The 266,378-nt window shown below is 43.4% G+C and overlaps 7 protein-coding genes and 3 pseudogenes across 26 annotated transcripts; 7 read left to right on the top strand and 3 right to left on the bottom strand.

Annotated features, from left to right (window-relative positions):
* Positions 1–6,498: 6,498 nt before the first annotated feature.
* ZNF461 (zinc finger protein 461) lies at positions 6,499–24,648 on the top strand. 3 transcript variants are annotated; one of them, XM_062176219.1, is made up of 5 exons: positions 6,499–6,621; positions 7,649–7,738; positions 11,811–11,937; positions 13,079–13,174; positions 20,799–24,648. In XM_062176219.1, exons 2-5 carry the CDS (start codon positions 7,730–7,732, stop codon positions 22,175–22,177), a joined length of 1,611 nt encoding a protein of 536 aa, XP_062032203.1. In that variant the 5' UTR covers positions 6,499–6,621; positions 7,649–7,729; the 3' UTR covers positions 22,178–24,648. The 3 variants fall into 3 exon arrangements, with proteins under 3 accessions (XP_062032203.1, XP_062032202.1, XP_062032204.1); XM_062176218.1 differs by lacking the exon at positions 7,649–7,738; XM_062176220.1 differs by lacking the exons at positions 7,649–7,738; positions 13,079–13,174.
* A 13,857-nt stretch (positions 24,649–38,505) lies between these two features.
* ZNF382 (zinc finger protein 382) lies at positions 38,506–60,971 on the bottom strand. 11 transcript variants are annotated; one of them, XM_062176204.1, is made up of 5 exons: positions 60,379–60,971; positions 58,312–58,380; positions 54,226–54,377; positions 53,515–53,604; positions 38,506–41,270 (listed from the first exon to the last, which is right to left on the bottom strand). In XM_062176204.1, the coding sequence occupies exons 3-5, from the start codon at positions 54,362–54,364 to the stop codon at positions 39,847–39,849; spliced, it is 1,653 nt and encodes a 550-aa protein (XP_062032188.1). In that variant the 5' UTR covers positions 54,365–54,377; positions 58,312–58,380; positions 60,379–60,971; the 3' UTR covers positions 38,506–39,846. The 11 variants fall into 11 exon arrangements, with proteins under 11 accessions (XP_062032188.1, XP_062032194.1, XP_062032189.1 ...); XM_062176210.1 differs by having other exon boundaries at positions 54,226–54,352; XM_062176205.1 differs by having other exon boundaries at positions 60,554–60,971.
* Positions 60,972–86,356: 25,385 nt separating this feature from the next.
* ZNF529 (zinc finger protein 529) lies at positions 86,357–105,328 on the top strand. Its single transcript, XM_062175991.1, is given in 8 exon segments — positions 86,357–86,368; positions 87,206–87,676; positions 97,049–97,145; positions 103,598–103,927; positions 103,930–104,055; positions 104,058–104,232; positions 104,234–104,539; positions 104,875–105,328. Coding segments are annotated over 8 exon segments (1,932 nt in total). The 3' UTR covers positions 105,290–105,328.
* A 9,659-nt stretch (positions 105,329–114,987) lies between these two features.
* ZNF260 (zinc finger protein 260) lies at positions 114,988–131,139 on the top strand. 3 transcript variants are annotated; one of them, XM_062176241.1, is made up of 4 exons: positions 114,988–115,077; positions 119,267–119,942; positions 122,857–123,071; positions 129,079–131,139. In XM_062176241.1, the coding sequence occupies exon 4, from the start codon at positions 129,546–129,548 to the stop codon at positions 130,776–130,778; it is 1,233 nt and encodes a 410-aa protein (XP_062032225.1). In that variant the 5' UTR covers positions 114,988–115,077; positions 119,267–119,942; positions 122,857–123,071; positions 129,079–129,545; the 3' UTR covers positions 130,779–131,139. The 3 variants fall into 3 exon arrangements, with proteins under 3 accessions (XP_062032225.1, XP_062032226.1, XP_062032228.1); XM_062176242.1 differs by having other exon boundaries at positions 114,993–115,077; positions 122,857–123,092; XM_062176244.1 differs by lacking the exon at positions 122,857–123,071 and having other exon boundaries at positions 114,993–115,077.
* Positions 114,996–202,015, top strand: ZFP82 (ZFP82 zinc finger protein). Of its 4 annotated transcripts, none has more exons than XM_062176222.1 (5): positions 114,996–115,077; positions 185,007–185,093; positions 188,236–188,362; positions 191,858–191,953; positions 199,933–202,015. In XM_062176222.1, the coding sequence occupies exons 2-5, from the start codon at positions 185,085–185,087 to the stop codon at positions 201,282–201,284; spliced, it is 1,584 nt and encodes a 527-aa protein (XP_062032206.1). In that variant the 5' UTR covers positions 114,996–115,077; positions 185,007–185,084; the 3' UTR covers positions 201,285–202,015. The 4 variants fall into 4 exon arrangements, with proteins under 4 accessions (XP_062032206.1, XP_062032209.1, XP_062032207.1 ...); XM_062176225.1 differs by having other exon boundaries at positions 191,861–191,953; positions 199,933–202,013; XM_062176223.1 differs by lacking the exon at positions 114,996–115,077 and adding an exon at positions 178,737–178,874.
* Positions 138,242–161,400, top strand: ZNF566 (zinc finger protein 566). 3 transcript variants are annotated; one of them, XM_062176239.1, is made up of 5 exons: positions 138,242–138,378; positions 149,856–150,108; positions 155,013–155,139; positions 155,425–155,520; positions 159,261–161,399. In XM_062176239.1, the coding sequence occupies exons 2-5, from the start codon at positions 150,100–150,102 to the stop codon at positions 160,277–160,279; spliced, it is 1,251 nt and encodes a 416-aa protein (XP_062032223.1). In that variant the 5' UTR covers positions 138,242–138,378; positions 149,856–150,099; the 3' UTR covers positions 160,280–161,399. The 3 variants fall into 3 exon arrangements, with proteins under 3 accessions (XP_062032223.1, XP_062032222.1, XP_062032224.1); XM_062176238.1 differs by having other exon boundaries at positions 155,422–155,520; XM_062176240.1 differs by lacking the exon at positions 155,425–155,520 and having other exon boundaries at positions 159,261–161,400.
* LOC133748926 (U2 spliceosomal RNA) lies at positions 161,249–161,461 on the top strand (annotated as a pseudogene).
* An 8,090-nt stretch (positions 202,016–210,105) lies between the features above and the next one.
* On the top strand, positions 210,106–235,879 carry ZFP14 (ZFP14 zinc finger protein). Its single transcript, XM_062176221.1, has 5 exons — positions 210,106–210,139; positions 221,087–221,178; positions 224,280–224,406; positions 226,792–226,893; positions 231,883–235,879. The coding sequence occupies exons 2-5, from the start codon at positions 221,170–221,172 to the stop codon at positions 233,247–233,249; spliced, it is 1,605 nt and encodes a 534-aa protein (XP_062032205.1). The 5' UTR covers positions 210,106–210,139; positions 221,087–221,169; the 3' UTR covers positions 233,250–235,879.
* A 3,989-nt stretch (positions 235,880–239,868) lies between these two features.
* On the bottom strand, positions 239,869–240,149 carry LOC133747841 (ribosomal biogenesis factor-like; annotated as a pseudogene).
* A 638-nt stretch (positions 240,150–240,787) lies between these two features.
* LOC133747669 (calpain small subunit 1-like) lies at positions 240,788–243,969 on the bottom strand (annotated as a pseudogene).
* Between the last annotated feature and the right edge of the window lie 22,409 nt (positions 243,970–266,378).

Genomic DNA, 266,378 nt, shown 5'->3' with positions numbered 1-266,378 from the left:
CATTTCTACAATTCCGAGTTTAATGTTGGGTCTGAGGGGTCTGTGGAAGATCTCTAAGTGTCGGTCTGCCTGTGAAGACTCCTCTAGATGACTGTGATAAACAGATGAAGCCTGGCATGAGTTGTCTGTGTCAAGGCACTTCCGGCCTGCTGTTTAATACCGAGCGGGTGTCCGTGGAGCGAGTACCCGCCTATGAAGCGGGTTGGAATCTGTACCTCTGAGTTCCCTCCTCCTCCTTCTGCTTTATTGCCATATGGACCTCAGATGCAGAGAAATGGTCATCCAAAGGGAATTCAGATATTTGAAGTGATAGAATAAAGGTTGCAAACGGAAAAACCCACAACTGGTTTGGGAATGAGGCTTTCAGAGTTGGAAGTGGTCCTTGGGCAAATCCCAGGAAGAAGTAATTAGGAGAGACTAGGAGTAGGAGTCGGGCCTGAGGACCTCCCGGGAATTCTCTGAAGTCAAGTTTCATGTCTCAAAGCCACATCAGTTCCGGAGCTGTCTCCCCAGGAAACTGCTGCAAATTTGGACAAAGTTTCTAGGCCTTTATATCCGTGACCTGCCCTTTTCCTTGGGTACTGAGAAGGCTTAGCGGTACTCTCATCTCTCTTTTACTTCTAAGTATGTGTGTGGTCGATTTTGAGAACTTGTGAGTTGAAGAATTTCTTCCAGTTTACCAAATGCCTCATGACTCCCCACTGTCTCTTTTCCCTTTCCCCGTTCCCTGAAGTTGATTGAGAGAAGAGCCCTGAGAAAACAAACACTGAATACAGCTGAAAACCAAGGTCAGAGTCCGTTGCGCCCTTTTTATGTTCTCTCCGCTTTTGTTTCTCAGAAAAGGGAAAATTTGTTCTAAAATGCTAGCCAGCGCTTGGTTGGGTAGGGCCTTGTGATGTGCTTTTGCTCTTGTCTTTTTTTCTGCTTGAGCCCACCATGTGCCTGAAGGCTAAGGCCAGCTTGCTTAAAGACAGAAGACTATGGAGCAAGAGGTCCAGCTTTAAACAACAGAATTCAAGTGATTTAGGTGACATTTGAGATTTCCAGAACAAGGCTTGAGGAGGTCTTGCAGCTTTTGCTCTTGTCTTTTTTTCTGCTTGAGCCCACCATGTGCCTGAAGGCTAAGGCCAGCTTGCTTAAAGACAGAAGACTATGGAGCAAGAGGTCCAGCCCCCAGAATAATGAATTTTTTTTAAGACACAAACTTTTGTCATGGTTACATAGTGGCAGATAATTGTGACAGTGTTTAACTTTCCATTTTTATATTTTTATATATTGATCAGACAGTGTTGTGGTGACTACTGGTACTGTTATCAAAGGAATTATATGCTAAGTTGAAAAAGCCAATCTCATAAGGTTATAAACTGAACAATTTTATCAATAGATCATTCTTAAAATGACAGAACTATAGACATAAACAGATTAGAGACTGCCAGGAATTGGGAGGCAAAGGTGAAATGATTGTGCCTATAAAAGAATAACATAGGGGTGTGCTTGTAATAGAGCTGTTTTAAATCATTATGGTGGTGATAGCCAAGTGATTCTATACATGTGATAAAAGCAACATATACAAAGGGTGCATATACATAGGGCACATTTAAAACTGGTAAAATGTGAATAAGGTCTGTGATTTGCATCAATGCTGATATCATAGTAATATACGATGCTTACATGAGATATTATCATTGGGGGTAACTAGGTGAAGGTTATGTAATATCTCACTGTATTATTTCCTCATGTACATCCATAATGATTTCAAATTAAAATGTTGAAATATAAGCACATAGCTATTACAAACAGTTTGCCACTTGGCAAGAAATAAAATTAGACCTATACCTAAAAGTAAACTCCAAATACATCGGGGATGTAAATGTAAAATTGAAACCATACAAGTCCTAGAAGAAAGCATTAGTGATTCTTCTTTAATCTCAGTGTAGGAAAAAGCTTTTTGTGACTCATAAAATAGATGTAGTAAAAGAAAATATTGAGGCCGGTGTTGTGGCATAGTGGGTAAAGCCACAGGCTCTAGTGCCAGCATCCCACGTGGGTGCTGGTTTGAGTTCTGACTGCCCCACTTCTGATCCAGCTCCTTGATAATGCACTAAGGAAGGCAGTGGAAGATGGCCCAAGTCCTTGGGCTCCTGCACCCCATGTGGGAGACCTGGAAGAAGCTCCTGGATCCTGGCTTTGGGTCAGCCCAGCTCTGGCCATTGCAGCCATCTGGGGAGTGAACCAGTGGCTGGAAGATCGCTCTGTCTCTGTTGCACTCTCTCTCTCTCTCTCTCTCTCTGTCACTGCCTTTGAAATAAATAGATCTTTAAAAGAGAGAAAGAAATATTTGAAAATTACAAATATTGAAATAATTTGATGACATTAAAAAGCCTCACCATTATTATGATACAATATTTACAAGACACATCACAGATTATAGGGGAATAGTCCTGTATTAGTTTGCTAGGGCTGCCATAACAAAATATGAACTGGTTTAGTGCAGAACCTTGTTTTGTCCCAGTTCTGGAGGCTGAAGTCCAAGATCAAGGTATCACTAGTTTTGGTTTCTCCTCAGGTCCCCTGTTTGGCTTGTGGATGACCATCTTCTTGGGTCCTCATGTGATCTTTTCTCTGCATGTATCTGATATTCTTCTCTCTGTGTCCTAATCTGTATATATGAGGATACCCGTCACTTGGGTTGGGGCCCACCATTTTAACTTGATTACCTCTTTAAAGGCCCTGTCTCCAAGTAACCACATTGTAAGGTTACTTAGGACTTCAGTATATGCATTGGAAGGGAGGGTGTGTGGAGCAAATAAGTGTACAACAATTGCTATTTTTTTTTTTAAATCTTTAAAGGTGAGGGAAAGACCAAAAAACTGCCAAAAGTTGAGTAAAAGACAGGAACAGATAGTTCACAAAAACTAAGTATGATGGCCCATGGCAGAGCAACTGGCACAACCGTCTGGATCGGTTGCAGAGCTTGCTTTCACTCCCAGGTCCTTATCAAAACTCACAGCTTTTGGGGTCACTCAGTAATTGGCCAAAGTGACACTCCCAAATGAGGACTATTTTGCCTCCAAAATCCAAAGAGGCACAGTAGGTGTTGTGCCACCTTTTTGGTTGTAGAAGGGGCCAGATTTAACAATGCTGCCCTTCATTTTAGAAGGCTATCTTGCCATGTACATCACTAACCCCAAGAAATTTCACTGAAGTAGAAAGCCTATGAATTTTTGTTGAATTTATATGTCTTAGTTGTTGTTACTTGTTCACTATGCCCAATCAGCATAATACAATTAATAAGTATTATATAATATTCATATCATATAATATTCATATTATATTAACATTCATATTAACATATATTAATAATATATTAATATATAATTATATATTATAATATATAATAATTTATCAATATAAATATATAAATTATATATAGTTATATATTAATATATAATTATAGATGTAATTAACATACTAATATAATTAATATTAACATTCATATTATGTGAATATTATATTACTTATATATTAATATTATTTATATTATATAATGATACCTTATGGATGAACAAAGTAATCAGGATCCCTGAGAACTAAATTATGACCTATGACTAGAGGACTGACATACCCTTGAGGTAGCGCACTGAAAGTGTATTACTATCCTTGCAGTTGCAAGTACACTGCTTCTGGTGGTCTTATTAATAGGGATGAAGAGAAAAGCATTTGCCAGATCAATAGTTGCATACCAGCTACCAGAGGATGTGTTCATGAAACCACATCTACTTCAGCATTGCAATTTGAGTCACCACCTGATTAAGCCTAAAACAATCTATTGTAATCCTTCAATATCTGTCTTTTGTACAGGTTAAACAGGCAAGTTGAATGGGGTCCTGGTATTGAGGGAATAGGGTTGTGGGGCTGAGGGAATCACCACCCTCAAGTCCTTAGTGATAGCACTTACCTCTGTAATCCCTCCAGGAGTGTGGTATTGCTTTTGGTTTACTATATTTCAAGGTAGAGTCAATTTTAGTAGTTTCCACTTAATAGCTCTCCATTTCACAGGTCACAGAATTGTGGGGACTCTGCCGGTTCGTAGTATGTCTATCTGAATAGCATTCTGGCACTGGGGAAATAACTTGCAGAATAGGTTTGGGGACCCATTGTTAAGACAGACGGAGCAGCCGGCGCCGCAGCTTAATAGGCTAATCCTCTGCCTTAGGCGGCGACACACCAGGTTCTAGTCCCGGTTGCCCATCTTCCAGGCCAGCTCTCTGCTGTGGCCCAGGAGTGCCGTGGAGGATGGCCCAAGTGCTTGGGCCCTGCACCCCATGGGAGACCAGGAGAAGTACCTGGCTCCTGGCTTTGGATCAGTGTGGTGCACTGGCCGCAGTGCGGCGGCCACTGGAGGGTGAACCAACGGCAAAGGAAGACCTTTCTCCCTGTCTCTCTCTCTGTCCTCTGCCTGTCAAAAATAAAAATAAAAAATAAGACAGACTGAGCTAAAATTCTACTGGTCACCTAACCTATACAAGCCCCTACTCTGTGTGGTAGAACACAGTGATGTTTTGGGTCTCCTGCAATTGGTGTCAGTTCAGAGCCAATGTGTAATAATGCCTGAATGGTCTGATTTTTTGCCTTTCTTCAATGTAGTCACCCTGCTAAAAGCCATAGGTTCTCTTAGGAAGGCTCAGAGAAAGATGAAGAGTATAAATTTGTGGAGGCTTTATACACAAGGGGACCTGGCTATCCTTCATCCAGAGGCTTCTGGGTATGAACCCTAGCTCAAGTCTGAGAATTCATTAAGGAAGCCTGGCTTTCTGATTTTATGATTCAAGTTAGGCTTTTATTCATCTGACCTAGAATGCTTCCACTTAGACAACTCAAGTAGGAATTTAGTAGATTTTCTATTCTCTTTAACTCTCACCAAAGGATACCAACCATATTCCTAGTCACCCTGTAAGAGATTTTCTGTTTTTAAAAGAATTTTCCTCCAAACTTTCCAATAAGATCGATGCTTCAGGAAGTGTAAACATTATCTTTTAGAGGTAAGGAAGGTGAGGCTTATTGTAGGTACCAACTCATCCTCAATGTCACACACGCATGATATTGCCATGTTTTATACGAGAGATGTTCAAAAAATTAATGGAAAATGTGTATTATGAAAAATCTATGCATGAATTTCAAATAATTTTTGCATGAAAATAAACTTTTAATTCCATTTTTCATGAATTTCTTACTCCCTGTGTTGATACATTTAAATAAAAACTTCACACACAGTTTTTCGAGCAGTTTTTAACTCACATATGTCACATATTTAAACACCAAATCTCATGATTTCTCAAACACACACACAACCTCAAAGCCACAATAGTATGATCCTCTGCCCTATTGCTGTCATTTGGGTATATTCACTAACCACTTTTATATTTTAATATGTTTCACTCTTCTGGTGACAGTTTCAAGCACAAACCCTCTCGCAACACATTGCAAGGTGTCCAGCGCGTAACAAATCTTCCCAAGCAGATGAATCAATTAATTCACAAGCTCCCCGCTCCTGGGTGAGGTTCATCGGTCTGACAGAGCAACAGAGCGGGGGCTGGGGAAGTCGAGTGAGAAGTTGGATACAGGGCACAGGGGTTAAAGGTCGAGGCAGCTCTGATCCTCACTGGTTGACCTTTAGGCACCCGTGGAGACCCTGACAAGGACTTTGCGAGTAGGGACTCTCCATTCCCGGAAGTATAGGCCTTTCTCCTTCTGGATCCCAAAGCTACCACACATGACCAAGAGTCCTGAAGAACCTACCACGCTTTGTCTCTTCTGGCAGTTCATATTCATGGGTCTCCATCCCTCCAGTCCGTTCCGGTCTCTTGCCCACAATGAGACACACACAATCATTTCACACCACTGCTGTGCGCACACCTGCTCAGTCCCTCCTGCTCCCAAGCCACTGCCTCTCTTCTCCAGAGCTGAACTCACCTTGCACACGCGTGCCCACAGCCTGCCCCAGCCGTCACAAGCGGCCTCACACAGAATGTTGCAAGGGCGTTAGGCGCCTGGAGCTCTCCTAGCAAAAATAAATAAAATAAAAATTGCATAATTACAGTTGCAGCCACATCACATTGTAACACCTCACACCACTGAAGGAGGGCGGCCGAGCTCACGGGGGCGGACAGCATAGCCGTCTCACGTTTGTGAGGACTCAGAACACACTCAGGGCTGGAGGTCGGAGCCCCCAGCCAACACCCTCTGGAGCCACGGTTCACTTTGCGGGCACAGGGGCAACAACTGTGCCAGCTCTGAAATCCGCCCGTAAAGTATTTCAACTTCTGGAACCCTGAATCGAGCCCCGAGCTTGCGGCGTCTCCTCAGCCGAGAGTGGAACCCCGTAAGTGCAGCTCGCAGCGCGGCGGAAGGTTTTCCATGGGCCACGGCCGGACTCCTTCCTCTCGGACTACATTTCCCAGAGGGCCGTGCTGCCCAAAGCCACTTCCGGTAGGCGCTTCGGTGGCGGCAGAGGCAGGTGAGGGTGCGCGGAGATAGGTGGAGAAGGCAAGGCTGAGCTTCCGATCTCGCCTGGATTCTGAACCAGAATTCGAAACAGAGCGCTTCCTGAGGATGCTGAAGGTGAGGAATCCTGTCTCCCAGGGCTTTGGGAGAAGAATGTCTGTAGTTTTAGGCCTCGGAGGGTGGGGAGCTGCCCTAGGAGTTTGAAGGTTGTGTGTGGTGAGCGCCTGAGGGAAGCCAGGGTTTCTCTTTGGGCTCCGTGTAGGTGGCTGGCTGCTGTTGTGACAGCGACTGGGTGCGCGATTGTGATTTTGCGACCGTGGGATTGTGTGCGTGACCGTTTGTGTGAATGGAGTTTGCATGCGACTGTGACCATTGCCGGTGGCTCTTTGTGTGAGTCGCGGTTGCTTAAATGAAAGAAAATCACATCACAAATGCTTAGACTCACATAATCAGGAAATTAGGGATACAGCTGTAGCTTCATTCACACACACAACAAAAGCCAAAATGAAGTCCTCCGTCCTCATTCATCGTCACACAGCCCCTGGAAAAGCCACACAGAACAGAGACTTATGTACATATGCGTTTTGATTTTTTTTCCGAAGATTAGGCCACAGTGCATTGTTTTGTAAAATTTCTTATTAAAAGATGTTTAGGTCCTTTGTGTCTGTATTTAGGGACAAAGTTAAGATTTCCCAGGATGATTCCAGGTGTTATTCTTTAGTTCTTGTAATACTTCAGTCCAAAGTCTCCAGTATTTAATTATGCTCTGGAAATTTTTTGTTCTAATTATTACCTCTCTTTATCCCTTGTTTTGGCCTCTTTTTGAAAATTCTGTTACATTGGGTCTTTGGGGTCTATTTTCCATTTTCCTGATTTTATCTTCTCCTGATATCCATTTTCTTTTTCCTCCTCATTCAGTGAGAACCTAATCAAGGTTGTAGCTGAGTTCCCTTGTGGCTTTCAGGAGATCTAGGATTTGTACAGATTCCTTCTCATCTTTAATGTATGTGTGCTGGAGCTTTGGAAGCAGGAGATTCGAAGGGAGAAAGAAAGTGTCATGCTAGCCAGCATTTGGGGAGCTCAAAGTCAATCATCTCCCTCCCTCCCCATCTCTGTCTCTCTCTTTTACCCTTTTGTCACCTAGCAACACTTTTTGTGGATTGAGTTTCATCTAAAGTGGAACCAACAGAAGGATTAATTAACACATTCAGTTCTAAAATAAACCATGGACCATGTAAGTTGATGTTTTATTCTTTCTAATTGAAAATGTTTTTTTTTAAATAGAGCATGTGAATATTTGCATTTTTAAAAATTTATTTGAAAAGCAGAGTTACACAGAGAGTGAGAGAGAGAGAGAGAGAGACAGACAGAGAGAGAGGTCTTCCATCCGCTGGTTCACTCCCCAATTGACCGCAACAGCCGGAGCTGCACCGATCCGAAATCAGGAGCTAGAAACTTGAGGGTCTCCCACACAGGTGAGGGGCCCAAGGACTTGGGCCATCTTCCATTGCTTTCCCAGGCCATAGCAGAGCTGGATCAGAAGTGGAGCAGCCATGACTGGAACCAGTGCCCGTATGGGATGCTGGCACTGCAGGCTGCAGCTTTGCCCGCAGTGCCACAGTGCTGGCCCCTATTTGCCTTGTTTATCCTGACATTGTTACCTTACTGAGCATTAAAGGTAACTTACAGTGAGTGAACAAATGATGGTACCAGAAGTGCAGGACCTTCCTTTTTGGCTCTTGTGCTATATAGCCAAAGTTTATATATCCATTGAATGAATCATTCCTCATCTCCCATTTTTTAAATCTTATACCAGGAAATGGAGAGAACAGAATATATTTTGAGATAAATTATTGAGAATGACTATAAAATTGAGTGATTTGGTGAGCATGGAATTTAAGTTGGGTAAGAGGGGTGATGCTGGTTGGGATGCCAGCATACCATATCTGAGTGGCTGGGTTGGAGTACTGGCTCTGCTCCCAGTTCCAATTTCCTGGGGATCCTGGGAGGCAGCAGGTACTAGCTCAAGTACTTGGTTCCTGTCAACTTTATAGGAGACTTGGATTGAGCTCTAGGCTCCTTGCTTCAGCCTGGCCTGGCTCCAGTAGTTGCAGGCATTTGGGAAGTGAACCAGCAGAAGGAGTTCTCTCTCTGTCTCTCTGCTTTTCAAACAAACAAACAAACAAATAAATAAAAATGAATTTTAAAAAGTGAGCAAAGAGGTCTGAAGGGGTGATTGACAATATGAAGGTAATCAGAATTTCACTTGAAATTTTGGCGATGTAGCAGTTTGTGCTGATGATAGGAGCTAATGACTAGTGAAGCCATCCTCATGGCGCAGTGGGTTAAGCTCCCAACCTCAAGCACCAGCATCCCATAAGGGTGCCAGTTTGAGTCCCGGCTGCTCCACTTCCAATCCAACTCCCTTTTAATGCATCCGGAAAAGCAGCAGAGGATGACTCAAGTGTTTGGGCCCCTGCACCCATGTGGGAGACCTGAATGGAGTTCCTGGCTCCTAGCTTTGGCCACAACCCTGACCGTTGTGGCCGTCTGGGGAGTGAACCCGCAGATTGAATCTCTCTCTCTCTCTCTCTCTGTGCCCCATCTCTCCCTCTTTCTCTCTGTAACTCTGCGTTTTAAGTAAATACATTAATTAATCTTTAAAAATAAAAACAGAACTAATGACTAGTAACAAGAATGAGTGAATTAGAGTGGAAGACAGGATCATAGAAATGGAGGAGGTTAGAGAGTTGGGAGTCCATGCCATTTGAAGGACTTGGTATATAGTACTTGCAATCACCGAAAGGTAAGATTAGTAGTACTAGAGATAGTGACATTGACCAGGAACCAAAATTTTTGAGGCACAAAAAGTTGAATGTCAACAAACCATTGCAACAGGGAGAGACAGTATATGGTATATCCTGATGAAATGATGACATTAGCTTTCAGAGAAGAAAGAGGGATGGTGAGGAACAAGGAGGACAGTGGAATAAAGGTTGTGAGGAACACAACAGTCACCCCTTGAGATGTTCTCTCGAGAAGTGATTTCCTCAGAGTGGCTGATGAGATCACACATGTGGAATCCATGAATGTTACAATTTTGGGTTTTCTAGTTAGATACAGGAATTGATGTTGGGTCATTTCACTAGGTAGATAGATTTTTTGTTTTCTGAGGATTTAAGATTATATATATATCTGTAGATTAAAAATCTTTTCAGAAAATAGATGATCACCAATTACAAACTCCAGTCTTAGATGGAATAGGATATGCTAGGCTTAGGTCACATTTAATGTGAGTCTGTCTCATTCTATATCAGTATTCTCTAACTTAGGCACATAGGAAATTTACAGAGAGAGAAAATTTACAGAGAGAGATGACAATAAAAATAGTTAAGATCTCTCAGGTATAGTTGTAAAAAATGTGGTATGAGCCTTAGAAAAAAACCTTAACAATTTTGTCTATCCTAGAGATTAAAATTTAAGAGTGATTAAATTTCTTATTTATAAGATCAAATGTTATGCTACCAAAAATGTTACAGTTACTATTGTTATATACTAGCCACTCCAAAATTTAGTAGTTTAAAGCAATAACAGTCATGTTTTGGCTTTTAAACCTGCAATCTGAGCAGGGATCAGAAGGGATAGCTTACTTCTATTCCATGTGATATCAAATTGAGATGACTTGGTTGGGAAATAGATGACCCACTTTCAAGATGGTTCTCTCACATGGCTTGCAAGATGTAGCTGGCTATTGCTTTGAGTGACTTGGTTTCTTTTTCCATGTGCTATTCCCTGGTCTACTTAGGATTCCTGGAAGCATAGTGGCTGGATTTCAAGAATAAACACCCCTAGAAAGCAAGGCACAAAGATGAGATATTTTGTGATATAGGCTTAGAAATCACATTTCTACCATGTAAGTTGAGTAAGTCACAGATGTCCTCTTAGGTTCAAGAGAAGGGTATACAGATTCCTCACACCAATTGGGAGGTGGAATTTCTAGGTTGCATTGAGGAAGAACAAACAGAGACTGCTGTGTTCAGCTTTGGAAAAACATAGTCTGCACCATTTGAGTTTTTCAGATTTAGGAATATTTGGATAGACATTATTGATTTAATACCCTTAATCCAAAAATGCTAAATCTGAAATGTTCCTATGTCTGAAACATTGAAATTTCAGACTTTGGAGCATTTCACATTTATGAGCATCTTGGATTTTAGGTTTTCAGGTTAGGAATGCTCAACCTGTATTTAATTGAGAACCTCTATTTTCTTGATTTCTACATGACTGTTGTTTTCCACTGTATGCACAACAACGTTCTGCAGAAATTGAATTGTTTAAGAAAATGTGGGTGGGCCCCACATTGTGGCATAGCAGGTTAAGCCATCACCTGCTCTTGCAGGTGGGTGCTAGTTGGTGTCCTGGCTGCTCGGCTTCCAATCCAGCTCCCTGCTAATGACCTAGGAAAGCAGTGGAAGATGGTCCAAGTGCTTGGACCCCTGCCACCCAGATGAAGCTCCTGGCTCCTGATTTCGGCCTTTCTTAGCCCTGGCTGTTGGAGCCATCTGAGGTGTGAACCAGTGGATGGAAGATCTGTCTGTCTCTTCCTTTCTCTCTGCAACTCTGACTTTCAAATAAATAAATAAACATTTTTAAAAAATGAAAATTTGGCCGGCGCCGTGGCTTAACAGGCTAATCCTCTGCCTTGCGACGCCGGCACACTGGGTTCTAGTCCCAGTTGGGGCGCCGGATTCTATCCCGGTTGCCCCTCTTCCAGGCCAGCTCTCTGCTATGGCCCGGGAGTGCAGTGGAGGATGGCCCAAGTCCTTGGGCCTTGCACCCGCATGGGAGACCAGGAGAAGCACCTGGCTCCTGGCTTCGGATCAGCACGATGCGCTGGCCGCAGCGGCCATTGGAGGGTGAACCAGCGGCACCCTCTGTCTCTCTCTCTCACTATCCACTCTGCCTGTCAAAAATAAAAAATAAAAAAAAAATGAAAATTTGGGCCTCTTGCTTTGGTCGCACTGAATTCCTTTTGACCCATGTCACAGGTTTAGCCTACACACTCATTATTAAGAGTGACTACAAAATTGTGTAACTAGCTGAGCATGGAATATAAGTTGGATAAAAAGTGGGAGAGAGGTGGGCATTTGGCCTGATAGTTAAGAAGCTGATTGGAATGCCAGCATACCATATCAGAGTGCCTGGGTTGGAATCCTACAATGCCTTCTTTTAGCAACTTTGTTTCCTTTTTGAAAAAAAAGTGTTTCTTATAATTTCAAAAACAGCACTGTGATTTGTCATTTTAGGGGTTGGTGATGTTCAGAGATGTGGCTGTCGATGTTTCTCAGGAAGAATGGGAATGCCTGAATCCTGCACAGAGGAATTTGTACAAAGATGTGATGTTGGAAAACTACAGAAACTTGGTTTCTCTTGGTAAAGTTATCTAAGAATTCAAAATGTTTCTCCCAATTCAGAATCTACTTCTTAGAATTTATACTTTCTCCCCTTTGAAGTTTAGGGCCTGCTTTCAAGAAACTAGATGAATTTTTTCTGTGTGCAGAAACAAGCACAGCTGAATGAAAGTGCACTTCGGCCGGCGCCGCGGCTCAACAGGCTAATCCTCCTCCTTGTGGCGCTGGCACACCGAGTTCTAGTCCGGTCAGGGTGCCGGATTTTGTCCCGGTTGCCCCTCTTCCAGGCCAGCTCTCTGCTATGGCCCGGGAGTGCAGTGGAGGATGGCCCAAGTGCTTGGGCCCTGTACCCCATGGTAGACCAGGATGAATACCTGGCTCCTGCCTTCGGATCAGCACGATGCGCCGGCCGCAGCGCACCGGCCGCGGCGGCCATTGGAGGGTGAACCAATGGCAAAGGAAGACCTTTCTCTGTCTCTCTCACTGTCCACTCTGCCTGTCAAAAAAAAAAAAAAAAAAGAAAGTGCACTTTAGTTTTCCCCACTTCACCTTCTCCTGATTCTTTCTTAAAATAGCTTTGTTCCTTGATGATTAAGGGACAGAATTGGAATTCTGCAATGTTAAAGCATAACATTGTCAAAGAAACCAGGCTTTGTCTTCTGTTTCACTTGCTCTGTACTAAATCTGCTGGTGTGCCGGAATAGGTGAAAGTTAAACATATGGGTTCCAGATGGGAAGTCTTGCTTTCCTGATTAATGTATGGTTAACAGGATCAAGAAAGGCCATTTACTGTTTACAGCTCAAATGGATGCTCTTCCATTTTGCATGACAAATGTACTGCTTTTCATATGATTTGCATTTGGTAGTTGCATTCTAAGAACTTTACATTTAACATTAAAAACATCTGAGAGTAAGTATCTCAGAAAACTTTTTTATCCTATCACAGAGAAAATGTATAAATTTAAGTAGTATTTTATCACCTGTTTATTCCTTGTGATGCTGAATTCATCTCAGTGTAAATATTTCATACCTTCTTCATTCCAATGTGAACTTTATCAGGTACCATTTTGACCTATGATTTATTTTTATTTTAATCAATTCTGAATCATTGTTTTTGAGTACTTTCATTTTCATCTCATCTCAATTTCTTTTCTTATAATCAGGACTTTCTATTTCTAAGCCAGCTGTGATCTCCTCATTGGAGCAAGGAAAGGAGCCCTGGATGGGTGTGAGGGATGTGACAGGAAGACAGTGCCCAGGTGAGTGAGCAATAATCAGGAAGCAAGAACCTGTTGCAAGGAGTGGGCCAGCTGGTCAGAATGTTGCATTGGTAAGGTTAATTTAGGCAAAGTAATTAAGAAAAACCTGATTTAAAAATGTAGTATAATTATACAGTAACCAAGCGGTGCTGTACTGGCAGTAAAGATAGATGGATAGGGTCTGGTGCTGTGGTATAGGAGGTTGAGCCTCCACCTGTGGCACCAGCATCCTATGTGGGCACCATTTTGAGTTCCAGCTGCACCACTTTCGATGCAGCTCCCTGCTAATGTGCCTGGGAAAGCAGTGGAAGATGGCCCAAGTCTTTGAGCCCCTGTACCCATGTGAGAGACCTGGAAGAAGCTCCTGGCTCCTGGCTTCAGATTGGCCTAGCTCCAGCTGTTGGGGCCATTTGGGGAGTAAACCAGCAAATGGAAGACCTCTCTCTCTGTTTCTTCCTCTCTATGTAACTCTGCCTCTCAAATAAATAAATAAAGCTTTTTTAAAAAACAAAGATAGACATATAGATCAATGGATTAGAATAGAATATCAGAAATCAGCCCTTGCACATATGGCCAGATAACTTTAGACAAGGATGCGATACCATTCAATGGAGGAAAGACAGTATTTTTTTTTTTAAGATTTATTTATTTATTTGAAAGTCAGAGTTACACAAAAGAGAGAAGGAGAGGCAAAGAGAGAAAGAGGTCTTCCATCCACTGGTTCACTCTCCAGTTGTCTGCAATGGCTGGAGCTACGCCTATCTAAAGTCAGGAGCCAGGAGCTTCTTCCAGGTCTCCCATATGGGTGCGGGGGCCCAAGGACTTGGACCATCTTCCACTGCTATCCTAGGCCATAGCAGAGAGCTGGATCAGAAGTGGAGCAACTTAGACTCAAACTGGTGCCCATATGGGATGCCGGCACTGCAGGCTGTGGCTTTGCCTGTTATGCCACAGCACCAGCCCCAAAAGAGACAGTATCTTTAGCAAATGGTATTGGGAAAACTGGGTCTTCACATGCAGAGGAATTAAGTTAGACTCTTATACCTCATACAAAAATTAACTCAAAATGGATCAAAGTCCTAAATATGAGATCTAAACTATAAAAAGTATTAGAAGACTATATTGGGGGAAAGCTTTATAGCATTGGACTTCACAAGTATTTATTTGATGTGACACCAAAAGTATAGGCAACAAAAGCAAGGTAGACACATGGGATCTAAAACAAACCTAAGACTTTTTGTTCATCAAAGGATACAATAAATAGGGTGTTTATTAATCTTTTAAAAAATTTGTACAAGTTGCTTTCCTATCTGGTAAGAATACATTTTCAATTTAGTAGGAGATCAAGGCTGTGAATAGATGTTTTATTAGGATACTTAGGAAATACTATGATTGGAAATTGGGAAAGTTTAAGAAAATTATGTATGACTACTGAGGAGGTAGAGGTACAGAGGGATAATTGGAAAGGCAGAAGGTCATCCACGAAGTTTGCAGTCCTGGAAGCCAAAAGCAAACCCATTCTACAGGTCACAGGCCTTTAAGATGTCTGTGACTCACAGTGTTCCAGTGAGATGATACGTTGTGTTATTTTCAGCAGCTTAGTTTGTGGTACTTTGTGGCAGCTCTAGGAAACTGGGGAATTCTGAAAAAAATGGTACATATGCTCTTTTACCAAAAAATGTTATTATTTTACTTGTTTATATATATATATATATATATAATTATTATTATTTGAGAGCCCAAAGAAACAAAGAGCTTCCATTTGCTAGTTCACTCCCCAAATGCTTGCAGTAGCCAAGGCTGCTGGCGTTGGGCACACAATCCCATGTGGGTGGCAGAAACCTGTACTTGAACCATCACCACTGCCTCCTAGCGTCTGCACTGATAGGAAGCTGGAGTCAGGAGCTAAAGCCAGGAATCAAACCCATGGGCTAAATGCTGGGCTAAAGGCCTATTCCTTTTTTACCTATTTTTTTTTTTAAAAGGTTTATTTATTTGAAAGGCATAGTTACAGGGACAAGGGGAAGATGGATCTTCCATCTACTGGTTCACTTTCAAAATGGCTGCAACAACAAGGGTTGGGCCAGGCTGAAGCCAGGTACCTAGAACTCCATCCAGGTCTTCCACATGGGTGACAGGGGCCAAGCACTTGGCCGCCTTCCGCTGATTTCCCAGGTGCATTAGCAGGGAGGTAGATTGGAAGTGGAGTAGCCAGGGCTTGAATGGACACCCATATAAGATGCTGGCATTGCATTTCAGGCAGTGGCTTAACCTGCTGTATCAGAATGCTAGCGCCTACCAATTTTTGATACCTGGCTAGTCCTTTGCTTTGGCGTGAATGCAGTGATTTATTTATTTATTTATTTTTTTTAGCTTTTATGTTGAAGTAATTAATAGATTCACAGGAAGTTGCAAAGAAATGTACAGGGAAGTCCTTTATACCCTTCTGCAGTTTCCCCCAGTGTTAATACCTTACACAACTAAATTGTACAATGTCATATCAAAAAAGTCAACATCGCTACAATGCATAGAGCTTATTCATACCTATTTCATTAGTTATGTGTGTGCATTCACTTATGTGTATGTGTGTGCCTATGCGGATAGTGCTATCTGCCAGGGTCCACATTAGAAAGAAGCTGGAGTCAGGAGTTGGAACCAGGGATTGAACCCGTGGGATGTGGGTATCCTGATTGGCATCTTAACTGACAGGCCAAATGTCTGCTCCGATTGGTTTTGTAGCATTGTTTTCAATTTCTTTGTATATTCTAGAAAAACATTCTTGAATATGTGACTTGCAAATATTTTCTCCCAGTCTGTAATTTGTCTTTTTATCCTTTAACGTGGTATTTGATAGAGCAAACGTTTTACATTTTTATGAGCTTATCAATTTTTTTCTCTTATAAATTGTGGTTTTGGTCTATATATGTATATGTGTTGATGTCAAGGCTAAAAACTGTTTGCCTAGTCCTAGGTCCTGAACATTTTCTCCAATGTTCTTTTCTTTATTATTTTTTTTTAAAGATTTATTTATTTGAAAGACAGAGTTACAGAGAGAGAGTTCTTCCATCTGCTGGTTCACTCCCCAAATGGCCACAACGGCTGGAGCTGAGCCAGTCCAAAGCCAGGAGCCAGGAGCTTCTTCCGGGTCTCCCGCGTGGGTGCAGGGGCCCAAGGACTTGGGCCATCTTCTGTTTTCCCAGGCCATAACAAAGATGGATCAGAAGAGGAGCAGCCAGGACTAGAACCGGGGCCCATATGGGATGCTGGTGCTTCATGCCAGTGCTTTAACCCGCTGTGCCACACACCAGTCCCCTCCAATGTTCTTTTTTCTTTTTTTTTAAGATTTATTTTATTTATTTGAGAGGTAGAATTACAGACAGTGAGAGGGAGGGCCAGAGAGAAAGATCTTCCTTTCATTGGTTCACTACCCAAATGGCCGCAAGGGCTGGAGCTACACTGATCTGAAGCCAGGAGCCAGGTGCTTCTTCCCAGTCTCCCATGTGGGTGCAGGGGCCCAAGGACTTGGGCCATCTTCTACTGCTTTCCCAGGCCACAGCAGAGAGCTGGATGGGAAGTGAAGCAGCCGGGACACTCTCTCCTCCACTGAAGCAGATTTTCACCTTTATCAAAAATTAGTTGCTGAGGCAGGGGCACACAGGAGGCAGGCATTGTGGTACAGCAAATTAAGCTACTGCTTGGGATGTCTATATCCTGTATCAGTGCCTGCTTAGAGTCCTGGCTCCTCTGCTTCTGATCCAGCTCACTGCTGATGCAGCTGGGAAGCAGCAGGTGATGGCTCAATACTAGATTTCCTGCCTCATATGTGGGAGACCCAGATTGAGTTCCTGGCTCCTGGCTCCCACCTGGTACATCCCCAGCTGTTGTAGCCATTTAGAGGGTAAAAGAGTGCATGAAAGATCTGTCTCTCTCTCTCTGACTCTCTCTCTCTGTATCTATTTCTGTCTCTTTCACTTTGCCATTCAAATAAATTAATCTTTCTAAAATTAGTTGAGTACACTTGTATGGCTCTGGTTCTGGTTTCTTTGTTCCAGTGATCTTTGTCCATACTTTCTTGATTATTGCAGATATATATAGTAAGCCTTGGGGCCGGCGCCGTGGCTCACTTGGCTAATCCTCCGCCTGCGGCGCCGGAATCCCATATGGGCGCCAGGTTCTAGTCCCGGTTGCTCCTCTTCCAGTCCAGCTCCCTGCTGTGGCCTGGGAGTGCAGTGGAGGATGGCCCAGGTGATTGGATGCCTGCACCCGCGTGGGAGACCAGGAGGAAGCACCTGGCTCCTGGCTTCAGATCGGCACAGCGCTGGCTGTAGCGGCCATTTGAGGGGTGAACCAACGGAATGAAGACCTTTCTCTCTGTCTCTCTCTCTCACTGTCTAACTCTACCTGTCAAATAAGTGTAAAAACAAAAACTATATATATATATACATATACATATATATGTATATATATATATATATAGTAAGCCTTAACATTATAAAGAGTGATTCCTCTCAGTATATTATTTTTCAAAATTGTTCTGACTCTCCTTGGGCTTCTTTTCTTTTGCATATAAATTTTAGAATAAGCATGTCTATGTTTGCAAAATAACTTGCTGAGATCTTAATAGGAATTCTGTTAGATGAGATAAAGGAAAACATCTTTACTCTGTCGAGTATTCCAGCTCATGAACATAACATGTCTCTCTAAACAATTTAAATTTTTTAAAATTAACATTTAGTAATTTTCACTACACAGAATCTATACCTGTTTTGCTAGTTTTATACTTAGGTATTTTATTTTCTTTGCAATATTTAAAAATGGTAATGCATTTTTATTTTGGGAATGCAGTTGATTTTGTATGTCACTATAATAAACACCATGGGAACAAAAAAGCTGACTTCCGGAAGGCATATGAACTGGCTGGTAGGACCAACATAGATTATATAGCCCAGAACTGGTACTGCTGAGATTTTGGGTCTTGTTTTAATGTTTTCCAGGTAGAATGAAATGTTTCATTTAAGCTGAGGAGTCCATCTGGAAAGTTAGTTAAGAAGCAATACATTGGCCAGCACCACGGCTCACTAGGCTAATCCTCTGCCTGCGGTGCTGGCACTCCGGGTTCTATTCCCAGTTGGGGCGCCGGTTCTGTCCCAGTTGTTCCTCTTCCAGTCTAGCTCTCTGCTGTGGCCTGGGAAGGCAGTGGAGTATGGCCCAAGTGCTTGGGCCCTGCACCCGCATGGGAGACCAGGAGGAAGCACCTGGCTCCTGGCTTTGGATCGGTGCAGCGTACCGGCCGTAGTGGCCACTTGGGGGGTTAACCAACGGAAGGAAGACCTTTCTCTCTGTCTCTCTCTCTCTCACTGTCTAACTCTGCCTGTCAAAAAATTAAATTAAATTAAATTTAAAAAATTTAAAAAAGAAGCAATACATTAGCAATGCTGTGGAAGCTACCTGTGTGGTTCTCCTTGATTTCAAATAGACAAAGACAAGCATTAATGTGCAACCTAAAGAGTTGGAGTAGTATGTTGTAACCAGATATGTGCTTTATGTATATATGAGGGAACTTCAATAAGTTTGTAGAAAATATAATTAAAAGATAAGTTTATTTTGATGTAAAATTTTTTTCAAATTCATGCAGAGAGGGTCTTCAAGAAATTCATGGAAATATATATTAAGAAAAACCTATGTGACCAGTGCCGTGGCTCACTAGGCTAATCCTCCACCTGTGACGCCAGCACTCCGGGTTCTAGTCCTGGTTAGGGCACCGGTTCTGTCCCGGTTGCTCCTTTTCCAGTCCAGCTCTCTGCTGTGGCCCAGGAAGGCAGTGGAGGATGGCCCAAGTGCTTGGGCCCTGCACCCGCATTGGATACCAGGAGGAAGCACCTGGCTCCTGGCTTCGGATCAGCACAGTGGCCACTTGGGGGGGTGAACCAACGGAAGGAAGGCCTTTCTCTCTATCTCTCTCTCTCTCACTGTCTAGCTCTACCTGCCCCCCCAAAAAAAGAAAGAAAGGAAAACCTATGTGTTTACACATGAATCACTTTAGTAGATATTAGAGCAAATAGAAGAATGACAGACTTTTTTGTATTAATATAAAGAAAGTAGATTTCGTCCATTCCATAGGTATGGCTCCAAGAAGAAAATCACACTTCCCCTCCCATGCCCCCAAACTCCTCTCCTCCTTCCTCCCTCTTCCTGTAATCAGTTTTTGCAAAGACATAATTTTCATTCAGTGTATATTCACAGGATTAAGAATGACAAACTTAAGGACTTCAAATGATCATGATCCTTAATAGTTATCTTTGAATTTCTCTTTATTTTCATCTTAATTCCATTTCTTTAATCATTTAATTCATTTTTTCAGTAATTGATTAACTTACCATATTCCTATTCATTTATTCAACAGTTGATTATAAAATACTTATATTTGTTGTATAATGATTTTCTATCCTTGTGTAGCTTTAGTGTTAAAATAAACATTAAGAGATGAATAAATACATGGATATATAATTCCAGTAGTACTTAAGGTAAGGACTCAAATAGATAAATAGATAATATCTGAAATATAGTTGTGAGGATGTGAGTTTTAGTCTGAAACTTGATGAAATGAAGCCAGATAGCTATACAAAAAAACCTAGCTGAAAGGAATCTTGGCAGATGCGCAGTTTCTGAAAAATTTCAAGAAGCGCTTTGGTATGTTTATAACATAATGAATAAAGTGGGACTGGAATCAAAATGAGGTCTTATTGATACTCGTATATTGGCGTTCTGATAAGTAAGGAGTTGGATTTTTAAAAGCTTAATGGAAGTTGCATAGTAAATGGCTATGTGTTAGGCTGCATGTAACAGATATCCAAAATAATAGTGAGTAACGTTATATAGAAGTTTAATTTCCTCTTCCATTGAAGTCCAGGCTAGAAAGGTGTCTCTGGAGAACCACCATTATGACAGAAATGACAGAAATCCACATTGTCATCAGCTTTGTTGAGGAAGAGGGGAAAAATATGATAGAGGGCATGGGCCACCGGCTCTGAAGAGAAGTCCTCAGAAGCTGCTGTAGAATACTTCTGTCTTTAGACAGAACCCACTTTACCCAGCTGCAGAGGAGCTTGGGAAATGCAGTGTTTATATTGGGCAGTTTTAGTCTCAACTGAAAACTGTGAGTTCAATCAATATTTAAAAAGTGGGAAGAAATAGATATTTGAAGACACCCTTTGTCCCGGTGGAGCATGTTACACCTGCAGATTCGTGTGGATTCTGATTCACTTGATCTCATTCTAAGACCAACTGTCTTAGACTCTGATCCATTTGATTTAGAATGTTTCCTGAATATACATATAACAAATTTCCAGGTTGATTCAGAGGCAGACAAATTTCAGCATCATTGAACGAACTTATTTCTATAACTAACTTTCTCACCTTCTCTCAAGAGCTCTCATTTCTCTGTATTCCCCTGGCTCTTTTTTTTTTTTTTTTTTTTAAATTCATCTACATGCTAGTATTTAATAGTACTGCAAACATTTTATTTTTTGTGTGAATTATTTTCCGTTGCATTTCGTTTATGTCATGTATTTTATGTGTTTATCACTTATAAAGTAGGAATTAAAATATATTTCTTATCTTTCAGACTTGACGTCCAGAGAGGAGCCCACAGAATTATTGCCAGAAAAGGACATTTGTGAAACAGAGCCACCCCAAGGAGTTTTGGAACCAATTAAAAGCCACAGCCCTGAGAGATCTAGTTTCAGAGATATTTGGGAATGCAGATGTCATTTTGAGCAACAGCAGGGACAACAGGAAGACTATTTCAGGCAATTCATGATCAAGCATGAGAACATACCCATTTTTAGACAACATACTTTACTCTCTCAAGAATTTTGCAATAAAGAAGAAATCTCTGAATGTAACAAATATAGGAAAAACTTCAGTTACCATTTATTCTTTAGCCACCACAAAAGAAACCCTAAAGAAGAACTTCCTGAATGTAAGGAACGCACAGGAATCGTTAATACATCATTCCTTATGAGTAAACAGAGGATTCAAAATGGTCAATGTAAGGAATGTTGGAAGGCCTTTATTCAATGCTCACAACATAAACAACATCTGAGAGTTCATAATGGTGAAAAACGCTATGAATGTAAAGAATGTGGAAAAGCCTTTAATTATAGTTCAGAACTTATTCTACATCAGAGAATTCACACTGGTGAGAAACCCTATGAATGTAAGGAATGTGGGAAAGCTTTTCGACAAAGATCACAACTTACTCAACATCAAAGACTTCATACTGGTGAAAAACCCTATGAGTGTAAACATTGTGGGAAAGCCTTTATTCGTGGCTTTCAGCTTACTGAACACCTGAGACTGCATTCTGGTGAGAAACCCTATGAATGTAAAGAATGTGGGAAGACTTTTAGGCATTGCTCATACCTTACCATTCATCAGAGAATTCATACTGGGGAGAAACCCTATGAATGTAAGGAGTGTGGGAAAGCCTTTAGCTATCACTCAAGCTTCTCTCACCATCAGAAAATTCATTCTGGCAAGAAACCTTATGAATGTAATGAATGTGGGAAGGCTTTTTGTGATGGTTTACAGCTTACCCTACATCAGAGAATTCACACTGGTGAGAAACCCTATGAGTGTAAGGAATGTGGGAAGACTTTTAGACAATGTTCACACCTCAAAAGACATCAGAGAACTCACACGGGTGAGAAACCTCATGAGTGTGTGATATGTGGTAAGGCCTTTAGATTTCAGTCACACCTTACTCAACATCAGAGAATTCATACTAGTGAGACACCTTATGAATGTAAAGAATGTGGGAAAGCCTTTAGCTATCATTCAAGCTTCTCACATCATCAGACAATGCATTCTGGGAAGAAGCCTTATGAATGTGAGAAGACGTTGAGTCATGGCTTAGAACTTAATCTGCAACAGACACCTCAGACTGATGAAGAGTCAGCAAAGTTTCCTTTCCTCTCCCACCATCCTAGTCTAGCATCATGAAATTATTTCTGGAAAGATACATTTCCTTCCTTTAAGTAAAAAGTTGATAAAGCACTGTTTCATTTTATCTCTCTATATTTCAATAATCCTTGAAAATCAAATGTTATTTTTGACATGGGAAAATGGAAAAGTAATTACAGGGTAAAAATTGGTCTGGTTCTAGTATTGTTTCTGAGTTGATATATTAATCACCACTGGAAGTGAATTTGGTAAAATTTTATAATAATTGTATAGAAGTCAGTGACGTACAGCAGAAATGAAATGGGAACATTTCTGTCTCCCACAAGTCCCTGAAGTACCCAACATGTGTTTGTCCTTTGTGCTCAAGCAACATGCACATATAAAGGATTTGAAGCATGTGTGCGGGGGAGGTTTTACCCCCTATTGTAACAGATTTCATAACAATTTTCCTTTCCAGTTAATAGGTTTTCCAGGTCAGCACATAAAGATCTAACTCATTCTTTTTTAAAGTTTAGAATACTTAAAAATGTGAGATATGTCAGTATTTTAAGCCATTCCCTACTGTAGACATTCAGGTTGTTTCTACGGCCCTTTCATGTGAAACTACCATGGAGTAAGCCTTCATATATGGTTACTTCTTATGTTTCTTTGGTAGATTCCCAGTAGTAGGATGAAAGAATATCTGCAGTATGTGTGTGTTCTTTGATATCACACCAATGTTTTAAAAAACGCCTTAAAATTTTTGTTTAGGGAATGCTGTCATGTAGATGTTGTTTCTCCCTGTTAAAGTTTCCAGTGTTTTAAGAGTTTGGTCCCCAGGTTGGTGGTATTGGGAGGTGATGGAACCCTTTGATAGCTAGGACCTAGTAGAGATCCTAGGTCAGTTGAGGGCAAGCCCTCCAAAGGGATTAAGGTATTTTCATGGGACCCTAGTTAGTTCTCACAACAACACTGATAGAAAAGCATGAGTATGGGCCCACTTGTTCTCGCTCTCTGATTCCCTGTATCAAGATGTAATCTTGTATTCCCACACACATTCCTGCCATTGTCATCTGCCATGAGGTAATGAAGCCAAGAAGGCCCTTAACAGAATTGAGCCAGTGTTAGCACCGTGTCCTCAAACCTCCAAGACTGTGAGTTAAATAAACCTTTTTTCTTTATAAAGTTATTCTGCCTCAGGTATTTTAAAAGTAAGCATGTATGGGCCGGCGCCGCGGCTCACTAGGCTAATCCTCCGCCTTGCGGCGCCGGCACACCGGGTTCTAGTCCCGGTCGGGGCACCGATCCTGTCCCGGTTGCCCCTCTTCCAGGCCAGCTCTCTGCTGTGGCCAGGGAGTGCAGTGGAGGATGGCCCAAGTGCTTGGGCCCTGCACCCCATGGGAGACCAGGAGAAGCACCTGGCTCCTGCCATCGGATCAGTGCGGTGCGCCAGCCGCAGCGGCCATTGGAGGGTGAACCAACGGCAAAAGGAAGACCTTTCTCTCTGTCTCTCTCTCACTGTCCACTCTGCCTGTCAAAAAAAAAAAGCATGTATGAAGATCTACTCCATGGTAGTTTCAGGTGAAAAGAGCAATAGAAACAACTTGAAAGTCAAATTCCTTGGACAAAAGTATATTAAGTACATTCCTTGATTTTTGACAAATTCACATCGTTGGTCCGTAGCTGGCCCCACCTCCACCTGCCTTTAGTGTCTTCCAGGAATTTTAAGGCCCTGCCAACTGTCAAGGTACCGTCTCTCAGCTTTGCCTCCTTCATTGATCTGCACTACTGGAACTGTGTTCTGTAAATGTCCCTCCTTGCTGGCTTGTATGATGTTAGGCTTTGTCAGTAGAGTGCTGGAGGGTCTGAAGAGGAGGGTTTTTTGTTTATGTGTTTCTCCCGGCTTTCTTTCACTCCCGTCAGCCTCCTGTAGTTCATTCTTCTTCATCAGCATCTGGCTTCTGTGGTGTGCAACATCCAGCAGCACTAACCTCCATGTAGTTGGATTGTGTCGTAGCGAACTTTGAAGTGTACTAGCAGCTCTGTGAAGATGGCTTGCCCCACCTACCTGCAGGATTAATTTTAGGCAGGTCCCACTTCTCTGCTATTCACTGAGCCAAAGCTATGCTTTTTCCAAGGAGACCTAGACCTTGGGCCTGTGGAAAGGAGGCTATTTGAGTTCTGTACTTTAGTCCATATTTTCTCTCCTCAGGGTCAGCCTCTACTAACAGTTTCTTTAGCATTCCAGGAATATGCCAGGTAAACTTTTGAAATCCTTTGGATCAAAAAGCAGCCACTTGCTTCATTAATACTGTATTGTAGGGTAGATTTATTTGTATTTATACCGCAGATATTTTTTACTTCCTGAATCCAAGAGTTCACAACTATTTTCAGTTCTAGAAAATTCTCTGCTGTTACTACTTAAGATATGCTTCTCCTTTGTTCTGTGCCCTCTTCTCCCATACCTTTCTACCATCTTGATCATATGTTGAATCTTCTTGTAGTCTTTGGATTATTTTATCCAACTATACTGCCAGGAATAAAAGTCTTTTCATGTAGATTTTATAGTTTTACATAATTTGTATCCTATACATTCTAAAATTTTAAGTCAATAGTTTGTGTGTGTGTGTGTTTTGTTTGTTTTATTTGAAAGGCAGAGTTACAGAGAGAGAGAGGTCTTCCATCTGCTGGTTCACTCCCCAGATGGCTGCAATGTCCGGAGCAGTGCCAGTCAGGAGCCAGGAGCTTCTTCTGGGTCTCCCACATGGGTGCAGGGGCCCAAAGACTTGGGTCATCTTCTACTGCTTTCCCAGACCATAGCGGAGAGTTAGATCAGAAGTGGAGCAACCGGGACTTGAACTGGCATCCATATGGGATGCCGGCAACGCAGGTGGCAGCTTTACCCACTATGCCATGGTGCTGGCCCCCAGTCAGTAGTTGCTTGAGAGTTAGGCTTTTGGATCTTGTTCCTCTTTTACACTGTTGCATGATATTCCTTTGAATCAATACACTTTAATTTATGTAATCATTCTCTTACTGTACAATATTTACTTTGCACTTTCTAACCTGTGCCACAGTTAATTATTTCAAATTTTCCTGGTGTGTATGAACAAGAGTTATTTCAATGGTTGTATTAAAAAGTTTTTGTGTGTGTTGACATACATTTTAACATGTACACTCAGTGGTATTTAGTACATGTAAAATGCTATGTAATCATCACCATTATCTCTTTCTAAAACATTTTCATCACCTCAGAAGGAAACCCATAGCCTTTAAGCAGTCATTGTTCTCTCCACCTGGGCCCTTGAAGCTACTAATACACTTACATATATATGAAATAGCCTATTCTGGATATTTTGAATAAATACGGCCTTTTGGGTTTGGCCTTCACTTGGCCTGCTATTTTCAGATCCATCAGTGCTGTAACATGAATCATTTCATTTCTTTTGGAATCACTCCCAGTTCCATTCCTTTGTTCCTGACTTTAGGAGAAGTAGCACTAACAGTGCATGCTGACTGAGAGCATATATAACACCCTGGGAAACACTTCCCCAGCCTCACAAGGTACCACCATCTCACTGGATCTGCAACCGAGGCTTCAAAAGGCCATTCCAATGTTCTGTCAAGATGGCTGATAGAATGGTCAGGCCATAGGAGGGTATTTAAAAAAAAATCCATGGAAAATGGAATTTTAAAATATTTCTTTAGTGCAAAAGTTTCTTTGGGTACAAAAAAAATTGAAATCCAGGTGTAGGTTTTTTTTTTTTTCATAATATTTCCCATGAACTTTCTGAAGACCCCTCATATGCATAGATTTCAAAAAAGATTTGCACCAAAATATGGTTGGCTTTTAAAAATATTTTTTCCATCTACTTGAAAGGCAAAGTGATGGGAGTCTGGGGCAGGGGTAGATCGTCCCTTTGCTGGTTCACGCCCCCAGTGCCCACCACAGCCAGGGCTGGGTCAGGTGAAAGCCAGTAGTCCAGATCTCCATCCAGGTCTCCTAGCTGTTCCTGTGTGCAGGGTACTTGCATATTGTTCAGAACCTTCTGTAAACTAGGCCCTTAATTTCACTTTCTTAGTCAGCTGACTTCCCTATGAAGCCATTGGTGTAAACTGGGAGAGAGCCAGTAATACAGTCGGAGTTAGTGGTAATGTGCATTATTTAGGTCACTTCCTCAAGCAACGTGTGCCTTCAGATCTGCTTGAGCTGGGTTTCTTTTAAAGATTTATTTTTTATTTATTAGGCAGGCAGAGTTAGAGGGACAGAGATAGAGAAGTCTTCTGTCTGCTGGTTCACTCCCCAAATGGCTGCAATGGCAGGGTTGGGCCAAGCTGGTGCCAGAGCTTCATCCAGGTCTCCCACATGGGTGCAGGGGCCCAGGTATTTGGGCCATCTTCTGATGCTTTTCCAGGTGCACTGGCAATAAGCTGGGTCAGAAGTGGAGCATTCAGGCCTCAAACCAGTGCCCATATGGGATGTCAGCATCACAGGCTGCAGCTTAACCTGTTATGCCACAACACTGGCACCATGCCAGATCGTTTGTATACTTCCATTTAAAACTGGAGTGCTGCTGTCCAACTTTATGGCCTTGTGGGTCAGATAATATCCAGCTCCTGATGGACAGTGGAGGTCTCGTTTCTTGTGGTCCATGATTAAGTGTTGAGCCTCTGGGAAAGCCCAGTACCAAGCCAAGTGCTGGCTTTCTAATGAAGAGGAATCTTCGATGGGTGGAAGGGCTTTACTCCCAAATGTGAACAGTATGTGCTATGAATCACTCACAGAAGCCTTCCACAGACCCCCGACAGCATTAACATCTGTCAATTTCCACACCATCAGACATGCTGGGTCATGTGGACCCACCTTTCACAGCAACCTGGATCTGTTTGAGGCCTCTTTGATTCAAGGCCTCACTCAGAATTAGCAGCTTTCAGATCACTAAATGGGCCAGAAATAGCACAACCAAATGAAGAATGTATTTTCTCCAAAAGCCAAGGGTATTGTGGTTTGATTTTGGTTGTGGAAGAGGCCAAGTACAACTTGTCCTTCACTTTAGAAAGGATACCTCAACATGCACCACACCACTGACCCACAGAAATTTCACTGAGATTAAAAGCCCCTAAATTTGTGCCAGATTGAGTTCCAAATTTCTAACATTTCTCATTAATATGTCTACAGTAGTTGTTTCTTCTTGCTCACTAAGTCCAGTCAGCATAGTATCAATGTAGTGGATCAACAGTATCTCATGGAAGGGAAAGGGGATCAGAATCTGGATTAAATGATGGTATTAGAATGAAGAGTTGACACACACCCTCAGTGTGGTTACTTTTTTTTTTTTTTTAAAGAATTAGGGAGGGGCCAGTACTATGGCGGAGCAGGTAAAGCCCGCAGCTCCACTTTCAATCCAGCTCTCTGCTATGACCTGGGAAAGCAGTAGAAGATGGCCCAAGTCCTTGGGCCCCTGCACCCATGTGGGAGATCCAGAAGACGCTCCTGGCTCCTTGCTTTGGATCAGCACAGTTCCGGCCGTTGTGGCCATTTGGGGAGTGAACCAGAGGACGGAAGACCTCCCTCTGCCTCTGCCTCTCTGTTAAGTCTGCCTTTCAAGTAAATAAATAAATCTTTAAAAAATAAATAAAGGATCAGCGCAGTGCACCAGCTGCAGCAGCCACTGGGGGGTGAACCAACAGCAAGAGGAAGACCTTTCTCTCTGTCTCTCACTGTCCGCTCTGCCTGTCCAAAAAAAAAAAAAAATCTAAAGAAAGAATTTATTTATTTAAAAAAAAAATTGGAGAGAGAGAGAGGGATCTTCCACCTGGTGGTTCACTCCCCAAATGGCCACAACAGCCAGGGCTGGGCCAGGCTGAAGCTAGGAGCCAGGAGCCAGGAGCTTCTTCCAGGTCACCCACATGAGTGCTGGAACCCAAGCATTTGGGCTGTCCTCCGCTGCTTTCCCAGGTGCAAGGAGCTGGGTCAGAAACGGAGCAGCCAGGACTCCAACAGGTACCCATATTGTATGCTGGTGCTGCAGATGGTGGCTTAACCCGCTGTACTGGCTCCATAGTGGTTACTTTTATGCGTCACTTTGCCTAGGGCACAGTACCCATTTTTTGTCAAGCATTATTCTAGATATTTCTGTGAATAATTTAAAGCAGATAACCTTCATAATATGGGTGGGTCTTCCCAAACAGCTGAAGGCCTTAATAGGAAAAGACTGATTTCCCTGAAGCAGAAGGAAATTCTGCCCTCAGACCACATTCAGCCTTGGACTGTTGCATCAACTGCTCCCTGAGTTTGAAGACTGTCGGGCTCCCCTGCAGACCTTGGACTTTGCAGCCTTGTAATCACATGAGCCAGTTTCTTAAAATAGACCTCTCGCTCTTAGAGAGCTCATGATACTTTATGGACTTTATTCACACCTACGAAATGCTTTCATAGTGATACCTAAAGTAGTGTTTGAATAACTAAGAACCACAGTTTGGCCAAGCTGACACAATGAAGCTATTACAATAACAGACTATGAGATACAGAATAAGAGCATGTAAATGGACATGTGAGAAATAAGCATGACTTAAGATGTTTCTATCACACTAATGTTTTAAAAAGTAGCAACCTGGGCTGGCGCTGTACTGTGGAACGTTAAGCCTTCACCTGCAGTGTGGGCATCCCATATGGGCACCAGTTTGAGTCCTGGCTGCTCCACTTCTGATCCAGCTCCCTGCTGATGTGCCTGAGAAAGCAGCAGAAGATGGCCCAAGTCCTTGGTCTCCTGCACCAACCTGGGAGACCCAGAAGAAGCTCTTGGCTCCTGGCTTCAGCCTGGTCCAGCCTTGGTCGTTGCTGCCATTTGGAGAGTGAACCAGTGGATGGAAGATGTCTTTCTCTGCTGGAGTCCATCTGCAGCAGGTCCAGGGGTTCCTGAAGATGTGGGAGGCGTCGGCACAGGAAGAAATGAGAGACACAGAGCAAGGCTGATGGCATGGCTCTGATGAGAGAGCACCAGACTTTAGTTTTATACCCTAAATTACATCTGCTGTTCATTTTTCACATTCTTTACTGTTCTCATAAATTTCATAAATGTCCTCTCGTTAATGATCCTTACAGAGTTAATGATTCCTCCTTACAGTAACAAAGTCTGTTTTCCATCCACCTTAAACCATTGACCTTGTACTGTGTGTAACCCCTCCCTAATCCCAATTTCCATGGCTGTGTAACAATTTCTTTGATTTTAAAGACTTACTTGATATTTAAGATACAATAGAACAGAGACTCAAAGTGATGCTAAATTATATAATAATTGATTTAAAAAAACATAGTGGATATTTTGCAAAGAATCAGAACATCTACTTCTAGTTTTATAACAACTGATTACGAAGATTGGAACATTTACCTTTTAGTTTAGCTCTACTGGTAAGCATAACACCCTGGTCAAACAAACCCATTCATTACACGTGTCCTTTCCGTAACCCTTCACTATTATTTAGTTTTAGTAACTCATTTAAGACTTGCTCACCTGTAGCAGTTGATTTCTCCACAATGTTGCAGTGGGTTCGTTTCTGAGAAGAGCAGCGTGGTGGGGGCAAGAGGCGCGGAGTCAACACACAGACCCCGGGAGTCCGGTGAGAGCAGGCTTGAGGCGAGCAGCCTGCAGACTCGTTTATTACAGTTGGTACAACAGCTTATATAGCCAAGACCAGCCAATCTGGTCAAGGGGCGGTCTATACCCCAACCAATCACAGCCTGTCGCCAGGCAGTTTCAAAGCCATTCCTGACTAACTGACGCTCGCTTGCCAGTGGCCACCTTGGCATGGCCTTCTCATTCCACTACATTTCCCCCTTTTCGTTTATTTTTGAGCAACGGGAGGCATGATTCTTGGCCATACCATTGTTGACCCCGTTTCCATGTGGTCTCCGTACGCAGCTGTGCCTGTCTTAGGTTGTCCCCCAGGGGATCTTACCCGTCATTGACTAACCAGCGCTCAAATCGAGAGACCACAGGATTGCTTGCTCAGATAGGGGTAGGAATGAGGAATAATGGTTATCAGGAATGGCATGACCACACACAGGCTGTGGGCCATTGGAGTGGCTGACCAGAGCTAGTGGGGTACACAACAGTAACAGATATGGCTTTGGGCAGTTTCTCAGGGTAGGATGATAGGGCAGGAGCGTCTGCTAACAAGGTGGAGTCTTGGTCTTGTTCAGCTGGTTCTGGTTGGCTGTCAGTTGCAGGCTTGATGTTTCTGGCTGGTACCCAAATGGGCTGTTCCACATTCTCTGGAAAGACACAAGCATATCCTCGACCCTTGGTTAATAGAAGCCTTTTTACAGGTGTTGGAATCCAGGGCCTGAATTTTGCGTACACTTCAACATTAGCAGCAAACATGCTGATGGCATGGGATCTAGCGGCTGCCCTGAGATATTGGGGTACCCAAGGACTGCCACAAATGTGGGGATCCTCACTGGGTGCGGATGGGATGACCTCACATGAGTTACTGTGTAGAGGTCCTCTTAGTTCATCCCACGGGTATGTGGGGGGTGGCTGACTAGGCATTGCTACCTTGTTTGCTACGTTGTTTTTTTCACTGTCGGAGTTCCCTCTCCCTAAGTCAGCAACCGTTGTCTGTGAGACAGGGACCTGGAGTGTCAGGCTCCTATCACTCACAGATTCACTATCTTTGATAATCTGCACAGGATTCTGAGAGGGGGGTATCTTTCCCATGTCTGAGCGCTTAAGAGCGGCACGGTATGCCAACTCTAGCCAGAGGAAAGACACGTATAGCACTGCTACTATAACAAAGCAAATTCCTAGCACCTCAACTGTGGATGGCATTTTGTAGGAGGTTTCCCTATGCTAGACAAACAGATAGTGGTGTATCAGATCGTACGTATGTCTTGTGCTTAGTGGGGGACTTCCTTGATTCGTTAGGTCAAGGCCGTATGCCCACACGGTGTCTCCGGAGCGTCACCTCTCTCGAGTGAGGGAAGATGACTTGGTTCCGAATTCTGGGATGATCAGTCCCTTATGTGAATTCGCCGGGCGAACCGAAAGTAAAAGGAGGAGCCGAGAAGCGACGTACGCTTCAGGGCGGTGTGTGCTAACCTGGGGTCACTTAGACCGAGGACAAGGACAAGGAAAGGGGCGTAGGAGGGGGTTCTGTGCTCACCCTCACAGAACCGAACAGCACACAAAACACCGAGGGGCCTACTTGCCGAAATCCAGGGGGGACCTCGCCGAGTCCGACACACTGTCTCTTTCCCAGTCACGTTGGCGTGCCAGATGTTGTCATTGATTTCTCCACAATGTAGCAGTGGGTTCGTTTCTGAGAAGAGCAGCGTGGTGGGGGCAAGAGGCGCGGAGTCAACACACAGACCCCGGGAGTCCGGTGAGAGCAGGCTTGAGGCGAGCAGCCTGCAGACTCGTTTATTACAGTTGGTACAACAGCTTATATAGCCAAGACCAGCCAATCTGGTCAAGGGGCGGTCTATACCCCAACCAATCACAGCCTGTCGCCAGGCAGTTTCAAAGCCATTCCTGACTAACTGACGCTCGCTTGCCAGTGGCCACCTTGGCATGGCCTTCTCATTCCACTACACTCACCGACTTAGGTAACTGCTTTATGTTCTTTCACCAGGCCACACACACTAAGGTGTTTACCACTGTTTGTGTTTTTCTCAGTCACTTAAACTATTAACCCTTATTTACAAGTCCTTAATCCATGTCTATACATGCTCTCAAGTGGATTATAGCAGCAGACTGAAGACCTTTCCCGAAGGCCCTCTTGTCAGATGTAACTACATACCATATATCTGATGGTTTAGAACTCCCTCTAGGCTTTTATTGCAGATAACTGAGGCATCAGAAGGGGCTGAATTACTCTAGGAGGATCTAATCCATCAAACAGCTCAGCTGTCCCTGAGGTCATTTTGAGCAGAGGTTGTTTTTCACAGATTTCCAAGAATATAGGGAGCATCATCGAGACCACCAGGAAACCCTGGCTTTCTTGTATAGAATCTAATTATCAATACATCTGAAACCACCAAGAGGCCTGCAGCTTGTCCTTCTCGTGCCCTGCAGAGACAGACCTCCTGCTGTGACCTTGGCAGACAGCCGAAGTTGCCTTGGCCTCGTCATCTCTCTTTCTCTTTCTGTATCTCTGTCTTTCAAATAAATATAAATAAATAAAAAGTAACTTTTAAAAATATCAAGCACAAGAATTATTGAATATCCAAGTATGTAAAATGATTTAGGTTGCTACTTTTTTTTTTTTTTTTTGACCGGCAGAGTGGACAGTGAGAGGGAGAGACAGAGAGAATTTCCTTTGCCATTGGTTCACCCTCCAATGGTCACTGTGGCCGGCGCACCACGCTGATCCGAAGCCAGGAGCCAGGTGCTTCTCCTGGTCTCCCACGGGGTGCAGGGCCCAAGCACTTGGGCCATCCTCCACTGCACTCCCGGGCCACAGCAGAGAGCTGGTCTGGAAGAGGGGCAACCGGGACAGAATCTGGCGCCCCGACCGGGACTAGAACCCGGTGTGCTGGCGCCGCAGGCGGAGGATTAGCCTAGTGAGCCGCGGCGCCGGAGGTTGCTACTATTAACCAGTTGTCATCATCTTCTCTTGTGCAGGCATTATGGGCACATAAATTGATTACAGCTGCAAAGATGAAGGGGCTCGATGGTGTTAATATCATAGACTTGCCAAGGCTTACTTACATGGCTACCATTGGCTCTGAACGTACAACCTTTCAGAGGAGAACCAAAGCTTCAGTGTTTTTTTTTTTTTTTTTTTTTTTTTTGAGAATGCCAATTGGCCACTTACTGTCAAGTTGAGTTGACCAAATCTGACCTCTTCCATCCTACAAGAACAAGTTTTTTTCCTCAGGAACAGATAAGTATTTTAAGTATGGGCTTGCCTTTTCTGCTCACAAGTTTTCAGCCAGCCATCTGGGTACTTATAGGATGTTAACAACAGAGGTTTGGTATCTCATACAACACAACATTTTACTTTGCAGCCAAAAAAAAAAGTGACAATGGGATGAACTGGTTATATCTCATGCTATACCATCTGGAAGTTTCCCATGGAAAGCACTGGAATAGTTTGAAAGTACAGCCAATGTGAACCCTCAAAGGACATATTTAGAAGGATAGAGTACTATCCTCCATGATATACACAACAATCATAGATCTTTATATAGCATTGTGTTGCAATAAGAATAATGCTGAGAACCAAGATTTGAAAGCAAATTGGCAGGACTAGCATTGTGGCGCAGTGAGTTATGCTACCACTTGCAAAGCTGGCATCCCATGTGAGCACTGGTTCAAATCCCAGCTCCTCCACCTCTGACTCAGATCCCTGATAAGGCACCAGGAAAGCAGCAGAAGATGGCACAACTGCTTGGGCCACTTCCACTCATGTGGGAAACCTGGATGAAGCTCCTGACTCCTAGCTCAGCCCCAGCTATTACAGATATTTGGGGAGTAAACCAGCAGATGGAAGATCTCTCCTTTTCTCTCTAACTCTACCTTTCAAATAAATAAATCTTAAAAAAAAAAAAAAAGCAAATTAACTCCACTGGTAGCATTCTCAGTGATTGTAAACTGATATATATATATATATATATATATATATATATATATATATGGATTTTAAAAAAAGATTTTACTTATTTATTTGAGAGGTAGAGTTACCGACAGTGAGAGGGAGAGACAGAGAGCAAGGTCTTCCTTCCGTCGGTTCACCCCCAAATGGCTGCAACGGCCGGAGCTATGCCAATCTGAAGCCAGGAGCCAGGTGCTTCTAACTGGTTTCCCATGCGGGTGCAGGGGCCCAAGCACTTGGGCCATCTACTGCTTTCTTAGGCCACAGCAGAGAACTGGATTGGAAGAGGGGTAGCCAGGACTAGAACCGGTGCCCATATGGGATGCTGGCGCCACAGGTGGAAGATTAACCTGCGCCATGGCGCCGGCCCCCTGATGTGTATAGAGTAGCAGCTCAGTCAGCCATTTTAATTCTGTTGGTGAATGCCCCACAGAACATATAGTCTGTGTTAGATCTTCCTTAAGTGTGCTCTACAACCCAGATATGAAGCCTGCTAGTCATTTGAAAGTTACAAAAATGGGTGAAGTGCAATGTGTTCCTTGTGTTGTGCTTAAGTTGATTTGAGGAACAAGTAATTATATCATGTGGGCATGGCAGTAGGTGTTAGTGTGTGTTGGGGGGTAGGGGAGCTACTGGACATAAAATTGAGGTGTGAATCCAAAGACTTTCTGAAAGGCACACATCAGGAGGGCCTGCTGATGATGGAGATGAGAACAGACCTAGAGTTTTTATTTATTTTTTTAAATTTGCAAATAGTTCATTTTGTGTGTGTATACTTCTATTTTTTATACATGCATAGATTCTTGCATCTATGACCATAGACAGGGCATAAAACAATTCCAGTACCTCACAGAATTTCCTCGTGGACCTTATGTATTCAAACTTCCTCCTCCCTACTTGGCAACAGCTGATCTGTTCTCTTCTTACATTTTTGCCTTTTCCAGAACAGTCATATTATGCATCATTTAATAAGTAACTTTTTGCATTGGGTTCTTTCCTTTTGCATAACTCATTTGAAGTTCATCCATGTTGTTGCATGTGTTAAGTTCATTATTTTTAATGCTGAATAATATCTCATTTTGTGAATGTACCACAACATTTGCGTTTACCCACTGAAGAACATTTAGGTCATTTATAGGTTTTGGTGATTACAAGTGATACTGTAAACTCTCATGTATAGGTTCTTGTGTGAAAATAATTTTTCATTTCCCTAGGATAAGTACTTAAAAGTGAAATTTCTGGGTCATAGGGGAAGTGTATGCTTAACAATTTGTCTTCCTGAGTGACTTGACCATTTTGCTTTCCCATAAGCAATGTGAGAGTTCTAGTTGCTCCACATCTTCACCAGCACTTGGTACTGTCACCTACCTAGGGCTTTGAAAAGCCCAAGATTATAAATTGATGACTATCTCATATGGTAGAACATCCCAAATTAATGTTGGAACCCAGTGTTCAGATCTGTGTTTTTTGCCATTGCGTATTACTTCTGAGGCAGGCCATTGCAAGCCTAGCTGTATTGCTGCACCAGAAATTAAATGGAAGAATCTAAGCATTAATTTAAAAGAAAGGTTCACACGGTGCACATTCTTGTGTATATAACTTATTAGAAAGCACATACTTGTGGAAACCATGCTTATATTATGGAGTTGATTAACAGTAGGACTGAAAAGCTCTGAACGATGTATGATGCTTAGATATCTGACTTTGAATCTTGGTTAAGATGAGGGCATTGAGATATAGGAAGTACTGTTTAACATCTGATACCTTCCACAACCAGTTTGTTTACTGATGGTCTCCAGCTTACCCAACTGGATACATAGCCTACCCTAAGGCTCGACTTTTTAACAAGTGAACAGAGAACTCTTCCACAGATCTTCTGCCTTGAGAATCCTAAAGCCAAGTTTCCTATGGATCTTAATGATTCATGCCAGAGATGGCATAGTCTGTTTTGAGTGAGGACACTGGGATCTTGCATCTGGATGATTCTCAGACTTCCCAATTCTTACCTACCCTTTCTTTGGCTCATCCTACATTCTTTGCTTTTAAATGTAAGCATTACATGGGTATGCAGTGTGGAGTCTTGTTCATCTTTTGAGCTAAAGACATCTTTGTACATGTCCTGTGTCCTTGACGTTAGGTTTATAAAATATGAATCTGCACAATGACTCCTATCCCATTGTACATATTTAGTTGTGACTAGACTTGGAGTCTAAACTCCATGTCTTCTCCTCAGAGCTGCCAAACTTAATTGAGAAAGAAGACAGAGTTCTTCCTATAGGGGGATGGTTGTACTTATCTTCACTGGATTCCATGTATTTATTTCTCTGCACCTTAGTTCATGGACTTCATGAGAAATTACTCTGCACAGAATATTTTAAAGACATGCTTGCTTTACTCTGCATTATTCATACATCTTTTGGGGTGGTTTTCTTTTTTGCAAAATTTGGAAGTGTGTGTTTGCAGAAGTAAAGCTAGCCCAGGCCGGCGCTGTGGCGCAGCGGGTAAAAGCCTTGGCCTGAAGTGCCAGCATCCCCTATGGGTGCCAGTTCTAGTCCCAGCTGTTCCTCTTCCAACCCAGCTCTCTGCTATGGCCTGGGAAAGCAGTAGAAAATGGCCCGAGTACTTAGACCCCTGCGCCCATGTCGGAGACCCGGAAGAAGCTCCTGGCTCCTGGCTTTGGATCAGCACAGCTCTGGTTGTTGCGGCCATCTGGGGAGTGAACCAGCGGAAGGAAGACCTCTCTCCCTGTCTCTACCTCTCTCTGTAACTCTGTCTTTCAAATAATAAAATAATCTTTAAAAAAATAAAAAGCGGCCGGCGCCGCGGCTCAGTAGGCTAATCCTCCACCTTGCGGCGCCGGCACACCGGGTTCTAGTCCCGGTCGGCGCGCCGGATTCTGTCCCGGTTGCCCCTCTTCCAGGCCAGCTCTCTGCTGTGGCCCAGGAGGGCAGTGGAGGATGGCCCAAGTGCTTGGGCCCTGCACCCCATGGGAGACCAGGAGAAGCACCTGGCTCCTGCCATCGGATCAGCGCGGTGCGTGCCAGCCGTGGCGGCCACTGGAGGGTGAACCAACGGAAAGGAAGACCTTTCTCTCTGTCTCTCTCTCTCACTGTCCACTCTGCCTGTCAAAAAAAAAAAAAAAAAGCCAGCCCAGTTGACACATATAATTTACAGCCCATAAAGGAGAAAGAAGATATATGGACTCCCTCAACTGAGATGTAATTAAGATACACAATGGCAAGACCAAAATACAGCCAAATCTTCAATTATATTTTGGATCTACTTTTTATTCATACCCAAATAACCTTTTCTTAATGACCCTGGAATACAAATATTTATACTTTTATCATATATATGTATATATATTTATACGCACACACATATTATGTTATATATAAAAATCACTTTTACCTTTGTTTTAATCAAACAAGCTTAATAAAAAGTGTAAAAGTGTGGGTCAGGAATTTAGGAAGGCCTCAGCTGGGCAGTTTCCGCTTGGGGTTTCTTCTGTGGTTCTAGCTATTTGTCAGCAGGGGTTCCAGTCATCTGGAGTACTTGATCTAAGTCCAGGAGGGCTCACTCACGTGGCTGGCAGCTGATGGTGGTGAACAGCTGGAAACTTAGCTGGAGGTGTTGATCAGGGTGGCTACACAAATACTCTCTAGCATTATAGTGTTTATATGGTTGGACTTCTTTTTTTTTTTTTTAATTTTTGACAGGCAGAGTGGACAGTGAGAGAGAGAGAGACAGAGAGAGAAAGGTCTTCCTTTGCTGTTGGTTCACTCTCCAATGGCTGCCGCGGCCGGCGCACCGCGCTGATCCGAAGGCAGGAGCCAGGTGCTTCTCCTGGTCTCCCATGCGGGTGCAGGGCCCAAGAACTTGGGCCATCCTCCACTGCACTCCCGGGACACAGCAGAGAGCTGGCCTGGGAGAGGAGCAACCAGGACAGAATCCGGCGCCCAGACCGGGACTAGAACCCGGTGTGCCGGTGCCGCTAGGTGGATTAGCCTGTTGAGCCATGGTTGGACTTCTTTCACAGAGGCTAGTTTTCCACAGTTAGAAGTCCCAAGCCTCATTTGTTTTCTTCATAAGCTTCCTTTCTTAAGGATTCTTTTTGATATTCCATAAGGAGTGAGATACAGTTAAAGTCATTCTTACCATCATTTCATTTGAAACATTTTTATCCAAAGTGACTTCTCTGTTGTGTAAGATTTGATTATGGCTATAAGATTTTTTAAAATTTTGTTTTAAAATGTATTTATTTATTTGAGAGCAGAGTTACAGACCGGGAGGAGCAGAGAGAGAGAGAGAGAGAGAGAGAGAGAGTCTTACATCCACTGATTCACTCCCCAAATGGCTTTAATGGCTGGAGCTGAGCCTATCTGAACCCAAGAGCCAGGAGCTTCTTCTGGGTCTCCCACGTGGGTACAGGGGTCCAAGCACCTGGGCCATCTTCTACTGCTTTCCCAGGCAGGAAGCTGGATCAGAAATGGAGCAGCCAGGACTTGAACTGGCACCCATATGGGATGCCAGCACTGCAAACAGAGGCTTAACCTACTACACTACAGTGCTGGCTCTGGCTATAAGCTTTCAACATTTCTGTATGACCAGTAAGGTACAGGTCATGGGTAAAAGCTGCCTGCCTTCCACCCAGCTCCACCTTCAATATTCTCATGGGATTTTTTCCCCGGTTGGAATTCTTTGATGTTGAGAAAGGGAATGCTGGATTCTTCTCTTTCTCTGGTATGAATTTTAATTTAATGTTTGTTTCTGTTATACAGGTCTTTAAAAAAAAGTTTCATTAAGTTACTTAAGGGGGGAGAGAAGAGAGAAATCTAGAGGTCTATTCCTCAAAGGCCTGCAATAGCTGTGACTGGCTCAGACTACAGAGATGGGAGCTCCACCCAGGATTCCCACATGAGTGGCAGGAGCCCAGCTACTTGAGCCAGCATTCTGCCCCCCAGAGTCTGCATTAGCAGGAATTTGGGAGTCAGGTGCTGAGCTGGGGACTGAATCCAAATACACCAATATGGGACATGGGTTTCTTTACCACTAGGCCAAATGTCTGTCTCTGTACAACTTTCTGATTTCAAGTAAGGCATTAACTGTGGCAAAAGACAACCTGATATTTACTATATTTGTGTGATTATATACTAAGATTTGGGCTGTAGCTAGAAGCGCTTTCTATATGCATTATCTTCATAACTCCAGTTTTCACAATAACATTGACAGAGCTTCCATACAGCATTAATTCTCTGGTTTGAACCATCACAATATTGATAATATTCATAGTTGTTCCCCTTCAAAGTAAATTATCTCATGCTGGTGAAAGCTCTGAGTTGTTTGCCAGCATAAACCAAAGCTGATGACCATAATCTGCCTTTAGACCCAGCAATTCCACTCCTTAACTATAAACACAAGAGAAGAACATACATGTACACCAAAAGACAAATATGCTCTCAGAAGCAGTATTTATCATGACCCTCAACTGTAAACAATGTAAAAGTTCATCACAAGTAGAATGTATAAATCGTGACACACTCATATAATTCTATACAGAATAAAAATAAATGAACCTTTACCACACACACTTATGATTACACATAATGATAAATGAAATAAGTCATATATGAATACATGATATATAATCAATTCATATAAAGTTTTATCATGTACAAAAACTAATTTTAATGTCAGAACTGTGGTTAACTTTGAGGAGGTAACAACTAAGTTTTTTCCATATTTGCAATAAGAAATACACTTCACATATCCTTTTAAAGCACTTCTATTCACAGTGTAGTCCACGGACAACTGCCAGCTGGCCAACTGTTTATTACAGCTTCACAGAAAGTGTGTATTAAAATGGGAAATAAGCAACTTTAAAGGTTTATAGCAATTTGACCCTGGAGATTTTAGTTTGTTGAATCTAATAAAAAGTTGGTGGCTTTTATTTTTCAATGTGCTTTGTCCTTTAATTTATCTGGTACCATCATCTGTGTGTGTTTATTGGGTAGCAAACAGTAGGTGAGTTCTGCAGTATTTAGTACCTTAAACTGTTGAATAGTATTACACTTGCAAGCAACATGTGTTAGCTATGACTTAAAACGTTTTTATAAAAAAAGTCACATCACTTACTGAATTCCCAAGGTGTCTACTTTGTGTGTTTTCTGATGGACAATGAGGTTTGACTTACAGCTGAAGAACTTCCCACATTCTTTACATTCATATGGTTTCTCTCCTGTGTGAGTTTTCTGATGGCGAATGAGGTTCGATTTCCTACTAAAGGCTTTCCCACACTGTGGACATCCATTGGATTTCTCTCCTGTATGGATTCTGTGATGAACAGTGAGAATTGCCTTCTGGCGGAAGGATTTCCCACATTCATTACAAATATAAGGTTTTTCCCCCGTGTGAATTCTCTGATGGAGAGTAAGTGTTGTCTTTTGGCAGAAGGATTTCCCACATACATTACAAATATAGGGCTTCTCTCCTGTGTGAGTTCTCTGATGGACAGTGAGAGTTGTCTTCTGGATAAATGCCTTCCCACACTCATTGCACTGATACGGTTTCTCCCCTGTGTGAGTTCTCTGATGATCAATGAGGTATGACTTCTTTCTAAAGGCACTTCCACACTGAGTACATTCATAGGCTTTCTCCCCTGTGTGTGTTTTGTGATGTCTAGTGAGGGTTGCCTTCTGTCGGAAGGACTTCCCACAATCGATACAAATGTAGGGTTTCCCCTCTATGTGTGTTTTTTCATGAAGAGTGAGGGCTGTCTTCTGACGGAAGGCCTTTCCGCACTGATTGCAAACATAAGGTTTCTCCCCTGTGTGAATTCGCTGGTGTTCAATGAGGTACGACTTCCTTCTAAAGCTATTCCCACAGTAAGGACATTGAAAGGGTTTATCTTCTGTCTGAGATCTCTGATGCATAATAAAAACGGATTTTCTGCAGAGGAGTTTCCCGTATTTGTTGTATGCGGAGGGCTTCTTTTCCGTAAGAGGATGTGGATGGATGCCAAGATTTGGCTTTTCTAGGAAGGCCATGCCATCTTTATTGCATTCAAAGGGTCTTTCGCCTTTGTGAACTCTAGTATGTGTAAATAACATTTCTTTCACAAGGAAGGATTTTTCACATTCATTATGTTTGAGCTGTGGCTCTGAGGTTTGAACCTTCTGTTGAGTAAGCGCTTGTTTACCCCTAAGATCCCTTTCTGTCTGTTTGTGGAGATTCACCGCAGGATCAGGATTAATTTTCTCATGTTTAGTATTGAGGAGTGATTTCTCCCATCCATTACTCTCACCAACTTTATCTCTTATGGGGTTTATATTTCTAATGACTAATTCTGAAGTATTTTTAAAAACCTTTCTATCAGGTTTATATTCACAAAGGGTTTTTGAAATAATATGGTTCTTGCCTACAGTAAGTGTTTTCCCACAAATATTACTTCTCTCCTTAACTAGTTTTTTATGGTTGATGAATATCACCGATCTAGAAAGTTTGTCTTGGTATTCTTTGAATTTCACTAAAACATCTTCAGCTTTCCCATCTTCATCTAGAAAAAATAAAATTCACAACACTGTAAGTCTTCACATAAATGCTATAAATCTGATGTATACACAGACAACCCACGGTGGAACAACCTATCTTGCTTTCTTTCTATAGAAAGTCCAGAATAAATTACCTCATGACAGACATATAAAACATAAATACTGCTACAATGTACATTGTTAAAATGAAGAAAAATACGCATAAGCAAAGTTCTGTATGTATAGCATCTAATCTGTCATATAATGAAAGGTGCAGTGGAGAGGAATAAAACCTATATGGAATATATATATATATATATATACACACACACACATACACACACTCACACATACACATATATATATGAAATCCAAACAAATCCATCCCATATTGAATCCTGGCTGCTCTGCTTCCAATTCAGTTCCCTGCTAATGTACCTGGGAAAGCAGCAGATGATGGCCCACATGCTTGGAACCCAGACTCATGGGGGAGACCCAGATGGAGTTCTGGGCTCCTGGCTTCAGCCTGGCCTAGTCCCAGCAGTTGCAGCCATTTGGAGAATAAACCAGCAGATGGAAGATATTCTCTCTCTCTTTCTCTCCCGTCACTTCTGCTCTTTCAAATAAGTTGTTTTTTAAAAGGAGGGGCTTAAATTTCATATAATATGTGGTGCCATTTTAGCATATTGAGAGTATGAACTGAAAGAACTGAAGATAATCTTGGCAAATTCAAGCAGTAATTATATCAGTCCACATCTGAAATAACATGGCTCTCATTTTGAAAGATGTCAGTGGCAAATGAAAACATGAGGGATGTTTCAGAATTAGATTACATGTAACACAAACTGTGACAAGATCATTAAGAAAGCACAGGAGAGATCATGGAATCAATTTGATACAACCAGGACTGATTAGGGGGAAAAATAATATGTAAGCAAATGAGGATAAATAAATAAGATTATGGAGGAAAAGAATAAAGAAACAACTAACAGTAAAGAAAATGACTATTTTAAAAGAATTTTAAAAATTTTATTTGAAAGGGTAGGGGAGAGGAAGAGACAGACAGAGAAAATGACTATCTATTGGCTTACTTCACAAATGCCTGGAACAGCCAGGGCTAGGCCAAACCAGTTAGGAGCTGGGAACTCAATCTGGGTCTCTCAGGTGGGTGGTAGAGGTGACTGATCTACCCCTAGATCAATCACCTGCTGCCTCCCAGAGCACACATTTGCAGGAAGCTGTCATTGGCAGTAAATAGTTGGGGCTCAAACCCAGGCACTCAGATTTGGGATGTGAGCATCCATGCATGCAGTGCCTTAACCGCTATGTCCAATGCCTACCCTTTTAAAAACGGTTTTCTTTATTGACTGCTAGTCCTGATTCAACAGGATAAGATGACTGATAGTCACATTTTTTTTTAGGCACATTAAAGTGAAATAAATGGGTTGAAGTGTTTATTCAAAAGCCATTCACATAAAACAGGGACATTGCACCTTGAGATTGGATCCGATTTTTACAGCTTGTAGGACTTTTATACATAAGAGCTGAGAATGAAAAAGGATCCTTCAAAGACTCATCAGAAAGGTATCCATGAGAGTCCAATGAAATAAGCTTCATTTATTCAACAAATACATTAGCAGGAAACGCAGATAAAAGGAAGAAAAGCAACCAAGATGCGAAAAGGCACTGAGGGAAGCAGGAGGCGGATCGCGGGGGGTAGATGTCAGGGATGATGCACAACACTATGGCATGCAGCACAGAGGTTCCCGGAAGGACAGCGATTCTGAAAAGTATCACTTTGTCCGGAGGCAACGGGACGGTGAAATCTGACTGTCGGCCTCATGGTGAGAATGAAACGTGAAACTGAGTACAGGAAACAGGTAGAAGGTGTTTTACCATAAAACAAAGAAAAGAAAATGAAAACTAAGATGAAAAAAAATTAGACCATGATTTCCTTTTGATTTGGGGATAAATTCAGGAATGCTTAGGAGTGTGCTTCCAAAAGCTTGTGAAAAAATAAAATTAAAATATAAATCTATGTGCTCACTTCAGCAGCACATACACTAAAATATAAATTCATTTTGGCATAAAAATTTTGAAATCCAGATAGTTTTTTCATAATACACATTTTACATGAACTTTTTTGAAGACTGTTTAAATAGAATATAATAATAGAAGGAAGATAAAGGACTGAAATTCTAAAGAAAGTGAAGAAAAACAAGAAAGATTTAAATCATCAGTTCCAAAGGTGTTAGTTATAAATACTTAAGGCCCTAATATTGGACAGGGTGGGGGGGTATGTGCAAGGTCAAAACTATTTTTATTAATAACAACACTTCATTTGTCATTTTTGTACTATTTATATTTGTGCCAGTGGGGCAAAAACAATGGTGGGTGTCTCAGTTGTAGCCATCGCACTTTAATTTATGGAGATGATTGGGTGACAACACAAAGCAGCCAGTGCTGTTAAAAGAATTTTTGTTGGGAGACCTGGAAGAAGCACCCAGCTCCTGGCTTTGGATCAGTGCAGCGCGCCGGCCGTAGCAGCCATTAGAGGAATGAACCAGAGAGAAAGAAGGCCTTTCTCTCTGTCTCCCACTATCTATAACTCTACCTGTCAAATAAAAAATTAAAAAAAAAAAGGAATTTCTATTATTTACCTTTCTCGGGAAGAGGGTGCGTGCCATGCTATACAAGGCCACGTAAGGAAGCACGGATTTTAGTCAGGAAAAAGGAAAAAGGAGAAAGGCTAAAGGACCTTTGTTGGAGTTTTTAGGGGAAATGCAAGGCAGGGCAGAGCCTGGGACTGGCCAGTCTGAATAGTGGCAGCATGCTACAGGCCACAGGAGTGGTCTCTAGTGGTCTGGTATCTCGTTCCCAGGGGTTTAGGGCAGAGAAGACATTGGTTTGGTGTGTGAGAGCTGGGGAAAGGAGGTGGTATGAACTTGGGATTGGTTGGTTTGTATAATAAAGGTGGGCTCACTGATACATTGTTCACTGTTAACAAATTGCCAGCTCTGAGGTACCTCTTCTCAGGTAGCAAGACCTTCTCCCTACCCCCACCCCTGCCAAGAAAAAGATGTCAAAACATCATAATATAGAGAAAATTTACAAAAGGATTAGTGTACTAGGTAAAATCCTGGCATATTACCATAAATCAAAGGTCTGGCACCAATCGATCATCAGTGCATTTCTAACTGCCACATAATCAGAAAAGAAGTTTCATCTAAGGACGCTCTTAATAGCAGGAAAACACTGAGTATTGTTCATACATAGTATCTGGTGGTCATTTGCTTGAAAATGAACCAAGTGAGACTATCACTTCAAAGAAAGTGCCATTGACTTGTGAAGGAACAGACTGATCGTTAGACTCTGGGGCCCCTCACTGAGAACCCCAAGTGTATACCTTTGAAGCCTTTGTCTTCCTTCCTGACTGAGCAGGGATCCATTGGTGAGGCAGAGTTCTGACCTATTTCCCTGGACAAGCATACACTGAAGCTGGTAAGGGAAGAGTTTGGTATGAACAGCCTGAGTATACTCTGCAGATTGGCCAAACAAAGAAAAGCTAGGCCAGAGCCCCAGATTTCTCTGTAAGAAGTTGGGTTAGAGTTCCAGGCAAACAGAATCTGGATGAGAGATCCAGGCTTCTCTGAAAGGTACCTGCTTTGAAGTCTGTCTTCCTGTCTCTGTCATTTAAGCAGAATTTGACTTCCTGACACCCTGGGCTAGGTGACTCTGTGAGGCCTCTGCTCCATTTGATCTTGTTTCTCCCATGGGAACTTGCAGTTGCTGATATATGCTCCCAGCAGATATAGGATCTACCAATTCTGTCACCTTTCTTTTTTGTTGGCTTGCCTTTATTAAGCATACTGTGGAATTTCAGTGACCTTATTTGGGGAACTTACGATTTCACAAACTTGCTCCTCTAAGGCCTCTCCCTTGCCATTGTTCCTGCCCCTCCCTCCTCGTCTTACCACCCTCCATCTTCCCTCAGTTCCCTGGAATCCTTTGAAACATCCTATGTCCAACTCCTCCTTCCTCCATTCCCCTCATCGACCACACCCTACCAGACCCTCCTCTTCCTACTCCAGCCCCTCCAGTCACTTGGAATTTATGTTCAAAGAACTCAAGGGACCCCAAAAATAACTGGCTGAGAAAGAAAAAAAGGGCTACTAGGAAAGGGAATATTTCACCCACTCAGATGGGTTCTGGAGACATCTAGACAGCTACTAGACATCTCCTCAATCACCTAAAATTTAATTCAAATTCCATAAAACCATATAATAAGGCAAATGAAAATCTTAAAAATCTCCTTCACAGCAGTAAAAAGCATTGGTTTCACATCAAACAGGTAACCTTCACTTGTTCCATCCATCAGAAATACAATTCAGATAAAAAATTCTATTATAAAGTGAAGCAAAGATGATAGTATATTATTAAGTTTTATTGATTATTGGCTAAAATTTTAGAGTAAAAGTCATATGGGGGCTAGTGTTGTGGCACAGCAGGTTAAGCTATGGCTTGTGACACTGGCATTCCATATTGCAGTGCCAGTTTCAGTTCTGATTGCTTCCAACCCAGCTTCCAACTAATGCGCCTGAGAAGGCAGCAGATGATGGCCTGAGTACTCGGGCCCCTATCACCCACATGGAAGACCCAGATGGAGTTCCTAGCTCTTGGCTTTGGCCTGGCCTAACCATAACTGTTGCAGCCATCTGGGATATGAACCAGCACATAGATTTCTGTTGCTCTGCCTTTCAAATAAATAAATAAACATAGTTTTTAGAAGGTATAAGACCTTGTTCCTATGTACGTATTTTATGTATATATGTTATTTTCTTACTTATACATATTACCAGATTTACAAAATAATTCTGTAATTATACTCAAATGATATTAGAACTAAATGAGTGTTCATATAAATATTCCTAAAATCCCAAGAAATACAGTAATTAACCCAAATGTCTTTAAAGTTCATATGACTTGGCTAAACTTTGGTAAATAGTTTAGTTTAATATTGCTGCCTAAATAAAAAGAGGTGTGTTTTCTGAGTTATCAACATTAAGTATAAAACAAGATTATATATATATATATTTATTATACTTGGCTTTCCTAATCAAATAGCCTAATATTATTTTTATTGGTTGTTTAAGATTATAAAAATTGGGGTCAATGTTATGGCATAGAGGGTTAAACTGCCACAGATTAAGCCACCACTGTGATGCCAACATCCCACATCAGAGGGCAGATTTGAGTCCAAGCTGCTCTGTTTCCAGTCTAAGTCTGCGCTAATGTGCCTGGGAAAGCAGCAGAAGATGGCCCAAATATCTGGGCCCCGGCACCCAAGTGGGAGACGTGGATGGAGTTCCAGGCTCCTGGCTTAGGCCTGGCCCAGCCCCTACCATGTGGGGAGTGAGCCAGCAGAATAAGCTCTCTCCCTCTCCCTCTTTCTCTGCCTTTCAAATACATACATCTTTTTAAAAAAAGATTATAAAAATTATAAAGTCAACCTAAGAACAAATGTACAAGTAAACATGTAGTGAAAATAAATTGTGCCATTAATTCATATGTCAAGAATAGCAATACAACAAACAAAAAGCTCCATGTATTCATTTTGTTATCTTTCACTTGCCTAACACACATCTGTTATAAAATTAGTTAATAACTTGTGATGATGACTAGATTTATGTAATATCTTATGAAATTTTCATGAGTAATCCAAGCACAATTAAGACTACATGTGTTAAGTTGATATAAGTGGAGAAAAAAAGTTTTATGAATGAACTTTTCAACAATAATTGTTTCATAATTATCTGCCTAAAAAATAGTTTCCAGGGAGGCTGGCACTGTGGTGAAGTGGGTCAAGCTTCTGCTTGCAGTATTGGCATCCCATATGAACGCTAGTTCTTGTCCCGGCTACTCCACTTCCGATCTAGCTCTCTGCTATGGCCTAGGAAAGCAGTAGAAGATGGTCCACGTCCTCGGGTCCCTGCACCAGCACGGGAGACCCAGAGGAAGCTCCTGGCTCCTAGTTCTGGATCTTCTCAGCTCTGGCCATTGCAGCCATTTGGGGAGTGAACCAGTGAATGGAAGACCTCTTTCTCTGTCTCTCCCCCTCTCTCTGTAATTCTACCTCTCAAATAAATTAGTTTCCAAATCTTCTTGGTAACCTGAAACCTTAGAGTCATGTTAAGTTAGGCAATATTCATTTATAATTTCTTCATAAGAGAAACTATTGAAACCTTAACCTTTGAACACAGGTTTAAGTTTATATACTTTTGGCTTCTTATAAAAATAAAAAAGGCTAAACATATAACTTTGGTTCTGCTAAATATAGAAAATGTGTACTATGAGGAAACATTAAAGGTATGAGATGATACATTCATGACATGTGCTGGTCTATAGAATGCTGCTATGTAGGAGGTTATTCACAACGACCCACTTCTCAAGCCTCCCCTGTTAAAGGAGACTAATGGTCAAAAATTAGAATCATTATATTAATTAAAACTATTAGAAATAAGGGTGAAAAGGAAAATAATCCCTGTAAAGTATGCAGGGAAATGGTATGTGTTTTTGTCATGGAAAAATACACAAAGTATAAAGGATGAATTTTTGCTAAGTAAACAGAGAGTGATTTTATTTTACAGTAGTGCCTGGATGGATACAAAACACTGTGAACGCTCTGCAGCAGAAGAGAGAAAGTGAAGGAGAGACAGAGAGAGAGAATAAAATAGCTTAGCTTAGGGGCTGGCGCTATGGTGCATTAAGTTAAAGCCCCAGCCTGCAGAGCCAGCATACCATATGGGTGCTGGTTCAAGTCCCGGCTGCTCTTCTTCTGATCTAGCTCTCAGCTGTGGCCTGAGAAAGCAGTGGAGGATGGCCCAAGTCCTTGGGCCCCTGCATCCACATGGGAGACCTGGAAGAGGCTCCTGGCTCCTGGCTTCAGATCAGCTCAGTTCTGGCTGTTGCAGTCATTTGGGGAGTGATAAGTGGAACGGAAGACCTCACTCTCTCTGGCTCTACCTCTCTCTGTATCTCTATCTTTCAAATAAAATAAAATAATTCTTTAAAAAAAAAAAAGAAAATAGCTTAGCTTATTATCCTATGTGGCCTGGCTGACTAATACTTAGTGGATTTATTATGAGGTTTGAAAGTGAGGTTGAGGCCGGCGCCGTGGCTCAGTAGGCTAATCCTTTGCCTTGCGGCGCCGGCACACTGGGTTCTAGTCCCGGTCGGGGCACCGATCCTGTCCCGGTTGCCCCTCTTCCAGGCCAGCTCTCTGCTGTGGCCAGGGAGTGCAGTGGAGGATGGCCCAAGTGCTTGGGCCCTGCACCCCATGGGAGACCAGGAGAAGCACCTGGCTCCTGCCATCGGAACAGCGCGGTGCGCCAGCTGCAGCGCGCCAGCCGCGGCGGCCATTGGAGGGTGAACCAACGGCAAAAAGGAAGACCTTTCTCTCTCTGTCTCCCTCTACTGTCCACTCTGCCTGTCAAAAATAAAAAAAATAAAAAAAAAAAAAAAAAAGAAAGTGAGGTTGAATATCAGTAATGTACCATTGTAAAACTAGGATTTGGTCAAAATGGCCATTTCTTGAATTATTAAAAAAATATTAAAAATATTTTTCAAGTAATCTGCCTAAGGAATAATGACTGTGTTAGAATATTTCCTATGCTTTATGTTAACTATTATCATGTCTGTGGTTATTTAAGAAGACACACACACACACACACAATTTCTCATCCGCTGGTTCATTCCCTAGATGCCTACAACAGTGAGGGCCAGGTGAGGCCAGTCAGGACACAGGAATTCAATCCAGTTCTCCTATGTGGTGGCAGTGACCCAACTACTTGAACCATCACTTCTGCCTCTCAGGATGCACAGTAGTAGGAAGCTGAGATTGGAAGCAGAGTGGGGGTTCAAACCCAGGCATTCTGAAATGGGATGTGAATACCCCAAGTGACATCTTTGTTTGTTTTTAAATATTTATTTATTTGAAAGGCAGAGTTACAGAGAGAGAGGGAGAGACAGAGAACTTCCGTCTGCTGGATTACTCCCCAGATGGCCACAATGGTAGAGGCTGGGCCAGGCCAAAGTCAGGAACCTGAAACTTATCTGGGTCCCAGGAGTCCAGTACTTGGCCATCTTCTGCTGCTTTCTTGGGCATATTAGCAGTGAGCTGGATCAGAAATGGAGCAGCTGGAACACAAACTGACACTCATAAAAGATGCTGGTGTCACAGGTAGCAGGTGGCAGTTTAACCCAATGAGCCATAATGCCAGCCCATAACCAGGGAATTTAAAATAAATGAAAAAGTTCTTTTTAGATGTTTCTCTCTGCATTATCACCTGGAAGTTGGCTTCAGATAAAATCTTGGAATAATGTAGGGCTCATCTCATCAGTTTCTCTTCTGTCAGGAATCCAGGCCTGTGATTCCTGTTGTTGAATATGTAAAAATAATTTTGCTCAGTCTTCTAATTGTTTCTGATGGAGGTATAATTCCAGAGTTCATTACTTCCCACTGGAAGCAGACAGCTTGATTTATTAATAAAGTACAGGCCCAGACAGCTGGAGGATGATTTTATCGAATATTTAAGGAAGCAATAATAATAATCTTATATAACTATTACAAGACAATAGATGAAGAGGAAGCACCCTCTCCCCAGTTTGTTTGATATGGCTAACGCAACTCTAACACAAAAACTTTTAAAGGACATTAACAGAAACTACAGATCAATACCCCTTGTAAAATCATGCATAAAAGCTTACTAGAAAACCTACTTCAACAATCATTAAGAAAGACAATGTGTTTTGTCCAAGTGAGGTTCATTCTAGGAGTTTAGGGATTTAAAATTCAAATATTCAATGTAATATAAGCATAATTACAGATTAAAAAAGAGGACTAACAGGATAACCTCAATAGATGCAGAAAAAAGTATTTGTTAAAATCAATATCCACTCACAATTAAAACTGTCAGAAAATTATGTAAAGAAGAGAATATCCAGAATCTGAAAAAAAGCATGGATGAAAAATCTACAGTTAGTATTAGACTTAAGAACAAAATTTAAAATTTTTTTCTTCCAAATTTAGAGAACAACTAAGAATGTTCACTCTCATCACTTCTATTCAACAATATACAGTAGGCCCTAGCTAGTATATCAGACTAAGAAAAAAGAAAAGTAATAAAGTTTTGAAATTTAAAAGTGAAATTTTTCTCCCAAAGGACATGTTTTATACATAGAAAATCTAAAGGAATATACCTAAAGAACAATAAAACCTAGTTAATCAGAAGTATGATTATCAAAGTTAGTATATACAAACAAACTGGAAAAAAATTCTAAAAATACCAGTATGTATCATAGAATCAAAAATATTAAAAGCTTAGAAGTAAACTTAGAGAACAATGTATAAAACCTCTATAATAATAATAAGAAAACACTGCTCACAAGAATAAGAGAAGTGGATTGAAATGAAAAGCTATAGCATGGTCATGGACCAAACGACTCAAAGTTGTTAAGACTGGTTTTTTGCCGATAAATATCCCAGAACATTTATTCAAAAAATTCAAGAAATTGCTTCTAAAATGTGGTTGAAAATAAAACAACCTAGAATAGCCAAATCAATTTTTAAAAAGAATAAGTTCAGAAGACTTACGTTGATTTCTGAACTTATTACCAGATTACAAAATTCAGAGACCAGGTGGTATTGGCAGTATGACTTAAAATGCATGAAAGGAAAGAATAGAGATCCAAAAATAGATTAACACAAATATGAACAAACAATTTTCTATATTATCATCAAAGCAATTCAATTTGGGCTGGCACCCTGGCTCACTTGGTTAATCCTCCGCCTGCGGCACCAGCATCCCACATGGGTGCTGGGTTCTAGTCCCGGTTGCTCCTCTTCCAGTCCAGCTCTCTGCTGTGGCCCAGGAGGGCAGTGGAGGATGGCCCAAGTGCTTGGGCCCCTGCACCCGCATGGGAGACCAGGAGGAAGCACCTGGCTCCTGGCTTCGGATCGGCGCAGTGACGGCCATAGCGGCCATTTGGGGAGTGAACCAACAGAAGGAAGACCTTTCTCTCTGTCTCTCTCTCTCTCACTGTCTAAACTCTACCTGCCAAATTAAAAAAAAAAAAAAAGGCAATTCAACAAACGTCGATGAAACAAATTGATATCCATGTGGAAGAAAATAAGCCCTCAAACCCTTCCTCACATCATAAACAAAACTTAACATGAGATAAACTACAGAACTAATAATGACAGCAAAATATATATAACACTGTTAAGAAGAAAAATAGGGATCTATCATCACAACCTAGAACAGATAGATTTGTTTGAGAAGTCAAAAACTAACTATAAAAGACAAAAATTATAAAAAATGTACTTCATCAAAGTTAAAAACTTCTGCCTCATTAAAAGACAACATTAAAATAAATAGATAAGCCACAGGCTACAGGAAATAGTTGAAATATATATTTATATGGAACAAAATATTTCCATTCAGAATATATCAATTTCCTACTACTGCAAGAAAAATATATAATACCAGTAAAAGATAGATAAAATAGTTGAATAGACAACTTTGAGATAAAAAAACATTAACATCATTAACTTTAAGAGAAATCTACATAAAATTGTAAAGATATACTACCAGAATAGCCAAAATGAAAATATTAGTAACATTAGATGGAAAAGAGAATGTGAGGCAATCAAAATTCTTATATACTGCTAGTGAAAACCTAAAATGGTAAAATAACTTTTAAAAGCTGGCAATTTCTAAACAAGTTAAATGTATACCTGCCTTATGAGTCAGCAATATCACTGCCAGGTGTTTATGGAGGAGAAAGAAATATATTATGTCCCCAAGAAGATTTTTATGAGTTTTTACAGTACTTTATTCAAAATAGCCCCAAACTAGAAACATCTCAAATGGCTATCAGCAGGAGAAGCAAAAAGAAATGGTGAATTCATGCAACTGAATACCATTCCACAATTAAAGTAACTACTTATGGATGCAAGTACATGTATAAATCAGTCAGAGAGTAAGCACAGTGAAAGAAAGCAGACATGAAAAAGGTCTAGAATAGAATAAACTAATTTATGCTGGTAAAAATCACAAATGATTATCATAGTGGGAGAGACTGACTTGGAAGAGGTATGATGGAACTTAATGGGTTAATGGAAGCACACGTGGTATGTAGGTTACATGCGTTTATACTTCTGTTCTACTCTTAAGAACTCTTACACTTAAGATCTCTGTACATGATATGTACAAAATGTGCAATGGATTCTTGGCAAGGTAATACCAGCTGACATCTTTGTAAGCGCAAGGCAGATACAGAAAAAGTTTACATGGGAAATGATATATGTCCAGGTATGAAAGACAACCAATTATAGGTATAGATCTCAGGACTTGAACAATATATCCCCAATAGGATGGCTACTAATTAAGAAACTACAGAAGATAACAAGTATTGGTGAGAATGTGCAGAAATTAGAATCCTTGTGTACTATCAGGGGAAAAATGGTACAGCTGCTATGAAAAACACTACGGTGAGTCCTCAAAAATGAAGCATATAATTACCATATGCTCCAGCAGTTCTACTTCTGGGCGTGTATCCAAAAGAATTGAAAGCAGGAGCTCAAACTGATATTTGTACATACATGCTCATAGCAGCATTATTCATAGTAACCCAAAGATGGGAGCAACTCAAGTCCATCAATGGATGAACAGATAAGCAAAGCATTATATATATATGAAATAATATGATACTTGTATGTAAATACATACATACCAATGGGCTGTGGTTGTTAATTAGCCTTAAAAAGGAAGGAAATTCTGATACATGTTTCAATATAGGTGAGGACATTATTTTAAGTGAAATAAAACAGTCCCCCAAAAGGACAAATATGTATGATTCAACTTACAAGGAATATTTATTGATAGTAGTCAAAATCACAGAGGCAGACAGTAGAATGATGATTGCCAGGGACTAAGGTGTGTGGGTAATGGGAAGTTACTGTTCCATGGGTACAAAGTTTCAGTTTTACAAATGAAAAGCTCCAGAGATGGATGATGGTGATGGTGGTTGCGGAATAACAATGTGAACTGTTTAATGACACTGAACTATATTTTAAAAAATGTTTAAGATGGAAAATTTTGTATTATGTATATTTTACAACAACTTTTAAAAATTGATCCCTAAAAACATTCAAAAAAGTCAATTACCTGAGATTTAAGATTCACTGGATTTTTATCTGTACAGACTTACCTAGGTGGCTCTGGCTTGGAAAAATTTTCTCTGTCCACAGCTCTTCTTGTCCCAACTTGCTGATCCTATCAGGCTCAGTCATGTAAAACCCTGATAACAAAAATTACACTTGGTCTGTGCTGTTTGAGCTTCAAAACTATTGAAATAAAGAAACACATTGCTCAGGCCAGCATTGGGGTGTAACAAGTTAAGCCACTGCCTGTGACGCCTACATTCCATATTGGGCGACAGTTCAAGTCCTGGCTGCTCCACTTTCCATCCATCTCCCTGCTAATACTCCTGGGAAAGCAGCAAAAGATGGCCCAAGTGCTTGGGCCCCTGCTACCCATGTGGGAGACCCAGAAGAAGCTCCTGGCTTTGGCCTAGGCCAACTCTGGCCATTGTGGCCGTTTGAGGGTTGACCCTGCAGATGGAAGATCTCTATCTCGCTCTCTGTCTCTCATTCTCTCTGTAACTCTGCCTTTAAAATAAATAAATAAAGCTTTTTAAAAAAGAAAAAGAAACACATTGCTTTAAGGTGGCGGATGAGGCAAACATTAACACCTTATCAAAGTTAATACCTTGCACTAAGCAAGTGAGAATATAATCACGTTTTCTGCTAACAAAAAGGAACTCATCAACTCTAAATCCCTGAAGTTCAAAGTTCTGTGTACTTCAGGAATCCTTGAAAGGAGAGGCATGACACAGAAAGATTCTAGGAGTATTTCTTACCCACAGAGATGAAATGACAATAGTTTTCCAACATCACATCCCTGTAGAGGGCCTTCTGAGTAGGGTCGAGTTGTTGCCACTCCTCCTGGGTGAAGTCCACAGTCACATCCTTGAATGATACCGATCCCTGTAAGGGCATACTCTAGTTCATCCTAAAGTGATCGGAAATGGGTGAGAACTAGATAATGGACACCTAGTTCTGACAATATTCAGTAGTCAGACTGGTTTTCTTAGTTTGTGTTTTGTAGAAAATCCTGAAAATGCATTCATCAGCATTTACTTATTATCTCATGTTGAAAATATATATGAAGATCACACTATTTGTCTTGAATGTGACTGGTTGCCTGGTTGACCAAAGTTAATAAAACCCTGCTTATGAGCAGTCACAGGCTAAGAGAGAGGCATACATGTAAATACATGCACTGAATATGTAGAGTATTGCAGAAATGTGTACATGAGAAGCACCACAAAGCAAAGACAAATTTTATTTTGTACTCTGAGGCTTCATTGAGGACATAAAAGCTTTGTACTCACAATTAATTTGTTTTGTAGGAATACAGGGCATCGGCTTTTAAAAATTCATGGGGAGAAAAAAACCAGTTAGTATATCAAGAAACAGTAAAAGGTACAGTATGTTAGGAAACAGTCTTTGGGCTCTAAGAAGGAAAAGTAAAGAGTGTGCATACCATGGACTAATACTGGATTTTTTTTCCCCTACAGAGCAGTGTTCTGAAAATATACTAAGCACATTCTCAATGTATTTTTATTTATTTGTAAATCATCAATAAGCATTCCTGGAAATCCACAGTTAAATAGTTATTGCTTTTGAATATAAACTGTTCTTTTCTTTTCTTCCAATGCACTGTCTTATACATTCTACTGTGATACCTGCCCTACTTTGCATCTGCTGCTTTAAGGAGTAGAAAGAACATGAAGAAATGTTAAGTCAACACACATGTGATCAAATTTGTACTTTAGATGCAGCACTCTTGAAAACTGGGAAAAGCTTAAGGTTTGTTCCATGGGAAAGACAATTATGTAACCACTGCTGGAGGTGCCTCCTAGATTAAGGTGGTATTAGCGAACTAACAAGACAACTAATTCCTATTTGATGGAATGCAACAGAATTGGGCATAAACTGGCTGTAGAGTGGGAAAAGAGGCATGGCTCTCAGGAGTTACTATTTTCTAAAATTTTTATTTATTTGAGAGGTGCAGAGAGAGAGAGATGGATAGAGCTCATATCTGTTGGTTCACTTTCTAAATGCCTGCAACAGCAGAGTTTGGGCCAGAGAACTCAATCCAGATCTTCCACTGGGTGGTTGGATACCAATATTGCACTGTATTTTAGCCATCACCTGCTGCCTCCCAGGGTCTGCATTACCATGAAACTAGCAGCAGGAGTGGAGCTGGAACTCAAATTCAGATGCTTCAATATGACAAATGAGCATCTTTTTTTTCTTTTCTTTTCTTTTTTTTTTTTTTTTTTTGACAGGCAGACAGACAGACAGAGAGAAAGGTCTTCTTTCCGTTGGTTCACCCTCCAATGGCCACTGCGGCCAGCGCATCGCGCTGATCCGAAGCCAGGAGCCAGGTGCTCCTCCTGGTCTCCCATGCGGGTGCAGGGCCCAAGGACTTGGGCCATCCTCCACTGCCTTCCCAGGCCATAGCAGAGAGCTGGCCTGGAAGAGGGGCAACCGGGACAGAATCCGGCGCCCGACCGAGACTAGAACCCAGTGTGCCGGCGCCGCAAGGCGGAGGATTAGCCTGTTAAGCCACGGTGCCGGCCCCCTTTTTTTTTTTTTTTTTTTAAGATTTATTTATTTATTTATTTGACAGGTAGAGTTACAGAAAGTGAGAGAGACAAACAGAGAGAAAGGTCTTTCATCCGTTGGCTCACTCCCCAAATGGCCGCCACGGCTGGAACTACACTGATCTGAAGCCAGGAGCCAGGTGCTTCTTCCTGGTCTCCCATGTGGGCGCAGGTGCCCAAGCACCTGGGCCATCTTCCACTGCTTTCCCAAGCCACAGCAGAGAGCTGGACCGGAAGAGGAGCAACCAGGACTAGAACCCAGCGCCCATATGGGATGCCAGCACTGCAGGTGAAGGATCAACCCAGTGCACCACAGCACTGGCCCCAACATATGAGCATCTTAACTGCTAGGCAAAACAGCTACCCTGGCCCTTGGGTTATTTGCATAGGCAAGTGCACGGGTGCTGGAACACAAAATGGAAATGGGAAACAGAAGAAAAGAATAGGTTAGGGACGGCGCCGTGGCTCACTAGGCTAATCCTCTGCCTTGCGGCGCCGGCACACCGGGTTCTAGTCCTGGTTGGGGCACCGATCCTGTCCCGGTTGCCCCTCTTCCAGGCCAGCTCTCTGCTGTGGCCAGGGAGTGCAGTGGAGGATGGCCCAAGTTCTTGGGCCCTGCACCCCATGGGAGACCAGGATAAGTACCTGGCTCCTGCCATCGGATCAGCGCGGTGTGCCGGCCGCAGCGCGCCGGCCTTGGTGGCCATTGGAGGGTGAACCAACGGCAAAAGGAAGACCTTTCTCTCTGTCTCTTTCTCACTGTCCACTCTGCCTGTCAAAAATTAAAAAAAAAAAAAAGAAAAGAATAGGTTAGACCAAAGTTGGTAATGAGGTAAACCCTGGAAATGAGGTTTAATATGAGTTGTCTATAGGACACACAGATAGAGATAGCTATCAGAGGTTTAATATATGGTTCTGACACTCTGGACAGAAGTCTAGAATGGAGAGAAATATCTCAAAGTCACTAGAATCAGATAAATGTAGCCTTCAGAGTAAACAGGACTGTGCATGGAGAAGAGGATCCTATAAGATACTGAATTAGCATTCAGAAAAAACCAATAGTTTTAAGAAAGATATGAAAACAGGACAAAGTACCACCTTTGATACAAGCTAGAATATTTCAAGATTGGTATAGCCTGCACTTGGATATAAAAAATTAAAAGAAACTAAAAAAGACAAATCTACAATAGTATCAGAATACTGGAAAAGCCTTTACTGGCAAGCTGTGATTTATAGGAATTGCTAGTAGGCATGGATAAAATAGGAAAATTAGAAGAGAAACACGGCCGGCGCCATGGCTTAACAGGCTAATCCTCCGCCTTGCGGCGCCAGCACACTGGGTTCTAGTCCCGGTGGGGGCGCCGGATTCTGTCCTGGTTGCCCCTTTTCCAGGCCAGCTCTCTGCTATGGCCCGGGAAGGCAGTGGAGGATGGCCGAAGTCTTTGGGCCCTGCACCTGCATGGGAGACCAGGAGAAGCACCTGGCTCCTGGCTTCGGATCAGCGCGATGCACCAGTCACAGTGCGCTGGCCACAGTGGCCATTGGAGGGTGAACCAACGGCAAAAAGGAAGACCTTTCTCTCTCTCTCTCTCTCTCTCTCACTATCCACTCTGCCTGTCAATAATAATAATAATAATAAATTTTAAAAAAAAAGAAGAGAAACACAAAATATCAGTTACAGGTTTACGGTTTACAATCAAATCTTTATCTTGAAAATCTCACAAAACAGGACATCTTCCCACAAACAAATAATATGATCTATTAATTCTACCTCCTGTTGTATTACTATAAAATAGAGGTTAGTAGAGATAATCAGGATTTTTCCATGACTGCTCCTTGACTAGTCAGATTGAATCCCAAATGTGTGCCTAAGCAAGGTAAATTCATTCAAATATCATATTCCCATTTAAATCAAGATGTCACAGTTTTGTTCCAGGAGCAATTTTATGGGAGACTGAGAAAGAGGATGAACGACACACTCCGTCTATATGTAAATACTGGCTACAACTAGAAGGTACACTTCAGAAAGGCTTAAGTTTATGTGACTGGAATGGAGTGAGGTACCTAGGGTACAAAATTTAGGAAGGCATAGCCCTGAGAATACTCATCAAATATTGTGCCCCACACCATTTGCTCATCTAACCCTGATCTGGGCGCTTACTGGAGATGAGTTTTATGTTAGCAAATCCCACTGTGGAGGAAACTTAAGGCCAGGAAAGCAAATGCTCATCTACCCTGAAAGAAAGGACAAAAAGAGAGGAAACACCATCTCACCTGAGACATGGCTTTGAGACTGGTAAGAGAGACTCTTCTCTTCTGAGATCTTCTTGAGCAGGAAGGGTCCTAAAAAGGCAAAGGAGGAGAAATGTAGGAAGCTATGTGACACCATACTTGACCGAGACCTCCCAGAATAACTGTCTAATCTTTCTTAATTTTCCCTGTTTCAGCACTTGCCCACTCTGCATACCTTTCAGAAACCCAGGAGCAGATTTATGGGAAAATGGACAAACCTGCTGCCTCCCCAACACCAGGAACAACATCACTTGGTGAGGTTGAATGGATTCTGGGGAACCTGCTGTGGTTTGGAGAGAGGGAACATTGTGTTTTCTCCTCTGCGGTTCTACCTTCCATCTCCCACAGAGCACAGATTTATTCTATATTTCCAAATTGTTGTCTGTGGACCTTCTGACAGTTTACACTGTCATGTGAAGGCTTTCCCATGCCCTAATGAATACAACTGACAACTTTTTAATCTTTGTCTATTAGGTCTCTATTGTAGACTTAAGATACACATCTCTTATTTTGAGTAAGAACAAACTTCTAATAACTGTAGAGATGTTTCCTGTTTCTTTTCAATAAGAGCATCTCCTTACCCATGTTTTTCTCATGGGTCTTATTTTCTAATTACTTGACATTATATTTTGTCTGTAAACTTAGGAAATTAATCATTTATCTATTTTAAGTTGCAAATAATTTATCTTGTCTCATATGACTATGAAAGTATTTTAGCCTTCTGATGATTTTCTCTTTGTATGTTTATCAATACCACATACTGTATAATCTACATTTCCTCATTTGACAGGAAATGCCATCTTTATCATATATTACATATCCTTATATACTTGAGGATATCTGGACTTCCTATTTTTGTACTTTGTATCTTTATTCACCTGTCATGCTAATTAAGCAGGGTTGCTAAAATTAAATATTATTTATTATTATAAACATACTAATGGTTTATTTAAAAGATTAAGTATTAAACAACAGTTTTCAGTAATACAGGTATGGAAATAGAAAAGAAAACTGATTTGGTACTCTTTACAGTCTGTAGGATTCCAAGCAGAGAGGATATTGCTAAATGTAGAGTTAAGTATTGACTGCTACAGTGAGTATTTTAGTTAGCAAAAGAACTATTTAATCACCAAAATGAGACTGGCCTTATGATTAAAAGTGTACCAAATACTTATTATTATCTTAGCATGCTTGAAGAAGCTACTGACTTTGCCATTGATTTTATCCGGAAGCAGGGAATCTCACCCATGGGAAAGTTAGGGGTAACGGGAGTTAGGGGTAAGAACTGTTTTTTCCTGCATGCTTCCCATGGAACCCTAGTCATTTCAACATACTGGTTTTAGTTAATGAGGTGTTTCCTGGTAAACAATCTTACCACCTGGAAATTACAAAAAATCTTGGCTTTTCCTTTCCAATATCTACACCTCTATTTTACTTGCAAAACTGCTATTTAGTTACAATTTTGGAGGCAGGTTTAAAGACTACTATTCAAAAGATCAAATCTTACATAACCAACTAGACGTGGTCATACATAGTTCCTAAATCATTCAAATATTTACATTATCATGGTGACAAAACCATCAGGAAGAACGGAGGTTGCAATCATATGCATATTAATATTAAACCACACATTCTTCAGCAAACCGCCAACCCGTAGTGTCACATATCATTCACTACGTTAGACAGCACATTGCACAATCCCAGGCGGAGTCACATCACATTCACAAATCACTTCCAACTTACAATTTCCCAAGCAGTCTCCAGCACGGCTCCCACCTAATCTAAAAATAGACAAACGCAGAAGAACCCTCACGCAGGAACGCGACTCAAAACACAATCGGCTGCAGCAGCCAGAGGCACGCACCCCAAACGCAGCAGGTTCGGCACAGGGGACACACACCCTGCAGCGCCCGCGACCCCGCTCCCCGCGACGGCGCTTCCTCGGGGTCAAAACTGGCAAAAGCCCCCTTGGCCGAGCTCGCGGCGGGTCACCCTCGCGGTCATCCTCACGGTCACGCCCACGGACCACGCCCGAGGCCCTGCGCGTACTGAGCGGTGAGCGGCTGCACGCGCGGTCCCGGTTCCCTCCACAGAATCACCAGGCCCGCCTCAGTCTCGGGATTTCTTCCCCGGCCTTCCCATCCGGTTCCGCTATCTTAATCAGCTCTCCCTGGCCGGGGCTGCCCAGTTCCTTCTCGGCCTCCTCAGAGACCCTAAAACCCACCAGGTTCACCCCCGGCCGGGCTCGGTCGTCTGCGCCTGCGCACTAGCGAGTGGGCCTGCGTTCCCAAGAGTCTCCGGGGCGGCCGGTGAGGAGCGGCGGCGCGGTCGGCGCGGTCCTCGGTCGCCGCTTCCCTGCGCTTTATCCAGGTCGGCGCTGGGCTGGCTTGGATTTCGTTTCTCTCAGGCGGCTGCCGGCCGAGGAACGTCAGCCTCTGGGTCATTTCCCGCTGGCTTTGCGATCCTCGTTTTCGCTGTGGAGCTGAGGTGACCTGGGTCCCGGTGCAAGCAGCGGCTCCCGGCCGGTGGCCCCGAATTCCTGGGCCGCGGACGGGGCGTGGGGAGGCCGGAGCTCCTGGCCTGGGAGCCAGCTACTCAGGAAGGTGACTGGTTGTGGTCGGGCGTGGGATGTGACTGTGGCTGTGGGGGCGCCGGTGACGGGGAGCCCTGGCTGGTTCTGACTGGGCTCCTGGGGACGGCGGGGGCGGGGCCGCGTTTAGGACCGCGGTGACCGGGAGATGTGCCGTGATGAGTGACAGCGCTGTCGTGACAGGCTGCAGGGTGATCAAAAATGGCCTACTGTGGTTGGCTGATGTTTTTTAACCCAGGTTTTTTTTTTTTTTTTTTTTTTTAAATGCAGTTTGGTTTCTGTAGTTCTGTCCCGAGGGGCATGTGGACAGGATCTCCGTGTGGCTCCATCTCGGACTGTGGAAGAGTCTGGGACCTCCTGTCCTGAAGCCTGGCCTCTTGTTGCTTTCAGCAGTACCCGCTGTATCTATGGCCCAGGCATTAATGCCTCATACATAGCCTACCCAGGCCAACATTGTCATGTGCCATGGTTGCTTGGAACTGGTTGCACTGGAATTTCTTTTATTGCCTCTTTTTACCTGCTAGCCGCACTGCACGAAGGGCAGTCAAATGGCTGTCCAAGAGCAAGTTGGGTATTTGGGACCTAGAATTAAGTATCCAACTGAAAAAGCGCAGCCTTGTGTTTGATATGAAGATTTTTGACCTGAAATTGTAGCTAAGGCAGGGTCCTGGGAAGACAGGTTGTTGTGGCCTCAAAATTCCTGCACCAAAAGACCCCTCTGTGGGGGCAGATTCACAGCATTTTCATAGCTCTCTCTACAGGAAACTGTGGACTGAAATGCAATTCCTGTCCCAGGTCTAAGTGACTCTCAACTTTTTCTTTATGATAACAGGAAGAGTCAACAGTATTCCATTTTTTTTTCATACTTCCATCTGGGTGTATTTGATGTGGGCGATGGGGGCTTGCTGGAGGTGAAGCATGGGTTCTTACTCAGCTGCCTGGCTTCTAGGAAGGGCCTGGTAGCGATTCCCTTTTCTTTCACCGTTTTGTCATGTTCTAAGGGAAGGGCCCTGAGAGGAGGAAGCATTGCAATTGCACATCTTAAATCCAAGCTACAGGTCACTTTGAGTGTTTTGTTTAATGCAATGCATTTTTGTTTTTCAGGATGTAGAATAACTTCATCTGAAATGCCTTGCCAAATTTGTCGTACCCATTTACCAGGTCTCTAGCCTGCTCTTCCTGCTAATGATAGTACCATGAGAACAGAGCACCTTCTCTCCTGGTACCTCATCAAATGCCTTTCTTGGAATTAATTTTCATATAACCACTTGGCTATTTTTTCAGTTCCCCTGGGTTCATTTATGCAACATAGAAGTAGGCTGCCTTTACTTTTACAGCGTGGCTTGTTAAGAAAGAGACATGCTTATATAGAATTATACATTAAGGCCGGCACCGTGGCTTAACAGGCTGATCCTCCGCCTTGCGGCGCCGGCACACCGACTTCTAGTCCCAGTTGGGGTGCCGGATTCTGTCCCGGTTGCCCCTCTTCCAGGCCAGCTCTCTGCTGTGGCCCGGGAAGGCAGTGGAGGATGGCCCAAGTGCTTGGGCCCTGCACCCACAAGGGAGACCAGGAGAAGCACATGGCTCCTGGCTTCGGATCGGCACGACGCGGCGGCCATTGGAGGGTGAACCAGCGGCAAAAAGGAGGACCTTTCTCTCTGTCTCTCTCTCTCTCACTATCCACTCTGCCTGTCAAAAAAAAAAAAAAAAAAAGAATTATACATTAAATAATTTACATCTTCAGAGGTAGTGGTGGAACAACAGCAAGGTAGGAGATGGTTTGACTCCTTTTAGCAAATAAGTAACAACTTTCTTTTTTGGAGGCCTTTAGGAATAAGGAAGGATATTATTTGGAGTAGTATAGACCGAACTGTCAAGAAGGGCAGGAATTTTTGTTTTTGTTTTTGTTTCCCCAAAGGAATCCATTAGGAGATTTATGTGATGCCAGCCAGTTCTTGTGTGAGGTTTAGCAGCACCACTTTTCTTTTCAAATCACGTGATTGTGTGGACGGTGTGAGATAGTATTTATATAGTACAGTAGTTGCCAGGCTAGGCCTGGGGTCAGCAAACAATGGCTTTTTGGAGGAAATCCAGTTTGTAGTGTATTCTTGTGTAGCCTGTGAAAACTGCTTTTGACATTTTCAATAGTTAACAACAAATTCAATGGAAAAATATTTCATTATGTAAAATTCGAATTTCAGTTTCATAGTTTTGAATTTCTCAATAAGAAATTGGAGAAATTTATCTTATTATATATACTCATATAATATCTTTGATTTTGCTTTTTGCTCCATTTCACCTAGGATTTTGGTATCTGATCCTTTATTTTCTTGGTCTTCTGTCTAAACATATGAATGTATTTTTTTCCAAAGATTTATTTGTTTATCTTAAAAGGCAGTGTTACAGAGAGAGACACAGAATGGTCTTTCATCTACTGGTTCACTCCCCAAATGGCCACAATGGCTGAGACTGGGCTAGGCCGAAGCCTGACATTTCAAACTGACCTCCCATGTGTATGGTAGGGCCCAAGTACTTGGGCCATCCTACACTGCTTTCCCAGGCACATTAACAGGGAGCTGGATCAGAAGTAGAGCAGCTGGGTCTTGAACTGATGCTCAGATGGGATATCGGCATCCCAGGCAACAGCTTAACCCTGCTATTCCACAATGCTAGCCCCATCCGATCCTTTAAAGAAAAGTTTGTCAGGCCGGCGCCGTGGCTTAACAGGCTAATCCTCCGCCTTGCGGCGCCGGCACACCGGGTTCTATTCCCGGTTGGGGCGCCAGATTCTATCCCGGCTGCCCCTCTTCCAGGCCAGCTCTCTGCTATGGCCCGGGAAGGCAGTGGAGGACGGCCCAGGTGCTTGGACCCTGCACCTGCATGGGAAACCAGGAGAAGTACCTGGCTCCTGGCTTCGGATCAGTGAAATGCGCCGGCCGCAGCGGCCATTGGAGGGTGAACCAACGGCAAAAAGGAAGACCTTTCTCTCTTTCTCTCTCTCTCTCTCTCTCACTATCCACTCTGCCTGTCAAAAAAAAAAAAAAAAAAAAGTTTGTCAACCTCTAATGTAGAATATCAAAATTAAAATCTAGGTTTTGTACCTACTATGGGTGAGTTTGGGCAATATAACACAATATCTTTTTGTTCTATAGTTTATTACTTATAAAGTATGAATGGTAGTACCAATTTCAAAGCTTTTATGAGGATTAAAAGTTAATATTAAGGGGCCAGCACTGTAGAGGGTTAAGCCCCTCCTTGCAATACCGGCATCCCATAGGGGCGCTGGTTTGAGTCCCAGTTGTTCCACTTCCAATCCTGCTCTCTGCTAATGTGCCTGAGAAAGCAACAGATGATGGCCTAAGTGCTTGGGCCTCTGCACCCACGTGGGAGACCTGGAAGAAGCACCTGGCTCTTCACTTTGGCCTGGCCAACCCCTGGCCGTTGTGGTCATTTGGAGATGTGAACCAGCAGATGGAAGACTTCTTTCTCTCTCTCTCTCTCTCTCTCTCTCTCTCTCTCTCTCTCTCTCTAACTCTGTCTTTCAAATAAACAAGCTAAATCTTTTTTTTTTTTTTTTGACAGGCAGAGTGGATAGTGAGAGAGAGAGAGAGAGAGAAAGGTCTTCCTTTTTGCCGTTGGTTCACCCTCCAATGGCCACTGCGGCCGGCGCATCTCACTGATCTGAAGCCAGGAGCCAGGTGCTTCTCCTGGTCTCCCATGCAGGTGCAGGGACCAAGAACCTGGGCCATCCTCCACTGCCTTCCCGGGCCACAGCAGAGAGCTGGCCTGGAAGAGGGGCAGCCGGGATAGAATCCGGTACCCCAACCGGGACTAGAACCCGGTGTGCTAGTGCCGCAAGGTGGAGGATTAGCCTGTTAAGCCACGGCGCTGGCCAAGGTAAATCTTTAAAAAAAAAAAAAAAAAAAAAAGAGTTAGGGGCCAGCGCCACTGCATAGTGGGTAAAGCTACCACCTGCAGTGCCGGCATCCCATATGGGCATCAGTTCAAGTCCCAACTGCTCCACTTCAGATCCAGTTCTCTGCTATGGCCTGGGAAAGCAGTAGAAGATGACCCAAGTCTTTGGGCCTCTGCACCTGCATTGAAGACCCAGAGGAGGATCCTGGCTCCTGGCCTCAGATCGGCCCAGCTCCAGCCATTGCAGCCATATGGGGAGTGGGCCAGCGGATGGAAGACAGATTTATCTATCTATCTGAAAGGCAGAGTTACACAGAGACAGAGAGAGAGAGGTCTTCTATCTGCTGGCCCACTCCCAATTGGTCGCAATGGCCAGAGCTGGGTGGATCCAAAGCCAAGAGCCAGGAGCCTCCTCTGGGTATCCCACATCGGTGTAGGGGCCCAAGGACTTGGGCCATCTTCCACTGTACTCCCAGGCCATAGCAGAGAGCTGTATCTGAAGAGAAGCAGCCAGGACTCAAAATATCGCCCACATGGGACGCTGGCACCGCAAGCAACGGCTCTACCCAGCACACTACAGTGCCGACCACAGATGGGCACTTACAAGTATGAAAATGAGCCATATACTCAGAAGATGTAGAATAGAAATCTTTTACCTGAAGGCCGGCGCCGTGGCTCAACAGGCTGATCCTCCGCCTTGCGGCGCCGGCACACCGGGTTCTAGTCCCGGTTGGGGCACCGATCCTGTCCCGGTTGCCCCTCTTCCAGGCCAGCTCTCTGCTGTGGCCCGGGAGTGCAGTGGAGGATGGCCCAAGTGTTTGGGCCCTGCACCCCAGGGGAGACCAGGATAAGCACCTGGCTCCTGCCATCGGAACAGCGCGGTGCGCCGGCCGCAGCGCGCTACCGCGGCGGCCATTGGAGGGTGAACCAACGGCAAAAGGAAGACCTTTCTCTCTGTCTCTCTCTCACTGTCCACTCTGCCTGTCAAAAAAATTAAAAAAAAAAAAAATCTTTTACCTGAAATAACTTAATTGCCTTGGAATTATGTGCCAAATTATTGTATATTTATTTTGTTAATATATATCTTTTTATCCTGAGGCAATGTCTATAATTTTATGAGTACCTAACATGTTACATGACCTGAAAATATTTTGAACCACTGACCTGATGATAACTTGCATCTAGAAATGAGTTTCAGGGTCAGTTTGTCCATAAGCAATTTCCTATATTCTGTGAATATTAAATTAATCACTTTATATCCAAGTAATACTAATGGATAATAAAAGTTAGTAAAAGTTACTAATATAATATAAAAATATAAGATGTGACATTATGCAGCATTCATATTTATGAACAAAAGTACTCCAGAATATTAAATTATAAATCAGTTTAACCATGAGAGACATTGATTAGCAGTCTAGCAGCTTTTCAGAAATTATATCCCATCTGATATATTAGTTGGTCACTCAGTGAAGAAAGGCAGTGTTAAAGCCATGTTTATTAAGCCTCTGTTGTGAAGAAAACACTGTTATTCAATCTGTACATGCCACTTATCTCAATTACATGATTAGCATTTGAAGGAAAACCCTAATGTTGAATATATTCCATTATATTGATGAAATGTGGTAAAACAATTCATATGACTTGGTAGGCTTATTATTTCAAGCGATGTGTTTTTTCCCCAGCCTGTCACTTTGTCACCCTCTTTGCTCACAGAGTTTGTCATAAAGTAGAAGATAGCTTTCTGTCCCAACTCTTTAGAAAAATGCTTTATTGGCTATATTAAGAATTCCTGATGATGGAATTAATGAGCACTATTGGAAAATAGTAACTTAAGCTGATATAGCAAATAGAAACATAATTACACTTTGAGCACCAAGAAATATTAATTAATATTTTGGTGTATGTTATTCCAAAATTTTCTGTCTGTGCTTATTTTATCTTAAATATTTATTTATTTATTTGAAAGTCAGAGTTACAGAGAGGCAAAGGCAGAGAGAGAGGTCTTCCATCCTTTGATTCACTCCCCACATAGCCTCAATGGCTGGAGCTAGGCTGATGCGAAGCCAGGAGCCTGGAGCTTCTTTCATGTCTCCCATGTGAGTGTAGGGGCCCAAGGATATGAGCCATCTTCCACTACTTTCCAAGGCCATAGCACAGTGCTGGATCAGAAGTGGAGCAGCTGGGACTTGAACTGGCACCCATATGGGATGCCAGCCCGGCAGGTGGCGGCTTTACCTGCTATGCCACAATGCCGGCCCCCAGAGTTTCTGAGTATTTATGTCTTTTGGAATTATACACATATAACTTATGCATAATTATCAAACAAAGAGGTAAGCAGCTACTCAGAATTATATTTTAGAGGTGGGCATTTAGCCTAGCAGTTAAAACTCTAAGATGCCTTCATCCTATATTGGAGTACCTAGATTCAGTAGCTGGCTGTGGGGCCTGTGCCATGACGCAGTAGATTAGTCCTCCGCCTGTGGCGCTGGCATCCCATATGGGCACCGGTTCTAGTCCCGGCTGCTCTACTTCCAGTCCAGCTCTCTGCTATGACCTGGGAAAGCAGTGGAAGATGGCCCAAGTCCTTGGGCCCCTGCACCCACGTGGGAGACTGAGGAGCGCCTGGCTTCAAGCTTTGGATTGGTGTAGCTCCAGCCATTGCGGTCATCTGGGGAGTGAACAGCAGAAGGAAGACCTTTCTCTCTGTCTCTCCCTCTCACTGTCTGTAACTCTCTCTCTCAAATTAAAAAAACAAAAACAAAAACAAAAAAACAGCTAGCTGTGGCACCTGACCTTGACATCCTACTAATGTAGACCCTGGGAGGCTGTGGTGATGGCTCAAGTAATGGGGTTCCTGCCACCCATGTGGGAGACCTGGACTGAGTTCCTAACTTATGACTTTGGGTCATCCCTGTCCCAGCTGTTGTAGGCATCTATGAACAATGAACCAATGGATTGCAACTCTCTTTCTCTGCCTCTCAAAAGAAAAAAATTTAAGAATTCTATATTAGTCTTTTCATTTTGCAGATTTTAATAACTTTTACAAGCCAGCATTAAATTCTCAAGACCAGATGTCTTGGAAGATTCTAGTCATGCTACCAAGGAAAGGGTTATAATTGCTGAAACAGAAGTAGGTGTTAATAGTTTCAAATATGTATTAAGTGTGGGTTAGAGGACCAGATTGGTGTTTTGTTAATATTTTCAGATTATTAGGTAATTGGATTGGATTTTCTGAGCTTTGTTTATGAGCAGGACAAGGTTTTCCACCTCCCCCCACCACTTGGTAGCTGTTGTCCTCTCTACAAAATTGTCCTGGGTAATGTTGTTAGTGAAGACTAATTGCATTTGCAGGCAATGCGGTATAATATATTAGTTTTATAGGAAAGAGCAGGCCGGACCAGCTCATGTTGACTCTACAAAAAAAATGGTAAGGACAGAAGAAAATTTCCTTTCATAGTTATGGATTATAGGATATGAACTAGTCTCTTCATCATCAATAAAAATAAATAATACTTGTTAGGTGCTTTTTAGATCTTATTCACCATGGAAGTGATTTGTTATTATTAGGTATTTTCCTCCACTTAATCCTGACAGTTCCTTGACGGGCACTATTAGTTTCCTCATTTTATTGATAAAGAAATCGAGGTAATGTCGATAAATTACTTGCCAAGTGACAGAGGTAGTAACTTTCAGAGCTAATAATAATATGCTGAAATTTTTACCAGGTATCATGCTGTTATTTACAATTATATATAATCTCCCAATGATTTTTTAAAAAAGTTTTCATATATTTATTTAGGAAGCAGAGTTACAGACAGAGAGAGGGAGATACAGAGAGAAGGGTCTTCCATCCACTAGTTCACTTCCCAAATGGCTGCAACAGCCTGAGCTGGGCTGATCTGAAGCCAGGAGCCAGGAGTTTCTTCAGTGTCTCCCACGTGGGTGCAGGAGCCCAAAGACTTGTGCCATCTTCTACTGCTCTTTCAGGCCATAGTAGAGAGCAGGATCAGAAGAGGAGCAGCCGAGACTTGAACTGGTGCCCATATGGGATGCCGGTGCCACAGCGGAGGCATAGCCACTATGCCCTAGTGATTTTTAAAAATTATTTATTTATTGGAGAGGTAGGGAGATAGAGGAGAGGGAAAAGGGAATGCCCCCATCTGCTGGTTCACTTTCCATATGCTTGCGACAGCCAGGAGTGGACCAGGCTGAAGCCAGGAACCAGAACACAATCCAGGCCTCCCACGTGTGTGTAAGGTACTTCTGCCATCACTGACACCATCAGCATCAGCAGGAAGCTGAAGTCAGGAGCTTGAACTGGAAGTCAAAGCCAGCAACTCCAGTGTGGGATGTGGGCGTCTTAGCAGGCATCGTAACCACTGGTCTAAATGCCCACCCCAGTCCACAACTTTTCATATGTTGCATTTGTTTTATCAGTCCAAAGTATTTTATTTTCATTTTAGTATCTTTTTTAACCCACAGATTATGTATGAATGTATTGTTTTATTTCCAAAAATTTATAAGTTTTCTAGCTATTTCATTGTTACTGATTTCTAATTTAATCTCATTTGATCAGAGAATACATTGTGCATGATTTTGAGTCTTTGAAATTCATTGACATGTATTTTTATGGCACAATATATGAATCTTCCTTAGTGAATATACCATGTACACTTAAAGAGCACATGTATTTTACAGTTGTTAGGTGAAGTATTATACAAATGTGCCAATTTGTTTGATAGTTTATACCATTTATATCTTCACTGTTTTTGTGTATGTGTCTGTGTCTTTTTTTCTTTTTGATCAATTCTTGAGACATAGATGTTAAAATCAGGGCCAGGACTACAGTGAGGCACCCAGAGTGCAAAGTTGAGGCTGTCACTCTTAGGATCATGTAAGTATAGTGTGGTTTGAAGCCATTTTTTTAAGTATATACACATATATGTCTTCCTTATATGTTAATTTTCTGTCATTATGAAATATACCTCATTATCACTGGTCTAGTTTGTGTGAAATTAATATAGCCACTAGCTATATATTTTATATCTACATACAATGTAAGTCATAAACTCAAAATCACAATTTTTGCTCTGAACAGTAATATGTAGTTTAAAGAAATTGAGAGAATTAAAAGAGTTATTGTATTTATCCAGAGAGTTAACATTTCTGTTGCTTTTCCTTTGTTTCTAAGTCTCATTTTCCCATGGGTAGCATTTTGTTTAAACCTAAAGAACCTACTTTTATTATTTCTCATTGTACAGGGTTACTGGTAATGAGTTCTATTAGTTTTCTTTGATCTAAAGGTTACTTTATTTTGGATTCATTTTTTTAAAGCTTTTATTTAGTGAATGCATTTTTCATAGGTACAACATTAAGAATATAGTGGTTCTTTCCCGCATACCCCCCTCCCACCCTGACTCCTGTCCCACTTCCTACTTCTCCCATCCCCTTCTCCATTATGGTTCATTTTAGTTTAATTTTATATACAGAGGACCAACTCTGTTAAGTACAGATTTCAACAGTTTGCATGCACACACAGACACAACATATAGAGTACAGTTTGAGAACAAGTTTTGCAGTTAATTCTCATAGTACAACTCATTAAGGATGGAGGTCCTAAATGGGGAGTAAGTGCACAGTGACTTCCGTTTTTCCTTTAACAATTAACACTATTATTTATGACGTCAGTGATCACCTGAAGCTCTTGCCATGGGCTGCCAAAGCTATGGAAGCCTTTTGTGACCACAGAATCCATCAGTATTTGGACACTGCCATTAGCAAAGTGGATGTTCTCTCCTCCCTTCAGAGAAAAGCACATCCTTCTTTGATGGCCCCTTCTTTCCACTGAGGTCTCACAGAGATCCTTCGTGTAGGATATTTTTTGCCATAGAGTCTTGGCTTTCTATGCCTGAAATGCCCTCACAGGCATTTCAGCCAGACCAGGAAGCCTTAAGGGTTGATTCTGAGGTCAGAGTGTTATTTACAGTGAATGTCATTCTAGGAGTCTGCTGTGTGCACTGCTTCCCATATTGGACATTCCCTCCTTTTTAATTCTGTTATTATTACCAGGCACGTGATGTTATTTATATGATCACTTTTTTTTTTTTTTTTTTGGACAGGCAGAGTGGACAAAGAGAGAGACAGAGAGAAAGGTCTTCCTTTTCCGTTGGTTCACCCCCCTAAATGGCCGCTGTGGCTGGTGCACGGCGCTGATCTGAAGCCAGGAGCCAGGTGTTTCCTCCTGGTCTCCCATGCGGGTACAGGGCCCAAGCACTTGGGTCATCCTCCACTGCCTTCCTGGGCCACAGCAGAGAGCTGGACTGGAAGAGGAGCAACCAGGACAGAATCCGGCACCCTGACCGGGACTAGAACCTGGGGTGCTGGCAACGCAGGCAGAGGATTAGCCTATTGAGCCGCGGCGCCGGCCTATATGATCACTTTTACACTTAAACCTATCTATATGTTGACTTTAATATTTAATATGATGACTTTTACAATTAAGATGGCATTTTTACCACTGATTTTAATGGGATTGGAGTCCCATGTTAAGTTTTTAGGCTGTAAGCTTAGAAGTATGTCTGTAGGACTGTATGCAGAACTATACAGCTTTACCGTTATAAACTACCTCCTCCCTCTCTTATTCCCCCTCTTATTTTTTACTGGGATCTTTATTTATTTATTTATTTATTTGAGAGGCAGAGTTAGTGAGAGAGAGAGAGACAGAGAGAGAAAGGTCTTCCTTCCGTTGGTTCACCCAAATGGCCACCACGGCCGGCGCTGTGCCAATCCGAAGCCAGGAGCCAGGTGCTTCCTCCTGGTGTCCCATGCGAGTGCAGGGCCCAAGCACTTGTGCCATCCTCCACTGCCTTCCCGGGGCCCCAGCAGAGAGCTGGCCTGGAAGACTAGCAACCGGGACTAGAACCCAGGGTGCGGCGCCGCAGGCGGAGGATTAGCCTAGTGAGCCGTGGCGCCGGCCTGGGATCTTTTTTCAATTTGCTTTATATGCATATGATTAATTTTATATATGTATGATTAACATATGATTTATATACTTATAATTATTTTTTTCAAATTTCATTTCTTTTGAAATAGAGTTTGTTTTTTGGTTGTTCTTCTCTACTGTTTATTTGTCCTCACTTCTGACAAACCTTTATTTCCAATTTAATCCTAATTTATTCACCTAATTTCTGAGTTTTTCTAATACTCATAGATGTTATTATTTTGCTTATTATAATTCAATATTTATTCCCATGTAGTAAAAATTAACCATATCCATCTCTCTGTCCCTCTCTCTCTCTCACTAACTCTGCCTGTCAAAAAAAATGCTAATTAATTTAAAAAAAAATTAACCATACCCAAAGAGAGATCTGACCTTTGCCGTTGGTTCCTGGGAGGTGATCTTTAAGCTTTTAGAATGTCCTGCCTGTTAAGTGCCTTTGTTTACCTTATATAAACCTTACATAGAACAGTCTAACAATATTATTTTTTTGGTGAGGACTTGGGTCTTGGGGTATTAGCTGCTGTCTGGAGGGTCTGGAAACTAAAGTCATCCATGTGAGTAATCAACCATGGTTGTATGACTGAGCGCCGGGTAGGAACTCTGGACGTCCAGGTCCCGGTGAGCTTGCCTGGTTGGAAATACTCCATGCATATTTGTCACACATTGTTACCAGGCAAAGTTTGCACTGTCCATTACTCTACTGAGAGAGGACAGCTGGAAGCTTTGCTCTTGAATCTTTCCTGGACTCTGCCTTTTGTGTCTTTTTTATTGGCTTATTTTTAATGTTATCTTTTAAATTTTTATTTCTTTATTTTTTTTATTTGAAAGGCAGAGACAGACAAAGACCTCCCATCTACTGGTTCACTTCCCAAATGCCTACAAGAACCAGGACTGCCGGCGCCGCGGCTCAATAGGCTAATCCTCCGCCTTGCGGTGCCGGCACACCGGGTTCTAGTCCCGGTCGGGGCACCGATCCTGTCCCGGTTGCCCCTCTTCCAGGCCAGCTCTCTGCTGTGGCCAGGGAGTGCAGTGGAGGATGGCCCAAGTGCTTGGGCCCTGCACCTGCATGGGAGACCAGGAGAAGCACCTGGCTCCTGCCATCGGATCAGCGCGGTGCGCCGGCAGCAGCGCGCCAGCCGCGGCGGCCATTGGAGGGTGAACCAATGGCAAAGGAAGACCTTTCTCTCTATCTCTCTCTCTCACTGTCCACTCTGCCTGTCAAAAAAAAAAAAAAAAAAAAAAAAAAAAAGAAGAAGAACCAGGACTGAGCCAGGCCGAAGTCAGGAGTTAGAAACTCAGCCAGCCTCCCGTGTGGGTGGCAGATACCCAGCTACTTGAGCCTGTATACTGCCTCCCAGATTGCACATTAGCAGGAAGCTAGAATCCAAAGCACAGCCAAGACTCAAACTCAGTCACTCAGTTATGAGATGTGGAGGTCCCAAGCAACATCTTGACTAGTATACCGAACTTCAACACCTCCTTGACTGACTTGAATCTGTATTCTTTTGCTGTAATAAACCATAGCTGTGACTATAATAGCTTTTCTTTTTTTTTTTTTTTTTAAGATTTATTTATTTGAAAGAGAGAGAGAAAGAGAGAAAGAGGTCTTTTATCTACTGGTTCACTCCCCAAATGGCCACAGTGGCTGTAGCTGAACTGATCTGAAGCCAGGAGCCAGGAGCTTCCTCTGGGTCTCCCATGTGGATGTAAGGGTCCAAGGACTAGGCCCATCCTGTGCTGCTTTTCCAGGTGCATTAGCATGGAGCAGGATCAGAAGTGGAGAAGCTGGGGTTTAAACTGGTGCCCTTATGGGGTGCCGGCGCTACAGGCCAGGGCTTTAACGCACTGCGCCACAGCATTGGCTCCTATAATAGCTTTTAGCAAGCTCTGTAAGTTCTGCTGAATTCCCCAACCTGAGAGTTACCCTGGGAAACTCCAAACTTATCATTTCTTTCTTTTTTTTTTTTTTAAGATTTATTTATTTATTTGAAAGTCAGGATTATACAGGGAGAGGAAAAGCAGACAGAGAGGTCTTCCATCTGCTGGTTCACTCCCTAGATGGCTGCAATGGCTGGAGCTGTGCCAATCAGGAGCCAGAAGCTTCTTCTGAGTCTCCTACGTGGGTGCAGGGACCCAAACACTTGAGCCATCTTCTGCTTTCCCAGGCCATAGCAGAGAGCTGGGTCAGAAGTGGAGCAGCCGGGACTCGAACCGGCACCCATATGGGATGCCGACACTGCAGGCAGCGGTTTAACCCACTACGCCACAACGCTGGCTCCCAAACTTATAATTTCTTACTTATTTTACTATTTCTCTTAACCTATTTTTAAAAACCATTTATTTATTTGAAAGGCAGAGTTACACAAAGAGAGGAGAGACAGAGAGATCTTCCATCTGCTGGTTCACTCCCCAAATGGCCACAACAGCTGGGACTTAGTCAGGGCAAAGCCAGGAGCCAAGAGCCTCTTCAGGGTCTCCCACGTGGGTGAACGGGCCCAAGGATTTGGACCATCCTTCACTGCTTTCCTAAACACATTAGCAGGGAGCTGGATTGGAAGTGGAGCAGCCAGGACCTAAACCAGTTCCCATATGGGATGCTGGCACTGCAGGCCAGGGCTTTAACCTACTGAGCCACAGTGCTGGGCCCAATTTGTTTGTTTTTAAGCAATGTAAGACATGGTTTTCCTGTGAAAACAGATCTATCTTTTCATGTATCATCTGATGAATAGTTTAATTACTTTTGGTGAAATTTTAAATTTTTTGTATATATTTCCCCTTTGAAGAACAACAGTATAGTTAAGGTGTGAAATTGAGCTTTTGTCTATGTATAAGTAAAAGCTTGATAGAGCACAAGTGATGATTTATTTTAAGACCATATCATAGGGGCTGTGGTGTAGCAGGTAAAGCCAGTGCTTGCAGTGCCAGCATCCCATATGGGTGCTGGTTCAAGTCCCAGCTGTTCCACTTCTGATCCCACTCTCTGCTGGGGCCTGGGAAAGCAGTGAAAGATGGCCCAAGTCCTTGGGCTCCTGTACCCACGTGGGAAGACCTGGAAGAAGCTCCTGGCTCCTGGCTTTGGATTGGCACAACTCTGGCCTTTGCAGCTGTTGTGCCCAGATTATTAGATCCCTGCAGAGACCCCCAAGCCACGACAGGGACCCCATCCAACCAACTGGTGTAGCGGAGGCAGGGTGAGGCCCTGGTCTTTGGGAGAATTTTTAAAGGAAAAAAGGGCTACATCAGCAGGAAAAAAAGAGTTACATTAGCGGGGGCTTACAGCACGGAAGCTCTGGGTATAGGGAGTTACAGTGGGGGCTTACAGCATGGGAGCTTTGGGTACAGGGAGTTACTTTGTTTAGCTATCCTTGGTGGTAAGCTTTGATATCTCCGGAATGCCTGAATGCCTGCTTTTACAAGGACTCGGGTCTGCTATGGGAAATGGAGGCTGCTTTTTTTGTTTTAAAATGGAGTCACTTTGGCTTTTCACAGCCAACTGGGGAGTGAACCAGCAATGGAAGACCTCTTTCTCTGTCTTCCTTTCCTTCTCTCTCTGTGTAATTCTTTCAATTAAATAAGTCTTAAAAAAAAAAAAAAGACCATATCATAGATGGTGAATTTTACTATATCAGAATACATAGAGTATTTGGTTGATCTCTCTTCAAGATGGCAAGATTTATTATTACGTTAGGATGAAAATATTCTGCTCCCTTCATAGTGCAGTTCTATGTACCTTGAAATCTGTGTGATTTTAGATCAGCTTCTGTGCGTATGTAACTTCTTATCAACAAGAACCCTTCCTGTTAATCTGATGGCTTTACAATTTCAAGTTGTTATCCAGATGAGACTGTGGTAGAATGAGAAGGCCATGCCAAGATGGCCGCTGGCAAGTGAGCATCAGTTTCTCAGGAATGGCTTCCGAACCCACCTGGCAATGGCACCTGCCTGGCAACAGGCTGTGATTGGTTAGGGCATAAACCGCCCCTTACCAGATTGGCTGCCTCAGCTATATAAGCTGCTATAGCAACTGAAATAAACCAGTCTGCGGGCTCCTCGCCTCTGGCCCACTTTCACCCGACTTTTGGGGTCTGTGTGGTGACTCCGCACCTCTTGCCCCCCACCATGCTCCTCCTTTCAGAATGAATCCACAGCAACATGGGACATTTTTTAAAAAAAAACTTTGAGTCCATGTACATGTGGGAAATACGCCCAACTGAGACCACTTACCCACCAGAGGATGGACTCCAACATGTGAAGGTAGTGAGAAGAAAGGCTTTCTTTACGGCTTTGTAAGGCAGGTGTCCGTTGGTAGGCACACAGAAAAAGAAACCAAACACCCTTTTAGTTTTGAGTGTGCAGGTCACTCCTCACTGGCTGAGTATGTTGAGAGTCACAGTCTTTTTGGACATGGCCTAAGACGGGGTAGGTGATTGGGTGACCAGACAAGTTGTTGGGCAAACAGGAGTGGGGAGGGGACTGGCTGGGAATAGGGCAGAGGCCTTGAATGGGAAGACTAGTTACAGTTCTTGAGACTTATTACATTTTCACTTTTTTTTTTTTTTTTTAAGATTTATTTATTTGAAAGTCAGAGTTACAGGCCCGGTGCCATGGCTCACTTGGCTAATCCTCCACCTGTGGCGCCGGCATCCCATATGGGCACTGGATTCTAGTCCCAGTCCCTCCTCTTCCAGTCCAGCTCTCTGCTATGGCCCCGGAGGGCAGTGGAGGATGGCCCAAGTGCTTGGGCTCTGCACCTACATGGGAGACCAGGAGGAAGCACCTGGCGCCTGGCTTCGGATCTGCCCAGCCCACCAGCCATGGCAGCCATTTGGGGAATGAACCAACGGAAGGAAGACCTCTCTCTCTTACTGTCTGTAACTCTACCTGTCAAATAAATAAATAAATAAATCTTTAAAAAAAAGAAAGAGTTACAGAGAGAGAGAGAGAAATCTTCCATCTGATGGTTCACTCCCCAATTGACTGCAACGGCTGGAGCTGTGCCGATCTGAAGCCAGGAGCCAGGAGCTTCTTCTGGGTCTCCCATGTGGGTGCAGGGGCCCAAGGACTTGGGCCATCTTCTACTGCTATCCCAGAACATAGCAGAGCTGGATCAGAAGTGGAGCAGCCAGGTATCAAACCGACACCCATATGGGATGCCAGTGCTTCAGGCTAGGGCATTAACCCACTGCGCCACAGCGTCGGCCCCTTCACTTTGTTTTAACACTACAGTTTGTGCCTCTGGAGTATTATGTTATGGTTGGTCTGAGGCTGGTGCTGTGGCGCCATGGGCTAGGCCTCTGACTGTGATGCTGGCATCCTATGTGGGCACTGGTTTGTGTCCAGCTATGTATGTCCAAGTTTTTCATTGTGGGGTTGAGCTATAGTAAATGATATTGCTTATTTTATATGTTGTTCATATATAGAAGTACTTATGTAGAAATACTTTTGAGTGTTGAACTTGTGTCCTGTGGCCTTGCCTAAATGACTTACTAGTTCCAGGTTTTTATTTATTTATTTATTTTTATTTTTTATGATTCTCTGGGGTTTTCTCAAATGCAGTTATATCAGCTGCGAATAAAAACAAGTTTCTTTCATTTTTTCTTATTGCATTGGTCAGAATTAATTTCTTTCTTTCTCTCTTTCTTTCTTTTTTAAAATATTTATTTATTTGAAAGGCAGAGTTAGGCCGGCGCCGTGGCTCAACAGGCTAATCCTCCGCCTTGCGGTGCCGGCACACCGGGTTCTAGTCCCGGTCGGGGCACCACTTCTGTCCCGGTTGCCCCTCTTCCAGGCCAGCTCTCTGCTGTGGCCAGGGAGTGCAGTGGAGGATGGCCCAAGTGTTTGGGCCCTGCACCCCATGGGAGACCAGGAGAAGCACCTGGCTCCTGCCATCAGATCAGCGCGGTGCGCCGGCTGCAGCGCGCCAGCCGCGGCGGCCATTGGAGGGTGAACCAACGGCAAAGGAAGACCTCTCTCTCTGTCTCTCCTTCTCTCTGTGTAACTCTGACTTTCAAGTAAAAATAAATAAAATATTTAAAAAAAAAAAAAAAAGGCAGAGTTACAGAGGCAGAGTCAGAGAGAGAGGGAGAGGTCTTCCATCCACTGTTCACTCTCCAGATGGCCACAATGGCCAGAGCTGTGCTGATCCAAAGCCAGGAACCAGGATCCAGGAGCTTCTTCTGGGTCTCCCACGCAGGTGCAGGGCCCCAAGGACTTGGGCCATCTTTTACTGCTTTCCCAGGCCATAGCAGAGAGCTGGATCGGAAGTGGAGCAGCCAGAACTCAAACTGGCACCCATATGGGATGCTGGCACTGCGGGGTGGCAGCTTTACCCACTAGGCCACAGTGCCATCCTTGCCAGAATTTCTAAAACCACGTATTGAATAGGAATTATGAGAGCAGATGTTTTTGTCTTTCTCTTTCACTATTACTGTAGGCTTTTTTTTTTTTTTTTTTTTTTTTTTGACAGGAAGAGTGGACAGTGAGAGAGAGACAGAGAGAAAGGTCTTCCTTTTGCTGTTGGTTTACCCTCCAATGGCCGCCGCGGTAGCGCGTTGCGGCCGGCGCACCGCGCTGTTCTGATGGCAGGAGCCAGGTGCTTCTCCTGGTCTCCCATGGGGTGCAGAGCCCAAACACTTGGGCTGTCCTCCACTGCACTCCCTGGCCACAGCAGAGAGCTGGCCTGGAAGAGGGGCAACCGGGACAGGATCGGTGCCCCGACCGGGACTAGAACCCGGTGTGCCGGCGCCGCAAGGCGGAAGATTAGCCTGTTGAGCCACGGCGCCGGCCACTGTAGGCTTTTATATAGGGTTAGAAAATTGCATTTTATTTCTATTTTAATGAATTTTCCCAAATGCATTTAAAACTTTTATTCATATAATTATTTAAAAAAAATTTTTTTTTATTTATTTCAGAGGTAGAGTTACAGATAGTGAGAGGGAGAGACAGAGAAAGGTCTTCTACCTGCTGGTTCACTCCTCAAATGGCTACAATGGCTGGAGCTGGGCCTATCTGAAGCCAGGAGCCAGGAGCTTCTTCCGGGTCTCCCATGCAGGTACAGGGGCCCAAGCACTTGCTCCATCTTCCACTGCTTTCCCAGGCCATAGCAGAGAGGTGAATCAGAAGAGGAGCAGCCAGGACTAGATTAGTTTGTGGTTTAGGATTAATCTACTGCACCACAGCACCGCCCCCATTTAATTCTTTCAATCCTTTTGTAAGACAGGAGTTTTACAGACAGTGATTGACTTGACTAAGATTTAAAAGAAATACAAATGAGGTGTCAGAACTCTAATTTTCCTACATCCCAGTCATGGTAGTAATTTATGTGAAACAGATACCATGTAAAGCATAATTGAAGGGATTGCCCAGACTTTATTGAGTTTTTATCGTGAGTTGGTATTGAATTTTTTTCAGTTTTTCTGTACCAATTTGTTTTCTTCTCTCATTTATTAATATGAATGATTATACTGAATGCTTGATATACTTACAGTCTTATATTTGGGGAATAAACCTGGTCAGGCAATGGCTTTTACCTGCTATATTATAGTGCCGGCCCCGATTTGTGGTATATTAATTCATTTTACAAATCCCTGGATTAATTTTGCTAGTTTGTTATTGAGGATTTTGTTTATATTCATGAGGGTTTTTGTTCAGTAGTGTCTTTTCTTATACTGTTTCTGCTTTTAATAGCAGGGTAATGGTGACTTCATACAATTTTGGAAAGCGTTCCTGATTTCTCTAGGTTATTTTTTTTTTTAAAAGATTTATGTATTTATTTGAAAGTCAGAGTTACACAGAAAGAGGAGAGGCAGAGAGAGAGAGTGAGTCTTCCATCCTCTGGTTCACTCCCCAATTGGCCGCAACGGCTGGAGCTGAGCCGTTCTTCTGGGTCTCCCATGTGGGTGCATGGGCCCAAGGGCTTGGGCTTCCATTGCTTTCCCAGGCCATAACAGAGAGCTGGATCGGAAGTGGAGCAGACTGGACTAGAACCAGCGTCCATATGGAATGCCATCACTGAAGGCGAGGGCTTTACCTGCTTTGCCACAGCACCGGCCCCACAGGCCTTTCTTTTATAACATTTTTAAAAACTATTTTTTAGTTCTTTGAGAGAGAACATGTTCCCATTTGCTGATTCACTCCCCAAATGCTGCTAGGGCTGGATCCAGGAGTCAGAACTGCAATCCAGGTCTCCCAGGTGAGTGGCAGGAATATAATTACTTGTGCCATCACTGCTTCCTCCCAGGCTCCCCATTGGCTGGTGGCTGGAATCAACAACCAAGCCTGGAATTGAACCCAGGTACTCCAGTGTGAGACACAGGTGTCTTAACTGCTAAATGCCTGTTCTACAAACATTCCTTTCTAAGAATAGCAGTATCAGTGTTACAGTGTTAACCCTTTTCTGCTCAGTTATTTTCCTTGGCCCTGCACAAGGCATCTTTATAGCAAAATTATTATTAATAGAACCCCTGCAGCAGAGTGAGACCAACCTGCATTACTAGACTTGGTTATGTCCTTCAAGGCTCCTTGATTTGGCCTGTTGAAACTAAAGCCACTTTCTATCTTAGAAAGCCAACTGGGGGGCCAATGCTATAACATAGCGGGTAAAGCCGTCTCCTGCAGTGCCAGCATCCCATATGGGTGCCAATTCAAGTCCTTCCTGCTCTCCTTCTGATCCAGGTAATGTGCTTGGGAGAGCAGCGGAAGATGGCTCAAGCGCTTGGGCCCCTGCAACCATGTGAGAGACCCAGAGAACGTTCTTGGCTCCTGGCTTTGACCTGGCCCAGCCTTGGCCATTGTGGCCATTTGGGGAGTGAATCACCAGGTAGAAGATCTCTCTCTCCTTCTCTCTCTGTATCTGTCTTCCAAATAAATGAGTAAATCTTATAAAAAATAAAAGCTAGTTGGCTCCCTCCTTAGATTTCTATACTGCTCTTTTACTATCTGTCTGAGGCATCAGTTTAGGCACAGCAACACTTGTCTAGAATGTAAAGCTTATCTGGATGCCTGCTGGGGCTGAGACAGTGCTGTAATAAAGTACATCCACAAGTAGTACCTTCCTAGAGGACACATGCGGCATCACCGGAAACACAGAGTTTGCAGTTGTTGGGGTTTCCTAAGCAAGAAGTGCAGTAGTCAGGAAGTACAGGTGCAGTGACTTAGGGTTGATCAGGAAGACAGGACCCAAGAGATGGTAGCACAGCAGCAGCGTGGCACTGGCTGGCATTAGGACTGCAAGTGTCCCTCCCTACAAAGGCAGCATGTGAGGCTACCACTCAGGGAATAGGACAACGTGTCTATGAGGAGAAGAGAAATCAGAAAGGGGACTTACGCGTCTGAGTGTTGTTACTAGGGAGAGTCCCTGGGTCATGGAGCTCTGAAGAGCAGCAGTGGCTGAGCTTGTTTTTGTAGTACAAGATGTCTTATATATGTTAGCAGATGCTGGGTGCAGTTTCATAGGGTTTGCAAAGAAGGTAGGCTCTAATGGCCAAAAGAAATGTTCATATGGATTATAATTTAAACAGCTGGGTGTGTGAGAATTTGGGTTTGGCACTGGCAAGCTTTGGACTGAACGCCCTTATGTTAGAAAAGAAATGTGGTGGTGAAAGAATCAGACGGGGAGAGGCGACTCAGCAGCTGGGACACATTTATTAGAAAATAAACCTGAGCAGGATTGTCAGTCTTAGAGGCTGAGAATGTGCCATTGCAGCCATCTGGGGCATGAACCAGCAGATGGGAGACTCTCTCTCTCCTTCTCTGTCTCTCTCTCTGCCTCTGCCTCTCTGTAGTTCTGCCTTTCAAATAAAGAAATAAATCTTTTCAAAAAAAAAAAAAAGAGTGAACTTTATGGTACATGAATTGTATCTTGATTTTAAAAAATAGTGTGGGGCCAGTGCTGTGGCCTGGTAGGTAAAGCTCCCACCTGTGATTCCAGCATCCCCAAATGACACAGGTTTGTGTCCTACCCACTCCACTTCTGATCCAGCTCCCTGCTGATGGCCTGAGAAAAGCAGCAGAGCATGGCTCAAGTGTTTGGGCCCCTGCCTACCACATGGGAGACCCAAATGAAGCTCCCGGCTCCTGGCTTTGGCTATTGCAGGTATCTAGGGAGTAAACCAGCAAATGGAACATATCACTCTCTTTCTCTTTCAAATAAATAATATTTTTAAAAAATAAACTTAAAAAATATGCATCAATCTGTAAAAGAGCACCATCACCCTCTAAGGGTTAGGCCATTGATTTTTTTTTTTGACAGGCAGAATGGACAGTGAGAGAGAGAGACAGAGAGAAAGGTCTTCCTTTGCCGTTGGTTCACCCTCCAAAGGCCGGCGCGGCTGGTGTGCTGCGGCCGGCGCACCGCGCTGATCCGAAGGCAGGAGCCAGGTGCTTCTCCTGGTCTCCCATGGGGTGCAGGGCCCAAGCACTTGAGGCCATTGATTATTATAAGAGTATTTATTAGCATGATGATTGCTTTTTAAAACATCAAAAGTATATATGCAGTTGGTTAGAAAAGCTATTAATGTAAGTAACTGGTCTTGTAAAGACTTTATAAAGATCATTAAAGAATTCACTGTTGCAAAATGAATGTGAGAGGTATAAGAGGGTCTTTAGAGAAGTCTTTTGCTTGTAGAAGATACTTTAAAAAATACTTATCTGAAAGGTAGAGTTAGAGGCAGAGGCAGAGGCAGAGGCAGAGACAGAGGGAGATCTTTCATCACTGGTTCACTCCCCAAATGGCTGCAATGGCTAGGACTGTGTCAGGCCAAAGCCAGGAGCTAGGAGCTTCATCTGGGTCTCATATCTGGGTGCCCAGGCCCAGGCACTTGGGCTGTCTGCTTTCCCAGGCACATCAGCAGGGAGCTGGATTGGGAGTGGAGCAGCCAGAACTTGAACTCACATGGGATGCCAGCACTGCAGATGGTGACTTTACCCATTACACCACTGCGCGCCAGCCCTGAAGATATTTTTTGAGTAAATCAGAAAAGGTTTCTCAGTAAGAAACACTGAAATATATTGGCAATCGGGTAACAGTTAGACTTTATGCATATTATCAGTTGTAATCACCGGAGGATTTGTATGTTGAGAAAACATACAAATAGTCATGAATCACATAAGAGTATTTTGGTCAGTGTTGGACTGCATATAAACTGGTGGTGCTGTAAGGTTGCATTTCCTGGTGACCTCACAGCTGCCTTAGTTTACGTGTTCTTTTTGTGGTGCGTATCCAGCAGTTTGTTCTACTTCAGCACCTGTCCCATCCCCAGTGGCTTTTCCATAAAGCTCATGAGTTTTCCCAACACAAAGCCGAGCTTCAGCATTTTTACTTTCCTGACAGAGACATCAGGGAGAGGATAATTAGATGGCCAAGCCTTTTTTATGTTTTTTGCAGTGTTGTCTGGAATAAATATATTGACCACTTTCAAGTCATTTGTACCTCTAGTATTATTTCCACTATCTTCTGGACCTGGTGGGCCTGTTGGAGCTGAGCTTAAGAAGTCTTCCATATCTGATTGTTGCATTTGTTAGTAAAACCAGCACAGCATAGACAAAGCAAATAACTATTAGTAGTCTTCACATCAGCATGAGCTTCCATGTTAGTCTGCTACGTTTTGACCATGGAACATATCTTGTCACAGGTAGGATCCATGCCATGAAAGTCAGGCCGTTTTTGTCCTGAACATAACTCAGTAACCAGCTTGAATTTTTTAAGTACAACTTCATCATTCTGCATATCAGCAAAGACTCACTTCAGACACATCACCCTTGAGACCATCACCCATTGACGAATTTCTCAGAAAGTATCCCTGTAAGTAAGCAGTCCATGACTGTGTAAGATCTATATTAAGGGTTTTTATGACACTCTTCTTTCTCAATATCAGAGAATTTTGATATATTTAATTAATGTATTAATGACTTTTGTTCCCCCTTTGTTGACTATTGATACGAGAAAAACTAAATATGAAACTTGCCTTCTTTTCATGCATACTGATAGCTGTTTGTTATTTCTTACATTATTCATTTTATTTCAGCAGTATAGAGGTTTCCAATACCAATTACTTAAGCTTAAATAATAGAAAATAATCCTCCTAATGTAATAAATGTGAAAATGGAAATTCTTCTATTTGTTTATATATTTCTACTCAATATTGATTTGTTAAATTTGTTCACTACTATAAAAGGATAAAATGCTTATCACCCTTTTTAATTTAAGAATTTCTCTACAGTGTATATGCAAAGTAGACATGAATCTGGACACAGGTAAATTTACACGGCGAACGGTTTATTGATGTTACATTACAATAAAATATATTTGATGAAATTATATATATTCAGTATATTGTGTTTGTTTATGTTTTTTAAAGATTTATTTATTTGAAAGGCAGAGTCCCAGAGAGACAGAGACAGAGAGAGAGAGAGGTCTTTCATCCACTGGTTCACTCCCCAAATGGCCGCAATGGCCAGAGCTGATCTGATCTGAACCCAGGAGCTAGGAGTTTCTTCTTGGTCTCCCACATGGGTGCAAGGGCCATCCTCCACTGCTTTCCCAGGCCATAGCAGAGAGCTGGATCAGAAGAAGAGCAGCCGGGACTCGAACCAGCACCCGCATGGGATGCTGGCACTGTAGGTGGTGGCTTTACCTGCAACACTACAGTGCTGGCCCCATGTTGTGTTTCATTACCAATATATGGTTCCAACATAAAACCATAGTATAACTGTCAATCCCTTTACACAAATCTGTGGTATATACAGTCACAAATGATTTATACACTTTTTTTTTTTTTCCATTTGAGAGAATTACAGAAAGGGAGAGACAGAAAGGTCTTCCATCCTCTGGTTAACTCCCCAAATGGCCATAAAGGCTGAAGCTGGGCAGATCTGAAGCCAGGAGCAAAGAGCTTCTTCCAGGTCTCCCATGTGGGTGCAGGGGCCCAAGCACTTGGGCCATCTTCTACTGCTTTCCTAGGCCATAAGTAGAGAGCCAGGTTGGAAGAAGAGCAGCAGGGACTGAACCGTCACCATATGAGATGCTGGCAGTGCAGGCAGAGGCTTAGCTACAGTGCCACCCCTATGGACTGACTTTCATTGAGTAAATCTCTGGCATACCAAAATGTAAAAGAAAGGTGTTTTGAATTTTTTTTAAGATTTATTCTTTTGAAAGGAAGAGAAAGAGATCTTCATTGGTTCTCTCCTCCCAAATGGCCAAAATGACCAGGAGTGAGCCACACTGAAAGCCAGGAGCCCAGAACTCCAGCTGGGTCTCCCACACAGGTGGCAGAGGTCCTAATATTTGGGCCATCATCAACTGCTTTCCCAGGAGCATTAGCAGGGAAGTAGACTGGAATTGCAGCATTAAGGACTCAAACTGTCACTCAATTATGTGATGCTGGCACCACAGGCAGAAGCTTAACTCACTGCACTACAATGCTGGCCCCTCTCCTGTTACTGAACAGCACAGTCCCACTGGACCGGGACCTACCCTATGGCTTCCTTTAGCCTTTATCACTTTCCTGTGGTCCCATCTCCAAATATAATACTTTTTTTTTTTTTTTTTTGACAGGCAGAGTGGATAGTGAGAGAGAGAGACAAAGAGGAAGGTCTTCCTTTGCCGTTGGTTCACCCTCCAATGGCCGCTGCGGCCAGCGCATCTCGCTGATCCGATGGCAGGAGCCAGGTGCTTCTGGTCTCCCATGGGGTGCAGGGCCCAAGGACTTGGGCCATCCTACACTGCACTCCCTGGCCATAGCAGAGAGCTGGCCTGGAAGAGGGGCAACCGGGATAGAATCCAGCACCCCAACCGGGACTAGAACCCGGTGTGCCGGTGCCGCAAGGCGGAGGATTAGCCTGTTAAGCTACGGCGCCGGCCTCAAATACAATACTTTCTTAATACCTCCCAACAGGGGTTAAGTTTCAGGATTACTTTTGGTAGGGAAACTCAAATCATAATACAATTCCTCAACCAATGGAATTTAATGGGCATTTCCAGAACACTACCAAACAGCAGAATACATTCTGTTCAAGCTTATATACAACATTTAATAAAGAAGACTATCCTTGATCATAAAATATGGCTTAAATTCAAAAGAATTGAAATTATATAACTTATCTTGTATCATAATGGAATTAAAGTAGAAATCAAAAAAGCAAAAAGAACATATGTAAACAGAGAATGTAGACAGAGAATGTCTTGCGGGAAATTAAAGAATACATGCGCTGAACTTCAGGAGGAAGAGTTATTGCTCAATTGGGCCCCTGCCATCCATGTTAGAGATGTGGAATGTGTTGCTGGCTTCCAGCTCTGGCTCAGCTCAGTCCAGGCCAGGCCATTGTGGGCTTCTGGAGAGTGAACCATTGGACGGAAACCCTCTTTTGGTCTCTCTGAAATTTGAAAAACAAAGCAAAACAAAGTCTCATATTTGTAGTACTGTATTTCTTAAACTAGTTTTAAGGGCACACATTTTTTTTCCTGTTCAGGATAATCTCCCTTCCGCCATGTAAGAAAACATTCACACATTTTGCGTACCATAATGGATGAACGGGTAAGGATTTCACCCTGAGTGCCTTGGTTAGTTCTCAAATGATTCCTTTGTTGCATCCACTCAACAGCTAAAACAGTGACAGTCACACATGAATTTTATTGAAAATGAGAGGCAAGGCGACCGATCGGGACCGACACTCCTTACCAGAGTGCGGCCCCCAACAGCGGGTTACACAGCTTTTTATAGGACTCTGTCCACTAGGGCTCACAGTTTCGAACTGGACCCCTCGTATGCAGTGAACATTTCAAAACAAAACAAAAAAACAGAATAGGTTGAAGATAACAACCAACCAACAGATCCAAGATATGGTCGTAAGATAGCAGTGAAACACACATTTCTGTCAACCTAGTTCCTGGGAATTTGGGCCCACATAGTTTCACAAGATACACCCTTAGCCGTCAGCGAGCAAAGCTAATATGTACAGAAGCAAGAATTCTGCAATTAGCTTTTAGCCACACTCACTCCATTTTGATTTTGACTCTACAACTTAAGTAAAAAAATCTGTCTCTTGAGAATGATTTTATGTATATAATATATATCGCTCAATAAGCTCACAAAAACAACCTAACAAAATCTCTAGGATACAACCGCCTAGACCCCTGTTTCTCAATGGGGCAGTGTCCGGAAATGATTTTGGTTGTCATACGTAGTAGGAGTTGTAGAGGTTGCAGCTTCCTTGCCTTCTTCAGCCTTCCCCGGCCGGGATTCCAGTTCGCTCCTGGGTAGGGTTGGGGGCAACCCAGGCTTCCAGCTCCATCCTCCGCCAGCTGTGGCCCGGGTTCTGGTAACCTCAAATGCCCTCGTTTCCCGTTACTTCTCGGGCCTGGGTGGTCCCAGAGGACCGTCGCCCAGCTCTTCCTCGTCAGGGAGAGCTACCAGCTTCAATCCTCCAAGAACAGGAAACGATTGTGCGCCCTGGAACTCAAGGATCGCGGGACTTCGCTCAGGCTCCGGGGCCGTGGGCTACACGTGAACGTGTGGGTACGTTCGTGGTTGGACTACATTTCCCACAAGCCTCAGGACGTTCGTGGTTGGACTACAATTCCCACAAGCCTCAGGACGTTCGTGGGTGGACTACATTTCCCACAAGTCTCAGGACGTTCGTGGTTGGACTACATTTCCCGCAAGTCTCAGGACGTTCGTGGTTGGACTACATTTCCCGCAAGCCTCAGGACGTTCGTGGTTGGACTACATTTCCCACAAGCCTCGGGATGTTCGTGGTTGGACTACATTTCCCACAAGCCTCAGGGCATCGACAGAACGACCTTCTGTTCCACTTCCGTTGTTGCGGAGGTATTGGGGCTGGCGGTGAGGAGACGCGGATGGACCTTGTGGAGCCGGGAGCCTCAGGCCCATGTACGCATGACCTGCGGGCGCCGATGGTGTTGTGACGACGTCGTGGTGGAGCGTTTGGAGAGAAGGGCTGCGTGTGTGCACCCTGACTGGTGTCTAGTCAGGCTGGTAGGGCTTGGTGTGTGACGCGGATCGCGTGAACGACCGTAACTGAAGGAGGCGAAGTGTGTTGGTTTTTTTTGTTTGTTTGTTTGTTTGTTTGTTTTCAGTGAACCCGTGGGAGTGGTTGTGTTTTGGGTCATTTCTCCTATTCTGTGGTATATAATCTCCATTACACGTATATCTTCGAGTATACGGGAAACTTCCTGTCTCCCGTGTAAGCGTACGTGAAGACTCCAATGCCGGTGTTAACCAGAACGCCCCGCACTGGTGCGTGGTCTGACCCAGTGCCCAGCCCACTGCTTCACACGGAGCGTGGCTGGAGGGCGTGCCCATCCTGAATTCAAATGTAGGTCTCCTGGTTTCGTGGAAAGTGGCTCCCTGGATTTTCTTTGATCTGTCCTCAGATGCTATAGCTGCTTGGAGAGAGCTAATCTTCCGCCTGCGGCGCTGGCACCCCGGGTTCTAGTTCCGGTTGGGGCCCCGGATTCTGTCCCGGTTGCCCCTCTTCCAGTCCAGCTCTCTGCTGTGGCACAGGAGGGCAGTGGAGGATGGCCCAAGTGCTTGGGCCCTGCATCCCATGGGAGACCAGGAGAAGCACCTGGCTCCTGGCTTCGGATCGGCACAGGGCGCCGGCCGCAGCGGCCATTTGAGGGGCGAACTAACGGAAGGAAGACCTCTCTGTCTCTCTAACTCTGCCTGTCAAAAAAAAAAAAAAAAAGGAGATCATGAATTTCAGCCCTGGAATGAGCATTCCAAGCAGAAAATCACACATGCACAACTGTAGGAGATTTTCCTGGCAGACGCCTCTTTGGAACCCATTTACACATTTCAAAAAAAAAAAAAAACCAGTTTCCTGAGCTGTGGCCCCTCGAAATTGCTATGAACTGAAAGCATTCATAATACTTTTTCCCTGATGTGGGGAAGAGTCGGCAGTGTTGTCTTTTCCCTCCCCCATCTGGTGTTTCGACTTTGAGATGGGGCTTGTGTGGTGGTGGCTGGTCGTCTTAGCTAGCCGGTTTGGGATCTTACTGGTCCCTTCTCCTTGGTCTTGTAGCTCTGCAAGAGAAGGCTACTGAAGTGGAGGGGAGAATTGCCGCTTGATGGCCAATTCAGGGTCAGTTTGTGTTTATTTTTGTTCTGTTAAATACCGTGTTGTCTTATAGAATATGGGCTATTTCCTTTCCTTCTCCTAAATGTCTCTCCTAAATTGTAACAAATCCATTTACCTGGTTCCTGGGCTTTCCCTTCCCAATAAATATTAGGACCATAAACATAGGTCCTCTTCTCCAGTGCTTTCCAAATGTCCTTTTCCTTTTCAATCAATATTTACACACCTGGTGGGTAAATCATGCAGTTCCCTCATGTGTTCCTTCCTTCCCAAAGATTCTGGTGATATAGAAATACTACTTCTGCGGGATATACTAAAAATTTTAGAATGTGAGTTGTTAGTGAAGAGACCAGTGGTTAGGTAGACTAACACATCAGATACCTTTGATCTTAGTCACAGACTTTTCAAACAAAATAAGGACTGGTTTGGTTGATTTCAACCAACAAGTGACAAAGATGGCTTTGGAGATTCTTTTTATAAATAGTTTACATTTCTTTGTTTCATCCTCCCCTCCCTCTCTCCCTTGTTTCTTTCTTAAAGATTTATATATTGAGGGGCCAGCACTGTGGTGTAGTGGGTAAAGCCGCTGCCTGCATAGCCAGCATCCCATATGGGCACTGGTTCCCAAATGGGCCGCTCCACTTCCAATCCAGCTCTCTGTTATGGCCTGGGAAGGCAGTGCAGGATGGCCCTAGTCCTTGGGCCCTGCACCTGCATGGGAAACTTGGAGGAAGCTCCTGGTTCCTGGCCTCCAATCGGCGCAGCTCTTGCCATTGCAGCCATCTGGGGGAGTGAACCAGCAGATAGAAGACTCCCCCCCCCCCCCCCCGCTGCCTCTGCCTCTCTGTAACTCAGACTTTTAAGTAAACAAATAAAATCTTTAAAAAAAAGATTTATTTATTGAAATGCAGAATGACAGAGGGAGAGACACAGAGAGTTATCTTCCATCTGCTGGTTTACTCCCCAAATGCCCACAACAGCCAGGACTAGACTAGGCTGAAGCCAGCAGCTAGGAACTCCATCTGGGTCCATCTGGCAGCTCCCAGGCACATTAGTAGGAGCTGGATCACAAGCATGGAGTAGCTGGGACTTGAGTCAGGCACTCGGATGTGGGCTGCAGAAGTCCCAAGCAGTGGCTTAATCCACTATATCACAATGCCTGCTCCAACTTTGGAGGTTTTTTTTTTTTGTTTGTTTGTTTGTTTTTAAAGATTTATTTATTTACTTTGAAAGAGTTACACAGCGAGAAAAGAAGAGGCAGAGAGAGAAAGAAAGAGGTCCTCCATCCTCCGCTGGTGCACTCCCCAGTTGGCCACAACGGCTGGAGCTGCACCAATCTGAAGCCAGGAGCTTCTTCCCGGTCTCCCATGCAGGTGCAGGGGTTCAAAGACTTGGGTCATCTTGTACTGCTTTCTCAGGCCACAGCAGAGAGCTGGATGGGAAGTGGAGCAGCCGGTCTCAAATCAACACTCATATGGGATGCTGGCGCTGCAGGCAGTGGCTTTGCCCGCTATGCCACAGCGCCTCGGAGGTTTTTTTTTTAAGTTAACATGTTGTAATTGTATATATTTATGGAGTACAGTGTGATATTTTGATATATGTATGCAGTGTGTATGATCACAGGATAGTTAACATATATAGGGCTGGCAACGTGGCTCACTTGGTTAATCCTCCACCTGTGGTGCCGGCATCCCATATGGGTGCCGGGTTCTAGTCCTGGTTGCTCCTCTTCCAGTCCAGCTCTCTGATGAGGCCTGGGAGGTCAGTGGAGGATAGCCCAAGTGCTTGGGCCCTGCACCCGCATGGGAGACCAGGAGGAAGCACCTGGCTCCTGGCTTCAGATCAGCGCAGTGCTGGCCGTGGTGGCCATTTGGGGAGTGAACCAACGGAAGGAAGATCTTTCTCTCTGTCTCTCTCACTGTCTATAACCCTACCTGTCAAATAAAAAAATTATTTTAAAAAAACCATATACACAACCTCAAACATTTATCCTTTCTTTGTGTTGGGAACATTCAGAATTCTCTCTTCTAGCTATTTTGAAATAAGCAAGAAATTATTGTTAACGATAGTGGCCTGTGTTCTAGAACACTACAACTTAATCTTCCTGGCTTACCTGTAGTTTTCACCTGTTAAGCAATCCTTCTTCATTGTTCCTCCCCTCCCCCAATCCCAGCACCTGGGAACCACTATTCTGCTCTTTTCTTCCATTACGTCAGCTTTTTAACTTGCACATGTGAGGACATGTGATATTTGTCTTCATGGGCCTGGCACATTTCACTTAACATAATGTCTTCCAATTCCATCTGTTTTGTCACAGACAGGTGTTCATTCATTTTTACAGTTTAGTAATATGCCTTTGTGTTTATTTGCCACGTGTTCTTTGTCCATTCATCTGTTGCTAGACATCCAGGCTGATTCCATACCTTGGCTATGGTGACTTGTGCTGCAGTAAACGTGGGTATGCAGATACTTTTCAGCATACTGATTACCTGTAGAGATATACTCAGTAGGGGCATTGCTAGATTACAGGGTAGTTCTATTTTTATTTTTTTTGAGACCCTCCAAACTGTTTTCCATAATGGCTGTACTATTTTATATTATCACCAACAGTGTATGAGTTCTTCTTTCTCCACATCCTCACAATTTGTTATGTTTTATCTTTCTGATGTTAACCATTCTAATGGGGAGAGGTATTATCTCACTGGTTTTGACTTGTGTTTCCCTGGCTTTGGAAAAACTAGGAGTGGGAATATGAAAGGAGCTTTGTGCAGAGGGGTGTATGTCAGAAAGGGCAAGAAGTTTTTCCAGAGTATCCATGAAGAGATTTGCATGGGACAAATTTTATTTGATGTTTGGTGGTGTGACCTTATTTCATATCAAGTGTTGGCATAGATTGTGAGAGGCAGACGGGTACAGTGGAATTTGAGTTTTAAGCAACACAGTCTATTGCAAATATAATGTGAGCAAATTATGGAATTTTAAAGTTTCTGTTAAACACATTTTAATAAGCAAAATAAATAGCCAAAATTAATTATGGGAATATACTTTATTTAAACCAATACAGCCAAAATATTGTTTCAATTTGCTTATTACAAATTTACAATTTGTAATTTTTATTTTTAAATGTTTATTTGTAATTTGTAATGTTTATTACAAATGTTTATTGTAATGTTTATTACAAATTATTACAATTTGTTTATTACAAATTGAAATATCCATAAATCCAATGTACTAAGCATTTTAAAGAAATTTTAAAAGAATATATCTAAAATGATATATTAATTATTGGATAAAGGAATGAAATCATATTATAGTAAATGTATACTCTGCCAAATACATTTCTGCCTACTTCACACACATTTTCTTAGGTATTCTGAAAATGCCACCTACCACCTACTTAATTAAGGTATGAGAATAGATAATGTGCCATATTGCATTGATGAAGTATAGCACAAGTATGTTAATGTTAGTAGGAGTGAATTATTTTAGTCACAGATTTCCTTGACATTTCCACTCATTTTGAAGACTTTTTTGCTCAATTTTTCTAAAAAGAAGAAACCATGATCAACTTTGTTTAAACAAACTTTTAAATGGGAATAGCTTTCTTATATGTTACAGGATGGAATTAATGAAGACTTTTTGCAAAACATTCAGTAGTTTATGGAACTTACAAAGTAAAAAGTTAATAATTGTCTACAGTCCCACTATCTATAAATAATCACCCTTAGTAATTTAAGATACATTCTTCTGTACTTTTTTTTCTGTGTATGTTTTTGTTTCTGCCAATACAAACCATACAATTTTTTTTTTTGACAGGCAGAGTGGACAGTGAGAGAGAGACAGAGAGAAAGGTCTTCCTTTTGCCGTTGGTTCACCCTCCAATGGCCATCGCGGTAGGCGCGCTGTGGCCGGCGCACTGCACCGATCCGATGGCAGGAGCCAGGTGCTTCTCCTGGTCTTCCATGGGGTGCAGGTCCCAAGCACTTGGGCCATCCTCCACTGCACTCCCTGGCCATAGCAGAGAGCTGGCCTGGAAGAGGGGCAACCGGGACAGGATCGGTGCCCCGACCGGGACTAGAACCCGGTGTGCTGGCGCCGCAAGGCGGAGGATTAGCCTAGGGAGCCGCGGCGCCGGCCAGAAACCATACAAATTTGTCACCTAAAATAAAATCACATTTCAAGTTGTAGGTATGAGAAGAAAATGCCATTGATCTACATCTGTTTTTAACAAATATTCAAACTTTCGGAATAGTATATACCAAATAAAACATTATCAGGGGGACATTAATTAAGACTGCTCTCCAGAGGTTGAGAGGTTGTGCTTTCTTTCACAAGACACAGGAATGATCTATGAAATCCAGGTATCATACAAAATGCCATTATACAAATTATACTTGAAAGCACAGGTTTAAAAAACAGAAGTAGAATAAAATGATAATGCTGCAAAATATGCACACAAGTCTCTATGCTGGGTAGCAAAACAAGATTGAGTCTTATTATTAAGCTGAAGTTGTCACCTGGTTCGGTCACATTCTCTGAGCTAGTTTTATGATATGCAGCTTTGTGTAGAAGGCAAGAAGACATGCCCTCCTTTCCTGTCTGAGAATCTGACAAACACTGTCAGTGGGGAAGAACTGCAGTGTCAGGACTGGCCTCTGAAATGGTTAGGTTACATTATAAGGAATTTCAAATTTCACCATAAGAAATAGAGAATTGGGGTTGGCGCTGTGGCGTAGCAGGTAAAGCTGCTACCTGTAGTGCCGGCATCCCATATGGCCGCCAGTTAGAGTCCTGGCTGCTCCACTTCCAATTCAGCTCTACTGTTACGGAAAGCAGTAGAAGATGGCCCAAGTCCTTGGGCCCCTGCACCTGCATGGGAGACCCGGAAGAAGCTCCTGGCTTCTGGCTTCGGATCAACACAGCTCTGATAGTTGCAACCAATTGGGGAGTGAACCAGCAGATGGAAGACCTCTCTCTCTGCCTCTTTTTCTCTCACTGTGTAACTCTGACTTTCAAATGAATAAAATAAATCTTTAAAAAAAATAGAAAAATTTAAAAACTAATGGAGGGGCCGGTGCCACGGCTCAATAGGCTAATCCTCCACCTTGCGGCGCCGGCACACCGGGTTCTAGTCCCAGTTGGGGCGCCAGATTCTGTCCCGGTTGCCCCTCTTCCAGGCCAGCTCTCTGCTGTGGCCAGGGAGTGCAGTGGAGGATGACCCAAGTGCTTGGGCCCTGTACCCCATGGGAGACCAGGATAACCACCTGGCTCCTGCCAACGGATCAGCGCGGTAAGCCGGCCACAGCGCACCGGCCACGGCGGCCATTGGAGGGTGAACCAACGGCAAAAGGAAGACTCTTCTCTCTCTCTCACTGTCCACTCTGCCTGTAAAAAACAAAACAAAACAAAACAAAAAAAACTAATGGAGGGGCTGATGCTGTGGTACTTCGGGTTAAAGCCCTAGTCTGCAGCATTGACATCCCATATGGGCACTGGTTTGAGTCCTGGCTGCTCCTCTTCCAATCCAGCTGTCTGCTATGGCCTGGGAAAGCAGTAGAAGATGGCCCAACTTCTTGGGCTTCTGCATCCATGTGGAAGACCTAGAAAAAGCTCCTGGCTCCTGGCTTCAGATCAGCTCAGCTCTGGCCATTGCAGTCATTTGGGGAGTGAACCAGTGGAATGGAAGACCTCTCTGGCTCTAATTCTCTGTAACTCCTCTGTCTTTCAAATAAAATAATTCTTTAAAAAAAGAAATAATGGAACAAGGGACATATATTCTGTGTAGTAGGCAAATTTTTAAAAGATTTATTTATTTATTTGCAAGGCAGAGCTACAGAGAAAGGAAGGGACAAACAGAAAAATATACCACCTGCTGATCTGCTAGTTTCACTCCCCAAATAGCTGCAACAGCCAGGTTTGGACCAGCCTGAAACCAGAAGTCGGGAGCTCCACCCTGACCTCCCATATGGTTGGCAGGGCCCAAGTACTTTGACCATCTTCCACTTCCTTCCAAGGTGAATTAGCAGGGAGCCAGATTGGAAGCAGAGTAGTCAGGACTCGAACCAACACTGCAGTATGGGATATGGGATATGAGATATAAGCAGCAGCTTAACCTCCTATGCCACAGTGCAGGCCCCTCTTTGAAAATTCTTAATTCTTCTTTCTCCCTTCTAGTAGTCTTTTTTTTTTTTAAATTTCTAGTAGTCCTTTTACATGTATGTTGGTGTGGGGCTGGTGCTGTGGCATGGTGGGTAAAGCTGCCCTCTGCAGTGCTGGCATCACATATGGGCGCCAGTTTGAATCCCAGCTGCTCCACTTCCAATCCAGCTCTCTTCCAAGCCAGCTCTCTGCTGTGGCCTGGGAAAGCAGAAGAAGATGGCCCAAGTCCTTAGGCTCCTGCACCAATATGGGAGGTCAGGATGGAGCTCCTGGCTTCTGGCTCTTGGCTTTGGATTGGCCCATTGCAGTCATTTGGGGAGTGAACCAGCAGATGGAAGACCTCTCTCTCTGCCTCTGCCTCTCTGTAACTGCTTTCCAAATAAATAAATAAATCTTAAACAAAACAAAACAAAACATGTATGTTGATGTACTTGATGGTGTTTTGCATTTTTTAGGCTCTGTTTTTTTATTTCTCTTCATTGTTTTTCCTGTTCTTTAGTTTCTCAATCTATCAAGTTTTCTAATTCTTCTGCCAGTTCATATCTATTGGGTCCCTATGGTGAAGTTCTCATTTCAATTTTGGTACTTTTCAATTTTGGTACTTTTCAACTCTAGCTGTTTATTTTCAGTTACCTTTATTGATATTATTTGATGTGCTATTATGATCTGGACTTTATTTACTTCTTTAACCATGGTTTCCTTTTGAAATCTTTGTCTACACTGGTTGTTTTCACAGGCAGTTTATATTTCTTCCTTTTCCGGTATCTTTGCTTTTCACTTAGTTTTTGTGTGTGTAAAAAATGAACACACTTTAGACAGTTATTGGAATTCTGGTACTTTCATCACCACCCTCTTTGTCTTGAAGCCAGTTATTATCTGTGTACTTGTGTAGTGACTGGCTAGATTATTGTAGTAAAGTCTACCTGTGCCACAGTATAAAACCTCTCGTTACTCCTTACAGGGTAAATAGCCTCCTTGGCTACAGTCACCCTCAAATAACAGTGCTTTTGCCTTTGTCTCTTTTCCCTGACCACACTTAGCTGTTTTGTATCCCTGATGTGACTGATGGCAGTATTGTTTTCAACAATCTTGGGGTATATACTGTTTCACCAACTAATGCAATCAAATTGGTGCTTCGCTGAAGGGACACTTCTGTGATCAGCCTTTGCTGATCTGTCTGGTGTCTCTCCATTTCTCTCTGGCAGAGCAGCCAGATGGCATAGCATGCATCTACAATTAATCTTCAGTCTCCTCTCAGTTTCTTTTCAGCAAAACTTCCACTCTTTTTGCAATTGCCCTTACACTTAAACTTCCACACTGTTGCAAGTGAAGTCAGTTCCTTTGGGGCGGGATACAGAATTCTATGTTCTGTGGCCTGTTTCTGCTGCTGCCAAAATCTTGGAGCCATATTGCTAGGGCTGGGATAATGGCATGCATCTTTCTGAGTGATTCCCCTGTTTTAGAAGCTGAATGCTTTGTAGATTGGGGTACAGAAGCTCCAGGCCTCCTTGGCTTTCCTATGATGACATACAACTCCTGCCCGCCATGAACTGTGGCAAAACAAATTGGAACCCCAGTATTCTCAATTGTGCCATATCTAAAGTAAAGCCCATATTTCTTGTAGGAGGCTAGGATAAGAGCTGGACCTTCTCCTCCCCCCCATCTCATGCTTGCACAACAGGTGGCTGGGGCAGGATGAGGAATGATGTCCCACCCCCTCCTAGGAAGAGTCTAAGGGTTCAGGAGTGGTGAGGAAGCTCTGTGTCCTTGGCTATAGAGTCCTTTTGTTACTAAGATGGAATGGACAGCGATGACACAGGTTTGCTTTACGTAATCCAGACTCACAGTTCTTAAGTTTTTTAGATTTTCTTGGATATATATACCTTCATTAGCCGTATGTTCCTAAGGTCCATTTCCAGAGCCTTTAAGTGGTTGCTTTTGTATTTTCATGATTGTAGCCAGCGTCCCTGGGGAGCATGTCTGTGGAGCTCCTCACACTGTTCCGCCAGAAGTGGAATTTCCTGGCCAGTTCCTACAGTTCTAACCATGGACCATGTCAGTTGCTATTTCTGTCTTCTTCATGAATATTTCTTTTTCCTTAGTCCTCCTAACAAACAACTCTAATAAATAGCCTGTGTGTGCCCCCATACTTCTTTTTAGTGAGAGCTGCAGCCAAAGAGTAGTGCCTCTTTTTGGCCTAGATGTTCTCCAAATTATAGTCAGTACCCCTGTGTGCTCAGTGTTTTTTTTTTTTTTAATATTTATTTATTTGAAAGGCAGAGTTACAGACACAGAGCATCTTCCATCCACCGGTTCACTCAGATGGCCATAACTGCCGCAGCTGAGCAGATCCGAAGCCAGGAGCCAGGAGCTTCCTCCGGGTCCTCCATGTAAGTGCTTTTGTTTTCCATTGCTTTCCCAGGCGATAGCAGAAAGCTGGGTCGGAAGTAGAGCAGCCAGGATTTGAACTGGCGCCCATATGGGATATTGGCCCTGCAGGCAGAGGCTTAGCCCACTGTGCCACCGCGCCAGCCCCCGTGTGCTCAGTCTTTAGTCAAGAACAAATGCAGAGTAGAAATAGAATCCCTAGATTCTCCTTTGTCATATTCTTGGATAAAGAAAAAGAGCAGACAAATTTATTTGATGCCATAAAAGCCAAACTCTGAGCTTCTCCCTGATTTGAGTTTCTGGGTAGACTGGCTTCAACTTGTAGAAAATGATGAGTATAGATGTATAGAATTAGAGAAGACCTTGCGTAACCTAAAGATCCAAGAATAAATGTGGCTGACATATGTTCAACTCTGTAGCCACTAAAAGGCATTTACCAAATAATTTGTCCTTAGAAATAATTCTTATGTATAATGTGGAATGACATATAGCAGTGATGAACTTCAGGCTTTGAGAAATTTTAAAAAGTTTGTTTGAATTCCATTTTCTTCCTTTTTCTTTTTCTTTTAAAGATTTTATTTTTTGAAAGAGAATTACAGAGAGAGGTAGAGACAGAGAGAGGTTTTCTATCCACTAGTTCACTCCCCAGTTGGCTGCAATGACCAGAGCTGTGTCAAAGGTAGGTTTTTCTATCCATTTTGGCACCAAAGACAGCATTCTTAACTGTTAGACTATGCTGGCTATATGGCCGAAGTCGCGGCATAATAGGCTAATCCTCCGCCTAGCGGCGCCGGCACAACGGGTTCTAGTCCCGGTTGGGGCACCGGATTCTGTCCCGGTTGTCCCTCTTCCAAGCCAGCTCTCTGCTGTGGCCCAGGAGTGCAGTGGAGGATGGCCCAAGTGCTTGGGACCTGCACCCCATGGGAGACCAGGAGAAGCACCTGGCTCCTGCCATCGGATCAGCACGGTGCGCCGGCCGCAGCGCGCGGGCCTTGGTGGCCATTGGAGGGTGAACCAACGGCAAAAAAGGAAGACCTTTCTCTTTGTCTCTCTCTCTGACTGTCCACTCTGCCTGTCAAAAATTAAAAAAAAAAGACTATGCTGGCTATAAAACCAAAAAATTGGCATAGGTTTAAATAACGTAACACATTTTTTTTTCTTTCTTTTTTTAAAGATGTACTTATTTATTTGAAAAACAATGTTACAGAGAGAAAGAGAGAGAGAGGTCTTCCTTCCAATAGGTCACTCCTCAGATGGCTGCAATGGCTGCAGCTGCGCCGATCCAAAGCCAGGATACAGGAGCCTCCTTCAGGTCTCCCACACAGGTGCAGGGCCCCAAGGACTTGAGCCCTCCCCCACTGCTTTCCCAGGATCGGAAGTGGAGCAGCCGGAACTTTTAACTGGTGCCCAATGGGATGCCAGCACTGCTGCAGGCGGCGGCTTTACCTACTGTGCCACAGAGCCAGCCCCAAGACATTTCCTGTCCACAATTTCTTGTGCTTTGTAATTCTGTGGTTACTCTAAAATGAACGTTCTTCTAATCCACTCGGTATTTCTCTTCTCTGAAATACTTGGCAATATCATTTTGACTTCATTTTCTAAAACTCACTTTGACTTCATTTATTAACACTTTTAACTGATTCTCAAAAGTATATTTTTAGAATTGGTTATAATTTTTAGTACATTGTTATATTTCTTTGTTCTAAGTAGAGTGTCCCATTTCTGAGCCAGTTGTCATCACCTTATTGGAGGAAGTTAAGATGCTCTAGAGCAGGGGTGGGGAACCTTTTTTTTTGCAAAGGATATTCATAATATATTTTATTTGTGGGCTATATAAAATTATCTACTTAAAAATTAGCCTGCTATAGATTTACTAAATTTCAAGTCCTGCCTATAAGTGCCTTGGCAGGGCCAGACTAAATGAATTTGCAGGCATTAGCCTGTGGGTCAGGTGGATGTGATAAAAAGTCAGCAGGTCTGGATGAGTGCAGGAAATGCCTTCCCCAGAACAAAAAGCCCAGTTGGTCTGGATGGAGGTGAGCTCCTGTGATGTTAGAAAACTCCCTCCAAAGGACTGTGGCGAAAACAAGTCTGGAACTTGTGAAAGCCAATTAAGATCTTCTTCAATGCAATCAATTATTTTCCCGTTCCTATTTAGACTTACAATTTGCCTCTATTGACACTCATAGAAAATACTGTCATTCATATACTCAGTGTTTGGTCAGTGTCCACACTGAGACAGATATTGTGCCAGCTCCATCAGTGTATTTCTGCTACTAGCTCCATCAGTATAATGGTGAATGAGAACTGTACTTATCTTGCTCTCATGGAGTTGACATACTAGTAGTTGAGAAGTAGAACAAACAAGCAAACAGAATGAATACACACACACACACACACACGAATAAAGGGATAACATATGATGGTGGAAGAACTATTTCAGATAATATGGTCAGAAAGGGACCTCTGTAATCTTAATTTGACATTCTGTGATACAGTTCCATATCAATGATTCACCTAATTTTTTGTCACATTTAGAAATCTTCACCTCGCTCAGTAAGTTTCTGAATTTGTTGTGATTTGTATACTTGTGATTTGCTCTCATGCTCTTTGGTAAACTTGAAAGGTAATTCTAATGGGAAAGGCAGGAAGACTATGTCCTTTATATTATGGCATCTAATTAGCCACAAGAAATGGGTGCACCATTTGAAATTTTACCACCTTCTCTTATTTATGTTTCATCTGGATGTATTGATTTGCATCAGTTCAGAATACTTTAGCATACCACAGTCTTTGTTTTTTTGATGTTCAATTACATAAACATGGGGATATAATCACCCCATGGTGAGTTCTGGGCCTTGGACTTGGTGAGTTAATTTTTAAATTAATTCTTGCTTTCTGATACAAGATTTTCCAAGTCTCACCCCATACTCTCCCTACCCCAGACTTGATACCTAATACCATAACACTTGAATTGGTTGCAAATGTTTCTTTCTGGGCTTCTATTTTGTTTGTTTATCTTGCTTTAGTGTACAAACATTTTTTTTCTTTTTTTGATTCTTTATTGCCTTAGCTCCTTCAAGTGATTTCTGTATCCATCTAACATGACTCACTAACAATATAAAACTTATATGCTTTCCAGCACAATGAACCAGGGCTTATCTTATACTTCCCTTTTCCTGATTATGATCCAGACATTTATTCTAGGATCTCTGGTTCATTATCTGGTTTATGATTACAACCTGAACATGGTTATTTTTTGATTCATGAGAATATTTGGAACTTAGACAGACATTGTGCTCAGTGAATTTTATGGATTATGTAATTCATGGAAATTTTGGAAATTTTATCTTTCTAGAAAATTAGTCTTTACTTTTTTATGGCTTTGGGGACTCCTATCACCTTTCTTTAGGACACTTTATTTTGATTCATTTTCTTAAGTTGGAATACATATATATGTGTGTGTATTATTGTTCACTTAGGTTTTTTTAAGATTTATTTTATTTATTTGAAAGAGTTACAGAGCGAGGTAGAGACAGAGAGAGAGGTCTTCCATCTGCTGGTTCACTCCCCAGATGGCTGCAATGGCCGGAGCTACGCCGATCTGAAGCGAAGAGCCAGGAGCTTCCTCCAGGTCTCCCACATGGGTGCAGGAGCCCAAGGACTTGGACCATCTTCCACTGCTTTCCCAGGCCATGGCAGAGAGCTGGATCGAGAGTGGAGCAGCTGGTACTCGAACCAATGCCCATATGGGATGCCGGCACTGCAGGCAGTGGCTTTACCCGCTACACCACGGCATTGGCCCTGTAGTTTAGTGTTTTCATCAAATAATAATGCTTGCATTATTTCACCCTTGTTATGCATTACATAATTCAGACACAGGTAATTGTTCTTGCCATTTATCATGCAATGTTTATCACTTTAAATTTTCTTCAGCCTATATATTACCAACCTCCAGGCAGTGTTGCAAAAAATACTTTGGAACAATCTACCTTAAACTTTTGTCTACCTACTCTACATTCTTTATTTTTTAAAAAAGATTTATTTATTTGAAAGCCTGGGTGACAAAAAGAGAGGAAAAGACAGAATGAGAAAGAGACCTTCAATCTAAAGTTTCACTTCCAAAATGGTCACAAGCCAGGAACCTGGAATTTCATCCTGGTCTCCCACAAGGGTGACAGGGGCTCAAGCACTTGGGCCATCTTCTAGAGTTATCCCAGGCACATTAGCATGGTGGGAGCTGGATTAGAAGTGGAGCAGGGGTTAGTACTGTGGCATAGCAGGTAAAGCCACCGCCTAGAGTGTCAGCATCCCTTATGGGCACCAGTCCAGTCCTGGCTGCTCCACTTCCAATCCAGCTCTCTGCTGTGTCCTAGGAAAGCAGTAGATGGCCCAAGTCCTTGGGCCACAGCAGAGAGCTGGATGAGAAGTGTTGCAGCCTATTCTTGAACTGACGCTCAAATGGGATGCTGGCACTGCATGGACGGCTTTACCAGCTATTCCACAGCTAGAATTTTTTTAAAAGGTTTATTTATGTATTTCTTTTTTTTTTTTTTTTTGACAGGCAGAGTGGACAGTGAGAGAGAGAGACAGAGAGAAAGGTCTTCCTTTGCCGTTGGTTCACCCTCCAATGGCCGCCGCGGTAGGCGCGCTGCGGCCGGCACACCGCGCTGATCCGATGGCAGGAGCCAGGTGCTTCTCCTGGTCTCCCATGGGGTGCAGGGCCCAAGCACTTGGGCCATCCTCCACTGCACTCCCTGTATTTGAAAGAGTTAGAGAGGTAGAGAGACACAGAGATCTTCCATCTGCTGATTCACTACCCAGATGGCCACAATGGCCAGAGTTGGGCCAAGACAAAGCCAAGAGCCAAGAGCTTCATATAGGTCTCCCACATGGGTGGCAGGGGCCCAAGCACTAGGGCTGTCTTCCACTGCTTTTTGCAGGCTGTTAGCAGGGAGCTAGATAGGAAGTGGATCAACCAAGATGCAAATCAGCACCTATATGGGATGCCAGCATCACAGCTGGCAGCTTTACCAGCTATGCTACAACTATTGCCCCATCCTTTTGGAACTGAACATACAACTGAAAAAATGGATATGAAAATAAGGAACCAATATTGGAATAGAGACAGAAAAACAAATGCAGATCAGTTAATATATCCTGAGGTTAGTTAACTTAGACCTGAACAGTGAAAAAGAACTGGCATACAAACAGCCTATGTTTTTTTAAATAAATTAATTAGTTAATTTGAAAGGTGGGGGTTTCAGAGAGGGAGGGAGATACAGAGAAATCTTCCATCTGCTGAATAACTCCTCAAATGGCCGCAACAGGCGAGGCCAGGCCAAGCCAGGCCAGGCCGAAGCCAGGGAGCGAGTAAGTTCTTCTGAGTTCCCGTATGGGTGGCAGGGGCCCAAGCACTTGGGCCGTCTTTGCTGCTCTCCCAAATGTGTTAGCAGGAAGTTGTATCAGAAGTGAAGCAGTGGGGACTCAAGCTGGTCGTCACGAGGGATGCCGGCATAGCAGGCTGCAGCTGAACCTGCTATACCACCATACCAGTCCCCAAACAGCCTGTTTGTGAAAGATGAAACAATCTGGTTAGCTCTAAGTCATTAGAAATGTGTTTTATCTAGAAGCTGAAAAAAGATTAGAATAAAGAAGAAAATAGATTAAATGAGGTCTTACAAACGGTTCCTTGTTGTCCATGGGAAAGTGTTTGGCTTTTACTGTAGGAAAAAAAAAAAACAACCACCACAAAGTTGATATAGACATGATCAAATTTTGATCTACATTAGCACTATCTCTACATGACACTAATGATCAGTTCTACAGCTGTAGATTTTGATTCCTGTTCTCTGAATTGGTTCTTGAACATTGTACTTACCAAAAAGCTCCCAAGGTGCTGATCAACACTGCAATTTTAAATATGCCAACTAAATCTGCTCCCTTTATCACAAAGCTCACAATTTTATAATACACTGATAGCATTCTCTGAGCTTTTATCTCTCTCCAAATTTCATAACACCATTTTAACCATTCATTGACACTGTGAATTATTTTCACTTGTTTCATCTGCTTTCTATAATCATTTTCTTTTTATGGCACATGAAAAGAGAAGTGATTTTTTTCATTTCTTTCAGATTTGGAGTGCAGTTATGAGACAAAGAGTTTATCTATAGGAAAGGATATTCTTGAAAACAATGGTTCTCAGTTAGAAATAATAGAAGGCAGCAAATTTTCTGATCTCAAAAGGTCCATTTCCAGAAATAACTCACAGAGCAAAATCAGGATTGAAATATATAGACCTGAAGTAGGATGTTTCAATCCAATGAAAATCATCTGTGGAAAAGTATCCAAGTACAAAAATCACAGATTTCTTAGATAACCTCAAAGAAGGCATGACAGTGAGAAGTCCTTTGAATATATGGAATGTGAAAAATTCTTCAATTCTGACTCAAATTTGATGAATATCAGAGAATACATACTGGTGAGAGAAAGTATGAATGTAATGAATGTTGGAAAACCTTTGGGATAGATAAGTCACATATAGTACAACTGAATATTCATACTGGTGTCAGGCCTATAAATACATGGAATACGAGAATACATTTACTTTTAATGAAGACCTTCCTGTATACCAGAAATTCCATAGTAATGAGAAGTTTTATAAATGTAAGGAATACAAAAGAACCTTTGGAAGAGTTGCAGAAGTTACTCCACTTCAAAAAATTCATGATGGTGAGAAACCTTGTGAATGCATTCTGTGGGAAATCCTTTAGATTAAATGGAAAACTTACTCAACATCAGAAAATCCATACAGATGACAAACCTTACAGGTGTATGGAATGTGACAAAGTCTTTAGATTTCATTCACAACTTACTGAACACCAGAGAACCCATACCGGTGAGAAACCATACAAATGCTGACATTGTGATAAAGTTTTTAGAATTAGTTCACAGCTCATTGAAGATCAGAGAATTCATACTGGGGAGAAACCTTACGCATGTAAAGAATGTGGAAAGGCTTTTGGAGTCTGTAGAGAACTTGCCGGACATCAGAGAAAATGGTAAAAATGGTAAAAATCCCTATGAATGGCCGGCGCTGCGGCTCAATAGGCTAATCCTCTACCTGCGGCGCCAGCACCTCAGGTTCTAGTCCTGGTCGGGGCATCGGATTCTGTCCCGATTGCCCCTCTTCCAGGCCAACTCTCTGCTGTGGCCTGGGAAGGCAGTGGAGGATGGCCCAAGTCCCTGGGCCTGTACCCACATGGGAGACCAGGAGAAGCACCTGGCTCCTGGCTTCGGATCAGCACGGTGCACCGGCCGCAGCAGCCATTGGGGGGTGAACCAACGGCAAAGGAAGACCTTTCTCTCTCTCTCTCTCTCTCTCACTGTCCACTCTGCCTGGCAAAAAAAAAAATCCCTATGAATGCAAGGTATGTGGAAAGGTCTTTAGAAACAGTTCATCCCTGACTAGACATCAGAGAATCCGTACTGGTGAGAAACCCTATAAGTGTAAAGAATGCAAGAAAGCTTTTGGAGTAACTAGTGCACTTACTCGACATCAGAGAATCCACAGTGGTCAGAAACTTTACCAATGTAAGGAATGTGGGAAATTCTTGAGACTTATTTGGGCACTTATTCAACATCAGAGAATTCATACTGCAGAGAAACCATATGAATGCAAGACATGCGGGAAGGCTTTTCAACATAGTTCATCCTTTACAAAACCTCAGAAAATTCATACTGGTGAAAAATCCTATAGATGTCAGGAATGTGGGAATGCCATTAGTGTGGATAAGCACCTCACTTAATACCACAGTGAGTATCTCACTTCCCCTGGTGAGAAGTCTTTGAATGTAATGACTATATGGAGGCCTCCCAGTTTTTACTGGGAAAACCTGTGATTCTGTAAGTCTCCTTTTTAAAAGATGTTTCTAGGGCCATCACTGTGGCACAGCAGGTTAAAGCCCTGGCCTGAGGTGCCGACATCCCATATGGGCACCAGTTCTAGTCCTGGATGCTCCTCTTCTGATCCAGCTCTCTCCTGTGGCCTGGGAAAGCAGTGGAAGATGGCCTAAGCCTTGGGACCTGCACCCACATGGAAGACTCAGAAGAAGCTCCTGGCTCCTGGCTTCAGATTGGCGCAGCTCCGGCTGTTGCGGCCATCTGGGGAGCGAACCAGCGGATGGAAGACCTACCTCTCTCTCTACCTCTCTCTGCAACTCTTTCAAATAAATCTTTAAAAAAATTTTTTAAAAAGATGTTTCAGCTGGCGCCGTGGCTCAACAGGCTAATCTTCTGCCTTGAGGCGCCGGCACACCGGGTTCTAGTCCCAGTCAGGGCGCCAGATTCTGTCCCGGTTGTCCCTCTTCCAGGCCAGCTCTCTGCTGTGGCCAGGGAGTGCAGTGGAGGATGGCCCAAGTGCTTGGGCCCTGCACCCCATGGGAGACCAGGAGAAGCACCTGGCTCCTGGCTTCAGATCAGCACGGTGCGCCAGCCGCAGTGCGCCAGCCACAGCGGCCATTGGAGGGTGAACCAACGGTAAAAGGAAGACCTTTCTCTCCGTCTCTCTCTCTCTCTCACTGTCCACTCTGCCTGTCAAAAAAAAAAATGTTTCTAGGCTCCATGGCCCCTTTGTATTTAGAAATAAAATTGTCCAAGCTGGCGCCACGGCTCACTAGGCTAATCCTCCGCCTAGCGGCGACGGCACACTGGGTTCTAGTCCCGGTTGGGGCACCGGATTCTGTCCCGGTTGCCCCTCTTCCAGGCCAGCTCTCTGCCGTGGCCAGGGAAGGCAGTGGAGGATGGCCCAAGCCCTTGGGCCCTGCACCCCATGGGAGACCAGGATAAACACCTGGCTCCTGCCATTGGATCAGCGCGGTGCACCAGTCGCAGCGCGCTAGCCGCGGCGGCCAATGGAGGGTGAACCAACAGCAAAGGAAGACCTTTCTCTCTGTCTCTCTCTCTCACTGTCCACTCTGCCTGTCAAAAAAAAAAAAAATTGTCCAATCACAGGTGATGTATATTTTAGTTTTTTTTCAGTATTACCAGATATTTCACCTTTTTATATCAATTAACATTGTTAATGTCTACTGACATATGATGGTCTCTGTTAATCCATTTCTAAATGTGTGGAATACTCATACATGTTTACCTAATGTTCTGAGTGAGTTTCCATGTGAGTTTATTATCTGGGCTTTTTTTTCTTTTTAAACATTTTGTAAAGAATTATTTTATTTATTTTGAAAGACAGAGGAGTTACAAAGAGAAGTAGAGCCAGATAGAGAGTTCTTCCATTCATACATGTTTACCTAATGTTCTGAGTGTGTTTCCATGTGAGTTTATTATCTGGGCTTTTTTTTTTTAATCTTTTTTTTATTAAACATTTTCTAAAAGAATTACTTATTTTGAAAGACAAGAGTTACTGAGAGAAGTAGAGCCAGATAGAGAGAGAGTTCTTCCATTCCACTGGTTCATTCCCCAAATGACCACAACGGCCAGAGCTGAGCTGATCCGAAGCCAGGAGCCAGGACTTTCCTCCAGGTCTCCCCTGCAGGTGCAGGGGCTCAAGGCCTTGAGCCATCTTCTACTGCTTTCCTAGGCCAGCCATAGCAGAGCTGGATTGGAAGAGAAGCAGCTGGGACTTGAACCGGTGCCCATATGGGATGCTGGTGCTGCAGGCTGGGGCCTTAACCCGCTGCACCACAGCACTGGCCTCTGGGCTTTTTTTTCCACACTGACTTTTGGTATTTGTGCTCTTTTGCCTTTTCATGGTTTTGTTTGTAATATTGAAATACTTTTCTGTGCTTTATAATTCTTAGCTTGTTAGGTGTAATGTACTTACCTTCTCCAGAACTGAAGATCCCATTTAGACAAAATGTAGCCCTGCATTTTTTAATGTAATTTTCTTGTTTTGTTATTTTTGTTATTTTTATTTTTAGATATATAATCTCCCTTTATTTCATCAGATAGTTGACTTTTATTTCTATTTTGTGTTCACACAGTATATTTCTCTAAATATATGTCACACACACACACAGAAAATTACTTTTAAGGAGGCTTTTCTTCTCCAGTCAGTATCAACCAGGATTCAAATGGAAGAAATGATTTTGACTGTTTGATGCAAATTATTAACCTAATCAATGTCTTAAAAGTTATCAATCTCTTTTTTTTTAAAGATTTATTTATTTGAAAGTCAGAGTTATACAGAAGGAGAGGCAGAGAGAAAGAGAGGTCTTCCGCCGGCGTCACGGCTCACTAGGCTAATCCTCCGCCTTGCGGCACCGGCACACCAGGTTCTAGTCCTGGTCGGGGCACCGATCCTGTCCCGGTTGCCCCTCTTCCAGGCCAGCTCTCTGCTGTGGCCAGGGAAGGCAGTGGAGGATGGCCCAAGCCCTTGGGCCCTGCACCCCATGGGAGACCAGGAGAAGCATCTGGCTCCTGCCATCGGATCAGCGCGGTGCGCCAGCCGCAGCGCGCCAGCCACAGCGGCCATTGGAGGGTGAACCAACGGCAAAAGGAAGACCTTTCTCTCTGTCTCTCTCTCACTGTCCACTCTGCCTGTCAAAAATAAAAAAAAAAAAGAAAGAGAGGTCTTGCATCTGCTGGTTCACAACCCAGACGGCCGCAATAGCCGGAGCTACACTTATCTGAAGCCAGGAGCCGGGAGCTTCTTCTGGGTCTCCCATGTGGATGTGGGTGCAGAGGCCCAAGGGTTTGGGCTATATTCCACTGCTTTCCCAGGCCATAGCAGTGAGCTGGATCGGAAGTGGAGCAGCTGAGACTCAAACAGGTGCCCATATGGAATGCTGGCACTGCAAGTGGCAGCTTTAGCCAGTATGCCACATGCCAGCCCCATAAAATTATAATTCTCTTAAAAACCTTTCAAAGGATAGACATCTATAAATATTTCAGTGATTATAAACTGGTTATTGGACTTATAATAAGAGGGTTTACAATGATACATTATCACATTTCTATTGGTTTTGCATATAATATTTTTGATTTTGATTCATAATTTCCTCACTGGGTTGGGGCAATTCAACAATCAGTTTACCTTCCTTAACTTTAGTAATCATCCATAATCATCTCTGTTAAGGCAGCTGACCTGGTTATGTAGCCAATAAGATCATGAAGCACTGGTTTTTGGATTTTTGTAAGAGAATTTAACTATTAACTTTAAGTATATTTATATCACCATCTTTTATTAGATTTTAAATTTGAAATTGATGTATCTCCCAGAATTTATGTGCTCTTTGAAGTTTTATATGGTTACCAATGGTAAGCCACTTTCTCATTTTATATATTGAGCTATGTTTTCCATGTTTCTTATTAAAGTAGCTTAGAGATATGTAATTGGTGGCTACTTCATTTCCTATACAGGAAGAGAATGAGTCTGTTGTTCCTTTTTATTAGGATATTTCCTACTTTATATCTTTGAAATAGAGTAGCACATTCTGTTTACTGAGCTATTATGTGACCACCACTACTGAATTAATCTTTTTAAAAAGATTTATTTTATTTATTTGAAAGGCAGAGTGACAGAGAGAGGGGGAGAGACAGAGTAAGAGATCTCCCAACCTCTGGTTCACTCCCCAAATGGCTGCAATGTCCAGGCTGAAGCAGAGGTCCAAGTACTTGGGTCATCTTACACTGGTTTCCCAGGCACATTAGCATGGAGCTGGATGGAAAGCAGAGCAGCTAGGCCTCTAACTGGCACTCTGATAATGGGATGCCAGCATAGTGGGTGGCTGCCTAACCCGGTGCACCACAGAGCCACTCCCGTTTTACTCTTGGATCCCCTCTACTTTGTTATTCTGAGTGCCTATGAGATCTTTTTTAAAGATTTATTTATTTATTTGAAACCCAGAGTTACAAGGAGAGCCAGAGGCAGAGAGAGAGAGATCTTCCATCCACAGTTCAGTTCCCCAAATTACCACAATGGCCAGGGCTGGGCCAGGCTGAAGTCAGGAGCCAGGAACTTCTTCCTGGCCTCCCATGTGGATGCAGGGGCCCAAGTACTTGATCCATCCTCTGCTGCCTCCCTGGGCACATTAGCAGGGAGCTGGATCAGAAACGGAGCAGTTGGGATTCAAACCAGTACCCATGTGGAATGCTGGCACTGCAGGCGTAGGCTTAACCTTCTACACCTCAGTGCTGGCCCCAATAAATATTTTTTAAAAAAGGATGATACAAGGATTTGGTGCTAATCTGGTAGAAATGCTGATCTTGGAAGAGGAAGAAAAACAGTTCTCTCTCTTGGTCATCTACCACGGAAAGACCATGTGAGGAGACACGGAGCCACACATCTTCTGGGAAGGGAGCCCTCAACAGTACCTTAATGAGAGGCTTCACAGCCACCAGAACTCTGGAAAAATAACAGTGTTATTTAAGCCACACAATCTGAGTCTTACAGCATCCTAACCAGAAGATAGAATTTGGTACCATGGAATAGGGTTGTACCAGGAAAATTGCTAAAAATATGGAAGTTAAGGCTTTAGAGCTGATAATGGGCAGAGAGGCTAGAAGAATTGTGAGGTAAATATTAGTAATATGGATGTTTAAAGATGATTTCTGAAAAACTTAAACATTCAAGGTAATTATTGATAGGTAAGGATTTGGAACTGTCATATTTTTACTTGTTTTATAGTTGCTTTTCTGATCTTTTGTTCCTTCAGATGATATTCTTTATCAGTGTATTTTGATTAATTTTTAAAAATTTTTAGTGTATATGTTAAGAGCTTTTGCTTTGTGATTATTATATTTATAAGGAATATCTTACAGTTAGATTGTTTAATTGATAATATTAATCACAGAACAAAAAATACTCTAACTCCATTCCTTCCATGCACTTTCTTTTCTTTTTTTTCTTTTTATTTATTTATTTGAAAGAGTTCACAGAGTGGAGGAGAGAACAAGAGAGAGAGAGAGAGAGAGAGAGAGAGAGAGAGAGAGAGAGGTCTTCCATCCGCTGGTTCACTCCCTAATTGACTGCAACAGCTGGAGCTGTGCCGATCTGAAGCCAGGAGCCAGATGCTTCTTCCAGGTCTCCCACGCAAGTGCAGGGGCCCAAGGAGTTGGGTCATCTTCTACTGCTTTCCCAGGCCATAGAGGAGAGATGGATCAGAAGTGGAGCAGCCAGGACTCAAACTGGTGCCCAGTGGGATGCTGGCACTGCAGGCAGCGGCTTTACCTGCTATACCACAGCACTGGCCCCCAGATGTTTTTTTAATTACACATTAACATTCCTTTCTTTTCTGTTTAAAAGTTCCTTTAGCTTTCTTGTAAGGCAGGTTGGATTGTCTGTCCTATCATTTTTGAAGGAAAGCTTTGTTGGGACAGTATTTTTTTTTATATATATTTATTTATTTTACTTGAAAGGCAGAGTTACAGAGAGGCAGAGCCAGAGCGAGAGAGGTCTTGCATCTGCTGGTTCACTCCCCAAATGGCTGCAATGGCCAGAGCAGGGCCAAACCAAAGCCAGAAGCCAAATTCTTCTGGGTTTCCCATATGGGTGCAGGGGCCCAAGTACTTAGGCCATCTTCTGCTTTTTCAGGCCACAGCAGAGAGCTGGATCAGAAGTGGAGCAGCTAGGACTCAAACTGGTGCCCATATGAGATACTGGCACTGCAGGCGATGGCTTTACCCGCTATCCCACACCACTGGCCCCTCATACAATATTCTTAGCAGTTTTTCTTCTTCTTCTGCAGTTTGAATATGTCAACCAACATCCAGCTCTGAGAAATGAGCTACCCATTGTGTTAAAACTTTCTTCTCTTGCTGTTTAGGATCCTCTTAATGCCCTTGACTTTTGAGAGTTTGATTATAATATGTACTGGAGGTATTATTTGGATTGAATCTGATTGGTGACCTTCAACTTTCTTCTATGTAGATTCTACTTTCTCCAGGTCTGGAAAGTTTTTTCTTCTTTCTTGAAATAAATTGTATAGTCTTTTTTTTTTGTTCTCAAATCCTTCTTTGACACCAATGACATTTGATGATGTTCCATACATCCCATAACTTTTCATTCCTTTTTTTTTTCTGTGTTCTCTATTTTCAAGAAACCTGTTTTTGGGGCTGATGCTGTGGTGCAGCAGGTTAATGCCCTGGCCTGAAGCACCGACATCCCATATGGACGCTGGTTCAAGTCTTGGCTGCTCCACTTCTGATCAAGCTCTCTGCTATGGCCTGGGAAAGCAGTAGAAGATGGCCCAAGTCCTGGGGCCCCTGCACCCGCATGGGAGACCCAGAAGAAGCTCCTGGCTCCTGGCTTTAAATCAGCACAGCTCCGGCCGTTACAGCCAATTGGGGAGTAAACGAGCAGATGGAAGACCTCTCTCTCTCTGCCTGTTTTCTGTGTAACTCTGACTTCCAAATAGATGAATAAATCTTAAAAAAAAAAAAAAAAACCTGTTTTTTTGCTTCACCAATTATTCTTGGGTGGTTCTGCTGTTGATGCCCTCTGTTGTATTATTCATTTTGCATACTATACTTTTCAACTCCAAGTATTATAGTGCTTTTTTAATTGCTTCAGTCTCTCCATTTCTGTAATCGCCCACACTGTAAAGCCACATTACACATGAGTCTTGCACTGACTCCTTGGCTCATTTAGGCTCTTATTTGGATGGGTTGGTGGGAAATTGGTGGAGGTTACAGGTAGTGTGGGAGCCCTGGTTAGGCACTCAAGACTGGACAATCTGTGGACCTTGCTTCCTGCCATGTAACACTCTTCAATAGTCTGCGTATGGAGTCCTCTCTGGCACAGGTGGACAGCCACTCAGGCTCTACACATTGGCTTCTGCTAACCCCATCCCCTCTCTGTGTTCCTAATTTGATGTAGGTGATTCAGCTCTGCTTGGGGTGAGGCATGAGTCAGTCTCCTGTGGAGGAAGTCAGGTTGATGCAGAAGCCAAGTGTCCACCACTGGCTTACGATCTCCAGTGTAAAAACCATGATTCTGGGAGAATTTGCATATGTGGTCTTGTACTGGGGAGAGGGGACATAAAAATTACAAGGAACCAGTATTATCATGTGTGAATAGTTTTTAAAATTGATGTTTTCTTAGAGAAATTATTACTGTAGCATCTTATTGTACAGTCTTATTCCAATTAAGACATAGAGTGGCTAAGTGGATTAAAAAAAAAAAGATATCTGGAAAAAGATATTCCATGTGCATGGGAATAGGACCCAAAAGAAAGCAGCAGTAGCAGTCATTTGATGCACCAGTTAACTTACCACTTGGGGCACCTGAATGTGCACAGTTCAAGCCTGGGTTACTCTGCTTCTGATACAGCCTCCTGCGAATGCACATGCTGGAGACAGCACTGACAGCTCAAGGACTTGAGGCCCTGCCACCCATGCGGGAGACCCAGATTGAGTTCTGGACTCTTGGCTTTGGACTGGTCCAGCCCTTGGCTATCGTGGGCATTTGGGAGAGTGAACCAGTGGATGGAAGATCTCTGTCTCTGTCTGTCTCTCTCTTTCTGCCTTTCAAATGTAAAAAAAAAGAAAAAGAAAAACCAACTTAAATGGTTTTAAAAGCAAGGCAGAAGTAGCTATACTTAGAGACATCAAGTCAAAGGTATAAAGAGATAGATGAGGTCATTTACAAAATGATAAAAGGGCCAATATTACAATATACAGCAATTATAAATATATATTCACCAAATCTAAGCACACTTTAAAAATAACTGATTTGGGCCGGCACAGTCGCAGTGGGTTAACGCCCTGGTCTGAAGTGCCAGCATCCCATATGGGCACTCCTCTTCCAATCCAGCTCTCTGCTATGGCCTGGGAAAGCAGTAGAGGATGGCTCAAGTCCTTGAGCCCCTGCACCCATGTGGGAGATCCGGAAGAAGCTCCTGGCTCCTGGCTTCGGATCAGCAATTGCAGCCATCTGGGGAGAAAACCATCGGACAGAAGACCTCTCTCTCTCTCTCTCTCTCTGCCTCTCCTCTCTCTGTGTAACTCTGTGTAACTCTGACTTTCAAATAAATAAAATCTTTTTAAAAAAATAACTGATTTGAAGAGAGAGAGACAGAAATACAGTAAGAGGACTTATATAAATACCCTCATTTTAGCAATGAACAGCTGATTAAGGCAGGAAATCAATGAAGAAACATTGGGTTTCAACTACTGGAGCCAAGTGGGTCTGACATATTAGGAGAACAGTCCATCCAATGGCTGCAGAATTCATATTGTCCTCATCTGTATATGAAACATTCCACAGGATGGATTGTTTGAGATACGATAGGTTACAAAACACATTTTAGCAAATTCAAAAAAATTGAAACCATATCAACTATCAGTTTTTGTACAACAATAGAATAAAACAAGAAGTGAACAACAGGAGGAACTTTGGAAACCACAAATGTATGGAAATTATATGTTCTAAGGGAAGTTTATAATATTAACTAATTCCAGCACTGTGGCTCACTTGGTTAATCCTCTGCCTGCGGTGCCGGCATCCCATATGGGCACCAGGTTCTAGTCCCGGTTGCTCCTCTTCCAGTCCAGCTCTCTGCTGTGGCGGAGGGCAGTGGAGGATGGCCCAGGTCCTTGGGCACCTACACCCGCGTGGGAGACCAGGAGGAAGCACCTGGCTCCTGGCTCCAGATCAGTGTAGCTCTGGCCGCAGCAGCCATTTGGGGGGTGAACCAACAGAAGGAAGACCTTTCTCTCTGTCTCTCTCCCTCACTATCTAACTCTATCTGTAAAATTAAAAAAAAAAAATCTCAAATAACCTAATGTTGCATCTCAACGAACCAGAAACACAAGATTAACCCCAAAATTAGTAAAATGGAAGAAGACTAGAGTACAAAAAAAAAAAAAACCTAAATTTTTTTTTAAAAAAAATACAAAATATTAATAAACAGGTTTTGAAAACACAAGCTTGAAAAACCTTTAGCCAGACTAATAAAGTGATTTAAAAAAATAAAATCGGCCGGCGCCGTGGCTTAACAGGCTAATCCTCCGCCTTGCGGCACCGGCACACCGGGTTCTAGTCCTGGTCAGGGCACCGGATTCTATCCCGGTTGCCCTTCTTCCAGGCCAGCTCTCTGCTATGGCCCAGAAAGGCAGTGGAGGATGGCCCAAGTGCTTGGGCCCTGCACCCGCATGGGAGACCAGGAGAAGCACCTGGCTCCTGGCTTCGGATCAGCGAGATACGCCGGCCGCAGCGACCATTGGAGGGTGAACCAATGGCAAAAAAAGGAAGACCCTTCTCTCTGTCTCTCTCTCTCACTATACACTCTGCCTGTCAAAAAATAAAAATAAAAAAAATTTAAAAATTAAAAAATAAAATCATAGATGAAAAAGGAGACATTAAAAATGGTACCTCAGGCTGTTCTCTCTGTGCACGGGGAGGCAGCCTGTCGGGTTTCTCCCACTTGGCAATAAACCTTTTCCCTTATTCAGGTGTTTGGCGTGTTCTGTGGTGGCCTTTAATTACTCGGATCCACGCTCTCCCATCAACATTCCTCTACCTGAGCTCTGTTGGGATCCTGGATTTCTGCCAACCACAAACTCACCCCCGGACCTCTTCCTTCGCCACTGAATGCTCTGTCATCTTCATCCACACACCGGCCCTCCAAATTCTGAGGTAAGACGTGGAAAGGGAAATTCTCACGGCGATTACTGCTACGGGTTTTGGTTCTGCTCTCTCGTCAAGTCCTGGTACTTGGGCACCACAACCTCTACAGACACTATGTCTGGGCAACAGTGGGTGTGGGGGATGACTCAACCTCCTGTTTCCCTTCTACGGGCTAAGGCCTGGGCTCCAGTGGGCGCTTGGCTGATGACCCCTGCCCTCTGTTCCCATATCCTCTAGTCAGATGGCCGGGATCTGCCAGTCCGACTTTATGTAGCAGTCACCATGGGAACTTCTTCATCCAGTGTTCTGTCTGATCCTCCTCTCGGTTGTCACCTACCTTGACAAGCTGTTAAAATAGCAAGTTTAACCCCAACATTTTGGGATCTCTACCACTTCTTTGAGTGTTCGGAATAGTGGAAGGAGATTTCCTAAGACCTATTCTCCTAGAACAGGCTGCTGTTCTCTCTCTGCACGACGAGGCAGCCTGTCAGGTTTCCCCCACTCAACAATACACCTTTTCCCTTAAAAAACAAACAAACAAACAAACCAAAAAAACTGGTACCCAGATATACAAAAGATTGTAAGAAAGTTCTGTGAATGATTATATGCCAATAAATTGGATAACTTGGAAGAACTGATAACTTCCTGGGCACATAGAACCCACCAAGAATCAATCAAGAATAAACAAAATGTAAAAAACACAAAAATGAGTAATGAGATTGAGGCAGTGATAAATCTTACATCAGTGGGGCCAGTGCTGTGGCGCAGCAGGTCAACGCCCTGGCCTGAGTGCTGGCATCCCATATGGGCGCTGGTTCAAGTCCCAGCTGCTCCACTTCCAATCCAGCTCTCTGCTATGGCCTGGAAAAGCGGTAGAAAATGGCCCAAGTCCTGGGGCCCCTGCACCCGCGTGGGAGACCCGGAAGAAGCTCCTGGCTTCAGATCAGCTCAGCTCTAGCCATTGTGGTCATTTGGGGAGTGAACCAGCGGATGGAAGACACTCTCTCACTGTCTCATTCACTGTCTCTCTGGCTCTACCTCACTCTGTAACTCTGTCTTTCAAATAAATAAAGTAAATCTTTTAAAAAATATCTTACTTCAAAAAAAATGTGCAGACTGTCAAAGTGATGTAGTATGTACTGTGCAGCAGTGATGGCTATACTGCTAAATTCTACAAAACATTTAAAGAAGTAATACTGGGGCGAGCCTTGTAGCATAACGGGTCAAGCTGCTGCCTGCAATGCCAGAATTCCAACATCCTGGCTGCTCCACTTCTGATCCAGCTCTCGTAACAGCCTGGGAAAAGCAGTGGAGGATGGCCCAATTGCTTGGGCACCTGCCACCCACAAGGGAGACCTGGAAGAAGCTCCTGGCTCCTGGCTTCAGTCTGGCCCAGACCCAGCCATTGTGGCCATCTGGGGTGTGAACCAGTAGCTGGAAGACTCTAACTCTGACTTTCAAATATTTAATTTTTTTTTTTCAAGAAAAGCTGTTCTTTGTGTAGCACCATATCCCCACTTCACACAGGAATGGGAAAAGGAGTTAAAAGAACAAATGCCCACTAAGTCTGTATCCTGCTTCATGTCCACACCTTCAATGAACTGTCAGAAAAGCCCAGTCTAACAACTTTTGCTTATGTCTATAGGGGAAGTTAGGACATACAGAGCTTTTTGTCTTTTTTTTTTTTTTTTTTTTTGAGGTAGACACAGTGCTCCTTTAAAGGAAATTGGATTTTTATAGCAGGAAAGGAGAGGAATATGAGCTTTGGGTTAGCTTCACATGTGAAAAACAGTATCTTATATTTAAGATATTCTCAGATACATATGTATACACATAGTATGTCTAAGTATATGTATATACACACATATATGTGTATCCATATATGTGCATACCTATATGTGTGTATACAAAATCATAATAATATTCAGCCCAAATGAATGGAACCATTTGCCATATTAATAAAAGAAATTGAGGAAGTACAAGGAACATGTTTCCAAAGAGAAAGAGTACATTATAGGTTACTTGATAGGTCTTTGTTAGGTATTTGCCAAGAAAAAAAAATCATGTCATGAAAAAATAAACCATTTCAGGAACAAAGAAAACATGGCACCTTAAACCTGGTTTTTAGATGTCACAACAATTACTTCTTCTTTCTCTCAGGACTTCTCAGTCTCCCTCTCTCAAAATATTTATTTAGGAGATGGGCGGGTGAGGGCAGAGAGAATGATTACATTACAACGTTGGTTTACTCTCCAAAAAGCCACAACAGCAGAGCTGGGCCAGGCCGAGGTCAGAAGCCAGGAAGTCCATTTGGATCTCCCCCTGCGTGGCAGGGCTCCGGTACATGAGCCTGCGTCCACCGTTTCATGCCTTGCTTCCTAGATGCCCAAGAGGAGTAGCTGGGACTCCTACCAGCCTATTATGGTATGCGGACACCCCCGGGGCTGCTTGACCCGAGGCACCACGCCAACTCTCTTGGAGGACAGATGAGAGCTTACTCTTCTTGCCCCTCCCCTGCCAGAGGAGGACTATCAGAGGATTCTGGGGCTTCCCTCTCAATCTCTGTGTCATAGAAAAGTGCCCCTTTTGATCGTCACACATTTAATATGTGCATCAAATTATCACAATGCACCCACAAATACATGGTTAAATTTTTAAAGTGTCCCCTTTACTCTCTAGGGGCTGAAATATCTTGTGCCTCTAGAAGTGGCTATATGGAGGGCCAGTGCTGTGGCGCAGTGGGTTAAGGCCCCAGCCTGCAGCCCCGAAATCCCATATGGGCACTGGTTGGAGTCCCGGCGGCTCCACTTCCAATCCAGCTCTCTGCCATGGCCTGGGAAAGCAGTAGAAGATGGCCCAAATCTTTGAGCCCCTGCACCCGTATGGAAGACCTGGAGGAAACTCCTGGCTCCTGGCTTCAGATCGGCGCAGCTCTGGCCGTTGTGGTCATTTGGGGAGTGAGTCAGTGGAATGGAAGACCTCTCTCTCTGGCTCTACCTCATTCTGTAACTCTGTCTTTCAAACAAATAAAATGGTTCTTTAAAAAAAAGTGGCTGGGGCCGGTGCTGTGGCACAGTAGGCATCCCATATGGGCGCCAGTTCTAGTCCTGGCTGCTCCTCTTTCAATCCAGCTCTCTGCTGTGTCCTGGGAAAGCAGTGGAAGATGGCTCAAGTCCTTGGGCCCCTGCACCCACGTGGGAGACCCAGAAGCTCCTGGTTCCTGGCTTTGGAGTGGCACAGCTCCGGCTGTTGCGGTCATTTGGGGAGTGAACCAACGGAAGGAAGACCTTTCTCTCTGTTTCTCCCTGTCACTATCTATAACTCTACCTCTCAAATAAATAAATAAAATCTTAGAAAAAAAAGTGGCTATATGTGACAGTATTAGTCACAGGTAACACAGTCACACAGTGCTGCAGTCACACATCAAACACCCGCCTCCAAGTCACAACTTTATTCTTTTTTTTTTTTAATTTTTTTTTTAATTTTTATTTTTGACAGGCAGAGTGGACAGTGAGAGACAGAGACAGAGAGAAAGGTCTTCCTTTTGCCGTTGGTTCACCCTCCAATGGCCGCCGCGGTAGCGCGCTGCGGCTGGCGCACCGCGCTGATCCGATGGCAGGAGCCAGGTGTTTATCCTGGTCTCCCATGGGGTGCAGGGCCCAAGCACTTGGGCCATCCTCCGCTGCACTCCCTGGCCACAGCAGAGAGCTGGCCTGGAAGGGGGGCAACCGGGACAGGATCGGTGCCCCGACCGGGACTAGAACCCGGTGTGCCGGCGCCGCTAGGCGGAGGATTAGCCTATTGAGCCGCGGCGCCGGCCACAACTTTATTCTTAAGCACCCCGGCCTCCATTCTCCATACAGGTCTGCACACAGTCACAATCCCTACGGGGACACAGATTCATAGTCACAGTCACAAAGCTCCCTACACCGGCACACATACAGGAAAAACAGTCACAGCGTGACCAATCACACCTACCACAGGGACACACAGCCACACACAGGAACAGCCAAAGCATACTCGCACACGCAGCGTCTCACACAGTCCCACGTTAACAACATACCACAGGGACTCGCAGCTTAACGCTCCCCACACCCGCACACATTGTGTGTATGCAATCACATACACACAACGCTGGGACATACAACCACACAATCACACAATTTCACAACCGACCTTCTCATCCTGTTTTGCCCAGAGATTTAACTCTAAAGCCTCGCCCCTGGCTCTGAACTCTTCACGTTCACTGGATCTTGTCAGTCTATAGTTGTCTGACCGAACGATTCAGAGACCCGGGTCCAGGACAGCTCTCTTCAGAACCTGTATCCACGCAGAGCCCGATGCCCTCTGGGAAATGTAGTTCTCAGTCGCAGCCGCAGTGAACAAGATGGCGTCTAGCTTGAGCCGCTCAGAGGGATTGCCCCGCCCCTTCGGCCCCGCCTCCCGTAACCAAACCTCTCCGGGAAGTCACCTGGGGATCTTGGCCTAGCATCCATCTCCACCGTGGCTCCTATATAAAGACACTTCAGTGAGCTGAGCTTAGCACACCCAAGCCCCGATCCTGAGGTAAACACAGAGAGTTAACATAGTTCGGAGACTCGGCCTACGTGCACTCCAGTGCTCACCAGAGAAACATTCCCACAAGCTCTAGCAGAGGAGGAAGAAAAAAAAAAAAGCGCGAAAGCCTGACTGGAACCACTGAGCCTTCTGGGAAATGTAGTCCACCATAAAAAAAGTGGAGGACTGGCCAAGATCGGCTGAATTCGGTCCCAGCCCAAGCCTGGCGGCGCCCCGGAGACCTCTGGGAATGATCGCCTCCAGCGGAGTGCGCAGGCGCGGATTCTCCGGCTCGCCATGGTCGTCTTTGTCTGCTGGTGAGTGTCGATTTGACTCCGTGGTACCGGGGATTCTGGGTCCCGAACCGGGCCAGTGAGTCTGTAGGGGAGGACTCGCGGCGCCGGCGTCTGGGTTGGGGAGGCTGACGTAGAGGATTCGCCCCCTATGACGTATGGTGTGCAGAGCTCGTGTGGATGGGGGAAGGGGACGCGAGGGGACGGGGGTTCGCAGGTGGGTGACGACGGTGTCAGGCGTGTTTGGGTCGTAGAGTAGTGAGAAACTCGTCCCGAGTTAGTGCGGGGGGCGGTCGTAACCTCTCAGCCTCACTGCTCTCATCTAATCAGTAAGGATGCGGTGTTCTAGAGAATAAGCAAACAGCCAAGGAATTGAGTGGATAGGTAGTTAAAACGGGACTTACGTAACAGCAGGCCCAGCGTAGAGTAGGAAACGAAATCAAGAGGACTTTTTTAAGAAAGATTTCCGAAAAACTTACCTTGCTGCCTAGACTCACCACAGGCGTTGATTTCTCTTAATACTTGAGAGAAACTGGGCGGGGGGGGGGGGGGCTGCCTTGAGACGCTCTCACCTTTGGGGTCGCTTGACGAGTGGTTTCCGCTAGGGCAGACAGCACACAATTGGGCAGCAAATGGTCCTACCTTTGGGGCACAGAAGTCAAGAGACCTATTTAAAGACCCCCTTATCACTGAGCATGGTGATGTGACTTCTGATTTGTCTAGCTTGTCCCCAGACCCAATGGCTTTTAACTTTCTTCTATTTAGAAACACACTTCAAATATTTTGTCACACTTATTTTTTTTTTTAAGATTTCTTTACTTAAAAGAGAGAGTTACACAGAGAGAGAAGCAGAAAGATATCTTTGGTTCACTGATTCACTCCCCAAATGGCCACAGTGGCCAGGACTGGAACTCCATCCAGGTCTTCCACGTGGGGGGCAGGGGGTCCAAGCACTTGGGTCCTCTTCTACTGCTTCCCAGGCACATTAGCAGGGAGCTGGAATGGAAATAGAGCAACTGGGGCTCAAACCAGCACCTATTTGGGATGTTGGTGGTGCAGGCCGCGGCTTAACCTGCTGTACCACAATGCTAGCACACACACTTATTCTTCACATATTTTTCTATAAATTGAAAAGGACCAGGATACAAAAATTCATATAGAAACAGTTTTTGTAGTATCCAAAAAACAATTGGTAGAAGTTATAAAGAAGATGGGATTTTTATTTCTGATTGTCCCTAACTATTGGTGCTCCTCCATTTCTGGCCTTGATCATCTGTTTCCACCTCTGAGTAATCAAGAGAAAAAACTTCCCACTCCCTGTGGCTTCATCCGACCCAAATGAGCGGCATGTTTGTGTATGGATTGGAGGCTTGTCCTGACCTCTGGATGCCTATGTTCAGATGTGTAGTGGACGGCTCTGCCTGGAAATTGCACAGGAACTTCAAACGTTTTATGTTCCGAATGTCATCTTGCAGCTACTCTTCCTGCTGTCTGACTCCAGTCATTCTCCCTCTGTGTTACTTGTTTCAGCAGTTCATAGTGTTGTCCAGCCAGGTTCTAAAGCTCTTCTATCTGAGTGAGAGAAGACCCTGTGAGGAAGTTTGACTCTATGAACTGTCAAACCCCATTACAAATTGCAAACCACGTTTTCTTCATTAGACACAACAAATCGTAAATATATACTTGCTGAATCAGTGATTGAGCGTATAATTATAGAACTCTTGTTGTGATTAATCTCTCCTAGAGTAATATAACCTGGTTAGAGTATTAAGCCTCTAAAAGGTTTTTTCTTCCCTAAGATTTATTTTATTTTGAAAATTAGAATTATAGACAATGAGAGACAGAGATCTTCCATTCACTGGGTCACTCCCCAGGTGGCCACAACAGCCAGCACTTAGCCAGGCTGAAGGTAGGAGCCAGGACCTTCATTTAGGTCTAACCCATAGGTGGCAGGGGTCTAAACATTTGGCCATCTTCTGCTGCTTTTCCAAGGCCATTAGCAGGGAGCTGGATCAGAAGTGGAACAGCTGGGACACAAACTGGTGCTCATGGGATGCTGCCTCTTAAAACTTCTAGAGGTCACAACAGAGAGCTGGACTGGAAGAGGAGCAACTGGGACAGAATCCGGCGCTCCAACCTGGACTAGAACCCGGGGTGCTGGTGCCACAGGTGGAGGATTAACCTAGTGAGCCACAACGCCGGCCAGGCCTCTAGAAGTTTTAAGAGCTCTGATTTATGAATACCATCAGAAAATACTATCCTATGTATTTTTTCCATTTTGCTTGATGTCGATAACTTTACATGTATAAAAAAATGTTGTTATTGGAAAATGTTGTACAAAAATTTGACTTCAATCAGTAGCAATGTCACAAGTGACACTTGCTCAAAGGAACCTGTAGCAGAACTCTGTCAACTCAGTCTCCTGATTTCTCTATGTAATCTAAATTCAGAGAATAAGGGACCCTCTGTTTCCCATTTCTGTAATGTGTGGACCTTTTATTATTTTAGCTTTTACTTATTTGGTGTGTTTATGTGTGTGTGCATGTATGTGTGTGTAGCCTTTAAATCACATACTGGGGGCCAGCGCTGTGGTATAGCAGGTAAAGCTGCTGCCTGTGGCACAGGCTTCCCAAGTGGGCACTGGTTCGAGACCCGGCTGCTCCACTTCTGATCCAGCTCCCTGCTAATCTGCCTGGAAAAGCAGCAGAAAATAGTCCAAGTACTTGGGCCCCAGTGCAACTCCAGCCATTGAAACCATTTGGGGATTGAACCAGCAGGTGGAAGGTCTGTCTGTCTCTCCCTCTCTAACTCTGCCTTTCAGATAAATAAATGACAGACTGGGTTTGGCCTGAGATACATTTTTCCATTTGGGCACATGTCTGTGTAAGTCAAGGGGTCTTATGACTGTTATGACTGTTATGACTGTTCCTTTCCACAGGCCAGCTTCCTTGTACAGCCCCAGGAGCTGCACTGCCCTGACCCTTTAAAGCCTCTGAGGATTCCGAGGACTCGGCTTGAATTCTGAGATGCTGTTTTGACCCCGAACTGCAAGATCTAAGTCCTGTGTCACTTGTTTATTTACAAGTCTAAAGTCACCAATTCAAACGAGATAAGTAGAGATTGAGGAAGAGATGTAAAGAAGGTTCTCTCCAGGTGAGTGAGAGAACCTGGCAGGTATGAATGAGAAGTCTCATTAGTTTTTCAGTGAAAGTTTCTAAACTCTGTAAAAAAAGTTTTTGAGGAGATTTTCTTATCAGCTCTTACCTTGTGGAGTGACAGTTGCTAGATGCCAGCCTTTCTACCTCATTTGCAGCCTCGATTTGAAGATTTTTACAGTCTCACTTTCATGTTTGTTCACTCTTTCACTTCCATTTTCCATTTTTTTTTACTTTTTCCTGTGTGCCCTCATTCCCTTAAGCTTTCAGTCCTTCACAGGTCCAGAATCTTTAGAAGACTAGCACGTAGATTGTTTTCTTTAAAGTATGACCCTAGGCTGGCGCTGCAGCTCACTAGGCTAATCCTCCACCTGCGGCGCCGGCACACCGGGTTCTAGTCCCAGTTGGGGCGCTGGATTCTGTCCCGGTTGCCCCTCTTCCAGGCCAGCTCTCTGCTATGGCCCGGGAGTGCAGTAGAGGATGGCCCAAGTCCTTGGACCCTGCACCCGTGTGGGAGACCAGGAGAAGCACCTGGCTCCTGGTTTCAGATCAGCGCGGTGCGCCGGCCACAGTGCGCCACCTGCAGCAGCCATTGGAGGGTGAACCAACGGTAAAGGAAGACCTTTCTCTCTGTCTCTCTCTCTCACTGTCCACTCTGCTTGTCAAAAAGGAAAAATAAATAAATAAATAAATAAAGTATGGCCTTAGAGGAGGTTGTTGGCTCAGTGGTTAAGATGCCACTTGGGATCCCTGCACCCCATATCAGAGTGCCTGGGTTGAAGTCCAAGTCTGCTTCTGATTCCAGTTTCCTGCTAATGCACATGCCTGGTCTCCCATGGGGTGCAGGGCCCAAGCACTTGGGCCATCCTCCACTGCCTTCCTGGGCCACAGCAGAGAGCAGGACTGGAAGAGGAGCAACCGGAACAGAATCTGGTGCCCTGACCGGGATTAGAACCTGGTGTGCCAGTGCCGCAGGCAGAGGATTAGCCTAGTGAGCTGCGGCGCCAGCCCACCCCTATGCATTTTCATGATTACTTGTTTAGGTGAATTTCTTTTAATATACTTAGTGGACATTCTTATATCTTATTTTTAAAAATGCCTATCCATTTCTTTGACCATTTTAGAAAAATTGGGTTTTTAATTTTATTATTGAATTTTAAGAGTTCTATGTCTGTATTAGATATGGCATTTTTATCAGCTTTTCCATCTGTGCACGCCTGTTGTACTTTTTTAAAGATTTATTTATTTATTTGAAAGTCAGAATTCGAGAAAGAAGGAGAGGCAGAGAGAAAGAAGGAGAGAGAGAGAGAGGTCAGGCTGGTGCCGCGGCTCACTAGGCTAATCCTCCGCCTTGTGGCACTGGCACACTGGGTTCTAGTCCCGGTCGGGGTGCCGGATTCTGGCCCGGTTGCCCCTCTTCCAGGCCAGCTCTCTGCTGTGGCCTGGGAGGGCAGTGGAGGATGGCCCAAGTCCTTGGGCCCTGCACCCACATGGGAGACCAGGAGAAGCACCTGGCTCCTGCCATCGGATCAGCGTGGTGCGCTGGCTGCAGCGCGCCAGTTGCTTGGCCATTGTAGGGTGAACCAATAGCAAAGGAAGACCTTTCTCTCTCTCTCACTGTCCACTCTGCCTGTCAAAAAAAATTTTTTTAAAATAAAAAAAAAAAAAGAAAGAAAGAGAGAGGTCTTTCATTCGCTGGTTCACTACCCAGTTGGCTGCAATATCCAGAGCTGTGCCGATCCGAAGCCAGGGGCCAGGAGCTTCTTCCAGGTCTTCCACACAGGTGCAGGGACTTGGGCCATCATTTACTGCTTTCCCAGGCCACAGCAGAGAGCTGGATCGGAAGTGGAACAGCCAGGACTGCAGGCAGCAGCTTTACCCCCTGTGCCACAGAGCCGGTCCCATGCCTGTTGTTTTAACTTGTGGAATTTTTTTTTTTTTTTTTTTATTAGAGAGCTCCCCCCATCAGCTTGTTTACTCTTCAAATGACTGAGATGGCTGGTGCTGGGCTAAGGTTGAAACCAGGAGCCAGGAACTCAATCTAGGTCTCCCACATGAGTGACAGGAACCCAGTCACTTGAGCCATCACTGCCGCCTCTCAGGGTCTGCATTAGCAGGAAGCTGGAGTCAGGAGCTAGAGGCAGGTATTGAACCTAAGCATTAATATGGGCCATAGATTTCGTTTAGTTTTGTTTTTAATTTTAGAGCACAGAAAGAGATAAAGAAATCTCTGATCCATATGGTTTACCTCCCATATGTCTTCAACTGCCAGGACTGGGCCAGGCCAGTGCTGTGAGCTTGGACCACTGACCCAGTCTGGGTTTCCCACATGGGTGGCACTACTACTTGAGCCATCACCTGCTGCCTTCCTGGGGGCACATTAAAAGGAAACAAATTGAGAGCAGAGCCAGGGCTCAAATCTAGGCATTCTAATATTAGACGTGGGCATCTCAAGCAGTGTATTTTTTTTTTTTTTTTAAATTTTTTGACAGGCAGAGTGGACAGTGAGAGAGAGAGAGAAGGTCTTCCTTTGCCGTTGGTTCACCCACCAATGGCCGCCAAGGCTGGCGCGCTGCAGCTGGCGCACCGTGCTAATCCAAAGGCAGGAGCCAGGTGCTTCTCCTGGTCTCCCATGGGATGCAGGGCCCAAGCACTTGGGCCATCCTCCACTGCACTCCCGGGCCACAGCAGAGAGCTGGCCTGGAAGAGGGGCAACCAGGACAGAATCCAGCACCCCGACCGGGACTAGAACCTGGTGTGCCGGTGCCGTAAGGCAGAGAATTAGCCTGTTGAGCTACGGCGCCGACCTTTAAGCAGCGTATTAACTGCTAGGCCAAATGCGTGCCTCATATGGCATCTTAAATATGAGGTCAAATACTTGCCGTCATGAGCTGTATTTTTTTATTAAAGATTTTATTTATTTATTTGAGAGAGTTACAGAAAGAGGGAGAGACAGAAAGGTTTTCCATCTGCTGATTCACTCCCCCAATGGCTGCAATGGTCGGAGTTAGGCCGCTCAGGAGCCAGGAGCTTATTCCAGGTCTCCCATGTGGGTGCAGGGGCCCAAGCTCCTGCCATCTCCCACTGCTTTCCCAGGCCATAAGTAGACAGCTGTATTGGAAGAGGAGCAGCTGGGACACAAACCAGTGCCCATGTGGAATGCCAGCGCCACAGATGGAGACTTAGCCTACTACACCACAGTGCCGGCCCCTAACTGTTTTTTTTTTTTTTTAAAGATTTATTTTTATTTGAAAGACATTTACACAGAAAGAGGAGAGGCAGAGAGAGAGAGAGGTCTTCCATCTGTTGGTTCACTCCCCAGATGGCCACAACGGCCGGAGCTGCGCCGATCTGAAGCCAGGAGCTTTTTCCAGGTCTCCCACGTGGGTGCAGGGGCCATGGACTTTGGCCATCCTCTACTGCTTTCTCAGGCCATAGCAGAGAGCTGGATCAGAAGTGGAGGAGCTGGGTCTTGAATCGGCACCTATATGGGATGCCGGCATTGGAGGCAGTGGCTTTACCCGCTACGCCACAGCACCGCCCCCCCCCCCAACTGTTTTTGTGTGTGTGTGTGTGTGTGTTTGACAGGCAGAGTTAGACAATGAGAGAGAGACAGAGAGAAAGGTCTTCCTTTTCCTTTGGTTCACCCCCCCAGATGGTTGCTGCAGCTGGTGCGCTGCACTGATTCGAAGCCAGGAGCCAGGTGCTTCCTCCTGGTCTCCCATGCTGGTGCAGGGCCCAAGCACTTGGGCCATTCTCCACTGCACTCCCGGGCCACAGCAGAGAGCTGGACTGGAAGAGGAGCAACTGGGACAGAACCCGGTGTATCGGCGCCACAGGCGGAGGATTAGCCAAGTGAGCTGTGGCGCCAGCCCCCCCTAACTATTTTTGAAGAGTATTATTTTTACTTTTGATGAAGTCTACCATTCTTTCTTTTATGTTAATAGTGTTAGCACTCTAGTCATTTTGAGTGAGGTTTGGTTATGATATGTAGATGGGTTGAGGCATTTTTTTCTAATTATGGAGGTTATAAATTAACAGCATATTACTGGAGTCATTTCTGGCAATGACTTATAAGAAAATGAAGATGTTAATATTAAGAGGGCTTTATCAGGATAATATTGAAGGTTTCCAGCTAATGGATGGAAAACAAATGTGTTAGAGCTAAAAAAGGACTCTGCAGAAGAGAGGAAGTTGGGTTCCAGTGTATCAGTCCCAATAAAAGCAGACAAATAAGTGAAAGCTGAAACTGATGATAATGACAGTTTTTATATTCACCTCAAGCGCATATAGCACTACCTTATTCCTGAGGCCAGCATTGTGACACAGGTTAGGCCGCTGTTTATGATGACAATACCCCATAGTGGAGTGCCCAAGTGCTAGCTACTCAGCTTTTGGTCCAGCTCCCTGCCAATGTACCTGGCAAGGCAGCAGAAGATGACTCAAGTACTTAGCCTGCCACCCACACCGGAGACCCAGATGGAGTTTTTGGCTCCTGGCTTCAGCCTGACCCACACCTGGGCGTTGTAAGCTTTTGGGAAGTGAACCAGGGGATGGTCGATCTCTGTCTTTCCCACTATCACTCTGTCCCTCAAATAAATAAATCTTTAAAACAAAACAAACTCCCTTACTACAAATAGCATGTTAGTTTGTCAGGCAGTAGTATACTACATTGCACATTACTATTCAGGGTACATTATCCCAGCATCATATTTATGTGATAGCTATTTTCAAGTCTTGGTAATTTGAATATAGACATTTCTCAAAATAAAGTTACAACCTAGGTCTAGAAAATAGTTTTATGAATGTATTTCTTAAATTACACATCAATTATGTATATAATCTTTTGTTAAGTTTAACATTTAGTAAAAGCAATGATATATTTATTGCTCAATTTAAGCTTTAAATGTGTTATTTGTAGGACATATAACACATAATGGGTTAACATAATGGGTTAACATTCAGGTACTAGAAAGATTGTTAGAATCTGTGTGCATCGTGGAGGTTTGTAAAACTGGGCTTTACTGTAGCAGTCAGGAATCTGTTTCTTTTATATGACTTAATGTTAATTTTTGTAGGTATTCTCATGGGCTTGTCATCTTTTCTGTAAAGAAACCTATTGTCTAGCACTGAGAAACCACCAGCATTCTTGGAGTCCAGCAGTAGAAAGGGGTTGGGCCCCTATGCTATATAAATAAACTACACATCCCCTTCCTTTCATTATAGTACTCTCATCTACTTCATCTGTCATCACTAATTTGGAGCTTCTCGTTTGTACTTTGTCTTGATGGTCAACTTCCCATTTCCTTCCAGCCAGGAGAGTTGGAGGTATCAGTTTCTCCTTTCACAATCATTTTTATAAGCCACACCTTCTACTCTTGCCCAGTCTTTCTGGTTACAGAACCTTTCTGTTAACATCTGTGTCACAAATTACCTTGTTTCTGGATGATACCCTCTTCTGCTGGTTTTTTATTTAAGCCACTCAGTTTTATTATTAACTTGTAGTCCTTTATTTGCTTCCCTTCCTTAATTTCCTGATTCTGCCCAGTTTTAGTAGTATGAACCTCCTTTCACACTTTTACTGTCATTTTAGTGGAGCTTCAGGACCTTGTTTAGATTGTTCTAGCCGTTTTATTTCATATTACTTATCATCATAGGCTCACTTAATCTTATGTATGTTTCCTTCATCCAGTTTGTTGCTTCTTATTTTTATTATTTTACTGGTTTATGAAATTTTTAAGTGGTTGTATTTAAAAGTAGCTAAAACTACATTTACCTATCAGTGCTATTTGTATTTGAGCTTTCTTTAATACAAAGAGACTAGATTTAAAGAGTCTATTTGATATTAGTACATTTCTGAAATTTTATTATTAATAGTGGGAAAATTACCAGGTATTATAGTGATGTTGATTGTAATGATAAATTATTTCACTAGATGCTTGCTACATGTCAGGAGCTACATATTTACTCATTTTCAATGATGATTCTTTTGTGCTCCCTTTTAGAAGAAGCCTGGGAAGTTTGTAAACAGATAAAGATGCAACATAAAAAACTTGTGAATTAAGTCCGATCTTTCTCAGTGAAATATAGACTGAGGAAAACTGTAAAAACAGGAAACAGCAATGCATTTCCTCCGATTACAGATATTGATTCTTCAAGACTTCTGCATATAGGACTCAGTTCAAGAGAGTTGGGAACATCATTTATACATAATTTATACTCAAATCTAAGAGAAGCTTTGAGAAAGCCACTAAGAATATAAAGAGAATGTGATATTTCATCCATTTTCACAATGATCTCATCTCTGGGATATCAGTCTGAAAAATGTCTTACATTATAACTTCACGATTATTGGATACCTGAGAGTTAATATTAGAAACTTTAAGTGAATGTGGAAAAACTAGCATCCTTGTCACGTCTCAATATTATAGTAGGGAATTCTCCTAGGAGAAGATCCCTACACGTGATCGGAATGTTGGAAAACCTTCAGCCTGAATCAGATCTGCTTCAGCATGATCAGATTCATACTGGAGAAAAACCTTATGAATGTGATGAATGCAGAAAAACCTTTAGCCTGAAGCAGAACTTCACAGAGCATATGAAGATGCATACTGGAGAGAAAGCGCATGAATGTACGGAATGTGGTAAAGTGTTCTCTCGGGTTTCATCTCTTACTGTGCATTTGAAAAGCCATACAGGGAAGAAATCCTATACATGTAATAAATGTGGAAAAGCCTTCAGCCAGAAGGGAAACTTACTTTCTCATCAGAAACATCATACCGGAGAGAAACCTTGTGAATATGGGAAGGCTTCTAGTCAGGTGCCAAACCTCGTTAGGCATCAGAGAAATTATGCAGGGAACAAACCTCATGCATGTAAGGAATGTGGGAAAACCTTTAATGGCAAATCATATCTCGCTGAGCATGAGAAAATTCATACTGGAGAGAAACCATTTGAATGTAATCAATGTGGAAGAGCCTTCAGCCAGAAGCAATACCTCATTAAACATCAGAACATTCATAGTGGAAAGAAACCCTTCAAATGTAATGAGTGTGGAAAAGCCTTTAGCCAGAAGGAAAACCTCATTATCCACCAGAGAATCCATACTGGAGAGAAACCTTATGAATGTAAAGGGTGTGGGAAAGCTTTCATTCAGAAATCAAGCCTCATTAGACACCAGAGAAGTCACACTGGAGAGAAACCCTATACATGTAAAGAATGTGGGAAAGCCTTCAGTGGCAAATCCAATCTCACTGAGCATGAAAAAATTCATATTGGAGAAAAACCCTATAAGTGTAATGAATGTGGAACAATCTTTAGGCAGAAGCAGTATCTCATTAAACATCACAATATTCATACAGGAGAGAAACCCTATGAATGCAATAAATGTGGAAAAGCCTTCTCTCGAATCACATCACTTATTGTACATGTGAGAATTCACACAGGGGATAAACCTTATGAATGTAAAATCTGTGGGAAAGCCTTCTGTCAAAGCTCCTCTCTTACTGTACATATGAGAAGCCATACGGGAGAGAAACCCTATGGTTGTAATGAATGTGGGAAAGCCTTTTCTCAGTTCTCAACTCTTGCTCTACATATGAGAATCCACACTGGTGAAAAGCCTTATCAATGTAGTGAATGTGGGAAAGCTTTCAGCCAGAAGTCACACCACATTCGACACCAGAGAATTCATAAGGATCTATGAGTGCCATGGATTTAGGAAGAATGACTATAGGAAATTGCTCAGCAGCAACTCAGAACCTTAAAAACAGCACGTTTAATAAGTATCACCGTATAATGAAGATCTGTGTACTCAGAACTCCCACAACAAACATTATGAATGCTATACTTGGAGGAGCATTCTCAGTGAAGTTAGTTTCCAGTCATGGCTGGAAGGCCACCAATGCATTAAGACAAAGGAGAAATATAAGAATTTGAAATTAAGAAATGAAATTATCATTTTTGTTACATGCTTTGCTACATGTATAACTTGTAGAAATATCAAAATTATGTTGTTGAGGTATTCATGGAAAATTGAGATTGAGACAGAATGTTGAATCCAGAAACATGCATGGATTTATGGGTAACTTTCAAGTGATAGATTTGTAACCCAGTGGTGGGGAAATCATGGATAATTGTTAAAATAGTCTCAGGGTAATTGACTTCATATGAAAAAATAGATCTCTGCCATGATCTTATACTAAGATACTGATTTGTTATGAATTCCACAAGTATTGAAGGCTAGAATGCAAAGAAGCAGAACCTATTAGAATTTTAGAGAATGTTTCGTAAACCTTGAAGCAGTAAAATTGATTCCAGAATACCTAGCAGTTTCATTCAAGTCTATCTATTTACCCAAGAAACTGCCACATGTACACAGGGAGTCAAGTTGCAGTCTGTTTATTGCACCATGAAATAAGGTAGCCCACATTTGGAAACAAAGGTCTATCCTTTGTGAAATAGAGTCATGCAGTAGAATGCTCCATCACTTAGGTACAACAAATATTTGTATTAACAACAAAAGATAGGGAAAATAATGTAGAGTTGAGAAGAATCATGAAGTGGTTAATATGTTGTAGTAACACCTGTGTGAATTTGAGTAAAATCAACACTAAACAAGCCTCGTACCAAGCATTGATTATGGATAAGCACTTTTATGTAAAGGTATAAAGAATGAATTGGAAGGGTACACCCTCAGTTCCCAAAAGTGATTGCCTGCAGAAAGAAAGGGGATGGAAGGGAAATGGGACCAAACATGGCAGTTAAAGGATACTTCAGTTTTGTCCCTAAATATATGTCTCATTAAGAAGAAAGGTTCCAAGTTAATGTAATAAAATATTAGTTTCTGGGTTGTGGTTAAAGTATGCATTCACTCTATTGTTTGTGCTATTTCTTTTCTAAACATGAAAATTTAAAAGGTAGCTGTAGGAGGAAGCTGTACCTGAAATAGATATTACAGTAGTGCCTCTTATTTACTGGAGATTGGTTTTAAGACCCCCAGTAGGTAATCTGAACCTGCAGGTAGTACTGAACCTTATATATAAACAAGTATGCTATGTGTTTTTCTGTAATATACCTGTATACCTACTTACAAATTAAAGCTAAGGACAGAAAGAGATGAACAGCAGTAACTTACCATAGATAGGAGCAACCTCAGCATGATTTTTTTTTCCTTTTAAGTTGAGAGCTTTTATTTTTTCACTTAAAGGAAGCACTTTACATCTGCTCTTTGGCATATCCAAATTGCTAGCGGAACCACTGTTGTGCTTCAGGGCTGTTATTAAGTAAAATAAAGGTTATGGAATAGATGTTGTATGGTACTGGTAAGTGACATGGGCAGGCAGCATGTACAGCATGGATATGCTGGACTAGTGGATGATCCCTGTGCTGGGGGATGAAGCAGGATTCTGTGTAATTTCATCATGCTACACAAAATGACACAGTTTAAAAAGTGTAAGGAATTCTGTAATTTTCCATTTAATATTTTTGAGCCATGGTGGACCATGCATAACTCAATCTATAAGTGTGAGGCTATGGACAGGTACAGGACATGTGGCTACTGCATAATGGACTCATAGTCTCAGTCATATGTTAATATTTTACACAAAACAGCTTTTATCCATAGGTTTTGCATCTCTGGATTCAACCAGTCATGGCTAAAAATAGCAAAAAATTGCATCTGAAATGAACATGTACTGACCTTTTTTCTCTTGTTCTTATTCCCTCTACAGTAAGCAACTATTTATATAGCATTTGAATTGTATTAGGTATCGACAAGCATTCCAGAGATAAAGTATATGGGAGAATATGGCATCAGTTACAGGCAAATAGTATGCCACTTTATATAAATGACTTGAGCATCCATGGATTGTAGAATGGAGTATTGTGGAACCAATTCCCTATGGATATCAAGGGATGACTGTATTGCTAAAATCATATCTTTACCAATAAAATATGAAATGAAATGAAATGAAATAATATTTTTAAGTTGGAGAGACAAATGCAGTTATTTCCATTTACTACCATTATGTCACATCAGAATACATGATTTTGCAACAGGTTGGGTGGATCACAGAAGTAAGGATCATACTACTTGTGCTGAATTGGAGAATTCATAACTGATTTCATAACCAGTGTTGGCATTAAGAAATTAGACATTTTTAAAATGAGGAAACTGTCACCCAGAAGGTTTTCTAAAAGCTACTGAATAAAACGCCAACTCTTGGATTTTAGCTTCAGTTTTAACCTGCAGACCATATTCCTCTTTTCTACCAGATATCAATTGCTATTTCACCTTGTTTGTTTCATTGTGGGAAATGGTGCTGGAAAGGTAATCTCAGACCCAAACTTAGTTCTCTTATTTGAAACAAATCTTCATGAGAGGTTTTGCCTACTTGATTCCTTTTAAAAATATATAGAAAGCTATTAGTACTGTTTTTGAATAGTGATAAAAATAAATATACAGCATTTAGCCTTAAGATTGATTGCAAATGTATTTATTTTAAACTCAATAGTGAAATGCTAATGTATGAATAGCACTGAACTGCTTGTTACTAGCATGTTTGAAGGTTGCTCTCAGAGTGATAAAGGCAAGGGATAATTTTGTGAGGTAATAGAGATCAAATTAGAATGAGTATCTTTTGGTGCCTTATGTTGGCCAGGGTCCTGGACCCAGAAACAAGAATGGTTGTGATAGTCAAATGGAATAAAATAAGAAAGTGCTATATAATGTTCTGTGATAGTGTATATTGTAAATTTATTTAGCCACCACCTTTTGATTCATTGTTGCTCATTTGCTACCATAAATAAAGCTACAATAAATATCTATATAATTGGCCCTTAAAGTTACAGGTGTTTTTATTTCTGTGGGATAGATTATAGGGAAGAGATTACTGTGTCAAAAGATACTTGCTATTTCAAAATTTTAGTGGATGTTGTCATTTCCAACACTTGCTTCTGGATTTGCTTTGTGAGTTTTTATATTGTTAGTCCATATTCCTTTAGAACTGTTTATCTTTTTCCCAATTTTGATGACCTCTTCATATATTAGACATTAGGAATTGGTCTCGTTTTTGTCATAATGATTTTTCCATTGAAAAGTTTAAATTCTATGCAACCAAATATGTGTTAAGTTTCTCTGTTTCTGGATTGGTTTAAAATATTTTTGCTCTAGATTGTACATGTGATTTCTATCTTGCAAATTGTTTACTATTTGCTTTTTCAGTGTGTAAATATTTAAACCATCTAACATTTAACATCATATAAATGAAGCTTCATTTTTAATTTCTTCCAAATGGGTTTCCAGTTTGTTTTTTGGTGTTTTATTTTGTTTTGGCAGAGTGGACAGTGAGAGAGAGAGACAGAGAGAAAGGTCTTCCTTTACCGTTGGTTCACCCCTCCAAAGGCTGCTGCGGTTGGTGTGGTGCGCCACGCTGATCCGAAGCCAGGAGCTTCCCGTGTGGGTGCAGGACCCAAGGACTTGGGCCATCCTCCTCTGCACTCCCAGGCCACAGCAGAGAGCTGGCCTGGAAGAGGGGCAACCAGGACAGAATCCGGCGCCCCGACCGGGACTAGAACCTGGTGTGCCGGCGCCGCTAAGCGGAGGATTAGCCTATTGAGCCGTGGCGCCGGCCTGGGTTTCCAGTTTTAAACACTATTAAAATAACCCATCAGTTGTTCGGTGGCCTGTTACAGCTCTGACACAAGGCTGCATGCCCACCAACAACAATCACAGGTTTGGATGGCAAGCAAACAGAATAGAGAAGACTTTACCCAGCACAAGGTTTTTTAACTTTACCAGGGCAAGAAAAAACCTTCATGGCCTTTTCATCAGTCCTGCCAATGCTCAAGGAGGCATAGCCTCCAGGTCCCTAGCACCATATGGGGGAGAGTGTGGTTCAGCTCAGCACTGGGAAATACTAACATTGTCATCTGGAACATCTTACAACAGTCCAGCTCTGTCTTCTAAGGCCACCATCACATAGGGCACAGTTAGTTTAAGAGAAGTGACTGATAACAACATAAGCACACAGACGAGTTACTGTCTTAACATTCCCCAAGACAAAATGCCTTAATCATTTCAGCTATCAATATCTACCTGCAGATCTACAGCTCCTCCCCATCTAGGTGCAAGCTACAGATGAGGGGCAAGTTTACAGTGGTAAATTTCAAGGGACGTGTGGTAGAGGCAAATCCAAAGTAATCTTTTCTGAAATAGGTCAACGGGAAAGGACTGCATTTAATTATTTTAAAGGTTTAGATATGTAATACTTGCACAATTTTAAGGGACACAATGCAACTTTTAAACAAATGAATAGCTTCAGCTGTCTTACCAGGCAACCAGCCTGTCTCCTTTTCTTTGTGGTGCCCTACCAACTCCTTTCGTCCTGTGTGTGTGTGTGTGTTTTTTTTTTTTTTTTTTTTTTTTTTTAAGATTTAGTTGAAAGGCAGAGTCAGAGGGTCTTCCATTCACTGGTTCACTTCCCAAGTGGTCACAATGGGCAGAGCTGCACCAATCACAATCCAGAAGTTTCTTCTCGGTCTCCCCTACTGGTGCAGGGGCCCAAGGACTTGGGTCATCTACTGCTTTCCCAGTCTGTAGCAGAGAGCGAGATTGGAAGTGGAGCAGCCGGGACTCGAACCGGTGCCCATATGGGACGCCATCACTGCAGGCAGTGGCTTTAACCTGCTGTGCCACAGCACTGGCAGGCGGCGGCTTTAACCCACTACGCCACAGCACTGGCCCCTTCTTCCAGTTCTTTATGCAGGATATATATATATATATATTTTTTTTTTTTTTGACAGAGTGGACAGTGAGGGAGAGAGAGAAAGGTCTTCCTTTGCCGTTGGTTCACCCTCCAATGGCCGCCGCGGCCAGTGCACTGTGTTCGGTGCACCGCGCTGATTCGAAGGCAGGAGCCAGGTGCTTCTCCTGGTCTCCCATGGGGTGCAGGGCCCAAGGATTTGGGCCATCCTCCACTGCACTCCCGGGCCACAGCAGAGAGCTGGCCTGGAAGAGGGGCAACCGGGACAGGATCCGGTGCCCTGACCAGGACTAGAACCCGGTGTGCTGGCGCCGCAAGGCAGAGGATTAGCCTGTTGAGCCATGGCGCCGGCCTATGCAGGATATTTTACATTCACCCTCCTGTGTTTTAATGCCCATTGAAAATCCTACTCTTAATCCTTTACAGACACCATCCCTTTCCTATTTAACTGCAACTCTGCCATGTAATTGTTTACCCATATGATTGTCGTTCAGCTGAAACAGCCATGCATTATATTTTCATTTGTAGTAAAATGTTTACAGTATTTTGTTTAACCAATGTTTCCCTGTTCCTATACTACACTAATAACCATATATTATTAGTCTTATTTTGACATTTCATAATAAACCGTTTCCTTTTAAAAACTTTTTAAAATCTAAGTTAATCTTTCTTTAAAAATGACTATAAGGGACAGGTGTAATAGGGCAGTGGGTTAAGCCACCACTTGGGATGGTCACATCCCTTACTGGAGAGCCTGATTGAAGTCCCAGCTCCTCTGCTTCCCACCCAGCTTCCTGCTATTGCACCTGGGAGGCAGCAGATGATGGTACAAGTACTTGGGCCTGTGCTAACCACATGGGACCTGGCTCCTGGCTTCAGCTGGGCCCAGCCCCAGCTTTTGCAGGTATTTGAACAGTGAGTCAGTGGATGCAAGAATGTGTGTGTGTTTGCCCATCTCCCTCTATCTTTTTTTTTTTTTTTCGTTTAATTGAAAGGCAGTTACTAAGAGAAAACTCTTCCAGAAGATGGTGCAAATACGTGGGTCCCTGCCACTCTCATGGGAGATCCAGAAGAGACTTCAGGTTCATTATATATCCTGTAGGTTCTTTTTTTCTCCTACCATGTATCTTTTTACAAAATAGCCCCCTCCCCTTTCCAGGGGATGGATATATACTTTTTTTTTTTTTTTAAAGTTTATTTATTTCAAAGAGTTACAGAAAGGGAGATCTTCCATCCACTGGTTCACTCCTCAGATATGCCAGGCCAAAGCCAGGAGCCAGAAGCTTCTTCCCTGTTTCCCATGTGGGTGGCAGGGGTCCAAACATTTGGGCCATCTTCTGCTGCTTTCCCCAGGCTAAAAGCGCCTGGGAAAACAGTGGAGAATGGTCCAAGATTTTGGGCTCCTGTACCCAGATGGGAGACCCAGAAGTTCCTGGCTCCTGGCTTTGCAGTGGGCCAGCTCGGATCGTTGTGGCCATTAGGGAAGTGAATCATCGGAGGAAGATCTCTCTTGTGTCTCCCTCTGTAACTCTGCCTTTTAAATAAATAAAGAAAATCTTAAGAAATTTTTTTCCTCTACAGGTTTTATGTATTTCTAATATACACACAAAGTCCTGAGTGTGCTTTCTCTGACCCCTTACACACCCTAAGCCACGAACACAGGCGGGCCCTCCTCACCTGATTCCTGCAAACCCCGCCTCACGGCCCCCTCCTCTGCAGCCCCCAGCACACACATCGAATTCAGCAGCTCAGACGAACACCAGCACCTGTGCGATTTCGGAAACCCCTCTCTTTCCGCCTTCCTCACCCCGTCGTATGTTTATTGATGCTTCCCACTCAGGCCTCAGGCTCCTGTCTCCAGCCGTTCGGCCTCCCTCACCAGCTTTGGGTCTCCCAGTCTTTAACACTAAGCCAAACTCCTCCCTGAACAAAGGCCGAAACGGCGATCCAAGAAGTCGGCGCCTGAGTACTCCCTGGGTGCACTAGCACGCCTAGAAGTCTCTGGTTTATCTCAGAAGAATTCAGACTTTGGTTCATCAGTAGCGCTGTTCTCCGAACTACATTTCCCAGAAGGCCCGGGGGTGCGTAGTGTCTTCACTTGGAAACTTGCCCTCCTCTTCATCGGGGTCCCCAGTTACTGGAGATAGTAGGGCGGGCTCCCGAAACACGTAGAAATGGCCCCGACTGGTGTCTGAGCCGAGGCTCCACAGGCCTCTCGGGCGCCGTTCTCTGAGGGGCGCCATCATTTTGGCTGAGCCGCAGTTAACCACCGTTAGGAGTTCTGACGCTCGAGCGCCATCTTGTCGGCCACTGGTAGGTCCTTGACTACATCTCCCAGAGGCCTCTTCGGTGTGGTCGTGCCTCTCGCGGGAGTTCAGTCTCAAAGTCGCGCGCTGGCGGGAGCCTTAGGGCTTCGCTAGCAACAACTCTTGGTGCTGAGGAGGGTGTAGCTGCTTCTGGAGCCTGGAAGGCCTGAAGTGAGACCTGGGCGAGAGGGCGGGACCGGAACTCGAGCCGCGGCTTTGTGCGTCGGCGGCGGAGGTGAGAAGGGACTTGTGTGGTTGTGATTGTGTGGTAGCATTTGGTGAATGACCGTGCGATTCCAACCGGTTGTTGTTGGGATGGGTGTGAGTTTCTCCCGATAACCCCACCGTGTGTGAGCGTTTAGGACCCCGGGCGGCGTCGTGTGAGCTGGTGTGGGAAGTTTGTCGCCGTAGCGACGTGGGGTCGTGTGACAGTGTGACCGTGTGCCGCACAGCTCAGGGGGAATACCCGTGACTACTGTCAGGTTGTAGCTCTCTGCGTGTGGTTAGTGTGGGGTCGTGTTGGTGGGTCTTTTTTTCTTCTGTGACAGTGCGGTTGTAACTGTGACTGTTGCCTGGATAAATGTGTGGTTGTGCTTAGGTGACCTCTGGAGTCCCTGGCTGCTTTGGGTGTAGGTTTCCTGTAGCTGAATGTCCCCCTGTGGGTGTTTGGTTAGGGGGTCTCATTTTTAATCACTTGTGTATACCTCCTTAAATGTTAAATGTAGTTCCCCCGTCCACTTTCAGAACTTTATGTCTTTTGCCATTTATTATGCTTATTCTTACAACTATGAATATGAGAATCCTCCATAGTAAATATCATAGCGGCTCACTGAATTTCTTTTGCTGTGTTGAATGCTGCACTTTGAAGTATACCACACTTATTAGTCCCTTCCAGTAACAGTGGACATTTGAGTTAAGAATATTTCTAGGCCGGCGCCGCGGCTCACTAGGCTAATCCTCCGCCTTGCGGCGCCGGTACACCAGGTTCTAGTCCCGGTCGGGGCACCGATCCTGTCCCGGTTGCCCCTCTTCCAGGCCAGCTCTCTGCTGTGGCCCGGGAAGGCAGTGGAGGATGGCCCATGTCCTTGGGCCCTGCACCCCATGGGAGACCAGGAGAAGCACCTGGCTCCTGCCATCAGATCAGCGCGGTGCGCCGGCCGCAGCGCGCCAGTCGCGGCGGCCATTGGAGGGTGAACCAACGACAAAGGAAGACCTTTCTCTCTGTCTCTCTCACTGTCCACTCTGCCTGTAAAAAAAAAAAGAATATTTCTAGTGTTTTGTTTTATAAACAGTGTTGCCATGAACATTCTTTTACATAAGTTCATCTGCCAGTGGAGTGTCTGGTTCACACGATTGCTTTTACTTTACAGAATAGGGCCAAAGCAAATGACAAAGTAGGTGCGCAATTTATATGTGCACAGCAATGTTTGAAGCACCTGTTGCTCCGTATTCCTACCAAAACATGCCTCCAATAATTTGGTTATTTTTTTTTTATAAATTTTAGATTCAGCCTATATAGTAAAGTGTGGAAATTTTAAGTACAAAGCTGTGTCACAATCCCTTACATTAGTATAAAGAACTTTGCCACAACCCCAAATGGTTCCTTAATGCCTTTTCTTAGTCATTTTTCTCCCATAACTATTCAGAATTTTATCATCAATAATTAATTTTACCTATTCTTGAAGTTCATGTATACATGAATTTATAGGACGTGTTCTCTTTTCTGTCTGGCTTCATTTGTTCCTTATTATGCTTGTGAAGTTCATCCATGTTTTTCAGTGTAATTATACTTCTCATTACATTTGGGAATATTGCAATATAATGATACACTATTGGGGCCAGTACTGTGGCACATCGGGTTAAACTGCTGCCTCTGGTTCAAATCCTGGCTGCTCCACTTCCAATCCAGTTTCCTGCTGGTACACCTTAGAAAGGCAGCAGAAGATGGCCCAAGTGCTAGGGCCCCTGCACCCACGTGGGAGACCTGGAAGATGACTGACTCCTAGCTTTGGCCTGGCCCCGCCCTGGCCATTTGGGGAATGAACCAGAGGATGGAATGTCTCTCTCTCTCTCTCTTCCTCTTCCTCTATGTAACTCACCTTTCAAATAAAATAAATAAATACTTTTTTTAAAAAATGACTGCACTGTTGATGAATATGTGGATACTTTCCTATTTGTGGCTCACACAAATAATGTGGCTGCTATGAACTGTGTACTATATTTTTGGTGAATACATGAATGCATTTCTCTTGAGCAAATACATAAGAATGGAATTGTTAGATCATAAGGTGGGCATTGTTTTACAGATACTACCAACTTCTTACATGGTTGTTCCTGTTTATACTCCAGCAAGCAATGTGAGAATCCCAGTTGTTCCACCATCTCTCCATTACCTGGTGATAGTGTAGTGGATTTTGATAGTAATTTTAATTTCTATTTCTTTGATGTGTGGTGATGTTCACATTTTCATGTGTCTATTGGCCATTAAAGATTTATTTATTTGAAAGGCAGAGTTGTGGGAAGGAGGAGGAACGGGGGAGAGAGAGAGAGAGATTGTCCATCTGTTGGTTCACTCCCTAAATGGTCACAACAGCAGGGGCTAGGCTAGCCTGAAGCCAGAAACCTGGAACTCCATCCTGCTCTCACACGTGGGTGCTGCTTTCCCAGGTGCATTAGCGGGGAGCTGCATTGGAAGTGGGGCAGCTGGGACTTGAACTGGTGCTCATACAGGATGCTGACATTGCAGGCAGGTGGCAGCTTAACTTGCTGTGCCTCAGTGCCTGCCCCAGTTATCCTCTTTTGTTGAAGTGTCTCTTAAGGTCCCTGTTGCTGAGTTTCCCCTTTTTATTTTATTTTTATTATTTTGTTTTCATTTCAAAAATTTTATTTTCATATTGTGAGCAAAGTATAAAGAGTTCCCAAAGTGAAAGTATTTATCCTAGAGGTTAAGCCACTGGTTAAAATGCCAGTGTCTTGTATCGTGGTGCCAGGGTTTGATTCCCAGTTCCAGCTTCTGATTCTAGCTTGGCTCATCTTTCAGACCTTAGGAGGGAGCAGGTGATGGCTTAGACAAGTGGTTGGCTTTCTGCCGTGCTTGGAAGACCGGGGTTGACCCCCAGCTCCTGGCTCTGGGCCAGCCCAGACTTGGTTATTTGGGGAGTGAACTGGAAGATAGGAATCTTTCTTGTCTATCTGTCTCTCTTCCTGCCTCTCAAATAAGTAAGTAAATAATTCTCATTTACTCTTTATCCATTTTCCCACAATACAGTTAATGAAAACCAAGAAACGAATAGACCTTTAACTGACTGAAAGATTTTGTTAATGTTCTTTTCTATTCTGTGATCCGGTCAAAGATCCCACATTGATTTATTTGTTTGTATCATTAGTCTTTCTAATGAGATAAATAGATACAGTCATCTGAGATAGTTTTTTGCTCCTTTTTATCTTTTATAACCTTGACACTTGAAGAGTGTTAGTTATTTGGTAGAGTCTTTCAGTTGGGTTTGTACGATGCTTCCTGATGGTTAAATTTAGACCATGCATTTTTGGCTAGATTACAGAAGTGATACTGTGTTTAATGTGTCATATGAGGAGTTATATGATATCAGTATGTTTTACTACCAGTATTAACTTTGATCATTGGTTAAGATGTTTGTCAGATTTGTCCTCTGTGGAATTATTGGCTTTCACTTTAATTCCAGTCCAAATGTCCACATTTCTGTGAAGATCTGAGATTTTATCCTGCGTATAAGCTGACAGGTTAAGTTGATTTAATATACTTCTGCAAATGCTGGCAGAAGCCATTAAACTTCTGGGTGAGAGATAAAGGACAGTTTGTTGCTCCTAGCAATAGTCAGAGTACAGATGATTTCTTGGCACTGGTTCACTTACACCTGCAAGATGCTGTTTGTGTCTTCTGATCATAGGCAACTTGCCTGTAAGCATGCCTGCCATTTGCTCTAGAGGGAGACTCTCTGTCTTCCAAGACTGCTCACCATGTAAGATCTTGGAAGAATAGTGCATATCAGAAGCAGTTACCTCTGCTTGCAAGTTATGCTGAAACATGCCAGACCCTGTAGAATCGTCTTCCCGCAGGTTAGAATGTTTCCTTCTTACTCCTTTCTTCAGCAGTGGGAAACCTGCTTCTCAGTGCCAATAATTTGTGCTGTCCTAGAATACATGTGAAATAGTTTCAGAATTGCTAACCCACACCTGTGTAAAAACACAGATTTACTAACTACAGTAGGGTGTTAGTGTGCAACACATTTTCCTCACACTTACTTCAGAAGACATTTTCCGGAATGACTTAATTTAGCTCCTTTCTTGGCCACTCTCTTCAGTGTTGTTTGGACACTGGTTTTTCAGGCCTTTTCATTCATGTGATGCATTTTGGGACCCTCCTGCCCTGCATCCTGGTTGATTGTAGCGTCCATGGTATTTTGAGAATAAGACATTAATCTAGTTCCTTCCCACATTTGTACATAATCAAGCTCATTATCCTTCCCGTATTTACTTTGCACAAATGAACAGTTGTGTGTACTCTCTGAATGACCTCCTCTTTTTATATTAAAGATGGCATTGGTGCTCTTTTATACATTGCTTCTTTTGTATTTTTAAAAATGTATTTATTTACTTGAAAGGGGGAGTTACAGAGAGGGAGAGGCAGAGGCAGAGAGAGAGAGGGTTTCCATCTACTGGTTCACTCCGCAAGTGCCCACAAGGGCTTGAGCTGGGCCAATCCTAAGCCAGGAGCCATGAGCTTCTTCCAGTTCTCCCATGTGAGTGCAGAGGTCCAATACCTTGGGCCATCGTCAGTGCTTTCCCAGGCACATTATAAGAGAGCTGGATTAGAAGTGGAGCTGCTGGGTCCCGAACTGGCGCCCACACGGGATGCTGGCACTGCAGGTGGCCTCTTCATCTGCCACACCACATTGCTGACCCCCTCTTTTGTATTGTTTTTAAATTTTATATCCTGAACATCACTTCACAACAGTTCTAGTTCATAGTTTTTGTTTTGTTTTTTTTTTTTAAAGGTTTTCTTTATTTGTTTGAGAGGTAGAGCTACACACACAGAGAGGGAGAGACAGAAAGGTCTTTCATCTGCTGGTCCACTCCCCAAATGGCTGCAGCTTCCAGAGTTGGACCTATCTGAAGCCAGGAGCTTATTCCAGGTCTCCCACGTGGGTACAATGGCCCAAGCATATGGGCGATCTTCTACTGCTTTCTCAGGCCATAACAGAGATCTGGGTTGAAAGAGAAGGAGCCCAGGTTTGAACCAGCACCCATATGTGATGCTGGCACCACAGACAGAGGCTTAGCCTGCTATACCACAGTGCTGCCCCCCCATTTTTTTTTTAAATAGCTATGTAATACTTAAGTCCATAGAATTATCATGGTTTATTTAACTATTCTCCTGTGTGTGGGCATTAGGGTTGGTCATAGTTTTTGCACTATACACAATGTTGCAATGAGTTAACTTTATTTATTTATATATTTTTATACTGCTGGGAAGGATATCTGAGGGTCATCCCTAGAACTGGGATTGTTGGGGGCCAGCTCTGTGGCGTGGCAGGTAAGGCCACCGTTGCCTGCAGTGTTGGCATCCCATATGGGCACCAGTTCGAGTCCCAGCTGCTCCACTTCCAATCCAGCTCTCTGCTATGGCCTGGGAAAGCAGTGGAGGATGGCTCAAGTCTTTGGGCCCCTGCACCCACATGGGAGACCTGGGAGAAGCTCCTGGCTCTTGGCTTCGGATCAGCACAGCTCCAGCTATTGCAGCCAATTGTGGAGTGAACCAGCGGATGGAAGACTTCTCTCTCTCTGCTTCTCCTTCTCTCTGTGTAACTCTGACTTTCAGATAAATAAATAAATAAATAAATATTTTTTAAAAAATAAAAACAGAACTGGGATTGTTGGATCTAATGATAAGTGCTGTATAGTTTTGTTATTACCAAATTTCCCCCTAGAATTGTTACACCAATTTCATTCCCCCTTGTGATTTATGAGTGTGCCTGTTTCTCCCCAGAGCCTGGACAACATGTGTTGTCATGCTTTTTAATTTTCACCAGTATAACAGAGAGGAAATAGCATGTTGATTTTTTTTTTATTTTTCCAATTATGAGTGTACTTGAATGTTTTAGAACCTTATAAAAGATGGCTTCTTTATGTCTTTTTCTGTTTTTCTCTCAGCTTTTAGTCCTTTGTCTTTTATGATTAGTGCTTTTTTGTATCCCCTAAAATCTTGAAGATAGTTTCCTTGTTTTCTTTTAGATGCTTTATAATTCTAGCATTCACGTCAAGTCTGTGATTCATCTTGAATTAATTTTTGCATGCAGTGAGAAGTAGGGGTAGATGTTAGCTTTTTCCCCAGTTGCGTACTCAGTTGTTCTAGTGCTGTTTACTGAAAAGACGGTTCTTGCCATCAGAGTTTCAGGGATGTTTTTTCATCAATCAAGTGATGTGTATGTAATGTGTGGCTGTGTTCTATATCCTATTTTGTTTTATTTATTTGTCTTTTCATCATTCCACTGTCTTAAAGTATTAGTCCTCCAGCTTCTTCTTTTTCCAGATTGTTGGCTGGGGCCGGCATTGTGGCTTAGGGGGTTGAAGCTGCAACCTGCAGCACTAGCATCCCATATGAGTGCTGGTTCAAGCCCCAGGTGCCCCACTTCTGACCCAGTTCTTTACCAGTGAGCCTAGCGGAGGATGGCCCAGGTCCTTGGGTCCCTGCACCCACATGGGAGACCCAGAAGAAGTTCCTGGTTCCTGGCTTCCACCTGGCCCAGCCCTGGTTGTTTGGCCATTTGAGGAGTGAACCAGCAGATGGAAGATCTCTCTGTTTCTCCTCTCTCTCTGTAACTCTGCCTCAAATAAATAAATAAATAAATCTTTATGGGGGGAAAAAAAAGACTGTTGGCTATTGTAAGGTCTTTCAGCTTCTATATAATGTTAAGGCCGGCGCCGCGGCTCACTAGGCTAATCCTCCACCTTGCGGCACCGGCACACTGGGTTCTAGTCCCGGTTGGGGCACCGATCCTGTCCCGGTTGCCCCTCTTCCAGGCCAGCTCTCTGCTATGGCCAGGGAAGGCAGTGGAGGATGGCCCAAGTGCTTGGGCCCTGCACCCCATGGGAGACCAGGAGAAGCACCTGGCTCCTGCCATCGGATCAGCGCGGTGTGCCGGCCGCAGCGCGCCAACCGCGGTGGCCATTGGAGGGTGAACCCACAGCAAAAGGAAGACCTTTCTCTCTGTCTCTCTCTCACTGTCCACTCTGCCTGTCAAAAAAATAATAAATAAATAAATAAATAAAATGTTAATATCAACTTGATAACTTTTACTCCCTAAAAATCCTTGCTGGAATTTTATTTGCAAATTTGTATTTGAGAATTGACATTTCATCAATATTGGATCTTTCAAATAGTAAATATGGTATATTTTTGTGTTTGTTAAGCTCTTTAATTTCAGCAACTGGTTGAAATTATTAATGCACATTTTTGTTACAGTTATATCAGTGATATTTATTGTGGAAACTTTTTTTTTTTTTTGGCAGGCAGAGTAGACAGTGAGAGAGAGATAGATAGAAAGGTCTTCCTTTACTGTTGGTTCACCCTCCAATGGCAGTGGCTGCTGCGGCCAGCGCACTGCGCCGATCTGAAGCCAGGAGCCAGGTGCTTCTCCTGGTCTCCCATGCAGGTGCAAGGCCCACGCACCTGGGCCATCCTCCACTGCCTTCCCGGGCCACAGCAGAGAGCTGGCCTGGAAAGGGGGCAGCCGGGATAGAATCCGGTGCCCTGACTGCACTAGAACCCGGGCTGCTGGTGCGCAGGCGGAGGATTAGCCTATTGAGCCGTGGCGCCGGCCAATTGTGGAAACTCTTAAATAAATAAGTTATGTTTTTATTTTCCAGTTGCTTATTACTAGAAGCATGATTATTATTTTTCTATTATCCTTGTATCAGACCATGTTATTTAATCCACTTCCTAAGTAGAGCAATTTGTAGATTATTTAGGATTTTCTGTGTCTACAGTCTTATCATCTGTGAATTGTGACAGCTTTATGTCTTCCTTTCCAATTTTCAGATCTTTTATTTCTTTGTTGTGCTAGCTAGATCATCCAGTACATTATTAAAAAGAAATTTTAATATATATTATTTTTTCTTGAGTTCCAGGAGAAAGCATTCAGTATTTCAACATTAAGCATGTTGGCTGTAGGATTTGATTTTTCCCTACTTAAAAGCTAATAAATTGGCCAGTGCTGCCGCTCACTTGGCTAGCCCTCCACCTGCGGTGCCGGCACCTCGGATTCTAGCCCCGGTTGGGGCACTGGATTTCGTCCCAGTTGCTCCTCTTCCAGTCCAGCTCTCTGCTGTGGCCCGGGAGTGCAGAGGAGGATGGCCCAGGTCCTTGGGCCCTGCACCCGCATGGGAGACCAGGAGGAAGCACCTGGCTCCTGGCTTCGGATCGGTGCAGTGCTGGCTTTAATGGCCATTTGGGGGATGAACCAATAGAAGGAAGACCTTTTTCTTTGTCTCTCTCTCTCATTAACTCTGCCTGTCAAAAAATTTTTAAAAAATAAAATAAAAATTTTAAAATAAGCTAATAAATTAGTCTATTAGTTTTATGAAAGCTAACAAAAGGACATAAGATTCCTGGATCAGAAGCAAAGACTTATTTTATTTATTTATTTATTTATTTTTGACAGGCAGAGTGGACAGTGAGAGAGAGACAGAGAGAAAGGTCTTCCTTTACCGTTGGTTCGCCCTCCAATGGCCGCTGCAGCTGGCGCACTGTGGCTGGCACACTGCGCTGATCGAAAGCCGGGAGCCAGGTGCTTCTCCTGGTCTCCCATGTGGGTGCAGGGCCCAAGCACTTGGGCCATCCTCCACTGCACTCCCTGGCCACAGCAGAGAGCTGGACTGGAAGAGAAGCAACCGGGACAGAATCCGGCGCCCTGACTAGGACTAGAACCCGGTGTGCCGGCACCGCAAGGCGGAGGATTAGCCTATTGAGCTGCAGCACTGGTCACAAAGGCTTATTAGTCACGGCACAGTAAGCGGCACGATATCAGTTTTTGTCAGTTCCTCTTCCTCTTAATTCTCATGGGACAACATAAGGAACCCACATGGATGCTGTTCATGCAGTAGGCTTGCATAGCCGCTGACAAATAGTGAGCATGGAGAAGCCATTGCTTTTATAGCAAGCAGTAAGCAACCTGCCATTTGTTCAGAAGAAATGTTCTCTTATCCTGCAAGGTTATCCACTGCATAAGAAACCCTGGAAATGGCCCCAAGTAAAGAGTAGTCAGAGTAGTCTGTGCCTGGCATTAATGGCATCCAGCAAGATGAGTAAGAGTGGGAGGCCTCTGGTGGGCTGTCTCCCAACAGTAGGTGTTTCACAGACACTATTTACATATCAAAAATATTTTATGTAAAAAAAAAAGTATTTTTAAATAGCTACATAATACTGAAATCTATGGATTTATCATTCTTGATTTAGCCATTCTTGTGTGTATGGATTTTTAGGTTGTTGAGGAAGTTCTCTTTGCTAAGGCATTTTTATATTAAAGAAAGCTGAATTTAATATAGCGATGAGTCATCTCCTATAAGTAAGAATTCAGCCTCAGAGAGGTTAGAATGTGACCAGCATAGAATGAAGTTATTGAAATGGGGGCCCAGCCCTGTTGTGGAGCAGTTAAAGCTGCTGGCTGCAACGCTGGCATCCCATATGGGAACCAGTTCAGTTTCTGGCTGCTTCACTTCTGAGCCAGCTCCCTTGCTAACATGCCTGGGATAGCAGCAGCAGATGGCCCAAGTTCATGGGCTCCTGCACTCACATGGGAGACCCAGAAGAAGCTCTTGGCTCCTGGCTCCTGGCTTCCACCTGGCCTAGTTTTGGCTGTTGCAGCCATTTGGGGAGTGAACCAGTGAATAGAGGACCTCTCTCTCTTTGTGTGTCTTTCTCTCTCTCTCTGTAACTGCCTTTCAAATAAAATCGTGGGCCAGCACTGTGGCGTAGCAGGTAAAGCCACTGCCTGGGATGGTGCCACTCCTTATGTGTGCTGGTTCAAGTCCTGGCTGCTGCACTTCCAATCCAGCTCCCTGCTAATGTGTCTGGGAAAGTTGCGGAATATGGCCCAGGTGCTTGGGCCCCTGCACCCACATAGGAGACCCCAAAGAGGGTCCTGGCTCCTCGCTTCTGAATGGCCCAGTGCCAGCCATTGCAGTCATTTGGGGAGTGAACCAACAGATGGAAGAACTCTCTGTCTCTCCCTCTCTCCCTCTCTCTCTCTGTAACTCTGCCTTTCAAATAAAATAAAATCTTTTTAAAAAATCTTAAATTGAAGATGTAAATAATATGCTTAATTATTACAAGTTCATTACTACTATTACAGTCAAAAGCATCAGTGATGTGAATTTAGTCCATGTCCACATTGTTTCTGTTCTTTTTTTTTTTTTAAGATTTATTTATTTATTTATTTGAAAGAGTTACACAGAAAGAAGAGAGGCAGAGAGAGAGGTCTTCCATCCCTGATTCACTCCCCAGTTGGCAGCAACGGCCAGAGCTGTGCCGATCCGAAGCCAGGAGCCAGGAGCTTCTTCTGGGTGCAGGGGCCCAAGGATTTGGGCCATCTTCTACTGCTTTCCCAGGCCATAGAAGAGAGCTGGATTGGAAGTGGAGCAGCTGGGTCTTGAACCGGTGCCCACATGGGATGCCGGTGCTTTAGGCCAGGGTGTTAACCCACTGTGCCAAAGCGCCGGCCCCATTTGTACTTTTAAAATTCCTTCCTATTGGTAATGCTATGCTGATTTTTATGTCTTCCTAAGGGTTCAATAATATTATGCTAGGTTTTCTGTGTCTCAATTATCTTTTTTTTAAAGATTTATTGTATTTATTTGAAAGAGTGACAGAGAGGGAGACACAGGAAAGATTTTCCATTTGTTGTTTTATTCTCCAAATGACCACAGCATTCAGGGCTGGGCCAGCCCAAAGCCAGGAGACTAGAACTCCTTTCAGGTCTCCCATGTGGCAAACATCCATCCACTGCTTTTGCAGGCACATTAACAGGGAACTAGAGGGAAGTGGAGCAGCCTGGACTTGAACTGACACTCTGATTTGGGATGCCAGTGTTGCACAGAGGCTCAACCCCACTGTGCCACAAGAGTGGCCCCATTTTTTATAAGATGTATTTTTATTTATTTGAAATGCAGAGTAACACAGAGGGAGACACAGAGAGATGTTTCAGTTATCTTAAGCTAAGATCCTAAAAACTTAGGAAACTAGGCAAGATAGTTTTTTTTTTTGGTCTGCCCTTGGGACCTGAGTGTACAGTTGAAAACTGTAAGTCTATCCAAACTCAAAATGCATAAAATCTTTGAGCAACTGTATTTTTAGGAACTAATCATTCAGAACTCACATACGAATACAATGATACATGCACAGAGATATTTATTATAGAATTATCTTTTGCAGTAAAGAGTGAAAACAATCTAAAGAATCATTGATTTCAAATTAGTAAAATAAATAGATATATCCATTTAATGAGTTACAATGTAGCTATCAAGGTAATTATATAGCACAATATTTATTAGCTGGGATTTATTGGAGGATATATTAAGGAAAATATATGTTCAATGTATAACTATGTATAATGTACTATAATTTGAATAAAAATTTTTGGTTATTTTTCTTTGTGTACAAATGTATATATTCTCCAGGTCATATTGGATTGCCCACATCCATCCTGCTGTAACCACAGTCTGGGTCTGTGCAATTGAAGATGATGAGAGATTTGGTCATTCTCACTGATCCCGCTCAGATGTTTGTGTGAGATGAACAGAGGGGGAGCAGTCATTCTGGGAGCTGTGACAGTGGAGTCTCATCTGTCTTTGGTCTCTCCTGGCTCTGTCATTTTCCACAAGAGGAGCCCAGCAGAGGTCCTTTTCTACAAATATCAAAGCCATGGCTCAGGTGAGATGCTGTTTCCTTTTGCTCACATAGTCATTTTTACTCTTAAACATGTAAGCATTTTCTTTCCTCAGCATGTTACTTTTTGGTGTTAAAAACATAAAATACCTTTCAGTTCAGTTACTAAGCAGTGCCAAAGTTCTCTTCCCCTTATTGGAAAGGAAAGGGTAGCAGCTAAGAGGACAGTTTAAACGTTTTTCTCTGGGTAGAGATATTTATAGAAACAAGAAGTGGTTAGTCTTTGTTGGCATTTTTATATGCTTAATTTGTGGTTAACTATTGGTCAACCAAGTGATTGCATTACAGGTTTCTGTGAAAAAGTTTTAATCATATTAAAATCTATAAGAAAATTGCTTAGCAGTTTTCATTAAGAATGCTTCTTTCTTTTTCTTTCTTTCTTTTTTTTTTTTTTTTTTGACAGGCAGAGTGGATAGTGAGAGACACAGAGAGAAAGGTCTTCCTTTTTGCCGTTTGTTCACCCTCCAACGGCCGCTGCGGCCGGTGCATCGTGCTGATCCGAAGGCAGGAGCCAGGTGCTTCTCCTGGTGCATGGGGTGCAGGGCCCAAGGACTTGGGCCATCCTCCACTGCCTTCCCGGGCCATAGCAGAGAGCTGGCCTGGAAGAGGGGCAACCGGGACAGAATCCGGCGCCCTGAACAGGACTAGAACCTGGTGTGCTGGCGCCGCAAGGCGGAGGATTAGCCTGTTAAGCCACGGCACCGGCCAAGAAAGCTTATTTCTTCCCATAAAGAGATTGTGCATTACTTGGTATAAAAATGGTCTGACAGCCAGCGCCATGGCTTAATAGGTTAACCCTCAGCCTGCGGCACCGGCACTCCAGGTTCTAGTCCCGGTCGGGGCGCCGGATTCTGTCCCAGTTGCTCCTCTTCCAGTCCAGCTCTCTGCTGTGGCCCAGGATGGCAGTGGATGATGGCCCAGGTCCTTGGGCCTTGCACCCGCATGGGAGACCAGGAGGAAGCACCTGGCTCCTGGCTTTGGATCAGCGCAGTGTGCCAGCCATAGCGGCCATTTGGAGGGTGAACCAATGGAAAAAGGAAGACCTTTCTCTCTCTCTCTCTCTCTCTCGCTCTCGCTCTCGCTCTCGCTCTCTCTCTCACTGTCTAACTCTGCCTGTCAAAATAAATAAATAAATAAATAAATAAATAAAATGATCTGACATAGACTGGTTATTTACTCTGGTTACCTACCAGAGTCCTTAATAACTCGACTCCTATTTTTTCCTAAACAACCCAGTGCCTTCTACAGTTCCCCTTTCTTTTAAACAGTGATCATATACTGTTGTACTAAGTTATTCCTGCTATCTGAGATTTCTGCCAGAAATCCTGATACAACAGAAATATATATTTCAGGCCAGTGTCGTGGCTTAACAGGCTAATCCTCCGCCTTGCGGCGCCGGCACACCAGGTTCTAGTCCCGGTTGGGGCGCCAGATTCTATCCCAGTTGCTCCTCTTCCAGGCCAGCTCTCTGCTGTGGCCCGGGAAGGCAGTGGAGGATGGCCCAAGTGCTTGGGCCCTGCACCCACATGGGAGACCAGGAGAAGCACCTGGCTCCTGGCTTTGGATCAGCACGATGCACCGGCCGCAGCGGCCGTTGGAGGGTGAACAAACGGCAAAAAGGAAGACCTTTCTCTCTGTGTCTCTCACTGTCTACTCTGCCTGTCCAAAAAATATATATATATATATATTTCACTTGTTTAGTTGGTGAATCTAATTTGCTTAGACAGTGATTTCATGGGATAGGAATGAGTGATTAAAGGTACTTCATTGGGAAAAACCCAATTATCTCTACAGACCTGGGTTTTCTGCTAAGATGATATATATGATGGTTTTGTTTGATTTGAGTCTTAAGATATTGCAGGATTTCCTAATGTAAAAGTTTTTGAATTTTGGGATGTGACTGGTAGTTGGTACAAAGCTGTGATGGCCCCTTAAACATCCATGAAGAATTGACATCAGTAATGCCATTGTGTGAATCTGATCATTCTCCATCAACTTCCTGTAGTTCAGGAACAAGGGGAATTTACAATTTGTCAGTGGATGGCTATAAATAAGAATGGACCAATGTTGAGGAGGTCTTTAAAAATCACTTCCTATCTAAATATCTAAATGCAAAAGAAAAGTTGTTATTTGTATCTTTAGTATAGGATATTCTTCAATGAAAAAAATACGCTAAATAAAAACATTTGTTGTAATAAGTGTGTTGTAATAGTGTGACATGAGATGGGATCAGACTTCAATTATATGAAAATTCAGTTATCTGAGCTAAAATATTTTTTCAAGTCCTTTTACACATGTTTACAAGGGAAATAGTACTATTCTGGTGTTATCATCAGTCCCACTCCCAGGAGGCTAGTCATCAAATATGATTTAATTACTATTGTTGGTACTCATTTTACTCATTCTCTCTCTCTCTCTTTTAAAGATTTATTTATCTGTTTGAGAGGCAGAGTTATAGGCAGAGAGAGGGAAAGACAGAAAGAGAAGTCCTCCATCTACTGACTCACTCCCAATTGGCTGCAAGGGCCAGGGCTGGGCCAATCCAAAGCCAGGAGCCAGGAGCCTCCTCCTGGTTTCCCATGTGGATGCAGGAGCCCAAGGATTTGGGCCATCTTCCATTGCCTTCTTAGGCCATCAGCAGGGAGCTGGATCGGAAGTGGAGCAGCTGGGCCTTGAACTGGTACCCGTATGGGATGCCAGCACCACAGGCAGAGGCTTACCCTACTATGCCACAGCGCCAGCCCCTACTCATTATCTCTTGATGTACTGCTGAGTGAATTTCATTCTCCGTTAATGTTCACATTATTATAGCTGCGGATATTGTGCTCTGCTAAGCCAGTTCATGGTGTTATTCTAATACAGTCTTTTATTTTCCATGTATTAATGCAACCTTTTATTTTCCTGAAGTTAATCACCATTTTTCTCCATTTGCTTAGTCTCCTGTGTATTTATATCCAAACTCTTCAATATTACTGTCACATCCCAGTAGCTAAGTTTTCCATCTAGTTGAGTACATTGGTTCCTTTTGAACACACAGACTTCCTTCCCCATTTCCTTTGTCTCTTTGCCCATATCTTGTCTGTTTGCTTTCTAGACCTGCTGCAATTTTTCTGAGTTTTCCTATTGTTTTCCCTGGTTTTTCTTTCATTGCTTTCTGTACATTACCAGTTCTCCTGACATCCCCTTTTCGGGTTTACTCCCTCATATTGGTAGAGCACATCTTCTAGTTTTCAATCTTGTGGTTTTCATCTTCTAGTCGGTTCAATTTTTGTATGTCTAGGAATGTCTTTTTTAAACATTTAAAACAGATTGAAGGGCCTGCACTGTGGTGTAGTGGGTAAAGCCAATGGCTGCAGTGCTGGCATCCCATGTGGGCGCTGATTCGAGTCCCAGCTGCTCCACTTTTGATCTAGCTCTCTGCTATGGCCTGGGAAGCAGTGGAAGATGGCCCAAGTCCTTGGGTCCCTGCACCCACAAGGGAGACCTGGAAGAATCTCCAGGCTCCTGGCTTTGGATTGGCACAGCTCTGGCCACTGCAGCCAATTGGGGAGTGAACCAGCGGATGGAAGACTTCTCTCTCTCTCTCTCTGCCTCTGCTCTCTGTGTGACTCTGACTTTCAAATTAATAAATAAATCTTGGCCGGTGCCGTGGCTCACTTGGTTAATCCTCTGCCTGTGGCACTGGCATCCCACATGGGCGGTTCTAGTCCCAGTTGCTCCTCTTCCAGTCTAGCTCTCTGCTGTGGCCTGGGAAGGCAGTGGAGGATGGCCAAAGTGCTTGGGCCCCTGCACCTGCTTGGGAGACCAGGAAGAAGCAACTGGCTCCTGGCTTCCGATCGGCGTAGCTCTGGCTGTAGTGGCCATTTGGGGGGTGAACCAATGGAAGGAAGACTTTCCTTTCCTTTCCTTTCCTTTTCCTTTTCCCTTTCCCTTTCCTTTCCTACAGGCAGAGTGGACAGTGAGAGAGAGAGAGAGAAAGGTCTTCCTTTTTGCCATTGGTTCACCCTCCAATGGCCGCTGTGGCTGGCGCATCTCGCTGATCCGAAGCCAGGAGCCAGGTACTTCTCCTGGTCTCCCTTGTGGGTGCAGGGCCCAAGGACTTGGGCCATCCTCCACTGCCTTCCCGGGCCATAGCAGAGAGTTGGCCTGAAAGAGGGGCAACCGGGATAGAATCCGGCACCCCAACTGGAACTAGAACCTGGTGTGCCAGCGCCGCAAGGCGGAGGATTAGCCTGTTAAGCCACGGTGCCGGCCAAGGAAGACCTTTCTTTCTGTCTCTCTCTCTCTCACTGTCAAACTCTGTCAAATAAATAAAACCAAATAAACAAATAAATCTCAAAGACAAAACAGATTGATAGTTTTGTTGTAGAATTCTAGGTCAAAATTTTTCTCTAAGGATTTTTCTTACAATTTCCTACTTTTGTAGACATTTTTCAGAATTCCATTGCCTCTGATTCCTAATGCCTTGTATCTGACCTGCTCTTTAGAAGCTTTCAGTGTCTTGTCTTTATGCCTGATCCTGAGATCTTACTCTTAGCTGTTTGGGAAAGAAGAAGCGCATACACAGATGATTTACTACAAGGATACTGTGCTGGGCCTCATATGTACCACGTCATTTAACTGGGACACTCCTCTTGCCTAGATTGTGTACTTTCCCAGCCTTCTGTGATTAATGGAAGCACCTCACTCTACATAGGCAGTTTTGTCTGGAGAAGCAGAATGCCGTGGAGGCACAGGGACTCAGTTGTGGTTTTCTGTTTGCAGTGCTCCGCTTCCATCCCAGGCATTCATATGCTCACTGCATTTCACTTCCTCTACCTTATCTTCTCTCTTACCTTCACAAAAACACTTTTTTATTAATCAGTTCACATGCATGGTTGTTGTTCCAGGAGGCAGTGGTGTTCAGTGATGTATCGATAGATTTCTCTCAAGAGGAGTGGGAATACCTGAGTGATGATCAGAGAACTTTATACAGAAATGTGATGCTGGAGAATTACAGCAACCTGGTTTCAATGGGTAAGGACATCTGTCCAGAATTACGCAGGAAGATCTACTAACCCCAGTGTGAAATGTTCTCCCATCTTTCAAAAAACAGAAATGTCCTAAATATAGTAGAGATACGAAAAGAAACTACATTGAATTCTGAGGGAAATTTCAGATCTTCTGTTACATTTCATGAGACAATTGTACCTTTCTTTGACTCTTCTGTAATAGCATGACTGTCTTTATAAATGAAGGGAGTAGGTTTGAATTCTGGAATCTCATCATAAATTTATCTCATTACCTTTTTTTTGTAAGTAGGATATTCTGTTTCCAAACCAAATGTGATCTCCTGCTTGGAGCAAGGGAAGGAGCCCTGGTTGGTTAGCAGAGAGCTAAGAAGAAGTCAGTGGCCAGGTAAGTGAGGTGTGGTAGGTACTGACCTAATTGGTCAATGGAGAGACTTCATCTTCGAGCTTCTTTCTGAGAAATGTCCCTCAAAAGACTTTGGCTTATTGTGCAAGCATAAGATTTTTTTTTTTAAGATTTTTTTATTTATTTGAAAGTCAGAGTTAGAGTTACAGACAGTGAGAGGGAGAGACAGAAAGGTCATCCTTCCATTGGTTCACCCCACAAATGGCCGCAATGGCCGGAGCTATGCTAGTCCAAAGGGTGCCACAGGCAGAGGATTAACCTACTGCACCCTGGCGCCAGCCCCTGATTTTCTAACATATATGAGCTACTTGCTGCAGAAAATAAAAAAGGAATATCCAACTTCAGAATTTATAGCTTAGGAGTACTATAACATGTCTATAAATATTAACTTCTACAAAGTAGAACCATCATAAGTTAAAATAGAGAACTTAGCAGAAAATAAATGCCAGTGATGTAGAGGAGGAGTTGATCCATGTGGAAGTCACAGGGAGAGGTTTGGGTGTAGGTCATCCACTTTAGACAGTGTCAAAAATAGAGGGCTGTGTCTCCATGGAGACGTTAAAGCTGACAAAGAGAAATTTAGTATTAAGGAGGAAAACCAGTACAGCACATTCATCCAATGTATGCTTCTTGAGTACCTATTATATATGTTTAGCACTTCTCTCAAAACTGAGGTTATAGTAGTGAATAAAATGTGCCAAACCTCTGTTCCCAGAACTTACCCTCCAGAGCATGGACAAAGACAAAAATAACAACTATGTAATGTTTCAGGTAATAGTAAGTGTTAACAAAAAATAGAGAAAGGGCATAGAGGGGGGCTGTTTTTTGTGAGATTCTAACAGAAACTTTTGTTGATAGAGTAATATTTGGGTAGAAATCTGAAGTATAAATGGTAAGTCATTGTATATGGTTCCCAGCAGAGGGAGCCAAACATTCAAGAGCCCTGTGTTTAGGTAGGTGTTGATTGTGTGTGAGGAGCGTGCTGGTAGTGAGTACAGATGAGATAAAGACAGCGCCCTGAGGCACCCGTGTCCGCAGGCCTACAGAATGATGAAGGTGTGCAAGGAAATGTGTGTGTAGCAGACAGCGAAATAGAAAAGGAAGTCATAGAGATGAGATAGAGTATGTAATTGTAGTTGCATGTGTTTTCTCTTAAAATTTTTTTTTTCTTTTATCACAGTTCAAATATTTGTACTTTTATATTTAGGCTTCTTTCCAATGCTTGTTTGCAAAAACATCATTCTGTAGACAACTTTATGCATATAGATTTGATTTTTTCATTTTTGCTTAGGATAGATTTTTTTATTTTTTTGACAGGCAGAGTTAGACAGTGAGAGAGAGAGACAGAGAGAAAGGTCTTCCTTCTATTGGTTCACCCCCCAATTAGCCGCTACGGCCGTTGCACTGTGCTGATCCGAAGCCAGGAACCAGGTTCTCCTCCTGGTCTCCCATGCGAGTGCATGGCCCAAGCACTTAGGCCATCCTCCACTGCCTTCCCGGGCCACAGCAGAGACCTGGAACTGGAAGAGGAGCAACCAGGACAGAACCGGCACCCCAACCGGGACTAGAACTCGGGGTGCTGGCTCTGCAGGCGGAGGATTGGCACAGCTCTGGCCGTTGCAGCCATGTGGGGAGTGAACTTAAGGATGGAAGACCTCTCTCTCTCTCTCTCTTTCTCTGCAACTCTTTCAAATAAATAAAGTAGCCCAAGCACTTGGACCAATTTCCACTGCTTTCCCAGATGGGTTCGTAGATAGCTGGATTAGAAGTGGAGCAGCTGGGACTAGAATCAGCGCTCACGTTGGTTGCCGGCATTTCAGGTAGCTGCTTAACACACTGTACCACAATACTGGCCCCTGTAAATAGTTTCTACTAGTGAGCTCTATAGTCACATTTTATTTCTTACATGATTCTTTGTTTTCCATACAGTTAAAACTTGTCCTGTAGGGGCTGGTGCTTGGCGTAGTGGGTAAAGCCGCCACCTGCAGTGCCAGCATCCCATATGGACACCGGTTCGGGTCTCAGCTGCTCCACTTCCGATCCAGCTCTCTGCTGTGGCCTGGGAAAGCAGTAGCAAATGGCCCAAGTCCTTGGGCCCCTGCACCTGTGTGGGAAGACCCGGAGGAAGCTCCTGGCTCCTGGCTTCAGATTGGCACAACTCCAGCTATTGCAGCCAATTGGGGAGTGAACCAGCAGATGGAAGACCTCTCTCTCTCTCTCTCTGCCTCTCCTTCTCTCTCTGTGTGACTCTGACTTGCAAATAAATAAATAATTTTTTTTTTAAAAAAGAATTACATAGAGGGAGAGACAGAGATCTTCCATCTACCAGTTCATTCCACAAATGGCCGCAGGTGCCAGGAGTTTTTCTGGGTTTCCCACAAAGGTGCAGGGATCCAAGGACCTGGGCCATTTTCTGCTGCTTTCCCAAGCCATAGCAGAGAGCTGGATCAGAAGAGGAGCAGCCAGGACTAGAACCAGCACCCATATGGGATGCCAGCACTGCAGGCAGAAGCTCTACCCACTATACCACAGCGCCAGCCCCAAGATTTTATTTATTTGTGAGGTAGAGTTACAGAGAGAGATCTTCCATCTGCTGGTTTACTCCCCAAATAGCCACAATGGCTGGAGCTGAGCTGATCCAGAGCCAGGAGCCAGGAACTTGTTCTGTGTCTCCCATGCGGTTATAGGGGCCCAAGAACTTGGGCCATCTTCTACTGCTTTCCCAGGCCATAGCAGAGAGCTGGATCAGAAGAGGAGTAGCTAGGACATTAAACAGCGCCCATATAGGGGATGCTGGCACCACAGGTGGAGGTTTAGTTTACTGTGCCACAGCACCAGGCTCAATACTTTATTTTTCTTAAGATAATCTCATACCTGGGTTGCCACCCTCTGTTTCTTTATCATTTGTTAAAGAGCCCCTGGCCCTCCATTTATGGAATCTAGACTAGTGCTATGAAATACAAAATTTCAGCTAATGATTGAAGTGTGTTATGTTTGTGATTTCTGCTTTGGCTGTCAAACACTGGAAATGTGAATAGTTTGAGGAAATGAATTTTAACTTTTAATTATTTTAAATTAAATAGCCACATGTAGCTAATGGTAACTGTATTGGATAATGCAGATCTAACCAGAGACTGGCAAGCTTCTTGTACAAGGCCAGATAGTATTTTAGGCCTGTAGTCCATGCAGACTGTCATAACTAGCTACTTCTGCCATTGTACTTTAAAACTGCTATACACGCTGCATAATAAATGTGGCTGTGTTCCACTAAAACGTAATTTATAAAAGCAACCACATGACCATAGTCCATAATATGCCAGCCTCTGAGAAGTTTTCTGTTAGGCATATACATAGCATTCTGTCAACAGCCCTGATCAGTAGTGAAAATCATGTCCCATATTTTAAAGTTCATGCTGTGGGATGCTGGTTGTGTGTGTGTGTGTGTCTGAGGTTCCAGTCATGCTATAACAGCAGAGGTAAGACTAAGGCATGTGTATATTTTGCGGCCTTCTCTCAGTAATTGGGTTGTATAGGAAAGTTTAGTAACTGTGGCTTTGTTTTCCTCATTACTGTCCTCATCATACCATGTAACTTCACCTCTGTCTCCCTCTTTTCTCACCCATTTTTGAAAAATTCAGTTTAATTCTCCCACTTTAATTGAAACTTCACTTCTCTCAAGAAGAAAAATGCGCGATTGCTTTTCTGTTTCCTTTCCGTCCTAGAATCAAGCCGTGAGACTAAGAAATTCTTTCTGAAGAAGGAAATGTGTGAAATCAAGTCAGCCCAGTGGGAGATAATGCAGAGACTCACCAGGCGTGACCTTCAGTGTCCTGGGCTCAGAGGTGATTGGGAATGTGATGACCAGTTTGGGAAACTACATGGCTCTCAGAAGAGACGTTCCAGTCAACTGATAATCACTCAGGAAGACCTGTCCCCTTTCAGTAAGCATCCATCTTTTACATTGCAACAAATCATTAATAGTAAAGAGAAATACTGTAGAACTAAAGAATACAGGAAAACTGTTAGACCTGGCTCACAACTTACTGCTCATCAGATACTTCATACCATTGAGAAGCCCTATGAATGTAAGGACTGTGGAAAGGCCTTCAGACATCCCTCGAGACTCACTCATCATCAGAAAATTCATACTGGCAAGAAACCCTTTGAATGTAAGGATTGTGGGAAAACCTTTATTTGTGGCTCTGACCTTACACGACATCACAGAATTCACACTGGTGAGAAACCCTATGAATGTAAGGAATGTGGAAAAGCCTTTAGTAGTGGTTCAAACTTTACCCGGCATCAGAGAATTCACACTGGTGAGAAGCCTTACGAATGTAAAGAATGTGGGAAGGCCTTTAGTAGTGGCTCAAACTTTACTCAACATCAAAGAATTCATACTGGCGAGAAACCCTATGAATGCAAGGAGTGTGGAAATGCCTTTAGTCAGAGCTCACAACTTATTAAACATCAAAGAATCCACACAGGTGAGAAACCGTACGAATGTAAGGAATGTGAAAAGGCTTTTCGTTCCGGTTCAGACCTTACTAGACACCAGAGAATTCACACTGGTGAGAAGCCCTATGAGTGTAAGATATGTGGAAAAGCCTATTCTCAGAGTTCGCAGCTTATTAGTCATCATAGAATTCATACTGGTGAGAAATCCTATGAATATAGGGAATGTGGAAAGAACTTTAACTATGGCTCACAACTTATTCAGCATCAAAATTTGTACTGGTGATAAGCCAGAGTATATGAAACGTGGGAAAGCTGTTAATATGGCTCAAAACTGTTCATCAGAGAATTTATCTTGTTAAAAATAGGAACATTTTATGTGTTAACTACAGCTTATGAAGCCCAAGAAGAACCATGTAGAAAAACATCCTATGAATAAAGGAAATTTCTGAAGCCAAAAACTCCTGTTTCTCTTGACATCAGGTTCTTCAGTCTAGTAAAAGACAGCACTTCAAACATCTTTATAACCTTAAACATCAGAGAATCATCTGGAAATGTAATCATGTGTTTGTTTGTTTGTTTTAAAGATTTATTTATTTATTTATTTATTTATTTGAAAATCAGAGTTACATAGAGAGAAGAGAGGCAGAAAGAGGGAGAGAGGTCTTCCCATTTGCTGGTTCACTCCCTGATTGGCCGCGACAGCCGGAGCTGCACCGGTCAGGAGCCAGGAGACAGGAGCTTCTTCCAGGTCTCCCACATGGGTGCAGGGGCCCAAGGACTTGGGCCATCTTCCACCGCCTTCCCAGGCCGTAGCAGAGAGCTGGGTTGGAAGTGGAGCAGCTGGTACTTGAACCGGCGCTCACATGGGATGCAGGCACTGCAGGCGGTGGCTTTACCAGTTACCCCACAGTGCCAGCCCCAATCATGTGATTTTAATTTTCTTTTTCTCCATATGTTGTCTATAATTGTTATATGCTTAATATTTTAATCTAAATTTTATGTGACTATAGAGATCATCTGTTTACATCATGGTTTGTTTAATACCTGCAAGAAGTATACCCTTTTTTATTTTTAAAGATTTGCTCTTTATAATTTTAACGTTTTCATATATGTATATGAACAACTGTCCACTCAGTAAACAGATCCTTTAATATCTTCAAGCTGTTTCATTGTACCACCATGATATACTTTTTTCGAATCCCTATTGATAAACACTGAAGTTTCCTCCAGTATTTTGCCATAATACATTCCAATAGCTTCTCGGCCTGTTGGCTAAGATCAAGTGGGGTATCTGTTCTTATCAGTTTAATAATACATGCCAAGTAATAATTACACGTCCTTGATAGTTGTTCTCCCCAGGCACATCTTCGCATCATGTCTTCTGCTTAAATTACAAAAATAATATGTGAATGGGCTGGCGCCACGGCTCAATAGGCTAATCCTCCGCCTTCCGGTGCCAGCACACCAGGTTCTAGTCCCGGTCGGGGCGCCGGATTCTGTCCCGGTTGCCCCTCTTCCAGGCCAGCTCTCTGCTGTGGCCCGGGAGTGCAGTGGAGGATGGCCCAAGTGCTTGGGCCCTGCACCCGCATGGGAGACCAGGAGAAGCACCTGGCTCCTGCCTTCGGATCAGCGCAATGCACTGGCTGCAGCGCGCCAGCTGCAGCGGCCGTTGGAGGGTGAACCAACGGCAAAGGAAGACCTTTGTCTCTGTCTCTCTCTCTCTCACTGTCCACTCTGCCTGTCAAAAATAATAATAATAATAATAATACGTGAATACATTTTCCTTATAAAAGATGTAAACATTACAAGAGGCAAACATACTCTTAGACTGCCATTCTTATACCCATTTCCCTTTCCAAAGGATAGTCGTCAGTTTTTTTACTTAGCCTTTCTCATATTTTTTTTTTGTTTTTTGGATAAATGTCTTGATGACTATTATAAAATGGAGATAATTATAATACCTACCTCATAATGTTTTATCAGGACTAAATGAGTTAACAGACCAGTGCTTAGAATTGTGTCTGCCATATAATAAATACACAGTTACTGAATGTTAGTCATTGTGACAGTCATCATTGTCATCAGTATTATTTGTTGAAAGGTTTTATGATTTTCTGCAGATTAGTCACTATTAGGCAAAGTATTTATTTAAAGAAAAACTTTGAGAGTAATGGATTAGGAAAATTTTCTATCATCACTTATTTCCTATTGAACGTGAAATTAATAATCCTGAATGTTAGGGAGCCAGCATTGTGATGTAGCAGGTAAGGGCACTGCCTATGACACCAGCATCCCATATGGGCATCAGTTCGTGTCCTGGCTTCTCCACTTCTGATCCAGCTCCCTGCTAGCAGCCTAAGAAAAGTGCCACAGGATGGCCCAAGTGACTGAGCCCCTGCTAACCCTGTGGGAGACCCAGATGAAGCTCTGGGCTCCTGGTTTTGGCCTGGCCCACTCCTGGCCATTGTGGACATCTGGGGAGTGACCCAATGGATACAAGATTACTTCTTTTTCTCTCTCTGTAAATGACTTTCAAAATAAATACTCTTTTGGCCGGCGCCGCGGCTCAACAGGCTAATCCTCTGCCTTGCGGCGCCGGCACACCGGGTTCTAGTCCCGGTCGGGGCACCAATTCTGTCCCGGTTGCCCCTCTTCCAGGCCAGCTCTCTGCTGGGCCAGGGAGTGCAGTGGAGGATGGCCCAAGTGCTTGGGCCCTGTACCTGCATGGGAAACCAGGAGAAGCACCTGGCTCCTGCCATCGGATCAGCACGGTGCGCCGGCCGCAGCGTGCCAACCGTGGCGGCCATTGGAGGGTGAACCAACGGCAAAGGAAGACCTTTCTCTCTGTCTCTCTCACTGTCCACTCTGCCTGTCAAAAAAATAAAAAAATAAAAAAAAAATACTCTTTTTTTTTTTTTAATTTTTTACAGGCAGAGTGGATAGTGAGAGAGAAAGGTCTTCCTTTTTGCTGTTGGTTCACCCTCCAATGGCCGCCGCGGCACCGCGCTGATCCGATGGCAAGAGCCAGGTGCTTATCCTGGTCTCCCATGGGGTGCAGAGCCCAAGCACTTAGGCCATCCTCCACTGCACTCCCTGGCCACAGCAGAGAACTGACCTGGAAGAGGGGCAACCGGGACAGAATCCGGCACCCCGACCGGGACTAGAACCCCGTGTGCCAGCGCCGCTAGGCGGAGGATTAGCCTATTGAGCCGCAGTGCCGGCCAATAAATACTCTTTTAAACAATTGTTTTTTTTTTTTTTTTTGACAGGCAGAGTGGATAGTGAGAGAGAGACAGAGAGAAAGGTCTTCCTTTTTGCCATTGGTTCACCCTCCAATGGCAGCTGCGGCCAGTGCATCACGCTGATCCGAAGCCAGGAGCCAGGCACTTCTCCTGGTCTCCCTTGCAGGTGCAGGGCCCAAGCACTTGGGCCATCCTCCACTGCCTTCCCGGGCCATAGCAGAGAGCTGGTCTGAAGAGGAGCAACCGGGATAGAATCTGGCGCCCCAACCGGGACTAGAACCTGGTGTGCCGGCGCCGCAAGGTGGAACATTAGCCTGTTAAGCCACGGCGCCGGCCCGACTCTTTTAAAATAATAATATAATCCTGGATGTTGGTGGGGAAAGTGATGAGGATAATATGTAGGAAGAATTTCATTCAAATTGGGGTCCTTTTTGTAATATCATGTAATACCTATGGTAAAAATAATCCAGAATATAGACAAAACATTGGTTATCCTGAAGAGAAATCGTGAAAAGACAAACAGCATTATGCTTGAAAAATGGATAGAAAGATACCTTATAGTTAGAGCTTTAAAATGTTATACTGAATACAATTCCTGATGCATTTGAAAACCTAAAACAGAAGAATTTTTAGGAAATTACTGTGTTACCATACTGATTAAAAAAAAAAAACACTATACAGGAAAAAATTATGGGATCAATTGTCTATTACTGATGAAGCACTGAACCCAATTTCTTTTTAAGGAAAACTTTATGAAGCTTTTGAGGTTTCTTTTATAAAACATCTTTTTTTTTTTTAAGATTGATTTATTTGTTAGAAAGGCAGAGTTACAGAGAAGCAGAGGCAGAGGGAGAGAGAGAGAGAGAAGTCATCCATCTGCTGGTTCACTCCCCAAGTAGCCACAACAGCCAGAGCTGGACCGATCTGAAGCCAGGAGCCAGGTGCTTCTTCTGGGTCTCTCACAAGGGTGCAGAGGCCCAACAACCTGGGCCATCTTCTGCTGTTTTTCCAGGGCATAGCAGAGAGCTGAATTGGAAGTTGGACAGCCAAGACTTGTACCAGCGCTGTTATGGGACGCCCGCACAGCAGGAGGTTGGCTTTACCCAACACTCCACATCACCAGCCCTGAATTGTTTCAATTATGTAGAAATTACATCTAGTACCATTCTGATATATTGTCAGAAATGCATTAGTATGACACAAGAAAACTATTTGTAGTAGTTGGCTATGAAGATTAATGGATGCACCCTAAAAATTAACATACTGTAAGTTTCTATTAAGAGAATAATGGAAATGACCCTGATTGGGACAATACCTGAAGAGAATGCTCAGTGCCCGTTTCTAGCTAGTTATGATGTTATGTGGAAATACAGGTTCCATTTTGCATTCTGCTGACTCTGTGAGAATATCCAGAAATGTGTATTTTGATAAAAACCTTTTGGGAAGAGACAGCAAAAGAGCTACTATACACTGGTTCATTTCACAAATGTCCACAATAGCCAGGACTGGGCTGTGCCAAAGCCAGGAGCCAGAAACTCAATGTGGGTCTCCCACGTGGGTGGCAGGGACCCAACCACTTGAGCTATCACCTGCTGCTTCTCGGGGTGTGCATTGGCAGGAAGCTAGAATTTGGAGCTGGATTTGGGAATTGAACCCAGGCACTCCAGTATGGGAGGTGGGATCTAGAACTTCACTTTAACTACGAGTCCAAGTGCTCAAGTTACATTTTAAATGTGTTATAGATACTTCCTGATTTTAAATGGCTGATCAGATTTTTTTTTTATTGGTTAAAAAAAAAAAAAGATGAAACCCTGTGGAAGCCAAAGATCAATCAGCTGTGCACATTGCAAATGGCCTGTTGGGTTACTTTTGTAGACACTAGAGCAGTGGGCACACAAAGTTCACAGGAGAAGCTTTCAAAAGAGCAAATTCCTTGACACCCAAGGAGATTGGGGGAGTGAGTATGGGGAAAAATAGCACAAGACAATTTCCAATCAAATTTCTCCAGATACAAGTTGTCTAATCTTTTAAGTGTAAAGATTAAAAACAAACCAGGGGCTGGCACCTTCAGTGTTAGCATTCCATTTGGGAGCTGGTTCAAGTCCCAGCTACTCCACTTCCGATCCAGCTCTCTGCTATGGCGTGGGAAAGCAGTAGAAGATGAGCCAAGTCCTTGGGCCCCTGTACCCACGTGGGAGATCCTGAAGAAGTTCCTGGCTCCTGGCTTTGGATTGGCACAGCTCCAGCTGTTGCGGCCAACTGGGGAGTGAACCAGTGGATGGAAGACTTTCTCTCTCTCTCTCTCTCTCTCTCTCTCTCTCTCTCTCTGTATAACTCTGACTTTAAGTAAATAAATAAATCTTAAAAAACAACAACATGAACAACAAACCAACCTGCGAAGCTGGATGCTCACATCCACTACATGGTGCTATTTCAAGTCCCAGTTGCTCTCTTCTAACCCAGCTTCCTGCTAACACATTCAGGGAGGCAGCAGGAGATGATTCAAGCGCTTGAATCCCTGCATTAAGTTCTGGGCCCCTAATTTTGGCCTGGCCCAGTGCCAGCTCTTCAGAGCATTTGGGAAGTGAATCAGAGGATGGAAGATTTCTTTTTCCAGCTTTCAAGTAGATGAAAATAAACTAAAACAAAAACAAAGAATTTATTTTCTTTGGGATCTCCTAACTGTGTGCAGGGGCCCAAGCACTTGCTCCATTGTTTTCTCAGGCTCATTAGTAGGGAACTGGATTGGAAATGGAACAGCCAGGACTCGAACTGGTGTCCATATGAGATGCTGGCGCTGCAGGCAGTGCATTAACCAACTGCGCCACAGCGTCAACCCCAAGAATCAGATATCTGTCTGTTTATCTATATATATTTTAAATTTATTTTTAAAGATTTATTTATTTACTTGAAAGAGTTACACAGAGAGAGGAGAGGCAGAAAGAGAGAGAGAGAGGTCTTCATCCAATGGCTCACTCCCCAATTGGCGGCAATGGCCGGAGCTGTGCCGATCCAAAGCCAGGAGCCAGGTGATTCTTCCGGGTCTTCCCACGCAGGTGCAGGGGCCCAAGGACCTGGACCATCTTCTACTACTTTCCCAGGCCATAGCAGAGAGCTGGATTGGAAGTAGAGCAGCCGGGACTAGAACTGGCCACCCATATGGGATGCCAGCCCTTCAGGCCAGAGCATTAACCCACTGCACCACAGTGCTGGCCCTCAATCAGATATATTTTTATATTGTGTTTTCCATTCTTTAGCTATATATTTGTACAACTGAAATTTTAAGCGTTACCAAGAGGCCGGCGCCGTGGCTGAACAGGCTAATCCTCTGCCTTGTGGCGCCTGCACACCGGGTTCTAGTCCCGGTCGGGGCACCGGATTCTGTCCCGGTTGCCCCTCTTCCAGTCCAGCTCTCTGCTGTGGCCCGGGAGTGCAGTGGAGGATGGCCCAAGTACTTGGACCCTGCACCCCATGGGAGACCAGGAGAAGCACCTGGTTCCTGCCATCGGATCGGCGCAGTGCGCCAGCCGCAGCGCGCTGGCCGTGGCGGCCATTGGAGGGTGAACCAACGGCAAAGGAAGACCTTTCTCTCTGTCTCTCTCTCTCACTGTCCACTCTGCCTGGTCAAAAAAAAAAAAGTTACCAAGAAAAATAATGCCAAACCTTCATAATTTTGCAGTAGCAACAGATGTATCACTGGAATTAATTATGGTTTCTAGAACAACAGTGTGCCAATTTTTCCTGTAAAGGATTGAATAGTGAATACTTTAGTCTTTGTGAGACATACCATTTCTGTTATGAGTACCTAAACCTGCCATTGTAGTCTAGAAACTTAATACAAGTCTATAAGGAAAAACCTCTTCAGTGTAGTATGGTTTAGGTTAATGTTTTGGGATGGACTTTTCCTTTAACTCAGTATTTATTCTTAGAGCTGGCACTGTGGCACAGTGGGTAAATCTGCCATTTGCAGCACCAGCATCCCATATGGGTGCTGGTTCAAAACCCAGCTGCTCCACTTCCACTCCATTTCCTTGCCATTGTGCCTGGGAAAGCAGCAGAAGATGGCCCAAGTGCTTGGGCCCATGCATTCAGTTGGGAGACATGGAAGAAGCTCCTGGCTCCTGGCTCCTGGCTTTGGCCTGGGGAGTGAACCAGCAGAAAGAAGATCTCTGTCTCTCCTTCTCTCTCTAACTCTGCCTTTCAAATAAATAAATAAATCTTAAAAAGTAGTCAAATAAAATGCCATCAGTTGTATCACCATGTTTTATTTCTGTCCTCATGTTCCAGCAATGTTGGCTTATACTTTCCAATAACTTTGTACTTGGAAGTAAAGATATGATATTTTGAATATATAGTTTTAATATTTGGAAATAAAGACATGGCTCTTAATAAATTTTTCAAATTATTTTTTCCACTTATGGGACTATATTTTTTATTTTTTTTTAAATTCAGAATATCCCAAATGAATGCACAGTTAACATTGAGTTGATATCCATTAATACATATATGTCTTGAAATTTCTTTGATGATTCTTATCTTTCTTGCCTTCTCATATCTACTGATATAGCAATGCTCTCTAATGTAATACTTCATGATACTTAAAATATGGTAATAGTATCTGAAAGTGTAATATATTTTATTAGGGTACTGATTATAAGGTGATAAATTCTTTTGGGCTTTATAGTTATAAAATCTAAAAGATATTGATCTCAATATTTACACATTATTTTATTTTTAAAGGATTATGTATTTATTTGAAAGTGCTATGGAGGCCGGCACCGCAGCTCAATAGGCTAATCCTCCGCCTGCGGTGCCGGCACCCCAGGTTCTAGTGCCGGTCGGGGCGCCGGATTCTGTCCTGGTTGCCCCTCTTCCAGGCCAGCTCTCTGCTGTGGTCTGGGAAGGCAGTGGAGGATGGCCCAATGGGCCCTGCACCTGCATGGGAGACCAGGAGAAGCACCTGGCTCCTGGCTTCGGATCAGCACAGTGCGCCGGCCGCAGCAGCCATTGGAGAGTGAACCAACGGTAAAGGAAGACCTTTCTCTGTCTCTCTCTCTCTCACTGTCCACTCTGCCTGTCAAAAAAAAAAAAAAAGTGCTATGGCGAGGGAGACAAGAGAGCTTCCATCCTTCCTCTGTTGGTTCACTCCTCAAATGGCCACTGTGGCCAGAGCTGGACCAGGCCAAAGCCTGGAGCCTGGAACTCCATCCAGGCTTCCCATGAGGTTGGCAGGAGTCCACATACTCAGGTCATCATCTGATGCTCTCCCAGGTACATTAGCAGGGAGCTGGATCAGAAGTGGAGCAGCCAGGACTCCAAGCAGCTATTCATTTGGAATGCTGGTGTCGCAGCTGTGGCTTAACCTGCTCTACCACAATGGTGATTCCAAACTTTATAACATTTAACGTAATGCTTTGGTAAGTGGAAATTATAAAAAAATCTATAATAAATAATTTAATTTTATTTTTCCACATTATATGCAGTTCAAGTTTTCCTTGGGGAGTCAGTGTTGTGGCCCAAGCAGGTTAAGCCACCATCTGCAACACTGGCATCTATATGAGCCTGGTTCATGTCTGGCTACTCCACTTCACATTCAGCTTATATGGCTAATGCACCTGGAAAATCAGTGGAAGATAGCCCAAGTTCTTGGGCCCCTGCACCCACATGGGCTACCTGTATGAAGCCCTGGCTCTTGGTTTTAGCTGGCCCAGCTCCAGCCATCGCAGCCATTTGGGGAATGAAACAGTGGTTGGAAGATTTTCTTTCTCTCTCTCTGCTTCCACCCTCCCTCTCTCTGCATGATTTTTTTTTTTTTTTTTGACAGGCAGAGTAGATAGTGAGAGAGAGAGACAGAGAGAAAGGTCTTCCTTTTTGCCGTTGGTTCACCCTCCAATGGCCGCTGCGGCCAGCTCATCGCACTGATGCGAAGCCAGGAGCCAGGTGCTTCTGGTCGCCCATGCGGGTGCAGGGCCCAAGGACATGGGTCATCCTCCACTGCCCTCCTGGGCCATAGCAGAGAGCTGGCCTGGAAGAGGGGCAACCGGGATAGAATCCGGCGCCCCAACCGGGACTAGAACCCGGTGTGCCGGCGCCGCAAGGCGGAGGATTAGCCTGTTAAGCCACGGTGCCGGCCTGCATGTTTGTTTATGTGTCTCTTACTCTCTCTCTGTAATTATGCCTTTCAAATAAATAAAATTTCCCTTGGAAAAAGATGTCCATGTAGTTTGGGTTATGATGGCATGTTTCAGTGTATATGGAATCTACAGTGATAAACTGTAATCCTCTATATCTACAAAGCTTAAATTCTTAAAATTATTATTTTTAAAATTTTATGACTTGAGGGGGCTGGCTCTGTGGCATAGCAGATGAGGCCACCTCTTGCAGTGCCAGCATCCCATATGGGTACTGGTTCAAGTCCTGGCTCCTCCACTTCCAGTCTAGCTCCCTGCTTGTGTACCTGGGAAGGTAGCAGAAGATGCTCCAAATCCTTGGGCTCCTGCCCCTTCATGGGGGACCTGGAAGAAGGTCCTGGTTCCTGGCTTCAGATCAGCCCAGCTCTTGCCATTGTGGCCATTTGGGAAGTGAACCCGCTGATGAAAGATCTCTCTCTATGTCTCTGCTGCTGTGTGACTCTGCCTTTCAAATAAACAAATAAATCTTTTAAAAAATTATGATTTGGGACTTTAAGATTTCTTAAAGTATTTCTGAAGTATTAAATACAATTCTGTTCACTAAAATATTTTTAAAAATTCATATTATGAGATTATGCCTTTTATTTAACTTAAACTTTTACCTACTTAGTAATATTTATTTACTTTGTGGAATACATAAAAAATAATATATTTTCTTATTCATATGTCTCATCCATACATGGCTGTCTTCAAACAAGTTTGTTTCTTCCTAATAATGTAATGTGCATTCAATAATATAACCAGGATCTTTTTTTTAAAAAAGATTTTATTTATTTATTTGAGAGGTAGAGTTACAGACTGAGAGAGAGAGACAGAGAGAAAGGTCTTCCTTCTGTTGGTTCACTCCCCAAATGGCTGCAACAGTCAGAGCTGCACCGATCCGAAGCCAGGAGCCTGGTGCCTCCTCCTGGTCTCCCATGCAGGTGCAGAGGCCCAAGGACCTGGGCCATCCTTTACTGCTTTCCCAGGCCACAGCAGAGAGCTGGATTGGAAGAGGAGCACCTGGAACTAGAACCGGTGCCCATGTGGGATGCTGGCACCGCAGGCGGAGGATTAACCTACTATGCCATGGCACTGGCCCCATAACCAGGATCTTGACAGTAATTTACATCTAGCTTTTTTTTTCATTGTTAGCCATCTCACTCCCCTGCCTTCTAAGCCAGAGCCAACCACCTCCTGAATGTTGTCATCATTGTTGTTATTTTTATATAATTGTAGTTTATATAAAAGGGTAGCCCAAAATGTTCACGAAGAATTTAATTAAAAGATTTTGCTATTGTTTCAAAAGAATTTTGAGATACATGCAGGTTTTATTTTTGTAAAAATTTACTTATTTTAAAGGCAGAGTTAGAGAGGGAGGGATGGAGAGACAAAGAGAGATCTTCCATCTGCTGCTTCACTCCCCAAATGCCCACAATGGCTGGGGCTAGGCCAGGCTGAAGCTAGGAGCCAGGAGCTCTGCAACAACTGAAGCCAGGAACCCAGAATTCAGACATGTCTCCCAACTGAGTGAGTGGCAGATACCCAAATACTCCAGCCATAACTTGCTGCCTCCCAAGGAGTGCAATAGCAGGAAGCTGGAATCAGAAACAGAACAAGAGCTCAAAACCAGGCACACCAATACGGGTGGAAGCATCCCAAGTGTGCCATCTTAACTGTTGTGCCAAATGTCCACTGCTATCCACGTTTTTTTTTTGAGATTTCAAATTCCCATAATTAGAATACTTTCCTCCATGTCCTCCAGCCCTAGATAACCACTTTGTAGATTTGCCTGATCTGTAAATTTCATTTAGATCAAATTATATTGTATGTGGTTTTTTTGCATCTGACTTCTCTCTTAAGGTTTCCAGGTTCATTCATGTTGTAGAACATGTTTATGAATTTTATGATAGAACAATATCTCATTGTATAGGTATACCACAGTTTTTTTTTAAGAATCATTTTATTTCTCTGAAAGAGTTATAGAGAGAGGTAGAGCCAGAGAGAGAGGTCTTCCATTCCTCTGGCTCACTCCCCAAATGACTGCAACAGTCAGAGCTGAAGCCAGGAGCCAGGAGCCAGGAGCCTCCTCCAGGTCTCCTACATGGATGCAGGGGCCCAAGGACCTGGGCCATCCTCCACTGCTTTCCCAGACCACAGCAGAGAGCTGGATTGGAAGAGGAGCAGCTGGGACTCGAACCAGCACCTATATGGGATGCTGGTGCTGCAGGCTGGAGCTTTAACCCACTGTGCCTCAGCACCGGCCCTAGTATACCACATTTATTTTACCCACTCATCCAAGGTTGTTTCTATTTTGAGATATTATTAATAATATTACTATGAACATTCGTGTATAAGTTTTTGTATGGGTGTTTCTTTTTAAGGATTTATTTGTTTATTTGAAAGGCAGAGCAACAGAGAGGGAGGAAGGGAGAGAGAGAGAGAGAGGGAAAATCTTCCATCCACTGGTTCATTCCCCAGATGGCTATACCACCAGATCTGGGTCAGGCTGAAGCCAGGAGCCAAGAACTCCATGTTGGTCTCCCACGTGGGTGAAAGGGACCAAAGTATTTGGACATCTTCCACTATCTTCCCAGGTGCATCAGCAAGAAGCTGAATGGAAAGTGGAGCAGCCAAGACTCAAACTGGCACTCTGATTTGGGACCCCAGCATCAAAAGTGTGGCTTAGCCTGCTGTGCCACAACTCTGGCCTGTGAGTGGATGTTTTCATTTCTCTTTTTAGAATTGTTGGGTCGTATGGTGACTACTTTTTTTTTTTTTCAACAGGCAGAGTGGACAGTGAGAGAGAGACAGAGAGAAAGGTCTTCCTTTTTCCGTTGGTTCACCCTCCAATGGCTGCTGTGGCCGGCGCACCACGCTAATCTGAAAGCAGGAGCCAGGTGCTTCTCCTGGTCTCCCATGCGGGTGCAGGGCCCAAGCACTTGGGCCATCCTTCACTGCACTCCCGGGCCACAGCAGAGAGCTGGCCTGGAAGAAGGGCAACTGGGACAGAATCCGGTGCCCCAACCGGCACTAGAACCCAATGTGCCGGCACCACAGGCGTAGGATTAGCCTATTGAGCCACAGCGCCGGCCATGGTAACTACTTTTTAAAAATTTTTATGTGTAGGCCGGCACTGTGGCTCAACAGGCTAATCCTACGCCTTGCGGCGCCGGCACACCAGGTTCTAGTCCTGGTTGGGGCGCTGGATTCTTTCCTGGTTGCCCCTCTTCCAGGCCAGCTCTCTGCTATGGCCCAGAAAGGCAGTGGAGGATGGCCCAAGTCCTTGGGCCCTGCACCCACATGGGAGACCAGGAGAAGCACCTGGCTCCTGGCTTCGGATCAGCGCGATGCGCCGGCCGCAGAGGCCATTGGAGGGTGAACCAACGGCAAAGGAAGACCTTTCTCTCTGTCTCTCTCTCTCTCACTGTCCACTCTGCCTGTCAAAAAAAAATTTTTTTTTATGTTGGTCCAGAATTATCCCATTACCTGCAATGCCAGTATACCCTATGAGCCCTGGTTTGAGCCCCGGTGGGTCTACTTCCAGTATACCTGCCTGCTAATGTGCCTGGGGGAACAGTGGAAGATGACCAAAGTACTTGGGCCCCTGCCACCTATGTAGGAGATCCAGATGGAGTTCCCAGCTCTTGGCTTCAGCCAAGGCTGGGCCATCTGGGGAATGAACATGTGGATGGAAGATATTTCTCTTTCTCTCTCTCTCTCTCTCTAACTCTGCCTTTCAAATAAATAACAAAAACTTTACTTTTTTATGTATTTACTTTATTTGGCAAGGAGAGAGAGGAGGAGAAATATTTCCCATCACTGGTTCATTCTCCAGAGGTTGCCTGAGGCTGAAGACAGGAGCTAGAAACTTAGTCTCTCACATGAGTGGCAGGAACCCAGTCACTTGAGCTTCCCCACTGTCTGCACCAGCCGGAAGCTGGAGTCAGGAGCCAGAGTTGGGTATCAAACTGAGGCATTCTGATATGGGGATAAGCATCCTAACCAGCATCTTGACTGCTTGGCCAAATGCCACCCATCACTTATGTTTTGTTTTCTGTTTTTAAGATTTACTTATTTATTTGAAACTCAGCTACAGCAAGAGAGGTGGGGGGAAGGAGGGAGAAGAGAGAGATATCTTCCATCTGCTGGCTCACTCTCCAAATGGCTGCAACAACCAGGGCTGTGTCAGGCTGAAGCCAGGGTCCAGGCGGTTCATCAGGATCTCTCACATGGGTGCAGGGGCCCAAGCACTTGAACCATCCTTCCACTGGCTTCACAGATGCACTAACAGGGAGCCAGATCAGAAGTGGAGCAGCTGGGGTTCAAACTGGCACCCATATGGGTTGCGCTATAGACAGCGGCTTAACCCACCATGCCACAGCACTGATCCTGCATTCTTTTTTTGTTTTGTTTTGTTTTAAGAGATTTTTCCTTATTTATTTGAAAGGCACAGTCACAGAGAGAGAGAAAGAGACAGAGACTGAGAGGCAGAGATCTTCTATCCACTGGTTCAACTCTTTCATTCCTCAGATGGCTGCAACAGTAGGGTTGGGCCAATCTGAAGCCAGGAGCCAGTAGCTTCTTCCTGGTTTCCTACGTGGGCGCAGGGACCCAAGCACTTGAGTCATTTTCCACTGCTTTCCAAGGCACGTTGGCAGGGAGCTGGGTCGGAAGTAGAGTAACCAAGACTCAAACTGGCTCCCATATAGGAGGCTGGCGTCAAAGGAGGTGGCTTTACCCACTATACTACAACGCCTGATCCCACTTGTGCTTTTGATGTTATATGTAGCAAACCATTGTCTAATCCAATGTCTCAAAGATTTACAGATGTTTTCTTCTACATGTTATATATTTTTTAGTTCTTATATATATTTGATCAGTTTTGAGGTAAATATGTGAGTAGAAAGTAGGGATACAATTTCATTCTTTTGCATGTGAACATCCAGTTGAACCAACACAATTTGCTGACAAGCAATATTACTTCCCCCATGGATTTTTTCAAACTCTTCTCAGATAAATAAAAATAAATCTTTTTAAAAAGTATTTAATTGAGGGCTGCATTGTGGTGCACCAGATTAAGATACTGCTGGTGATCTCGACATCCCATACAGGTGCCCAGCTGCTCCACTTCTGATCCAGCTCTCTGCTAATGCACTTGGAAAGGCAGTGGGAGGTGCCCAAGTGCGTGGGCCCCTACCACTCACATAGAGACCCAGATGGAGTTCCTGTCTCCTGGCTTTGGCTTGGTCTAGCCTTGGCTGTTGCAGTCATTTGGGGATGGAAGACCAGAAGATGGAAGATTTCTTTCTCTGTAACTCTGCCTTTCAAATAATTAATTAATTATTTTTTAAAGCAACTGATTATAAATTTTAGAGTTTATTTCTGAGCTTTCTATTATATTTCATTACTTGCTATGTCTGTTTGTATGCTGGCACCATATTATTGATTACCTTTGTGGTACATATGAATTTAGAAAGTGTTAGTGGGGACCTGGTGCTTGGCTTAGTTGGCTAAGCCTCCGCCTGCAGCATGGGCATCCTATATGGGCACCGATTCAGCTGCTCCACTTTATATCCAGCTCTCTGCTTAGGGCCTGGGAGGGCAGTAAAAGATGGCCCAATCCTTTGGGGCCCTGTACCCACATGGGAGACCCGGAAGAAGCTCCTGGCCCCTGACTTCGGTTCAGCCTGGCTCTGGCCATTGCAGCCATTTGGGAGTGAACCAGCAGATAGAAGACCTTTCTCTCTGTTTCTCCCTCTCTTTGTAATTCTACCTCTCAAATAAGTAAATAAAATCTTTTTTTTTAAAGGTGTTGGACTGTATTATAGTAACCTGGGATTGGGAAATTCCCCTCATTCAAACAGGTACCAGAAGCTGAGTGGAGGGTCGGAAATAGTTTATTAACACCAGCGGGCTCAGGGGAACCATCTCCTAACACTGAGTCTCGATCTCTGTTTCTTTTCCTATATTTATGAGTTCATTAGCATCATGCCTTAACCATTACTGCATAGGTGGGTTTAAATTGCAGCCTAAGGGGCTGGCACTGTGGCATAGCAGGTTAAGCCGCTGCCTGCAGTGCCAGCATATGGGCGCTGGTTCAAGTCCCGGCTGCTCTACTTCCTATCCAGCTCTGCTATGGCCTGGGAAAGCAGTAGAAGATGGCCCAAGCCCTTGGGTCACTGTACCTGCATGGGAGACCAGGAAGAAGCTCCTGGCTCTGGGGCCGGCGCCGTGGCACAGCAAGTTAATCCTCAACCTGCGGCACTGGCACCCCATATAGGCGCCAGTTCTAGTACTGGCTTCTCCTCTCCCAACCCAGCTCTCTACTGTGGCCTGGGATAGCAGTAGAAGATGGCCCAAGGACTTGGGCCCCTGCATGTTCATGGGAGACCAGGAAGAAGCTCCTGGCTTCGGATCGGCGCAGCTCCGGCCATTGTGGCCATTTGGGAGTGACCCAATGGACAGAAGATCTGTCTCTTTCTCTCATGCTCTGTAACTCTACCTAATAAATAAATAAAATATTTAAAAAAAAGAAGCTCCTGGCTCCTGGCACCAGATCGGCACAGCTCTGGCTATTGTGACCAACTGGGGAGTGAACCAGCGGATGGAAGACCTCTCTCTCTCTCAATCTGTGTCTCTCCTGCTCTCTGTGTGTAACTCTGACTTTCAAATAAATAAATAAATCTTTGAAAAATTAATGAACTGCAGCTTACGTGACTTAGGACTACCTAGGGGGAACTGGTCCACATGACTTGCGACCACACTTCCAATAGCCAGCTGGTCCAGTATATTTACAAGAAGAGATACCTGGGGCAGATTGATTGGACAGATTTGTGACTGGAGTCACAGAAAGCAGAGGTTAGGACATCTTCCCTCCCTGGACAGGATAATCATGGGCAGCCGCTTCACCAGAGAACTGCAAGTAGCCACTTTGCAAGGTCATGTCAGGGGTCCTGCTTTCCTTTCTCTGTCTCTGGTTGTGGCCTTATTTCCTCTTCAGGGCCAGTGCTGTGGCACAGCAGGTTAAGCCCCTGCCTGCAGTGCCGCACCCCATGGGGTGCAGATTTGAGTCCCAGCTGCTCTGCTCCCTGCTAATGCACCTGGGAAAGCAGCGGAAGATGGGCCAAGAGCTTGAGCCCCTGTACCTGCATGGGAGACCTGTCTGAAGCTCCTGTCGCCTGGCTCTGCCTGGCCCATACGTAGCTGTTGCTGCCATTTGGAGAGTGAACCATTGGATGGAAGATATATATATCTCTCTCTCTCTCTGTAACTCTTCCACTCAAATAAATAAATAAATATTTAAAATCTTACCAAAGGAAGGTGTTAGTCTTCCAATTTTTTAAAGGTTTTTTCTTGAAATTATTTGAGGGGCCAGCACTGTGGTGGAAGGGGTTAAAGCTGGCATCCCATAGAGGCACTGATTCAAGTCTCGGCTTCTCCACTTCTGATCCAGCTCCCTGCTAATGAGCCTGGGAAAGCAGCAGCAGATGGCCCAGGTCCTTGGGCCCCTGCACCCCTGTTGGAAACCCAGAAAAGCTCCTGGCTCCTGTGGCCATTTGTGGAATGAACCAGCAGGTGGAAGATCTCTGTCTCTCCCTCTCTCTATGTAATTCTTTCAAATAAATATATATATATATCTTTTTAAAAAATTATTTATTTAGAATGAGAGAGCGAGAGAGGGAGAGAGAGAGAGAGAGCAAGCAAAACAGCGCTCCCATCTGCTAGTTCACTCCCCCAGATGCCCACTAGGAACTCAACACAAGTCTCTCACATGGGTGGGTGTTGCCTCCAGGGTCTGCATTGGGAGAAAGCTGGAGCCAGGAGCTGGAGCTGTATTTTGATATGGGGTGCAGGAGCTTAACTGCTAGGCTTAATGTCTTGTCTTTGTCTTGTTTTTGTACGTTTTCAGGATTTTGTTGTTGTTCTTCTAGGTCCCTTGTATTTCTTTCTTTTTTTTTTTTTTTGACAGGCAGAGTTAGACAGTGAGAGAGACAGAGAGAAAGGTCTTCCTTCCATTGGTTCACCCTCCAAATGGCCGCTATGGCCAGTGCGCTGTGAGCCAGGTGCTTCCTCTGGGTCTCCCATGCGGGTGCAGGGCCCAAGCACTTGGGCCGTCCTCCACTGTACTCCCGGGCCACAGCAGAGAGCTGGCCTGGAAGAGGAGCAACCGGGACAGAATCCGGTGCCCCAACCAGGACTAGAACCCGGTGTGCCGGCGCCGCAGGTGGAGGATTAGCCTAGTGAGCCACAGCGCCGGCCTAGGTCCCTTGTATTTCCATATGAATTTTAAGATCAGCTTGTCCATGCTGTCAAGGAATGCAGTTGGGGTTTTTACTGAGATTGTATTGAATCTGTAGAATCTGGCACACAAATGCCATCATGCCCCAATCTCACAACTACACGCAGACCCAGCGGCACACCTCGGCCCTGCCACACTGACAATATTAAGACTTCTGATCCATGAACATGGGAATGTCTTTCCACTTATTCATCTCGCCTTTAATCTCCTTCAGCAAGTCTTTGTAGTTTAAAAAGTAAAAATTTGCACTTGTTAAATCTATTCCTGGCCGGCACCGCAGCTCAATAGGCTAATCCTCTGCCTAGTGGCACCGGCACACCGGGTTCTAGTCCCGGTTGGGGCACCGGATTCTATCCTGGTTGCCCCTCTTCAGGCCAGCTCTCTGCTGTGGCCCGGGAGTGCAGTGGAGGATGGCCCAAGTGCTTGGGCCTTGCACCCCATGGGAGACCAGGAGAAGCACCTGGCTCCTGGCTTCGGATCAGCGCGATGCGCGCCTGCAGCGGCCATTGGAGGGTGAACCAACGGCAAAAAGGAAGACCTTTCTCTCTGTCTCTCTCTCACTGTCCACTCTGCCTGTCAAAAATAAAAACAAAACAAAACAAAAAAATCTATTCCTGTTTTTTTTTTTTAATATACTATTGTAAAGGAAGTCTTTTTTTTCTTCTCTCTTTCACGTTGTTCATTGCAAATACATAGAAATATAACTGATTTTGTATTGGTTTTGTGTCCTGAATCCTTGATGAGCTCACTTTGTAGTTCTAACAGCATTACTAGTGCAATTCCTATGAAACCACTCACACCCAGAACCAGTCAGGTTCACGAGCGCGCCTCTTTTAAGGCTGGTCGTTCGCCCCTGCCCGCCTCCGGGTTCGGCCACGACCCACTGACTCGGGTCCGGAGGGCCTGGCAGCCCGCTCCGGCTGGGGCGGGGCCGCTCGCGGCTCTGGAGCAGCGCCCCGCCCCCAGGGCCGGCGCGCCTGCGCACTCGGGGCGCCCGGCCGGCCTTCCCAGCAGCCCCGGCGCTGGGCCCGTTAGGTCCAGGCGTTGTGGGCTGTCGCCGGCTTGTGGCTTCCTCGCTGCCTCAGAGCCTCTCCGGCAGATTTGCCCCGCGCCGCGAGTGAGCAGTCCTGGCTCGGAGCGTGGCCCTGGCCGTCCGCAGGAAAGGTGCGGCGGTGCGGGGGTAAAGAGAAGGAAGGGGGAAGGGACCGCGGAGCCCCGGGAGCCCGCGCCTCCGGCCCGGTGTGAGCGAAGGGCGGCGGTGTGGGTGTGTGTGCGCGCCTGTGTCTGTGGGCGTGACAGGGCCGGGCTGTAGCGGTGGGCTGATGCGGGACGGCGTTTGTCTGCCAGCTGGGAGTGCGGGCCGTCGTGTGTGAGCGGAGGTTGCTGTGGCCGTGGAAGTAGATGCCGCTGACCCCGGCCCGCGTCTTACGTCCTCTGCCCGGCGCAGGAAAAGGGCCCTCGGTCTTGGCGTCTAAGCTCTAACGAGAAGACTGCGAACAAACTAAAAGCCCAGATCCGGTCTCGGGACAGGAGGGCTCGACCTGGACGAGGCCCCGGCAGAACTCCCACCACGCTGCGTTCCCCCGTGCACACGCACACGCGCGCGCGCCCGCACAGCTCCGAGGGCCCAAAGGCAAGTTTCGGAACCACGGAGTCCCCTGCGTGGCGTTCTTCATTTAACCAGGCTCGCTGGGCTTCAGGAAGGGCCTGGGGTAAGGTTTCCTTCTCTAGGTCCTGCTGATTTCTAAGAAAAGGAGAAGGAGAAATGACTTGCTGTTGCCTTTTTAAAAATTAAAGTCTAGGTGGATTATATTTCCTCTTTGTTCTGTGAAATCTATTTTGATTTTTTAGGGGGCATTTGCTTACTTCTTAAAGGTCTTGTCCATTAAACTGATGTGCAGCCCCCTTGCTAGAACCTGTATGCGAATATCCACTTGGCAGGTTCTTTCCCTTACTTTCGTGAGCGTCACTTTATAATTATGTGTGAAGCTCTCACAGCAGTTCCTAGTATTTCATAAGTACTTAATTTAGCTGTTTGTTGCTATGTGGTGATTTTGAGCAATTCTCCACCGGCCTTTTATAGATCAGAAAATATAAATATCAAACTGTGTTGGGCATTTCCTAAAAGTTTTGAAAGAGTAGACCAAATGCTCAAATAGTTTAGAACAATTAAGAAACCAGAGGTGCTTTTAATCCATTTGATGCTTTCAGGAGGCTGGATATCTCTTGAAATTGTACAAAAATTGCGGTTGCCATTTAAATAAATTTTAAAACAGAGTTTAGAGAGGAAGTACCTCTGTTGTTAAGAAAACTGTGTATGTAAGCCTCCCACATAAGTAAAATCAGCATGGCAGAAATAAATAATACCTATCAGTTTTTTTCTTTTACTGTTCTTCATCAAAATGATGGGCTACCTTCACTATCAGGATTCTTCTATGATTGAACATAATGAAAGAAAAAGCAATATTCCAAAATTCAGTGAAAGAATACTAAAGTACAGCATTATTTGGTGCACAACAGGTGCTTTACCCCATCTTTTTCCACTGAATAAATAAAAACACAGGTACTGGGGCCTATGCTGTGGCGGAGAGGGTAAAGCTGCTACCTGCAGGGCCGGCATCCCATATGGGCACCGGTTCAAGTCCTGGCTGCTCCACTTCCGACCCAGCTCTCTGCTATGGCCTGGAAAAGCAGTGGAAGATGGCCCAAGTTCTTGGGCCCCTGCACCCGCAAGGGAGACCTGAAGGAAGCTCCTAGCTCCTGGCTTTGGATCGGCACAGCTCCAGCCGTTGTGGCCATCTGGGGAGTGAACCAGTGGATGGAAGACCTCTCTCTCTCTCTTTGCCTGTACCTCTCTGTAACTCTGCCTTTCAAATAAATCTTAGGTACTTCCTCTACATATCACTGTTTTAAATTTTATTTGTTTAAAAATAGTTTTAGTGTCTAATGATAGAATTAATGCAGGTTTATTGTAAAAAGAAGAAAAACAGAAACCTAAGGAAAGTAAAAAGAAGAAAATTTACATTGCCCATAGTCTTACCACTCAGAATTAATATCACTATTTTGATGTTTGTTTTCCATTTTTCTGTACATTTATATGTATGTATATATTTGTTTTTTAAAATAAAATTGTAAAAATTATTTAAGGAAGTAAAGACTTCCTAACACTTCGCTGAAAAAGTTGTAAGTTTTATTATATTACTGTGGCTATATGGAGTAAAAAGGGCAGTACAGTAGTTTCCCTCTAATTTGAAAAAAACTTTCCAAGAATTTATATCTTTCAAGATTATGGAGACATCTATTAAAATCATTAACAGGGCAATTTATCAAGTAAAATATTCTTCCAGAATTAGAGATTTTTTTAGTGGTCTAAGTTTACTCCTAAGCACAGATTTTTTAAGATTTATGTATTTATTTGAAAGAATTAGAGAGGCAGAGAAGGAGAGGCAGAGAGAAAGATCTTCCATCCACTGGTTTACTCTGGCTGCAAATGCTGGAGCTGGGCTGATCTGAAACCAGGAGCAAGGAGCTTCTTCCAGGTCTCCCTCGTGGGTGAAGTGGTCCAAGGACTTGGGCCATCTTCAGTTGTTCTCCCAGACACATTAGCAGGAAGCTGGATCAGAAGTGGAACAACCAGGACTTAAACCAGAGCCCATGTGGGATGCCAGCACTGCCACAGTGCCGAAGCACCAGCCCGTAGATTGAACTTTTATTAATTTATTCACTATGATATGGTACCACAAATTTTTGAGCAGTTTTGTGATTCAGAATGATGTTTCTCAAGAGCTGCCAGAGATAGCAAGATGAGCCTTGCTTTGTGTTTTGATTTTTGTGGGTATCTTTTTGCTAATATTATAATTAAAATGAGCTCTAATTAAAGAGAGTAACATTCTTAGGCCTAGTTCTAAAATTTATCTTAGTGTTATTAGAACACCTGAAAAGCTTAAGAAAATTGCTTTAAGAAAAAAGGAAAGGGGCCGGTGCTGTGACACAGTGGGTTAACGCCCTGGCCTGAAGCACTGGCATCCCACATGGGCGCCGGTTCTAGTCCCGGCTGCTCCACTTCCCATCCAGCTCTCTACTGTGGCCTGGGAAAGCAGTAGAAGATGGTCCAGGTCCTTGGGCCCCTGCACCCATGTGGGAGACCTGGAAGAAGCTCCTTGTTCCTGGCTTCAGATCAGCTCAGCTCCGGCCCTTGGCGGCCAGTTGGGGAGTGAACCATCGGATGGAAGACCTCTCTCTGTCTCTACCTCTCTCTCTAACTCTGTCTTTCAAATAAATAAAATAAATTTAAAAAATAAAAGGAAAAAGGTTTCCTAGTATTAAGATTGTTAATTTTCAATAAATTTCAAATTTTTACACTATAAATTATCAAAGATAATTTTCTTTAGTAGTAGAATAAGGGACATGTAACGTTTTTCATTGTATTTAGTGCAAATTAAATATGTATTTTTAAAAATATTTATTTGAAAGACAGTTACAGAGAGAGGTAGAGACAGAGAGAGGTCTTCCATCCGATGGTTCACTCCCCAGATGGCCACAACAGCCGGAGCTGTGCCGATCTGAAGCCAGGAGCCAGGAGTGTCTTCCAGGTCTCCCATGTGGGTGCAGGGGCCCAAGGACTTGGGCTATCTTCTGCTGATTTTCCAGGACATAGCAGAGAGCTGTATGGGAAGGGAGCAGCCGGGACTAGAACCGGCGCCAATATGGGATGCCAGCGCTTCAGACCAGGGTGTTAACCCACTGAGCCACAGCACCGGCCCCAATTAAATTTATGTATTATATTCTAACCTTATTCTCTAGGGTAGATTTTGTAATTTCTGCACTATAAGGAAATAGAAAGTTAAGAAAAAGTCAACACTGGAAATTAAGGACCATGTCTAGAGTCTCACAGTTAACAACTGTCAGAACCTAGAGTCCTATCCTGACAAAAAAAGCCTGTATTTTTAATATGTGAGGGTCTTCCACCTCCCAACGTTGTATGTATTCGTTTTAGTCTGCCTACATACCTGATAATTTATCATGACTATAATTATTAATTCCAATTAATAATCACCATTAATAATTATAAAATATGCTATAATATACTAGAGTATAACTGATTCAACTTGTTGCCTGTAGGTAGGTATTTGATTTTTGATTGTCATAAATTATTTTTAATGAACTTCAACATACTTTTAAAAGTATTTCCTCGGTGGCTGGCACCGTGGCTCACTAGGCTAATCCTCTGCCTGCAGCGCTGGTACTCCAGGTTCTAGTCCTGGTTGGGGTGCCGGTTCTGTCCCGGTTGCTCCTCTTCCAGTCCAGTTCCCTGCTATGGCCCAGGAGTGCAGTGGAGGATGGCCCAAGTGCTTGGGCCCTGCACCCGCATGGGAGACCAGGAGGAAGCACCTGGCTCCTGGCTTTGGATCGGCATAGTGCGCCGGCTGTAGCAGCCATTTGGGGGGTGAACCAACGGAAGGAAAACCTTTCTATCTGTCTCTCTCTCACTAACTCTGCCTGTCAAAAAAAAAAAAAAAAAGTATTTCCTCGGAATCAATTTCTAGAAGTAGAATTTTAAGGTTCGATGATCAGACATAAAGTATTCACAGTATGCCAGATCTTTTGCTAATGCTTAGAGGAAACACAGTGACTAAAATGACATGCTTGTTATCTTTACATTATTTATTATCTATTAAGATAGATAAACTTATGCAGGAAAAAGACAAGTAAGTGGGGCTGGCGTGGTGGTGTAGCAGGTAAAGCCGCTGTCTGTAATGCCAACATCCCATGTGAGCCAGTTCAAGTTCTGGCTGCTCTGCTTTCCATCTAGCTCCATGCTAACGCGCCTAGGAAAGCAGAAGAGAACCAAATGAAGCTTTTGGTTTCTGGCCTTGGCTTGGCCCAGCCCTAGCTGTTAATGACCATTTCAGTAGTGAACTAATAGATGGAAGATCTCTGTCTCTCTTGTTCTCTCTGTAACTCTGCCTTTCAAAGAAATAAATGCATCTTTAAAAATAATTTTTTTTGAAGATTTATTTATTTGAAAGAGAGAAAGTTACGTAGAGAGAGGAGATGCAGAGAGAGAGAGAGAGAGAGGTCTTCCATCCACTGGTTCACTCGCCACTTGGCCACAATGGCCAGAGCTGAGCTGATCCGAAGCCAGGAGCCAGGAGCTTCTTCTAGGTCTCCCATGTGGGTGCAGAGGCCCAAGGACTTGGGCCATCCTCTACTGCTTTTCCAGGCCATAGCAGAGAGCTGGATAGGAAGTGGAACAGCCGGGTCTTGAACCGGCGCCCATATGGGATGTTAGAACTGCAGGCCGGGGCTTTAACCTGCTGTACCACAGCCTGGCCCCTCTCAACATATTCTTAAATACATCTTTGACCACATATACAGTTATTTAGTCCCCAAAGTAGAATCTCCAAGTCAAAATATTTACTTGGTTTAAATGCTGCTTATACATACTTTTATATTTATACAATGTACAATATACTAGACTTCACATACTTGCTAATATGACCATCAGTACTTTTAAGTTTAATTAAAGTGAGATTTAATATCTTTTGGTGATTTGCAATGTTATTCCTGTTTTAGTGAATTCTGCATTCTAGGCTTATTGCAGCAAATTCTGGGTTTCAGAGGCTAGAGCTAGAGTAGAATGAGATCTGGCTTTGTGGTTAGAAATATAAGTATTGTTAATGCAGCTTTGCTCTTTGTAAACTGAATTTCTATAAGTGATTTAATTTCTTTTAGAGTGAATTTTCTGATCTATTGCATGGATACAATAGTTAGTAAATAGCAAACCTAAAGGTACAATTAATGTATATAAAACACCTATCACTTGGAAATTCTTGTTAAATAAAAATATATAATTGTCTATCTGCCAAGAGGGAGAATCCACCACATGTTTTCCTCCTAAGTTGTAGGAAAGAAAATGGCAAATAAAGTAATGCAGGAGAGCAGTGTGGGTGATTCTGATGTCAGCAGAGAGGATGAACTCAGATGATTGTGGAAGTTGTCCTGGATGCAGGCAAGGCTATCCATTTGCTGCTTGGTCCTTATGAATTTCTCTTCTTGTGTCCTATGATTTCAGGCAGGCTTGTAAGACTTGGGAGATTCTCGTTTAGATGATGCAGAATTTACAAAGGTTTGGACTTTTCAGACACTTTCTGATCTCTCTGTGTATGGTGTGTGAGTGTACACAACTGCACATGCATGGTGGAGAAATTAGAAGAGGGAGAAAGTTATATTAACTCAAGTCATTTTTGGAGTTCTGGGCCTCTCTCTACCCATGGCCTTGTTTTCCTTCCCTAGCTCTGGCTTCTGTGGATTCTGTGCTTCTCCTGGCAAATAAATCTCAAGGAGGACCAATCAGTCTTTGCATTTTAAACCATGGCCCATGTAAGTTATCATTTCTTTCTTTTCTCAGAAATACTATGTTATGGTCCTGTGAACATTTCTATATCCTGAAACTTCCTAGCTATCAAAGCCCTATCCTAATAGCTTCTCTCAGTTTTTCTAAATTCAGTGAAGTCTGAAGCTTAATAGAACAATTTTTATCCTTTTATCTTAGCCTCTTTTTTTCCCAGTCATTGTTCATGTATTTTTTGAATAATATTCAGCATCTCCTGTATGTGCTCAGTCTTCTACTAAAAACTGTAATGATGTAAAGATACGTTTGACTGTCCCTTTTACGTTTATGAGAGAAGTTAGGCTTGTTTGACCACTCAAAGGAAAACTCTCAACTTTTTTTCAGATTTGAATTTTCTCAGTGTGTAAGATAAAATTTTCTGTTTATTGCTCTCAAGCTTATTATATGGGGAATCTCCTGGTTTGTAAGGCTTTCAGGACTGGACAGGAATGCAACTGAGTCCTGCATAACAGAGGTCAAGGGTCTTCACTGGGAATCCCTAAGACTTGCACACCAAGAGCAAGGTTCCATTTATAGTTGAACAGGATGATTCCAGATCATGCTACGTCTCTATACTGTAAACCTCAGAAAAAGGAATCTTGCTGGCGCCGTGGCTTAACAGGCTAATCCTCCGCCTTGCGGCGCCGGCATACCAGGTTCTAGTCCCGGTTGGGGTACCGGATTCTATCCCGGTTGCCCCTCTTCCAGGCCAGCTCTCTGCTATGGCCCGGGAAGGCAGTGGAGGATGGCCCAAATCCTTGGGCCCTGCACCCGCATGGGAGACCGGGAGAAGCACCTGGCTCCTGGCTTCGGATCAGCGCGATGCGCCGGCCGCAGTGGCCATTGGAGGGTGAACCAACGGCAAAGGAAGACCTTTCTCTCTGTCTCTCTCTCTCTCACTATCCACTCTGCCTGTCAAAAAAAAAAAAAAAAAAGAAAGAAAGAAAAGAAAAAGGAATCTGTACAGTGAGAGATAGAAAATGGTAGCAGGTGAGAGAATAATCTAGATACATGAATTGTCATGTAGACTCTGAGATTGGAGGAGGATCTTAAGATTTTATCCAAGGTGGCAGCGCTGTGGTGCAACAGATTAACGCTGTGGCCTGATATACCAGCATCCCATATAAGTGCTGGTTAGAGACCCGGCTGCTGCACTTCCGATCCAGCTCTCTGCTATGGCCTGGGAAAGCAGTAGAAGATGGCCCAAGACCTTGGGCCCCTGTACCTGTGTGGGAGACCCAGAAGAGGCTCCTGGCTTTGGATCGGCACAGCTCTGGCCATTGCAGCCAATTGGGGAGTAAACCATCGGATGGAAGACCTCTCTCTCTCTCTCTCTCTGTCTCTGCCCTGCCTCTCCTCTCTCTGTGTAACTCTGACTTTCAAATAAATAAATAAATCTTTAAAAAATTTTTTGTCCAAACAAAATACCCAAGTATAGTGTAAGTATCTATTGTAGAGACTATTATATAATCTAATTTTATTTTTATTTTAAGAATTTGATATTTGAGAGGGAGAGAGAGAAAAAGAGAGCGAACTTCCTATTCCACTGGGTCATTCCCCAATTTCCCACAACAGCCTCCAGATAGGGCTGAATCTGGGAGATGGGACCCAATCTGGATCGCTCATGCAAATGACAGGGACCCTATTTCTTGAGCCAAGGCTATTACCTCTCAGTAACCACATAGGTGGTAAGCTGGAGACAGGAGCAGAGCTGGGTATTGAACTCAGGCACTCAGATATGGGACATAGAGGTCTTAACTGGCATCTTAATTGCTAGGCTATACACCTGTCCCTATATAATGAAATTTGTAAAAGTTCATTAAAAATATCAGTATAACAAAGAAAATGCTTATGATTTGCTTCTATGATAAACTTAGAGAAAATTCTTTAGTTATATTCAGATCTTTAAAAGAAAGATATTGTAGGGCACCTTTTTCAAAAAAATCTTTTCTTCAAAGTGAGGGGTAGAATAACTCAAATTTTTTGAGAGTTTATGAGGGAGATATATAGCAGACAGAAAGCTAGTATGTGGTATTTCATTTAATCAAAAAATTCTGGACCTGTTTTGTGGTACAGCAGGTTAAGCCACTGCCCCTGATATCAGCATCCCACATGGACACTGGTTTGAGTCCCAGCTGTTCCACTTCTGATCCAGCTCCCTGCTAATGCACCTGGGAGAGCAATGCAAGATGGCTCCCATATTTGGGCCCTTGCACCCATGTGGGAGACCTGGATGAAGCTCCAAGCTCCTGACTTCAGCCCGGTCTCGTCCTAGCTGTTGTGCCCATATGGGGAGTGAACCAGCAGATGGACCATCTCTCTCTTTGCCTCCCCCTCTCTCATTCTGTAACTCTGCCTTTCAAATAAATAACTAAATCTTTTTTAAAAATATACTCTATTTTCTTTTCTAGATCTGTTTGGATTATTGAGGTATGCCAGAGTATATGGAGGTACTTCTAAAAGTTCATGGAAAAATAAGTCTATGTTGGTACAAAAAAAAAAAAGATTGAAATCTATGTATAGTTTTCTCATAATATGCACGTTTCATGAACATTTTTAAAAAAGATTTACTTATTTATTTGAAAGTCAGAGTTACACAGAGAGAGAAGGAGAGGCAGAGAGAGAGAGAGAGAGGTCTTCCATTTGCTGTTTCACTCTCCAGTTGGCCTCAGTGGTCATAGTTGTGCCAATCTGAAGCCAGGAACCAGGGGCTTCTTCCCGGTCTCCGCTGTGGGTGCAGGGCCCAAGGTCTTGGGCCATCTTCTACTGCTTTTCCAGGCCATAACAGAGAACTGGATTGGAAGTGGAGCAGCCAGGACTTGAACCAGTGCCCCTCTGGGATGCTGGCACTGCAGGTGGTGGCTTTACCCGCTACACCACAGCACCGGCCCCACCCGTGAACTTTTTGAAAACCCTCACATAAGAGACAATAGTACAGGATTCTTAGGAACACATAAGCACTCTCTCTCAGATAGGCTCATTTCCTAACTCAGTATGTTACCAGCTTGTAGCCCAAGCCTGTTTGTTTGCCATACAAATCCAGTTCCTACAATATCTCTTCTCACCTTTTCTCCTTCTATCTTGAAACAAATTTTCTTTCATTTCAGTTGTAATTATGATTTATCATTTCAGAGATCAGTGGTATTCAATGATGTATCCATAGTCTTCTCTCAGGAAGAATGGGAATTCCTGGACTTGGAACAGAAGGACTTGTATAGAGATGTGATGTTAGAGAACTACAGCAACTTGGTCTCACTGGGTAAGGTTATCTGCCTCTGGTAAATTTAGATTCTGTTCAACATCATCTGTCTCCTCAAAACTGTCTGAATTTCTGCTATGTGTTCTTTTATTAAAAAAAAAAAAAAGATTTATTTTATTTATTTGAAAGAGTTACACAGAGAGAGGTAGAGAGAGAGAGAGGTCTTCCAGCCGCTGGTTCACTCACCACTTGGCCACAATGGCCAGAGCTGCACCGATCTGAAACCAGGAGGCAGGAGATTCTTCCGCGTTTCCCATGTGGGTGCAGGGGCCCAAGGACTTGGGCCATCTTCCACTGCTTTCCCAGGCCATAGCAGAAAGCTGGACAGCCAGGACTCGAACCGGCACCCATATGGGATGCCAGCGCTTCAGGCTAGGGCATTAACCTGCTGTGCCACAGCGCCCACCCCGTGTATTCTTTTCTTTCTAACATTTATTTACTTATTTTCATTTTTATTTGAAAATCAGAAAGATCTGTCTGCTGCTTTACTCCCCTAGATACCAGCAACAGCCAGGTCTGATCTAGGCTGAAGCCAAGAGCCCGAGACTCCATCTAAGTTTCCCATAGGGGTGGCAATGACCCAACTACTTGAGCCATCTTCAGCTGCCTTCCAAGGTACTCATTAGCGGGAAGCTGGATTGGAGTTAGGATAACCAGGACTCAAACCACAGACTCCAATAATGGGATGCGGGTATCCCAAGCAGCTGTTTAACTTCTGCACCAGACACACGCTCCTTCTCCCTGTTCTTAAGGGAATGGTTGAGCTTTATTTTGCTGGAAGCATACACCTTCATTAAATATATTCTTCTGCCCCATCTTTACATGGCTCTGAGGTCTTCTGAAGGGGTTAGATCGGAAGTCAGGGTAATTTGCAGCCTTACCTGTGTCACAGGAAATGGATTTCACTTTGTGTTTGAACTCAAAATTGCTTTTTGTTATTTGTTGATATACCTGTAAAGAAAATAGCCTCTCGGCTGGCGCCGCAGCTCACTAGGCTAATCCTCCGCCTTGCAGCGCCGGCATACCGGGTTCTAGTCCCGGTCGGGGCACCGATCCTGTCCCGGTTGCCCCTCTTCCAGGCCAGCTCTCTGCTGTGGCCAGGGAGTGCAGTGGAGGATGGCCCAAGTGCTTGGGCCCTGCACCCCATGGGAGACCAGGAGAAGCACCTGGCTCCTGCCATCCGATCAGCGCGGTGCGCCGGCCGCAGCGCGCTACTGTGGCGGCCATTGGAGGGTGAACCAATGGCAAAAGGAAGACCTTTCTCACTGTCTCTCTCTCACTATCCACTCTGCCTGTCAAAAAAAAAAAGAAAGAAAATAGCCTCTCGGTTTTTCTCTACCAAAAATAAACACACAATTTATGGGGGGGGGGGGTTAAATGGAGCAGTAGGTTTTATTTACAATTCAAGAATATTCATTCCTTTTGTTGATAAACATATTGTTTTATCTTCTTTTGCAATTAAAAATTTAAAATCCAAGAACTTTGCATTTAACACTGAATCAGTATCCTAAGAAATAAAAGTAAATGTGTTGGGGCCGGTGCTGTGGTGCCACGGGTTAACACCCTGGCCTGAAGCGCGGCATCCCACATAGGGGTGGCAATGACCCAACTACTTGAGCCATCTTCAGCTGCCTTCCAAGGTACTCATTAGCGGGAAGCTGGATTGGAGTTAGGATAACCAGGACTCAAACCACAGACTCCAATAATGGGATGCGGGTATCCCAAGCAGCTGTTTAACTTCTGCACCAGACACACGCTCCTTCTCCCTGTTCCTGCTCCACTGCCAATCCAGCTCTCTGCTGTGGCCTGGGAAAGCAGTGGAAGATGGCCCAAGTCCTTGGGACCCTGCACCTACGTGGGAGACCCAGAAGAAGCTCCTGGCTCCTGGCTTCAGATTGGCGCAGCTCCGGCCATTGTGGCCAACTGGGGAGTGAACCAGCAGATGGAAGACCTCTCTCTCTCTCTTTCTGCCTCTCCTTCTCTCTCTGTGTAACTCTGACTTTCAAGTAAATAAGTAAGTCTTAAAAAAAAAAAGTCCTTCTTTAAAAAAAAAAAAAGTAAATGTGTCAAGAAGCTTCCGTTTTCTTCTCAACAAGATAGCCATAACTAATAGCTAATGAAATATGTATAGTGCTTTAGGCAATGTTTAAATATAGATAGAATTAATATAGTCTTGGCCGGCGCCATGGCTCACTAGGCTAATCTGCCTGCGGCACTGGTACCCAGGGCTCTAGTCCCGGTTGGGCGCCAGATTCTGTCCTGGTTGCTCCTCTTCCAGTCCAGCTCTCTGCTGTGGCCTGGGAGTGCAGTGGAGGATGGCCCAAGTGCTTGGGCCCTGCACCTGCATGGGAAACCAGGAGGAAGCACCTGGCTCTGGGCTTCAGATAGGTGCAGCGCCGGCCGTAGTGGCCATTTGGGGAGTGAGCCAACAGAAGGAAGACCTTTCTCACTGTCTAACTCTGCCTGTCAAAAAAATTTTTTAAAAATTAATATAGTCTTCACAATAATTGTATAAGATACTATTATTATCCTATAGATGAGGAAAATGAAGTACTGAAGTAATTTGCCTAAGGACATAAAACTGTAATGTGGTAGGGGCAGTGTTGCCTCTGAAGAAGGAACATTTGTATGAATACAGTTTTTTTTTTTTTTTTTAATTTATTTGAAAGAGTTACACAGAGAAAGAGAGGCAGAGAGAGAGAGGTCTTCTATCCGCTGGTTTACTTCCCAATTGGCTGCGATGGCTGGAGCTGTGCCCATCTGGAGCCTGAAGCCAGGAGCTTCTTAGTCTCCCATGCGAATGCAGGGGCCCAAGGACTTGGGCCATCTTCTACTGCCCTCCCAGGCCATAGCAGAGAGCTGGATTGGAAGTGTAGCAGCTGGGACTTGAACTGGTGCCCATATGGGATGCTGGCACTACAGGCGGCAGCTTTACCCAATACGCCACAGCGCGGCCCCAAATACCAGTGTTTTTTTTTTTTTGTTTTGTTTTGTTTTTGACAGAGTGGACATTGAGAGAGGGAGACAGAGAGAAAGGTCTTCCTTTTGCCATTGGTTCACCCCCCAATGGCCGCTGCGGCTGGCGCACCACACTGATCTGAAGCCAAGAGCCAGGTGCCTCTCCTGGTCTCCCATGGGGTGCAGGGTCCAAGCACTTGGGCCATCCTCCATTGCACTCCTGGGCCACAACAGAGAGCTGGACTGGAAGAGGAGCAACTGGGACAGAATCCGGCGCCCCGACCGGGACTAGAACCCGGGGTGCTGGCGCCGCAGGCAGAGGATTAGCCTTTGAGCCCAAATACCAGTTTTATAAAGACCTTTTCCTCCCTCTCTAACAGCTATTTACTGTTTTAAGCCATGTTTCCTTTGGTTTTAAAAGTTTTATCAGTTACTGTTTCGACCTATAGTTTATTATGAGTTAATCCAACACTGAATCAAAGTAATTTTGAATTTAGTTTTTATTTCCATAATACCTTATATTTCTTTTCTTCTAAGCAGGACGCTTCATTTCTAAACCAGATGTGATTTCCTTATTGGAACAAGGAAAAGAGCCTTGGAAAGTTGTGAGGAAAGGAAGAAGGCGCTATCCAGGTGAGTGAGGGCCAGTCAGGCGGAACGAAGCCATTACTACAAAACAATCCAAACAGTTGGGGAAGAGGCACCCCCCCTTGTGATGTCGTTTAAAAACTTCTTTAAAAAGGTCTATAGCTGAAGGAAAAGTCTGAGTTCTGGAGAACAAATCAAGATCTTATTTAGGTAGTACTAAAAGAACTAACCCATCTGTTACTCTTCTTTTTTGGTTTTTCTCCCCTTTGAAAGTACTAGGCGTGGGAACAACTATCTTTGTTCATTATTAACAATCATTGTATATTTTCATTCCATTGCCTTCCTCTTTTGCATAGCTAAATAGCTCTGAGTCAGGCACTATTAAAGATGCTGTCAGTACAGTGGTAAACCCAATGAAGTCCCTGTCCCCATGGAATTTACCTTCTAATAAGGGAAGCATTGTAACTGTAAATAAATAGAAAATTTGATTCAGGTAATAAGATAGTGCTGTGAAGTCAGGGAGTAGAGACTGGTGTGGAATGGGAAGGCTGTTTTAATTATGATCAGAGAAATTTTTTCAACTTTTCTTATACATTTTAAGTATTTTTTGAGAGACAGAGACAGAAACAGAGATCTCTCATCCACTGATTGACTCTCCAAATTCCTGTGACAGCTGGGATTGGGTTAGACCAAAGCCAGGAGTCGGGAATTCAATCTAGGTCTCCCTAGATTAGCAATAAGCTTTAGCTGGAACTTGAACTCAGGCACCACAATAAGGAATGTAGGATCCCAGGAAGCATCTTAACTACTATGCCAAATGCTTTCTCCTTTCATAATTTTTTTTAAAGATTTATTTATTTTTATTTGAAAGTCAGAGTTACACAAAAAGGAGAGGCAGAGAAAGAGAGAGAGAGAGGTCCTCCATCCAATGGTTCACTCCCCAGTTGGCCGCAACGGCTGGCACTGTGCCAATCCAAAGCCAGGAGCCAGGAGCTTCTTCTGGGTCTCCCACACGGGTGCAGAGGCCCAAGGATTTGGGCCATCTTCTCCTGCTTTCCCAGGTCAAAGCAGAGAGCTGGATCAGAAGTAGAGCAACCAGGTCTTAAACCAGTGCCCATATGGGATGCAGGTGCCTCAGGCCAGGGCATTAACCCACTGTGCCACAGTGCTGGCCCTCTCATAATTTTTTTAAATTTAAAGACTTATTTTATTTATTTGAAAAGCAAAGTTACAGAGAGAGAGGCAGAGAGAAAAAGATCTTCCATCCTCTGGTTCACTTCCCAAATTGCCACAATGGCTGGGACTGGGCTAAGCTGAAGCCAGGAACCAGGAGCTTCATCCAGGTCTCCCATGTGGGTACAGGGCCCAAGGACTTGGGCCATCCTCCACTGCTTTCCCAGGCCAAAGCAGAGAGCTGGATCAGAACCATTATGCCACAATGCCAGCCCCATAAATTTTTAAATGGCAAATAAAACTACAATGAAAGAATATGTTTGATATTATGTTTTATTAACAACTAATGTTTCATATGAATTACTGTGGAAAGATAGGCCCCACATCAGTGAATGTCATTCTTTTTCATCTTTTCCAAGTCTATTTACCTTCACCTTAGGAAAAAACATGAGTCACTGCCTGCAGTGCCAGCATCCCATATGGGCTCCAGTTCAAGTCCTGGCTGCTCCACTTCTGATCTAGCTCTCTGCTGTGGCCTGGGAAAGTAGTAGAAGATGGCCCAAGTCCTTGGGCTGCTGTGCCCTCGTGGGAGACTGGAAGAAGCTCCTGGCTCCTGGCTTTGGATTGGCCTAGCTCTGGTTGTTGTGTCCATTTAGGTAGTGAACCAGTGGATAGAAGACCTCTCTCTCTCTCTCTTCCTCTTTCTCTGCCTCTCTGTAACTCTGCTTTTCAAACAAATAATAAAGAAATAAAAAACATGGGAATGGGTATTGTGATACAGTGAATTAAGCTACCCCTTGGAATGCCTGCATTCCATATTGGAATGCTCCTTTGAGTCCTGGTTGCTTTACTTCTGATCCGACTTCCTGCTAATTCATCCTGGGAGACAGCAGATAATAGTTCAAGTGCTTGGGTCCCTGCCACCCATGTGGGAGATCTGGATGGAGTTCTGGGCTCTTGGCTTTGGTCTGACCCAGCCCTGGCTGTTGTGGGCATTTGGGGCGTAAACCAGCATATGGAAGAGCTCATGCTTTCTCTCTCTCTCTATCGCTGTCTCTCTATTGCTGTCTTGCTCTTTCTCTGTTGCTTTGTCTTTCAGATAGATGAAAATTAATAAACAAATTTAAAAAAAGAAAAACATTAATGTAATAGACTATAGGGAAAATGAACCCTTACTTTAGCTTCTACTGCTGTGCAATTTTTATCTCTTTATACCTTTGTTATAAAAGATTCTTTAGGATTCTTTATGTGGAGACATAAGTTGTCATTTTGTATTTTGCTCTCTGTATTTTTGAATCTGCTGAGGAGACTAATTTTAGGAAAATAGTTCATATTTTATAAAATATAGCCATTTCAGTACCCATACTGTTAATAAATTCTGTTTTCCAGCTCACTTTTTACCAAAGGAAAGAAAAACATGTTCTCCACCTATCCCACCCCCAGTCCTATCCTATTTTCTTATTCACTTCAGATAATTAAATTATATTTATAATTACTAATACACAAAAAAAATGAAATGTGGATGTTCCAAGTGGTTGTGTCAGTTTTGTCAGGAAATGTTTAGCCAGAATAGCAACTGTTGTCTCAAAGTAGGCATTTTAATAAAGACCATTCTTTATGTTTTTCTTTTCTAGTTTTATCTTAAGTTTTACTGAAATATAATATGCATACAAAAATGTAGGCAAATGTGTGAAGGCTTTTTTGAGGAGGTGATATTTGAGGAGAGACATGAAGTAAGAGATCAAACATTCTGGGCATATAGAAAAAAATCTGAGTCAGGAGTTAGCCTTGCATGTTTGAGGAATAATAAGCAGGCATTAATAACCAGAACAGTGGACTAGGAAGGGAAAGTAATAAATGATGAGATCAGAGTTAGACAAAGGCCAGATAATATAATCACTAAGATAAATCGAAGCCATGATCTACTTGTGTTCCTAAATGATCTCTGGGTGAGTGCAGAAGCAGGAAGAAGGCCGGCGCTGTAGCTTAACAGGCTAATCCTCCGCCTTGCGGCGCCGGCACACCGGGTTCTAGTCCCGGTTGGGGAGCTGGATTCTATCCCGGTTGCCCCTCTTCCAGGCCAGCTCTCTGCTATGGCCCGGGAAGGCAGTGGAGGATGGCCCAAATCCTTGGGCCCTGCACCCGCATGGGAGACCAGCAGAAGCACCTGGCTCCTGGCTTCGGATCAGCGCGATGAGCCGGCCGTGGCAGCCATTGGAGGGTGAACCAACGGCAAAAAGGAAGACCTTTCTCTCTGTCTCTCTCTCTCTCACTATCCACTCTGCCTGTCAAAAAAAAAAAAAAAAAGAAGAAGAAGAAGAAGCAGGAAGAATCCATATAGTGGACATTTCAGTTGTTCAGACATGGAGGCTTTGATAAGAATGGAGATGGTGTGGGGCTGGCGCTATGGTGCAACGGGTTAAAGCCCTAGGTTGAAGCTCCGGCATCCCATATGGGCGCCAGGCTGCTCCACTTCCAGTCCAGCTCTCTGCTGTGGCCTGGGAAAGCAGGAGAAGATGGCCCAAGTCGTTGGGCCCCTGCACCCGCCTGGGAGACCTGGAAGAGGCACCTGGCTCCTGTCTTTGGATCGACTCAGCTCCGGTCGTTGCAGCCAATGGAGAGTGAAGCACCTCTCTCTGTAATTCTGTCTTTTAAAAAAAATAACAAAGAATGGAGATGGTGGAAAATACATGTTCTGAATGAAGATACTGTCAATAGGACATGCTAGTAAGTATAAGTGGAAGAGTAAAGAGAAGAAAAAAAGAGTTAGGAGTGTTGGCTCCTGTGCAGGCTGTTGAGGCCATCTGTGGGGTGAACCAGCAAATGGAAGATCTCTTTCTCTCTGTCTCTATCTTTCCCTCTCTCTCTGTCTCTGTATCTCTGACTTTCAAAATAAATGAGTAAATCTTAAAAAAAATAAAAGTGAAGCTGTTCTAAACTTGCTTGGAACACAGTTGCCCCTTGTGAGGTAGGAGTGCTTTGTCAATTGAGCCCATGGAGATGGCTGAATTTCTAGGAACTAACCAGCCACTGGCCTTTCTCTTTAAAAAATATTTATTTATTTATTTGAGAGGTAGAGTTACAGGCAGTGAGAAGGAGAGACAGAGAGAAAGGTCTTCCTTCCGTTGATTTACTCCGCAGACGGAGAATTAACCTACTGCACCACTGCGCCGGCCCTGCCACTGGCCTTTCTCATATCTAGTTCCTTGTCACTCCTCTGAGGGCAAACAGTAGTAGTTGCTGGTTGGCCCAAGGGAAGTAATCTGCAGGATTCAGTATACCTGGTGACTTTGAGTAAAATCTTTCCCTGGTTTTGGTCATTGTCTTTATACCTGTTCCTTGCTCAATAGCTTCTCAGCATGAACACCCTTGGTAGGCTACTCTCACCTTAAGCAGAGTAATTTCCTCTTATGATTTGGTGTGTGATTTCTTATGCCAAATGCTTTGTATTTCAAAGTTTTTCTCATAAGAATAAGAGTTATGTAAATATTTAAATTTGCACATTTTGTTACTATTGTGGGTGGGATCTTTTCCCTCCATTATATTTTATTGTTGAATATATATTTATAGGCTACTGCTATTTATATTTTGATTTTATATCCTGCCATCTTATAAATTTTGTTGTCATTTATGTGATTTAAACCTCTTGAGTTTTCCAATTGTTGCATCCACTCTTGAGCTAAAATAGAATATTTTTAAAACCAGTGACAGGCTGGTGTCGTGGCTCACCAAGCTAATCCTCTGCCTGTGGCACCGGCACCCCGGGTTCTAATCCCAGTTGGGGCGCCGGATTCTGTCCCGGTTTCTCATCTTCCGGCCCAGCTCTCTGCTGTGGCCTGGGAGTGCAGTGGAGGATGGCCCAAGTGCTTGGGCCCTGCACCCGCATGGGAGACCAGGAGGAGGCGCCTAGCTCCTGGCTTTGGATCAGTCTAGTTCTGGCCATAGTGGCCATTTGGGGGTGAACCAATGGAAGGAAGACCTTTCTCTCTGTCTCTCTCTCTCTCTCACTGTCTAACTCTGCCTGTCAAAAACAAACAAACAAAACCAGTGACAGTCACACATGAATTCTATTGAAAATGAGAGGCAAGGCATCCAATCAGGACTGACACTCCTTACCAGAGTGCAGCCCCCAACAGCGAGTTACACAGCTTTTTATTATATTCTGTCCACTAGGGCTTACAATTTCAAACCCCTGGTATGCAGTGAACAATAAAAAGCAGAGAATATGATTGTAATATAACAGTTAACAATAACAAACCCAGGAACAATAACAAACCCAAGATATGGTTGTAAGATAACAGGTCAGGGCGCATTTCTGTCAGCTTTGTTTTTTCTCAGTTCCTTGGAATTTGGGCCCACATAGTTCCACAAGATACACCCTTAGCCTTTAACAAGCAAAGCTAATATGTACAGAAGCAAGAGATCCACAATTAGCTTTTAGCCACACTCATTCCATTTTTATTTTGACTACACAATTATACAAGTATATAATCTGGAAACTCAGTTTGGCCTTTTTTCTAATTCTGCCTCTTCTTTTTCCCCCTCATTTTAGTTGTGTTGATTAATAACTCCAATACATAATTAAATAGTAGGGGTAATGGTAAGCAAATTACCTTCTTGTAAGATTATATATATTTTATATTTTAGGGAAGTTTCATTCCTGTTTTATTGAGCTTTTTTTTTTTAAAAAAAGGAACAGTTCTTGTTTTTCAGTTGCCTTTTCCGCATCTTTGGAGTATAAGTGATTTCTTTTTTCCCCCTTTTTTGTTCTTTTAATATGTTGAATTATGTTAATAGATTTCCCAATATAGAGCCATGTTAAATAACCTTCTTGTAATAAACACCACTGAGTATTTATGCCATTTTATTTTATTTTTTAAAGATTTATTTTATTTATTTATTTGAAAGAGTTACAGAGAAAGAAGCAGAAAGAGAGAGAGGTCCTCCATCTGATGGTCCACTTCCCAGCTGGCCTCAATGGCTGGAGCCAGAAACCAGGAGCCTCCTCCAGGTCTCCCAAGCGGGTGCAGGGGCCCAAGGACTTGGGCCATCTTGTACTGCTTTCCCAGGCCACAGCAGAGAGCTTGGATTGGAAGAGGAGCAGCTGGGACTAGAACCAGTGCCCATATGGGATGCCGGCGCTTCAGGCCAGGACATTAACCCACTGTGCCACAGCACCGGCCCCTGAATGTGCCATTTTATTAGATGTTTAGAATTTTTACACCATTATTCGGATAATTGGTGTATAGTTTTCTTTTTTTGTGAACAATCTTTATTTAATGCAATACTACTTTATGAAAGCAGTTTGGAGGTCCTTGTTTTTCTTGGCTCAGCTGAAGTAGAATTTGGATGGTCTGTGTTTAAAGCTTTTAGTAACCTTTAAAAAACATTTTTCTTGGGGCCGTTGCTGTGGTATAGCGAGTTAAGTCACCATCTGCAGTGCCGGCATCCCATATGTGTGTTGGTTTTAGTCCCAGCTGCTTCACTTCTGATCCAGCTCCCTGTTAATGTGCTTGGGAAATCAGGAGAAAATGACCCTAGTACTTGGGCCCCTGCACCCACGTGGGAGACCTGGAAGAAACTCCTGGCTCTTGGCTTCACATTGGCCCAGCTCCAGCCATTGGGGCCATTTGAGGAGTAAATCAGTGGATGGAAGATATTCTCTCTCTTTCTCTCTCTAACTGCCTTTCAAATAAATAAATAAATCTTCCTTAAAAAAAATTCTTGAAAGAAAGAACAGTAAGTCTGAACACTTTCTCTGTTTCCCTTATAGAAATAGGTAGGCACTGTGGGATGGCAGGTTAAGCCACTGCTTGTGATGCCTGCATCCCATACTGGAATCTGTGTTTGAGTCCCAGCTGCTTTGCTCTCAATCCATCCCGCTGCTAACACACACCCTGAGAGGTAGCAGATGATGTCTCGAGTACTTGAGTCCCTGCCACTGACGTGGGAGACCTAACCAGAGTTCTGGACTCCTGGCTTTCACCTGGCCCAGCCCTGGCCACTGCCAACATTGAGGACTGAACCAGTAGATGGAAGATCTCTATCTCACTATCACTTTGCCTTTCAAGTAGATGACAATAAATCAATACACATTAAAAGTAAACATTGTATCGCTTGTAAGGTCAGTTTTTGATAAATTATATTTTCCTAGAAAAAACCCTTTTCCTCTTGGTCTTCCACGCGGGTACACAGAGGCCCAAGGACTTGGGGCATCTTCCACTGCTTTCCCAGGCCATAGCAGAGAGCTGGATTGGAAGAGGAATAGCCGGGACTCAAACCAGCGCCCATATGGGATATCGGCTCTGCAAGCGGCTGCTTTACTGCTATGCCACAGTGCTGGCCCCAGTCACCTTTTTTAAACTGTCTTCTCTATGATTATTTTCACTTTGCCATTTCTTATTTCTTTGTGTGCTTTCTTACTGTTTTCATTGAGCTTCATCTGGGTCTCTCACATCAGTGCAGTGGCCCAGGCACTTGGGCCATCTTCTGCTGCTTTCCCAGGCATATTAGCAGGGAGCTGGATCAGAAGTGGAGCAGCTGGGAGTGGAATCAGTGCCTTTAAGGGATGCCTGCGCTGCAGGCAGCAGCTTAGCCTTTTATGCCACCATGCCAGCCCTCCACATCTCAATTTGAGAACCACAGACTTAAAATGTTTTCTTAATCACCAGTCTCACTTTGTTATATGAACTCTTTATTTTTCTGGTGTTCCTTTTGCTTTGTTTTTCCACCCAAATTGAATACCCATGTTTTAGAGTTTATCTGGTGTTTTGTTGTCTTTTGTTTCTACTGTAGAAATTCTTCTTGTAGATAAAGAAAAAAGCATGTGTTTGTTTTCTTGTTTCTTTTAGAGTTGGAGACCAGATGTGAGACCAAAAAATTATCTTCAGAAAATGACATTTATGAAATAAGTTTATCACATTTTAAGATAATGGAAAGAATTAAAAACCATGGCCTTAAGAACCTGATTTTAAAAAATGACTGGGAGTCCAAAATAAAATGTGAAGGACAAGAGGGATCTCAAGTGAAAAGCACATCTGAAAAAGTGTCCTCTTACCGAAAACGTGCATCCGTCACTCCACGTCAGAAAGTGCACTTTGTGGAGAAACCCTATGAGTGTACAGAATGTGGGAAGGCTTTTAGAGTCCGCCAGCAGCTTACTTTTCATCACAGAATTCATACTGGCGAAAAACCCTATGAATGTAAGGAATGTGGGATGGCCTTTAGACAGACTGCGCACCTAACTCGCCATCAGAGACTCCATTCTGGTGACAAACTCTATGAATGTAAAGAATGTGGAGAAGCTTTCATATGTGGTCCAGACCTTAGGGTCCATCAGAAAATTCATGTTGGCGAGAAGCCCTACGGATGCAAAGAATGTGGGAAGGCCTTTAGAGTGCGAGGACAGCTTACTCTGCATCAGAGGATTCACACCGGTGAGAAGCCCTATGTATGCAAGGAGTGTGGGAAGGCCTTCAGACAGTATGCACATCTTACTCGACATCAGAAGCTTAACATTGCCGACAGACTCTATGAATGTAAAGAGTGTGGCAAGGACTTTTTGTGTGGCTCTGGTCTTAGAGTGCATTACAAACTCCATACTGGCGAGAAACCCTATGACTGCAAAGAGTGCGGGAAGGCCTTTAGAGTGCGGCAACAGCTCACTCTCCACCAGAGGATTCACACTGGTGAGAAGCCCTATGAATGTAAGGAGTGTGGGAAGACCTTTAGTCGTGGCTATCATCTTATTCTCCATCACAGAATTCACACTGGAGAGAAACCTTACGAGTGTAAAGAATGCTGGAAGGCCTTTAGTCGTTACTCACAACTTATTTCACATCAGAGTATTCATATTGGTGTTAAACCTTATGATTGTAAAGAATGTGGAAAGGCCTTTAGGCTACTCTCACAACTTACTCAACATCAGAGCATTCATATTGGTGAGAAACTCTATAAATGTAAGGAGTGCGGGAAGGCCTTTAGGTTGCGCCAAAAACTTACTCTACATCAGAGTATTCATACCGGGGAGAAACCCTTTGAGTGTAAGGAATGTAGGAAGGCCTTTAGACTTAATTCTTCCCTAATTCAACATCTGAGAATTCATTCTGGTGAGAAACCTTATGAATGTAAGGAATGTAAGAAGGCTTTTAGACAACATTCGCACCTTACCCATCATTTGAAAATTCATAATGTAAAAATATAATTCTCTTCAGTCCTATGTCATAGAATATTTTGTGAATGTAGTAATCTGCTTTATACATGCAACTGATGTGTCATAAGAAATTTTATACTCACTCAAACCTGAAACTTCAGCACATTGGTCCTAGAAACAAATCCTATTAATGTAATAAATACAGAAAAGACACTTTTCCATCATCTCTATCCCAGCATTTTCTTACTGTGTTATATCGAACTTAACTGTTATGTGCTGTAATTTCTTCACTTCGAAAATGGTGTTATAAAACTGTGGCAAACATGGCTGCAAATATTTTTAGACTGTTTTCATCAAGAGATGAAATCCACAGCCTTACCCTTGAATACAGGCACACTCTGCAAACTGCTTTGCCCAGCAGACTATAGTAGAAGTACTGCTGTGCTGGTTTCTGGACCCAGGCTTTACTGGTAAGGTTACTTCAGCTCTTGAAATATTCTCTCATGTTAAAAAGTCTGGCTACTTTGCTGAAGATACAACATGGAGAAGCACCGAGACTGCGTTGATGGGGGAGGCATCCTGCTGAATTCATTCTTCCAGACATGCCACTAAGACACCAGGCAGTTGAGTGAAATAGTTTTGGGTCCTCCAGAACAGCCACCAGCTGAATACTACTGAGTGACCTCAGGTGGTCTCCATATAGAATAGTAGAATTGATCAAATTCCTGACCCACAAAATGATGAGACAGTAAAAACTGATTATTGTTTTAAGCCGCTGAGTGTTGTTTTATTATCATCATTAATAGTATTCTTTTTCAGAATATTTATTTATTTGAAAAGCAGAGTGACAGGAAGAGACAGATCTTCCATCCATTGGTTCAGTCTCCGAATGCCTGCAACAGCTAGGACTGGGGCAGGCTGAAGCCAGGAACCAGGAGGAACTCAGCCCAGGTCGTCTGTGCGGGTGGCAGGGACTCAAGTGCTTGAGAGATCATCTGTGGCTTCCCAGGTACATTAGTAGGAAGCTGGATCAGAAGTGGAGTAATTGAGACTCAGGCACTCTGATTTGGGCTGTAGGTTCCCCAGGTGGCAGCTTAACCTGCTGTACCACAACACCCACCCCAATAGTATTCTTTGGAGAGTTCATATGAAAGACTGTTGGTGTGATGACAATAGAAATGCCTTCCACCAAGAGTGATCTGTTACTGAGCTTCAGCTATCTTATTGTTAAGATACTGAAGGTGAGAAATTCTTTTTCAGTTCATAAAAACAAATATTCTGCTATCTAATCTCTAGCCTTGGTCAATATTTAACAAAGGAGGATAACATAAAAGGAAACTATTTAGAAACTTAAAAGCATCCTATTTAGCTTCTGTATCATTATTTTTAAAAGACTTATCCATTTGAAGGGCAAGCAAGGAAGAGATTGAGAGATCTTCCATCTGCTGATTCACTGCCCAAATGCCTGCAACAGCCAGGACTGGGAAATCAGGAATTACATCATCCAGGACTCCCACATAGGTGGCAGAAACCCAAGGACTTGGATTTCTCTTGCTGCCTCCCAGGTTCTTCAGGGGAAACTGGATTGGAATTGGAGGCAAGACTCAGTCCCAGGAGTCCAATAAGGGGTGTCTTAACTCATTGTGCTGTAATACCTACCCCTGATTTTTTTTTTTTTTTTTTTTTTTTTTTTTTTTTTTAGTCAATCCATTGTGGCTTTCAAAAATATGCTAAATTGTATTTATCTTTGATCAGGGGGAATCCTCTCAAATTGGCTTGTATGTCCTATCATTATCATTATAGATTTTAATAGCTTTTTTCCCCTGAGCAAAAGCATTGATCAGATGTGTAATACTCTAGGGTATAGTGATAAAGGAAAAGAATGGGACATTTATCTTTTCTTTTATGAACTATATATATATATATAAAGATTTTTATTTATTTATTTGAAAGAGTTACAGAAAGAGAAGGAGAGGCAGAGAGAGGTCTTCTATCCGCTGGTTCACTCCCCAATTGGCTGCAACAGCCAGAGCTGTGCCAATCCAAAGCAGGGAGCCAAGAGCTTCTTCCAGGTCTCCCACACGGGTGCAGGGGCCTAAGGACTTGGACCATCTTTCCCAGGCCATAGCAGAGAGATGGATGGGAAGTGGAGCAGCTGGGCAGCTGGGTCTTGAACCGGCAACCATATGGGATGCCGGCGCTTCAGGCCAGTGCGTTAACCCACTGCGCTACAGTGCTGGCCCCTATATTCAAATTTATGATTTGAAATTTGGTTAGAGAAGGAGAGGCAGAGAGAGAGAGAGAAGTCTTCCATCCACTGGTTCACTCCGCAATTGGCCGCTACGGCCGGAACTGAGCCAATCCGTAGCTAGGAGCCAGGAGCTTCTCCCAGGTCTCCAACATGGGTGCAGGGGCCCAAGGTCGTAGGCCATTTTCTACTGCTTTCCCAGACTATAGCAGAGAGCTGGATTGGAAATGGAGCAGCCAGAACTCAAACCGGCATCCACATGTGATGCCAGCACTGCAGGTGGTGGCTTTACCTGCTATGCCACAGCATCGAACACATAACTATATTTTAAAACAATGAAACATTGGTAAAGAAAATTTCATTATTGGAAAGTTCTTGCCAGTAAAAGTTAAATAACAGAATGTGAAAATTTTGCTTATTTTAAAAATATGAAATAATGGATCTAGGTGGTGATATAAATGGATGTCAAAACCACAAAGTGAAAAATTGATAGGAAGCTTATAATGGATGGAGCAGAACTGAGCTATATTAATATATCTAAACTAAATTGGCCAAACTATGCACTTTTGAAGAAAAAGATTTATTTGAAAAGCAGAGTGAGAGAAAGAAAGCGTGTGAGAAACACTTCCATCTGCTGGTTTACTTCTTAAATGGTCACAACAGCCCAAAGAATTGATCCATAATTACAGTTTATCTAATTACCAGTATAGAGGAAGCTTGAGGAATAAAGGAACAAATCAAGGACACAAACAACTAAATCTAAAATTTAGATTTTCTTAACTGATACTATTGTTAAAAAGAGAAAACCCTTCAAATTAAAGGAGACTTGAAGTATAAATCAGAGTGTATTGAAATCCTTGTGTTAAAATATAATTGGGCTTGTTTTAATCAGCCACGGTCAGGCTGACATGGAAGTGGATTGTCATGAAAGAAGTGCTCAGACCCCTAGAAATGGGGCAGTACGTGCCATTCCTGGTCACATATGGAAATACACCAACCTATAAGGAGGGAAAAGGGAAGAGGGCAAAACATCAGGGGATGGGATGGAAAAGGCAGGATGTGCACATAGAATAATTTAAGAGTTGGATATTTTGAGTAATTTTGACAAACTCAGGACTATACAAGTGATTCCTAGCTGTCCAGTACCTTGCCCAAGGATGATTTAGGACTGCAAGAATGTTGACCTGGTTTGTGAGTCTGATATTGCAGATGGTTCACTGCAGGGGCTGTGGATTGATTGATTTGTATATCAAAGGCATGCTCAAAGGGGAGTTGTTTGCTATCCAGACATTAGTTAGCCCCAGGAGGGGAAACCTCTTCAGGATCAAGGCCCCAAATATCAGGGTATCAAGAATATAGAGGGGTCAGAGCTGTGGCATAGAGGGTTAAGCTTTTGCTTCAGTGCTGGCATCCTATATGGGCACAGGTTCAAGTCCTGGCTGCTCCACTTCTGATCTCGCTCCCTGCTGATTGATGCACCTGGGAAAATAGTGCAAGATGGCCAAGTGCTTGGGCCCCTGCACCCATGTGAGAGACCTGGAAGAGGCTCTTGGGTCCTGGCTTCGGGCTGGTCCAGACCCGGCCGTTGCGGCCATTTGGGGAGTGAACCAGTGGATGGAGGACTTCTCTTTCTGTCTCTCCCTCTCTCTCTGTGTAACTCTGCCTTTCAAATAAAAGAAATATTTTAAAAATTATAGAAAATATAGTCAATACAATGATTTGGACAAATTCTTTTAGATATTGTAGAAATGTAAACATGGCTTGGGTATCAAGTGATGCTAAGCAATTAATTACTCATTTTGTTATGCTTGATGACATGATCAGTGTATGTATGTATAAGTCTCTATGTATTAGAGATCTATACTGAAGTATTGAATGGTGACATTTGACATTATGTCATGTCTGATTTACTTTACAATATAATCATGCACCAGATGATGTTTCCATTAATAATTTACTGCATACACAGTAGGGTCCCATAACATACTGACTAGTGACACTATAGTCCAATAATTTACCTACACTGACAAATCACCCAACGAGGCAATTCTTACAATGTATCCTTGTCATTAAGCAGCACATGACTATACTTAGGAGAAAAGGTAAAAGGAACAGAGGAAACAAAATTGGCAAAATGTTGCTAAGTGTTGAATCTGGTTTCTTGTGCTATTCTTACCCTTTTCACATACTTGAATATTTCATAATACATTTCTTTTTTTAAAGATTTATTTGTTTACTTGAAAGTCAGAGCTACACAGAGAAGGAGAGGCAGAGAGAGGGAGAGAGAGGTCTTCCATCCGCTGGTTCATTCCCCAATCAGCCACAATGGTCAGAGCTGCACCGATCCAAAGCCAAGAGCCAGGAGCTTCCTCTGGGTCTCCCACGTGGGTGCAGCAGCCCAAGGACTTTGTCCATCCTCTACTGCCCTTCCAGGCCACAGCAGAGAGCTGGACTGGAAGTGGAGAGGCCAGGACTCTAACCGGCGCCCATATTGGATGCTGGCACTGCAGGCGGTGGCTTTACCCATTATGCCACAGCACCAGCCCCTCATAATACATTTTTAAGGTAGAAAATAAAATCCAAAACTTTGACTACTTACTAATAAATGATAATGTACTGCCCACAAGTAAAAATTCATGGGAACTCATCAAAATTCTATGTGGTAGAAAACATAAAGCTTAATGAATTTAGGAAATCTGGATTGAAGAACCAGTATTCCTCTTCCCAACTCTGACAGATCCCAGCTACAGGGTCTGTCACATAACTGGCCATTTCTCAAAGTGTGTTCTATAGAACGTTAGTACTTAATGGTACATAAAGAAAATGATTCTGTCAAACAAGCATGGGAGCTCTGTATACTATATTTGTTAGGGGGAAATCACATTAAGTTCTTATCAAAATACTAAAAAAGAAAATGTTTCATTTTATCTAACCCAATGTAGCTCAGACTTCACTTTAGAACTCCCATTCTCATTCAAAGTTTATACTCAATTTCAGCCTCATAAGATATTGCCATATGAGTGGAGAGCATCATTGTGGCATTGGTTTTCAATCCCTTCAACCAGTGAAATAGTATTTTCAGGATAATTAGCCATTAAGGAAATGCAAATCAGAATCCCAATGAAGTTTCACCACACCTCAGAATGGTTCTCATACAGAAATCAATAAACAATAAATGCTGGTGAGGATGTGGGGAAAAAGGTACCCTATTCCACTGTTGATGGGAATGTAAACTAGTATAGGCATTGTGGAAGATAGTATGGAGATAGCTCAGAAAACTGAAAATAGGCCTACCATATGGCCCAGCAATCCTACTCCTTTCAAGGGAAATAAAATCAACATATGAAAGAGTTATCTCTACCCCCATATTATTGCACGTCAATTCACAATAGCTAAGATATGGAATGAACCCAGATATCCATCAACTAATGACTGGATAAAGAAATTATGGTATATATACAATATGGAATACTACTCAGCCATAAAAAATGAAATCCTTTTTTTTGCAACAAAATGGATGCAATTGCAAACCATTATACTTAGTGAAATAAGCCGGTCCCATAAAGATAAATACCATGTTTTCCCTGATCTGTAGTAACTAATAGAATACCAAAAATGTAATAATATGAGTGAAATTGGCATTTTGAGTTTAATGATTTTTTAAAATATTTATTTATATGAAAGGCATAATTTCAGAGAGGCAGAAGCAGAGAGAGAGAAAGAGAGAGAGAGATCTTCCATTTGCTAGTTCATTCCCCAAATGGCTGCAGTGGCCAGAGCTGGGCTGATCTGTTGCCAGGAACCAGGAGCTTCTTCCAGATCTCTAACATGGGTGCATGGGTCCAAGGACTTGGGCCATCTGCCATCTTCCACTGCTTTCCCGGCCATAACATAGCAGAGCTGGATCAGAAGTGGAGCAGCCGGGTCTTGAACTGATGCTCATATGGGATGCTGGCATTGCAAGCAGCAGGCTTCCTTCTTTTTTTTTTTTTTTTATTTTTGACAGGCAGAGTGGACAGTGAGAGAGAGACAGAGAGAAAGGTCTTCCTTTGCCGTTGGTTCACCCTCTAATGGCCGCCGCGGTAGCGCGCTGCGGCCGGCGCACCGCGCTGTTCCGATGGCAGGAGCCAGGTGCTTATCCTGGTCTCCCATGGGGTGCACCACAGCACCAGACCCTTACATTTAAAATTTATTTTATTTGAAGGCATAGAGGGGCCAGGTTTACTTTTCTTTTTCTTTTTTTTTTAATAGTAAATTTTTTTTAATTTTTTATTTATTTTTGACAGGCAGAGTGGACAGTGAGAGAGAGAGACAGAGAGAAAGGTCTTCCTTTGCCGTTGGTTCACCCTCCAATGGCTGCTGCCGCCGGCATACCACGCTGATCCGAAGCCAGGAGCCAGGTGCTTCTCCTGGTCTCCCATGGGGTGCAGGGCCCAAGCACTTGGGCCATCCTCCACTGCACTCCCGGGCCACAGCAGAGAACTGGCCTGGAAGAGAGGTGACTGGGACAGAATCTGGTGCCCCGACCGGTACTAGAACCTGGTGTGCCGGCGCTGCAAGGCGGTGGATTAGCCTGTTGTGCCACGGCGCCGGCCTTTTTTTCTTTTTTCTTTTGACAGGCAGAGTGGATAGTGAGAGAGAGACAGAGAGAAAGGTCTTCCTTTTGCCGTTGGTTCACCCTCCAATGGCCGCTGTGGCCGGTGCGCTGCAGCCAGCGCATTGCGCTGATCCGAAGGCAGGAGCCAGGTGCTTCTCCTGGTCTCCCATGGGGTGCAGGGCCCAAGCACTTGGGCCATCCTCCACTGCACTCCTGGGCCATAGCAGAGGGCTGGCCTGGAAGAGGAGCAACTGGGACAGAATCTGGTGCCCCGACCAGGACTAGAACCAGGGGTGCCGGCGCCGCAGGCGGAGGATTAGCCTATTGAGCTGCGGCGCTGCAGGTTTACTTTTCAAATGCCCACAATAGCTGGGGCTGGGCCACACGGAATCCAGTACCTAGGAACTCATTTCAGGTGTCCCACATGGGCAGTTGTGGTGGAATGAGAAGGCCATGCCAAGATGGACGCTGGCAAGCGAGCATCAGTCAGGAATGGCTTTGAAACCCACCTGGCAACGGAGCCTGCCTGGCAACAGGCTGTGATTGGATGGCTTTGGAAACCACCTGGCAATAGAGCCTGCCTGGCAACAGGCTGTGATTGGTTAGGGCATAAACCGCCCCTTGACCGGATTGGCTGTCTTGGCTATTTAAGCCACTGTACCAGCTGAAATAAACGAATCTGCAGGCTGCTCGCCTCTGACCTGTTTTCACCCAACTCCCGGTGTCTGTGTGGTGACTCCATGCCTCTTGTCCCCACCGCGCTCCTCCTCTCAGAAAGACTCAACCTCAACAGGAAGCAAGGGACCAACCACTTGAACTGTTACAGAAACTTAAGGTGGGAAAACTCCCTTGGTTCATACAGACATCAGAGACAGTGGAGGATCCAGAGTGGTTTATTAAGGGGAATGGGCTCAGCTGAATCATTTCCTGAGAACTGAGCAACAATCCCAAGTTTCTTACAACATTTCTAGGTTCATCAGCATCATACCTTAGCTGTTACAGCACTGGTGGGTTTAAAATACAGCCTATGTGACTTAGGACCACACTTCCAATGATCAGTGGATCCGGTAAGTTTATGAAAGATACCCGGGGCAGATTTATGACCGGAGTCACAGAAGCAGAGCTTAGGACATCTTTCCTCCCTAGACAAGATAACCACGCACAGCTGCTTAACCAGGTAATTGGGAGCAGCCACTTTCAGGGTTAGTGGTGGGGGTTTGCTTGCCCTCTACAGAGCTATCACATTGCCTGCCAGCATGTGCATCAGCAGAAAGCTGAGATCAGGAGTGGAGCCAAATGCCTGCCCTGCCATGTAAATTTAATCAGAAGTAACAAATATTTAAAATTTAAGAATAGTTTGACCCAGATAATAGTTACAAGATGGTTTGGATATTATCACTTATTTCCTGATTTATATATATATATATATATATATATTGCATTATTTACAAAATAAGACTTAGCAAGATTTGCCTACACATTTTCAATTATCTTCCAATGTTTCAGGAAAAGAACAAATTCTTCCATCTCTTAACTAATATATAAAAGAATTTGGAACGGGGAGGATTCTGAGGTGTGCACCCTGAAACTGGCTTTTTGCATTTCTTCCCAGGAGTCCAGAACAGGACAAATTCAGTAGCAACTCGTGTCAGAAGCACCCCTCAGGAAACTCTTTGTAATGTTCACTTTCCAACCCTCCTCATCAGGAAGACATAACAAGTGTTAGCTGCTTGGCAGATCCTGAAAGCACTTGAGCAAGACCTGATGGAACCAAACGGAAAATAGACACCTCGCAGTAATGAACAGAACTAGATTTTTTTTTTTTTTTCCTAGATTTTTAAGTCAGTAAGGTAACCAGACATCCAATGATAGTATCAACCACTACAACTTAATAAGCCCCTCCCCGCCAAGTCTCCGCCGGCACGGCCCCGGCGTCCGCGCCTGCGCACTCTGCGTACCGGCTGGGGCGGGAACCAGCCCTTCCCGGCCGCGGACTACATTTCCCAGAGGCCTCCGCGCGGAGTTTCCTTCCGGCTCCGTTGTTGCTGTGGGCTCCGAGAGGTGAGTTGGTAGCGTGCACTGAGGCAATGGGCGCCGGGGCGGCGCGGGGGCGGCGCGGACCTCTGTGTGAGTCGGGTTACAATGACTGCGGGGTTTGTGACGCCGGCTAGGCGCTCGCCGCCCTGCCGCGTCCTGTACCCTTCCTGCCCTGTCCAGGGGCCCGGAATGGCTCCGAGTTTGATGTGTGAATCCTCGAGCGAGAGGGCCCCCAGACAAAAAGACGCAGCGCTGAGAACTGCTGCGGGTCTCGGGACCACGGCGTCGCCGGAGCTGCCTCCCGGGGCGGCGGCAGAGTCCAGGGTGGCCTTTCCGACCCGGGGAAGGGTCAAGCGTTTCCTCAGCCTCCGTGCTAGTTCCCGCGAGTCCTGCGTGTGGCCGCTGGTGGAGCAGGCGGGGGACAGGAGGTGTTTCCCGAGCCATCCATGCCGGGCTCCGCGAGCAGACTCTGGCCTCTGCCCAGCCCGTTGCTCTTTCGGAAGGTGGAGGGAAGGGGGGAGGTGATTGCTGTTACGGATGTAGACGCTAGGGTCAGGGTTAGCCTGTGTTTCCTCGGTTCCGTGACATGCATGTTTATGTTTATCGGCCATGGGGACACTGGCTTCTGTGAAAGAGTTAAAAATGAGCTCAGTCGGAAGGGAAGCAGCAGCCCTGGATGAATCAGGCTGGGAGGGAAGAGAGCAGCATTAAGGGAACACGTGATTTGTTAGCCAGTTCCGCAGCAGTTGTAAAATGCCTTGACACCCTCTGTGTGTTGAGGTTTTCTAACCAGTGATGCTACAGATTGGCTTTGCTGTTTTTATTTCTGAGTCACCCTCGTGATGGCACTGTGGCTCCAGTCAGTCCCTGCTTCTCCCAGTCCCCCTCTGGAAACAGCAGCCATTGCTATGCCCAAGGTTTCTTCAGATTCTCACCTGGAGCTCAGTCCTTTAGAAAGAAATTTTCTCTCCTCCCTCGGAACTCCCTCTGGAATTTGCTGACTCTCTCTCAAGTCGGTAAATACGAGTTTGTGGAGCTGTACAGGTTTGTTCCATTAGTCTTTGGCTAGGCCCTGACACCTGAATTACCCTCTAAATTGACCTGAGCGTTGGCCTTGCCTCACGGTGAGTGGTGAGGGAAGGTTCCACCCAGCCGCATCGTGGTCATTTACATCAACATTTGGCAATCATTTTGCTTCTCCTGGGAGCTGCCCCTCCCTCCCTTCCTTCCATCGTTATAAGTCAGAATTAGAAAGAGATACTTTCCATCTGTTGGTTCACTCTCCCAAATGGCTCCAACAGCTGGGGCTGGGCCAGGCTGAAGCCAGGAGCTTCTTCCAGGTCTTGTGGAAGCAGGGCTCCAAGCACTTGGGCCATGCTCTGATGCTTTCTCAGGCACCTTAGCAGGGAGCTGCACCGAAAATGGAGCAGCCAGACTCCAGCCGGCACCCAGATGGTGGCTTAACCTGCTGGGCCCCAGCACCATCCTGGAACTGCCTCTTTGTAATAATTTGGGTAATCTGCAGGCAAAGTTCCTGCAGAATTTAATTGCACTGTTTTATTTTAGGCTGTGAGTTGTTTGAGGCTATGGCAGTTCAGACGGAATCACAGGCTAGGAGCCTTTCTGCTGCTCAGAACTCAAAAGCAGGGAAAGATGAAAAACAGTTTGATTGGTGACAAGGTCATCTGCTTTCCTGGCTTTCAAGTAGTTACAATGTGATGGGGTTTTAGTGGTGGGGAGGGGATTATTAGGAAGGAGGATAGTAGAAAAGTGACAGGTGGTTTGAAGTGTTTGAAAGCCTGAGTTTGTTTCAGACCATACTTAAGGAAGGCTGTGTGGTGACAATGGTTTGTGGTGACAATTGTGCGAAGTTCTAAGTCTGCCTCTTGGAGTCGTGTGAGCTTGGAGCACTTTATTTCGTCTCTTTGCATCCCAGTTCTAGCATCTGTAAAATGAGGTTGTTAATCGAATGTACCGTGTGGGATTGCTCGGGGTAGATAATTTATGTAAAACCCTTGAATAATGCTTGCTTCATAATGAGTGCTCCTTAGATTTGTTACTATTGTGATTCTGTTTTCCCTCATCACGCACATCAAAATACTTATAAGTATTTTGCCACATTGGCTGTAGCCTTTCACATATCCTCCTTTTGTAAGTTGTTGATAATCAAGAATAAATTGCAAATAATTTATTAAATTTATTTAAATAGGTAGCATTCTAAGAAAGAAGAGCTGAGAAGCCCGTTTTAAAAAAAAGAAAAAAATGCAGAAGAATATTTTCTTTAATTATGAGCAAGGTCTATAGTAGTTATTTTCAGGGATACAGTTTACTTTAATTACAAGCTACTTTAAGTGCTTTATATTTAGTATCATATTTATTTTTCATAACAACCTGTTGAGGTAGAAGCTATAAATATCACCATTTTTTTTTTAAAAGGAACTAAGTGAAAAGTAACATGTGTAAGTTCACACTGTTAATAGCCATTAGCTAGGACTTTGGGCCTGGAAGTCTGACAGCAAAGTTTGTATTATTAATTATAGGGGCATAACATCTCATTGTGCTTATTTTATTTTATTTTTTTAAATCCTTATGAACAGAGTTCATGATGGTGATGGGCAGAGCTACTAATCTGATGGCTGTGAGCACTATCCACTTATGTCCAGAGTAGACTGATGCTGTTGGGTCTTTGTGGAGGAGACGGATTTCATCCAATAAGATTATGTATTACAGTTTTAATTTTTGTGATGCTATTTACAGATTAAATTATATAGTTGGTTTGTGAATGGGAAACAAGTAAAAAAGAGAAGCCAATGAAGAGAAACAGCATCAGTTTTTGTAATACTTTGTTTCTCTGTGAAAGGGAAGACTGAAAGAAAAGCATATACTGGGGAAGTCTTTTCCTTGTTTGGAGTATTTGGGTACTTGAGGTTCATCCTCTTGTTCACTGTAGTTGAAATTGTCACTGGCTGTCATTGTAGACATTTTACTGATCCTTCTAGACATATGTATTTTTTTTCCATCAGAGTAGTTTCACAAAGATGTAATTTAAAAATTTTTAACAAACTGGCATCACTTCTACCAGAATTAGGGCAATACCATCACTTTTAGTAGCTGCATGATTATTAGTGGTTATGGATACACAACAGTTGATTAAAACCATTTTTCCAATTTTCAGCTTTTATCCATTATAAACTATATTAGTATAGTTTTGTGTTATCTTTACGTATATGTTAAAATAGTTCTTTTAGACTCAAGAGTGGAATAAATTTGATTCACAGGGTTTATATACAGGGTTTAGGGCCGGTACCACAGCTCACTAGGCTAATCCTTCACCTGCGGCGCCGGTACCCCAGGTTCTAGTCCCGGTTGGGGCACTGGATTCTGTCCCGGTTGCTCCTCTTCCAGTCCAGCTCTCTGCTGTGGCCTGGGAAGGCAGGAGGATGGCCCAAGTGCTTGGGCCCTGCACCCGCATGGGAGACCAGGAGGAAGCACTTGGCTCCTGGCTTCGGATCGGTGTAGCGTGCTGGCTGTAGCAGCCATTTGGGGAGTGAACCAACAGAAGGAAGATCTTTCTCTCTGTCTCTCTCACTGTCCACTCTGCCTGTCAAAAAAAATTATAAAAAAAAAAAATACAGGGTTTAATTGCTGCTTCAGCTAGTTATAAATGTGAACCAAACTAGTATTCATTTTCCTGCAGCCTTGTTACTGTGGGGCATCACTAGTCATTTATTTCTCCCAACTGAGTTACTATAAAAGATATTTTCTGGTTCTGTAATACTCATCTCCTTAATTAATACTGAGGTTAGTATTTTAAAACTTTTATTTTGAGGCCAGCACTGTAGCACAGTAGGTTAAGCCTCAGCCTGCAGTACCGGCATCCCATATGGGCACTGGTTCTAGTCCCGGCTGCTCCACTTCCAGTCCAGCTCTCTGCTATGGCCTGGGAAGCAGTAGAAGATGGCCCAAGTCTTTGGGCCCCTGCACCCAAGTGGGAGACTAAGAAGAAGCTCCTGGCTCCTGGCTTCGGATCAGCACAGCTCCAGCCAATGCAGCCATCTGGGGAGTAAACCAGCAGATGGAAGACCTTTCTCAATGTCTACCTCTCTCTGTAACTCTTTCAAATAAATAAAATAAAATTTTTAAAAAAATTTTTCACAGAAAAATTCAGTATATTATTGTATATCATGGTGTTTTGAAGGGTATCCATTGTGGAATAACTAAATCTAGCTAATAAACATCTGTATTAATCTCACACCATTACCATTTTTGCAATAACACTTTATGCCCACTCAGCACTTTTCAAGAACACAAGATATTATTAACTGTAGTTAACATATTGTACAATACATCCCGTGGACTTATTCCTCCTAACTGAAATTGTGTGTTCGTTGATGAAATTCTCCCCAATCTTCTACCTCCTAACCAACCCAGCCCCTACTAACACCATTCTACTCTACTTCTATGAGATCATCTTTAATTTTTTTTTTTTTTTTTTTTTTTTTAGATTTACTAATGTATTTGTGACAGAGAGAGATCTTCATCCACTGGTTCACTTCCCAATTACCAGGGGTAGGCCAGGCTGAAGCCAGGAGTCAGGAACTTCATCCTGGTCTTCCACATGGGTTTTGGGGACCCAAGTACTTGGGCTCTGATCTGCTGTCTTTTTGGGTGCTTTAGTAGGAAGCTAAGTAGCCGACCTGGGATGAGAACATCACAAGAAGCAGCTTAACCTCCTATGCCACAATGCCCGCCCCTGGGATAAGCTTTTTAAGATTCTGCCTGTGAATAAGATCATTAGTAGTTGTCTTTATGTGTGGGCTCGTTACACCTTTTTTTTTTTTTTTTAAGATTTATTTATTTGTTTGAAAGAGTTACACAGGGAGAGAAGGAGAGACAGAGGGGGAGGGGGAGAGAGAGGGAGAGGTCTTGGTCTTGGTCTTCCATCCGCTGGTTCACTTCCCAATTGGCCACAATGGCTGGAGCTGCGCCGATCTGAAGCCAGCAGCCAGGAGATTCTTCTGGGTCTCCTATGCGGGTGCAGGAGCCCAAGGACTTGGGCCATCTTCTGCTACTTTCCCAGGCCATAAAAGAGAGCTGGATCGGAAATGGAGTAGCCGGGACTTGAACCAGTGCCCATATGGGATGCCGGCACTGCAGGCGGCGACTTAACCCGCTACGCCACAGCGCCACCCCCCTTATTACACTTCGCGCAGTGTCCTACAGTCCATCTGTGTAGTTGGAAATAACAGGATTTCTTTCAGTTTTTATTGGATAGCATTTCATTGTGTATAAATATCACATTTTATGAATCCATTCATCTGTTGATGGACACGTAGGGTGATCCCATATGTTGACTATTGTGAATAACACTACAGTCTGTTGTGAATAGTGCAGATTTCTCGTCAACATACTGATTTTGTTTCCTTTGGATATATACCCAGTCGTGGGGTTGCTGGATCATATGGTGGTGCTGTAATTAATTAATTAATTTGTTATTTATTTATTTGAAAGGCAAAGTGACAGCATGAGTGTGCTTCCATTTGCTGGTTCACCACCCAAATGGCCCCAGTGCCCTTGGGTAGGCCAGGCCAAAGCAGGGGATAGAAACTCCATCCAGGTCTCCCACATGGGTGGCAGGGACCTAAGTACTGGGAACATCCCTTGCTTGGACCTTCCCAGGCACATTAGTAAGAAGCTAGATCTGAAGCAAAGCACCTGAGACTTGAGATTCATATGGGATACAGGTATCACAGGTGAAGGATTCAGCGGCTGTGTCACACGTTGGCTCCATATATTTAATATTTGTGAAGATCCTCATACTGTTTTCCATAACGGCTGTGCTAATTTACTGTCCCACTGAAAATGTACAAGTAAAGGGTTCCCTTTTACTCTGCATCCTTCCTAACACTTGTTTTCTTTTCTTTCTTATTTTTTTTTTTGGCAATAGTGAGTATGAGGTGTTATCTCATTGTAGTTTTTTTTTTTTTTTTTTAAGGTGTATTTGAAAGAGTTACACAGAGAAGAGGCAGAGAGAAAGAGAACGAGCGAGTGAGCGAGCGAGTGAGCCAGGAACTTCTTCAGAGTCTTCCACACTGGTGCAGGGACCCAAGGACTTGGGCCATCTTCTACTGCTTTCCCAGGCCATAGCAGAGAGCTGATTCGGAAGTAGAGCAGCCGGCTCTTGAACTGGCGCCCATATGGGATGCTGGCACTTCAGGCCAGGGTGTTAACCTGCTGTGCCAAAACGCCAGTCCCTTGATGTTTTCTTGATGAATAGTGATATTGAGCAATTTTTTATGTACCTCTTCATCTTTTGTATGTCTTCTTTTGAGAAATGTTCATTGAGATCCTTTGCCCATATTTTTATTTTTAAAGATTTATTTATTTGAAAGGAAGTGATATGGGGCAGGGTCGGGGGGTTGGAGAGAAAGAAAGAGAAAGATAATCTTACATCTGCTGGTTCATTTCTCAAATAGCTGCAGTGGCCGGGGCTGGGCCAGGCTGAAGCCACGAGCTTCTGGGTCTCCCACGTATGTGCAGGGGCCCAAGCATTTGGGCCGTCTTTCACCACTTTCTCAGGTGCATAAGTAGGGAGCTGGACCAGAAGTAGAGCAGCTGGGACTTGAACTGACGCCCATATGAGATGTCAATACTGCAGATGGATACTTAAGTTTCTATGCCACAGTGCCGGCCTTACTTTGCCTGTTTTAAATTGAATTATTTGTTTTCTTGCTATTGAGTTTTTTGAGTTCCTTATATACTTTAGACATTAACTGCTTACCAGATGTATAGTTGGCAAATCCTCTCTCCTGTTAGGTTGTCTTTATTCTGTTGGTTCTTTTCATTATGATGTTTTTATTTTGTTTTGTTTTTTGTTTTTGTTTTTTTTGACAGGCAGAGTGGACAGTGAGAGAGAGAGAGACAGGGAGAAAGGTCTTCCTTTACCATTGGTTCACCCTCCAATGGCCGCTGCGGCTGGCGTGCTGTGGCCGGCGCACCGCACTGATCCAAAGCCAGGAGCCAGGTGCTTCTCCTGGTCTCCCATGCAGGTGCAGGGCCCAAGGACTTGGGCCATCCTCCACTGCACTCCTGGGCCACAGCAGAGAGCTGGACTGGAAGAGGGGCAACTGGGACAGAATCCGGCGCCCCGACCAGGACTAGAACCCGATGTAGGTCATCCTTGTCTTGTTGCAGATCTTAAAGCAAAAGTTTCCAGTTTTCCCTTGTTGAGTATGATGTTAGTTGTGGGATTGTCAAATGTGGCCTTTTTTTGTATTGAGATTTCTTCTGTATCTAATTCATTAAGAGTTTTTATCATGAAAGCATGTTGAATTTTTCCAGTGCTTTTTCTGTATCTGTTGATATGATCATGTGGTTTTTGTCCTTCAGTTCTGTTAATGTGATATATTGCATTTACACATTGACTTACATATGTTGAACCATTCTTGTATTCCTAGGATGAATTCCACCTGATCGTGTTGAATTATCTGTTTAATGTGCTGTTGAATTCAGTTTTCTATTTTGTTGAGGAATTCAGTATCTATGTTTATCAGGGATTTTGGCCTGTAAATTTCTTTTTCTTTTCTTTTATAGTAGTTTCTCTAGCTTTGATAACAGGGTGATGCCTTAAAATATAGTTGAAGTCTTCCCTCTTCAGTTTTTTGGAAAATTTTAAGAAGAATTGATGTTCATTTTTAAATGTTTGGTAGAATTCAGTGGTAAAGTCAGTTTTTTTTTTTTTTTAACTTGGAAACTTTATTACTGAATCTCATTATTTGTTATTGGTCTGTTTAGATTTTCTATTTCTTTGTAATTCAGTCTAGGTATGTTTTATATATTGAGGGATTTATCCATTTCTTCCAGGTTATACACTTCGTTGGCATATAGTTGTAGATCATCGTCTCTTATGATGCTTTATATTTCTGTGCTTTCAGTTATAATGTCTCCATTTTAATTTCTGATTCTATTTATGTGAGTTTTCTGGTTTTCTTAGTCTAGCTAAAGGTTTGTGATTTTGTTTACCTTTTCAAAGAACTTGAATTTAGTTTCATTTATCTTTTCTGTGTTTTTTATAATTTATTTATTTCTGTTCTAATATTTGTTATTCTATCTCTGTTTATTCTTGTTTCTAATTACTTGAGGTGCAATGTTAGGTTATTTAGTTGAAGTCCTTTTTTTAAAAATCTAGGCATTTATTGCTATAAACTTCTATTTAGAATTGCTTTTACTGTATCCCATATGTTTTGGTAGATTGTGTTTCCATTTTTATTTGTCTCAAGAAAATTTTAAGTTTTTCATTTAATTTCTTCATCAGGACTCTGTGTATCCTTGAAGTCTGCTGAATTTCCTTAAAGCTTATTTTTTTGTTGATAGTTTGTATATCTTCACTTCTTTAGGATTGGCTATGGGCATTTTATTTTGTCCTATTATTAATGCCATGTTTCCCTGGTTGTTGTTTATCCTTGTAGTTATGTGTTGGTGTCTGCACATTTCAAGAAGTAGGCACTTACTCTAGTCTTCAATGACTGGCTTTGTCTGGAAAGCTCTTCAACAGCCCATGCAGAGATTCTGAACAGGCTGTGAGGAGAGACCCCTCAGCCTGGGGCCACTGTCTGGCATGGTACTGTGGTATTCCAGAAGCCTAGAGCTGCTGCATCTGATGTGACACTGAGGCACGTCTGAATTCTGGGGTGCTATGCGTGGTGCAGACACAGGGTGCACCAGAAGACTGGAGCCCATTGTTGCTAGAGTGGCTCTGGTATCCCTGGACCTCAGGGCCACTGTGGCTGGTGTGGAGCTGGGGTGTGTCAAATTGTAGAGCCTCCCTTGTGCCATATGCTGTGGTGTTTCTGAACCTAGGAACTACTCAGGCCTGTTTATTGTTGAGGGCTCTTTGGAACCTGTGGTCTTTATTTATTATCTTTTTTAAGACTTATTTATTCGAAAGAGTTACGCATGGGCCGGCGCTGTGGCTCAACAGGCTAATCCTCCGCCTTGTGGCGCCAGCACACCGGGTTCTAGTCCTGGTTGGGGCGCCAGATTCTGTCCCGGTTGCTCCTCTTCCAGGCCAGCTCTCTGCTATGGCCCTGCACCCCATGGGAGACCAGGAGAAGCACCTGGCTCCTGCCTTGGGATCAGCGTGGTACGCCGCCGCAGCGCGCCGGCCATGGCGGCCATTGGAGGGTGAACCAACGGCAAAGGAAGACCTTTCTCTCTCTCTCTCACTGTCCACTCTGCCTGTCAAAAAAAAAAAAAAAAAAGAGTTATATAGAGGGGTCGGCGCTGTGGCGCAGCGGGTTAACGCCCTGGCTTGAAGCGCTGGCATCCCATATGGACGCCGGTTTGAGACCTGGCTGCTCCACTTCCATTTCATCTCTCTGCTATGGCCTGGGAAAGCAGTAGAAGATGGCCCGAGTCTTTGGGCCCCTGCACCCGTGTGGGAGACCTGGAAGAAGCTCCTGGATCCTGGCTTGGGATCAGCGCAGCTCTGGCCATTGCAGCCAGTTAGGGGAGTGAACCATCAGATGGAAGATCTCTCTCTCTCCTCTCTCCTCTCTCTGTGTAACTCTGACTTGCAAATAAATAAATACATCTTAAAAAAAAAAAAAAGAGTTACGGAGAGGAGAGGCAGAGAGACAGATATCTTCCATTCACTGGTTCACTCTCCAGATAGATGCAATGGCCAGAGCTGCACTGATCTGGGTCTCCCACGTGGGTGCAGGGGCCCAAGGACGAAGGCCCTCCACAGTTTCCCAGGCTGTAGCAGAGCTGGATTGGAAGTGGAGCAGCCAGGTCTCCATCTGGCACCCATATGGGATGTCAGTGCTTCAGGGCGTTAATCCGCTGCGCCACAGCGCCGGCCCCTCCTGCTTACTTCTTAAAGGTCTATCCATTAAACTGATTTGCAGCCCCCTGGCTGGTACCTGTATGGTTCTTTCCCTTACTTGCTTGAGCGTCACTTTATAATTGTGTGTGAAGCTCTTAGAACAGTTCCTAGTATTTCGTAAGTACTTAATAAACCTTAGCTATTTGTTGCTATGTGGTGATTTTGAGCAGTTCTCCACCAGCCTTTTATAGATCAGAAAAAGTGAGGGCTGGTGCTGTGGTGTAGCAGGTAGGGCCGACGCCTGCGTTACCATCATCCCGTATGGGCACCGATTCGAGTGCCAGCTGTTCTGCTTCCAATCCAGCTCTCTGCTGTGGCTTGGGAAAGCAGTGGAGGATGGCCCAGGTCCTTGGGCCCCTGTACCCATGTGGGAGACCTGGAGGAGGCTCCTGGCTCCTGACTTCAGATCAGCTCTGGCTGTTGTGGCCAGCTGAGGAGTGAATTAGTAGATAGAAGACCTCTCTCTCTCTCTGCCTCTCTGTAATTCTGCCTTTCAAGTAAATAAATACAACTTAAAATATATAAATAAATAAATAGAGAAAGTGTTAAAGAGTATTGTGGTTTGAGAGGTCCTGATTAGGAATCTGGAGTGGTGAGTTGTCTTGGCTGGGGAAAGACCAGTGCAGCGTATTATAATGGCAGGGGCTGCCAGTTAGAATCTTTGTGGCTTTTTAGTCTTTGTGTTTTGAAAGTTCAGGGAAAATCCCAGGAGCTCAAAGGAGGCTCTGTTGGGATGGTATGGCCTTTGTTCAGCCCTGTGCAGCTGTACTAGAGGGAAGAGAAGAAGACAAGTCTGCTCAATTCAGTGTCAGGGCCACTTCTGCATAGCCAGATGGAGATGTGGTCAGAAATCCTCCTGCAGGTATATCTGGGCTTCTATGCCAAGTCCATCATTGCTCAGCGGGATTTCGTCAGGACTTGGATTTTGGTGCTATATATGCCTAGAGTTTGTTAAGTATGAGTTAGATACGCATATAGTGATGAGGAATAGTGGGAAGCTGGAATGGAAAAGAAAAGTGACTTTATTAATGTGAGTCGGTTTGGGAGCTCTGATGTACCTCTGGTTTTATGGCTTCTTTTTCTAGTTCCAGTTCTGGCTTGTCTGGACTCTGCGGTTTCCTAAGAGAAATCTTGAAAAGGACTGAACAGTTTTTGCAGTTCTGAAACCATGGCCCATGTAAGTTAATGTTTCTCTCTGCATTTTGAAATACTGTCAGTCAGATCATATATCCATATTTATTCCCGGAAGCTCCCCGTTTTGCGCATTGCCATCCAAGAACCTGCTGCAGTTCCTCTCATCCTGGAGCATTGAGGACTGCAGGCCAGTGTTGTCTCTTTCTGCCCTTTCCTTCCTCCACTAATGTTGAACATCGCCTCTGCAAAATCTTCTGTCGAGAGCAGAATTGAAATGCCTGTGAAAAAATGTATGCATTCTCTTCAGAGTGTCCCACTGGTTCCCATCTTCCAATGGGACAACTTTTGATTGTAGTGTTTAAACTTGGGGCAGGTGTTTGGCTTAGCTGTTAAGATGCCACATGAGGGGCCGGTGCTGTGGTGCAGCAGGTAAAACCACTGCCTTCAAGAGTGCCGGCATCCCATATGGGCTCTGGATCAAGACCTAGCTGCTCTACTTCCGTTCCAGCTCTCTGCTATGGCCTGGGAAAGCAGTGGAAGATGGTCCAAGTCTTTGGGCCCCTGTACCCGCGTGGGAGACCTGGAAGAAGCTTCTGCCTTCAGATCGGTGCAGCTCTGGCCATTGCTGCCAACTGGGGAGTGAACCATCGATGGAAGACTTCTCTCTCTCTCTCTCTTTCTCTCTCTCTGTCTGTCTCTGTCTGTCTCTCTCTGTGTAACTCTGACTTTCAAATAAATAAATACATCTTTTTTAAAAAAGAAAGAAGATGCCATGTGGGTTGCCTGTGTCCCATACAGAGTACCTGGGTTCAAGTCCTGCCTCCTGTCCTGATTCCAGCTTCCTGCTAATGTACACCCTGGAGGCAGCAGGTGATTGCTCAGATAGTTGGGTCTCTGCTACCTACATGGGAGACTGAGATTGAATTCCAGGTACTGACTTCTGCCTAGCCCAGCCCTGAGTGCTGTGGGCTAGGGAGTGAACCAGCAGGTAGGAAACCTGTCTCTGCTTCCTCAGTCTTTTTGCCTTTCAAATGAAATTAAGTAAAAATAAATAAAATGTTAAAAATACCCACAAAAAGCACATTTCTTTCAATACGGTGATTTTTGGTCTAGTTTTGTTTTTTTTTTTTTTTTTTTGAAAGGTTTATTCAATTGAAAGGCAGAGTTAGAGATCTTCCCTCCACTGATTCACTCCTCAAATGGCTGCAACAGCTGGAACTGGGCCAGTCTGAAGCTAGGAGTCAGGAGCTGCTTCTGGGTCTCCTGCACAGGTGGCAGGGGTCCAAGTACTTGGGCCATCTTCTACTGCTTTCTCAGGTGCATTAGCAGGGAGCTAGATTCGAAATGGAGCAGCTGGGACTCGAACCAGTGCCCATATGGGATGCCAGCACCACAGGCCATTGCTTTACCTGTTACACCACAGTGCCAGCCCCAGTCTAGTTTTATATAGGAAATATTTATGTCCTCACTAAATGTGTGACATTTTTAAAAACTTTTCTGAATGCTGTATTAAGATGTGTTATATATGGGGCCGGTGCTGTGGCACAGTGGGTTAATGCCCTGGCCTGAAGTGCCTCTCCTCTCCCTGGCATCCTGCAGGATGTCTAGTCCGTTTGTCAGCAGAACCATTTATACCTGTCCTGATTTCAACAAGGAGGAAGTGAGTTTCGTCTTCTTTTTTGCCTATAAAATTACTCGGGCAAACCAGTCATGTCCAATAGGAACCTTACCTTCTTATTAATACAAAGCTTGTGTTCTTTAGCCCCTTGTTCACTCTGTTTCTGAGTGCAACTCTGTGTGGCCCTGCATAATGTGAAATGTTTTTTATTTTTTGGAGAGATTTTGATTCTTTTTTTATGACCATTAAAGGGAAAAGAGGGTAGAAGATCTTATATTAAGAATTTATGACAGATTGGGCAAGCGTTTGGCAAGTAATTAAGATGCCACTTGGGATTCCCACGTGCCATATTGGTACATGTCCTGGTTCCACTTCCGCTGATGCTTATCCTGGATTCCAGATTCCTGCCGATGCTTATACTGGGAGGCAGCAAATGATAACTAGAGTATCCGGGTCTGTCACATTCATGTAAGAGACTGGGCCTAGCCCTGCCTGTTGCAGGCATTTGGGAAATGAACCAGCAAATGGAAGCTAAATAAAATAATTTATGATGTAGCCACATATTATGAAGTTTAAAAAAATTTTTTTAAAAAAGATTTATTTATTTGAAAGGCAGAGTTAAAACAGAGAGAGAAAGGGAGGGAGGGAGGGAGGGAGGGAGGTCTTTCATCTGCTGGTTCACTCCCCAATTGGCTGCAATGGCTGGAGCTGTGCTGATCCAAAGCCAAGAGCCAAGTGCTTCCTCCAGGGCTCCCACGTGGGTGCAGGGGCCCAAGGACTTGGGCCATCTTCTACTGCTTTCCCAGGCCATGGCAGAGAGCTGGAGTGGAAGTGGAGCAGCCGAGACTCAAACTGGCACCCATATGGGATGCTGGCACCGCAGGCGTTGGCTTTACCTGCTATACCGCAGTGCTGACCCAGATATCTTATTTTTAAAAAGATTTTATTTTACTTATTTGAAAGAGTTATAGAGAGAGGTAGAGAGAGAGAGGTCTTCCATCTGCTGGTTCACTCCCCAAATGGCTGCAATGACCAGAGCTGAACTGATCCAAAGCTAGGAGCCAGGTCTGGGTCTCCCACGTGGGTGCAGGGGCCCAAGTACTCGGGCCATCTTCTGCTACTTTCCTAGGTACACTAGCAGGGAGCTGGATTGGAAGTGGAGCAACTGAGACTCAAACCAGCACCCACATGGGATGCTGGTGCTGCAGGCCGGGTTTAACCTGCTGAGCCACAGTGCTGGCCCCAATATGAAGATATCTTATGTGCACTGTTTCATTTCATGGGAATTCTTTTGGTTATTTTATTCATTTCTAGATATGTTTGAATAAAAGTTTAATCTTATCTGTACCACAGGCCTATTCAAGCACGTGTAGGCAGTCTGCTTCAGAGTTACTAATTTTCTTACTGTCCCTACCCTATACTGTTTGCATGCTTTGTGACCCATTCTCTGCAATGCAATCCTCAGTTTCTCTCTTTCCATTTAAAAAAAAATTATTTTCCCAAGTAATACAGAGTTCATTTTGTAGGGACCAGTGACGTTCAGGGATGTGGCCATAGACTTCTCACAAGAAGAATGGGAATTCCTGGACTCTGCTCAGAGGGACTTATATAGGGATGTAATGTGGGAGAACTACAGCAACTTCATCTCCCTGGGTAAGACCTGTCCTAAGCGATACTAGCTTTCTCTGTCAGTTTCAGGACTATATTTTGAAAACTAGGTAAATTTTTACTCTGTTTCCTAACTATTGGTTTAAACTTTGGTTGGAAATAAGCATCTCCGTTTAACACCTAATCTTTCCAGTCTAGGGTGTCTTAGATGGTTTCTCCAGAGTCTTTAATTCCTGGTTTCCTCATTATCTGAATTGCTGTTTGAGTATGGCAGAAGCATTGTCCAAGAAACTAGATTTCATATTGTGTTTGAGCTCAAAGTTGACATAGATACTTCATTCCTTTCGAATCCACCTGAAAGGGAAATACCTAGACATGGGGTTTCTGAGCTTCTTCAGAAACAATCAGGGGAGGAGTAGACATTCAGCATAGCGGTTAGGATGCCTCTGACCCCATTCATCTTGAGTCCTCAGGTTGGGCTTCTGTGTCAGCTTCCCACCTTTGGAGACAGCAGTGATGGCTCAAGCAATTGGGGTTCTGCTACCCATGTAGGCAACCTGGATTGAGTTCCTGGTCCCAGCCCAGCCCTAACTATTCTTTTTTTTTTCTCATTTATTTATTTGACAGGTAGAATTACAGAGAGAGAGAGAGAGAGAGAGAGAGAGAGAAAAGTCTTCCCATCTGATGGTTCATTCCCCAAATGGCTGAAACGACCACAGCTATGCCGATCCAAAGCCAGGAGCCAGGAGCTAGGTGCTTCCTCCTGGTCTCCCATGCGGATACAGGGGCCCAAGCACTTGGTCCATCCTCCACTGCTTTCCCAGGCCACTGCAGAGAGCTGGACTGGAAGAGGAGCAGCCGGGACTAGAACCCTGTGCCCATATGGATGCCAGTGCCACAGGCAGAGGATTAACTTGGTGTGCCATGGCGCCGGCCCCCAGCCCTAACTATTCTAGGTATTTTGAGAGTGAACCAATGGATGGGAGCTGTCTCTGTAAAGTAAAATTACATTAGGCCAGCGCTGTGGCTCAATAGGCTAATCCTCTGCCTTGCGGCGCCGGCACACTGGGTTCTAGTCCCGGTCGGGGCACCGGATTCTGTCCCGGTTGCCCCTCTTCCAGGCCAGCTCTCTGCTGTGGCCCGGGAGTGCAGTGGAGGATGGCCCAAGTGCTTGGGCCCTGTATGCCATGGGAGACCAGGAGAAGCACCTGGCTCCTGCCATTGGATCAGTGCGGTGCGCTGGCTGCGGCGCGCTGGCCACGGCGGCCATTGGAGGGTGAACCAATGCAAAAGGAAGACCTTTCTCTCTGTCTCTCTCCCACTGTCCACTCTGCCTGTCAAAAATTTAAAAAATTACATTAAAAGAAAAAAAATCAGGGCTGGCGCTGTGATGCAACGGGTTAATGCCCTGGCCTGAAGCACTGGCATCCCATATGGGGGCTGGTTCGAGACCCAGTTGCTCCACTTCCGGTCCAGCTCTCTGCTATGGCCTGGGAAAGCAGTGGAAGATAGCCCAAGTCCTTGGGCCCCTGCACTCGCATGGGATACCTGGAAGAAGCTCTTGGCTCCCGGCTTCGGATTGGCATAGCTCTGGCTGTTGCAGCCAATTGGAGAGTGAACTAGCGATTGGAAGATCTTTCTCTCTGCCTCTTTTCTCTCTCTGTAACTCTTTCAAATAAATAAATAAATCTTTAAAAAAGAATCAAGTGAACCTATGGAATATACGTAGTGTGGGATGGTTCCACAAAGTTTATTTACAACTCATGTGAACACATTCTGTTTTCTGTAATAGACATACTTAGTTGTGCTTGTGGTTGACACTTAAACTCTAAGAATTTTACATTTAACATTGAATGAATATCCTAGAAAGGACCTGAGAATGTCTTACAAAACGTATTATCCTTTCCAAAAAATGGTGACAGTAAAACTAACACATATTATTAAAAATAACACACATATTATGTGTATATAAACATATCATTATATATATTTATGCTTAAACACTGTTCTAAGCATTGTACATTATTAGTTAATCCTCACAACAACTCTATGAGGATGATACTTTTATTGTCCTCATTTCAGATTAGAATACTTGGGCCCTAAGGTTCAGGATTTACTTAGGTAGCATGGCAGCAGAGGCAGGATTTGAAGCTAGACGATCTGAAACAGACTCTGTGTTCTCAACCACTACACAATATTGCCTCTCAGCAGAACCTCTGTGAGTTAACTTAGGTTAACGCCTGTTGTTAAATACCTAGTGTTTATCCTTGTGGTCTTGAGGTTGCCCTGATACAAGTGTTCTCCACTTCCCTTTGCATTTCTTTGCTCTCAGGCTTTATAATATGTTCCATTTTGACCTTTAGTGAACTATAAAATCTGAATCTAAGGTCATCTAGGTTTATAATTTTGTGTCACGTGTTTTCTTTTCAGCGGGACCTTCCATTTCTAATCCAAACGTGATTGCTTTATTGGATGACGAAGGAAAGGAACCTGGGATGGTTGTGAGGGAAGGGACAAGAAAATATTGCCCTGGTGAGTAAGAGCTGAGCAAGCAATGGGGAAATCATTCCTGCAGATAACAGCTGAGCTGGCTACGATGGGGGCATTCCCTAGAAGTACTACTGGGTATCTCTCTTCAAAACCCCAAGGCCTGTAGAGGAAAATGGTGAGACCTGAAGCAAAGCAAAATCTTTTTTTTTTTTTTTTTTTTTGACAGGCAGAGTGGACAGTGAGAGAGAGACAGAGAGAAAGGTCTTCCTTTGCCGTTGGTTCACCCTCCAATGGCCACCGCGGTAGGCGCGCTGCGGCCGGCGCACCGCGTTGTTCCGATGGCAGGAGCCAGGTGCTTCTCCTGGTCTCCCATGGGGTGCAGGGCCCAAGCACTTGGGCCATCCTCCACTGCACTCCCTGGCCACAGCAGAGAGCTGGCCTGGAAGAGGGGCAACCGGGACAGGATTGGTGCCCCGACCGGGACTAGAACCCGGTGTGCTGGTGCCGCAAGGCGGAGGATTAGCCTACTGAGCCGCGGCGCCGGCCAAAGCAAAATCTTAAGCCTGGACTGACAAGGGAACTTCCTGTTGACTTTTATTATGACACTCAGTGTCTTATCTCTCTTGTTTCTCTCCCAGTTCATAGAGAGGAACAGTTTTCTACAGAAGACAAAAGTGATGACAAATATAAGAGCAGACATAAGCAAAGTAAAAAGAAATCGGGGAAAGTAATAAAGCTAAAAGTGAAAAAGATCAACTAAGGTGAGGTGGTAATACGTAGGTAGACTAATCAAGGAAAAAATGGACCATAAGTTGCTAATACCAGGAATGAAGGAAGCTTTTTACTTCATGTTCTGTAGCCATTAAAAACAATAGAGATGGCCGGTGCTGTGGCTTACCAGGCTAATCCTCTGCCTAGCGGCGCCAGCACACCAGGTTCTAGTCCTGGTTGGGGCGCTGGATTCTATCCCGGTTGCCCCTCTTCCAGTCCAGCTCTCTGCTATGGCCCGGGAAGGCAGTGGAGGATGGCCCAAGTGCTTGGGCCCTGCACCCGCATGGGAGACCAGGAGAAGCACCTGGCTCCTGGCTTAGGATCAGCGCGATGCGCTGGCCACAGCGGCCATTGGAGGGTGAACCAACGGCAAAAAGGAAGACCTTTCTCTCTGTCTCTCTCTCTCACTATCCACTCTGCCTTCAAAAACAAAACAAAACAAAACAAAAAAAAAACAATAGAGATGTGTGTTTGGCACAGCAGTTAAGGCTTCACTTAAGATACCTGCATCCCATATCACGGTACCTGGGTTTGAGTCCTGGCTGTGCTTGCAGCTCCAGTTGATGTACACCAGGGGAGAAAGCAGGTGATGGCTGCAATACCCACGTCTCTGCCACCCCCGTGAGAGATCTAGATTGAATTTCAGGCTCCTGACTTGGCTGTTGCAGGCGTTTGGGAAGTGAACTAGAAGATGGAAGATCTCTGTCTCTCTGCCTTTCAAATAAAATGAAAAAGAAAAAAAAAGTTAATAAGAATGCTACAGATAACTTTGTGCCAGTAAACTTGACAGATGAAATGGAAAAATCCCTTGACAAAATTCAGTGTACCCAAACTGACACAATCAGAAATATTCCCAGCTCTGCCTCATGGGTGATAACGTTGAACTTCATCTCCCTGGGTAAGACTTGTCTTAAGTGGTACTAGCTTTCTCGGTCAATTTCAGGACCCATAAGGATTGACATATTTTTATGACTAAACTTTTAAAATACTTTTAAAGTCTAGTTCATTAATATAATTTATGTACATTGTAATTTACCTTGTTTAGTGGCTAGTTCTAGTAATTTTAACAAATGTGTGTCTTGTTAACTAGCACCAAAATAAAATTTTAGAAAAATTCCAAAGTCTTCTCTTGCTCCTGGTGTTTCCTCACTAAGTTAAATCTATCTTTTCAACTCAGAAATGTATTTTTAAAAAATATTTTAATATTATATTTTACTTATTTGAAAGGCAAAGTTACTCAGAGGGACACACACACACACACAGAGAAAGAGTGATCTTTCATCCGCTGGTTCACTTCCCAAATGGCTACAATGGTCAGGGCTTGGGCAGGCCGAAGCCAGGAGCCTGGAACATCCAGGTCTCCCATGTGCATGAAGGGGCTCAAGTACTTGGGCCATGTACTACTGCCCTCTCAGGTTCATTAGCAGGGAGCTGGATTGGAAGTGGAGCAACTGGGACTTGAACCAGCATTCAAAAGGCAGTTCTGCCCATGGTAGGCAGTGGTATAACGTGCTGTGCTATAATGCCAGTCCTAGGAAATGTATTTTTTATTATGTTAAGGAAGTAGCTATTCCTCTTTCTTAAAGAATTTTGTCAGATTCCTTTCTGATGTCTATAGAAATGATCATATGGTTTTTTGTGTCATAGTGTCATAAAAATTATTTATTTGAAAGTTGGAGTTGGGGACCAGCACCATGGCATAGTAGGTTAAGCCTCTGCCTGTGGTGCCGGCATCCCATGTGGGCACTGGTTCAAGTCCTGGCTATTGCACTTCTGGTGACCTGGGAAAGCAGCAGAGGATGGCCCAAGTGCTCGGGCCCCTGTACCCATGTGGGAGACCTGGAAGAAGCTCCTGGCTCCTGGCCTCAGATCAGCCCAGCTTTGACTGCTGTGGCCATTTGGGGAGTGAACCAGTGGATGGAAGACCCTTTTTCTCTGTAACTCTACCTCTCAAATAAATAAAAAAGTCTTTGAAAAAAAAAAAAAAAGTCAGTGTTATGGAAAGTGGGAGTGAGAGATCTTCCATCCTCTAGTTCACTCCCCAAATGGCCCCAACGACCAGGGCTGGGCCAGGTGGAAGCCAGGAACCAGGAACTCATCCCAGTGTCCCAAGTGAGTGACAGAGGCTCAAATACTTTAGCCATTTTCCACTGCTTTTCTCAGGCCATTAGCAGGGAACTGGATCAGAAGTAGAGCTTCTGGGACATGAACATGAACTCACATGGGATGCTGGCGTTGCAGGCAGTGACTTTACCCACTATGCCACAACAACGGTCCCTCCATTTTTTTTTTCCAGGCAGAGTTAGACAGTGAGAGAGAGTTATAGACAGTGAGAGAGAAACAGAAAGGTCTTCCTTCTGTTGGTTTACTCCCCTAATGGCCGCTACGGCCGGCACTGCGCCAATCCAAAGCCAGGAGCCGGGTACTTCCTCCTGATCTCCCATGTGGGTGAAGGGACCCAAGGACTTGGGCTATACTCGACTGCCCTCCTGGCCACAGCAGAGAGCTGAACTGGAAGAGGAGCAACTGGGACTAGAACCCGGGGTACCGGAGCCGCAGGCGGAGGATTAGCCAAGTGAGCCATGTTGCTGGGCAGTCTCTCCATTTTTATACTTACTTAAAAATAACTGGTTTTTTCTTTTCTTTTTAAAAATATTTTGAGGGGCCGGCACTGTGGCTCACTAGGTTAATCCTCTGCCTGCAGTGCTGGCATCCCATATGGGCGCCAGTTCTAGTCTCGGCTGCTCCTCTTCTAGTCCAGCTCTCTGCTGTGGCCCCGGAGGGCAGTGGAGGATGGCCTAAGTGCTTGGGCCCTGCACCCCATGGGAGACCAGGAGGAAGCACCTGGCTCCTGGCTTCAGATCGGTGCAGCGTGCTGGCCGTAGCAGCCATTTGGGGAGTGAACTAACAGAAGGAAGACCTTTCTGTCTCTCTCTCTCACTGTCTGTAACTCTACCTGTCAAATAAAAAAAAAAATTCTGAGTCACTTTAAGTATAATGTAGTTTATGGGCTTTCAAAAATTTTATAATCATCAAAATAACTTTTAGAGTAGGTCTTTGACTACTTACTTGTATTTTCTTAGAAAATTCTCCTTTATTAATGTAGTGTAGTCCCTTATAGTTTTTCAAAATATTGCTTGTTAGTTATTTACTAGTGTCAAGAACTGTGAAGGGTCTGCAGTTTCACCTACTGGCAAGATAGAAAGAATTCCACAGTCTTGGATCCTAGCAGAAGACACAGAACTTATAAATCAAAGACAAAGGGCATTATTCACAGCACAACAAGCAGCATGAGTGTGGGTATAGTTTGCGTCAGTTGTTCCTTTGCTTCAGTTTCTCTTTGTCCCCATGTCCCACAGGGATGATGTTGGATGGGTCAAAGTAGAGCCTGAGCATGCCTGAGGTCATTGTGGGAGTGGAATCCTGAGCCTAAGAGAACTCACATCTTCTTGAGCAATAAACATACGTGACCTTTGCCCCAAAGGAGACGTTACCTTTAGTATATTGAGCTAACCTGTCTATTGATCTGAAATAGATTCTGTCTCTATAACCATTCTTGAAAATATTGCCCAGAACAAAGGCAGTCACTGCTGGCAAGATGTACAAAAAATGCGAGACTTGGGTTCATTGATTTCTGAAGCCTAGTTGCCATTTTTAATTTTGTTTGTTTTCCTTTTTCTTATTACCTTAATTTTTTGTTTTGTTTTGTTTTGTTTTTTTGACAGGCGGAGTGGATAGTGAGAGAGAGAGACAGAGAGAAAGGTCTTCCTTTGCCGTTGGTTCACCCTCCAATGGCCGCTGCGGCCGGCGCATCTCGCTGATCCTAAGCCAGGAGCCAGGTGCTTCTCCTGGTCTCCCATGTGGGTGCAGGGCCCAAGGACTTGGGCCATCCTCCACTGCCTTCCCGGGCCATAGCAGAGAGCTGGCCTGGAAGAGGGGCAACCGGGATAGAGCCTGGCGCCCCAACCGGGACTAGAACCCGGTGTGCCGGCACCACAAGGCGGAGGATTAGCCTGTTAAGCCATGGCGCCGGCCATGCTCTAGCCCTATTTTAACCATGAGCCCAGTTATTTTGGGTTTGTAATTTTGTAGAAGATAGTTTTTTAGGTATACATATATGGTATTTTAGTAGAAATGTCTGAGAAATCTAATACATTCATTTGTGGTAGACATTATTTCAAATGTCTTATTTCTCAGTAGAAATTTTCTTTCTTTCAGAATAGGAAAACAGAATGTGTTTGCTCTCTTGTTTTCTTTCAGATTTGGAGTCCAGATATAGGACCAACACTTTATCTCCAGAAAAGGACATTTGTGAAATATATTCATTCCAGTGGGAGATAATGGAAAAAATTAAAAGCTGTGGCATCCAAGGCTCCATTTCTAAAAATGATTGGAAATGCAAAAGCAAAATTGAGGGAAAGAAGGAGCCACAAGAGCGTTGTATTGGGCAAGTGAACATTACCTCTGAAAAGGTGACCTCTTATAAAAAACACAATTTTCTTGCTGAATATCAAATAATTCATAATGGAGAAAAGATATATGAGTGTAAGGAATGTAGGAAAACCTTTATTCGTCGTTCAACATTAAGTCAACACCTGAGAATTCATACTGGTGAGAAACCTTACAAATGTAAGGAATGTGGGCAGGCCTTTAGACAGCGTGCACACCTTATCCGCCATCACAAACTTCACACTGGTGAGAAACCCTATGAATGTAAGGAGTGTGGGAAGGCCTTTACAGTACTCCAGGAACTCACTCAGCATCAGAGACTTCATACTGGTGAAAAACCTTACGAATGTAAGGAATGTGGGAAGGCTTTTAGGGTACATCAACAACTGGCTCGACATCAGAGGATTCACACTGGTGAGAAACCTTATGAATGTAAGGCGTGTGGGAAGACCTTCAGACAGTGCACACACCTTACTCGACACCAGAGGCTTCATACTGCTGAGAAGCTCTATGAGTGTAAGGAATGTGGGAAAGCCTTTGTATGTGGTCCAGACCTTCGAGTACATCAGAAAATTCATTTTGGTGAGAAGCCCTATACATGTAAGGAATGTGGAAAGGCTTTTAGAATATGCCAACAACTTACTGTCCATCAGAGTATTCATACTGGAGAGAAACCCTATGAATGTAAGGAATGTGGGAAGACTTTCAGATTAAGGCAACAGCTTGTTCGCCATCAGAGAATACATACACGTGAGAAACCCTATGAATGTGTGGAGTGTTGGAAGACATTTAGTAGTTACTCTCAACTTATTTCACATCAGAGCATTCATATTGGTGAGAGACCTTATGAATGTGAAGAATGTGGGAAAGCCTTTAGACTTCTCTCACAACTTACTCAACATCAGAGCATTCATACTGGCGAGAAACCTTATGAATGTAAGGAGTGTAGAAAACCTTTTAGACTGCTCTCACAGCTTACTCAGCATCAGAGTATTCATACTGGTGAGAAACCTTATGCCTGTAAGGAATGTGGGAAAGCTTTCAGGCTTTATTCATTTCTTACTCAGCATCAGAGGATTCATACTGGCGAGAAACCCTACAAATGTAAGGAATGTAAGAAGGCCTTTAGACAGCATTCACACCTTACTCAACATCAGAAGATTCATAATGGAATTTAGTAGAAGAAAGCCTTCAAATACACATTGTGTTTCGGAACATCAGAAAGCTCATTTTTGAAAAAATTTGTTTCATGTGCACAACTAAGCATAATAAATTTTATATTAGAAAGAATCTGTTGCTTTAAAAACCTTCCCTCGCCTTTTAAACATTCTTTATCTTCAGCGAATTCTTGAGAGAATAACAATGAATCTAGGAAAATGCTTAGCCTTATCATTCTTTATTTTACCACTTTATTACCACAGGGATGTTGGACAAGATAGTGTACTGTGCCTCATTTTTCTCATTGTAAAATAATGTTACTTATTTTTATTATTTATTGTGTAATAAATTACCACAAACTTAGTAGCTTAGAATAATACACATTATCTCCTAGCTACTATGGATGTGAAATCTGGTCGTGACTTAATTGTGTCAAGGACCTCATCTGAAGGCTCCACTAGAGAAGGATCCAGAGGATTGTAGCCTGAGTTCGTTTCATCAAGGAGTGTTACAGTGAGATCCCCAGCTTCTGCCTGGCTGCTGGCTGAAGACCGACTGCAGCCTTTTGCCACAATGGCCTCTTCAGCATGGCTAATTGCTTCATCAGAGCACACAAGCCAAGATGGCAGTGGAGTCTGCCAGCAAGAAGAAAGTTACAGTTTTGTGTCATCTACTCATGGAAATGACATCACATCGTCTTTGCTATTTTCAGCTGGTTAGAAGTAAATCTTTGGGCTTCCACTGTGGTGTAGCACATGAGCCTGCTGCCTGCAGCACTGGCATCACACATGGGCACTGGTTTGATTGAAAGCACTGCTCTGCTTTCAGTCCATCTCCTGCTAATCGCCTGGGAAAAGCAGCAGAAGATGGCCCAAGTGCTTGGGCCCCTGCTCCCACTGTGGGAGACCTGGTTGAAGCTCCTGGCTTTGGCCATCTGAGGAGTGAACGAACAGATGGAAGATTTCTCTCTGTATCTACCTCTCTCTTTCTCTCTCTGTAAATCTTTCAAATAAACAAATAAATATTTAAAAAAGTAAATTACAAAGAAGCCCACACTCAAGGGAAAGGGATTATAATGAATGTGAATACCAGGAGACAGGAGCCATTGGGGGTCAATTTAGAGTCAGCCTGCAACACCATGTAATGATATTGTTGTGAGTATTGAATAGTTAGTTTTTGGCAGATGAGCAGTCACATAGCATGTATTCTGTAAATATTATTTATAATTTTCAGTATTTGTGAATTCAAATGAAAGATCCTATGGGAGTAATAAATGTAAAAATGCCTCCTATTACCTCTCAGCACTTACTGAACAAACTAATTTATTCTAAGTAAGATATGGGAGATTACAGTGAATATAAGAAGTTCTTCATCACTTAACCTGCATCAGAAATTTCATGCTGAAAAGAAACTTTCATGAATATGAGGTTGTTGAGTATGACTATTGGAGAATCAGAAATATGGAATGATATTCATATAATTTCAAAAAGCAAATGGTTACAATCCCTGCTGTCTGACTATAGTTCAAGATTAATTCAAAATTAATGCTATACTTCAGAAAGAGGACAGAAAGAAACTAGCCATGTTGAAATTTAATTTTGTTGATGTGTGCACACATACATGTAAATGTGTATGTGTGTCTGTTTAAGATTCTGTAAAACATATTCCATTATAATCCGTGTATTTTGTGGTACTCGAAATGCTCTTTCTTCAAACTGTTGGAGTTGTATCAAGTTGGATCTTTTGACATGACCCCACCAGTAGTTTGACAGTCTACTTAATTATGGCTGCATAATTTAGTCACTTAGAGAAGATGCTAGGGCACTGATTCATAATTCTTAAATAAAGAGGAATTGAACATTTATTTTTCTTTTTCTATATGAACCAAGTTTTCAGATCACCCTGAATTCATCTGATTTAAGTTCTTTTTAAAAGAAGTCCAATCAGTAAATACAGAAAGAACGATAGGATAAGAAAAAAAAGTCACCATTTTCTAAATGCTAATGGGTTAAAAGGTCAAGAAAATGACCTTTAAAGGATGAAAACTGAGATTTTTATATTGAAATTTTTATATTGGATTTATCAAGTTGACCATCTCTGAACGCTTTGATCAATTTTAACTTCAGTAAAAATAGGTCCATGAGACAATATCCACTGATAAAATGCAACAGGAAGAATCACTACCTGTGAAACCTTACTGCCAAAATAATGAACTGAAGTATATCAAGTATTTTAAAACCAAGAGTGAAATATAGATGAACATTGTAGGTGCCATCACATGGAAGCAGAAGATCAAGAATATGTAAAGTGTCCTGATTTCAACTAATGAATGTCATGAGAAACAAAGAAATGGAAGAAGTGTGGCATTATGTTGGCATTACTTGGTGGCAACAATGTCAAACGACATTTTGGAGATGATGAGGGAAGTGTGGACACTTAGTAACACTATTTTTTTAAAGCACTGATAACACAAATGTGGTTACTAAATATATCTGTTTTAGAGATACACATTTATGAAATTATAAGATTTCCCTTAAAATATTCCAACAAAAGAAAAGGAATTGGTTAAGAGAGCTGGAAACTACATTGGCAAAATATTGATAGCTACTGAAGTACAGTGATTTGATCATATGGCATTGTTCTAACATCTCTGCTTTTGTAAATGTTTGAAATTTTAATAAAATGTTTAAAATCAAAATTGAAATTATAGACTACTTAGAAATGTATGGTAATGTCTACATACCTGAATTTGTAAAAGATCACCAAACTTTTGTTTTTGAGAAAATATTGCTCTTTAGTGTACTAAAGAAATTTTTGTTTATAGGCCCAGTATTCATCATCTTCACTTAGACTCAGCAACCATTATGTCATGAATGTAATGTAGGAATGAATAAGCATTTACGCCAAGAAACGGGACCAACACAAGTAACAGTGAAGGCAAGTGTAGTAAAAAGTAGAAATGAACAGAAAATACAATTGACTTGGTCCAAGGTTCATAATAACTATGCCAGGTTTAGTAAAAAAAAAAAAAAACAGTGCATATGGAGCATTAATGATTATTAAGTTGACACAGCTACAGGTAAGTAAGGAGATTTAAAAAAATTAGAATACCATATGAAGGTACTTCAGAAGTTAGTGGAAAATGGAATTTGAAAATGTTAATTTTGGTGTAAAATATTTGGTGCATATTTTTTCATAATATGCATTTCCATGAACATTTTGGAGACCTCTTGTATTCTTGGATTTCAAAATGTTTTGCACTAAAACTTACCTTTTAAATTTGTTTTTCAATGAACTTTTGAAAGTCCTCTTATAAACACATCTTTTTTTTCTTTTTTTTTTAACTTTGATTTAATGAATATAAATTTCCAATGTACAGCTTATGGATTACAATGGCTCCCTCCCCCATAACTTCCCTCCCACCCACAACCCTCCCCTTTCCCGCTCCCTCTCCCCTTCCATTCATATCAAGATTGATTTTCAATTCTCTTTATATGCAGAAGATCAGTTTAGTATATATTAAGTAAAGATTTCAACAGTTTGCACCCACATAGAAACACAAAGTGAAAAATACTGTGAGTACTTACTAGTTGTAGCATTAAATCACAATGTACAGCACATTAAGGACAGAGATCCTACATGAGGAGGAAGTGCACAGTGACTCCTGTTGTTGACTTAACAAATCGACACTCTTGTTTATGGCATCAGTAATCACCCTAGGCTCTAGTCATGAGTTGCCAAAGCTATGGAAGCCTTTTGAGTTCACCGACTCTTATATTTAGACAAGGTCATAAAGTGGAAGTTTTCTCCTCCCTTCAGAGAAGGGTTCCTCCTCCTTTGATGACCTGTTCTTTCCACTGGGATCTCACTCGTGGTGATCTTTCATTTAGGTTTTTTTTTTTTTTTTTTTTTTTTTGCCAGAGTGTCTTGGCTTTCCATGCCTGAAATACTCTCATGGGCTTTTCAGCCGGATCCGAATGCCTTAAGGGCTGATTCTGAGGCCAGAATGCTGTTTAGGACATCTGCCATTCCATGAGTCTGCTTATACATACATCTTTTTATAATACATTGAAAACTATAGAATGATTATGCTTATTTTCTAAATGAGCTTATCTTACAATTGCCTGGATTCCCCAGAACTCCACTAGATGGACAGCTGTGTATTTGTGTATGTGAACTTTGTATTTAAGAAAAAGATCTGATACTTTGACAGGTGAAAAGCTTTAGAAAATAGATAAAGATTTTACCAGTTAATTTTGCACAGTTAAAATATTCAATTAAGAGAGCTCCTAAAAAGCAAAAGCTAGAAGATTGTATTCTTTACACTTCCAAGTACGAAACCAGTCTTCACTAAAAGGTGAGTGTGTTTCCTTTTCCACACATCAGATACCTCCTGAAGACCTCTGTTTAATGTGGCTTACAGCTTAAACCTTTTGTTCTCCATGCTTCTTTTTGAGGGGATACTAGTTGTTGATGTTTAAAAACAAAGATTGCTTGGGAAAAGGCAAACAAAGCAAGGAACAAAATCATCTATTTTAGAGGGGGTTCAAAGTATATAATAGTTTGTCAAAAGATGTAAATAAATTGTTATATGAATATATGTCAAACTGACTTAATTGTGGAATTCTCAGTTGGAAATATTTGGGAGATCTTTGAAACATGTACCACTTTTACAGATGCTACTGTAAACACAGTGTCTTCAAGGATGTTTCAGACATGGTGAGTGAGTGTGTTGGGAGGAGCTAAGGAGAACACTTCCTCGCTGCTTTTTCATGCTCTGAAAGTAACTGCCTGCTTGGATGGTAATGTTCAATAGAAAAGAAAAGATTCTAGGCTAGTCCTGGATATATATATATATATACATATATATATATATATATATATATATATATATATATATGAAACATGCTTAAATATTCTATTAATGGGGCCGGTGCTGTGGTGTAGTGGGCAAAGATGGCACCTGCAGTGCCAGCATTTCATATGGGTGCTGATTTGAGTTCCAGCTGCTCCACTTCGATCCAGCTCTCTGCTATGGCCTGGGAAAGCAGTAGAAGATGGCCCAAGTCCTTGGACCCCTGCACCCACATGGGAGACCTGGAAGAAGCTCCTGGCTCCGGATTGGCGCAGCTCTGGCTGTTGTGGCCAATTGGGGAGTGAACAATTGGATGGAAGAACCTTTCTCTCTCTGCCTCTCCTCTCTCTAACTCTGAATTTCAAATAAATTTTTTTTTTAAAAAAAACCTGTTAAGCAGTATTAGGACATAAATGATTTTTTCATTGTAATAAAAATGCTATATTGAATACTCTGGTGTATTTTTTTGATCTCTTTAGAATCTCTTCAAAGTGTTACCTAGAAGTGAAATATTTACCATAGTAACCATGGTCTATATGTATACCTTCAACTTCATTACTTATTATCACAGTTGCTCCCTCATCGTCCCAGTGTTGAATACCATCATTGAATGTGTTCATTTTTCCCTATCTCTGGTATGACTTTCAGTATGTTTCCCTGGTTGAAAATGAATCAAGCATATTTCCTTTTCTGTGTGTTTTTATTCACATATAGCCTTCATTTTCAACTGGCCAAATACTGTTTTATTTCCTGTTTATGATTGCACTATAATGGGGTTAGTGGACGTTTTTCTCTTTTCATTGGAATTTACATATCATTCACTTAGTGTAATGCTGCTTTTTTATTTAAATACTTCTATTACACATACGTAGTTTGGTTCAGTCCTTATTTAATGCCTGCTAGATTTTGTAAGCTTATTTCATCTGTTGTTGTGAACATGTTTTTTTTTTTTTCATTTTCTGATGTGATAAATTATACAGATTTCTTTAAATGATTCCTAGAAGATAGATTTATTCAATGTATGGCATAGTTTTTATTTAAAACTGTTGGATTCCTAAAGCCCTTTTGCCTTAATTCGTGTACATATGTATACAGCTATTAAGTAGGAGCCAAAATACAAAGACTCATTTTGTCTCTATACTCAAGTAATTTAATGTTTTATCTAATAGTTTTCCTCCCATTCTTCCATTCCCAACTACAGAATTATGTCTTGTAAAGAAATATAAAAGTCAGAAAGAAACATTGAAATCAGTCTTATTCCAACTCTACATTTTGTTACTTTCTAATTTGAAGCCAAATGTATAAATAGCATTGTTGAACTTACTGTTAAAATTTTATATTTTTAGTCTTGTGCTGTGGCAAAATAATTGCCATATTGTGACAATTTAAACTTTACATAATTTTTTGAATGGAAATTTTAGATTTTCAAAGAGTCTGTTGCTGAAGTTTTCAGGTGAGTATCTTTAAGCAGCATGTTTTGTATTGCTTTCCTTAGTATCCAAGGAAGCAAACCTTGCCTTCAGGCTTGGATCCTTATATGATAGCAGAAATGCTCTTGAAAAATGAATATTTTTTCCTTAAAATACCAAGATACCTGCTCATGGTGAAATTTGAGGCAACAAGATCCGTGATGATACTCCATGAGACTTGAGACCTTCTGTATCTTAACATTACAGATAGAGCCCCTATTAAAAATTCCTCTTTTGAAAAATTGTGTAAAACATTAAATTTATGAGTGCGGGGGCGGGTTCCATTGCCTCACCACTGTATTACAGCTGAACCGTTCATCTTGTAGGTTCATTGTTAATGGGTTCATTTTCATGACCCTGCGGAGGAGTCAGCTGTTTGTGCAGAGGTTCCAGAGAAGGGCCCCTTGAGAAGCGTGCAGATTCCTTTTGTGTATCCATAAAAGTTTTTTCACTCTGTTAACTTTGTCTTCATTCACAGTTTTTATCTCAAGATTAGTAGTAACTAGTATTGCTTTGTTTTTAGCCTTGAAGTCTTTTTGGCTGACGATGTGAAGTACATTCCTGGGCTTCTGCCATCTTCATTCGTTCTTGGCCATTGTCTTCCATACCAGTGGCCACAGCTCCAGCTCCAGGTGATGCCCTAAAAATTTCTTGAGTATCTTTAAGTCAGTGTAGTGTCATTATGTTTATAAAGTTCATGATATAGAGAGACCTCGTTAGCAGTTAAATAGTGTTCCAGGACAAATATGAATCAGTGCATATGAACAGTCTTCTAGTCACAGTCTTTTTGATTTACTCACTTTTAAATTCCAATCTGTTACATTTTAGTGGTAAAAATTGTACATTATAAGAGAAAATAATTGAAATTCTGTTTTTCATTTGGTAGCAGCAGCTGGGGTACATTTATTTCCTGCTAGGCCTGGCAGGCTAGGGGAAGAATACAGACAAAGGCACTAGGGGGTATGGCCTTCAATGGCCTACAGTTTGTTTGGCTGCCTGGATGGCAACTGTGAATCAGGGTGTTAGGGTACGTAGGGGCTGGAATGATCTCTCCAGAGCTGAAAGATGGTTCTTGGGCGCAGAAACAACCCAAGTGCTCGGCTTGGCACAGATAAAGGATGGAGGTTATGCAGAAGGTACAAGAAGGGTGTGGTAGGAGTGGGGTGACCCTTGGGCAGAGCTTGCTAGAATATCTCGGAGCCAGGGCAACTTAGGATGTGGCACACTGGGTGTGTTAGGCCCTGGCTGTTGTCTGAGAAGATGGATGCCTAGGGCGGGGGGAATCAAAGGCCTGTGGGTCAGCATGACCCATGAAGATGCAAGGACAGAGGATCTGCTCTGGGATAGACCAGGGTCCAAGGTGAGTCCTACAGTGAGGCAGAAAGTGTTCAGCTGTGGAGTTTTCACTGAGGCGTACATAGTTGTAGCCACTCCTGGATTTTTTAAAAAATATTTATTTATTTATTTAAAAGAGTAACACAGAGAAGGAGAGGCAGAGAGAGAGAGGGCTTCCATCCATTGGTTCACTCCCCAATTGGCTGCAACAGCTGGAGCTGCACCGATCTGAAGCCAGGAGCTTCCTCCAGGTCTCCCACACGGGTGCAAGGACCCAAGGACTTGGGCCATCATTTACTGCTTTCCCAGGCCACAGCAGAGAGCTGGATTGAAAATGGAGCAGCTGGGTCTCAAACCGGCACCCATATAGGATGCAGGCACTGCAGGCAGCAGCTTTACCCACTACACCACAGTGCTGGCCCCACTCCTGGATGTTCAGCTAGATTTGTCCAGTGCTGTTTTTGTCAAGACTTAAAGGTAGGGAACTGGTGTCCAACCTGACCAAGCGGCTGATGAAATTGTCGGAATCCGCATTTCCTCTTTGATCTGAAGAGTTGAATGAACATGTTGTGGAGGCCCTGCTGCCCTTAAGGCCCCGCAGTTCACAGCTGCACATGTTTCCTGATCAGTCAATGTCAAACTGTCTGTGGCAGTTTTTGATGTTCCACAGGTACTTGAACTCTGGGAAGCCCAGCCTGCCTGTGATGTCACTATCCATCATGCCACTGTGCTGTGACCTGACAATGCCAAAACCTTCTGTCTCCCTATCAGGGTGTTAGGTCACAACCTTGTTGAGAATGTGGCACTGATCTCTGTGTCATCTCTGGCCAGTTGGCCAAACACTCTCCAGACTGCCAGACCTCTTCACTCTCTTTGGCCTCAGTGTCGAAATTGTGGGTTCGTGAGGGTGAGGGCTGTGGGTTGTACTGTGCAGCTGCCTTGCTTAATGGGCTGATGACCCCACCCAGGATGCAGAATGGCTTCTGCAGGGGACCAGACCACCGAGAACATTCCCCGGGCACACTACACTTGTGGAAATCATAATTTAAAAATCCTTTCCTTTTGAATGAAAGGAATTTTGTTTTACTTCAATTTAGATAACCATCAGGATGTTTTTATTGTAATTTTTCTGTAAGTTACTTAGTTTTCCACTTAAAACATCAGCTGGTTGGTTGGGTGGTTTTCTTTAGAAAGAAATGTAGTCATTTTGCTATATGTTTATTTTCTACTGTGCCATATGTTACTCATTCAGCTACTCTTAGGACTCTGGGTTCTTATATTTTTGGTCTCAGTATTATGAATAGGCCTAAGTCTTAATTTTTTCTTAAGGTACCTTTATAGTTAGGTGTAACACTGATCCATGTACAATGTGTTTGGCGTCTAGGATTGAAGTTAGGATATGGGTTTACTTTCTCCTAATGTATTGTTAGTTCTCCAGTGATTCTTTGAATAATGATTTATTGTTTCTCCACTTGCTTGAAATGTTCATTTTGGTGAATTTTAATTTGTGTTTGGATAATGACCTAACAATGGTGTCTTAGTCATGTGCCATTATCAAACTGTTTTATGTCTTGTCTTGAGGATAATGTTTAACATTTTTAGAGCAAGTCTCCATCACTCTTAAGAGTTCTCTTCCTCTGTGTTTATTGTACTTTTATGTATATTTTAAAAAATATATTTACTGGCCGGCGCCGTGGCTCAACAGGCTAATCCTCCGCCTTGCGGCGCCGGCATACCAAGTTCTAGTTCCGGTCGGGGCGCCGGATTCTGTCCCGGTTGCCCCTCTTCAAGGCCAGCTCTCTGCTATGGCCCGGGAGTGCAGTGGGAGATGGCCCAAGTCCTTGGGCCATGCACCCGCATGGGAGACCAGGAGAAGCACCTGGCTCCTGCCTTCAGATCAGTGTGGTGTGCCGGCCGCTGCACCAGCCATTGGAGGGTGAACCAATGGTGAAAAGGAAGACCTTTCTCTCTGTCTCTCACTATCCACTCTGCCTGTCACACACACACACACAAATACATATATATATTTACTGAATATTGAATCGACATTCAATTTTTAAAAACGATTTTATTTATTTATTTGGGATGTAGAAGACAGGGAGAATGAGAGAAAAATGTCTTCCATCTGCTGGTTTACTCCCCAAACGGCTAAACTGGCTGGAGCTGAGCTCATCTGAAGCCAGGAGCTTCTTCTTGGTCTCACAGGCAGGTGCAGGGGCCCAAACATTTGAATCATCTTCCACTGCTTTCCCAGGCCATAAGCAGAGAGTTGGATTGGAAGAGGAGCAGCCAGAACACGAACTGGTGTCTATATGAGATGCCAGTGTCACAGGTCGAGGCTCAACCTACTATGCCACAGTGCTGGTCCTGTATTTTTAAGTCAACTGCTAAGTTTGAAAGCTATAAAAGCAATAAAATAATGTATCAATTCAGAAAAATTTTCATCTTTATTTATTTGAAAGGCAAAATTACAGAATGAGAGAGACACAGAGGTCTTCCATTCACTGGTTCACTCCCCCAAATGGCTGCAATAGCTGGAGCTGGGCCAATCTATAGCCAGGAGTCAAGCTGCTTCTGGATTTTCCATGTGGGTGCAGGGGCCCAAGCACTTGGATCATTGTCTGCCTTTTCAGGCCATTAGTAGGGAGCTGGATTGGAAGTGAAGCAGCTGGGACTTGAACCAGTGCCCATGTGGGATGCTGGAGCTGCCGGTAGAGGCTTAACTTAGTTTGCAATGGTGCTATATTTCTTCTGTAAATAGAGCATCATACTATGCCTGACATGGTAAGAGAAATGTAACTATATTGTGAGAAATGTAAGGACATAACTCCAAGAGATGGCTCTGATAGTTGTGAACATCCTTTTGAGAAAATGAAGGACCTATTATTAATGATTTCTTGTTTAGTATTCCAGGCATACTGGGAGAGACCAGGGTCCAAGGTGACTCCTCCAGCGAGGCTCTGGGGTTTCCAGAGTACGGGAGTACATCGTCAGCTGCAGCCACTCCTGGATGTCCACCTGGATTTGTTCAGTGCTGTCTTTGTCAAGAGACTTGAAAGTTGGAAACATGGTGTCTAACATGTCCAAGTGGCTGATGAAATTGTCAAAATATATATTTCATCTGAAGAACTGAATGATCACTTTGTAGAGACGCTCATTCAGGTGGAACCCTGAATGTGTTCAGAAGGTTTGAAAGACATATATATATATATATTTTTTTTTTTTTAATTTTTTGACAGGCAGAGTAGACAGTGAGAGAGACAGAAAGGTCTTCCTTTGCCGTTGGTTCACCCTCCAATGGCTGCCACGGCCGGTGCGCTGCGGCCAGCACACCATGCTGATCTGAAGCCAGGAGCCAGGTGCTTCTCCTGGTCTCCCATGCGGGTGCAAGGCCCAAGCACTTGGGCCATCCTCCACTGCACTCCCGGGCCACAGCAGAGAGCTGGCCTGGAAGAGGGGCAACCGGGACAGAATCCAGTGCCCCAACCGGGACTAGAACCCGGTATGCAGGCGCCGCAAGGCGGAGGATTAGCCTATTGAGTCACGGCGCCGGCCTGAAATACATATATTTCAATGGTAAGTCTTCATTTAAAATATGTCAGCTAATGAGGGAAAATTTTACGTGACACCATTTGAAGTCCCTTGATTTTCTAAAACTCGAATATGCCCTTATATTGGTGCTTCTCATATGTGTTTTATATTTTACAAGTCCATTATAGATGAACAATTTTGTAAAATCTGAAAAATATCAATTACTAAATTCATTTTACAAAATTAAGTTTAAATGAAAATTAATTAAAATGATATACAAGACTCTTCCTCCCTGCCAATATGCAGTAACAGATACCAGATTTACCTCCTCACCTGAAGCAACTAAAATGTCATACAAAATATCTGAAGCATTTCTCACGAGATTGAACAGTAGGCAGTGAGGACAGTGAATCTCTGGAGTTGGGAAACAAGGTGCTGGTGTGGTGATGTAGTGGGTTAAACTGCTGCCTGGGATGCCGGCATCCCATATGGGTGACAGTTTAAGTGCCGGCCACTCCACTTCTGACCCAGTTCCCTGCTAATGCACCTGGGAAGGCAGTGGAAGATGGCCCAAGTCCTTGGACCCTTTCCACACATATGGGAGACCAGAATGGAGTTTGATGGAAAGATATTTTGTAAAGAGTAGAGGAAGGGACAGAAAAGATATTTCATAAGGTAATGACTGAAAATTTTCTGTATTTGAAGAAAACTACAAACCTACAGATAGAAGAAGCTCAGTGGATCCCAAGCACAAGGGACATGAATACTACATCTATGCAAGGCATATTAAAATTCTTACAAATAATAAGACAACAAATAACAAGAAAAAGTTAAAGAAAATATTAAAGGTAAGGAAGAAAGGTTCATTATGTACAGAGATGTGACAGCAGTTTGCTATTTAGGACAATGTAATGTATAAACCAGTGAACTACATATTTAAACTTCTGAGAGAAAAAAAATAGGAGGTTGTTATTTAGACTTCTTAACACAATGAAAATACATTTCAAAATGGAAGATGAAATACATTTTGAAACATAAGAAAGCTGAAATAAGGCATAGCAACAGATTTATACTATAAAAATGTTAAAATTCTTCAGGTGGAAAGAAAACTACATCAGATAGAAACCTGGATTTATTCAAAGGAATGACAAAGCTGGAAATGGTAATATATACCTAAGAGACTGTATGCATGAACCACTTCCCAGCATGCATTCCTTGGCCCCGCTGGGGCTGTAGGACCTGTGTTTCTGGATTGGCTGGGAGCTGCTGAGGTGGGCGGTATGGACGCGTCCTCTGGCATTAGAGGTTGTGCACTTCGGCTGGTCTGGTGATTCCTTAAGAGCCGTGCTGAAGCACGGTTTTGTTTTAGCTCATTGTGCTACATGGCTTCCCCCTACACATTTAAAGGGGCATACTTTTTTTTTTCCTCCATTTTGAAGCAGATATTTACAGAAATCTGTCAAGCGATAATCCCTGAAAAATGAGTTTTTTAGAGTAGTTATACTTTAATACTCAAAATATCTAAGCGCAAGCAAAAAATTACGAAGAAGCAGGAAAGTGTAGCTCACAAGGAAAAAAAATTTTTTTAACAGAACCCTTCCATCAGGAAACCTAGGTATTGAAACTATTCGTCAGAAATGTTAAACCACTTGTCTTAAATATGCTCAAGGAGATCAAGGAAATGTGTGCTCTGGTTTGGAAGTGAGTTATCCCTTGTGAGACTTGTGGTGTTGAGAGGTGGGGGTTTTAAAAGGAATGAATGGCTTTTTTCAGAGTGAGTTAATCCCCGTGAGGGTGGCTTGTCATAAACGGAGTCTACCCCTTATGTTCCCTTCCTCATGTGGCCCTTGCTCTTCCACTTTCCACGTGAGTTGAAGCGACATGTGGCCCACATCAGAAGCTAAGATGCCAGTGCCATGTTCTTAAACTTCCCAGCCTCCAGAACATTGAGGCAAATAAACCTCTTTCCAGAATGCTCGGTTTCAGTGTTCTAGTGTAGCAACAGAGAACAAACTAAGATAACAGGATAAAGAAAGAAAGGAAATAGTGGAACCAGCTATGAACAAGCACAGAATATTAATAGAATTACCAAATATAATTCAGAAGCTAAAAAGCACAATAGTGGAAATAAATTTTCAAAAGAGATTTAATGGTATATTTTGTGGCAGATGAATCAGATAATTTTCTTTGAAATCCAGTCTAAGGAGCAGGGGAAAAATAAGAAAATTGAACAAGACTGAGAATTCAACCTAGCAGTTAATGTCCCAATTAAGACAGCTGTATCCCTTGTTGGGAAGTACCTGGACTGGTTCCAGCTCTGGATTCCAACTTCCTGGGAGGCAGAAGTGATGGCTCAGCACTGAGTCATGCTACCCTCGTGAGAGACCTGGATAGTGTTGCCTTGCTCCCAATTTCAGCCTCAGCCCAGCCCTAGCTGGGCATTGGGAGTGAACCAGCAAGAAGGAATGCTCTCTCCCTCTTCCCTCTTCCCTCCCATCTTTACCTTCCCTCTCACATAAATAAGTGTTTATTTTTAAAATTAACAGAGCGTGAACAACCTGTGAGATGTCATCAAGTGGGGCAACAGTACATTAGAGAAGTCTGAGAAGACAGATTAAGGCCACTGAATCCCATGAGCATGGGCCAGTTGCTGCACTTCATTTGCTGTGAGGTGAGTTCCGTTTGACAGTGGGTGAGGCATTCTGTAAGTACACACAATCGTTTTGGCAGAAGTATTACATGTGATAGAACCAAATTCATATCCAGATGAAGGGTGTATTTCTTGAAAGACGGAACACTGCCCCTTCTGTTATTGAAGCAGTCCAATGGAATTGACGTGACGTGAGGTAGCTGGCCAACACCCTGGGGAGTAGTACCTCACTGAGGGCTCTGCTCATCTCTGCTGCAGCAGATTGACCTTGAAGGGTGGAGATCCATGTTACTGTGCCCCTGAATGACCTTCACCCATGGTCCCATGGCCACCTTGTTCATTAGCCCAGGTGATAACAGTATTGGTGGGGGAAGGAGACTGGTATCTGTAGAACAGGTCATCATGTCCACTTGATTATTAAAATCCTCCTCTGATAATGTCACCCTTTGGTGAGAATTCATATGGGATGCAAATATTTTCTCATTTATAACCATTCAAAGAGGTCTATCCACATGCCTCTTTCCCATACTTTGTCACCAATTTTCCCATCATGTTCTTTCCAAGTCCCTGACCATCCAGCTAAACCATGAGCTGTAGTCTGTAAAGTGGTGTATCATCTCATGTCTGGCTAGTTCTCCTAAGCAAAATGAGAAACCAGGTACACTGCTCCCAGTTCTGACCGTTGGGAAGACATCCCATCATCACTGTCTTTTAGGGGTATCCTGGGAAAGGACTCAGGTGCTGTAACTGTCCACGTCAGGTGGTGTCTTCTTTGTAAGCAGACCATCTATTAATGAGGTCTGAGTCTTCTCCTCCTCTATCAACTGGTTGTAGAAAATTCCCTGTGAATCCACAGGTATAGTCTGATAGACCGAAGGCAGTATAGCAGGCGTGAGGGCCTTGGGTATTTGGATCTTTTAAAAATGTAAATCAGGCTTTTAGTGCATGCTCAGAACTGTTCACCTCTTCCGTTTGATGATGGAGTGCTGTTGTATACACCCAAATTTAAGGCTTGGTGGACCTGATAACAGTCTACATCATGGTAACTTGGAGACCCTAGGTTAAGTGTTTAGGTTCTACTAAGGCCCAGTAGCAGGCCTAAAGCAATTTTTCAAAAAGGATAGTAGTCATTCATGGAGGATGGCAACGGTTTGCCCTGGGATTCACTAATAGACAGCCTGCTAAGGGCTGCAAACCATATCCCTAGTTTCCACTGATACTAGAGGCATGGCCGGGTGTGCTGGATCTTGTGACTCAAGTGGTAGAGCCGCTTGTACAGCAGCTTGGAACTGTTGAAGATCCTTCTCTCGTTCTAGGCCCTACTTGAAATAAGCAGCTTTTTTGACCACATGGCAAATGAGCTAAAATAGCAACCAAATTCCGAAGATCCATTGCAGTTTTTTTTTTTGTTTGTTTTTGTTTTTTTGTTTTGTTTTTGTTTTTTGGTAGTGGAGGAGCAGATGCAGCAACTGTCCTTCACCTTAAAGGGACATCTAGCTCAACGCCCCCCCTCACTGATGGACATTAGAAATTTCCTGGATGTAGAAGGCTTCTGGGTTTTTGTCAGGTTATTTTCCAACCATATAGATTAGTTGCTGCTTTTTTTTATTTTTTATTTTTCTTTGACAGGCAGAGTGGACAGTGAGAGAGAGAGACAGACAGAAAGGTCTTCCTTTTGCCATTGGTTCACCCTCCAATGGCCGCCGCAGCTGGCACACTGTGGCCGGTGCACCACGCTGATCCGAAGCCAGGAGCCTGGTGCTTCTCCTGGTCTCCCATGGCGTGCAGGGCCCAAGGACTTGGGCCATCCTCCACTGCACTCCCGGGCCATAGCAGAGAGCTGGCCTGGAAGAGGGGCAACCAGGACAGAATCCGGCGCCCCAGCTGGGACTAGAACCCGGTGTGCTGGCGCCGCAAGGCGGAGGATTAGCCTGTTGAGCCACAGCGCCGGCCTTAGTTGCTGCTTCTTAACGACTAGGTCCAGTAATCAATAATGTCATTAATATAATGGACTAGTGTGAAATCTTTTTTTTTTCTTTTTTGGACAGGCAGAGTGGACAGTGAGAGAGACAGAGAGAAAGGTCTTCCTTTTTGCTGTTGGTTCACCCTCCAATGGCCGCCGCGGTAGGCACGCTGTGGCTGGCGCACCGCGCTGAGCCGATGGCAGGAGCCAGGTGCTTCTCCTGGTCTCCCATGGGGTGCAGGGCCCAAGCACTTGGGCCATCCTCCACTGCACTCCCTGGCCACAGCAGAGAGCTGGCCTTGAAGAGGGGCAACCGGGACAGGATCGGTGGCCCGACCGGGACTAGAACCCAGTGTGCCAGCGCCACAAGGCGGAGGATTAGCCTATTGAGCCGCGGCGCCGGCTTAGTGTGAAATCTTATGGAAAGAAAAGGTATCAAGATGTTTGTGAACTAAGTTTGTGAACTAAGGACTGGAGAACTGATATACCCCGAGGTAGGACAGTGAAGGTATATTGCTGCCTTGCCAACTGAAAGCAACTGCTTCTAACTGGGGGGAAAAACTCATTTTCCAAATCAGTAGCTTCATGCCAGGTACTAGAGGATATGTTATTTGCTCATGCAATGACATCATAACTGGTACAGCAGCTACCATTTGAACTACCACCTAGTTAAGGTTACAATAATGTGCTGTCATTCTTAAAAATCCATCTGTCTTCTTGAACCAGATAGTAAGGTAAATGTTATATTAATCTGTTTTATTACTATAATGAAATACAGTGAAATTTTAATTAATATAATGAAATTACTATAATGCAATACAGGCTACTTTACATTTGGGCTAAGTTATGGAGGTGCAAAGTCTAGGGACCTCATCTGGTGATGAGCATCTTGCTGGTAAAATCCCAAGGTGGCACATTGCATCATATGACAAGAATCAGGCATTGTATGTCTCTCTTCCTCTGTTATAAATGCACCAGGATTCAATCATGAGGATTCGAACCTGTGACCTTAACCCACCTGATAACCTCCTAGAGGCCCCACATTCAGATTGTTTCCATCTTTTTCTTTTTTGAAGATTAATTAATTTATTTGTTTTTTTTAAAATCTTTATTCATTTGAAAGACATAGTTACACACACACACACACACACAGGTCTTCCATCCACTCGTTCACTCCCCAACTGGCTACAATGGTCAGAGCTGCACCAATCCAAAGCTAGGAGCTATGAGCCTCCTCATGGTCTCCCACATGGGTGCAGGGGCCCAAGGACCTGGGCCATCTTTTGCTCCTTTCCCAGACCGTTACAGAGAGTTGGATCAGAAGTGGAGCAGCCAGGTCTCAAACCGGTGCCCATATGGGATGCAGGCACTGCAGGCAGCAGCATTGCATGTGGACCTCCCAAGTGGCAGCCTAACTGGCTCTGCCAAACACCCATCCTACTGACTGCTGCTTTGATTCATGTCAGGGTAATCACACGCACCTTCCCTTGGCAGTTGAATACAACTCTGGATCTCTGCCACACTGGGATCCAATTATAGATGCTCATTGACTTCCAGTGGTGTTCTGTTCCAATAAACCCATTGTAAGTTGAAAATACAAGTTGAAAGTACATTCAATACACCTAACCTATGAAATATAGTGTGCACTGTAGAGTATTGGTTGTTTACCCTGTGATTGCACGACTGAGAACTTTGGCTTACTGCCACCACCCAGCACCTTGAGAGACTATCATACTTCATATGACCAGCCCAAGAAAAGATCAAAATTTGAAGTACCATTTCTACTGAGTGTGCATCTCCTTAGCACCATCATAAATTCCAAACCATTGTAAGTCAAGGACCATCTGTGGGGCCGGCATTGTGGAGCAGTGGATTAAAGCCCTGGTCTGAAGCACCGGCATCCCATATGGGCGCTGGTTCTAGTCCTGGGTGCTCCTCTTCCAATCCAGCTCTCTGCTGTGGCCTGGGAAAGCAGTAGAAGATGGCCCAGGTCCTTGGGCCCCTGCACCCACATGAGAGGCCCAGAAGAAGCTCCTGGCTTCTGAATGGTCCAGCTCCAGCCATTGCAGCCATCTGGGGATAACCAGCGGGTGGAAGACCTCTCTCTCTGTCTCTACCTCTCTCTGTAACTCTGTCTTTCAAATAAACAAAAATAAATCTTTTTTTTTTTAAAGGCTCTTCTGTACTCTAATTTCAATGTTGTTTCCATTTCAGTGGCAGCAGTTTGCCCTTTATTTTCTGGTCTACAGGAAAAGCAGTCAAAGAGTTCTTCAAGGATCACAGCGTTTCCCTTACAAATTTATCTCTCGGAAAGATGTGTCATCTGGACCCTTCCAAGATGGGTGAGTAAATCTTAAATGACAAGCTTATTCTCACATTCCAGTCTCCCCAGACCTTTGAATCCCTTCCTCTACATTAAATCAAGGTAGGCCTGGCATTTCTACTTTTACCGTGGACCCACTTTTAGTCCGTGTTACACTAGAGCCATACTCCCTGAATGGCAACATTAAATGCAATCTGCTTATTAGGACCTTATCTATAATTCTTTTCTTTATTTTATTTTTATTTATTTATTTATTTATTTTTTTGACAGGCAGAGTGGACAGTGAGAGAGAGACAGAGAGAAAGGTCTTCCTTTTGCCGTTGGTTCACCCTCCAATGGCCACCGTGGCCAGCGCGCTGCGGCTGGCGCACCGCGCTGATCCGATGGCAGGAGCCAGGTACTTATCCTGGTCTCCCTTGGGGTGCAGGACCCAAACACTTGGGCCATCCTCCACTGCACTCCCGGGCCACAGCAGAGAGCTGGCCTGGAAGAGGGGCAACCGGGACAGAATCCGGAGCCCCGACTGGGACTAGAACCCGGTGTGCCGGCGCCACAAGGTGGAGGATTAGTCTACTGAGCCGCGGCGCCGGCTCTAATTCTTTTCTTTGACCTTTAACCCATGCCCTTAATATTTTTCGCATACATAGTCATATATATATATATTTTAAAACATTGGTAAACCAAGTAGATCTTCTGGAGTCCAGAGCATATGTTCCTGAGTCACACTGGTACCTCAGCTTTTGGGGCCTGCTGGTACTTCAGTCCTTACCTAGAAGCAAAGAGGAGTTGTAGGTGTGGATCCTGAGACGAAGCAGCAGTGTCTTATGAAGCATCTGTCTCAAGGGAAGCTATTAGTTTCTTTAGCCAATGCAGAGTTATCTCTTCAAATGGGTACAGAGGCTGCCTTTAGTGGCAAAGAAGACTTATCAGAATTGAGGGGCTGAATGTCCCCAGCTCTATGTGTCTTTCTTGTCATCTGAAACACGTTCAGGATCCTATTACCTTCAGTCAATGTTCTGATTTTAACAGTCAACCTGGTGTGAATCTGGAAATCCAATTTGCATTGCAATCCAGTCACTCACAAGATGAGAATTTTGGTTTTCAGCAATCTCAACTCTGCAGCTGCAGGAGACAAGGATCTCTTTCAGGGCAAATTTTCAGGTCATTTACATGGTGCCTGAGGAAGGAATTCATATTCCTAGCTAATCATTTTCTGTCCAGTGACACTAGGAGCAACCGGCCAGTCTCACTTGTTTGACAAAAATATTCAAAGATCTCATCCCCTTGGCCGGCACCACGGCTCAATAGGCTAATCCTCCGCCTAGCAGCGCCGGCACACCAGGTTCTAGTCCCGGTCGGGGCACCGATCCTGTCCTGGTTGCCCCTCTTCCAGGCCAGCTCTCTGCTGTGGCCAGGGAGTGCAGTGGAGGATGGCCCAAGTGCTTGGGCCCTGCACCCCATAGGAGACCAGGATAAGCACCTGGCTCCTGCCATCGGATCGGCGCGGTGCGCCAGCCGCAGCGCGCCAGCCGCGGCGGCCATTGGAGGGTGAACCAACGGTGAAAAGGAAGACCTTTCTCTCTGTCTCTCTCTTTCACTGTCCACTCTGCCTGTCAAAAAAAAAAAATCTCATCCCCATGTTTACCCAGATTCTTGCCTCTTTTAATGATTTTATCAGGAGTATCCAGTGGTGATATTTTGCATATCTCTTGCCACAACACACCATGGGCTATCATTACTCTCTTTACTACTGGACAGAGTCATTAGAATCTTTAAGTCTAAGCAGATTAGAGTTAATTCCAGAAACTGTAGAGCCAATCCAAAAAATTCATCCTTAAGATTCTATTTTTCACAGAACTAATCCTGGTATCAAAATCTGAATTCTCCAATGAAATGAATCCAATAGGGTGTGTGTGTGTGTGTGTGTGTGTGTAACACCTATTTTGTATTGCATCAGCATCCATTTTCATTTTAAGTTGAACTTTATCGCACCAGAAGTAGGGCTTAGTGACCCTTAAAGAGCTTCCACTTCTCCATTTCCTCTTAGTTCCTCAATGTGCACCATCCAGCCATCGGCCTTACCACCTCCTGGTTGCTACCTCTCTGTGGTACAGCTAGATGCAGCCTACTTCACTCACTCAACTGACCACCAGAGCCCTACACAGACACACATATGTAGCACAGTGACTACCCCTCAGTCACAGCTTGGCTCTATAGAACTCATGCATGCTTACTGTAAGCCCACCAATTGGAACTCCTTTTGAGACACTTGTTTGAGTAATGTCCTGGATTCCAGTAAAGTTTCAATCCTCAGGTCCCTCTCTGTCTTGCTCCTCACTTGCTGGTTGAGCATGCATGTCCCAAATGTCTTCTCTATTTCTGTTGGCCCTGTGAGGCAAGCTATTTTCTTCTGTCTGAAATAAACTGCTTCTGTTATTTTATATGTTTTGTTGGTTTGTCTCCTCTGTTATTCATCTGAAAGACATACTTAAACCTAATTTCTTCCCTGTCCAGGGCTCTCCTAGTTTATTCCTATTAACTGGATACCCATCAGACAAGACTACAAGCATGTCTGCCTGTATCAGCAAGTTTCCTGTGAGAGGGACACCTGGTTGCAGGTTGAATACTTAGGTATTAGGCTGCCTTCAAGGATGTAGAAGTATCCATGTGAAAGGCAGGGCCAATGCTAATAGCCACATTCCAGGGGCAGGAATTTGACACAGTGGTTAAAACATACTGCTTAGGAGGTCCACATCCTATTTTGGTGTGCCTGAGTTCAAGTCCTGGCTCTGCTCCAATTCTAGCTTCCTGCTAATATGCAACCTGCGAAGCAGCAGATGATACTCAACTCTTTGAGTCCTTGCCACCCATATGAGAGACAGGATTGAATTCCTGGCTTCTGGTTTTGGCTTGGCCCAGTCCAAAATATTGTGGTCATTTTGGGAATGAACCAGCATATGGAAGATATCTCTCTCTTTCTCTGTTGGAAGGTTTCTCATTCTCTCTCTCTCTGCTTGTCTCTCTGCCCTTCAAATATATATATATATATATTATATATATATTATATATATAATATATATAATATATATAATATATATATACAATTCTATATTAGGTATAATTAAAATATGTATGCAAACATAAAATTATATGCTGTTTATATTAATGTACTTATACATGTTATTTATACATAAATGAATGTATATGTAGCCATTCTTCAGAAAGAGAACTACAGACTAATTTATAAAGAAAGAAAAAACAACTGTGTATGTGGTGACAGAGTGAGATTTATATATTGTGTCATGTGATTGTGGAGGTTGGCAATATGTCAGAGCTAGAATCTCCTTGATAGAATGGTTTTCTTTTTCTTTTTTTTAAAGATTTATTTATTTATTCGAAAGAGTTACACAGAGAGAGGAGAGGCAGAGAAAGAGAGAGAGAAAAGTTTTCCATCCACTGGTTCACTCCCCAATTGGCTGCAACAGCCGGAGCTGAGCTGATCCGAAGCCAGGAGCCAGGAGCCCCTGCCGGGTCTCCCACATGCCATCCTGTACTGCCCTCCCAGGCCATAGCAGAGAGCCAGATTGGAAGTGGAGCAGCCAGGTCTCAAACCAGTGTCCATATGGGAAGCTGGCACTTCAGGCCAGGGCATCAGCTCACTGTGCCACAGCGCTGGCTCCGATAGAATGACTTTCAGGTCTTTTGGATATATATCCAGTAGTGGGATTGCTAGATCTATGGCAGTTATATTTCTAGTTTTTTAAAGGAATCTTCATACAGTTTTCCATAGTGACTACACTAATTTACATTCCCACTAACAGTGTATAAGAGTTCCCCTTTCTCCCCAGTCTTACCAGCATGTTACTCTTTTTAATAGGTACCATTTCTGACAGGGGTGAGATGCTATCTCACTCTGGTTTTGATTTGTATTCCTGAATGGATAGTGGTATTGAGCATTTCTTTCATATATTTGTTGTCCATTTGTACTTCTTTTGAGAACTGCCTGTTCATGTCGTTGGCCCATTTCTTAACAGGATTGGTTAAGTGTTTTTTGTTGAATGTTTTGAGTTCCTGGTACATTCTGAATATTAATCCTTTGCTGGGAAAATAGCTTGCAAATATTTTCTCCTAGTCTGTGTTCACTCTATTGATTCCTTTGCTTGGGCTGAAGCTTCTGTGTTTGATAATCCCATTTGTCTAGTTTTGCTTTTAATACCCACACTTTTGGGGTCTTATCCAAGAATTCATTGCCAGCATGAATGTCCTGAAGTGTTTCCCCTACTCTAGCAATTTCAGTTTTGCTCTTACATTTAAGTCTCTGAACTAATTTGAGTTGGTTTTTATATATGGTAATAGGTAGGGATCTAATTTTATTATTTAAAAAATTTTATTCTTCATATGTAGGTCCAGTTTTGCTAGTATCATTTATTGAAAAGTCTATTCTTTCTCCAGTGTATGGTCTTAGCACCTTTGTCAAAAATCAGTTGGCTGACTGGGGCCAGCACTGTGGTAAAGTGGGTAAAGCCACTGCCTACGGTGCTAGCATCCCATATGGGCACTGGTTCGTGTCCCGGCTGCTCCACCAGGCTCTCCCTCTGTCAGTGTCACTAGTGGCCTGGGCTGCTACGGTCTGCTGTCACCTCACTCTCCAAGCTGATGCTTCCTCCGGCTCTCGGCTGCAGAGATCATACGCTGTGTCCGTGCTTGTTGCTGCACATCTGCACCTTTCACACTGATCCACGGTGTCCTTCTTCTTCCTGTAGAATTTCCACTGCAGATTTCTCTCCAACTCTCCTCGGGGAAGGCACCTCCACCACTTTTTTTGCTATTTTCCAGTCACCTAAAGAAGTATATCCTTTGCCTATTCAGCCATCTTGGAATTTCTGTATCTTCTTAATCTAATCTTGATAATGTATGTATTTAGGAATTTATCCATTTGTTAGCATTTACTTATTCATAGTTTCTTGTGATCTTTTGTATTTCTAGGTACGTTATGTATTTATTTTTATTTATCTGAGCTTTTCCTTTTTTTTTTACTATTTTTTTTTAGATTACTTATTCATTTGACAGGTAGAGTTTACAGAGAGAGACAGAAAGGTCTTCCTTCCATTGGTTCACTCTCCAAATGGCCGCAACAACCGGAGCTGCGCTGATCCAAAGCCTGGAGCCAGGTGCTTCCTCCCGGTCTCCCATGTGGGTGCAGGGCCCAAGCACTTGGGCCATCCTCCACTGCCATCCCAGGCCAAAGCAGAGAGCTGGACTGGAAGAGGAGCAACCGGGATTAGAACCCGCTGCCCATATGGGATGCCGGCACCACAGGCGGAGGATTAACCAAGTGAGCCATGGCGCCAGCCCCTGAGCTTTTCCTTTGTTTTTCTTTATTAGTCTGGCTAAAGGTCTGTCCATATTAAAGTTTAAAAAAATTCAGCTTTTTATTGATTTTTTTAAATTTCAATTTCATTAATTTCTTCTCTGATTCTTATTTTTTCTCTTGCTGATTTTGAATTTGGTTTATTCCTGTTTTTTTTTTAATTTATTTTTTAAGGAATACAAATTTCATAAGTATAACTTTAGGAATATAGTTATTCTTTCCACCATACCTGCCCTCCCACCCACACTCCCACCCCTCCTCTTCTTCCTTCTCCCCTTGCCAGTCTCATTCTCCACTAAGATTCATTTTCAGTTATCTTTGTGCACAGAAAACCAACTCTATACTAAGATTTTAACAGTTTGCATGCATACACACACATGCACACACCAACTATTTGAGAACTAGCTTCATAGTTAACTCTCATAATACAACTCATTGAGGACAAAGGTCCTGCATGGAGAGTTAGTGCACAGTGACTCCTGTTGTTAATTTAACAGTTAACACTCTTATGTATGAATGTCAGTGACAACCCAAGCTCTTGACATTAGCTGCCTAGGCTATGGAAGCCTTTTGAGTGCACAAACTTCGTCAGTATTTGGACAAGGCCATAAGCAAGGTGAAATTCTCTCCTCCATATAAAAGACCTTATTTGATGGCCCCTTCTTTCTGCTGGGGTCTCACAGAGATTCTTCATGTAGAAGATTTTTGCCACAGTGTCTTGGCTTTCCATGCCTGAAATGCTCTCATGGGTTTTTCAGCCAGACCAGGAAGCCTTAAAGGCTGAATCTGAGGTCAGAGTGTTACTTAAAACAATGATCATTCTATGAGTCTGCTGTGTGGATTGCTTCCCATGTTGGAACATTATCTGCTTTTTTTAACTCTATTACTATTACCAGAAACTTGATCCTATTTATGTGATCACTTTTAACACTTAATCTTATCTATATTTTCACTTTACCACTTAATATGATCACTTTAGCAATTAAGATGGCATTTTTACAACCAAGCTTAATGGGATTTGGAGTCCCATGACAGGTTTTTAAACTGTACTCTTAGAAGTAAGTCTGTAGGCATGTATGTAGAACTATATGGCTTTATAGTTACAAACTTCCTCCTCCCTCTCTTATTCCCACTCTTATTTTTTACTGAGATCTATTTTCAATCGACTTTATACACATATGATTAACTCTATGTTAAGAGTTCAACAAATAGTATGAAGAAAAAAAACCTAAACAAACAAACAAAACAAAACTGTTCCTTGACAGTCAAGACAAGGGCGGCTCAAGTCATCCCTTCTTGAAGTGTCAATTTCAGTTCTACAGATTTTAAGTGATCTATTAGTTCTCACAGATCAAGGAGAACATATGGTATTTGTCCTTTTGGGACTGGCTTATTTCACTAAGTATGATGTTTTCCAGATTTATCCATTTTGTTGCAAATGACCAGATATCCTTTTTTTTTTCTGCTATGTAGTATTCCATAGTGTTCATATCCCATAATTTTTTCTGGAAGCTTTTATTTAATAAATATAAATTTCATAGGTACAGCTTTTGGAATATAGTGGTTCTTCTCCCCATACCTGCCCTTCCACTTCTATCCCACCTCCTACTTCCTCTCCCATCCTTCATTAAGATTCCTTTTTGGGGCTGGCACCATGGCGCACTAGGTTAATCCTCTGCCTGTGGAACTGGCATCCTATATGGGTGTCGGGTTCTAGTCCTGGTTCTTCCTCTTCCAGTCCAGCTCTATGCTGTGGTCTGGGAAGGCAGTGGAGGATGGCCCAAGTGCTTGGGCCCCTGCACCCAAATGGGAGACTAGGAAGAAACTCCTGGCTTCGGATTGGCGTAGCTCCAGCTGTGGTAGCCATTTGGGGAGTGAACCAACTGAAGGAAGACCTTTCTCTCTCTCTCTCCCTCTCTCTCTCTCTCACTGTCTGTAAACTCTACCTGTCAAATAAATAAATAAATAAGATTTATTTTTAATTATCTTTATATACAGAAGATCAACTCTATACTAAATGAAGATTTCAACAGTTTGCAGAAAGCTCTTTTATTTGACAACTTAATTTCCCTTGGATAAATTCTGAGGAGTGGGATGGCTGGATTGTGTGGTAGGGCTATATTCAGATTTCTGAGGTATCTCCTAACTGTCTTCAATAGTGCCGCGGCTTTACCAGTTTACATTCCCACCAACAGTGGATTAGTGTGCCTTTTCCCCCACATTCTTGCACAGCATTTGATATTTGTTGATTTCTGTATGAAAGCCATTCTAACCGCGGTCAGGTGAAACCTCATTGTGGTTTTGATTTGCATTTCCCTGATAGCTAGTGATCCTGAACATTTTTTCATGTGTCTGTTGGCCATCTGGATTTCCTCTTTTGAAAAATGTCTGTTTAAGTCCTTGGCCCATCTCTTAAGTGGGTTTTTTTTTGTTGTGCAGTTTATTTTTGATTTGTAGATTCTGGTTGTTAATCCTTTACCAGCTGCATAGTTTGCAAATAATTTCTCCCATTCTGTAAGTTGCCTCTTCATTTTTCCGATTGTTTCTTTTGCAGTACAGAAACTTCTCAATTTGATGTAATCCCAGTTGTTAATTTGGGCTTTGGCTGCCTGTGCCTCTGGGGTCTTTTCCAAGAAGTCTTTGCCTATGCCAATATCTTGCAGGGTTTCTTCAATGTTATCTAATAATTTGATGGTGTCAGGTCATAGATTTAGATCTTTAAATCATGTTGAGTGGATTTTTGTGTAAGCTGTAAGGTAGGGGTCTTGCTTCATACTTCTGCATGTGGAAATCCCGTTTTCCCAGCACCATTGTTGCATAGACTGTCCTTGCTCCAGGAATTGGTTTTAGCTCCTTGATAAAATATAAGTTGGTTGTAGATGTTTGGATTGATTTCTGGTGTTTCTATTCTGTTCCATTGGTCTATTCATCTGTTTTTCTACCAGTACCAGACTGTTTGATCATAACTTCCCTGTAGTATGTCATGAAATCTGGTATTGTGGTGCCTCCGGCTTTGTTTTTGTTGTATAAGATTGTTTGAGGTATTTGAGATCTCCTGTGCCTCCATATGAATTTCAGCATCATTTTTCCCAGATCTGAGAAGAATGTCTTTGGTATTTTGATTGGTATTGCATTGAATTTGTAAACTGCTTTTGGAAGAATGGACATTTTGATGATATTGATTCTTCCAATCCATGAACATGGAAGATTTTTCCATTTTTTTGTATCTTCTATTTCTTTCTTTAAAGTTTTGTAGTTCTCTGTGGTGCAGCAGGTTAAAGCCGCGGCCTGCAGCACCAGCATCCCATATGGATGCTGGTTTGAGTCCCAGCTGCTCCACTTCTGATCCAGCTCTCTGCTATGGCCTGGGAGAGCAGTAGAAAATGGCTCAAGTCCTTGGGCCCCTGAACCCACATGGGAGACCCAGAAGAACCTCCTGGCTCCTGGATTTCGATCAGCTCATTTCTGGCCATTGCAGTCCTTTGGGGGAGAGAACCAGAGGATGGAAGACACCCCCCCCATCTCTCTCTTTCTCTCTCTCTCATTCTACCTTGTTATGTAACTCTTTCAAGTAATAAAATAAATGTTTTTTAAAAAAGTTTTGTAATTCTCATCATAGAGGTCTTTGACATCTTTGGTTAAATTTATTCCACTGTATTTGATTTTTTTGTAGCTATTATGAATGGATTCTTTCTCAGCCGTGGCATTGTTTGTGTATACAATGGCTGTTGATTTTTGTGTATTGATTTTATATCCTGCTACTTTACCAAACTCTTCTATGAGTTCTAACAGTCTCTTAGTAGAGTTCTTTGGATCCCCTAAATAATGAATCATGTTGTATGCAAATAGGGATAGTTTGACTTCTTCATTCCCAATTTGTACCCCTTTGATTTCTTTTTCTTGCCTAGTGTTTCTGGCTAAAACTTCCAGTACTATATTGAATAGCAATGGTGAGAGTGGGTATCCCTGTCTGGTACTGGATCTCAGTGGGAATGCTTCCGAATTTTCCCATTCAATATGATGCTGGCTGTGGGTTTGTCATAAATTGCCTTGATTGTGTTGGGGAATGTTTTCTGTACCTAATTTGTTTAGAGTTTTCTTTGTGACAGGGTGTTGAATTTCATCAAATGCTTTCTCTGCATCTATTGAGATAATCGTATGGTTTTTGTTCAGCAGTTTGTTAATGTGGTGTATCACATTGATTGATTTGCAAATGTTGAACCATCTCTGCATACCAGGGATAAATCCCACTTGGTCTGGGTGGATGATCTTTCTGTTGTGTTGTTGGATTCTATTGGCTAGAATTTTGTTGAGGATTTTTCCATTTCTGTTCATAAGGGAAATTGGTCAAATTCTCTCTCTGTTGCATCTTTTTCAGTTTTAGGAATTAAGGTGATGCTGGCTTCATAGCATTTGGAAGAATTTCCTCTTTCAATTGTTTTGAATAGCTTCAGAAGAATTGTATTAGTTCTTTAAATGTCTGGTAGAATTCAGCAGTGAAGCCATCCAGTCCTGGGCTTTTCTTTGTTGTGAAGTCCTTTATTAATGATTCTATTTTAGTCTTGGTTATGGGTCTATTTAGGTTATCTGTGTCTTCATGGCTCAATTTAGGTAGGTTGTATGTGTCCAGGAATCTATCCATTTCTTCTAGGTTTCCCAGTGTGTTGGCATACAGCTCTTTGTAGTAATTTATGATGTTTCTTTTTATTTCTGTGGTGTCTGTTGTTACATTTACTTTTTCACCTCTAATTTTATTTACTTGGGTCTTCTTTCTCCTTTTTTTTTTTTGGTTAGTTGGGTCAATGGTGTGTCAATTTTGTTTATTTATCCAAAAAAATCTGCTCTTCATTTTGCTAACCTTTTGTATTTTGGAGGGAAGGATTTAATTTTGTTGATTTCTTCTCTAATTTTCATTCTTTCTTTTCTTCTACTAATTTTGTGTTTGGTTTGCTGTTGTTTTTCTAGATCCTTGAGATGCATTGATAACCCATTTATTGGTGCCTTTCCAATTTCTTGATGTAAGCGCCAATTGCTATAAACTTTCCTCTTAACACTGCTTTTGCTGCATCTCATAAGTTTTGATATGTTGTGTTGTTGTCTTCCTTTGTTTCCAGGAAGTTTTTGATTTCTCTTTTGATTTCTTTTATGATCCACTGTTCATTCAGGAACATGATGTTCAGTCTCTATGTGTTTGCATATGTTTTAAAAATTCCTGACTTGCTGATTTCCAGCTTTATTCCATTGTGGTCCAGAAGATACATGGTATTATTTTGATTTTTTGAATTTGCTGAGAGTATTATGTGGTCAATCCTATAGAAAGTTCCATGTACTGGTGAGAAGAATGTGTATTCTGAAATTGTAGGATGAAAAGTTCTGTAGATATCTGTTAGGTCCATTTGGTGTATAATGTCAATTATATCTGGTATTTCCTTGCTGATTTTTCTGTCTGGTTGATGTGTCCATTGCTGAAAGTGGGGTGTTGAAGTCCCACAATACTATTGTATTGGAGTCTATGTCTCCCTTTAGATCCCTTAACCTTTCTTTTAAATAGCCAGGTGCTCTGTAATTAGGTGCATATACATTTATAATAATTACATCTTTCTGTTTAATTGATCTCTTAATCATTGCATGGTGTCCCTCTTTGTCTCTTTTAACAGTTTTTGTGTTAAAGTCTATTTTGTCTGACATTAGAATGGCTACACCAGCTCTTTTTTGGTTTCTGTTGGCATGGAATATATTTTTCCATTGTTTCACTTTCAGTCTGTGTGCATCTTTGTTGGTGAGATGTGTTTCTTGTAGGAAGCAAATAGATGGGTTTTTTTAATCCATTCAACCAGCCCGTGTCTTTTATTTTATTTTATTTTTTATTTTTGCAGGCAGAGTGGACAGTGAGAGAGAAAGACAGAGAGAAAGGTCTTCCTTTTGCCGTTGGTTCACCCTCCAATGGCCGCCGCGGCCAGCGTGCTGCGGCTGGCACACTGCGCTGATCCAAAGGCAGGAGCCAGGTGCTTCTCCTGGTCTCCCATGGGGTGCAGGGCCCAAGCACTTGGGCCATCCTCCACTGCACTGCCAGGCCACAGCAGAGAGCTGGCCTGGAAGAGGGGCAACCGGGACAGAATCCAGCACCCCGACCGGGACTAGAACCCGGTGTGCCGGCGCCGCAAGGCGGAGGATTAGCCTGTTGAGCCATGGCGCCGGCTCCAGCCCGTGTCTTTTAACTGGAGAGTTGAGACCACTTAAATTCACAGTGACTATTGATAAGTAATGAGTTTGCACTACCATTTTCCCAAAAATATTGCTATTTTTTACTTTGAATTTCCTTTGAACTGTTACTGATAGATTTTCTTAATTTACCTTCTTTTGTAGTGATGACTGTGTGCAGCACATCCTCAAGCGTCTTTTGTAGAACTGGATGGGTGGTGACAAATTCTTTCAAATTCTGTTTGTTATTGAAAGTCTTTATTTCACCTTCATTCACAAATGAGAGCTCTGCAGGGTATAATATTCTGTGATGAGAGTCTTTTTCTCTTAAGACTTGGAATATATCTTGCCATTCTCTCCTAACCTGTAGGGTTTCTGATGAGAAGTCCACCGTGAGTCTAATTGGAAATCTTCTGAAAGTAATCTGGCATTTCTCTCATGCACATTTTAGAATCTGTTCTTTATGTTTTACTGTGGTAAGTTTGATTACAATGTGAAGTGGTGAAGATCTCGTCATATCTATTAGGAGTTCTATATGCCTTCATGTACTTGGATGTCCTTTTCTTTCTCCAAATTAGGGATGTTTTCTGTTAATGTTTCACTAAAAAGGCCTTCTAATACTTTCTCTTTCCATGCCTTCAGGAACTCCTAGAACCTGTATGATGAGTCATTAGATGGTTTCCTGTAGATTCCCAACAGTGTTTTATAGTTCTCTAATTTCCTCTTCTTCTTTTTGGTTTCACTGTATAATTTCCTGTACTTTGTCTTCTAAGTTGGATATTCTTTCTTCTGCCTCACCAATGCTGTTTTAAGACTTTCCACTGCATTTTTATTTGATCTATTAAATTCTTTATTTCATTTTGATTTCTCTTTAAGATCTCAATTTCGTGGAGAAATTTTCTTTCATATTCTGAATGGATTTCAGTTGTTCGTGCATTTGCTTCTGATTACTTCTATGTAATCTTATGAATTTTTTGAATTCCATTTCTTGCATTTCTTTCATCTCATCATCTTCACAATCAATTGAAGTGTGTTCCTTTTGGGGTGTCATGTTGTCTTCGTTATTCTTTTTTCTTGAATTGGTACATTTGTTGTTTGGCATTTGTGGAGATGCTTGTTGGTTTCTTCTTCCTCCTCCTTCTTCTTCTTCCTTCTTCTTCTTTTTCCTTCTTATTCTTCATCTTCCTTCCTCCTCTTTCCTTCTTTTCCTCCCTCCCCTTCCTCTCCTCCCTCTTCCCCACCTCCCCCCTCCTCCTCTCCCTCCCTCCTCCTCCCCCTCCTCCTCCTCTTCCTCCCTCTTCCTCCTTCCACTTCCTCCTCCCTCCTCCTCCCTCCTCTTCCTCATCCCTCCTCTTCCTCCTCCCACCTCCTCCCTCCTCCTCCTTCTCCCTCCTCCTCCTCCTTCCTCTTCCTCCTTCTTCTTCCTCCTCCTCCTTCCTCCTCCTTCTTCCTTCTTCTTTTTGCTACAGTGGCTTTTATCTTTGTACTATTCTCCTCTGTAGATAAGTGGAGTATCTAAAGGCTTGTAGTGGGTGTGGCCAGGGAGATCTTTTTAGTTCTCCAGGGTGAAGGGCATGTCTAAGGTACCACACCCAGGGTTGGCACAGTAAAAACAATTTTTTTTAAATCAGAAGGGAAGTTTATTCTGCTCAGCTAAGCTTCTCTCTTCAAAGGAGACCAGTGCCTGAGTGTTAGCCCCACTGGGTATAATATTCATCTGCTGTGCCCTAACGACCGCACAAAGGATCTGTGTGATCCTCAGTGTAAATTCAGAATCCCCAGCAACATCCCTTACCAGTTAACCAGAAAGCCTTGAGTGTGTGGAGTCTCCCACAGTGACTGCCCAAAGTCCCCACCACACTGTGAGTCCTCTCACACAGTCTCATTTTTTCACAGTCCTGGCACACATGCCTCCCACAGTCATGAGCTTGCTCCCAGCCGCCTGTTCTCCCCAGCAGTCAGGAGTCTCCACTCAGCTGGTTGCTGGGTGCGCACACAAGCTGATGCAGCTGTTAGCTACATCCAAAATGGTGCCCATTCTATCGGCTTGTTACAGGACATGTTGTAAAGTGATTGGGGAGAGAGAAACGTGCCAACCCTCTTTTTCTAGTTTGGCAGATACACTATCCCCCATGGGACTCCAAGCTGCGTTCCTTTTAGGCTCTCCCTACAGGTTTATCATCAGTGGCTTGGGCTGCTGTGGTCTGGTCTCACCTCACTTTCCAACACTGGTGCATAGACTCTTGGCTGCCAGATTCCAGAGTTGTGGGCATCCATGCCCTCCATGTAGGTCCACTATGTCCCTCTAATTTGCATAGTTTCCTCTGCCATTTCCTCCCTAACTCTTCCCTGAGACTGCACTCTCTCCACTTTTGAAAAACTATCTTCTCCTAGACTGGAGCAGTAGGCTCCCTCTCTACTCCGCCATCTTGGAACTACTGTTTTTCTAAGTCCTTGAGATGTATCATTAGATTGTTTGAGATCTTCCTGTTTTTTAATATAAGCACTTATCACCAAAAACTTCCCTGTCAATATTGCATATTTTTTGCTGTATCTCACGGGTTTTGATTTGTGCTTTCACTTTCATTTGTTTCAAAAAATGTTTTGATTTCCCTTTTAATTTCTTCAGTGATTCACTGGTGTTTCAGTGTTTAATTTCTATATATTTCTATATATTATCTATATTTATAAATTTTCTATTTTAATATTCCTATTGTTCATTTCTAGTTTTATTCCTTTGTGGTCTGAGAAGATAGATACATGGTATGATTTCAGTCTTTTTGAAATTTCCTGAGACTTGATTAGTGTCCTATTATATGGTCTGTTCTAAGAAATATTCCATGTGCTATTCAGAATGTGTACTCTCTAGCTGTTGAGTGAAATCTGTAAATGTCTGTTACTATAGAGCAAGTCACTTGCTCTATAATATGCAACTCTGATCTATCTTTGTTGATTTTCTGTCTGGATGATCTGTCCACTAATGATTGGGGTGTTGAAGTCTCCCACTATTATTGGAGTCTAATTTTCACTGTAGGTATATTAATTGTTTTATATATCTAGGTTTCTTTTGTTGCATATATATATATATATATATATATATATATATATATATACACACACATACACACATACTAATGATTGTTGTATCTTCTTGCTGAATTGATCCTCTTGCCACTATATAATGTCTATTTTTAGCTTTGAATATAAAGTATGTTTTATTTGATGGTAGTATAGCTACTCCCACTCCTTTTTGTTTCCATTTGCATGGCATATCTTTTCCAACTCTTCAGTTTCAGTCTTCAGTCTATGTGTATCTTTGCCTGTGAAGTCTGTTTCTTGTAAGTAGCATACAATTGGGTCATATTTTACCCATTCAGCCAATCTTGATTGGGGAATTTAATCCATTTACACTCAAGGTTAATATAGATAAGAACCAATTCTTGTCCTTTTG

Source organism: Lepus europaeus, chromosome 19 (genome assembly GCF_033115175.1).
Source record: "Lepus europaeus isolate LE1 chromosome 19, mLepTim1.pri, whole genome shotgun sequence".
Taxonomy (NCBI): Eukaryota; Metazoa; Chordata; class Mammalia; order Lagomorpha; family Leporidae; genus Lepus; species Lepus europaeus.
The sequence above is the reverse complement of the archived record's forward strand: the minus strand, read 5'-3'. Positions and strand labels throughout refer to the sequence as shown.

Bases quoted from the DNA above. Each gene is read 5' to 3' on its own strand.
- ZNF461 (XM_062176218.1), top strand. The intron at 11,938-13,078 runs GTAAAGTTATCT...TCTTATAATCAG, and splicing joins CAGAAACTTGGTTTCTCTTG to GACTTTCTATTTCTAAGCCA. The intron at 13,175-20,798 runs GTGAGTGAGCAA...CTTATCTTTCAG, and splicing joins GACAGGAAGACAGTGCCCAG to ACTTGACGTCCAGAGAGGAG.
- ZNF382 (XM_062176202.1), bottom strand. From the start codon at position 58,577: ATGTTGTTCCTGGTGTTGGGGAGGCAGCAG. The intron at 54,353-58,311 runs GTGAGATGGTGT...ATGCCCTTACAG, and splicing joins GTCTCAAAGCCATGTCTCAG to GGATCGGTATCATTCAAGGA. The intron at 53,605-54,225 runs GTAAGAAATACT...TTTTGTTATCAG, and splicing joins TTGTCATTTCATCTCTGTGG to GGTTTTACATGACTGAGCCT.
- ZNF260 (XM_062176241.1), top strand. From the start codon at position 129,546: ATGTTGGAAAACCTTCAGCCTGAATCAGATCTGCTTCAGCATGATCAG.
- ZNF566 (XM_062176238.1), top strand. The intron at 155,140-155,421 runs GTAAGGACATCT...TTTTTTTGTAAG, and splicing joins CAGCAACCTGGTTTCAATGG to TAGGATATTCTGTTTCCAAA. The intron at 155,521-159,260 runs GTAAGTGAGGTG...TTTCCGTCCTAG, and splicing joins AAGAAGAAGTCAGTGGCCAG to AATCAAGCCGTGAGACTAAG.
- ZFP82 (XM_062176222.1), top strand. The intron at 188,363-191,857 runs GTAAGGTTATCT...TTTTCTTCTAAG, and splicing joins CAGCAACTTGGTCTCACTGG to CAGGACGCTTCATTTCTAAA. The intron at 191,954-199,932 runs GTGAGTGAGGGC...TGTTTCTTTTAG, and splicing joins AGGAAGAAGGCGCTATCCAG to AGTTGGAGACCAGATGTGAG.
- ZFP14 (XM_062176221.1), top strand. The intron at 224,407-226,791 runs GTAAGACCTGTC...TTTTCTTTTCAG, and splicing joins CAGCAACTTCATCTCCCTGG to CGGGACCTTCCATTTCTAAT. The intron at 226,894-231,882 runs GTGAGTAAGAGC...GTTTTCTTTCAG, and splicing joins GACAAGAAAATATTGCCCTG to ATTTGGAGTCCAGATATAGG.